A 284,836-nucleotide genomic window follows, 5' to 3' on the forward strand; every position below is an offset into this window, starting at 1 on the left:
TGACAAGATAATTTCTTTCTCCTAGTTGTGTCTTTTACTAGAAATTTTAACCCTAACTCTGTTACTGCTGAATTGCCGCTATTATTTTTACCTAAATCAGTTATTCCAAAAGCCTTTTTCTTCATTCTGAAGAATGGAGAACTTCCAGGGAAGAGCAGCAGGAAGATTACTTATGGAAAAGTGAGATTCAGACCAATGAACTAGGTCCTTGCTCCACCTAAAATTATGTCCTTTGAAATACCAAGGTATTTCATGAGGTAGTTTAGGACGGCAGCTTGTATTCTGATTTTCCTCTTCTAGCAGCGTTAGGAGTAGAGGAGTGAATTTCTTGTGCTCTACTGTTGCAGTCTGGAGTTACGCCTGGTTCGCTTGAGGGCTGTATTGCAATTACTGTGGTGAGCGGTAGCGACATGATTGGCAGCGATGCTCATCCAGGAGGAGAACAGATTTGACGGATTATGCAACGGCGGTTAACGACGCAGACAAGCCGGCCGCCGCCGTGATGCGTTACTTCCCCGGCCGCCCGCTTTGCCGCCTCTGTTTCTGACACCGCCAGGGCCGCCAGTCCCGGCCGCGGGAGCGGCGCAGCCCCGCGCGCCACGGACGGACCCGCGGCCGCCGCCGGACCGCGCGCGGAGCCGGCGCGCGCTAGCCGCGCAGCCCGCCCATTGGTCAGTGCCCGGCCGCGCGGCCCGCCCATTGGCCAGCCGGGCCGTCAGTCCCGCCCCGCGGGAGGGAGCGGTGCGGCGCGCGCCCCGCAACGGGAGCGCCCCGGGAGGCGGCGGCGGCCCCGGGGAGGAGGAGGCGGGGGCGGCCGGAATAGCGCGGGGCAGCCCCGCGGCCGCCCGGCATCCCGCGTCCTTCCCGGCACCCCGAACAGCTGCAAGAGCCCCGCCGCCCGGCCCCCTGCCTCTCGCAAGGTAATGTTCTTTCGTTCGCTTGCCCCCCGGTCTGCCCATCTGCTCGGTTCCCCGCAGTGGCTCTGCCGCAATCGAGTGGATTACCAAATAAAACCACTAACTCAGGACTGCAGGGAAAGGATCTCTTTGGTTGTCATTAGCATCTCGTCCGCTCTCTGGCTATTTATTTATAAATAGCTCCGGGGGGATCACGAGAGCTGTGATCTCTTAGTTTCTGTTGCGGTCCGAAGAAAGTCCGTAGATTTCCTCCCTCCCCCTTTCTTGACAGCGCTATTAAAATAAATTTACTGGATTACTTCCCCCCGCCCAAAATGACTCTTAAACTATCCTCGATTTCTTCTAGTCTGGTGTGCGGGATAGGCGCAGTGAAGCGGGGAACGCAGGTTGTTATAATTCTGTAGCGTTTGATGTGTGCAAATACCGTCGGGCGCTCGGGAGGGCAGATGAGTGGGAAACACGTGACAAATATTTACAGCGCTCAGACAATCTGTTACTCTGGGCTGTGAGCCTTATAGGGGTCACCACTGCAGATGAGGCTGATGAACTGAGCTAGAATGCATCTGTATGCTGACATCTGCTAATGTCTTTTACGCGTAGGAAAAAGACAGATACTGACATTCTGGAGAAACTCTTCTCTTGCAGCTTTGCACGGTCTCCTTTCCTCGGCTGCAATATTAAATCACATCATGATACTACAGACAGAGTTGGTCTGGGAACTGTGTATATTTAGTCCTTCCGGCTGTCCCACAGTCTTCTTGTCTTGTGATACTTGTTTTCTCAAGTGTGTAGCAGGAATCATAATGAGTTCTTTTCTTGTAGCCTCCCAGAAAATCAGCCAATTTTAAAAATTGCTGAGAAATTACAGAGGAAGGAATTTTGAATAAGTTCCTGATTTTAGTTAATTTTTACACCCATCCTTTGAATCATTCAGGATGGCTTTAATGATCATTTTACTTGTAGAAATATCTTGCAGGTGTAATCATTAAACTAATATGTGCACATTTAAGGATAGTTCTACAAGTATATCAGTAGTATTCCTGTGAAGTTTAGGTAAACCAATTCCATGTAATGCTGTGAAACTTTCACCTTTTGGGTACCTTGGACTGTGCTTGCAGGTGGAATAGGCTTGTTTTGGTAAGTTTGAGCAGAAGCAGTTTAGCAACATTGGGTTAAATGGAGAGTGAAAGAAAGAACTGCTTTTTTATGTTACTATAAAAAAACTGTCAACGCATAACATCAACTTAATTTGAAAGACTGTTCTGAAGACAGAAAGTTGGAGTTTGGTGTGAAATCAAACATGTTGTGAGCAATAGAAATAGGTTTTCAATTGGGCTGAACCTATCTCTCTGAAAGTCAAGTGGCATGGACATGCATTTTCCTCTGTGGTATTTTAATGGATGTATGTGTAGGGGGTACAGCTATATGGGCATGGGTGACTTAATCATGTCGTAAACAAAAGGACAATGTTTCTCTAATATTTTGCATCTTGTGAAGGTAAGATTGAAATAGAGGCATCAGTAAAAGATTATTATCTCTGTAGAGATTTTTTTACACAGACAGGTTTTTCCAGGAAATTGAAATTTTTCCTTTCAATTTCTGTTTTCAGATTTTTGTGTCTGTAAAGTGAAAGATGTAGGCAAATATGAAGTGGAAAAATGGGAAATGGCTGGGTTTCAAAATAAATGCCAAGGTAATGTACTCAGCTTTATACTGACATTTGTCAGGATATAAAAAGGTGGTGAAGAAACAGTTCTGCCTGGTATATGAAGAACTACTTGGCAGGGGATGGACAATGGGGGTTTTGTGTTTTTGATCTTTCATTGGGGGGTTTTGGGTTTGGGGTATTTTTTTTTGTTGTGTTTGTTTTATGTTTACCTAGGAAAGGGCCTTCACGCTATCACTTAACAACGTCATCCTTTCTGAGGCTTTGATCCTGCTTTAACTTGCACATATAAAACGTTTGGAAATTGAGCCAAAAGTCAAAGCAGCCTTTGCAATTAAATCCAAATAATACTTTCCAGACAGTAGTCAAGAGTAGAGAAAAAAAGAGCAAGAACAATCACAAAGGTCTTCATTAAGACTCAAGGGTTGAATGGCTTTTTGCTCCTATAGTACTGAATGAGTTCTATTCTTAAAAACACCCAACTTTTCAATGTGCCTTTATGATGCTGTTTCCAAAAATTAGTTTGCGTCCCTGTCTCCACCCAATCTTCCTGCAATCTAAATATCTTGCCTTTTAATTTTTCTTTAGCAATTTTGGCATAAAATTACTTCCTCTTTTAGCTTGGATCTCATATGACTTAAAAAGATATACAGTCTGAATGGATACTCCATTAGGGTTTAGGTATCAGGAGGAATACCAAAATGCAGGAAACTGGCCATCATGGAGTAAACTCAATGGAATCTGAACCTTAACCAAGTGTCAATTGTTTCTACTGTTTCAGCATGTTTTATACATTACTATGTATAAATAATGTATAAATAATTAAATATAATGTAATATACATTATATTTATACGTTTTTCCTTGATGACAACCCCTGATTTTTTAGTTAATAGTCATGTCACTGCTATAGTTCCTGCTTATGACCATTAATGTTTATTTCCCCATATTTAGAGACAGTAGTGCAAAGACTGCAATAATATTTTAATGACAAATCCCAAGCTGGTTCTTGATTTTTGAAAAAATCTGGTTTAATGTCTAGTGCCCAGAGTAGTTCAAACCTCCTCTGAGACAGTGGAGCCTACAGAGCTTTGCTCTGCCTGTAACAAGAAACCCAAGGGAAGGGCTCTTTTTGCCATGATCATTTAGTCTTATGCAATTTCATTGCATCTTTCCAGATTACTATTTGTCATTTTTCTTTCCTGTAGAGATACAGTATCTATATGTATCTATGAATATGTATCTAAATATACAATATGTATATCTCAGCACTTCTCGCTGAGAAGCAGGAAAGAAAGCACACAAAATGTGATGCATGAGCTCTTATCCAAGCCACTGTCTCCTAGCCAGGCAGGTACTACCATTTCTTTCCATGGAAGATTGAACCTCCAGTCATTACTTTGGACCTTCAGCTTGGCTTTAAATCCAGTTCTATGGGGCTATAGTTGAGAGCTGATTATCTCTGCAAGGCCATATACATTTTGTTGAGTTGGGCCCTTAGAAAACTACAACGGATGTTTAAATTCTTTATATCCAATTGCTAATATCCCCCATTTAAAGAGTCATCAAGTCTTATGGATTAATATAAATGTCACTAATGAAATCTTGAAGTAAAATAGGCATTTCTTATGTCAAGATTTAAGTTGAGATTTTTCTTACTCATTCTCTTGATGTGGTATTTTAAGCTTATTATATTGAAGTACTGTCTTCTTCATGTTTTAATCTTATTGCTTCTTTTCCCAATGAGGGTTGTATTGTTGAGAAGTTCGAACTTCTATGAGGGATTTATGTAAGCTGTTTAATCTTAAACTAATTTGGGTTTTATCATTATTTTAAAATATTTTTATGGGTAAAAATGCATTTGCTGTTGACAGACTTGCTGAATTTAATAAAAATTCTGTGTTCAATCTTCCATGACAGGGAGCAGACCAAGAAATTGACATTGACATATAAGCAGCTAACCATTATCAAGACTTTTAAAAATGTTAATGATATGCACTTGGGACTGATAAAACAAACTAAATGTATATCTAAAACCCAGTGCCTACTTCTTTACCAAGCCTCTTGAAAATCTATTATCTCTCCTAGCAATTTGGTTTATAATTTTTGATAGTTGTGGTCATATTTTGAAACCATTTAGCTATGTATGACATGCTACTAGCAAAAAGTTGGAATGAGGAAAACAAAGGCAACCATCGTTCTCTGATCTAATACTTTCTGCTTTGAAGTGTTAATATTATCATCCCAAGTCATTACATCCCATTTTATCTCATACAGCCAAGGTATTAAAAACTTGACTTATTATTAGAATTTTTGAAACAGCCAAACATTCCTTAAGGCTAAAGTAATTTCAAGACCACTAAAATTTTTCAAGGGAGAAAAGTTAAAAATATTATTGAGTTTATTCTCAACCACTGCATAATTTTTTGAAAAATAAGCATAATTAAAAATAGGTTTGTAACTTGTCAAATACATTCTTTTAGAAAATTGGTTTTGATTCTTAGAAACTTAATGCGGGACAGAGTCTTTGACCTTTAACTATAGAAAGATATATGCAAAACCTGCTGTATTTTGTGAAGGAGTCCTTCTATAGGTATAAAATGTTGTTATGGGAGAGGTTTTAATTGCTGTTATTATTCTTTAAATTCAATTTCTCTCTTGTTTTCACTACTGAAGCATCCTTATGATTTACACCTCATTTTGTGATTAGTCCAAACTTTTTGCAGCTGTATTTTCTTCTCTTGCTGATGAAATAGCTCAACCATTTGCTGCTGTGTAGCCTTTTTTTTTACTTTGCTTTCCCTGAATACTGTCCTGGGTTTAAAGTTCAGGAAATATGGCCAGATAAGTCTCTGAAAGTGATGTTTGGTGAAAGACCTCTGATCTAAGAGGCTAAATGCCTCATTTAAATATCACCATGAAACTAACAAGCATGGGCATTCAATAATTAAATAAATAAATATGTTCTTTCTTGGTTTGAGGAAATTAAAGATGCTATTAATACAATACAGAACAAGATGCAGCTCTTGCTGAAGAGTTGGCTACTTGAACAAGCAAGATTAAAGCTTTTGGACAAAGATTAACAAGAAGATGATCCTTTTATTTTGAAAATACTTATTTAATTCATGTTATTTTCCTGTAGCAATATCCTATAGTTGCTGCCAGAAGTGGAAACAAGTTACTGTGTATCCTGTAAGACTTACCCATTGACCAAGTACTGAGAAAAAGTGTTTTATTGTAAGGGGTATTAGCTGTCTGGGTTAAAACTGGAAAAAGTCATGTGTGCAGTTTATGACTCAAGTCTGACAGGTTCAAATATGTTATTGCAAGTTTGTGTCTTTTTGTTCACTGTAAATGTAATTTTTTTATCTTACTTTTTTGATAATATATTTTATCAGTATATTTATTTATCAATAATATTTTTGTGCTGGAATATGTAAAAGTTATGTTTCAGGTAATGTGAATAGTTTGTCTCTAGCAGCTTTTCTGGTCTAGTATGGCTTTTTGTTTCTTTCTTTTTTTCTTTCTTTGTTGCTTGAAAATCAGCTGACAATTAATAAGTGCAGCTTTTCATTAAGACATCTGTGACCTGAGGCAAAAGATATTTTCCTCTTGCCTCTAATTACTTTTTACATAACTATATGAGTTCATCTGAATGTTAACCACTATCCTCTGTACACATATCGAGTAGTTTTCTATTTTAAGTTATAAGACTTCATAAGTGCTCATCTTAGGTACAAAGGATATGGGGAAGGTGTTAGGGATGTAGGGATGTTGTAGGGGAGAGTTATTTGTCTGAATGAGATATATATATTGATGTAAAATTAGTAAAGCACAGTATACCATGTGATTGCTGTTGAGGAATAAACCTTGTCATTATTTTAAAATAGACAAAATAATTGTAATATTTATTTTAATCTCCAGATTTGGCAAAATGCTCTTTTCACAGACTTTTCTGAACTATAAGAGACCCACAATGATCACTGAAATTTTATCCCTGAGTTCTATCCCTGTATGTGCCATTCACTTATGAGTCTAACTCATAAGTAAATGGCACATACAGGGATAGAACTCACAACTTTGTCATTATTAGCACCATGCTCTAACCAGCTGAGCTAATTACATGTTTTCTTACCATCAAAGAGTTTGGGGTAATGTTTGTTTGCTTGTTCATAAGGATCTTTTGCATCACTTTGAATCATAAGTTTGGGCTTCTACATATGGTGACAGTGTAAGGAATGTTTTAGTGGTACTTACCTTTCAGTTTGCCTCTTCAGCAGTCAGAAAACTCTGTTCTAGTCAAAAAAAAACCAACCTAGAAGCAAGAAGATTGACTCATCTGCTATTTTGGTTCTTTCCATGCCAAATGTCTAAGAGCAAGGTGGAGAGTGTAAAAGCCTGACTGAAGTGCAGAAGAAATTTGTTTGTTTGTTTAAATGCTGTACTTCTTGAAATAGTCTGTTTCAAACAGGCTGTTACTGTGTTATTTCTTTAAGATAGGTGTGCAGATTGCCTTTGCTCATTCTCTGCTTTAATGTCTGCTGGTTTGCTACTTACTGGACTTCCTACATTAAAGGCTTTTCATATTTGTAATATCTATTGCAGACTTTTTTATTAGCAATCTCTTAAACAGTCAGATGGGTGAGTTTGTGATGGAAATCCTATTTGGAAACTAATTCTTGCAAATTAGTCATCTTTGACAAACAGATTTTGGACAATATTGTGGTATGGTTGACTCCAAAAACAGTTTCATGAGGACATGTTGTGTGACAACTTCCTTTTTTTTTTAACTTGCTGATGCAGTTGTGCCAGAAAAAGATAGATATTGCTTTGCTAAACAGAAGTAGGCTACAGAGGTATGAGAACTTTCATGTCAGACTCCTTTTGGGAACACGTTTTTGAGACCTGTTGGTGCAAATAATACATCTATTATTTTCTATTTGACTAGCCTAACATTATATACATTTTTCTGTGAAAAAGGTGAATATTAGTTCTAAACCCCAAAGTACCATCACTGTTTTTATCCATCTTCTGTACACTAAGAAGATAATATGCATGTTTGCAGCTATGTCAAATGAGACAGTGATCTATGAAGTACCAGAAGAAGTATGGGGCACTCTGGCTACTGAGAATGTATTTGCTCCTAGTGAGGCATCATCATATTATGCACTCCAGCCAGAAACTTTTAAACTTGATTTTAATTAACTTCATATGCCTCATATAAATTATGTTTTGGTTAAATTGTGGTTTTTTGTTTCAAGAAGTTTTGAAGAAATTTGAAGATTTCCTCATCTTTGGATCACAAGGATGATGCATTCAGAGATCTGGGTTTCAGATTTTTGTTTCATGGACTCTGTCCTCAATTTCCTGGTTCATGGTGTTGGATTAGATTGAACAGAATGACACAGCCAAAGGTTGTATTTATGGTTAGAAATTAGTTTTGGTATACAAAGGTCTGCTCTGTGGATTGACTTAATGACTTTCCACCCTATGTTTTGGGTTATTTCTGTTTCATCTGAATTTGTTGACAGGACTCTAATATGCTTTAATACTACCCTTGTGCCATTGGATGAGATCTAAAATTTAATAAAGCAGCTTCCTGTCTGGCATAGACTCTGTTTTATATTCCTTAATGCTCTCTTTGCTGGTGTAATTCAGTACTTGTGAAGTTGTGAGGAGCAGTATTTTAAACTACTATTGCTAACAATAAGCAGTATCGTTCAAACTATTATACAAATAATTAAATACTCCAAATTTGGTTGGTATTTTTATGTGTGGTGTTTGGTTTGGGGTTTTTTTGTTGGTTTTGCCACAATCCAATAAACACAATGTAGACTTAGAGTTAGACAGTTCTTTATGGAATTCTTTTATTTATATTAAAGCTGCTGGAAGGAGCTGTAATATTTTGTCTTCATTAAGATATTATAAGCTTTCTCTTTCTAATGACAATATCTTTAAGTCTAATGAAAATTTGAAAGAACCTCAGAGAAACTTGAGACTTTAGGCAAGAGAAGAAAATGATGGTGTTTATCTCTATTTGTCTCTATCAGAGTTGTGCTCAGTAAACAAATATTATGGTAATTTCATTTCATTGTCTTCAAGCTTGTGATGTCAAGCCTTGGTCTGTTCACATTTTTACTACCTTTACGATGCTTTTGCTGATATGATGTGTTAATTAGCTACATAGCTCAGAACGTGTGTCATAGTGTGCTCAGAAACAGGCTGTCACCTAGTAACAATCAGGAATTAGGGAGAGCTGGGAAAGTAAGGCATTTCAATTCTGGCTTACTTAAGTATCAGAGAAAGGAGGAAGGCCATCTGTCATGCTGAGAAGGGAATGATGTGTCCTGCTAGAGAAAAGGAGCTGTTGGAATGGGGTTCTGGGTTTTTAGGAGCACATTTTGAACAGCATAATGAATGGATGTGTTGGCATTAGACTTGGAAGACCACTGTGATATTTTTTGTCATTGTTAAACTGAAAGAAAATCCATCAGCAGAGCAGGTTTGCTTTTCAGCAGCCTATTTAACAACTTCAGCTGTTCTTTCCAGTTGTTAGCTTTTTCTACGTAGATGTTTTTCCCTTGAAACAGTATTCCTCACAGCCTGAATCCCACAGCTCTGCTACTATGCATTGGAAAGCTGCATAGAGAAAGTTAGCAATGATGCTGAAGGTTGCTTTCATCGCTCCATGTTGTATGTTCTGTAGTTAGAATTTTAAGTTTTCTTGGAATAATGGGATTTCTACTTAACTTGTATGCTTTGCCTGAATGTGACTTTATTTTACAATATTTCATTCCCTGTAGTAAGGTTTGCAATAGATACAATTTTATAAACAGATTGCAAAGTGAACAAAAAAGTTGAGGATGAGTGTTGTAATAACATTTCAAAGTCCTTTACCAGTTTCTTTCCTTGACATAATTCTCCTGATAGTTTCTTGAAATGCCTCTGTTTATAAAGCAGGGAGTTCATTTCTTTCTTTGTTTTCTCATGGAAGATTATAAAAAAGGTAGAATAAGATTCTGAAGGCAAGGAAGTTAAAATGTTTTCTTGGTCATAAATATATCTACTAGTAGAAATCAGCTTCAAAATACCAGTAAACAGTGCTGTGCATTGTATCAAATAATCTTTTAAATCCATGGAAGTTTTGGTACAGAATATGACATTGGCCTAATAATAACAAAGTGCCCTTTCTGTTATTGCTCTTCTTACTATTACTGGTTTTTTCCCAATAACTGACTTTTAATACTTAATTTCAAAGCCTGTGTTAATTTTTTCCTTACAAGGAGTTATGCTCTACTCACAGTGATTCTACATTTTAATGTGTCAATGTGTGTATGCCCATTGTTTTATTTGGTGTAACTAAGAAGATAACTAATAGCATGTAGCCTTTATACTAGGTTCAAACTGGCATAAGTTTGTTATTCAAAGATAATAACCATTTACAAAAAAAAAAAAAAAGCTTGGTAGATTTGTATATTTCTAACTGAAAAAGAGCTTTTAAATTTAATCAGTTTTGCCATATGATTCAAAGAGAGCTGTAGGTCTTGTTTCAGTAATGTAATGATTCAGAACTCCGATTAGATTGGAGGAGCTGCTTGGTTTTTGGGAGGGGAATAGCAAATCTGTGCAGTCAAGACAAGGGCTAGCTAATTCTCTTATTTACACATATCATCTTTTGTCACAGAAAGAACCCCAACCCAAACCTGTGCATGTTACCAAAAATAATGTACTCTACAGAATAGGGATGACTTGAACCTGGTGATATCATAGATGTCATTTGAGGATAGTAAATTTGATCATAATGTCTGGGTCTCTAGCTACTGAATCAGTCTTCAAGAAAAGTAGTGACTAAATATTTTGCAGATTTCCTACCACTTTCTATACTTGAACAGTTTTCTGAATTATGCCACTCAACTGTTAACTCCTAGTGAGCAGAATTAAGGGGCTCATACAGCTCTAATGGAGCTGTATGAGCTCTCATTGTTCTTACTTGTTACTAAAGACAGATATCCCCTCAGTCTTTAAGGATTTTGTGTACATTTAAAGAATTTCCCTGGCACGAAGAATGATACTACTCAAAGTAAATGGAGAGTCTGAAGCTGTTTAGAGAACATTATAAACAGATGCAATTAAATTACTACAATAAATGACTGCTTATTGAGAAGATATTTTGGGTAGATGGTGCTTGATTCTTACAGTTGGTCTTCACTAATTACTTATAATAATTTATGGACATCATTATAAAATTATATCTAAGCCTGCATAATAAAAACTGATACAAAACTTGTAAAATTTTGGACCTCAGCAAAGCTTTCAATACTGTGTCTCAAAATACAATATCCTTCTGGAAAAAATGTCCAGCACACAGCAGAACCTATATTTTTTTTTTTGCTATTCCAATTTTTTTTGATGTCTTGGCAGTTCCACAAAATAGTACAAGAAGAAAATATTCAAACTTTTTTATTGTCTAAATGTTTTCTTTATAAATAAAGCAGCGAGACTTAATTACATTGTGATGGTCTTATGCTGGTTCTTGTGCTGAGTAAAAACGCAACAAGCTTGCTTGAATGGTTCTTTTTAGTAAACGTTCAACAGCAAGTTAACTTTTAACAGAGAGAAGGCAAGAGATTCCACCATTGAAAAGTAAGGTCTCTTTGAAATGGATGTTTTAGTGACCATCTTGTTACCTGATGGAAGAGCATTGACTGAGAACCCTGGAGACAGAGGAGTGATGTATGAGAGATATAAAAAGATTATGACTCCAGCTGTGAGTGTTAGCAGTGTCATTGTTTTTGTGTCATATTTTCAAGGTAAAAGACTTGTATCAGAAAATACTGAGAGAAGATTGTGCTTCTACTGGCTTGTTATTTGTCATATTAAATTTGCTATAATCAAGTTTGACAGGCTTCTCTTTATTTTTTCCAGCAGACAATATTATTGTTGAAGATTAGTCATATGCCTTCCGTCCATTCCCTGCCTCACATGCTATGTCATCCAAGCTTTGGAACACTTAGAACATAATTTAAATGAATGACTAATTTGGCAAGCATAATGGAAGGCACACATACCATCCTCCTGTTGCACAAACCCATTACAGAGCTTTGTTACATCAGCTTCTATCATCCAAAGGGAGAGGTCACAGGATTTACTTACATGGGCTCTGGAACTCTGGATAGAACGGGTGAGAGTTTCTGTGGCTGCTATCAAGTGAGGGAGAGGTTAGACATGGCCCTGAGAGAACGGCCATATAAAGACTGTGGAGTTATTATTTTCAAGCAAACTACCACAAAAGACCTTCTCAATGAAATGTACAAACTGACTGCTGAAAAGGAAAACCTGTTATCCAGTGCTTTGAGTTCTGATCATATTCCGGACCTTAAGGCAGGACATCAGGAGGAAAAACGACAGGATGTTTCCGGAGTCCCGAAACTTAAAGGTGGTAATTACTCCATTCTTACACATCAGCAGGAGTTACTACTGGATTCTACAAAGAGAGACAATTTGAATCACAAAAAAATGAGGAAATACAGAAGGAAAGAGAGCTCTGAGGAGATCAGACATCGCAAAGAGGGAAAAAAGTTACATGAACATCTCTTTTTACTGAGTACACAAGACATGCAACGGAAAAATAAGATGGTCTCCACAAGACTTTCTACCAGGAATTATCCCAGCTCCTTTTCTCCCTCCAGCTGGCTAACAGTAAAAAGTAAGGATAATTTACCAGTAGACAATAGAATACAACCAGAGAGGTGGATAGAAGAGGGATATTTTCTTAAGAGTAACAAAGCTGTGAAATTGGATGCTGACTTACCAAGTTCTAGCTCAAAAGACATCAATGATGTTGTTGCAGTGGATAATGGAGAATGCATTCCTGAAGTTACCAAGGTACAACAGAGGACCACTTTGGTGAATTCATCTCACTACAGTCTGTCTAACAAACTTGAGCCATTAAGTAAATCTGCAGCTGCTGAAGTCTTGAAAAGTAGCAAGTATGCTGGGCCAGTATGCAAGGAGAAACCAGGAATCACAGTTCTTGCTGAAGTCCAGGATTTTGACACTTGTATTAAAAAAGTTACCAATCCCCCTGCAGAGTCTTTGCCTGGCTCTCACAGAGATAACAAAACCATTTCGCCTGTTCTCACAAGAGCACATAACGAGGTTATATCAAGAAGTGATGTGTACTCTGTAGATGAAGCTACTGGAAACTCTAATAACAGTGTGCTGCAGGAAAAGGAGGAAGACGGCTCTGGTTTGCAGTACAAAGCAGAGAGAGTGCACATTACTGATGAGTCATGCAACCTTGTGGGAGCAGTTAATAAAGCTCTTCTGAAAGTTATCCGGAGCGACAGTTTAGATGAAGCTGCAGAATGGAAGAGACTGCAACAAATTACAAGAGTAGACAAAAACCTGCCAGGCTCACCATATGAGAAAAGGACCACGGTATCCCAGGGAAACAGCAAGCATTTATTTTTGAACTTGCCTGTAAATGAAAGTCCTGATATTCCTCAGACAAGTAATAATCTTAAACTGGAAGAGAAAAGGCTGCATTCACCCCCATTAGCAGCAGTGAGTAATGTTTTTAGTAATTCATATCCGCTATCTAATACACACAAACAAATGTCACCTATTCCTTCTCCGTTATCTCCGAGACTGCCCAGCCCGCAGCTGCACCACCGGATCCTCCCGCTGCCAACGCAGAGCACCGAGGACGAACCCATGCTCAGTGACTGTGGCCATGGAAGGCACGGGGCTATAAACTTCTCTTTCAGTGATTTGGAGCCACCGTTTTATCGGAAGTTTTCTGATCCTGGGGAATTGGGATTTGCCAGCAGACAACGGGGCCTACATCAGAATGCAACTGCAGGACATTTTGAAAAGTGTGCTGTGCAAGAAAAATTGACTACTCGGACACAGCAGAGTTTCTGTCCAGGTCAGTCCTATTTCACACATTTTTAAACTAATAGAATCAACCAAGCATGAAAGTCTTGGAGGGTTTTCTGGGTTTGTTTGCTTTGGTTTTTTTTAATACTAGCTAGTAATAATAAATACTGTGTTAACTTAAAAAAATATTTTTTACTACTTACAGACTGGGTTACAGCTGTAAAAGGTTTCAAGATAGATTTTTTTGACAGCTTATTTTCAGTCTTGTTACTGAATGACCTCTTAGCCAAAGTTAAGGGAAAATCTTTCTGTATGAAATGAAAAAAGCTCACATGCTTATTTTACTGCTTTTGCTGTGCTGTGTTCTAGTCTTTCAAAGTGTTATGGTAACATTTATTCTCCAATATGTTCTTTTTGCTTGTTTGGCTGAACTGATAGAATATTTTCTGAATATTTTCTACAGTGCCTTAAAGTATAGGACTGGTGCTTTGACCATTTAGCTACAAGGTTGATGTAAATTCTGTAAGAAAAGGCTTGTTTTTAAAATGATTGCATGCAGGAGTCCTGTTACAATGTATTTGAGTACAGTGCATGGGTTTATTTATAAAGATATACAGTGTAAAAATGCATAATTATTTTTGTTAGCTAGATCATCAGCATCTATACTCTTCATTTTTAACTTAAGGAGAGGGAAGGCTGTAGGACCTAATTCTGCAGTGATCTAGGTGTGGCTCAGACTGGTCCCTCTGTCTCACAGGGGGGCTGGCAGAGCAAAGTGACACAAAAGGGGAATTCCAAAATGGGAGGTGTGTAGGGATGTGAAACCATTACCTTAGCCAGAGGGTGTTTAGTACTGCCTGTGAGGTTTGCATTTATGCCTGCTACTTCTAGAAGTTGTGCTAGTTCCACTCAAGACTAAATCAAATTTAAGGTGTTGTTTGGTGAGTTGACAAGGCTGAAAAGATGGGTGCTACGCTCTTCTTTCATTCCTTTCTTGGTTCTTGTTGTGCTGTGCTGTCCTACCCCTCTCATTATGTCTTGTACTCATTGTACCTTTTGGTGAGCTGCTTTAGCTGACAAAACCAGCAATTTCACCCCTTTAAAGAATAAAGTAGCACAGAAAATATTTTTCTCTCTGTTTTACATTAGGTTTTTTTAACTTATTGTATCATTTAGAATTGTTGGATGTGGAACTGTACCTATTATGCTGTACTCTTGTACTGTCTTTGGCTGGGATAGGGTTAATTTTCTTTACAACAGGTTGTATGGAGCAGTGTTTTAGATTTGTGATGAAAACGGCCTCAATAACACAGGGATGTTCTAGCTTGTGCTGAGCAGTGTTTGCACAGCGTCAATCCCTTCTCTGTTTCTCACTCTGCATCCCCCCAGTGAATAGACCAGGGGCTGCACAATGGGCTGGGAGGGGACACAAGCAGACAGATGACCCAGACTAACTAAAGAGAAATTCCCTGCCACATAACGTCATGCTCAGGAATAAAAGTGCAAAGAGGGGGCTTCAGAGGGGTTAGCCATCTTTTGCCTGGGACCTGGCAGGGCTTCAGTCTACCCATGAGAGGTGGTGAGTGATTGCTGTAGCATCGCTTGTTTCATTTTTTTCTTCCCTCTTTTTCTACTTATCTTTCACTTATTTAACAAAATTTTTGTTTGTTATCTTGACCCCCAGTTGTTGGGGTTTTTCCATGCCTCTTCCCCCATGCCACATGGGGAAAGGGAGGAGGAAGGGAATGAGTGTATGTGGTGCTTATTTTCCTACTGGGCTTAACCTACAATGGTTTTACATGAAACAAAACAACACACATACATACTAATGGCATCTGTTGGCTGAAAATCCTGGCTATTAAGCAGAAACATCTTTGTGAAGAGAAGAAAAGCAAACAAGCCCAATTTTAGTTCTTGTTTACATTTACCTGGCAACATTAATACAGACAGAAAATATCACAAGGTTCTTTTTTGTTGTTTTGTTTTGTGGGATTTTTTTTTCAAGTATGATTGCATGCTAGTGTTATTACTGATGTGTCAGAAAAATCTGTGACTTTAAGGAAAAATTCCCTATTTTGCTGGTATATATAATACCGTAGATATGTCTCTGGATCTGGGATAATGACTTCCATTTCCATCTGAGCCACGGGTGGAATCATTCATCTTGACAGAGCATTTGGGTGGAATACCATTCTTCTGTAAACATACATGAATTATAACTAACTGACTATAGTTCAGTGAGACAAATTATGTGCCTCCAATTTTACTTAATGTAAATGATATTAAGATTTACAGTTATAAGCCTGCACTCCTTTAATTCTTATCAGATTGATTCTTATCAAATTCCTCCCATGTGTGAAGAGGAGAGTTCAAGACTATTTTTCAGATTTGTCTCCATTGGGGTATTACTGTGAAATGTTTTCTTTCAATTCCAGTCAGTTATTAAATTGTGTAAGTATCTACAATGACTCTAAGAATTATGGATAATTTTGGTCAACTTTTTATCAGTCAGCTTGATTGAAAGATTTGCTTCATGGCAAAAATAATGGCCTTTTGTATATCTTTTCAAAGTTCCATTGCTGTCATAGCATGTACTACTTCTTCCTGAAAAGCTTTTGGAAGCTGTTGTTACCCGTGTAACTTTGTATTTGGAAAATTTCATTAATTAGTTAGGTATTCTAATTTATTAGTTTAAATTAGAAGCTGGACTCATCATACAGCTCTACACATAATTTTAATTCTCCTTTCTTGTCATCTGTGAAGAATCATGATTCTTCAGACTTTCTCAATAATTGGCAAATATTCCTTTAGTCAAAACTGAAGCACCTAATGCACATTGCCTGACTTCTGTACTTCCATTTTTTCTCAAATTCAGTTTCTTTATAGATATATAGATACATATATGGCACATGTATAATAGTTTCAATGCACAAAGTTCTATTAGTAGTTAATTTGAAAGTACAGTTTACTGGATCTTCTTGTTGAAGTGCAACTATTGGCCATGGGAATAGGCCACAGCTTTCATCTTGGTAAGTTAATAGTTAACAGGGAATAATTTATAGTTCAACAATAATTACTTGGCAATTTTCTCTGTAGGTGGGACTGGGAATCAAAATTCTTGTATTTGCATGCAATAGTTCTATTTGAATTATCAAAATTCTAAGAAAAAGCTTTAGAATAACTTAGTGCTTTCAAATGATAAATTGCTCAGTTACAAGCAGCAAAACCAGAAGTACAAGCACTAAAATTTATCATAGAATGACATTTATTAAATCCTCAGAAACATAATTCCTGCATTTCTGTATGAATTTTTTTCTACTCTAATATGACGTATTGTTTTTGTATTCTTGGAGAGGCCTTTGAAAATATCTTCAATACATCTGAATAACAGATGCATTTTCTCGGGGAAAGATTTTCTGAGACCTTTTAGTTACTGTCACTGCTTCTCTCTCAAGTTTCTACAGCACTAGAAAAAACTAGGGAGAAGATTTTCAGAGCTATTCTATCAATTTAGTACTGAATGACATCAATATACTATTATACTAAGTATTGCCTGTTAGAGAAAGAATATGAGGGCAATTTTTAGCAGTTATTGAAGTGAATTTGATTCAGAGCAGAAAACTTAAAAATAAAAATCACTGGTTATGACACAGCTTCCAGGACAGTGACTGGCAAGTGTTATTCACCATACTTTCTGATATATATTTTACTCCTAATGTGGAAAAAAAGAATAAAAATCTGCCAAGGGGGAATGGTGAAAGCAAGAAAGGGAGCAAATGAGAAGGATGTTACCCTATCCCCAGCCAATGAATAATGCTCATTTTTGGTATCTAGTAGATGTGAAGGAAAAAGATACCCAGAAAACACAGAAATCCAAAGTTAGTAGGACTGTAAAGAAATGAAACCAAACTTGGAACAGAACTGAATGATTAAGGTTTGTGTCAGGTAAAATGGCTGAGACTTACAGGACTGAAAAGACAGGCCCATTCTCTTCTTACTCTCTTCCTTCTTCCATTGAAGGCCTCCTCTCTTCACTTTTCCCCCCAATCTCTGCAACAACTTGGGTGTTTTTCCTGCTTTTTGGTAATTTGAGTTAAATCACTAAGCAAGCTGAAAACTGAGCCAGCACGGAGGGAGGTGAGTAGCTTTAGCTGGTTGAGTGAGCTGAACAGCTCACAGTGGGCTGACAATAACCACTGCTAGGGTGAGGGAGGACATGCAAGTGTGGCAGAAAGGACAAGTGGCAAGACCACCCCTCCTGCAGGGAATCATTTGATCCCCAAAAATCTCAGTTGCAGCTGAAAAATGGAAGCCAGAAGGCTGGGTGGGACTGGCTAAAACTGAAGCTATCAGGAGTGGGAAATGAGAAGAATCAAGTTGGATGAAGATACGGAGGGACTGTGATATTTTGAGTGGGTTCTATTAATACTGAAGCGGGAAGAACAAGAGATGGAGGACAAGTGAGAAAGTGGAACTCCAAGACTGAGTAGAGAGTGTTACCTTGGCTGTGATAGAGAACATTTATGGAGTATCACAAAACAAGTAGAACATGGCGGATAAGAGACAAGATAATTTCTATTTTTGTTTTGTTGGGAAAGTCTACAAAAGAAACTTTAACCATTACAATGTACATTGTGGCTATAAATCTGTCTGGCTTGCTGAGGTTTCATGAAGTCAGTGTGCAGTATCATGAAATTTTGGAAATGCAGAGAAGACAAGGGAGGAAGAAGAAGAAAAGTGAGGTAGAGTTCTGGATTTAAGGTCTTCAAAATTATAATGCTTATTGTGTTGTAGGGAAGGAATCCTAAATGCTTGAAAAGGTTGGTGAATATAAGTTTTTTTGGTTATTTCTCAAATAATTTTCTTTAATTGACTCGTTAAAAATGTTTACTGAGGAGTTATTTGCAATATATTCTGGATATAATTGTAGATGCATCTATCCCTATCCCTATCCCTGCTGATTATTAGATGGAGAATGTTGTGTTTGCTTGTTTCTGCCAATGAGAATTTTATGGCAGCAGTTCACTTTCCATTAGAAAGAATTGAAAACAAACATTCTGGTAGCTTTGTATGGTTGTCAAAAATTACACACTGCCATTTGGAAACGTGCCAATTGCTAATGGATATCCCTGGCAGAACAACTTTGCAGTCTCAAAGTATAAAAGTAGTTTAACCTATAAAGAACTGTTTACTGTATGATAAATACTTGAATAAGTATTATTATTAAATTGGTGTAAGATTGTATTTTAATCCTCAAAGATCTTGAAGGGAGTGAAAAGCCCAAAATGATACTTTTCAGTTTGATAGTTCACTCCTTGGTGGCTGGAGAAATGCTGTTTCATATCTGTCCTCTAAGAGCTGCCCTACGCCTTAGGTCTTTCAACTGCATACTAAAACTGGGTTATCCCAGTTTTCCTGCATTAATTTCTGTTTGCAGTGTAAACATGGCTTACTTCCATGTGAAGAAGAACAGTCTGATTCTACAAATATGGCAGTTCTACAGTCTGTAGTTCTACACATCCATTTAAGTTTCCAGCATTAAAGCAGGAGGACGTGAGAAGCTTTAGTTTTGGCTTTGGTTGGCGATATATTATCATTAGGTACATGGTAATGAATCTATTGCAGTGCCAGTGCCAGAAGACTGGTAATTGAAAAATACAGGCAACCTTTCACTCCAGATATGTAATGAAGGTAGCAAAAATAATAAATATCAAGGTATTGTAATATTGGAATATTATTTTGTCTTTTCCTAACTTAACTTACTCTTTAAGCTGAAAATGGACAAATAGTCAACCAAGAGAAATTCAATAACAAGGCTTTATGATGTGTTCCTGAACCATGGTTTTGCAAAATGAAGTTTCATATAAACAAAACACTGTTTGAAGGCTCTTATAACAGGAGACAGATTATATTATAGTGTTTTTGATGTTCCTTTTATAGGGAAGGGAAAGGTTTATAAATATCTTTTCTAATTGAAGTGGTTGAGGGAATTGCTAATTAGCATTTTAAAAGCACTATAGTGTTCTGTCCACAGTAGGTATGCACTTCATGAAGCAAGTTTGCATATGGATCACATGGAAAGATGATGCATAGTTTCTCACAGGTAATTCACATGAAAGTAATATACATGAGTTTGTTGCTTCACAAAACCGATCTTATTCAGAATAAATGTTCTTTGAAGATGCTATAAAGGAGTTAAGAATTAAGAGACTGGTGTAAGAAAAGAATTAAAATAAAAAAGAAGAGAGAATTAATCATAGAATCTCAGAATCATTTAGGCTGAAAGGACCACTTGAGATCATCTAGTCCAGCCCTCTGCTCAGGCAGGATCACCAAGAGCAAATTGCATGGGCCTGTGTGCAGATTTTTCAATTTCCCCAAGCGTGATGGCAGAACAACCTGTCTGTGCAACCTGTGTTAGTGTTTAGTCACTCTCACAGTAGAAGTGAATTTTCTTTGGTAAAGGTGGATCTATGTAAATTTTGAACTTACCATCTCACTGTTATAAATACCATTAACTTCTACTTTAAACTTGCTTCTTTTAGCCCAGTGTGTCTCTAATATTCTATGGGAATTGTGTTACCTACAGACTCAGTGTGGCTAAAACAGAGTTAATTATTTCTGAAGATCTTTCCAGCTATTGGCTTTCTGAGTGGTAACACCACTATCCTGACTGTCACTTAGGACTTTAAGATAGATAGACTCTTTGATAAGGATTTCTCTTGCTTCTTCTGGATACAGTTGCAAGATATATCTGAAATTTTTCCTGTTAAGTTTACATATTCTTTCTAAATATGTAATCTTGGAAAGTTTGCTAATTGTATGTCTAAATAAAATTACAGTCACTAGATAGCTGTTTAATGGATCTTTGTTTTCCTGTTAGATGCAGTGCAGTTACTCATTGTACACTATATTGTGATTGCCTTCTAGGACATCATCCTGTATTCTCTATTGAGGTTTATTACACATGGTAATGATAAAAGATCCTTCATACTTCACCCCAGTAAAGCCAAAATCTTTTTGTGCCAGAATACACAAAGTAAGGCAATGCTGCATTGAAAGGCAGACTTATGGCAGTTTGAAATGAATGTAGGCTGGACTGGAAGTCCAAGACATGGTCTCTGAGTTAAAAAGACCCTCTGAAGACTGGCCTCGATAGATTCTGTGAACAAATAGCTCCTGTTTTACTTGAATGACTTCTCAGCATGACACACTTAAGCAACAGTTATATTTTCTTCTCTCTTTGAAACATGTGACTCTTCAGTCAAAGGCAATCAGTGAGGGGAAACCAAGTGAATTAAATTGGAATGGAAAACCAGAGACAGCTTAATGTTTTATGCAGGTCATAGATTAACAATTTTCTGTTTCATGGGGGGAGAAAAGGCCAAAACATTCCTTCTGGCACACAGTTTGTGCACTCAGTTTAAGAAACTTACTGTAATGAAATGGACTTCTTTTCTCATCAGTATAAAAAGAACTTCTTGAAGTAAAGTACTGGAATAATGTAATAGTTGTTGTTTCTTAAATCTTTATTATTCTGTTGGCCACTATAAACAAGTTGATAGAAATGGCTCAGCTGAAATTTTCTTGATGGATCAGGATGATATATAAACTGAGATCAGATTCAGGTATTTATCTCTGTAAGTATGATTTAATAATGTATTTAGAAATTTTAAAAATCTCTAATAGCTACCCTTTGATATTTTGTCTGAAAAAGTGACATAGCACCAAATCCCGCTTGTAAAAGTGGTTTAAAATTGTGCATACTCCCTGCTAAAAATATACTTTAAAATATATTTTTATATTTTATAAACACAATTTATGTGTTTGTGGTATCCCATACCAGTAAATAATTTTTAATAATATTTCATTATTTAGATGTGACATAAATCTATAATATTACATTTGAATAATACCTGTAAGTAGTGAATATTATTTATGAGTCATAGCATTAAAATAGTGCACCTAGTGGTTTAATGATTTATTTAATTGTGTGTCAGAGTAATTTTCTTCTGGCTTAAATTAGGAGTACCCTTGCATTTGATTTTTTGATTATGGTGTCTTCTCTTGCACTGTTTATGATTTGCTAGACCATATTCAAAGATCTCTTCACGCTTGTCTGTTCTGTTGCTGGGATCTGCGAGATAAAAATAGGACAGAGAAAATAGAGGTGAGATGTTGAGAACTGTTGGATGTGTTTTATATGAGGAATTTTAAAGGCTATGGGAAATTAATCTTTACCAGAACAAAAAAGTGAGGAAAGAAGGAAATAGAAATAATTCACAGTCCCTCACCTGAGCAACAGTCTCTATTTACTGCTACTTGTAATGTCCTGTGTGATAAAGATTTCAGTGTTTTGTCATTTTCTGCATTTTTTTACATTTATATTTTGAAACTGTTAAAATGGAAAGCACTATGGTTTTTTCTTATAAGGTTTGCTTTTACAGTGAAGAGGCATGTGGGACATTTTTGCATTCTGAATACAATGAGTCTCTCTGAAATTGTCCTAAGCAGTCACTTAGCATTTCTTTGCTATCAATACACATTTTAATGATTTTTGACTTGGATAGTTCAAAACTACCAAGATTAATGGTGATGAATATTTTGCCAACCTGTTACCATGTTTGCTCTCGCTTTGCTTGAATATGTTGGAAAATTAAGAGGGAAAATGTGTTCTAGAAAAATCTAACCTTATGGGAGAAGGTGTTCTGAGTTTCTAGTGTTTAACATTTTCAGTCATTTCAGTATTTGTTTGCCTATCTCATGAGTAGAACTGTTTATTTATTGTTACTCCTGCAAATCTGAACCTCTTAAGTCACCAAAACCACCAAATATTTATGAATAGAAAATAATTCTTATTATGTCTACAAAATGAAGTAAAGTGATTCTTGTTCTCTAAGCTTCAGTGTTTCTATTACAGAAACATAAGTAAAACTAACAAAACTGAATTACAGAGGAGTTTGGCAAACAAAAAGACATTCCTTCTATGAGTGCATGAACTTGCTATTGAGTCATAAATTGTAGAAAAGCTTAAACTGTTTATTCCCATCCTTTTGCCCCCTAACACTTCACATTTTTCAGCAGCCAGGCTAGTAACCCTGGGAGCTGCCAGGGCTGGAGGGCACAGCCTCAGCTCCCAACCTGTTCCCAGCTGGTTTAATTGTTACTATTTGCAAAATGCCAGGTGCTCTCTGTGACCTAAGATGTTAATCACTCTTAGCTCATATACATAATTTGTGTATGGCCTCTGATTCATATTGTCTGTGCACTTAGAACAAATAGCTTGATTTCCATGCCCAGAGAAACTGAACACTACAGCTGCTAAGGCAGGCATATTTAAAAGCTGCAGAATTTTCTTAGGCATATTGTGGTAAATTTGGAGCATTAGTCAGCAGTGGTCATTCCAAGATCTTTGTAGCAATTACTCAAAAAATGGCTTCTTTTAATTTATGCAGCACTGAAGTCAGTGGTTTTTGTAGTCCCTCAACTAACATTTTGTTAACATGTACTTGAGTCCGATAGTTACTGTTGCATAAGTGAAGTCTTTGTTCAGTGTGTTGGAGAAAGTAAAATTTTGGGGGTGTTTTTCTCTGTGTTAATTTTATTTAAAACATATATGTATATGGCCTGAAAAGCAGCTGGCATTGAGCCATTTCATCTTACAATAACAACTAAAATTTAGAAGTTATCTTCTCTTTCCTCTAGAGTATATATTTTTGTCAGTAATGTAGTTATCAATATATTGTAAACTTGAGCATATGCTCACTAATTTCTGATTTTTCAGTCAAATTTGTTTTGTCTTAAGAAATTATATAATTCAAGTATGAAAAATATATTGAAAAAGTTATTAAAATAAAAGTTCCTCAATTTTTGAGAGTATATGTATTTAAATAAATTTATATTAAAATATAATTAAAGCTATACATAATATAATGTAATATAATTTATATACATTTGCTTGTACATTTTCCAATAGGCATTACAGTTTAAACTTGAGCATGTATTTGACAGTTATACGAAGTCATGCCACTCAAATTTTCTTGTTCTTTTTGGAAAATGCCACCTTTCATAGAAATAAAATATTAATCAAAGAAAATCCCAAAGAAACATTTTTTTTCCAGAAGTAGCAGCCTTCTGAAAATTATTTTCCAGATGAATAATAAGCTCTAACTAATATACCAAGAACAGAAGATGGCAATGCATCTTTTTGCATAGGCCAAAAGAGCAGTCTTGTACAAAATCTAAGTACTTACTTATCATGCTTTTCAAACCTAATTTCCTTTCATATGCTTCTTTCATGGGATATGGCCCTAATAATTTTTGTACTAGTTTACTACAACATTATTCTTTAAATCTGATACATAGTGAAACCATAGCTTTAAGTATTATAAGTAAGATAAATAGCATTATATAAATTCCCAGGAATTGTTTACATGGTTTTTTTTTTTTCTTGTGATTAATTTGTATTCCATTTTTATATTTAGTTAGGCAAGTTATACTTAGTTAGGCAAAAATGAAAGATGTTTTTCATCCAAAGATGAGAAGAAAAATGTTAGGGCATACTTTTTCAGGTTTTCACTTTTTTCAAAAATCTCTTACCTTTTAGCCTTCAGGTTTCTATCTTGTCATCTTATGTTTAGTATGAATGGCAGTGTTCCATTTGAATGTTTTGTTGTATCATGGGGAAAAAAAATTCTAATTTTGTTGCTTGGTTTGTCAGTCTTAATCTGCATTGAGATTTTTCTCCAATCTGTGGATTAGTAAAAGAGGCCAGACCTAATTAGTCCAAAGAGCCCTATTTGTTGTCTCATCAGGCACTGAATATTTGTCAAGTCCTTTTCATCAAAGTGATTGGATAACATTTAAACCATTTCACCTTGAAACCAAAACAAAAGGTTTGTTTCCATTCTATCAGATTTTGGTTTCCTGTTAGAACTTTGAATTTAAAGGCATTATTCAAAGGCTAGCAGAAAATGAGCTGTAGTTAGAAGCTATTTCAGATTTCCAGAGGGACACTTTGCTAGAGATATCTCTTCTGTAGAGGAGATACCTTTGAGACAGCTAAGTACAGTGAAAAGACTTTCTTTTGTAACTCCTTCAAAGTGAATTTTTTTTATCGAAAACAGGCAGAAGTCTGGGGTTTTTTTAATAAATTAAATAAGTGAGAATTTTTCCCCCATCATCCATGGTATTTCTAACCATACAAATTGACTTTCTAGTCCTATTTTTCCCCCTCTGCATAATTGTATTTCACTTATAGTAATGTAGGTGCTTTGTATGAGAGGAGTCACATAGGGTGTGTTTGCATGGCATGTCTAGCCCACGCTGGCCACCCACTGCTTTTCCAGTTTACGAGCCTCACTGCAGGGATACTCAGGCAGTTCAAAGAGAAGCCTGAGCCTGAAGAATTCTTGCAGAATTGCAGTTGCTAAGATATGTCTGCACAGACTTCATACATCTGTCAGAGTCCTTGTGGCATGGCTGCTGCTACACAGTTTCTCTCACGCCGTGGGCTGCAGTCATTCCGCTCTTGTGGCGCAGAGCTTGGAAGGACCTGAAGCTTTCCTGGTGTGGGTTAGGTGTGACTACAGCCACAAAGGGGATTCCAGGCTACCAGCAAGGCTGTGACATAGCCTGGGCTTGAGGCATTAATAATGTGGATGGCCAGTGAGACTGAGCATAAAAGGAGGTTCAATTAACTTTGTTAAGTAAGTTGCAGCTCTGTCATCAGAGGGTTGAATTCTCTTATGTGTAATTCATTGAAATTGATGTTAAATGTGCAAATGGAGATGACAGCTGGGTGTTCCAGTGGAACAAATGAAAGGTTTCTTGGAATTCAGGTCTGCTTTAGCAGCTTTGGCTGCTAAAAACAACATCTAATGATACTAATATTTAAATAGTCATGACTTTGAATAGTCATGGAAATATTTCCACCCATCCTCTTGTGTAGTAGCATGCTGCTTTGCTTTCTTACTCAGCAGTCATCCTTAAAACACTACCACAACCCCTTCATCATGTCTCCTTCATTTCCATTACTTTTCTCCTTCATCTGACTTACACCCTATCTGCACCTTTTGAAACAAGCTCATACTTTGCTTGTTCACACAAAATGATCTCTGCCACCCTTTTCAATATGCTGGGCAATTACCTGTACGATGATTGCACAAATGAAAGGAAGGAATGCTGAATGTTACCTCCTTATTGCACAAGATCTTTGGAATGGATGCAAAATTGTGTAGAATGGAAAAGGCACACTTTTAGGTGCCTTAGGGGTGTCTGAGGCACAGACACAGAGCTGGCAAATCTGACCTGGAATGATCCACACCTTTGTGGACTGGGGTAAATTAATTTTGGCATCTAACATTCATTTAGGAACCAAGTCCAAATAATTGTATTGTAAATGATGTTTGAGCATTTTGTTGCAGCAATGTTGTTAACTTCATCTAGCGAAACTATTAAAAAATGGATTTATTCCTTCTGAAAAAAAAATTAAAAGTGCATTGGTATTTAGGTCTAGACTATCATCATACATTTTGGTGCTTTGTAGTCGTTGTTCATTGTTCTAAAAATTGAACTCTATTTAACTTTGTATTCTTTCTCCTGGGAACTGCCTCTATTTCTGCATTACATTTCTACTTAAGTATGATTCAGTCATTGTCTCTGTGTCACAGCAGTAAGGTATTTCATTTGACTTTTAACCATAAAACTTAACAGACTATGTTGGAATTTTCTGGAAAATGATTTTATGGTCCTCAGTCCACAGATACAGCATCCCCTTTTTTTTTTTTTTAAATCCTAGCAGAAAATTGATCAAGTGAAACTAATTGTACTTCTTGGTGACACTGCTATAGAGATCAGGAGGACAAACTTGAGAGGTCTTTAGCCAGAGTGCAGAATTTGCATAACAGGTTTACTGTTACAATAGAACTGTGAGCACAGAAATAAAAGGAAGTTATGCTTTTCATTTGGTTCCTTTGGCATCTACATGTTGAAGATGAATGAATTTTAAAATAGGAAGTGTGTCTTTCATATGAATCAGAAATATGACCAATAGTATTTTGCTGTCACATTCCTATAGCGTGTTCTCCAGAGTGGCGTGTGTTATCAGTGTGTCTTGAAAGGGAGAACCACCCTTTTCAAGAACTGCACTGAATGCAGGCTTAACTCAAAGCATGACAGAGAGCATATGCTTATGATTGATTTAAATAGGAATGCTTTCCAAAACAGAATTACATGCTAGGTGGCCCACACTTGCAAAGTTATAATTTTATATTTAAAGTAAATGTAATAATACTGGCAGCCTTGAGGTTGCTGGATTGCAGTAGTGACTGGTATTTATATTTGGTTCATTAGCAACCCAGTGAAAAATTTCATGTGACAAAAATCCATTTGGCTAATGAGCCACCTTTTAATTAGGCTCTGAACTTTCAAAAGAATACAGCTTATTTTTTTCCTCAGTAGTGTAATATAACTGCATAAAACACTTGCAAAAGTGGATTGAATGACAGAAATATGTTCTAGTGGATTAAGCAGACCACTTGTTAGATACTTAGACATCTAAGGCTTTGTTTTGCCTGACCAAACTGAGGCCAATCAAAAGATCTAGGTTACATAATGAAGAGTGTTTTCTTTTGTTTTGTAATAGAACACTTTGAGTTCAAGAAAGCCTTTATAAAGCTGAGATGCTTATGGCCTCTTCTGGTTGTTTATACAGTTATTTTGACACACACATGTGTTATTGAACATGCACGTACTATCTTGCAGATATTATGCAAACAGCCATACACTAAAAAAAAGTCTTTCCCAAAAAGTACTTTAAAGATAATAAAAAGCTGTCTCCAAATTTGACTAGTTTTAACTTGTAGATGTGTCAGAGTTGAGACTGTGAAATGCTTGCTTGTCACTTTGGCAGATACTTGTTAAAATATGAATAAATACAGACTGTATTAAAAAGAAATGTAGGTGGTAACTAGTAACATTCTAGCTCTTTATATTTTTTTGAATCATTTCTGCTCTGCAATTTTAAGTTTGCTATAATTAGCCAGTCCTGTACTGAATCACACTGAAAAATAAAGGAAATGGGTGATGTTGAGACGTAGTTGTTCTAAAGTAGCCCATACCCTCCTGAGTTCTGAAACCTCCTCCACTGTGCTGTTTGCCTTTCATTCCCCTCTTTATCCCAAGAGTTAACCAAGTCCTAGTCAGTCTTCATCCCTAGCTGCAAAATCAGTGTTTCTATCCCTGGGGATGCATACCCTAATATCCAGCCTGACCTCTCTGAGGATCAGGAATACTGCTCTAGACAATGAATATCATATCATGATATTTGGGGAGAAGTGCTGTGAAGAACTGTAGAAAGCATTTACTAAGTAAAAAAGGCAGGTGAACTTAAAGGAAATAAATAGGAACCCATGCACAAAACCCCCTTACAATTTCACTTTATATGTAAAATGAAGCTGGCCATTTTTTCCACCAATGAGCGCTTTGAATCTTGACAGACAGTCCCATGTAAATGTTTGTTGAAAACTCAATAACTTTCAAAAGAAGCAAATTGGGAATTTTTAGAGAAGAAGTAACCCCCAAAAACATTATTCAGTTTCATGAGATCTAGTGCTCTCACATTTCCAATATCTTGCAGCTCTCATTCTCTGTCTCAAAAAGTATGTGGTAATACTGGGTCACATATCAGAAAAACAGGATATTTTAAAGCACAAAAATATTGTCTTTAGCCTAGGAGAAAAACCCTAAAGATAACTGACAAGATGTATGATAGAGATTGTAAAATTAAGTGTTTGAAAAGATTGAATTGGGTTGGATTTTTCTCTCTTTCCTGTATACCAACCTGAAGTGCACCAAAGTGTTGACAGTGGAATGAAAATGCTAAAAGTACACCATCTTCTTTGAATGCAGAATTTTCAGTTGGCAAAAGTTTTGAACAGTCGAAGGGAAGTCATTCATGGATGCCACTGTAATTTAATCTTGAGCTCACATGCTATTCATGTAGGGTACATCTCAATACGTGTTTACAAAAAAACCCAAGATGCCAGGAAAACCATAAATGTAAAAGAGAAATAGTTTGGACCTTTAATTTATTCAAAGAAAGTTTAAAATACTTTAAGCTATCTATTACCACTTCCATACCCTCATGTTTTCACAAGTAGCAGTGTCTATATAGGTGGCATAATTTATTTTCAGAACTACTGTTCACCTCTCAATTCTTGTGAAATCTGTGAAAGTAAGGAATATTCAACAGCATTGTAAATGGGAAAAACTGTCCAGTGGTTGTGAACTAAATCTGACTTAAAATTTCCTAAGTACCAAGGAAAAGGAATAAAGAATTTAAAAAAATTAATTAATTAAAACAAAGCTGATGGATTGGGTTTTTAAACTGATTTCTTGTCCAATGTCTAATGCAGTGAGCTTGTAATTAGCTGAAGGAAGTGAAGCTTGGAATGCCATAAATAAAATAAAAGAGTGGATAATATTAAAAAAAAAAGTAAAGTAGGCCGTTCAGTATTGTCATTTAAGTTTAGAGGTAAGAAGAATACAAGGCAATGTCAATGACACAGCTCAAATTTTTATGCAAGTGCTGACTGGAAATGTGAAAAACACATCTCAGTGCCCCATGAATATGGTTATATTGCTTTCCTCAGGTTTTGGATGAATTGATGCCCATTTGTGAGTCACAGTATGCTACAGTAAAGATAAAACCTATTTAATTGAGAGTTCGCTGTGAGTATATACAAAAATTGTATCCTATCCAGAGTCTTTTTCCTTGGCAGTAGGACTTGGACATTTGTGAAAACTCAGAAAATTTGCTGGATGGATGATCAATTCCCTTTGCTCAGTCATCCAATTTTCCTAAGACTGTAAAGTTCAGTATATGTCTGTCTATGCCTAGAAGATTAATTGATTGTGCTTCAAACATCACAAGGACAGTATTTTATTAACAGAAGCATAGCAGGGTTTTGGAGTTTCTGTAAGCTCATGATGCACTAAAAGGCATTTAGAGATACTTGAATTAGAAAAAAGTCAGCTGAATCTTTTGAAAATTTATGTGATGCTGACTGATTTAGGTTCAACATGACCCTGTCAATAGTGACATGGGGTGTACTGATGCCAGACTTAGCAAGAGTGTGAACTAAGGTAATCTTTTTCTGTTTGCTACTGTCCTCATGCTGAGATATTGCCACTCAGAATCTGACCACTCCTTGTTTTCTTTTCCTGTCATAGTAAAGCAGAAAAAGTTGCTACAGCACATGTGAAACAACATGGCTGTAGATCTTTGGAACATGAATTGTCAAATAATTTTAGGTGTCAGGCCTACTTCTTTACTTCTTTTATGATTGGATGTAAATATTTACGTGGATGCTTTTGCAGAAGAGGATGGAAATTCCTTAATGACTCAGAACTGTGTGATTCTACAGATACAAATATGCATTTTACTTGTCCTGGATGCAATTTTTCACTTACTAATTTAGAATCACAGAATCAGTTATGTTGAAAAAAAAACCCACTATGAGTCCAACCATTAACCCAGCACTGCCAAGTCCACCACTAAATCATGTCTGTAAGCACCACATCTACACATTTTTGAACCCTCCAGGGATGATGACTCAACCACTTTCTTGGGTAGCCTGTTCTGATGCTTAACAACCTTTTCAGTGAAAAACGTTTTCCTAATAACCAATCTAAATCTTCCCTGGTACAGCTTCTAGTAATTTTCTCTTGTCCTATTGCTGGTTACTTGTGAGAACAAGCCCCACCCTGCCAGTACCACCTTTCAGGGAGTTGTAGGGAGCAGAAAGGTCTCCCCTTTTGTGCCCAATACTGAACACAGGACTTGCGGTGCGGTGTCAGTAATGTGGAGTACAGGGGGACAATCCCTGCCCTGCTCCTGCTGGCCACACTGTTGCTGATACAGGCCAGGATGCCATTGGCCTTCTTGGCCACCTGGGCCCAGGCTGCATCATGTTCAGGCTGCATCATCATCACCTCATCATGGCTGTCAACCAGTAGGCCAAAATCATTTTCTGCTGGGCAGCTTTCCAGTCACTCTTCTCCAGCCTATAGAGCTGCCTGGGGTTCCTGTGATCCAAGTGCAGGACCCGGCACTTGGCCTTGTTGAACCCCATACCATTGGTCTCAGCCCATGGATCCAGCCTGTCCAGATCCCTCTGCAGAGCCCTGTTACCCCTCAGATGATCAACACTCCTGCCCAACTTGGTGTTGCTGTAATCTGTCTGAGAGTGCACTTGATCCCCTCTTCCAGGTTGTTATAAATGTATTTAACAGGACTGGTCCCACTGCTGAGCCCGGGAGAGTACCACTGTCACAAGCCACCAGCTGGATGTAATTCCTCCATAATCTCTCTGAGCCTGGTCATACAGCCTGTTATTTACCCAGTGATGAGTGCACCTGTCCAAGCCATGGGCTGCCAGTTTTTCCAGGAGAATGCTGTGGGATTCAGTGCCAAAGGCTTTAGTATAGTCTAGGTTGATTCTACTCATTCACAGAATGTTACCATTCTCGCTTGAGGTAATGCATATGTTAAAGCAGTCTGGACAGCATTAGGAATGAGCTTAAAGAGAAAAGGAGACACTAGCTGTTAAATCCTGACTACATCTCTTAGGTTCTGCTAGACTGGTCATAAAACAGGTGATCCTTTTCCTGTAAAGACTTATGTATTTTATTTTTAATTAATGTTAAGCAAGGTTGCTGCCTATTTTCCTGGTTTCCTGATTTTCACTGTATTTTGGGCTGTTGTGTGCCTTCCTGTTGGATAAAAGGCAGAAGACTGTCCCATGAAATGTAATGTTATTCCAAGAGGAGAAGGAAGAGCACAGGCCATGCAGGCCGTGTGCATTCTGCTGTTATCACAGTGCAGTCTTTCACTGATGAATCATAGTCTAGTTATAAATAACATGCTCAGTGTTAATTAATTTTGTTGCTGTCGATAATGTCCCTGGTTATACAGGCCTTTCTTTGATTATTGCTTCTGGCGCTTTTGTATATTTCTATCCATACTTCATTATATCAAATCTTAATATTTACACTGAAATGTTTATATAATGACATGAATGTAATGTAGAGGTGGCTGGCCTAAGTGACCTCTATAAGTAGATGCATTGATGTTAAAGCTTATTTTAGGCAACTTACAAAATTTTGAAGTGTAAGGTAAAAGATGTAAATGATTTAAAATCAATCCTATTGTCGTTAATTTTTTAATTACCTAATGCCCAAAGGAAATCTTTTTGGTGGTGACTTTGACTTTCTTATGACTAAGAGTGAGAACCAGTGTATAAGGAGAAATATTATAAAAAGCACATGAGAAAATAGAAAAGTTTTTCAATATGGTTCTTCATTCTCCTTATTACACTAGGTACAGATTTCTAATATTTTCAAAAATGTTTCTTGCAAGGTCAAATCTTGCTAGACAAAATAAGGAATAAAAAGTTTAAACATCAGTCTCCTCCTCCACATTCTTTTAGCTAACTGGCAAATACCACAGATGAGAGAGTATTTAATATTTGTGTGTCCATAAAAGGCTCACTTGGAAATGTTGTATAATTAATACATGCTGATTGGCTATTTAACTATATTTAACTAGATACTTTGGGTATTACCCCCATCTGGAAGTTACTGTGAGCACTGAAGATCTTTGAAATTAAAAATAAGCCTTTCACTAAAAGTTCCTGGCATTGCATCTCAGAACCTTGGCCTGAACATTGATTGTGGCGTTTGACTGTGGACATGTGAAGTTTCTTTGGGAATAGTAAAAGATGAAGAGTTTGCACTGACGTGCCAATTGCTTCCTGTGTTATATCCTCTTGGGGTCTGCCGTATCTGTGGCTCTTTGTTTATTGAGCCAATTGGGGACACTTGCTTGCATCTGAAAGCAAGAGTGGGCTGGCAAGTGACAAGGCAGGTCTTGCTCGTGGCTTGCACAGTAACTAAACTCGTTAAATTTGAGTATGTGCTAAAGCAGTAGGCTTGTGTGGGGCCAAACTGGCTCAGCACCTTTCAGGTCTGTATCCTAATTCAGAAAATACATTCTGTACTTGCTACTAGAGTTCCCGTTCGTTGGGTTTCTCAAGCACATGTTGGATGATACAGCACTGAATCTTGAACATGGTTCTCTCATCTTTCTGCGGATGATCTTGCCTTTTTCTTTGTTTTGTTTTTGTTTTGCTTGTTGGGTTGTTTTTTCCCTAATTTAAATTGTACTAGTTCTTTTACACTAAGTTAGTGATAAGTATTCTTATTTTTTCTGTTAGAGATTTCTCTCTTACAGATTGGAGATTTTTGTCTAGAATAAATAGATTGAGGTGAATGAAAAAAAGCAGTATAAAGTCTATAAATTACTGTAACTATAAACCCTTAATAAATAAAAAATACATAAATCACATTGTGTCAATAAATGAAAAGAATAAATGAAAATATATTTTAATACAAACTATTAAAATTTATATAAGGAACTCATAGAATTTGATAGAAATTGCTAACCTTATTAGATTTCTGCTGATTCTGAAGTATTTTTGAAAAGCTTTGAGTGGTATCACAAGCTTTTGTAGTTGAAATACTCTGCATTGAGAAGTTGCACAAATGTTTTTACAAGAAAAAAAGTATTTTAGATTTCCTTCATTAGTCTGTGTTTGGTAGTTACTCAGCCAAGCTTTCTAGACCAGAGAGCTTTATTTTCACCTTTTTTGCTGTTCTTTTCTTTCATTGATAGACATTCATGTCAAGTGACATACAGTTTTTCACCTCCTGCAGGAAGATATTCTTCTTCAAGTTCACACTTCAGAATAACATACTGATTTTTATTTGCTAGCAGGGGAGGGAGGTCTTAATTTTACTTGGCAATAAATTTTTGTTTTAGCAATTGTATGGATTTGAAGCCATTTACACATTTTTTCTCCATTATTAGCTGTACTAAGTTGTACTTGCAAGAAAAAGAGGACACAAGCAAAAGACATTAAATGGTTGATTGTTTTGGATATTGGCACTTGAGGAGCTTCTAGCTTTCTGAGCACTACAAGGACCTTAATGCCACTGCAGGGTGTTGCTGCTCCAGGGCTTTGTTCCCACACTCACCACTTTAAGAGATTTGATTTAAGGACTAGGCCATTCAGGCTTCTTTGTTAGAGCAATATAGCAAGTAGCAGGCTTAACATTTGCTTTTTAAAATCCACAATTTTTCATCATGCAAAAAGAATTTCTATATGTTCTGTGGAAACTGGCAATCTTCATCAAGGATTTTGTTAAACTGCTTATACTATGAATTGCCCCTACTACAATACAGATTAAATAAAAACTATATAAATTAGGGGGAAAGATGACACTTGTCTTCATTCCCAGAGACAGCATTAAGTGTCATTTTCCAGTTTCTCTAGCCTTGCACTATGAGTTTTCCTCATGTAAAAAGGATTTATTCATCTACCTAATGCACAATGTTCACTTTTCTGCACAGACAGCTACATCTTACATTCTATCCAATAGAACAGAAAGAACTGTATTGATGCTGAGATTTCAGTCTTCTCTTGGGTCTCAGAGAAAACAGAGCAAACAGGTTTCTTCTATTTGCTTCTTTCCCATTAAGAAAACATGTAAAATTAAAAGGGAGGGAGGAGGACTTCTGTAGCATACCATGAACTCTCTCCTTTTGGTTGATCCCCAAGCCTCCTCTAGGTTTTTAAATCCCCTTTCTACTTCTCTTATTTTTTCCTTACTTATTCATATTTCTTCAACTTCATAGAAGACTTTAACTCCAGAAAATCAAATCTTATTTTCCTCTATGTCAGCTACATGCATAGGAACACTGAGTGCATAACTTATCTGTTTATACAGAATTAATGTCTTTATATACTAACAGATATGAGGTACCACAGATGGCATGTGGATGGAGCTGTGCAATATCATCCAACCACAGAATCTGAAACTGCTGAGACTACTTCCAATGCTGTTTTAACTTGAGATTTATTACATTTGTGTATCTAATAACATAAATAAAAGAGGCATTTTTAAGAGGAAAAATCAGAAAGCTTTTACTGCTTAGAAAGGAAAAGGCCAGATCAGAGGGATGGATCATGAAATTTGAGGTTCCCACTGCAAAACAAAAAAATTTGGTAGGATCCACATATTTTGTATTTTCATAATTTTAAAAAATATGTTGACTCAGTTTATCTTCATGTTCCACCAATGCTCTTTATAACTGTGGTCAATCCTCATCTATTTGAATAAGGAAGTGTACCAAAGACTCTGTAACATGCTGTGATTTGCTGACTTAAGATCTTGCAAGAGCTAAATCCCTGCAGTAATAGCATTGTCTTAAGTCAGTAATACTGTAAACCCTCTAAATGCAGTTCTGATGCTTAGAGTGTTCCTTTCTACTGTCAAAATGGTGCCTTTAAATAGGCAACTTCTGAGTTAGACTGTTTCAGTTTGGTGGTTCACTTGCTGAAAAACCTATTTGGTCATTTATTTTTTGTTAGGGTTTTCTTTGCCTAAAAGTAAGATGCCCAAAACTCCAAAGGTCCACAAAACCTGGCAATTTGAGACTCATTCCCAAATGGTGTACAAATATTTAAATTTTATTCACCTTCTTTGCACTCCTTCCAAGAGGCAAGCAGTGAATACAAGTATGTAATTAACACAATTTCATTATTCATGCATATAAGAGTACTTATAACATTCAATCAACTAGGCAACAGAATTACATTACAGAGAAATCAACATACAAAGAGACCAAGCATTTTATTTTTATCCTATGTGGTAAAGCAATCTAGAAAGAATGGAGTATGATTGAAGTATTAATCTATAGTGGTCAGGAAACATAACTAAAAGCAATCATTGTAAACATTGGCCTGAGTGTTAAGTGAGTTGTGGTAAAGCAAACCATGTACTGAAGGAAATGAATATCATGACATCCTAATTCCTTGAACTAGCAAAAAAAAAAAAAGTTTAAGAAGTTGATTTTTTTTTCCCCAAGTTCTTTTTCCCAGACAGCTGAGAAAGCACAAACAGACAAACAGGTTTTATAACATAAATGTACATGGCATCTAATGTGCCTGTTTGCTAATTTAACAATTTGTGTTTAAAAGACTTTGTATGACAAGAATGGCAATTTGTACAAAAAAAGTCAGATGCAATTACCTTATAATTATATATGTTCAGTATAGGACTAGAGGGCTTAGGAAATCCTGTATGTACCATTTATTGTCACAGTCATGTCTCATGATGAGACCCTGCCTGTACCCCTCAAGTTTGAGTGCCTCATCTGTCTTACCTGTGACAACATAAAAAAGTTGTTTCCTTACATTCACAAAGTCTGCATAGTAAAAATTGCCAAAGAAGCATTAAATATTCAGTCTTCCCTTATTTACATTGCTCTGTCTTCCATTCTCTTGGGACAATAGATGGCAGCAAATCTGTATTTGGGCAGTCCTTGTACATACAGTGCGCACAGGAGGCACTCCTAAGTGGTATAAACTTTAAAACAGTTTGAATAGCAATCGAACTTTCTTGAAAGCCTTATTTTTTTCAGCCGGGAAAAAATGATGTCAAGTCATTTACACTGGCTAAAGGGTAAACATGCATTTTATAATGGCCTAAATTAAGCCTATGATTCAATGATATATACATGTGTTTGCAAATGCATTAATAAAGTATATATGATATTTTTTTAAAGGCACAATCAGATTACAGTAGTTGATAGTTTTAAAAAGAAAAAGTGTCCTGGATAAATGTAAGTTGCAGTAAAATCCATCTCTCAGAGCTGACAGAATGGTGAACTTCAGTGCAAAATATGGCCAAACATTTAAGAATTTGCTTAAAATAGAATACTTAGAGGGATGGTTAAAGTTCTCCTTTCATATTCCTCTGTCTGCTGGGTTGCATGGGTCCCTTACCATGGAAGTGGTTGTATGCTAATGGTGTGTGCAGGTGAGGACTAGATCAGCTACCGGCATAAATGCATAGAGAACAGAACATTAAGCAATAATTACATAGAAGGTGGAGAACAGAGGCGTGGTAACAGACTTGGGAGGAGTCTGCCAACAGCAAAAAATACCATAAATTAATATAAAGGTGCCTAAAATTACATTTGGACAAAAAGTGAATCTCTGCAGCTGAGGGAGGTATTCGTTGTGTTTGTTAGGTTTGTTAACATAATACAAATAATATCCAATTACCTTAAAAATGGTGATTTTTACTTTCTCCTCTCCACTCACCAGGAACTTCCTCTGTATTTTCCATGTCATAATCATGTAAAGGGGGTTGGCTAGAGGTAACTGGTCTAATTGTTTGGTGCAACAAAAACGAGGTCAAAATTCAACCAATACATTTTATTCAGCTTATTATAGGTGCAATATTTGTATTCAATATTAAAAGAATAATATTTGTATTTCTGATCTTGAAGCTTTCTAAATATCAAAATGACTTAATGAGTAGGTTTTACTTGGGGTAAACTTAATTTTCTTCACAGTGGCTGGTACAGGGCTATGTTTTGGATACATGGCTGCTGCATGGTATTTGGTTGCTGACTGAGGTTAAACCACAACAGTTGCATAATGGCATGAGGGCCAACAAATGAAATATTTTATCAAGTGTTTTAAAATAGACAGAAAACCAATGACTCAGAAAGTCAGAAAGCAATTTTCTCATTAGAACCCTGATCTAAAAGATACCGCATCTGGACCTGAGAATGTCTTAAAATGTGCTGTCTTCTGTTTGAATATCTTGATACAGTTTAATATATGCAGTGCATAATTTCAAAATGTATAAAGGTATGTGTGATACTCTCTGCAGAAACGCTGTATTTTGATAGGATCTCACTCTGAGATTTCATCTGAATAAGATGAATGATGTGTATATTCACTTATACTTTGGATTATTGGCCATTTTATCAAGTACTATACTTTACTATGCTTATTGATACATGGTGGCACCTAAATTATTTGGAACTGTAGGCTATCAGAAAGTTTGAAAATCATCCTATATTTCAGCAAGCATACAGATTCTGATCCTAGTGCCTCTTTTTAAATGTCTTTTAAAGTTAGGGAAAAAGAAAATAAAACTTTTAAAAATTGCAAAATTGTAAGTGCCATTATTAGAATCAGTGAAGGGCCTGGATTGAACAGGACCATAAAGACCATCAAGTTCCAACCCCCGTGTCTGGACAGGGATATCTTTCACTAGGTTCTCAGAGCTCCATCAAATCTGGCCTTAAAGTCTTCCAGGGCTGCTTTTATAATGCTAAGCCATGATATGAAGCAGCCAGGAATTCTGCTAATATCTGAAGTTTCCAGTAAAATGTTCCAAGATGGATGTGTCTATGTACATGAAAGAGTATATATATAAGAGGATGTATGTATATATCCTATAGAATGTAAAAAGAGGTTTTATGTATCTCATGTCAGATATTACACTTCAGAGAACACATTAATTTCATGGAATTCATTGGTTTTCTAATTGCTAAAGTTGAGGCTACCATGCAGAAACAGACATTTTTGAGGGGGTCTAATAAACTGGCAATGCTGTGAACAGGAGGGACAGTGCTGAGTGGTTGCACAGCATGAAATACAGGAGCACACCCATGGCTGACAGGTTTTGTTCTTACCTCTCCCATTAAATCTGGCTGTTTGTACCTAAACCATTCCAAAACCAGTCTGACACCATGTTTTAAGCTTACTGGAGAAAGATAAAATCTTAAGTATCATTTCTGATTGAAAGACCCTGCTTTTTGTGTACTTGGTGTAAGGGACTAAGGGAATTGGCACCGTCCCCACTAAAGCTGTGTTCAGCCAATATCTACAAGCTCATCAAATCAGTTTATGGAGCTTCCTTAGTGTGGTTTTATGCTTCACACCCATCTCTGAAATATGTGTGTCTAATGAGCACATTTAGGATGACCAGTAAGAGTGCCTTGGCAGAGGTTGAAACTCAAGCATCTTAAACACAGTCTGTGTCTGTATAAGGGGGAAAGACAAACAGCCCATTTTTTTTTTTTATCCTAGGTCTGACCTAAAAAATTTAAGGACAAAAAGATTTTTTCTGAGTCAAAACAAAGGTGGTACCCCCATTATACCATTCTGTTGTGCTTTAAACAAACAGGAGGATTTGTACGTGTTGGTAGTGTGTACCAGAGTTTCAAAAAGATACAGAACTTTCTGTATGCAGGGATTATGTGCAGATGCATAGAATTATTTAATTTAATGTAATTTCATTTGGGCCTCCCAGCAGAGTCTGCTTTAAAGGATGACTTCACTGAGCGGCTGACTAGTTTGGATGTGGCAAGCAGAGATGAAGATACATGGGTTCTGGATTGCAGACTGGGGCAACCAAACTCATTTCCTCATTCAAGTGAGAAGATCAACAGAAGTGTGTTGCATCTGAGCCTGGAACTGAATGTGAGTAGGACTGTATTCATGCTATACTGGATTTCAACAAGCATTTGTTATATACAGTTACATTTTTGGTATGCATTTATTTCAGGTCAGTCTAAAAACATGTTCCAAAATATCTGACAAACTGCAAAGTTTTGGATGGGATACAGTGTTCCAGATGGTCTGTGAGCCCATATGTCTGTGCAGCTGAGAGCAATTCACATGGAAAATGTTTGAAATTATATAAATTGATTAAGATACATGATGTACCATTTCTAAAATCTTGATGGGTGTTTAGTTTAAATTAGTTGGTTCCTGGAGATGCATTGCAGGAGCAAACTCTGTGTGTGCACCTGTGCACAGGTGCATGTGTGTGTGCTCACGTGCATGTGTGCAGCACTGGGAGCCAGGCTGCTGCTTCCCAGAGCTTTGGAGAAGCTGAACTGGCACTGGAGCCAGACTGGCCATGATCTTGACAGGAAAAGTTTCTCAGCTTCCTGGGGTATGAAACAATGAAGCTTCAGAGGGCAACTTGAGTTCATCATAAGGTCAGGCCAGCTTAATGTAGCTGGAAATCCTTACCGGCTGCCAGAGTGAGCAGTAAGCAGCCTACAGAGACATGTTTTGTGAGAAGGAAAGGGAACAGAATATAGAAGAAGAAGAAAGAAACATAGGAAGGATTGAATGGTTGGAAGAAGTTGCTTTAAAGACTAGATTACATAATACATTTTGTGCAAAGAAACACTAAGAAAAATTTGTGTAAGAGTGACATCTATTGGTGGAAATACAAGAATTGACTTAGAAGTACATTTAGAAAGCTTTTTAATGCTTACAATCACCATTGGTATTCTCTTGAGCTTGTTATAAAATTGATTTTTTGTCCTAACTTTCTTTTCTTAAAATAATTATTTAGAATAGTCTTGTATCAGTGGGAAGGTACAGGTTTGTCCTTGTAATAAATTGCTGAGATGAAAACAACAGAACTGAGAGGAACAGTGACATAGCTGTTATCACTGCTAGAAATATATGCTACAACAAGAAGTATATAGTCGTTGAGGATTCTCTGACTGCATTAAAAAGTCCTTGTATAGAGCAGGAGGAGTTACAAATGAAGGCCATTTTAGAACAACATTTTGAGTAAAATAAGAAATATCTGAGATTAATAAAGTTTCCATCTTACTTACTATTTTTAAAGAAATATTTTATGTCTATAAATATAAATAATTGCACTATAAAAATTTAATAATTTCAGTTTCTTGTAGTTAAAAAGAAAGAATATTTTCCCATTATTTTTTAAATACTCAGAACAAAAGTCTTAATTTCTATTTTATAAAGGGTCCTCAACATGGGCTGATGGACTGTTAGAGACCCACTAAGACACTTTATCCTGCAGCTCACTACCTGTGACTCTCTTTCAGGACAGAATTCTGAGTTGAATTACATAACCCTTGTATCTCCAAGATTATTTTTCTTCTTCAAGATGAGTCCATGGGATTGAAGGAGGAGTTGCCAAAAGAACAATAGTGAGAAGGCTGCTGCAGCAGTTGCTGCCAACAGAATCTCTTTGGACTGCAGCCCTGCTAGAAGTAGCCTGTAAGAAAGATAGTGGCCAAAACCAGGCCACATGGGTTGCTCTGGTGACAACAACCCTTGGGTGTTCCCTTCCTCTTCAGGGTGGGACGTTGCACCCAGATATTGTTTTCCCTGTGCACTCATCAGACTGGACAGCAAGACAATTGTGGTAAAAAAACAGCCAGTGTCTGGAGAGCAATTCTGAAGCTAAGATCATGTTCCCAGGAAATAGCATCTAAAATGGACCAATTTATTTATTCTCAGTTGCACTACACCCTGTCATGTTTTCTATGGCCCTTTTCTGCTTTTAGAAGAAAACCTTTAGCCTGACTGATCAAAAGTTTGGCACTATTGTTTTAAAATGCAACATATTAATAATAAAAACAATATGAAAAAGCTATTTATTGAAAAACTCTGCTTGCTCTGGATTAGGAGCACCCTAACATCAAGGTATGATATAATTGTGTATGTGCATCTGTAGATACAATAGTGTTTGCTTATGGAGTTATAGAGTCATAGAAGGGTTCAGGTTGGAACAGACATCATAAATCATCTAATTACAACTCGCCTGCCATGGGCAGGGACACCTGTCACTAGAGCAGGTTGCACAGGGCCCCATCCAACTTCACCTTGAACACTTCCAGGGATGGAGCATCCAGATCTTCTCTAGGAAGCCTGTTCCAGTGCCTCACCACCATCACAAGCAAAGAATTTCTTCCTAATATCTAATCTAAACCTACTCTCTTTCAGTTTGAAGTCATTATCCCTTGTCCTAGCAATACAGGCCCTTGTAAAAGTCTCTCTCCAGCTTTCTCGTAGCTCCCTTCAGGTACTGAAAGGTACTGTAATGTCTCCTCAAACCATTATCTTCTCCAGGCTGAACAACCCCAACTCTCTCAGCCTGTTGTCACTGGAGAGGTGCTCCAGCCCTCTAATCATCTTCCTGGCCCTCATCTGGAGTTTCTCCAACAGCTCCATGTCCTTCCTTCTACATTCTGTTCCCTTTCCTTCTGCCAAAACAGCTGGATGCAGCCCTGCAGTGGCTCTCAGCAGAGCAGAGCAGAGGGGCAGAATCCCCTCCCTGGCCCTGCTGCCCACGCTGCTCTGGATGCAGCCCAGGGCACGTTTGGCTCTCTGGGCTGGCAGTGCCCATGGTGCCTCGTGTGCAGCCTCTCGGCCAGCAGCACCCCCAAGTCCTTCTCAGCAGGGCTGTCCATCCCCAGCCTGTGTTGATAACAGGGATTGCCCTGAGCCAGGTGCAGCACCTTGCACTTGGTCGTGTTTATCCCCATAATATCCCCATTGGCCCACTTCTCCAGCTTGTCCATTACATTATTGAAAAGATGTAATGTAATATGTTTATATTAGATGAAAGGCAGTAGATAATCTAGATGAGAGGGAGAGTGAATGAATTCTACTCTCTACAATCTACACCAGAAGCATGAAAAAAGATCTTGCATTAGATTTTAAAGGTTAGGCAGGGAGAAGATAAAGAGATGTAGAAGGTAATGAAACAAAATAGAAATGAAACTCCACCCTATTTTTTATACAGCATTTCATCTCAGATAAAAAGCACATTAGTGAGACATGAAAATGCAGCTAAAATTGCAATTTACAGTTAGTAATTACTTAAGAAATTATGGTAAATTAATGCAACTATGTGGATTTTATTTTCTAAAGCTTTTTGTTTAAGCTTTAAACTACTATATCACATTGTAGATGGGGAGAAAAAGGCCTGTTGAAATGAAAAGAAGATGAAAAGAGAGTAACCTATAAAAGGAAAAGGATTAAGAATTCATCTCCATTCTTTGTAACACTAAGTGCTAGCCTTTGTGCCTTAATGTACAAAATCTTCATTAGCTTACTTACACAGTTTATAGTGATCTTCTGTTCCCTGTCTTTTTTACTTGTATGTCTGCTCATATTAACCAGACCCATTAATACATCTTCCTAGAATTTCTGTCTCAGATCTACCACTGCTTTTTCATATGATAGGTTTTACAGGTTAATATTCCATTTATTGATGCAGTATACAGTATGCACTCCTGCAAAATAGTAAACTGAGTTTCTTAATGTGCTTTCTGATTTTATAACTCTGTAGCTATTACAGTGCTTTTTCAAATTCTCTGAAGTAGTCCATATCTCAATGTCAATCAGAATTTAGATGAAAATGTTAAAAAACACTTTGCATTTATACAGGTGGATTTATACAGACACTTTCACCAAATGTGTCTGGTGTCCACACATTCTGTTAACATCATGTATTGCTGAATTCTGATAAGAATTATCGTGTCTATGTTTCTGCTGCTACATCTAAATTAATTATTAAATTTAAAGCAGTTATGTTGTGATACCCAATTCCATCAAAACTCAGGAAAGCTGCTCACATAATGGTCTAAGTGAGGTAACAAGGCCGAGAATAATGATGAAAATCAAGGCCTTATAGTTATTCTTCTATCTTCCCTGCCTCTCTTCTTTTAGAGCATTTAACAGGTTAAAATACTAAGTTTAAAATGAGGTAATCAGCAGGAGAGCAGGGGAATGTTCAGACCATTATCAATCTGCACAGTGAAGGTTAGGCTGAGGACAGGGCAGAGGGCAGACTGTGTCAGCTGAACTTCAGATCAGTTCAAGCCACCTGAGCTACAAACAGAGCCTGCTGCTTCTCGTGGCTCTTCTGAAGCCTGATGCAATTGGTCCATATTTGATTCCATTATTATTTTCAAGAAGTTATGCAAACTTTTATAGATTTGGGGTTCTTAATTTTGAAAAAAACAGTAGAATAAATGTTTTCAGTTTAGCAATCTTGCTGTTTTGTAGAATGTCCTTCTGTCCTGTTCATGTTTATCTAGTTTGTTACTACAGTGATCTGAAAAGGCAATCTGAATAGATAAGGGGTCAGGAAGTGTTGAGCCCTGCCATATGATAGTGGTAGAAATTAGATTACCTTATTCTAGCTTAATGTGTGTTTTCTTCAAAGCCAGTTTTAAAACCTACTCCAGGTGAGCTTTCAGACACCTCAAGAACAGAACTAGAGTGTGTTGTGGGTGTGACTTCTGTCTGTGATGAAATGTAGGTCAAAAAGGGTGTGGACTGTTAAATGTGCTTTAAACTGTAAGGAATGGTTGTCCTTTAGTATAATTAGTGCATTGACTGCCTTGAAAGTTGCTATGACAGGTTTTAAGGGCTTTTCTGAGGCACCACAGAGTTGTCAGTTTTATTAAGTAAAGAGGCTTGTAACATAATTATAACTGATTTTTTCTGAAGATTTTGAAGTTGTTCCTTTAGATGCAGTGTTACAGCCTGTTCAGACTTTCCTTATGAGATAGATCCACCCAGCATTAAAACACTTCTACCAACAAACTGACTCCATCTCATTTTATATCGCAATGATTACCTCTTTTTAATATCAAAATTTGTAAGGCCACATACTGATGTAGGTATTTTACCCAGAAACACTCTTGAGTAGGTAACCAATATGTATTTCATTGTCAGCTATTCAATCCCTCAAAAGGCTCTCCACTGGGCTGATCATCAAAATGCAGGAAGAAGGTCTCTACAAAAGCCATATTTTAGGCTGGGAGTTTATGGACTGTGTGGTGAATTTCAGAGACTGGCTGACTCATTCATCACAATGACTTTCAGGTTTTGAGTATTTCTCCAGGCATATATGTGGAGATGAGTTTCCTTGTTAATCCTGGAGCTCAAAAAGCTTGAAAGTTTCTCCACACTTCCTAGAGTTTACTACAAAAAGAGGTACACATAAAGCAGTATTTTCTGCAGGTTTGTGAGATTACCTTTGGTTATATAGAGTATATTTCAGCTTCTGGAATTTTAATTATTCACTGTTCAACTCTGAGATTTCTAGCACCTCAATATATTGTGCTACTTAAGCTTTACACTAAAAGCACCATTCTTTTCACTTCTAATTTGATCCTGCTCTGTTATATTTTGTTGGGATGCTGTTTAGACATAAAGTTTGAGATTCCTGTTTTAAGTCCACTTTTAAACAAAACTTTTTATAAGTCCATTAAAACCTTAAATAGTGGCTGTAATCATCAACCTTCTACTCATAGGATTGTTACAGCTTGGTGACCCTTTTTTATTACAGGGAAGTTTTATTCTAAGTATGGGCTATTGTTAATATAAACAGATGAATAAATATTTTGGCATAATCTGAATCATTAAAAGGTATTATGACCCCAAATAAGTAGGCACATAAATAAATAAGCAAGACATAACCATACAATTTATGAGAACAATGAACAATTAAACATGTAATTGAACATAGAAACAGATGTGCATTTAAATGTAGAAAATTTTGGCCCAGTACTGTCACTTTGCCCCATTTATTTTTCCATAAAAAGGAATATAGAATTGCTTTAGATTTGCCTTGAAGAAATTTTGTCTTGGGGAAAGTCACCAGTGTTGTGGTAGCTTCCTTCCACCTGTTTATAAGTCCTGGAATTTTAAGAATAGGTTGGCATAGGGGGTGGTAAGGACTCTGTCTCTTTCTTTACGTAGAGCTTCATTTTGTGATATTAAGCCTAGAAACCAAGGGAGCCTGTCAGTTGTTTCTACCTTGGCACTTGATGATTGAGCATAGTGGAGAAGCAAGTCCAGAGCTTGCTAAGGAAATGCCAGGCAACAGGGCAGAAGACATTGCTCCTTGTGAAATCACAGATAAAGATGGGAATGATTTCAATGCCCTTTGTCTATAGGTATGCATGCAACCCTCTAATTGAAAAGGTGTCTGTAAGCTTCATCCAAGCCCTTAGTATTACAATCTGATTTTCAAGAAACCTTGTTCCTGCAGGAGATACCAATGGCTTTTGCTTTTGCTGTTGACAAATGTTTTTTGTACAGTCTACATTTTTAAACATTAAACCAAAAGCTAAATGTGTTGGGATACTTTGTTGTTGCTTGTTGGCTGCAATATTCAGCATTTTAGTAAATGTCTTTTGGTAATCACATACAGCAATGTGATCTGTAGCTGATTTCCCTGCGAAGGACAGCTTTCCCCATGTTGCTTGCTTAAGATTACTCATCACAGCTAAATGTATAACTGTAGAACTACCCTTAAACTTGAGTAAATAATAAAAAAAAAGTAGCGAAAGTGTAGACTTGTGATGGAAACCTGCTCCAAATGTTACTGACTTTCTGAATATCAACAGTGCTTCAGAGTATTTTCTATATACTTTCTCCATCTCTATTGATTAAAAAATACATAGTATCCTTGGTAGTTTCAGTCAACGTTGAGTTAGACAGTTTTGTACATTTCAAGTTTTCTTGTTCGTTTCAACTAAACAAATCTCGCACATACAGCGGTAAAGTCTGTGAAAATCATCACAGAATATGTCAGCAGAGATTGTTCTGGTTCGGACCCACCCAAGGCTGGTGCCGTGGATGGACAGGGCTGTCCGATTCCTAAACAGTTAATTTGGCCCTGCCGGGCGCTGGCCGCTCTCCCGCCGCCCGGCGCTCCCGGTCCCTGGGCGCGGCCGCAGCGTCTGATAAGTACCTGCGTGCACCTCTCAGCAGGAGCTGTGCAGGGCAAGGACAGTGGTAACATGAAACCAGTCTCGTTGGTTTTTGTTCATGGCCCTGGAGGCTGAAATCTGCATTCCAGATGAAACCTCCAGCAAATCGGAAGAGAGTCTCTTTTTTTCCTACTTTCCTCTGCTTCAAGGGCGCTCACCCGAGTTGGCTCTGCCCGGCCGGGCACTGGGGGCTCTCCAAGGGCTTCAGGAGGGGGCACAGAAAGCTTCAGAGTCCTTAGCTCGGGTTTCCATTTGACATTTTTTGGTGATTATGGATTTACAAAAGAAGTTCTTTATCCTAGTGGAAAGACTATGCAAAGGAATCCGTCAGGAATTTTCTGCTGAAAACCACCCAGCGCTGGCGCACCGGGACAAGGAAGTAGGGAGCAGCGGCGGCGCGCTCGGCCCGGCGGGACGGCTGCTGTAGCTGCCGGGGGCGCGCAGCCCGTCGGGGTGCGGAGCACCGGGGGACCGCCGGCCGGGCTCCAGCCGAGGTTAGTGCTGGGACAGACTCCTCTCGCGCGAGGGAACAAGCTCCAGACGCCGCCGAGAACTGATTTTTACGGAGGGTCGTTGTGCTGCTCCCTTGGCGGAGCGGGAGCCCCGACGGCGGAAGGAGCGGCGGGGCGGCCCGGCCGGGAGCGCGGGAGGCCGGCGGCCTGCTCGGGCCGGGCCGGGCCGGGCCGCCTGTTGCAGCGCCGGCAGCCGACCCGCCGGCAGCCTGAATGCGCGCAGTAAGTGTTGGCTCAGCAGTCAGCAGCGCTGCTGCGAGCGAACCTATTCTCTACTTCACGCAACATGGAAGAACATAATGGGATGCCTGACTGTAGTCAGCTTTTAGACCTGAAGAACACAGCAGAAAGCGACTCTAACCCACTCACTACATTTTCTGTGAAAACACTGTTTGGACTTACAACTAAGCTTGAATCTACAGCTCCTACAGAAGAAACAGTGCTTAAAGCATTTCAACCTTTGCACAGCAATATAAATACTCACGCTAACACCTGGCATGAGAGGAATGATAATGGATGTAATGAGGACTCAGAAAATCAGCACAGCGTGGATAGTACCAGTGACCAGGCTGACCCAATGTCTGGCAGGCAGGCAGGCCTGGAGCTGGACTTAGCTGACCAAAATGAATTACTTCTTCAGCATTTGAGGTTTGTTCAGCCTTCTTTGTCTGAATCTGACAATGATGACAAGGATGTTATTCTCGTACAAGGTACTTTGGTTCATACAACAAGTGACACAGAATCGGACACGGAGAATAAGGACCTAGACACCGATGAGAACAATGCAAGCAAATATGGGCTAAAAAATGCTGCTTTGTCTGCTGAGGCCTTGGACAACAGCCATCAAAATAAGGAAGAGTCAGAATCAGAAGGGCACAGCAACAGTGATGACACTGTGGATACAGACGACATTGAATTACATCCACCATTCTCTAACCAGCTCCCAAAAGAGCTGGATGGTATTCTACAGTATGACTCCAATGGAAAAGACAAAATGTTAATGGATGAGCAATTCACTCATTTGCTTGCTACAGGAGAATGTCCTCAAGAACTTTCAGATGAAGAACAAAGACCTTCCGTTGATAATATATCACTCCAAAAAACAGCACTGGCTGAAAAGACTTTCCAGCTGCCTGCTTTCTTCAGTGGACTACGTGTCAGAAAAAAGGGACTAACCACAGAAGATGGGGAAATTGTTACAGAAATTAAACCAAGGGAGAATGATTTAGCTCTGCTTAAATTACGACAGCCTGTTAAGAAATCCAATATTGCATCAGGTTTGACCATTAAAAAAAAATCATCTGAACCTAAAGCAAATCCCACTTTTCTAGAACAACTCTCACACTTGTTAAACATAGACGTCTCCAAGAATGAAGATAGAACTGAGGACTCTGCTGAGGGATCTGGGGAGACCGAGGACAGTGATGAAGCTCAAGAGAACAAAGCCTCCAGCAAAAGAGAACCACGATTTCCCTCTGAGGAGATAAAATCAAGCCCTGCTGAATCTGCACTGGATGCCTTTAAAGCCTTATTCACGCGACCTCCCAAGAAAGAAACAACTGCAGATCCTTCAGAGCTGGAAGCCCTGAAACGCAAAATGAGAAATGAAAAAGAGTCCTTGAAAGCTGTATTTGAAAGGTCAAAATCAAAACCTGGGGATGGACCATCAGACAAATCTGTAGGTTGAATTACTTTTTTTTCCTAAGATCTGGAAGTAGAAGGATTAAATGTTCTTGTTTAAATATTATTGGTGGGGACTTAAGGTCAAAATGTCAGAATTGCTTCTCTTTTGGAAATCTCAAAATTTGGATTCCCAGCCAAGGAAGTCTTGGGGCTAATTTGTCAGAATTTTTGATCATCTGCAGTTGAAGCAGAATTCAGCCACAACTGATGACAACAGTAAAAGTCTCTCCATTAGAAGTGAGAACTTAACAATCAGTTTCTGATATTAAAAGATCTCTACATGGCAGTTCTCCATATGTTAATTATGGCTTTAAATCATTTTGATGCTGCAGATATTTACTGTAATATTATTTAACAGTTTCTGAATCTCGCTCTGTTTTCATTCATTGAGTATTTTATTTTTATAAGTAGTATTTCATTTTACCTGTGGGAATAATTGTATGATAAGAGTTGTTACAAGAAGTTATGGGTGATTTTCAGCTCAAGACATGGAACAGGAAGGTTTTTTTTCTTGTTTACATGCACATATTTGGCTTTTCAAATATTGGTAAGCATTTACCTTATCCGGGTGTAACTTAGTGATTTCAATTAGACAACTCAAGTTTTTGATTAATATAAGTGTTTGCAAGGTTAATGCTCTTAGGCATATGGAGATGTAGTTATTACATAAAAAAAAATCAATGCAAAGTTTTCATACAATTATAAATGGCTTTGAATATGATTTGAACTCTTTAATTAAATGAGTAACCTTTGGGTTGGCATTCCCCCAACCCAAAGTTCTTACAGCCACATCTTTGGGAGATGTAATCAGCCCAGGAGATTCTTGTTGGCTGAAGGGGGAATTGCTTGAAGGATTATATTTTCAGGATTGTACCTTAAATCTGAAGCTACATGTTAGTTTTCTGTGTTGGTTATACTCTCTTTCAAATTTTTATTCTTACATAATATTAAAAAAAAAACATGTAAAAATCCTGGTCAACACTTGGGTATACTGATAATACCAGTTTGTAGTAAATTACCTGTGGGGAGGAGAAAACAGGTATTCATTGGCTGTGGAATGTACAGCAAGTGCAGTCTGAGTGTGCCCTTCCCATCCCTGGCTTGCTCCTTCCTGCTTACACCAGTGGCTGTGCTGGCGTCAGCGTTCCTGTGGCTCTCAGCAAACCTATTTGGGAAGCTGTCATCACACACAGTGAGGGAGGAGGCACAGCAGTCAGCAGGAGTGGCTTTTATAAATGTCTGCTTAATGTCCGCTCTAGTGCAAATGTGTATTTTCCCAGGGCAAAGCCAGAGCCTAGGGGTTTAGCCTTTCCTTGCCCTTGCTCCTGTGGGCCATTTATGGGGCCATTTTCCTACAGGGTTGCACTGTTGTTGCAGTTGTGTCTATGCAATTACTTGTAGTAACACGTTGAAAATCGGATTACAGAAATATTGGAGATATAAAAAAACACCCAGAAAATCCCTCTAAAAGAGTGCTTGTTTAGTGGGTCATTCCCCCTCCACCCCTTCCCCATTTAAAGAGTTATTTTAGCATTCCAGTTGACAGTGCAGTCCCATTAACAGCTGCAGCATTACTTTGATGTGGCAGTATTACCTGGTACGTGGACTGAGCAATCTGCAGGGGGTGGGGCAGGAATTGCATAAACTAGCTCTGCTTCCAGAAAATTATATTGTCAAATGATGTCTTAGGTGAATTGCTCTAATGTTTACTTGTAAGAGGAGCACACTATGGAATATTTAACTCTGGAAGGAAGATATAGGAAAAAACCCTAGCATTCGTGACCACCTCTGTGGTTCGCAAAAGGATAGACAGCTCTCCACAGTGATGTGAACAGTTTCAACAAATCGCTGCATGTCACATGCATTATGCTACTTTCCTCCTCAAAAATATTTTTCTACACTGATTTATTTGTGTCCCTTCCAACCAACTGAGCACTGTTTCAATCAGTAGAATGAGACAAATAATCTTTCTTGAGCACGTGTAGAGCTGAGCATGGCAGTTGCTGTTTGGAATCAATTGATACTGCAGAGTTTAATTTTTTCTCGTGTAATTTTAACAGCCTGACCTGAGTCCGTCAGAGCAAGATGACAAGACTCCAGGGAGACTCCAGACTGTCTGGCCGCCACCAAAAGCAAATCATGAAGAAATAAAAGTAGGATTGAAGTACACAGAAGCAGGTAAAACAAAGTGGTGAAGCATTTGCAGAAATTAGTTTCTGACATTTTTAATCTTGTTTTATACAGAGATGGTGATAAGTCACAGTATTTTCTTATCTGGAGAAACAGACCTTATGTTTCGTATGTGTGGTTTACTGCTATTTGTTAATTCTGCATCCGATTTTTAAATGGGAATGGCTGAATATTGTACAAAATTGCCTGTATAAATTCGTGAGGAAGGAAGTGGGTTTTCTTGGTAAATTTCTAGTGGTATTTTCTTCAAATGAGTGACAGATTGGTGATAGTAGTTGAGTGACTGCCTTTTCCGATGCCTGGGTGCAGGGGGCAGCCCCCTGCTGAACTCTGGTCTGGCTGCGGATTTTCTTCAGGTACTGTCCAGAATGAAAACACCATTACTGCAGCATGTGTATGAACAAAGGAGTGCTCATATCCAGCTGGGCCACTTCTGTGGTAGCCACATATATTGTCCTATGCAAATGTATGAAAGGTTATGTCCAAAGTGCAGTGCTAATTATCAGATAAGCTTTCCTTAAAAAGTATTTCTTGGTTTTTTTTGTTATTTAGATATTTACATAACATACTTATAAGGGAGAAAGTGATTATTTTACCCACCAGAACTCTGGTTCAAATTTATATTGTTGAATGTAAAACAGGAAGTCCTTGATATTCAGAAATTAACCATAAACTGAGGAATACTCTGAAATATTAAAGTGAAAGCCAATAGGCCATCTCTTTTTCAGGTACCTGGAGATTTTAGAAAATACTACCTAGAAACTATTAAGCGGAACTAAAAAAAAAAAACCTTTATACCATTTTGCTGTGAGAAATTGTTCAGGGTAATGCTGTGTGGTTCTTTCTAATTCCAGTGCATATCCATCTGATGTATTTGAGAAACAGTACTCCTATTTGTTCTGTCTACTGCTTTTTATTGTTTAGTTGTTCTCCCTCTTTTTTCAGTTTTCTCTGCATTAATCTTTCTTTATTGTAATGTGGGAATGATAATGGAAGTGTAAAAGTTCTTGGAAGATTGAGAAAACTTGGCTTGACAGAAGCAACATGGTTCTAATATATAGAATTAAATTAAATAGATAGAATTAAATTTATGGTTCATCTGATTGGTCTGAATTTGGGAGTCTATTACTTAGATGACCAGGACAGGTATTCAGCTGTTAGCAAGTTGATGTTACTCTTAGTTTTTTATTATAGGCTATATGCTTGCCATATTTTATCTTACCCAAATAAAATTTTTCCTTCTAATGACTGTAATAATCTGTGGTGAAACATATGCTTAAGTAAAGAAAACTGAATTAACAAAAGCTCCAGATTCTACTACTTGTACAGGAATTAGGTCATGCTTTCTTGAAATTTGAATAGGAAAGACAGACTGGCTTAGAGCCCATGTAAATTGTTACTCTTGTTACTGTGATATTTTGGGTGGTAGTGTCATCAACATGTTGATGGTTTGTTTGCTAAGTCAAATTTTTAAAGACCAGATTCTGCAGTTCATTAGTTGCTCCAGCGTCTGGCAGAGGGATTTGAATGAAAACAAACCGCTGGTGATTCAGCTGGGATGAGATGTAAGCGGTGCTTTTAAAGGAAATAGGCAAAGACTGTGTTTGCATGTTAAGGCTATGTTGAGTCTGCAGTGAAGTTCTAGGTGTGCTGCAGAGATTGGCAGGTTGGTTTCTTTCAGCTACTCAGGGATGCCCAGAAAGCAGTTGTAAGTTGCACATGATGGATCTCTTAGGTTGGTTGATCTGAGGACTTGTGCCACTGTTCTAAAGCATTGTGCACAAAAATGAAATTATAGAGTCTCCTACAAGTGGAGCAAGGTGCTGTTCATGAGTCGTGGTGATACAGTTATAGGAATAGGGTTAGTATTCAATGCTGGTCTTATTTCTGGGATTTGTGGGATTTTTTATGAATATTCATGTGGCAATACAGCAAAACTTCTAAATTCACAATCTTCTCTCTGATAGTAGTAGGTACCTTTAAAGTGCATGTGTATGCTGGCATTTCCCCTCATGCCCCTTTGCATCCAAAATTCCCTTCCAGCCACCAATACATTAGAAGTTTCTTGACTCCCTTTTAAGAAGTGATCTTCTTAAAAATAGGCTATAATGCAAGTTAATCATCTGAATTATTTAAATTGGCTTATCTAAACCAAAAACCTTATTTCTTACCTCAGTGTCTTGTCCTGACTACTAAGATGAAATGAAAATTCTTGATCTCAGAGTTCAAAAATTGTGTTATTAACTTTCAATCAATAATTTCTGTTAGTGTTTTAATTTCTGTGCTTAAGGGTTTCATTTACCAAAACAATAGGAATGTATATGAAAACAATGATAAGAGAATGAATTATGAGGTAAGTATTCATTTAGCACAGCTTTATTTTAGGCTTAGACAAAATATATATGTTCGTATCCAAAGATAAATTTCTCAGCGTTCATCTTTGTACTTCTAACATGGTACACAAATATATACATATATTATGAGGTAGCATGTTTGGGTTTTTTTCATTTGTCATGATAAAATAGGATTTAAGACTGAAAACTTGAAAGTTGGAATGCAGTAATCTTTTTTTTTGCAATTCTACACTGTGTCTTTGTTTTACTTTCTTCATCACCATGCACTATGACAACTATGATAGGAAGGTAGGGATATTGAGGGAGAGTATTCCTGTCTTTTTGATCTTTTCTCACCTCCTTGTCATGTTTTTCCTCATTGTTCTTGTTACCTAGTGGAAGCAAGAAATTCAGGCTTAATTTGGCCTATGCAGCAGACATCACAATGACTCACAGCAGCTTGGAGGAGTGGCTAACTCCCTCCTGAGGCTCACAGTCTGGCTTGATGTGTGGGAAAGGAACTGAAAAGCAAAGGGACGTAACAAGGAACACGTGTGTGAGGCTGACTAGGTCTGTTGGGAGTATTAGAAGTGAAAGAAGTTAGGGAAAAAACTGAGCATGAGTTTTTTTCATGCATTTGGTAACTGCTTGTGCAGTTATGATATTGTCTCCTGCAGTATCCGAATCTTGAGTTGTTAATTTTGAATTGAATGGATGATGTTGCAATATTTTGGTTTAATTTATGTTTTCCTAATTCTTTAATGCATGTGTTTCCATAGAGCAAGTGGCTGTGTTGTCAACTGGCTCTCTGTAATTAGCACAAGCTGCTTGCATGGTTCTCTAGAGAAACTGGAACTTCTTTGAAGTGTGTCTAAAATAGCTGAAGTCCAGAAAGTCTGTACTACATTTATGTCCTGGAAGACTAGAAAAAAGGTACTTAAGGTTATGGTTATTCCATGGAAATAATTTCCATCAAAGACATTCCTGTGAATATATTTATGTTCTTAAATTTTTGTTCCTCTGCCTTCATTTTAAGGGGTTTTTTTTGCTTTTCCTCCACAATTCTTGGAGAGACTTCCCCCATTTTTAAGCATTAACTCTGACAGAAGGGTAGATAAGTCAGCCATTATGTGTGGTGAAAATATCTAGCCAGATAGAGGAGACAAATTCATGTCTATACTGAAGAAATTGATCTGTGATACTGCATCACATTGAATCCACATATAATGAATGTCTCAGCTACTGTGTACGACTTGGTCAGCACTTGCAAACACGTGTTCCAGAAAAGGAGTTCAGGCATGGGTTCTGCAGCTCCTGAAACTACTTATGTTTGAAGAACAGTCTCCACATTAAGGTGGTATAGATGTACAGATTCTGTTATTCCTATTGACAATACCATTTTAGTCTTCAGGATCAAACTAGTTCTCTTATATACAACAGAGGGAGTTTAGTCTTTTGCTCAGCAAAACAGAAATGTAAAAAGTAATGAGAGAGAGAAATATTTGACATTCCTGTGGGAGAAAATGCTTAAAAAGCCATTTGGAAAATCAATTAATTTAGTGAGGTTTTTTCATTTTTTTCATTCAGTTTTTTATTTTAAATTCAAATTTAAAACATTTAAAAACCAAATTTTCTCACAGTCTGTCTGTTCATCATCTTTAAAACTGCAGTGAGGTAATTCTGTCTCCATGGTGCCACAATTTCTAGAACAGTCTGTGAGGATGTAAGCAGAATTTCAAGGTAAATTAGAAAATCAGGAGGTGCCTGATAAAGGTCTTATTAGACAAAAAATACCTGGGTAAATGGTGAATGAAATACAAAATAGTGGCAGAGGATTAATGCTAAGTCTCGAATAAATCAAATCCTTGATCCCCTGTACTCTTAGTTCCCAGCAAGAAAATCACTGTATGGCCATGATGTAGGGCCATATGCCCTAAATGCAGGGAATGCATCTCCAGCTTATGTGAGAGAAAGAGAGGTATAAGGGTTGGAACAAAAGGATGAGAGATAAGAGCATGATTTCTTATCTTCCTTCAACATAAGCTTCCTTTGTGGCCTTGAACAATTTGTCTTTGAGAGAAAGACAATGCTCGATGTCAAGTGTCCTGAAGAAAGTTGTAACAGTGGCTACCAACAGTTGGTTTCATCCTAAGTAAAAGAAAATAAAATAGTAATTTACGTTTATTTCATTTCAGTGTGGTGTTAGTTCTGTGGGATTCTGTTATAAATTTTATTATAGGGAATTAGATCAAGCAGTAGTATAGCAAACAGGATATTTTGCATTGCTTCAAGGTAGTGCTTTTGTGGTTGATTCACTGATCAATTTGATATGACCTCAGAGTGCATACAGGTTTTGTAAATTATTTTACTACACTTTACTGCATTATTATTGTGTAGCATGACAGGTGCATGTAATTCAGTGTTTCATGATCAGACAAATACACATGTGTGTTTTTGAGAAGCTGAGGGTTTTACTACAAGCCAGATTTTGGCAACCATATGGTATTCTAGAGTAACAATGACTTTTTTTCCCCTTACTTATGATAGCTAAAGCTATGATTTGATGGATTCAGAAGGTATTGGCTAAGATTTATTTCAAAAATTCTAACAAAAACCGTGCTCCAAAACAACCAAGCCACAAAAATACCCTTTACTTTTCCCTCCCCACCTCAGCTGACTGTCATTCACACTGTGTCTCTTGAGACAGGAACAAAAATATAGGCACCTGTGGAAGATGAATTTTTGTTGTTAAGGCATTTGTGTACCAATTTCAGTCTTTTTTACTACTTTCTGAAATGGCTTCAGGAAAGTTTTGGGAACCTTTCCAAGTTACAGTTTATCCATCCGTAAAATTAGGATAAGAATTCTGACCTATTTTTCAAGTCAAATTAAATTCCTTTTCTGTTTATAGGCTCTTAGCATTAGATAGAGATGCAGAATAGGAAAGAATATTGACTTTTCAAACTTAAATCTAAAAACAAAGCCCAGACCAGCCACACAGTTCCAGAATGGTAACTGTACCTAAGGCCATGGGATAAAATGCCCATGCCTTCCCATACACTGAGGATTATATTTTTTCAAGGTGAGAGGGAAGAAGAATTATGCTCCAGTTTTTCAGTAAAAATCGTTGCTTTATTTTTTTTATGCATACTCTCTGTAGAAATGTAGTCATTTTAGGAGACCTATTGTTTTTGAGCCTGGGTGCATGTTTTGCAGCAGGTGCCTAACAAGGACAGGTTTTACAGAATCCAGAGCCATGTCTGGATAGACATACATGTGTAGCTACGGATACAAGCACGCTTGAGATTCACATACAGAACAGCTTTAGTCCACTTGGATTAGAAAGCTGATTTCTAAGTTTAATATTTTCCTAGTGAGAAGATTAATCTGTTACCTGAATATAATGAAGGCAAATTGTGTGAATTATTTCTTTTACTGTTGTTTTAATTTTGAGATATAGACTGTACTATGCACCTGAGCAATCCAATTTTGCCAAGACCCAAAAGTCACAGCGTTTTACGAGATGATTCTTGTTATATAATTGAAACACAGTGAAAGAGCCATTGTGTACACAAGAAGAATGACTTTGTATTTTATTTCCATGGTTCTATTTTGAAATATATGAAGCCCTTTGTGTAAAAGAAATGCCTCTGAGTTTTACTGAATTCCCTTTCCTGTTCTTCAGTCTCACTGTTTGCTTGTTGTGATGCTTTCTGAAAATTTGCACCTGCATTTAAAACTGCTGTTTGGATTTTTTTTCAGATAAATTCAATATCAGCCCTGCCAGATTTGCTCCCTCTGCTATGGCACAGACATATACTCTGTAATAAATCTGTTCCTCATGTGTGCTGTTAAAAGAGCTACTTGTTTACCATAGAGAATGTGATCCTGTAATAGATTGGTTTTGTAAAAATGAAGTAGGATGTTTATTGAGAAAGAATTCGTGTTGAATGTCCCCAGCAGCAGTACCTGTAGTGTTGCCTTTCTGGGAGGGTGAAATGACAAGCGAAACTATTCATCTCTGCTATCAGGTAAATGAGCTGTAACTGTAACCCCTCACAGCTGAGCAGTGGTCAGGCAGATAAGTTACTCAGGTGACTGCTTTTGAATAGTGCTTTATACTGCTTTGCAATCAGAAAGAGGAGTAACTAATTTCCTCCTTCCCATCATAGACCATCAAGGGGGTGCAGGTTTTTCCATAGGAAACTGGTTTTTTGTGTATTCAGTTCTATTATTCTTGGGGAATTCAGTGGCTATTGTTAAGATACTTCATGTCCTGTGGTAGGCTTACTCTGGTGTTTGTATTATTTAAATATTTGGACCGTATTTGGATACTGGACTGTTGGCTTGTTTTGGACTGTTTATTTTCCACAAGTCCCTCTTCATTTGTTTCCTTTCCTCACATCTGCCATATTTTCACTGTACTGGAATCCTTACAGTGCTGAGAATTTTTGAAATTTTATGTTTGGAGGGTTCTTCCTTATCTTAAAAATGAAACAAAAAAAAACCAAAACAAAAATTAAGCTCAAGTGAAGGATATATGCTCATTTTCCGCTCTGTGGATTCGGCATCCTTACATGTAAGGAATTATGGGTCTGTAAAACAGTTCAATTTTACTGTAACTAAAGAAGAGAAGATGGGTAGGAGTAGATAGAATGGGGTTGGGGGAAGGAGGATTAAAATCATGTTTTCAAACAACATGCAGTATTATTTTATCCGATCTTCTAACCCTGAAAAATAGGTAATCTTGTGAATTTCTTTGAGCATAAATAAATTTTAATTTCCTAGTTATAAAAGGATGCTTAAATGCAGCTATGCTTTATAAAAACCAGTCCAAGATGGAACAACTTAGATTTTGAAAGTTTCTTGTGTGTATTTTTATTGAAACAAAAACCTGAAAATCTGCTGCTGTTTTATGACTGTAGCCTGGGAGAGCCTGGAAAGTCGTATCAATACATCTGTAAAAATAAATGAAAAGTAATTTAACAAGTGTAGCTGTGGTGAGTAGGTTCCCTTCTGACACCCGGTGGTTAAAGGTGAGAACTACATGGGGAAATAGAGGAGAAAACAAATGCTGCAGTAAAGGGGAGTATTGAAAGTGGGACCAAGGGTTACCACGCAGGGAGAAAACATTGAGAAACCCTCACTATTCTGAAAATTAATGAATCTGTACAATTATAAGTTAATGATTTTCTTTATACTGCAGGGTGTGGTACATCTCAAGAAAGGTAGATTGCACTCAAGTTTTCTAGCTTTTGTTCTCTAATTACCTTTAAATTAATTGTGTTAACATTATTTTGCATGTTTCCACACACCAAGTTTAATATGTATGGCTTTTTACAAAAATGAGTGTACTGACCAGAAGTGGCTATATAGTTCATTTAACTTCAAAGCTTATGCTTTCTACATGAAGTTTTGAGATTATGGTAGAGAAGTTTCCTAAATTGCTGTGTAAATTTTGAGGAGTAACCCATCTACTTGAAATGTGAGTTATGGAGATTTCTGTGGGAAAGGTTTTCATGTAAGATTTTATTTAAAATTATTCAAGTAGGTTAGTTCTTTTATTGCCAAAGAAGAAAAGGTAATTCTTGCATTGCACAGTTGTGAACACAATAGTATAATACTGAATAATATTTGAATGTGTGTATTTGCTTTTTGCAACAATTTTGAAGAGTGAAAATTTCCCTTTGAAACTTGTGACCCACCCTATCCAGTATTTCTGGGGTTGTAGATTGAATTTTCAGGTCACCAGATTGACCAGTGAATGCTTGTATCTTTTCTTCTAGAAATGTTGGTGAAGAGTGCAGCACACTCAGTATTATAAGATTTTCATGAACATGTATTGAGTACATTTGTAAACATTGTTGTTGCTTTGTGTTCAGAAAAGTTCTGTGTGATGATAAAACTGAACATACATTAGGCATTTTGATTATGTAGGTTGTCCAAAACATCCAAATTTTTTTTCATGTTCAGTTTTCTCTGCATTAGGAAAAGCACACATGCTTTAGTGTGTATTTTCTTTGCAAAACAGTGAAGCATGTCTCATACTTTACTAATAATGAAGAATATTTTTTTTGTTTTATGTTTTATTTCTGCCACCTGGTGGCATATTTTGTCTGTCACATATGTCAGCAATATCAGTCACTGCTATTGCACAGTCTAAAACTTTCTTTTTTAAATGCATGTTTTGGAAATGAAAAACAGAATGAGGAATTCTTCAAAGTGTTCCCACCCCAAACTTCTGTCTTCTAATCAGATTGTAAGGAATTAATCTCTTAGTAAAGTCTAAGCTTTCTGATCTGCTTTGGTCTCCTTCCCTTAACACACAACATGAAAATACGATAATGAGTGAGCATGATTGTTATTTCCAATTGTAAGTTTTGAGGAATGAATAAAATCAGCATATGATAATCTGTGTATATATATCAAGCTGAGAGCTTTACAGAAATATTTCTAAGTGTATTCGGTTTGTGTGGCCTGTTTTTGGTACTGGGTAGTACTACAGAGGAGGCTTTGTTTTCATAGTGTTGCATGTGACCCATAGTTAACCAAGGAACATTCATGGGATATTTTTACATGGTAGAAATTTATTTAAGTACTTGCTATTTGATTTTGGTTTTATTTGATAGGCTGAGCTAGTGTTTAACAACACTTCAGAAATTTGGCAGTTCACAAGCAGTTCATAATTTTTTGCAAGACAAAATAACATAAGGGGGAGCTTCAAATACCAGTTCAGTTATATACTTTTAGTAATGAAATGAAAAGCAGGGGGTGTGCAAGACTACCTGCTAGAACATGAAGCTAATGAGTGTAAAGTACAAGTTCTCTGAATGAAGCTTAAACACCATCTTACTTATGCTTTGTCTCTAGCTCACCTAAAGCTTTACAAGGAGGGACCACCAGGTGGGTGGAACAGTATAATGTTGTCTGTCTCTGTCTACACTTTGGTGTCTTTTGTTACTATAAAGGTCCTATTTATCTTTCCTTGATGGAATAGAAGTGATAAAGTCTTAGTCTGCTATATCTACCACTGTGAAGAACTAAGAACTTGGTAAGAATACAGAAGTTCTATAAGACATCAGGAACTGTTTTCAGATTTCTAGCTTGTGGAACTTCAGTTTCAATGGCTGCCCTCCCACTAAAGTGAGTGGAATTTAGGTTACTTTCTTCTTGTTCTCACATTAGACATGCCGTAATTTGGCAGTGGTTTGTTTGTTTTCCTAAAGTCTTTGGAGCAAAGACAGTAGTGAAAATTACATGGTCATAGATCTTAACATTAGAGTTACGGAAAACTATTTGTACATATACTGATCCTTATTCAGAACAACAGCACATGTAAGGCTGACAAGGAAATACAGTAAAATCCCATTGACAACCATGTGAGAGTTAATTAAATACTAACTGATAATGTCATTAGTAATCATAGAATCATAGTATATTAAGGGATTGGAATAGATCTTAAAGATCATCTAGTACCAACACCCCTGCCATGGGCAGTGCTGCCTTCCAGTAATGAATCAGTAGTGTTGTCTTTTGAAGGAAAAGGAGGTTTAATTGTCCTTTAAGAAAAAGAATTAACTATATTAACCTGATATTTGGAAGTTTATTTCACTTATAACCCCTGCTGTGTCTTTGTTTTCTTACTCGGTTTTATACCCACCAAGAGCAGGACATGCAGAGCATTGGCCTTTTCTGGATTTTAAGTGAAGCTTAAGAAAGACATTTTGAACAAATGCTCATGACTCAGAAGCTCCTTTTAAGCAGCTCTTTTGAATTATCAAATTATAGAATCACAGAACAGTTTGGGTTGGAAGGGACCTTAAAGATCCTCTAGCTCCAACTCCCCTGTTAGGGCCAGGGATACTTCCCACTAGCCCAGGTATCTCAATATCTCATTCAACTGGCCCTATTGCTTTTGCAGTTGTTTGCTGAAGTAACTGGAAATACTGAATAAGGCATGTTTCAAAGCATTTGTATTTTTCTGTGTATGTTTATTCATTGGGTAATTTCCTGCTGTCATGCTTTTCATAGAATTACAAAATAGCAATCTACTGACTTAAAACTTTGTTGGGATTAAGATTTGTTTTTGTTTTTTGGTTTTTTTTCTTGATCCTTTTTTGTAATTGAATACTAGATGTTAGTGAGGATTCAGTATGATTATCTTATAAGATTTCAAAACAAACCTTATGACCAGGATAAACTCTTCTTACATTAGGTCAGTGAAGAACTACTTCTTAATTCTACCGTGAAACACCATTTAGATGATGATGTGAGTAGACATCATATTAGAAGAAATAACTCCGAAGTACTTTGAAGCCCTCCTGTTCCCTTTGAAGTTTCATAATGACAGTCCAATCATGTTTGTCACAGCTGCATGGATACTTCGTAGGAAATAGGATGGTGTTAAGGCAATTTTGCATCAATTAAAGCAACTTGTATTGGAACTTGTTAGAATTTCCCTGCACATGCCATTAGTGATCTTAGGTTAGGGAAGTTCTATTGTCTGTATAGACTGACATTAAATGGACTTTTGAGCAGTCTGGTCTGAGACACCTTCCTCCCTCACAGTTCAATTGCAAGCATTTCCTATTTTCCTCATGTCCTAGTTTCACCCAGGACCCTAATGTTATTTGATAACACCTTATATCATTGTTAGGGGTGGGGAGAAAGGGACTCCAGCTTCCAGTCAAAAAAAGCATGGCAGGAGGGGGGAAGCCATGCTCCATTGTTCATTGTCTCAGGATCCAGGGTGAGCATTTTTGCACGTGAATCACCCTCAGTCTTTTATACTTTTGTTATTAATATTGTTGCCATTACTGTTCATTTTCTTATCTCATTGCTGTTTCCAGTAAACTGTTCATATCTCAACCTGTGATCTTCATTTATAACATCTCCAAATCTCAGTGGGAAGTGAGAGGGAAAGGAGGAACAAGAGAGCAGTGTGTCATTTGGGGGAGTCTTGGTGGGGGCACTGAACTGGGGAGTGCCATTCCTAAATCTCACTCAGCGTGGGCTCTTCCTCACAGGACTCTGGTGGTGGTGCAAAGTTTTGTAGAAACTCTTAGGTACCTAAAGTTGGAGGCCACTTGTGTTATTTCCTGCCTGCTGGGAAACCAGGCAAGTGGGCAAATTGTATTTGCCTGTCCCATAAAAATCTCATGTTTTTTCATTCATCCTAATGAAACAAATAAGTAAACAACATCTTAGACTTGTTTGTGAAACAGAAGAAGAAAATCCTAGCACTCATCTCTTCCTATGTAACTTCTTGAACACAGTTGACAATACTGATCATACAGATAGATGGTTCACATTTTGAAGATCATCTGAATTTGTAACTAAGAGGATTAGAGGTGTACTTATTTGCGAATTCAGTGTGTTTTAAAGAAATCAGCAGAAACTAAACCGCCCATTCAATATCCTTAGCACTTCAGTATTGTAACTTAGCTTTCCCTGTAGAAACCATGGTCCCAGATAGGCTCACAGAAATTACAGGTATGTTGCCTGGAGAGCATGTTTATCCTAAAAGATCAGGAAAAATAATAAAGCTGAGCAGTTGGGGCAATAAATATTGCTCTTATTTAGATATCAAAAGCCTATGAATACTAGAACATTCCACTTGTTTAGATACTTGGCTTTTATGATTGTTAAGGGTAGATTCAAGCAGTCCTGTGTTACACATTTTATTTGCAAGATTAGCTTTCAGGGTCAAAATTTTAGAAAATGCACTGCTTCAAAAATTAGCCCAATATATTGAATGTATGTTCCTTTGTTTCAAGTTTTTTGTGTTTAAATTTAAAACTCATGAAGTACAATAACTATTGAAAAGATTGTGCTTTTTGTATAACTTAATCAGGATAAGCTGTTCATTAATGGCAGCTTTCCTGTATTAGACTACTTTTTTCCCTATATGTAAGTTTCGGTATCTGTCAGCTTTCTGGGTTCCAGGTACTTTTTAATTTAAAAATTGCTATTCAAGAGAACATGAGTAAAACTTCTGGTGCCATACCTATATACCATACCCCTAATGTTCTCTGTGTATTTGTACAGTTTTCACTCTAGCAGATGTTGATGTCCATAAGGGTATAGGCATTTGTCCACTGTTTCACAGTGTGTGATACTGTGTTGTTTCACACAGTAGATGTTTGTGATTCTATAACAAACTCCTTGTCTGATACTGGACAGCACTTTAAGCTGTTTGTTGACATTGTGTCAATCTTCCTTATTCAACCATTTTGAACTGTTTGGGGTTGCAGCTTCAGTTTTTCCATTGTGCTTCAACAAAAATTATTTATCTGTTCACATACTATGTTTGATGAAATTACAGGACACAGAGTTACTTCCTCCTTGCACTTGGTAGCTAGTTAAAACACAATTTTATTTCCTTCTTGCAGCCCATTACTTGTGTAGATGTTAATTCCAGGCTTTAACTGGAGTATTTCAAATGAAGAAAATAATGTATTTTCCAGATGGACTGGTATTGTTTTAGTCAGTGTTATCTTTATATGATCCACATTGACAATGTACTTTAAAATCATGAAGCAGACTGATAGCAAACAAGACAGGGAAGGAAGGTTATCCTGTTTGCACTGGTTCTGTCTTTGCAATGTTCAATGCTAAGGTAATTTTTTTAAAATCAGATAAAATACTAATTAGATTTACTTCTTCCTGCAGTTGCATGTAAGCAGAACCAAATATAGCATGACTGGAAGTTATGATACTTTCTAATATTGACTGTATCAACGGGTGGCAGAACAGGATCATGATAATTATGTAGTTCATCACTTCAAAAATCGTGGTTTATTTTTTCCCAAGCACCTTATAAGAACGTGCAGTTGAGCAAGGAAATATGAAATATATATGTTACTATGAAAAACCATTTAGCAAGCTACTCATTAGGAAAAAAGTAGGACAAAAAACTGTAATAAAAGAATAGAATTGAACTGGAAAAGTAAGACTTGAGAATTTGCAGCTGATGCAAAGTTAGTAGAAGTAGGGAAGACCCGAACACAAATTTAGCATTCTCTCATCAGAATGTTATCTGCTGGCTATGGCAAAACATGCAAGTAAATGGAAATAGATTATATTTTTTTACAATGAATAATTGATTTATTTTTCCAACAACAACATAGAAAAAGGAAATTTTGCATTTTCATGTCACTATATATCTTCAGTCATCACTGAGTTCTCTATACATTTTCCTATGTACTTTGCCAACTTTCAGATTACTTTCGAAAATGTTTTAGTGAAACATTTTACAATTAAATGATATGTTGCTAGCTATCGGCAAATGTAACAAATATTTGTTTAAGGCTTGTTAATGTATTTCTGCTTCATCCCACTATCTTAGAAAAAATGATCAGTTTTATGAAAGTTTGCCTTAGCTTCAGTGCAGTACAATTATTGATTGCAGGTAGCATCAGGTTCCAAAAATAAAGAATATGCCCAAGTAGGCAACAGCTTACATGATCTATTACATTTTTCTTGGGATGGCATACTCTGAAAACAAAGGAAAAAGTAGTAAATTAGAAGTAGTAAATAAAAACTGAGACTCCAAGCTGTTTGGAGTGGAATCTGTGCAATGTGATTGTTTACTTTTTAGCTTGAATGCCCCTTATAAATGAGTGACTTTTAAAATTATTCTCTCAGTAACAAAATCCTAATTTGCATGTGGTAATTTTTTGGGATTGGTGCACTTAGCACTTGCAGTCTGATTTTTATCTGATTTGTCTCAAAAGTTCTTAGGAGTAATATCTGCTTAAGGGGAAGATAAATTTATGCTCTACAGCCACTGTCTTCTTGCAGGCACATTGGAGACCAGGCAAGTACAACAGGATATTTGTACAATCAGCCTTCTGTTATGTGTCATAATAAAAAAATTTAAAGCTTCAGCAAATTGACATTGAGGTGTTTGAGCATGTCCAGGGCAGCAAAACTGATGAAGGATCCGGAATGTAATTCCTATGAGAAGCAGCCAGTGTAGCTGGGGTTGTTTATTCTGGGCTCAGGGGAGACCTATTGCTCATTACCTGCAAGAAGGTAGCAGCCAGGGGTTGGTCTCTTCTCCCAGTCAGCTAGTGATAGGATAAGGTGAAATGGCCTCAAGTTGCACCAGGGGAGGTTCAGTTTGGGTATTAGGAAAATGTGGTTAAGCACTGAAACAGGTCACCACCCCTGGAAGTATTCAAAAAAATAAGTAGATGTGTCACTTCTTGATATGGTTTAATGGTCATGGAGATACTTGCTGAAAGGTTGGACTTGATCTTGGAGGTCTTTTCCAACCTTAATGATTCTTTGATTTTATGAAAATGCAACGCCCCTGACATTGCACAAACTAGGTAAAGAATCACCTTGTGACACAAGGATCAGCTTGGACCTATAATGTAGGGTGCAAAAATGAGAGAGCTGGGTGGTGCATGGTATCAGGATCAGTGTGAACACACATTGAAACACAGAAAGGTCTGACTAAACATCAGGAAATGGTTTCTCACTGTGAAGGTGACTGAGAAACTAGCACAGGGTGCCCAGAGAGGATGAGGAGGGTGAAGATTCCTGGAAGAATTTGAAAGCTATTGGAAGGCTATTGGTCCTGGGCAGCCAGCTCTGGGAGAGGTGGGGATGCAGACCAGAGGTCCCTTCCAGCCTCAGCCATTCTGTGGTTTGTGATTAGTAGCTTTTCTCCCTGTCGGTCTGGAAGGCCCCTAAGGTAGGGCAGCACCAGGAAGTGGGAGGTGCAGTTCAGCTGCAGCCTTGTGTCTGTGCTAGTGCTGAGACCTGCCCTCGGGTGTTCTTGTGTCTTGGCTCACAAGGCCGAATGAGTTCCAGTGGTTATGTGAGAATCAGGCTGGCTACAGAGCCATATCACATTTCTTCAACTCTGGCACTGTTAATTTTTAACCTAGACAAATCATCCAGTGATACCTTGGTATTTCTGGATTTTATGTGTAGTCTAAATGAATTTTTTTTTAGTTAAACGGAATTTAAGAATTAAGTAGCGTATAAAGCCTGACATATTTTGTTTCTCCTATAGTTCCTTCTGTTAAGATGTCATTATTGTTTACTTTGCTGTTTTGATTTTTACCACCCTAAGCAGCATTCCAACACCACTGCATAGTTAAACTTCATTATTCTGTTGCCAGTATGTTAAGGAACTGATTTTTGGAATTGCATGAATGAAATTATTTTTTTCTAGACAAATTCTTCAACATTTTAATGATTCTGATTGCCATCTCTGTATACAGGTTGTTTTCTTAAAATGTTAACTATCTGTGTACGATTGTACTAAATTAAGGTGATCTCACAAAACATAGAAAAGGAATGGTCATGAGTTACTTTATATTATGCAAGGCAATATAATTGTGATGTGATTTGCATTATAATATTTTGTACAGAAAAATAAACATTTGCTTGAGAATTGAAGTACTTTGCTGAGTATCACCTTCTATCCAATAGATAGTTTCTTCTAGTTAAAAATAATAAAATTAGAAACTTATGCTGTTGAATGTCAGTTTATATCATCGTAAACAATCTATAAAATCTGTTACAGTATATCAGTTTATGATGCACTTGTTTTTATGCAATAGCTGTGTTTTAAGAAAATAGTTTTTATTATTTATTCTCCTAGCTTAGTACTTTTTAAGCATATTTTTAAGGAATAGCAAAATGGTAAAAGAATTGCTACTCTCTGTCTTCTGCTTTAGAACAAAGTTTAAACAAAACAATCTCTAGAATTTGCTTCAGAGCTTTCAGCTAGAAGCAATGAAAAACAAGTGCCAGCAATGACATATACTTAATTGTTGTTAAAAAAAATTAAATTCTTGTGCTGTCTTAGATTTCATTCATAGGGGTTCTTCCATCATTCTCTAATTGTGCAAACATTTGTGCCAAGATAAAAAAATAAACAACAGAGGGTTGGGAATGGGTAGACATGGTGAAAAATCTGCTTCTGGTGCTAGTGCAGGTCTGTGTCATCATAGGTGAATGACTCTCTTACCCAAATCTCAAAGAATTTTAATCATTGGGCAATTCCACATAGAAAGTAGATCTTTTGTTAAGATAGATCTGTATCCTTCTGTTAGCTAAACTAAGAACTGATTGTTAGGAGCATTTTCAAAGCCTGTTATTCGCTTCAGTTATCATGTGACCCTAAAGAGCTAACCTTCAAGTTAGGACATTCATAAGGTTCATGCCCTGCACACTGAGTGCTTAAGGCAGCTGAGGTGCCAGAAGGGTCACAACTTTTTCTGGGGACCTGAGGCAATTGTTTTATATTCTGTTTAGGTGAATGGATATGCAGAGCCTGTATCCATAGGGAATATCAACCAGTCAAAGGAAATAACAGCAAAAAATCTAAAAGTTTGTCGACCTAACCAGTTGTGATTCCAGCAGAGCAGACAGGCAATTCTCTTATGCCTGAAAGCTCTTAAGTAGAGACCTGTTAGAGGGCAAGGAGAAGTTTAGATAGATGCTGTAGATAGCTGGAATCACCAAGGTTTTTATTTTACGCTGTATAAAATATTGATCCTGTTTCCTTTTGATTTTATGTATCAGTTCAGCTGCTTGATTATAACTTCACCTGTGTTTGGAAAAAATCCATGCATACATGACATGGAAGCTTTACATTAAAAGCTTCCATGTCATGTAGAATTCATGGTGATGATCAAGTTACCTTTTCTTTCCTCTTTCTTTCATGTGCTCTGAAGAGAAAAAGAAAAAAAAATAAAGAGCAGATAAGCACTGAAATGTTTTATTTATCTGGTACTTTGGTTCATACTTTGATACTTTAATGCTATTTTGTTAGTTCTTCTGTTGAATGGGTCATGCAGACTCCTTAGTCTTAGACACATTGACAATAAAATTTAAATTCTTTGGCCTGTTTTCAAACCTTGTTTAAGTTAGGATTTAGTTGAGGAGGCAGAAGCCAAGCCAGAAAACTGGAAACACGCTTTTGGATAGGTTTTGATTTGAAACCAGATGGAAGTGGGACTTTGGTCATCTAACAAGAAACTCCAGTCACTTGTTTAGGAGGGCTGTACCTTCTGGGCCAGTGTCTTACCAAAGACTCTCTTAAGATCTCTTAAAGCCTTAGACTGGTGTTTTGAAGGAGTTTCTGTTTCTTCATCTGGCCAAATGCAGGCATGGTATGGATTAAGGGGAACCATAGTATTAGTGGTCCTAGACGTTTCGTAAATCTATGCCATCACTAAACCTGCATGATCAATGCCTGACCTCCTCATTTCTTCACTGCTGATTTAAATTTCTCTGGCTTTCAGTTTCATACTCTCAGCCTTTGGATTTTGTTGTATTCTTGCTAAATGGCAGAACTATCCTGTATGTCATTCACAGGATTCTGTACTTAAACTCTGTGATTGTTCTTATGATAGAATTGAGAGAGAGAATTCTTTGTATGTCACTATTTGGTACCTTCTGAGGTCTTAATTTATATTTGTGATTGCTATTTTATCCAGTTTGACTGTGTATAGTGATTGTGTGTTTGTCCATTTAAATCACTGTACTTGATGCGTGTTGTTTTAGAATTCAGGTGAGGGTGTGTGTATGCATGCATGTGCATGTCATAATATCCTATCAGTTCCACATTTATTTGCAAAATAATGCAAAACTATAGTTTCCTTTTGTTATTTCAGTCTGTCATATTTTTCCCCCATTTTCCCTTCTTAGCATGGAAGACCTCTGCTTTATCCTCTTCTCTCAGAAGCACCATGGAAAATCTGGTCATGTGGTCTTAGAAAAAAATGCTAATTACTGTGTTCAGATTTTCTTTTCCATCACCACCACAAAAGGTCATTTATTTGAGAGCCTACACCTGCACTCTGAACCCAGTGGTGTTGTATGAAATATTCTATGCTGAAGACGGCATATTGTTTCTGACTCTAAGGGAATGTACTTTTTTTATTTCTACAGAGTACCAAGCTGCCATTCTGCATTTGAAGAGGGAACACAAAGAAGAAATTGAAACATTAAAGGTATAGTTTTGTAATTATATATTTCTCTGTCTAGTGCATTTTACATATTTAAGTGGTGCAAATATACACTTTCTATCAAATGTTAAGAATTTAATTCTTTCTTTCTAGAAGTTGTTTTCAGTTGACTGCCAGCTCAGCTAAAATTAATTTTGTTAAAATCTATACCTGCACTCATAAATGATGTCTGAAAGCAGTTTTATTTGTTTCCTTTTTGTAGTTCTCCTTATTGTTGTTCTGTTAAATTCTTCCGCCTAACACAGCAGTGCAGTATTGACACTGGTGTTTAACTACTTAGTCTTTCTCAGTTGAACATTCTTCTGTAGAAGCAATTTTCTGTAATTTTAACAGGAAAATAAGCATGTGTGAGACTTTCTGAAGTTTAGTATTGAGCACTCTTTATTGATGTCTGCTCTTTTAAAGTGTAAACTTGATCAGCTAGTTATCAAAATGAGAAATAACAGTTTAGTATTAGAAGTCACTTTCCCTTGGCTGTGGTAAGTAAAGTGAAATATTACAATAGAGTGGTTTTATCATAAAAACAGGATTTTAAATGGCAGTATAACTGAATTTGGTGATCACCCCTAGTTAAAATTACCAGCATCTTTCTTTTCTCACCAGTTACGATATATTCTTAAGTATAGCTGCACTGTGTTCTAATACAGGTTCGTATGCCAAATCATTAGTGGTCATCAATTACAAAACATTCAGTATTTCCTTCATCATCATTAAAGCAAATAGAATGGAAAATAAACAGATTTAATAGGATGGCAATTCTGATAATCCAGTACAGTGATACATTAACTGTGTCATTAGGCAGATCACATTGTATAATGCGACGTATTGAAATTTACAGTATAAAATTTCAGTGGGAACATAGAATGGGGGAATGAAATGGTGTAATGATTTAATGTTACACTTTGTTGCATTTTATTCTTTAGTGGTATAACAGAAAAATATGATGGTAAGTATCCCAACTATGGGAAGTTCTTGGGTTAAATCTGATTTTATGCTATGCACTGAAGGAACCTACAGACAGGAATGTCTTTTAAGCAGCTCTTTTGCAAACGGATCCAAATTCCTTATGTGGTGTTTATGAAGAAGGTTTGATTATCATACTTTCTCTTCAAAAGGTTAGGAGTAGACCCTTGGTCTTTGTTATTCCTAAAAGGCCTAGAGAAATGTTAAGAATTATGGAAGTTATATGTATGGGAAAGTTCTCAAAATATTACTGAATTGTCCTCTGAAAGTGAAAGTAAGTAACATTATCTAGGTTCTGTTCCTTGAAACCTCTATATAGTGGCTTACAAGTGAGTGATACTTTTATTCTTTAGCATTAGAAAGTGCCCTGTACTTTTGTTCTGTTTCTTATTGTAGTTTTTTTTTTTTCTTGAGTATGTAAACAGGAATTCCAGATTGTTTTTAATTCTTCAATATTTGTTATCACTGTGTTAATTTCCTATAAACTTTATACAGAATACCCAGAGTGCAGCTAGGGCTTTACCCATACCACTAGTTTCTGAGGGTTGGTGCTGAATCTATGAGACTGAAGTTTCAGTGAATGCAGCAGTCTTGAAAGATGCACAACAATCACTGGGTAGGGAGGGCACGTGACAGTTTTTGTCATGTAGTGTGTATACTTAATAAGATTATAACATGTATTACACCAAGTCAATTACTTATGAATCTGCACCATCTCTTCTTGCATGACAATCTGCCCAACACTTAACTCTTGAAGGGTTAATTAATGTATATAATTCAACTGAATCATCCACATGAAAGTAATGTCTAAAAGGGTAATGCTATTGCTGCATTCAAAGGATTTCTTGAATTTTTCACTTAATGTTAACAAAATACTGAATAATATAGTTTAAAGACATGGAACGGTTTCTTTTCTGTGCTGTTAAGTGCTTTGCTTTCCCTGCTCTTGCCACTAGATGTCAGCTGAGTCTTTCAGAAGAAGTTCCCACAAAACGTGTTCATATTTCATACTTCCTTCTAAACTGAGTGTGGTGACATCCTGCCCACTGTTTGTGTATCTGTTTTAGTTTTAGGTCAGAAATTATCTTGCACATTATGAAACTAAATTGAAGTTGCTCAATTGATAAGTCAAGCTGTCAACACCTTTGTAGTGTTTGTCCAACAGAACCAAATCTTTAATATCTCACAACCAACTAAGTAGATGACAACAACATAAATCAAAATAATGTAAATGGACTCCTGACTTCTGAAAGAAAGGAATTTACTTGAAGACAAAATTCTGTCTGCAGTGCTTAATATTTAACCCAACACCAAGCTGCACAAGGGTGCGCCGTGCTTTTTTTTCCTGTAAGTTAAATTGATAAAATGAGTAAAAATTCAAGCATACATTCAAGCATACTTTTTCCCTGATGTCTCCATGTTGCCTTTAGAACAAACTTACCAAATATCCCTTCATCTTTAGCTATGTGGGAGTTTGAGGCTGTTTTTGAAGATGGAAGAAAAGTCCTTAGCTGTCCTGTAACCCTGTACCCTATGCATGGATGTTTTTCTCCAACACAGATTGTTAGGCTTCCACCAGCTCACTAGATCTTTTATATATTTCCAAACTGAGAATATTAGTATCTTCAGGTATTTCTGTTACATAATAGTATTACATAATGCATGTCATATAATATAGTGTAAGAAATATTAATAGGTATTTGATAAAAAATTAGCTATAGCTAGCCTATAAATTATTCATAAATAAATATTAAAAAATTCAGTAAATGTCATATAATAAAACCCTGGTTTTGCACCTCTTAAAGATCTCATGGCAAATTTTAGAAAAAAATACCTGTATAGTTGCATCTATGACAATTATGAATATCTTACTGAAAATTAAGAAATAGTGAATGGCAATGCAGTTGGTATAAAGCTGTCTGTGGCATTACAAAAGAGCAAGCTGGCCTCATTTAGGGAAGAATGTATCATGAGGTGTTCATAGTGACCTTTGTGGCCTCCATGGTAATGTTTGCATTTTTGCTTTTTTTGTGAAGGTTCCAAGAGCTGAAATGTAGAAGTGGGTAGAAAGTAATTTCCTTTTCACAGAACTTCCTTAACTTGGAAAACTATTTCATATCATAAATAGAGGTTAAAGACCAGTTCCTCAAAGTGCTTCAGAAAACACTGAAAAATGTGGAAGAAAAAGGAATGTGAAAGGAAAAGTCATAGCACCAGTAAAAATTATCTGATAATTTAAAGATAATTTATTTTTATTTTTTTGTGAGACCATAAAGGCATAAAAACATTTAGAGTTTTATTAAGTAACAAAACTCTAGCTCTATTATGACCATTTCATTCTTTTGCAAATCTGTTTTTTCATGTCTAATACTTCCTAAGTTCTTTCTTGTCTCTTTGTCTTTTCACCTTCTCATTTGTTTTTCCTTGTGGTCAGCATGCTTCCATTTATGAATGCTTCCATTACTCTTTAATTATGACATGAGTACAACAAAAGGTGCTGCTTCTCTCTGCAACATTTTGGAATTTTTAATTCAGCTGTAGGAGGCAATGGTGAATAGTGTTGAAAGCTCTTGTATGTCAGAATGCTTATCAAAATACCTTTTTATAGAATTGGGTGATCTCAGTTTTATTTTGGCAAATAAAATTGCCTTTTACTTAGATGTCAAAGTCGAATTTAATTTTGACTTCATAATATACATCACAAATTGGATATTTTAACACCAAATCAAAACATCTTACACTATTTTAGTTTTTCTAAATCTTCTTTTTCTATAGGTAGACTATTATAACAAACTGGAATACTTTTGAGCAGATTAAATTGAAAGAAATCTGACCTGGATGCTCTTAAGGATTTTTATTATTCCTTTCTGGAGAAAAATAATTTTTTCCCCCACAGTTTTGTTCACGCATATGTGAATTCTTGCATGGGATAGGGATATCATGATTTGTCAAAAGTCACTATGTTTTGAAACCTGCTATTAGGATATGGGGTCCAATGATTAATAGTGTTGAAAGCTTTAATATGCCACAGTACTTACAAACCCCAAAACTTTTTAATATATGTGGATATATGCTGACTTTGGTAATAAGGTTTTGCTTCAGGGTGAGATTGTTGTTTTAACTTTTACAAGATGAAATGCATCCATAAGGTGGCTGGTTGCTTTGAGTGTTCTCTGCTGTATTCCAGCATGCACATAGAGAAGAAAATCTGTATCATGTATGCTTCTGTCTCTGGTGGTGCTGCAGCTCAAAGGAGCAGCCAAGGTCAGCAAGGGTTTATTAGTCAGTCTTTCCTAATGAGCTGTTCAGGCTTTTCAGCATTTCCATGTGGTGAACTGATGAAGGTCTCCCAGCTTGTGGTTAATTATTGATACTAATCTTGCCTAACTTGAAATGTTTCAGTCTTTCAACTGCTAAATGTATGGTTGCACCACTGTGTGCGTACTGTGTGCCTTTATGAATCGTCTTCTTGGTTACTTCGTCCTCTTGGAGGAATTCTCCCTGTTCACTGCAGAGCCTCTGCGATGCAAAAAAGGAAAAAATGTCAAGATTAAAAAAAGCATAAAAGTTACGAGAAAAAAGAGACTGAACTTCTGTGAAATTGTATTAAAATACCGATTTCAGAACTCCTAAGACTGCCAGATAATGGCAGCAACATTATCTTTGAAGTTTGCATTTCCTAAAATAGCAAAATTCCAGCAGGAAAAAAAATTTTCTGAACTGAAAAATTTGCATAGCCATTGCTATAGAAGGTAAAGTAGCAGACTAGGGAACAAAGGACAGGAGCAATAAAACAGTAACTCTCTACAGCAAACAGCACTAAATCTCTTTGGAACCACTTGACAATTTCATCTTCATTCAGAAATGAAGCTTGGAATGATTCTTCATGTTGTGTGAAGATATTCCCCAGTTAGTTAATATTTTAAAAATCTGCATATTTCAATTTCAAATCATACTCTATAATAAAATTATTGATGAAATTTTAAGCATTCCTGCTGTGCTCTGACACTTACAGCAAACAAAATTTTCCTATTCTTCTCCTCTATTTGTCATATTTTTGATGCAGTGTATGCTTTTCATTATTATTTTCCTTTAGCAATATGTTTACATTGTTAATATTTTCTTATCAGATAGTTTGAATATCCCAGAAGAGTCTTCTTTCATTATGTTGTGGGTTTTTTTTTTCAGTATGGCCACTTGCCATATTGCCATTCTGTTATTTTCAATGCAATTTCACTGTGAGACTTGGATTGTTAAAACTTCATGTCAGCTGCAGAATGCTGTTAATTCCACATGTTGATCCAAGGGTTCTCCTGCTTGTTTAAGAAATTACCACAGACCATATTCCCTAGATTGAAAACAGTGAAAATCTCTTTAGCTCTATTTCAGCACATGGACATGGTAGTACATAGTAAAAATGTGCATAGAGCAGGACAATTTATAGCATGCGAACATCAGCAAGAAGGAGTTCCTGCTCAAATTTAGACACATTACAAAAAATTCTGCTTAGTTAGGGCTGAAACAAAACTCTTAACGTTCCTTATAACCTGCTGCATTTTTCATAGTTTATGGAAGTTAATTTGTCCCATCACATTGCCTTGAATAAACATGTTATGTACTCAGGAGAATAAAGTAGAGCACGCACTTTGAACAAGAGGACATTTTATTTTCACAGATATTGAAGATCTCTGTAACATAGGAAACAATTGTATACAAGAGAGACTAACTGAAGTGTCATAATGGAATTATAAAAGCCATTAAAAATTAAGTAGTATCAAAGTTACCATTTTAGTTTTGAAAACATGTACCCCATGCTTTCTTGCCAAAATTATCTGCACTTTGAAATTTACTACACCAGATATTTGTTTGAATCTAGTAGTTGTATAGCATTTTTTTTTATTAAATGTGTAATATTCTGTTCTTAAAAAATTTTGGCTCTAATATTCCTGATTTTAACAGGAACAGGGACAGATTTGTCGAGTATGAGCATTTTGCCAATAAGGGAAAATCTGTCTGAAATTGGAGGTTAAATTTTTTAATATAAAACTGTTTTTTCTCATGTTCAGTAAAGACCTGATTTTAGCAGCTTTTGACTTTGCAAATCTGGTGATCACTGATTGCATCTTCTGGTGTTGAAAAAACTTTCAATTGCCATTTCCACAAAGCCACCAAAGTTGTTATTTTATAACACTGGGTCAAAACTAAGTTCCACTGATTAATGGTTAACACAAGTTACTCTTGATTAGGTGGGGATCACCCTTCAGAGAATGCTTTCAAAATGAAAGTCTGTCTCCTGACCCTCTTATTGATGGTTAGGCAATGAAAGAAAACCCACTGGAAAGCAAAGCAGACAACCAGAGCTGGACACATGTACGGAGATGTGAAAGGTGTAATTTCAGGAAAAAAACAGTGAGTAGAGATACTAGGACTGGCAGTCCTTATAGCATACACTGTACTAGAAGCACTACACTGGCAAGATGAAGGGCAAAAGAGGTAGCCTGGAAATTAGGACAGAAAACAGTAGGAGATAGATTGCAAAGACTTTGGTCTGGGCATCACAATACAAGTTTTACTTATATGTGGGCAGTATTCTCCAGAATGTGTGTCCTGGAATGAATACAGTCCATTCAGTGTTTGATTTTAATTTGGTTGGTAAGCAATACCCTCCCTTGCTTTATTAGTCAAGATTTGATCTGAATATAAGTCATTTCATTACAGTTTTTTCTACTGTCATAAGTTTTAACTTTAGGATGTTTAAGTATAAACTGGACTTTACAATATGTCTTAGGATTGGCATGTAATCTTATTATTCATTGACCTAAGGTTTAGCAGATTTATCGGGATGCTTACATTTGCAAAAATGTTCAATCGCAGTTCATTTTTAACTTACTTTGCAACTATATGTTGAGTCCCAGAATCCTAAAATAGTTTTTTGTAAAAAAAGGTATATCATTGGTGACTGCTCGAGGAAAACTGACTAAAATGACCTGTGACTCATCTTGCAGCAGGAATTTTGCAGTTTGAACAAGTGTAGAATCTGTTTTTCCAGGTCAGCATTATCAGGCCTTTACTATACTGGTATTGTTTCTCTTTCTGAGGGTCCACACTTTGTTCTTACATACCTTTCAACTTCAGCACGCACAATGCAATAGTCTTTAAAGCTTGCTGCTTTTCATTATTGAATTTTTAATTTTTATCTGGAACATCTCCCATCGTGTTCACTGAATGAGGCACTAGTTCTGTCGAAGAGAAAGTTTCTGCATAGCTGCACAACATGGAAGCATTGGTGGAAAGGGATAAAATTAAGATTGTTCTGATTGCTCCCTTTTGAGTAATCGACAAAGGCTGTTTTTTCTTAGACTTTTTCTTCTGCAATATTTTCTTCAAATTTTATAATTGGAATGTCTAGAGTAGTGTGGTGATGCATAATTAGCGTGCAGTATATGTTAGTTTAAAATAGGTGTGTCTTTTACACAAATACAGAGTCATTTCCATAATTGATGTTATACTTCTCTTTATCCATGTGGAATCTCTTTTTTTTTTTTTTTGTTTCAATTGCACATGAGAACACTATTTTGGTAGAGAGACTAATCATCTCTAAAAATTTTCAAAACTTTTAGACAAAAGTTATGTTCATTATGAAGAATGACAATTGTTAGTTTGTAAAAGTGTAGCTACTTTTTTTTTCTTCTCATGGCACTATTTGACTGAATAATTCCTGTTGAGAAGTATTCATTGCTGCTCATTTTCTTTCTATAGTTGTGTAATTTTATCTTTGGTTGCTGTTTTCCATGCACTTTACTAATAATGCTTTTTGCTTCAGCTTTTACTTAATTCAAATAATTGGTTGCAACTTAGCAACATATATCTTTGCTTTCCTATGTAGTTACAAAGCTTTGTTATAATGGCTGATCTTGTAGCCTGGTTGTCAAAGAAATTAGCTCTTTATATGGTGAAGCAATGTTGACAGTAAACTCTCCTTTCCATCTCCTCCCCAAAAGAAAAGGAAGAAAAGGGAGGAAAAACAAGGTTGCCTTACAATTTTGGCAACATCAGCCACACTAATAAAATCAAATTCAATGTTGGTTTACGACTTTGAATTTATGTGACTGCACAGGATCAAAGGATTTGTATCCCACTGGACTGCAAGGTCTATAGTTCATGGCAAAAAACCTCATCAAAAAGAACATTTTAGTAGTAGGGCTTTTCATTTTAATCAGCCACAGTAATAAAAAAGCTGTTAGGTGTCCAAAAACATTCTCCCAAGATCAGAGACAACTTGCTCTCTACTACAATCAGTTTTCTTATTGGATCCATACTGCCTCTGTAGTTTTTGTCACTGAAACTTCATCTTCAACTTGTTTTCAGCCATTTTTTGCATTGCTTTCACATTTTACATGCCAGATGTAAAATATGCCACATAATCATGTAATTCCCTGGCAATTGAGAAATACTGTGGCTTATCTCAAGTAAATTATCATCAAAAAAAATTCATACAGAATTTTAATTATCAGTCTATATTTCTACATATTGTATTTTAAAGTATTTTATTTGCAATGTTCAGGGTTTTTTTCCTCATTGCATATAATCTTCTGAACACCACCCCAGAGAATAGGTGTCAGTATTTTTGTGTGCGTAGTAACTGAGGCTGTCCTAAGACTATGGTAACAGCTGCAAGTAGAAGTAGAGTAAGACAGTAACTACAAAGTTTCTGATAGGAGGGGAATCCAAAACCAAGTGGATTGCATGTTAACTAGTCATGGTCCTAGTTCAACAAAAGTTTGAAATTAATTTTTAGCTTATGGTGTGGTTTCATATTTTAATTACCTTCGCCTCAGAGAAATTGCATGCAATATATAATTTACATTTATTGGCATATTGCATGCTGAGTCACCTAATTCCATTCTGAAGAATTTGAATGTTTAGCAGAGTTTAACAATATTTAGATATTTTGCCAATTAAATTGTCCACAAAATTAAGTTTTCCTAGAAATTTATAGGTTGGTGTCAATTTAGCTGGGTACCCATTTTTTACATATTATTTAGGATTTATTTTTCCTAGCATAAGCTATCTTGCATTTAGGAGAATCAACACATAGTCACTTTCTATAAGGATTGTCAGCTTTTGAATGGCATGACAGGTAGCTGCTACTTCTTGGCAAATTCTGGTGGGTGTGGTATTCCATTGTCTGGGAATTCACTGCTGCCTGAGATACATGCAGGCTTAAAGTAGGTTTTGTCAGTGAATATTTTCATGGGTTGATTGTTTTTAAAAGCATTCATTCAAATGAGAAACTTTAGTTTTGGTGGGAATTTTATAGGTTAGCTACTGAACATTTAAAATCTACATAAAATGTTAAATTAACTATTGTTAATATTTATTTATTAATAACCTGAAATTTACCCCTTTAAGCATGTGTTGCTAACAGTTGGCTGTATTGTGTATTATTTCATAATTTTCATCAGTTTTTTAGAGTTTTTTATCATTTGTCTCAAGCAATAACATTGTTAAGCAAACATGCCTGTGGTAAGAAGTTAGCGAATCCAAGGCATTAACAATTTTCTGTTTGATATAAATCAAGAAGAATGTAGATTCCAGTGAGATGTCTCTGTAGGCACAAAGATTCCCCAGTAGAGTATATTACTTACTGGGTGGTGAAATGGATGTAATAGGATTCTTAAATGTGGAGTGTGCTATGGAATACAATGAACATCAGTAGAGATATTTTTCTATGTATTTGGATTCATAATGCTTGCAGGATCTTGAAAGTTTACAAAGAAATTTCAGGGGCACATCAAGGGCTCTATCTGATTATTTCATTAGAAGTTATGGAGAAGTTATTTACCCTTTTTAATTGGGTTGATCTGAGTAAAGTGGTATGTATGTAGGACAGCTGTAGAAAAAGAACTGGAGATGAGCTGGTGTGAGCTATGTGTTGTATAACAAAGTTCTCCAAGTGATTTAATTTGTGTAATCTTAAATTGTTAGATGATGGTTCTTAACCATGAAAGGACTGAAGGAAGGATGTGTATATGTGTGGGAAAGAAACAATACCTAAATTAATGTTGCTTGACAGAAACATTTAGAGAGCAGACACAAGATAATAAGGATGAGGAGCGCAAACTTTATGGCATCCTGGAGATCACTCTGTGAAGAGCATAGAAAAGAGCACAGAACATTAAGAGATAATGGAAGGTCCACAGAGAGCAGCAAGAGAAGATGCTGGGGCTTAAAAGAATACAGGACTTTCTGCAGCCCATAATGAAAGGGGCAGTTTGTATCTTGTACAGATTAGTCTCTTAAAATACATAGTCCTGGTCAGCAAATATCTAGAGTGTCCTTGTCTCATAGATGTGCTTTGCATGGCTGTTCATACTCTTTGGGGAGTGATAAAAGTGGAAATGTGTTTGTTACCTTATACTTAGGAGGTCACTGGAAACTTATCACTAGTGAGAAAGAATCAGAATCCCAGAGTCATAGAATATACTGAGTTGTAGGGACCCATGAGGATCATTGGATTCAGCTCCTGGCCCTGCCTAGAACACCCAAGGGTCATTCCATGTGCCTGATTCAATTCCTGTACCCACTGTATTCTACTGTCAGCCTTTGGCCAGTTTATTTGTACATATTGAGTCTAGTGGATCTGTAAGGACAATGAGTAGGAAATGGCCGGGGGTTTCGTTTGTTTGTTGTCCCAACTACTTTTGCTACATTTCCTCTATAAAGCTATGTATTTATTTTTTTTTAATTGGAAAGAGAGTTGGACTCTGTGTGCATTGACTACATTAATATTTAGAGATCTGGGATTGTTTGAAGTAGTTCAATCATTACTTTTTTATTGTGAGGTGTAGGAACAATTCTTACTGTGTGCCCTTGACAGTGATGATATACCATATGTAACTGTTAGGTTTGTTGAGGAATTTGTTAGAGAGGAATTTTGATTTTTTTGCAAACTGGCGTGGGTTTAACTTTTTTTTCCCTGTGGAGAAATCCTTTGCTAAATCTCTGATTGTTGTTAAAATTTAAAACAAATGTATGTTTTTTCAAGGACACAGATTCAACAAAAAAGAGCTTCTTTTCTTTTGTAAACACAATAGAAGAATAAAAAAGTGTGAACTCTTCCAAAAACTGAAGATTAAATTACTTAGAATGAACAAAACCAAGTCAGAGGCTCTCTCTGAAAAATTTGCTTTTCCTCTCTTTTCTGTGCACACTACTTGAATGGCCAAAATACTATTAAGAAAAAAAGCTGTAAAGTATATTAAAAAAAGCTTTTAATTGGCAACTCAGTAATTCTTGTCTTTTTTTTCCTTTTTTTTCTTTTTCCTTTTTTAATATCCTCCTCTCTAGAAAATAGCCACATCTCCTAACTATATCCCTTGATACTTTGTGTCTTCTTTGTTCCCACTTTTTTTTATTTTCATGGCTTGGCATAAGTAACTAATTAGACGTAACAAACACTGTATAAAAGTCAGAGAAGGGAATAAAATCAAGCTCACTTTCTCCCTAATATGTTATTTTTCCACCCTAATTAGAATAAAAACTTGTAAAAGTGTGTGTTTCTCAGTTAAAGAAGAGGTCTGTCTCTGATATACCTAGCACAGCTTTGTTCATTAAATATGTGTCATTTTTACACAGTCACTTTTCAGAGTAGAATTACACTGTAAACACTCGGGAAAAAGTATTAGGCATTGACAGTGAGCATGAACTTGCTAGTTTCAAAGCAAAAGTTATGCATATTGCTTGTTCTGAACAGTATTTTAGGGAACTTTTCTTATGATTTACTGTTAAAATTCTCAGGATTTTTAAACATTTTTGATGCAAATAAGTCTGGACTAATAAGTTAGCAACTATTTTCTGAATGTAGGTGGCTGTAAATTTATACTTTCCTTGTGTTCATACATACAAATTGTTCTACAGCTTTTCATATTAGAGCAGTCCTGTGTCATGGTTAAAAGTTTTTGTTCACATAAAATCACATTATATAAAGCAGTGAAACAACAAAAAATGTACTTCAGTTGACTGCATTTAATTGACTGTAATTTACTATATTGACCACATGAAATGAGACTGTAATCTTTCTCTCACATATCAGAGTACAGTGAAAAGCTGTCACATTGGTATTGAGATTTGTCCATGTCAATCCACATTTTAATTCCAAAGACATTTAGACAACCTGTTGGTTACATGAATGAGAGGATTTAGTCTTTTTCTTTTGTGATTAATTTATGATTTGTCATCTGATACTTTAATGGTTAATGACAGTATTGTACATGGATTCAATATTTGGAATTTTTCTTCCTTGAGCATATGCTTCATCATTTCCTAGGTCCCATGGGACCAAGGCTGAGTTGTTGGCATTGTCAGAAAATATAATTTGCCTCTTTTCTCTGTGTTTTGTCAAGTCATTTAGCAGGTGCCAAAAGGAGGTCACTGGAGACATACACCAGAGGGATGGGTGTAAAGGGAGAAAACAGGAAGACACTAGACAGCCAATCCAAGCACTCCTGTTGTTTTCCAGGTTACAGTGTATTAGTATTTTTGGATATTTACATAATCCTCTTACATGTATTTTAGTAAAGAGAGGTCTTTATTTTTTTAGGGATGGCTTTTATTTTACCCATTAACAGAAGTAATTTTTTTAGGCAGAGGGTAACACAGGCCTTCTAAACTTAAATATAAATGTCTGTGTTTGAGGGATCTGAGAGTCAGCTGGCATCACTTGCTTGGTGAATTGATTTTACCCAAGGAAAATGGATCCTGTCCATTTCAATGGAAGATACCAGACAAATCTCAACAAATTAAAGAAACTGATTTGTAAGTACAACTGCGCTAGTGAGTCTTGAAAAGCAAAATAGACAAGAACCTTCTTTAGTTAGAATCAGAGGTGCAAAAAAGCCTGCATTTCAAGCAAGAGCAGATTTGGAGGCAAAAGACATTTTATCAAGGAGGATAGACAGAACTGCCTGTTTATTCAGCCTCTTCAAAATGGGTATTGGATGGAAGCAGAGAGCCGTGGAAGAAAGGAAAATGAGGTACATTAGTCAGGAAGGCCTGTTTTAGAATTCAGAATAGAAAAGGGCATTTGACAATACTCAAGCTGAATCACGTCTTGCAAAGGAAATTTAAGGGTTCACTGAAAGCATTTTTCAGCAGTGGAAGCAGAAAGGAACTAAGGAAACAAGGGGAGCATTATCCAGTAAGGGTGAGGTGGAGACAAAAGGAATTGTTGATTTAACATAGAAAATTAAGACCAAATGAGCTGCCCCAAATTTCAATAGCAGTGGTCATGAACACAGGGACAGAATTTCTCTTAAACGGAAAAAACACACAGCTTTTAGTACTGAATAAAGCACAAAGATTACTTTTTTTGCATATGACAATTCTTTTTATCCTAATACAGAGTTGACTCAATGAGTCTGTGATGTGCTGTCCTTTGCAGATCTTTTTCCCATACAATTGCCATACCACTGATCAATCCCTTCTGTAGCTATGTACACTGCAGCCCTCTTTCTTGAATTGCAGCATGTATATTTTCATACTGTTTCCTTGTCTGATAAAATTATTGTGAATTCTGAATTTTGACTGTGTACTTTAGCTTAATAGCATAATATTATTTGCCTATTATTGACAATTAATGCAAGAAAGATTGTGCCAAAGTAAGGAAACTTTTTTCAGTAGCACATTGGTGTGTGAATTAGACTTATGATACTCACAAGGTACTTTCAAATTGATGATTGAAATCTGATTTCAGCACATTAGAGCTTTTTCTTTTAAGCTAGCAGTATGAAAAAAAAATAGTAATAAGGCTTTATTGAAACATTCATGCTTCAAATATGGGATTTGTAGAAGTAACATGGAAAAAATATATATCTACTTCCATGGAAATTTAGGCAGCTGTATCAATTCTCTGTGTGTGTACAGGAGAGAGAGTAATATGTCAGTGGCTGACTGGCAAGAGTCACTGATACAATGGAAAGCCAGAGAACCTCAGTAGACCAGGGCTTGAGGGCTTAATTTGATACTCTCTGAAAAAGCAGATTATTGCTGCAAGAAAATGAAATGGTCAGGGGAATAGAAATATGTTCCTTGGAATAGTTTATTTGGTATTGAATGTAGCTATACAATCCAGATTTCTCAAATGAGTGCTGCTGGGAAGCAAGCAACCAGGCTTTTATACCAGTCAGCAAAGTGGCAAATGCAGTTCTCAAATGAAAAGAAATATATCTAAAGCTCACTGATGAACATCTCCCACATTGTTCTTTGTAGTCTTGCTTTCATTTTATAAAGCAATTTTACAGAAATTTTCTTTGATAGGATTCAAAACCCTCTACCCTTCTTCAAAAATAATGTTCATTCGTGAATATAAGCTTTAGTTTCAGCTGCTTTCTATTATCTTCTGCTCCTCCAGCCTTCCTCCCATAACTTCCCTCCATCAAATACCTTGCTTCCTGCTGAAATAGTTTTACATTTCATCTTGCCTATGATAGTTGTGACCAACTATTACATTTTGATGATGTTTGCTCTCCATTCAATTTATCATATGACTTCAGAGCATTTTATTTCATTTTAAGAAATATTTTCCAGGAAGCAGACTTTTATTAAGAATATGTATGTATTATTTATGCATGTATATATAAAATAGCACATATGAATATTCATGTTCTTGACACTTGTTGAAAGTATTATCATAGGTATATAAGGTAATCTTACTTTGGTGAAGAAGACTTACTTTGAGATGAAAAGTAATTAAAATAAAATTGGTTTCTTACTTATTACTAAATAGAGATATTACTTATCTTTTGTTATTACTAATGCTTAGTGTTTTTAGCTTTAATTCTTGTTTATAGGGTTTTTTCTAGTTACAGAAAATGATTCTGAAAACATGCAAGTTTTATGCTTTTTCTTGCTTTTCATTCTTTCACCTCAAATATAATTTTGACTTTAAACTACCAATTTTATATTGTAAATTAAAACTGGAGATCTGTATTTGGAGATGCTTATAATACTAACACAGTTGCATTTATGCCCATTTAAATGTAATAAATAGTTTTGTTAGATACTGTGCTTCTTTTACAGTGTGTTTTTAAGGTGGCTTCAGATTTACTGCTGGGAAAATCTTTAACGTTCAAAGTAAATTGTTCTGTGAGGGAGTTTTTGATGTCCAATAGGAGCAAAGTACTATGATAAAAAAAACTCTAGTTAAATTCCTTAAGGCAAACTTACTTCATTACCTCATTTATGGATCAGTAAGCCAAGTTTAAAAAGAAAGGCAATCTCTTTGGAGCAATTCAAATGGCAGAAAATCTTGTGATAGTTGGATTGAACTAATAATGATGATGAGTGCCAATAGAGTAATAGTAGGAAAAGCAAGAATGCTAAGTAAATGTATTGTTATACATATTTGTTCTGAGTCATCTATAAAACTAACCAAAATTGGGTTGTTTCCAATGCAAATCTGTTTGATTCTCTCTGTAAGACTTCAAACTTGATTTCCCACCTTTACACTTGCCTGTGTAAAGGAGCATTTTATACCCAGTGTGTTCAGATTGTTTACTTTGGATTTTATCCTACAAAATTGATTAGAATCCAAGCTGATCATACTCCTGTAAGTATGAGTATCTTGTTTGCATATCTAGTCAAGCTTCATTTCACAATATGAACCCGCAACTATTACATTATATTTTCCACGTTGAGCTGCAGATATGTGACTTGGATGCACATTACTTAATGCTGTAAACTAGTAGCTCTGCCCTAATACTCAAGTTGGAATGGTAAACAGGGAGTCCTGTGTTGCCGCTTCTGACAAGCACTTCATGTGAATTTTAAGTGTAAATTCCTGTGCCTGTAGGAATTTGGGAAAATCACAGTTTATTAGCTGTTTCTGTTATGAGGTTGGCTTCCCTTTTGTAGAGGAATCCTGGAAGAACCATGAAAAACTCTCTTTCAGGAGTCATTGCCTTGCAAAGAATTATGGTAATATCAGCCAGCCGTCTGATTGTATCATGGCATAACAGAAAATAACTTGTAGGGACCTGATAACCTGAAATAGCAGTATTGGATTGTATTGGATATTTTAAAGGAGATATTTCTGTGCCAAATGTTTTGTATCTTTCTGATATATAGTAAGAAAAGTGGGAAGGTTTTTTCCTTACTTACTTACTTATCCAGTGAAATTGTCTTTATGCTCTTGGTTCTAATGTTTATTTTCCTGAATTGTAGATTAAAGTATATCTAGAAGAAATGAAATTTTAATCTAATTGCAGAGATAAACTTGAAGAATTTATGTGTACCTCTGTCAATTTTATTGATGATAACACTTAATAGATTAAGATATTGTTTTATTTAATGTTTTATCTTGAATTAATTTCTATCTCCATTGTGTTTAATCTATTTTTTACTTCCTAACATGTTGTCTCTCTATATATGTTTATATGACATATATATGAAATGAAATAAGCAATAAACTCCTGTCATTAAATAGAATAACATTTGAAAAAGCTACCTTTTTTTCATAATATACCATTAATTATTGCATTCAGTTAAAAACTGGTAAGTCTGCTTAAAGATAAGGTGCAACTTAAAATTTGCCCAAATTGATGTTCTGGATTTTTCCTTACAAAATATGTTTTGTTGAAAGACACCCTGCTTACATTTCTTTAAAGATTAGTAATTGTCCAGTTATATGATAGCTTGCAATAAAACCATTTAGAACTGGGAAAGAGAAGTATTTCCCACTTTGATTAAGAACATAGCTCAAATATGAAGATTTTTAACAGACTACGAAATAAACACATCAAAAAATATTTGCACTAAGGATGTTTTTTTATTGTTGCTCTGCAGTCTCAGTTTGAACTCAGGGTATTCCATATTCGTGGAGAACATGCTGTCTCAACTGCTCAGCTTGAGGAAACCATTGCACATCTGAAGAATGAACTTGATAATAAATTAAACAGAAGAAATGAAAAAGCAAAGGATATTGGTGTTTCTACTGAAGATGATAACCCACCAAAGGCATACCGAAATGTATGTATACAGACTGACAGAGAAACTTTTATAAAGCCTAGTGAAGAAGAAAACAGAGCTGTGAAAAATAACCAAATAGTACCCAAAAAGCTTAATATTTCTTCTTTGACACATAGTATATCTGCCCAAAGTGAAAATAAGGACAATTACAATGTACAGTCATCAGAAAGTGTCTTGTCTTGTCAACCAAAACAAATGCTGCCTCCACCACCACCACCACCACCTCCTCCCCTTCCTGATTCTTCACTGTCTGCTGTAGTTCCTCCACCACCACCTTTGCCAATGGGTCCAGCTTCACTGACATCTCAGTTTGGATCTGGTCCACCGCTGCCACCTCCACTTTCTGAAGGCTGTAGGAATTTTCAAGCACCACCGCCACCCCCACCGCTTCCAGGGCTGGGACCTCCTGTTCCTCCTCCACTGCCTGGATCTGGGTTACCTCCACCCCCTCCACCTCCTGGGCCTGGGTTGTTTTTTAATAGCACTTTATCTTCAAACCAAGGTCCTCGAAAACCTGCCATTGAACCTGGCCGTCCCATGAAGCCTTTGTACTGGACACGAATACAATTGCAAGATAACAGGTAAAATATACTTACTTGGACTTGAGCTGCTGCTTACAGGTCAGTGTAGAGACATGGAATTTACATAATTCTAGAAAAAAACCTGAATCGGTTCTAGAAGTCTGAAATAATAAGTTGTTTTAAAATATCATATTTAAATTAATATTATATGTATTATAAATGAAAACTTTTTGCATCATAACAAAAACATGTTTTATTTGGGCTTTTTCTCCTAATAATTCAAGCACTGCATGGATAACTATAGTGACAGAGTGCTTCCCAGATTTAGCACTAAAGTGTAAAAGGGTAGCCAAGAGATTAGAAAGATTTTTTTTTTCTTAAAATTAAGTCTGTGTTTGCATTAGAATTGAAATGTTAAAGTTTGGTCAGGTGAGAATTTAGTTTCATTTTTGTTTTCCAGTCACTTTGTGATCCATTCTCCAGAGAACTATATTGTGTCCTCCTCTGTGATTCCAGTTCTAGAAACTGGAAACAGTTAAACTGGAACCTAACCTCTGTGCATAATTCTGTCAGAGCAGGAAGAATAAAGCATATGTGTAAATATATGCAGCTCAGCAATCTGCAGCATGAAGTGTCCATTATGGACAAGTCTCAGTACTGATAGAGACCTCTACAGCTTTTAAAAAAATAGATATAAAATTTTAAAAAGAGTATCCCCCTTCCTGTGATTTAGTTCAGGGATAGAATCCCAGATGTGTGTGAGTGAGGGATGTCATCCAGAGGGACCCTGAAATGCTTGAGTAGTGGGACTGCTAACAAGTCCAAGTGCAAGATGTTGTACTGAGTTGGGGCAACTCCCAGTATCGGTAAAATCTGTGATTAGAGGAGGTAGATTTAGGTAGAATATAAGGAAGAAATTCTTTACTGTGGGAGTGGTGAGGCACTGAAAGGTTTCCAAGAGGAGCTGCAGATTCCTCTTTCCTGAAAGTGTTCAAGCCCAGATTGGATGGGGCCCTGCAGAGGCTGGTCTGGTGGAGGTTGTCCCTGCCCATGGGAAGGGGTTGGAATGAGATCCTCTTCAAGGTTCTTTCAACCCAGGTAATTCTGTGGTTCTATAACAGTATTCCAGTAGAATACATGAAATCCAAAGTTACTACAAAATACTCTGTTTTGTCAATTAGTTTGGAAGGGGTCATTTGGTGAACAGGCATAAATAAACAATTTTTGGCCAGGTTTGTTTGAAATTATCCTACTGTCTTTTTTTATACTACCTGTTTATTTAGGTGACAGGAGAAAAGCAGTTCTCCCAGTCACACTTTCTGAGCCAGCATTAGTACCTTACTGCCACAGTTACCCAGCTGCTCCTTTTGGATTTGACTGATACTGACTTCCTGTGTTTATTACTGTAATATAGAGCTCATTAGGAGGCATGGATCAAAAAGGATTTTTGGGGGATGCTTAAGTGACACAGACTATTTTATTTTAATGAAGAGTTGTTCCTTAATTCAGGTCCCATATTAATGCAAGTAATGAAATTACGTTATTATTGGGATCTTAAAGTTCAAACCATTATTATCTGTGTTCAAAATTGTTAGCCTAGCAGCAGTTACCAAGATGCTAAATTTAAAGATTTTAATAAGCTAAATTATATTACTATAGCCATAATGCATCATAATATGTGCTATACCGTATATACACACAGTATGTTACTTATTATTATATTATTATTGTTATATTGTATTATTAATATAATATACTGTTAATTTTTAGAAATTATTATAGTTTATTCTGTAACAATTATTTTTATAAATTATGTATTTATTTAAATTATTTAGTATTATAATATTTTATTTTCAGGTTTCTCTATTATATTTAAACACGTTTGAAGTAAATATCTTCATAGCAATTAAGTGAATTTAAATATGAGTTTTATTTTACTTTACAGCTCTGAATTTATTTTGATGAGAAAGTACCATTCTGGTGTGATAAAACATTGTAAGATGTCAATATTTTATATAAAATATCTGACAAGAACAAAGAAATTACTGAAATGTCAGTTGTATAGTCTTAGTTTTTCAGAATTAAAAATAATTGAAACTTTTCAGAATTGAAATATTTTGGAGCAGGAATCTTGAACATTTTGTTTTTACTTTCCCAGTATTTCTTTGGCATAATTGTTTCATAGTGAATAAATAGTTAGTCCATAAATAAACTTTATTGAAATTCTTCCCATTCAATCAATTAAATAAAAGTTTTCTTTCTGAGACAGTGCTGGTTCACCAAGTTTTTGCAAGGTAAGGGATAATTCATAGCATTCTCATGAACTGCTGGTTACCAGATGTAATGGTCCAGCATTTTCATGGTCTGTATTAGAACTGGACATTTCTTCAAGGATTTGCTGCTCAGATCAGAAGCTGTCCACGACTTCTGTTTGCAGAGCCAGAAAGAATCCTTCATTCTTCAGTATTGCTAACACAACTGTCCTGGTTCAGGGACAAAAACTAATATCAGGAAGCATGATGCTGTGGAGCTCTAAGCATGTCCTGTGACATAGAATATGCTGCGTCAGCAGATGTTAATAAAAAAAAAATGAAAAGTTCCTTATACATTCATGATAGTAGACAGTTGAGCATTAAGTAGGAAAAAAATCCTGAATTTGAGAAAAAAAAATTGGCTCCTTTTGAATTGGTAGGTATTCAGCTTTGTTGCATATTACATCTATGTTTAGTGACATCAGCCATTTGTATTTTGTAGTGGTTTTCTTCACTTTTTTTTTAATTGCAAATAATTTCACTGCCTTTTAGTGACATCTGCTGGAAGATACGGTCCCACCTTCTACTGATAAACAGACAAGAACGCTCAGAAGTTTTGTCCCACATATTTTCCTGAAATTGAAAATTTTGAAACAAGGCCCTTTCAGAATTGATGTGCAATATTTGTAGCACTGCATATTATTTTCCCCTATTCCAGATAAAACTGGAGGATTGTGTAAACAAGCTCCCAGCTGATCCAAAACTAAATCTGGTCTTGGAAGGCAAAAAAAGAAAGAAAGATAATCCACTTTGAAAATTTGCTGTTGGTTGAATGGAGAAGAATACTGGCTAGTCTCTCAAAATATAAGCCACATAATTACTCTAGTTTCTCTGAACTACAACAAGGATAAATATGAGCATACAATATCTGTGGATTAACATGAAGTAAATCAGGTCCTATACAAATTTCCCAAACACACTTAAAATATGCTTGAATAAAGTTTGTTCACTATTTGTTGATATTGTTTATTTTTATAGGTCTAGATAGATTACTGGGAATTTCTCAAAAAAGCTGACATTGGAGTACTTCTGATCCTAGTTGCAGTGGCAGAAATCTCTTGACGTGTATTTGCACAAGCTGCCGTTGTTGCACCAAGAACGGTGCAATGCGAATGATGCATAGTCTAGCAGGCATGGACTAAGTAGCTCAAACTAATAACTAAAACTCATAGGAAAACTTTTAACTCCTTACAAGAGCAAGGTATAGGAAAGGAATGCTCTGTGTGTTGCTTTGAGTTTAAATCTGTCATGGATTTTCATCTATTATGGTTAGATCTATTATAGTTTCTCATAAGGTTTTGAAATTTTATTACTACCTTTCCCTTTATAGGAAAACTGCTATGCCAACATTATGGGAATCACTGGAAGAGCCTGATATACTTGACACTACTGAGTTTGAATATTTATTCTCCAAAGACACCACTCAGGAAAAAAGAAAACCATTATCAGAGACTTACGAAAAAAAAACCAAGGCCAAAAAGGTATTTATTGTTTCTTTGTCTTTTTTTTTTTTTTTTTTGTGTGTGTGGTACTGTTTAGTCTTTCATTTTGAGAAAACTCCTTTTTAATTTTTGGATTTTTTGTGAATGAGCAAGAAAGAAAACTATGGATTGCTGATTCAATCTCAAATCTTTTGCTTGAGAATGCAGGGCTATTATTTACCTTGGAAAATCTTTTACCTTTGCTAATGAAAGTTCCCCATCCTAATGAGGTAGAAAAAATACTGTACAGGAGAATGGAATTAAAGTTCTAATTAGTATCTGAAACTGACAGTATTCTGGCCATTATTTGCCCTTGAGCTGATGTGTAATTAGTGCCTGTCTTTAGTTACTCCAGCAAACCTCTCTTCCACTGAGATTAATTTTGTTAGCAAAATGAAATTTAAAGCAAAATTTTAAATAAGGAATGCCAAATTTTTTCCAATATAGCTAAGGAGTTGTGTCAGGAAGGGGCAGGACAATCATGTCTTTGATGGCCAAAGCTACGTGCAGTAGCTGTTTCATTGCCATAGCATTTAGACATGATCCATTACAGAGGCAGCTGGCACTTGCCAATTGGGACGTGCAGATGGGAAAAACAAATACCATTAGTAGTATTTATTGCCAGAAAAATTCTTTACTGAATAGTAATCAATACTGTTTTCCTAAAACAGTGTGATTACATGTCACAAACTACTGAAACATTTATTGTGTTTTAAATCTCTTTGAGTTGACCTGCTTGGAACCACAAGAGGGCACTTTGCATGTGAGCTGTGCTTCCTACCTTCAATTTTATAATACATAGAGCATGAAACATGTATACATGTTGGGGCTTTCAGATCTTTCAGAACATCTTTCATCATAAATTCCCTGTATTGTGTCTTAATGCAACAGCTAATGAGAAGTATCAGTAAGGCTGTAGAATTTATAGAACTCAAATTCATGCGATGCAAAAGGTAAATAATTTAAAATGGGGCCTGGATGGGGACATGCTGGCATTTGTAAATGCCCATCAAAGAAATAATAGTTACAGTCCTTCAAATATTAGACTGATGTTGGGCATGAACATCTCCATGAAAAATATTTTTATGTATTTTACTTGGCAAATGCTTGAAATGAATGTGATATGTAGCAGCAGTTGTATCCATAAATTCAATTAGTTCACATATCTTATGCCTTCTTTCTAATATTTATTTTTACATTTCATTAATTTACCTTTTTTCAGAAAGAATTATGTAATAGGAAATACAGGTTTCTAAAGAACTTTGAAGTATTTAATCACTGTAATTTAATGGGAAATTAATATGCATAAGTAGTTGCCTTTGAATTTCAAAATCTCAGTAATTAAGGGAGTATATCTACTTCTCCAAGGGGGTGACAGCAACCCAGGTACAGAATTAGGCCTGTATACGGAAAGATGAAATTATGCTTTTCTTTTTCCTTGCTGCTTTGCAAACTAACTTACTTGTTTGAGCAGCGTGATTTTTTAGTGATCTCTCTTGGCTTATCCAAAATTGAATTGGGTAGTACTTACAGAACATATTGTTATAATAATATGCATTATTTCTCGTGAGCAACCAGTGTATTCTCATACCAAGACATCCTTTTTATTTCTATCAATGTTTTAATTATTCTGCTTTGTTATTAGAGGCAATAAGATATTAGAGACAATGGATATTTTACTGAAATTAAAGAAATGGAAAAAGGTTCCTTTAAAGTACTGTGGAAAATGCAAAAGTAAATCCCCTTAAAAATAAATTCAAAATTATATATATTACTATGTCTTTAATTTTGAAAACCGATGGGAATGTGATGGTGTTACGAACCATGGGAACTGTAGGATTTTCTGTGAAAATTTACCAAAGTCATGGTCAGTAGTGTGAAATTCCATCATTGGGTCAAATCAAAAATTAAAAATAAATCCACTTTTAGAATTCAAAGAAAATGTTCATTGAGTACAGAAGCATTTTCTTATGTTGTATCCTGTCTTTTCGCCTTTCTCAGTTAAATGACTCATAGTAGCAGCTGAATGTTTTTACAGACAGTTGGCCCTCTTAGATGGTCCTGTGTTTTTTTTTGTCTCTCTGAAATCCCAGATATGTCCAGTGGGTCAGTCTTGGTGGGCTGCAAATGTTACAGTAGTAGAGAGGCATTTTGTTTACTTACAGGAGGATTTATTAGTAGATAATAACAGAGAACTCCTGTAGATCAATATAAAATTGTCAGTTTGACTGGTTTCATTTCTGATTTCTTATGCTCCTTTTGTCTCTCAAAGTTTCTTGCCTTTTTCCTAACGATTATATCTACTAGGGTTTTAGCAGGAATTTTTTCTTTGCTTCAGTAAATTTCTGCTTGTCTGATCTTAAAAATGGTACTCGTGTCACATTATAGGAAATTGTATAGTCTGGTTAAAGATGCTTTCTACAGACATCAAGAAACACAAATCTTATATGAGGCTCACCATATAGATTTAGTTGACGCCGTGTCGTTATGTACTTACTTATAAATTCCTTTTTCATGTTCACTAAAAAAGCCTCCAGAGCAAGTTATAGGTACAGCGATGAAGCTGGAGTTTGTGTTTGAAATAGTTAAGCTGTTTTATTTACTGATACACGGTAAGACTGACCCACTCCCTGCACTAACCCTCTTCTCTGCACAAGCTATGCCTTATTTCATAGCATCTTACACAAACTAAGTTCAGCTTCTTTGGTTTTGAGGGAAATGACAGACCAATAGATGGTGCAGGTCTGCTTATTAAAACATGATTGTTCAATACTTTGCTCCTTGAATGAGAGTTACATCAGTGCCTCACAGTCAAGTTCCTTTTTCAATTGGAATTAAGATTTTATCTTTTGAATTAGAGGGTAATTGTTTCTCATTTAACTCTTTTGCAATTCCAAAAAAACCAATATTACTCAGTTTATTCTCAGAATTATTAGTTTTGTGAAACCAGTTGGAATAATCTGTGTGCTTAGGCTGTGAAATGAATGCTTCTGTGGAAAGCCTATAGAAATTTCAGTTCTGTTCTTACCCATTTTCCAAGTAGTAGACACTGTATGGCAACACAGATTAAAAAATTCACTGTATGCTCTGCTTTCTTTTACTTACAGCTGATAGACACCTGCCATTTTCAGCCAGAAATGTCTAAATGTCCTACATAAGCTGCACCAGGGAGATTTAGGTTGGACATGGAGGAATTTCTTCACAGAAAGGGTGATTAGCCTTAGGAATGGACTCTTCAGGGAGGTGGCAGTCACCATCCCTGGAGATGTTTAAGGAAACACTGACTGTGGCACTCAGTGCTGTGGTCTGGTTGACGTGGTGGTGTTCAGTCATAGGTTGGAAATGTCAGAAATGTCAGAAATCTTTTTCAACCTGATTGATTCTGTGATTAAGATAAATTGAATGGCTGGTCTATTTTCCAGTACCATTTGGCAAGTTATGCTCAGAAAGGAAACTTCTGAGTATATATTCATATTATAAATATATATTTATAGTCATATATATTATATAATTACAATATAATAAAATGTTTCACAAAATGAATATTTATAATATATCAATAATATTTCAAAAATATATCATCAATAATATTTCCATTCATGCATATATATACTCACTGTCAAAACAGAAGAATACACTGGGGACTCTGTGGACTTCTCTGCTGGTTGTAGTTACTTTGTATTTTCCCTTATTTCTTGGATAGCAGAATGCTAGCTCTGCAGCCGCCACCTGTTTGTGAGAGGCTTCAAATGTACTGAAATAGATCCTTCACAAGGCTTTCATATGTCTGAGATCTCATCTGACAGACAAAGATAAGCACAAAGCTAATGCAATTAACCACAAGGTTAATACGATTAAGAATATTCAGCTACCTAAAAAATAAGATGGGGTACAGCTGACTAACTGACTGGTAATAGTTCAGCAGAAAGAGTCTTGGCATTATAGTGGCTCACAAGAGGAATATGAATTGTCAAATCATGGTAATACTAGAAATGAAAAGCAGAACTCTGATAGATCAAGAAGTATTGCTTGCAAGATGCTACTCAGCCATGTCTCAGTTAAGATCTGTATCTACATTTAGGCACTACAGCCCTTCATTAAGAATTTGCTAACTGTAAAGAGTCAAGAAGAGGGAGAATAATGAAAAGTGAAGTAGTCTCTGAGGAAAGAATCAAATTATTATGATTGTTTAGTCTAGAAAGGAGAAGGTTGATTGGGACACACAGTATAAGTGTAATCAAGTGCATGCAGCTGCTGCAAAGAAAAATTATGAAAAGCTTTCTAAGAGCAAGGATACCGAAGGAATGCAGAAAAATTTTGGCTAGGAAAATTGTGTTTCTGTATTTGCAGATCTTTAGGAAACTTTGTTTAGAGTGGTACACATATAATTGATAACTATCTTGAAGTGCAGAAATGTTGTCTTGTTGTGCAGAATGACGTTTCGAGTGCCTTTTCAACATCTTGATTCTGTTAATCAATTAAAAGACATAAAGTTCACCTTCTGCCCATTGTCATATGGGTTGAAACAGCTGGCTATACTTTTTTCAAAAATACTTTCATGATTCCCAAATTTGTTGCATTCATGCTAGATAGAAATGGCTTTTTGGGTTACACTGATTTCTAGAGGCTTCTGATAAGTGTGTGGGGGAAGAAAGGAATGGAAATTAGGAATCTTTGCAGCAATGGTAATACAACTTAAGGGACTGCATAAAAGGTGATTTTACTTATTTTTAGAAATATAATAATTTATTTTGGAAAAATATAGTTCATTCACTTGATGGTGATACAATGTAAATCCCATATAGGCTAAGCAAAGGTCAGGTGTACCTTTCTAGTACACAAATATATATACATAAGACTGGAATTTTTTTATTGTAATGTTTATCTGGGCTTAGAAGCTCTGCAAACTGTGTGGCTGCTCATGCTTCTTTGCTCTTGAAGCCCTTTGGAAAATGTAGCACCTTTGGAAGAACTTTAAGGTTTTTTTCCAATTGTACACCCTCTGAAATAATGCAGGAAACTCTTATTCTTGCATTTCTTTTCTCTGCATGTATGCAATCTTTCATTTAATGTTCTATGTATTATGTAGATAATGATAAAAATTAGTATTCTGAGGCTTTGATATTATGTCTTGACAATAGAATTTGGTTTTTTCTGGCTGGGAGAATTTACTGGCTAGATGAATATATTAGTTATGTCCCAGTATTAGAACAAAATACTGTGCAAGATATATAAACATTAAAAATTTAATTATTCTCCCATAAAAATGTTTTTTAATTAAGACTAGATGCATTATAATCTTATATGAACTAATGTAATGCAGTAAATGTTTGGAGTTGATGTCCATGAAATGGAGAAGAGATGATTGCTGACGTTCCCAGAGACTCTAGGTGGATAAATAATATACAGAAGGAGTGGGATTTATTTCATAGTTATTTTGTATTTCTGAAGTGGTTGAATCTGCAGCAGGAAAAGTTCAAATTATTGGAGGAAAACAAAAGTCCCTTAGCTCCTGAATATGAACCAAATAAATCAAAGACATATTCATTATATATTAACCTAATATTCTGAAATCTTGAAAAAGAGATAATTAAAAAAGATGTATTTGCTGCGATTTTTCTCCATGTGTATTTTGTAGCTCTATTGCTAGATTTAGCACATATTTTGACATTGTGTTAGTTTTTCCAATATATTTGAGCACTTGTTAGTAATTTATCCTCAAAAACTCAAGTATTTTCTATACTTTTTCAAGAAACAGAATAGTTGGATATTTGTGATGCCACTCTGTCTTCATCTTACAAAAAAAAAGAAGAGCAAATGTCAAGTAATTTGTGTCAGGTGTATGCTCCAAATGAAAGTCCATCAATCATTTTTGGCCCTTTAGTGCAATGATTATAATTTCAAAGACGCAGGAGGACATTAAAGATAATGGCTTTTCTGTTGTCTATTATCTCTAACAGACTTCACATAATTATTAACATGTGTTCTCATTTACAAAGAGTGTCAATATTTTGAGTGAATTGCATTTTTTTAACTGAAAGGGATATGCCTGTCAGCAAGTTTTTTGTCCATCTAACTAAATGAGGAATTACAATTAATAAATTTTGTGTTTCCGCAAGAAGGGCAGATATTGCAGAAAATGTTGGAAGCTTTGCAGGGGTGAAACACAATGACTGTCTTCAGCTGTCTGCATAAGATAATAAACAGTGTTCAAACTTAAGCAGAAGTACTAAAATGCTCGTCCGAGCCACTCTCACTTTCTTTTGATATTTATGCTGTTCTGAGAAAAATAATGGCATTCCTTGTTTATCACAAAGCCCTGAAGTCATGTCGAATATAGAAATTATCCACAGGGTGAACATCTATTTTGTGGTTTGTCTAATTTTTGCAGTTCTGATAGGAGTAAAGGCATTGAGAAATGCTTCTTACTAGCTCATTCACACCTCCTGTTTGAACCTGATATATTGCCATTTGTGTGTACTTTAGAAAAAGGCTAAAAGTAGTGGTGTTTTCAAGCTAATAAAATTGTAAATAGACTTCAAAAAATATAGAGCTATGGTTCACCCACATTAAGGAAAGCATAGTTAAATTTGGCTCTCCCTTGAGTAGGAATATGAGAGATAATGTCTAGTCTTAGACTTCTGAAATTTCATTGGTAACTCTTGGATTGTTTATGCAGAATGGTTTGAGGGACATACTTTGGCTTCTTGTGCAGAATATTCTTCCTATGTTTGCACAGGGTTTCAGCAATCCAAGCATGGGTCTAGGCTGCTGATTTGCTGTAAAAGTTGGTGAGTGGGAATGGAGGGAAATGCTGTAATATGCAGGACAGCTTTTTAGCTTATGGCTTTTCTCAATAAATTTAAATATCATGGAAGGAATCCATGCACCACCAGGAGGAAGGATTTAACTTTTAATCACTAAAGTAAACTGAATCTCTTCAGATTTCAGCACCAGTAAGTGTCCTAATCAGAATGTAGGCATTGCAGTTTGACAGAACAGTAAAGTCTGCTGTACAGTATTTAATGAAATAAATTTCTGGCTACATTACAGGAGCACCTTCTAATGGGAATGACAGAATAATTTATTAGTGTATTCAAGCTTTGGTATATTTTCACTTTTTAATTAGATTATAAGGATTTGAAAGATGTAGATGCGACACTTGTGTACAGCAAATCAGCTAACTTAACATTAAAAAATAGGGGAAAACCAGCAAAAATCAAGTAATGCTATGGATCAGTGAAATAAAGGAATTATCACCAGCAGTCAGAATTTTGTCACTAAGCCAGAAGATGCTACATCCATTACAACAATGCATTCGTAGTCTGGAGAAGCAACAGGCAGCTGGCAAACCCCACCAGCTGGCACAGCAGCATCAGCTGGCTTGTAGCTGCTTACCTGTCACTGCCAGCTACAAGCACGTCCCAATATGCTGAGAGGTGATCAGTGATTTGTCTTTTAAAAGCATAGACTAAATAGTTCAACACAGTCTTTACAAACTTTCCTTTTATTTGCCTTATGTTTTTACTGAACTGAAAAAGTGCTGAATTTTTTGTGTCTCCTTTCTATTTGGAATTCACACACATATGTAATTCCCCCTTAGTGACAGAATAACCATCATTTGGGACAAAGTTAGTGTCTTTGAAAATTAATTCTCTGTTTTACTACTGATTATATATTTTAACTGCAAAATCTTTCAAGTTCCACATTGATACTAAAAATCTATGACAAAATTTCGGTACAATACTTAGCATTATAACTATGGGTTTGAAGTAGGTTTATGCTTAATGTAAGCTATTCTGTCGTCATGGTCCTCCATTTTTGCTCTCTAATGAATTAATTATTAGCTTTCAGTTCTTGGTTGAAGCTTATCACCTACCTATTTTAGGTAGTCTGCATCTAGCTTGATGCCTGGTAATTGTGACCATGTGTACATTTGTCTAAAATGCAAGTGAATATACAGTCAGTTGCTGTTTCAAATCATAAATCTCTGTTTTAACTTTTAAAATTATATAGGGCTTTCTTTAAGGATTTTCTCACAAATTGTTTAGGGGGGAGGTCTTGCTTAGTGATGTGAGCTAGTTTGATCGTATCTTGAGGATATAGTAGCACTTACAAATACTTCAGTGGAATGATTTCAAATGTCATATTGTCTACAACAGCTGTAGTCTGGAAAGGTTTTGCCTCAAACTAGGCATGTCTAATGGGGTTTATGACAACCTATGAATTTGCCCTGAACAAGGTCAGCTTGGAGGTCACTGAATGCTGTACAAATTGCATACTGCTCAAACCTGTAATTATCCCTGTAAGAAGTTAATGTGCTGTGGAGTTCAGCAAATTCATGTAAAGCTTCAGAGATGACCATGGTAAACCAGGCAGTTACTTACATTTGCTCCGAAGAATCAGTCAGCAGGATGTGATGCTTCCACAGCGTTCAATTAAGGTAACTTGGAGCAAAATCATCTTGTCTGCTTGTGTACTCATGAGATAAAGAGCCTGAATATTTTGTCTTTTGAACAAAACACTTTCCACAGTATTAATTTCTTAATATCCATCATATGTGCTGTACATATAAGCAGAAAAAAATCCCAGGATAGATTTTTTCAAATTTTGGCAGAAAATATGCAGTATCTACTTTAACATAAGTTTATTATTGATTACGTACAAGAGGGACCTAAAATGTCTGTCAGATCTTTGTTGAAGAGAGCATTTGTTCCAACTTGTGCATGTATTACCCAGTTTCAGTACTCCAAATAATTGTAGGAATTCATAAAAATCAGAAGGTTTACTATCTAAATAAGTATTTTCATAGGTAAATATTTGTAAATCACATAAAACACAGGAAACATTTTTATGAGTTAATATAAATTTTGTCAGTTAACTGTCTTTGAGTATCAATAAAAGCATTCTAGCAATCAAGAATAATAATTGTTTTAAGTTCTTACTATGATTAAATATCCAAATATAAGCGCCACCTTTAATTTAAATAATAAAATCAAATTTGGAGAAATATAGATTAAATATTCAAATATACGAAAAATATAAATTTTGGGAAAAACATAGCTATTAGTTTTAGTTTTGCATAGGAGTTAGTATTTTTGATAGTTCTTGTACATCAACACTATGAAGTAAGCCATCTGCTTGGATCAGAACATTTTGTATTTTTGAAGAATTTGTGTCTGTATTGAATTTTGTGATGTGCATCTGTCATATCTTTCTTATGAAATAAATCAAAATCACGAATACCAATACCCCAGACATTGTGAGAAATAAGTTTTTACATTTGTAACATCTGAGCAACACTGATCCCTTTCTTTATAAGTAAATTCAACCAGCCAAAATAACATAAAGGTTTCTCTTCCTCCTTTCTTCCTCTCCCCCATAACTCTCATCAGAAAGTATTACAGTCTGAATGTCAGTATATTATACTGACAAATATCTGTACCCAAATGTGAAAAAAATCCTGAAATCTCTGTGGAGTGTCAACAGTGTGGAATAAGCACATTCAGACATGAGCAAAAGAAATACTTTGAGCAGTGCCCAGTGTTCCAGAAGTAGTGCTGAGAGGACATAAAAAGACAATTCTTCAATTCTTCTTGGTCAGGAATTGATTCTTTGCTGAAAAAATAGCCTGTTCACACTGAAATGTAAACTACCAGACAAACTCAGGAACTTGTGGTGTACTCAGTGTCTTTAATAGTTCATATTTGTCATTTAAAGAAAAAGGAGGGGGGGAAAGCATATTCCAGAATAAGTATTTGATGTGCCTTTTTCTTTTCCTATGTAACAGCATCCTACAAGTAAGAGGTGATGTTCTTTGGTAGAACTGGAGAGAATTCAGTCTTAAAATTAATTTCTTAAAATTCATTGTCAATTCGCAAATTAGCTTCTGTTATAAAAGTGGCTGAATCCTTTGTAGAGTGTTCCCTTGATCTCAGATCATTTTGCATCACCTTTCTAGATTATCAAATTGCTGGATGGAAAGCGATCTCAAACTGTAGGAATTTTAATATCGAGTTTGCACTTGGAGATGAAGGATATTCAACAAGGTAAGTCTTTTTCTCACACTTAATGTATTATGCATGGATACTTTATCATAGCCCTCAGATATTTTATCATAGCCCTCAGTATGTGTATTGAATAGTCTCCTAAACTAGCAGAAGAATCATTCTTCCAATATATTCCAGTTTATGTAAACGTTTCACCTAAAAACTAGAATCAAATTTAGGTACAACTCTTTCTGTACCTTTAGAGTTAGCATACCACTTTCAGTACAGTGTTTCCATATTCCTCCCCTGCAGTTCCCTGCTTTTTCTAAAGCAAGTCGTCCACCAACAGGAATGAAATGGAGGGCTTATGCATAAATCTTTCAGGCTTCAAGCATGCAGTCAGCATTTTTTAATATTTACATTTTGCTTCATTAACAGTATAAGAAGTACATCCCAAACTGATGTTACCATGTAAGAATCAGAAAGAGAATTACTGGATGACATTTTTCAAAGCATAGGGCTAGTCAGTTGTAAATTCCATTACTGGTAGAAATTACTTGAGTTTGCCAATGCAACTGTAGAGAAATACAGATTTTTCAGAACACTGGGGTAATTGAGAGTCTGCTTATGTTCTGGATTTAAAAAGATATTGTTTAAGGATATTGTTTATTTCTTTTTCACATTAAGAAAAGGAAAATATTCACCATTTAAAACAACTGCTGGAACAACTCAAGTTGATGTCTCCTTTTTTGCTATTGTTTTCCCTCCATCACATGCAAATACTGGGTAGGGTGTTGAGATGCTGCTGGCATTGATTATTATTAATTTCAAAAGAGCCTTTGAGCATCTAGCACTTTAAAAGCGCAAGGGCTTACAGATGTCTCTTGGGATGCAGAGGAATAAGGAAAAGAAGGCATAACTTTGTGTCTGCCAGTATTGTGTGAAAGGTATCAGAATGAGATGGAAAAAACCCACTATTACTAAAGGTCTAAATAATTTGCTGGCAGAAGTGTCAGCGGCACAGGGATAGGATAGAAGCTTTATTACAAAAACTGGGTAATATTCTTAAGAATCTTCAGAGATTGGTTTTCTTTTTATTTTCCATGCCATGATATTCTACTAAAATAGAGCATCTCTATCTCTCTCAGTTGTTCGCTGTACTTGTGTAGCTTTTGAAATATTCTGGCCAATTTATACCAATTCTGAGAAACCATAATGACCCAAATATCCAGGTATATATCCAATAGCATTTTTAACTTGAGGCAGCCGTGCACTTTTGAATCACATGTATCAGTTGTCCCCCTGGCTGTGTTTGCATTGCAGAGCAGTCTCAGAGTGCACAAACATGCTTCAGAATCAAATTAAATGAGAAGATTTGCTTTAGGGGCATGCCATCAGTCTCCATGTATAGCAGTCTCTAAATTCCCCAGGATAAGATCAGAGATAGTTAGAGCTCCCTGAAACATGTATAGTGTGAACTGTTGCTGTCTACACATCCATTTTAAGACTACACTACTTGCAGTTGTAGATGCAGCTAATGTAGTTCTAGAAGTTTAATGAAAACTAGAGTGTTGGTAGAAGAAAGACACCAAAACAAATGCTGTCACTGAAGAAAAGTTTAGAACTCATCGCCCTTTCTTGTCTGAGGTAGCAAATGACTGGCCTGTCACCAGATGTGTTGCTCAAGACAGCAATAGGATATGCTGCCTCTTGCTTATGGAAACAGCTAGGAGCTACCATCAGGATTTGGGAATACCATTAGTGGAACTTTTTAAAAAATATACTAACAAGGCAGTCTGACTGATTCTAAGCAAAATCTATGTTCAGAGACTATCTAGGATGAAAAACCGGTTCACAAAACTCAGGAAAAACATTGTTCTGCAGAGAGGACCTGTAGAAATGTACATTACTCTGAAAACAACTTTAGAATTATGCTTGTTTCTCTTTTAATGTCTGTTTATTTCATAGTATTTTGTGTAATTTAAATCTGTGGGCAGTCCTGCCTCCCAGCAGACAAACTATTTAAAGACTGCTGTAGTCAATGCACTGGATGGAAAAAAATTCATAGTAGGCTAAATGGTGCATGACAACACCTAACCAAAAAAAGCATGTGATCATTGGGTCATGAATGTCAACTTTTTTTTTTTTAAAGAGGAGTTGCAAAGAGCTACCTCTAAAAGCTTGCAGATTAAGCACTCATCCCTTTTTTCATGCCAGTTTCCATGGCATAATTCAGTACGTGAAAAACAGGGAAAAGTTTATAGCCTTCAACCACTTACAACAGAGAATGTAGAAGTCTGAAGCAAAAGAAAGTCAGAAATGAAAAAAAATCTAATTTTTACTTCAAACTTTTATGGCCGTGTTTGTTGTAAAGTCATGTACAAATGAATGTATGGTCTACGTGTGATGTACTGCTTAGTCTACCTTAGGTAGCAGTTATAGAATTCAGGTAGAGAAATTCTCAGATGGACTGCCCTGTGCATACAGATGCATGCAAAATTGTAGAGAAGACAAAAGAGTAACCACAAGAAAAATTGCATCTTCCTTTAAAATAGTGTGAGATTTCTGCATCCACAGGATTACCCTCTCAAGTCAAAGTACATAGCTTCACAGCATATTCTGTAGATAACTCAGCAGAGCAAAACAAGCAAGTGATCATATCTGGCATCCAGATGTTTGAGTTTGCATTTGATAATGCGCCAGCCACCACACTTCAGGAGGGGGATCTCCCACACATATTTGTTTAAGAGAATGAAGTCCATCCCCTGCAGATAAATTTATATCCATACTGCTTCTGAGTACGGTCTAAGGACAAGACAGCGTAAAACTAATTAATTATTTTGGGTACTGTTGGTGTTAAATGATGCACAGGGAAAGTTAACATTGTCATGCTGCACCTGTCCTAAGACTCAACTTTTTTGTACAGTGGGAGAGAACAAATCCAGATATTTCAATGTTCTGAGCACTGGTGAATCTGGTGCTGGTGAGGGCAATAAAGTTTTTTGTTAGACCACTATTAATATTACTCATTTCCTGAGCAGAAGAAGCAAGCAGAAAATCTGTCTGACTATATTGTCTTTTCAATATACAGATCCTATATAGCATTCAGTATGCTATATAGGATCTGTATATTGAAAAGACAAATAGAAGTAATCAAGTTGTGCATAGGTTTGAGATTATTTTTAAGGCTGCTTCTCTACATTTTTTAAAAACCTTTATAAAAGAAGATGAGGAATAGCAGACATCACTTCTTAGGTATGCTGTAAGCATCCCCACTTAAAGAAGTAATCTCCATTTCATATCAGTCCATTTCTGTCTTCTCCTATTGTTGTTCAGCTGAAATACTACAACTTGAGACAAACTTGTGGATCAACACTATTTATGTGGTTTTACTGTTGAAATACTACAACTTGCTCTACAACGAGGTTTCAGTTTTGTTTGTAATGGGGATTTTAGCTGTATGTGAAAATACTGTGTGGGTCTTTGTCCCAGCTTTTAACAGGGAAATATTCCTCTCACTGAGACAATTCCAAAATAGTAGCTGGCAATAGCAGTGCACTGGAAAACACATAATAATACTCCTTTCGGCAGTGTATGTCATCTGTACTGGCTTTCCTGGGCTTTACTGGGCTGCTGAGATCCTTGTTCAAGAGTTACCTGGCAAAATTGTGTGGCAACCCAGATGAAAAACTTTTAGTTACAGAAAATAGGATGTAGAAAAAATGTAGATATCTTAGGTTCAAAAGAGTGATTATCCCAAATCCCTCCCTACATTCATAGTACCTGCATTTTGCCACTAAAATTGTAGAGCACCAGAAGTTCTTCTTCTTTACATTGGGGAAATATTTCACTGTCAAATATTGCTGGTTGCTGTCAGAGCGCATTACCTAGATGATCTGCTGGTATATATGCTGGTGTATTTTCCATGATATTAAGTCTTTGAGATGTGGTGGATCACATCAGACACACAGTTAATAGTTTTTTGTACCCTTTGTGGTAGTAATGTGCAGTATGTTCCCCCCAGAAGAGCTGCAGACTTCGCTGCTGCATTTACCAAAACCACGGTAGCTGTGCTGTAGCACTACAATGCTGACTGAATATAGCCTGTATGAAAAGGGGAGAACTTAACATTTATCCTTAGCATAGAGATTATTTCTAATGCTAAAAGTGAAGCATCTGACTCTTTGCCTTCAACTTTGTGATTTCCCCTTCATTTCAGCATATGGGAGTAAAAATTGCAAGAATGTGAACTGTAGATTAACCCAACCAGACTAATGATCAGTCTAATAACCATTCTGATTCAGTATTATATTTCTAGTCATCCTGGGATTGCTCTAATAGGAGCACACAGAAGGTTTACAAATAGGTTTGCATTGTCTTGGTTCAAGTTATGCGTTATGGCACATCTAAACTGTTATTCCAAAGTTTTGTGACTTTCCCACCTACCCAAAATATTGTATGTATGTATTCTATATATTCTGTATACTATGCATGAAGTATAAAGATAGCTGCATACCCATCTCAGAAGTTGGAAAACTATTTTATTTAAAATTAAATGTTTTTCTCTTTTTTTGGGAAAATTCACAACATATATTTTTGTTAATCTGTTTTGGATACCCATTGCATGTGGGTAGGTTAACATTAGTGCCAGAATCTTTTGTTCAAGACTTCTTGCAGGATTCAAGCTTTCTTAGTCTTCTAAGCCTCCGTTGTGCCCATGGTGCTTCTTTATTACGTATATTTTTTTGGGGTTGCATGGCAATTAAAACTGGAGAAAACCTTTAAATAAGTTGATAACATACCAATTTGTCAGAAGTAAACCAGAGGGATTTGGATATTACAGGGAGATTTGCCAAGTATTTAACAGTCATTGTCTAATTGACTAGGTCAGTCACAATTTTATTTAAGTTTCCCAATGATGGGCTGCATATTCCCATGAAATCAAGCCTTACTCAACAGAATGCAGTACCTAAAGCAACTAAGTACTTCCAAGTCAATTAAATGGAGCTTTGGCAAGCACCTTCTATTTAAATAATGTACTTCTGTTTTATTATTTGGGAGCAGTTAAGGTGATTTCTTCATATTTCATAGTCTAATTGTCACATTAAAATGTTTGATATTGGGGAGTACATGTAAGCTCTTCAGCAGGACTTGCTTCCTGGTTTAGCCAAAATGTGTTTAGTAGGAGTGAGGCTGTAGATCAGATTCTGCCTTAAGACTGTTGGTATTTAAGCTTATTTAGAGGAGGTAAGTATATTTTTCACAATAAACTCTAAGTTCTAAAGTTGTATGTGCACTGCACACAGTATGCTTTAAATTCTCAGCTTTTTTTTGCTTTACATTTTTAAATTGATCAGAATATGTGAAAAATCTGTGCAGCAGGGAATCTGTTAGATTCATTTTTTAGAAGTTAGCATGTTAAAAACCTTTGGTATAAGTTTATATTTGAAACAATGCTCTTAGTATGTGAAATGTAGCTGGCAAGTATTTTTATGTGTGCCTGTTAGTTTGAATGCATGATGCTGATCTGTTTTTTGTCCTAGCTGACGGTTATTATATCCTAATGGGTGCAACCCTGCACTAATGATCCTTGTGTGTATAAATTCTTCTTCTTGTGAGCAGACACCATAGACAACATAAAAATGTTTGCCTCAATTTCCCTGCAAAAAAGGATCTCAGAAACCAGACTTGGCCAAGTAACAGATTTTTTAAAGGTAGAGGAACCCAATAAAATTACCAGCTTTTCACAGCATGAGTCTACTTCCTTTTGACATATTGTGAGGTGTAGGTGAAATATTCTAACTGAACTGACAGTGTAAGGAAGACAGCTAACTAGAAAGCAAGATGAAAGTAAAAACCACCAATGATGATTGATATTGTAATAGCTATTTATTATTTTGGAGCCTCTTTTGTGGATTTATGTGATTTCACCTATATTACTTACACTTACGTAAGCAGATATAATGAGAATTAATGCAGTAAATTATCATGGTTAAATTCACTGTATCAGGAAGAGCTTTTTGAAAAACATACCAAGGTTTGTATTAATTTTGGTGAAGTTAATATACATATGATTAAAAGTGGGTTTTGTTTTTCATAGAAAAATTTAAAAGCTTTTGTTATTTTAAGTGAAAATCAAAATAATTACTTTCTTTGATCTAGTGCAATGTGTTTTTTTTAAGCTGCCACAATTCAAGCTAATTTACACAAAATACTGTGAATGTATTTGCGTGTGGCATATTTTAAGAATAAGAATACAAAGACACCTGTGAATTTGGGGATTTCTTCTAGCTTTTCAAAATAAATGATTTTTTTAAAAAAATGGGCCCATCATAAATTTGCATGTTTTAATTTTTGTCTTCTGCTCCAAATGTGTATGGCATAAAATGTATAAAGATAAAATAAAGGAGGTTATGTGGATTTTGGCACATATACATTGCCATCCTAAGATGTCCAGCTGTATGGCTTGATTTTTAACAGCAGTTGTCTGTCTGTGCATCCATTGCTAATAATAGCAGTACAGGTTGTAAAGCAAGTAAATCAGAAAATATTTTCTGAGTACTTTTATACAATTACATGCTCTCTCCAAGAGAGATAACTCATGTCAATATCTCTTAGAATTGATTATTATTAATTCTATTAAATATGTGGTTTAGCAGATTGTATTTCATTAGTTTTATCACAAACACTTTTTGTTTTATCATGTCACTTCAAAACAATGCTGATTTGTTAGATCTGATGTTGACTACAGAAACATGGATAACATAATAGAGCATTAAAAACCACTTGGTGATTCTGGGGCCATTTTGGTGACAAATATCTGGCTGTAATATTCAGCCAGTGGTGTAACACTTGTTATTCTTATTACAGTGAGTTTTTACCAAACTACTTCCTGTCATCGTAATAGATTTGTACATAAAAATTTTACTATCAATTACGTGTTTTCCATTTCAAGTACAAAATTGCCTCCAATAAGTTGCTTTTTCTAGATAGCTTTGGACATTTCTCCTTGTAAGCAGATTTCAGAATATGTTAAAATAGGATAAAAGTTAAACCACAAGGGAAAGTTTCTGAACTCAATATGCATATTGTTAATCTTAACAATTCAATATATTGGACTGTGAAACCAGTCTTCCAAGAGATTTTCCATCTTTAGGTTCTTTTGAAATTTTATTGGATGATACAGAAGATAGTGCAACTCTTTGAACTGTTTTGCAGGAGATAAGAGAGAATCTTATAAATTCAAACCTTAAGGAATTTTCTTTAAACAAAGATTTTTGCCAGTCTCAGTGGTTCAGGCTTTACATTTGGTTGCAGTCTTGAGGGTTTTGAATCTTCCAGTAAGACAAAAATGGTTGGAAATACTGGGTATTTTTCATTGATACTGTCTTCTGTGTAATTCTTTACTTCTAACCTAGGTGTAATGTCAACAGATGGAATAATAATCGACAGGCAGAATTTTAAAGCATTCTAAATGTCACGGGACCTTTTAATAAAATTAATTAGCCTGCCACAGAGAAAATTTACTAGCCTGCTGGTTAATTTCACAATGTAAAATCATGGGGTAGGTGGTAGAGCAGGAGAAAGCTTATTACTTTTTAATAATTATTTAAAGATGTGTGCCTTGCCCCTTTCAAGCATGGTTTACAAATGCAGCAAGAGCTTTTAAAATCCTCTAAGTTCCTAAGCAGCCAAGGATCATTTGAGGAAATATAATACAGTTGAATTAAAAGTTATCAGGTAGTAACTAATAACATCTCACTGGTTATGCCCTTGATTCTTTTGGGATTAATGTTTTCAGTAATATATAAGCATAAGCCATGAGTTCAAGAGTTGTGCCTAGTCCCCTTATGAATCTTGAGGAAAAGCTGGTTTCAGAAAATTTAAACATCCACAGTTACTTCCATTCCACTGTGCATCTCTCAGCTTACTGGAATTTAACATTAGAGTGTGTTAGAAAGCACCATGAAGCAATCCCATTTAATTTTCAGAAGAGTTCCAATACCAGTATTCCAATAGCAAGAGTTTCCAATACCAATAACAATTGGCTAAATTTTAATGGCATTTGCAAATGTTGGAAGCACCAATTTCATATATTCCAAACACAGTAATATTTGGAACTAATATAGGAAACATTTTGAGAGTTCCCATTTTTAGTAATGAAGCATGATTAATCACTTAAGAGTATACTGCATGTGTGTCTGTGTGGTGTTGAGAAGGATTTATCTGTAAATTGTCATGTGGATAGTTTTCTATTGGATAAAGCTAACTTAAAAGTGAACTTGTTGAAGATAACTTAAAAATTGTAGCACAGTCTTTTCTGCTTGCAAATTTATATAGCTTGTAAACTTTGAAAGTTGGTCTACTTCTCTGCTTACCAAGATTGCTAGCTCCTAGACAAGCATATCTCATTGATTTCCTGTGCACACAGGGAGACTTAAATATCCTCACTCTCAATTCCTTCCAGCCTTCTAAGCTAACATAAAATCTGTGCTGTTCGTTTTTTGGTATCAGTTGTCTCATGTTCTTCTGCCTGGGCAGCTACACAATCAGTTGGCTACTTGACTGGTCACATCTTTGACTGCTGATTATATTGGAGAGAAACAGTAGAACTCTACTCTCCTGAGACTGAGTTTATAGAACATTCTTGCAGGATTGCTGTGATTTGACATTAGAACAAAAAAAATTAACTGGAAACATAAATGTCCTGCATCTAGGTTAGAACCCTTTGGTACATTTCACAGGAAAAGAACTGAAGTGATAATCCAGTGTCTAATTTGTGTTTGTATTCTATGCAGCTATATTGTGTGTCGATGACTCTGTAGTAGATCTGGAGACACTGGAAGCCCTGTATGAAAATGTAAGTAAAGGTGGGGTAAAAATGTGTTTAATCACCAAAGTATTTTGGATACAGACTTTAGGCTGCTCAGGGAACTAGTGAGTAAGGTCCCCTGAGAAAATACTTGTGAAGGTTCTGGGGTCCATCAGTGCAGATTATTTTTTCAAATACCATTTTATGAAGGCCACAGGAGCAGGAAATTCCTAAATGTAAGTATTCAAGCAGATGAAGCAGAAGGTTGGCTTATCTGAGCTGGGATCTTTTGGAGCCAAGGCAAGAAAAGAATGTGTATGCCCAGTGAAGGCAAGGTCAGCTGATGTGGGAGGAGTACAGAGATGCTGCTTGCAACTCTGGGGAGAAAATTTGTGCAGCCAAAGCTCAGTTGGAGTTGAAGCTGGACAGAACTGTGGGTGCCACCTGCGTCCTGGGGAGCATCAGGCACAGCATCACAGCCAGGCAAGGGAGGGGACTGTCCCCTCTGCTCTGAGCTGGGGTGGCCTCACCTCCAGTGCTGGGGGCAGTTCTGAGAGCCACAGTATAAAAAATATACAAGATGTTATAGAGCATCCGAAGGAGGGCTATGAAGTTGGTGAAAGACCTTGAAGGCAAGACATACAAGGAGCAGCTGAGGTCACTTGGCCTGTCAGCTTGAAGGAAACAGAGAAGACCTCGTGGCTGCCTGCAGCTTCTTCACAAGGGGAAGAGGGGAAGATATTCTCTTTGTGGTGACAGTGATAGGATCTAAGGGAATGGCCTGAAGTCACGTCAGGGGACATTTAGGTTAGGTATTAGGAAAAGGTTCTTCACCCTGAGGGTGTTTGGGCACTGGAACAGACTCCCCAGAGAAGTGGTCATGGAATCAGCCTGATAGAATTCAAGAAGTATTTGGAAAATACTCTTGGGCATGGTAATGTGCAGTAAATGGCATATAAGGCACTGAAGGAATTTATTATAGATCTTTAAGTATCCCTCTTTTGCATAGTCTAAATGTTTCTCAGTTAAAAAAACATAATTGCTGGCTTGCAGGCAAACAGGTAAAGTAGTAATTTATTCATTTCTTACTAATTAGTAACTAATTAGTTTATATTAATTAACTCAGAGAGCACAAAAGGATGAGCTGGAGAAAATCAAGCAATATTACCAGACTTCAAAAGAGGAGGAACTGAAGCTTCTGGATAAACCAGAACAGTAAGTTGTTGGGGTTTTTTAATACTTTTTCATTACATAATGTAGTCCTTTGATTATATGTTGAAAGCAGTTTTGATGTATAATTCTTGGTAATTATAAGCTTTTCTAAAACTATAAACTTTTTGTATTTCAAGACATGATGAAAAATTTGCCCTTATCACAAAACTTTTTCAGACATGGCAGAGTTTACTACATCAACTTTGACCACCAGAACTGATAAAATATGTTGCCTTGAATCAATAAGAATTTTGTTCCCATTCTCACATTTTTAAAAGGCTTTTCCTTCCCTTAGAGCATTTGTGGCTTAATTAGCATTACATAAAGCGAGGCCTAACTGATTTTGGTTGTTAATTGTTTGAAGAAGCTGCATGAACAGAGGGTTTGGGTTGATCCTATGGTCAAAGACACCTTGGATACTCTGGTCTGATGCTTTAGGTTCAGTGTAAACCTAAAAGACTGATGCCACAGTTCTCCTGGAACTGTTGTGGCCAGTGACAACTGTTAGGATGAAAAAGTTAAATGTTGCTCCTTGTGTTGTAATACACCTTAGACTGATGTGAAAGAATCCTCAAGAATTTTTGAGCAGAACGGTAAACCTGAATTTTATATTTGTGTAGACATTTGATTTCAGACATTGGCCTATCAGTGTTTTTTGTCTTCTGCTACTTCACTGCCTTTTTTCTTCTGTACTCTTATCCTTTTCAATTCTTCCTTCCCAGAGGCCTCTCTGTTGTCTTGTTTCCTTTTCCATTTTGTCTATTCTGCTGTCTCTGGTGTAAGAAAGGGTAGGGGGAGGAGGAACTCAAACAGAGATGGTATATGATGGTTAATGTCAGAATTAATGTATTTTCATACCTTTTTTCCCCATTAAAATGTAAGTGCTGAAGAACAGGTTATTTTTTTTCTTTTGCTCCTTATATGAGGCAGCTAAATATTCACTTGTAACTGCACACTAATATTAGGAGATAAGGCTGTTACCTTACTCTTGATGAAGAGAGGCTATTGTTCTTTAGTAAGTCTTAAGAAGACAAATATCTGTAAAGTTTATATACTAGCTTACTTTTGCATGCCATGTCCATGGTTTTCATTGCCTTGGCTTGGGGCATAAGAATACATTGTGTGACTAGCTGATGTTTTCCAGAGCTTGACTCTTTGGCAGTCTGTTTGCTGTATGTCCAAGTTAAATAAATATGAATGCATTTTGTCTTCTGGAGAATACGAATCTTGTAGAGCTCTAGGGTTATAGGAGGTTGTCTTTTTTGTAACTTATAGTGGAGAGAGGTTAATCTTAATTAAATGCAAAGTCAGATTTATACTATCATTGTTCCATAATTAAGAACTGTAAATGAAGCAGTTATGCCTGGTGGTTCAGAGTGAAATAGTAGTATCAAAAACAAAAGCTATTTTTTTATCAATTATTACTCAATGCTCTTTCTGCAAGTCTTAAGTATCCCATTTTTTCCCTATAATTAAACTGCACAGGTTAAGAACACTAGCTTTTAAGAAGGTAGCTTAAAGGGCAAACAATTTGCTTTATGCACTTCTGTAAATTTTGTTGGACCTTCAAAATAATGTGCTTTCTGAAAACTCAGTAGATGATGTGCCCCTGGCTTTGTTGTCTCAGTCAGCCTCTAAGTCTGCCTAACTGCAGAACAGGAGATTTGTTGGAGCTGTGCTTTACTTATTAGCCCCATAAAAGGTTAAAGACAGAAAAGTGCTAAATTTGTATGTGTGATTATGCTGTGGGGCATAAGCCTCAGTATTGTCTTTAATGAGAATGAGAACAAAAGTGTACATGAAATAATTTATCAAACGATTGCACATGCTAACAGTTGTCATTCATATAGTGGAACCTTTGAATTGAGTTCACTGAAGTCTAAAGGAAACCCTTACATGTTTGGATTACCAGACAGATAAAAAGCTTTAGTGGTATCACTGACGTTCTTCTCCACACGTGATGTTAAATTTGGCACACACTGTAAGGATGACAGCAACGTAACAATACCCCCCTAAATTATTCTTCATGATAATAGCTGTTAAAATGCTAATATTAATTGGCATGTTAAAGATTTATATGCAAAATTGGCCACAGTTCGAGACTTTCCTAGCAGGATACAGACGCTATAGCTACTTTCCAAGAGACTCCATTTAGTTGTAGTATAATGTCTGTGTAGGCTTCTCCACTATGAAATAAGTACTAATGAAGGAAATAGTAACAATATGGTACTGGTTTGAATGTAGTTTGATTCAGGAAGTAGGGAGTGATTTATAATCCTTGTCCCAGTAATGCCACTGGCTTCTCTTTGAAGACAGCTCTGCTTGGACTTCAGTTTAAATCCTGCTGTCATACTTAGAGGCTTGCAGGATTAGATACACCTTTTTCCTAAGAAATTGCTTCTAAATTTTATATTCTTCAAATGCAGATAAATGTCATCTGGAAATTAGTTTACCTCCTTAGAATCAGCCTTCCTTGTCCATCTTCTGCAAGAATGTGCTCTTACACTAACACCATAACAATATGCCTGGCTTGAAAGTTCTCTCAAGTCCTTAACTAGAAGATTCTGGTAGGCTAAAGGAGTTTTCAAGTAAAAGCATTTTTTCTTGACAGTTTCTGAAAGAGAGGAGTACGATGTACCTCATTTTCTATGTTTATTTTCAGCCATCAGAATTGTAGTAATGAGAAACCCATCCAAAAGCCATGTCACAGCCACATCATCATTATTTTAAGTAAAAAACCTACTTTTCTCAGAGTAAAATTGAAATAAGAATGTTTCTTTCTCTTCTGAAGTTTTGTCCATCTGAATTGGTGGTTTATTTGTGACAGCCATAGTTTTCATGCTATGACTTTTGAATTAGTTGCTACATTTGTAGTCACTAAGATTCCTTTTTGTGACAGATTTCAGTTGTAAGTGTTCTGTCTGGTTATTTACTTTGAATACTCTGAATTCCAGAAGCTGAAGACATCTTCTTTTTACACTGATGCTCTTTTAACTCTTAGCACAATGACATTATATTCAATGGTCAGCCATGTGGGAAATAGTTCTCTTTTCACAGGAAGGCAAGAATATGTGTCATTTGACTTTTTAAATTTAAACTTTTTAATTGTATGTATGCTAGAACTTTAATGAAGGAGTTTGGTTTTTCTTTCCTTTGTTTCTCTCACACAAAGTGCAAAATACCCTCTTTTTTTTTTCCTGGCAATACCATTCATTCCCAATAGGAAGCATTTTTATTAATACCAGCTTGGCATTTCTTTTTTCCCACTTCTTAAGTCTAAGAGCCAAGCTGGGCCTCCCTGATCCTTCTCTCACAATAGGTTTTTTCATCAGGCAAGAAAGAAAAAGAAACAAAAAGAAACAAAAAAATTGTCCAATTAAAACATAGTATTTCACACCCGCCACAGGTGAATTCTGCTGGTTTTTTAAACAGTCACTATGTACTCAGCAAAGCCTAGCATCCATGAGAAACATGTAAAGCAGATTTAAACATACTGCTTTTATTTATTGTGAAAAATAAGTAATTTGGAAAAATAAGGTCTATTGGCCTAAATAATTAAAATTAAGTTAAAAATAATTCAAGCTAATAAATTGAATACTGGATTTCCTGTAATTCAGTGAGGTAGAAAAAAATCCTTACAGCATTGCATTAGGGGGAATCTGAGGATATCTGTAGACAGGAGATTAGAAGAATGATGCTTCAGTGATACTGGAGCAAAAGACAAGCTTGCTTCTGGATTTCAAGAAAGCTTTTGTATCTCTGAAGTCTTGAATTAAAAACCCAAGAGCAAATTATTGTTATTATATAAATGCTAGAGCTTCTTGTATTATTAGCCAAGCTCTTTTATTTTAAATTGATGAAAAGGGAGGAATTACTCATGCTTTGAGATGCTTTTATTTTGTGAGGTCTACACTACAGTTGTTGAATGTGCCTTCATTTATTGTTATTTACCAAGAGTTAACAGATGAAAAGCTACAATAGAGTCATGAGGAATATATATATATCTGTGAGAACAGATATAGAGCAGATGAAGGCTTAGTACCTTTGCTGAGCAGTGACTGAAGGCAGATATACTCTGCAAGTATTTTAGAGCTAAATACACAGCTAGGTGTGTTCCCATGGAACATGCTGCTATATGATCGAAAGTGTGGTGCGAATTAGAAAAGGAAAATTGATGCTAAGAATCAGAAGAAAGCTGTTGGCAGAAATTTTATAGTATGAAATAAATTTGTAGGAAAGTATTGAGTTCTGTATTTCTGAGCACATTTTTAAGGGAAGCAAGACTGTATAAGTTGGTATGTAGGTAGCGCTATGTAGATTTTCTTTTTCTCCAAATGGATGATTTAAGTTTGAGATTCCTCTGTTTATTACTGTGCAGCTATGATAGTTAATGGTTGATATGATACTGGTTAATGTCTTGCCTTTTTCTTGACATTAATAAGATTTTTAATGCATTCTTACCATAAAGAATATAACAATTATAAATTCTGACAGATTTGATTCAAAAAGGAAAGAATGCATGTATATTTCATGATACTGTAGGCTTTGATCCATTATGTAATCCACTGAGAAGAATTATAAAGATTCATTAATAGTCCTTTTTTCCCCACAGATTTCTGTATGAGTTGTCTCAAATCCCCAACTTTGCAGAGCGAGCTCAGTGTATTATCTTCCAGTCGGTTTTCCTTGAAGGGATAACATCAGTGCACCGGAAGGTCGATATTGTGACTCGTGTTTCCAAGGTGAGTCCTCATGAAAGCTAAATTAAAACTTAAGTTAATTTTAATTTTGTCTTAGAGTATTTAGGCTTCTTTTTTACCATAAGTGAGGAACTTTGATCTTGCTTACTGACTTTTTAGGAAATAAATATAGTAGTAAATTTTTAGTTGCTTAAAAGAAGGAAGAGGGAAGCGGGAAAGTTCATTGCATGTGATGCCCCATGGAGTATGTAGAAATTTATTTGTATTTAAATGGTAGATTTTTATTACTTTGCATAATAGATAATCTCCATAAACTAGGAATTAAATATAAGGCAAGCTTAGTACAGGACCTTGCAAACTGCCTTTTATTTGCATAGCCCTGTTAATGCCAGTAGATGCGTGTCATGTTCATTATCTTCTTACTCTCCCTTGGCATCTATTAATTTCTGGTAACCCTGATACAGCATAATTTTTACTATGGGCAAAGTCTACCTAATATCTACACAATATGAAAGACTAAGGACAAGATTTTTAAATTATAACAAATAAATTATGAAAAGTAGAACAAGGTGAAAATTAGGGGAGAAATTAAATAGTGGCCTAAAGGTCTAACATCCTAACCAGAAAAGTAGTTAATTTTTTTTTTTTTCTAATTTGAAGATTAGTTCTTGACTAGCTTTGCTTTCACAGAGTACCCATGCTCTATCCATTTGGATTTCTTTGTAATAGAAATGGTTACTTGTTTCCTTCCTTTCCAAAGGGGGTATGAAAAATCAGTGTTGTGTGAGATAGGGAAAGCTGTATTGCCTTCAGTTCACTTCTGAGGAGTTCACACTGAAACTGATTTATCTAGTGTATAAGACTACATAGTTAAAAATTATGCCTGTGGCCTCAGATTGTCAACTGAGACATGTCTTTATATGAAACTGAAAATAATTTCCTAGTTCTACACTGTGTTTCTAGAACTGTTTTCTGATCTGAGGTATGTAATTAGTTAGTCCTAGCTCTCTCATGTCTGGATTAAGTATGGATCCAGGAATGTGAATTTTCAGATCCATGAGAAGCAGACTGGTGACAGCAAAAATAGCACATCCCCATTTAACTGTGCATGATGCAAACTCATGATAAACCACCTCCTTGTATGTAAGATTTTTAAGTCTTCTGAGAATGTTTAGAAATCTTCCATTAATCTTTTTGTCATTGACATAGTATTTGATGCCATATAATTTGCTTCATATGGATTACATTTAACATATTTATCTTACGGAGATGTAGTGTAAAAAATGCTTCTCTTAAAGTTTTGATTATTGCACCAGCTTCAGCTCCCCTTACATACCAAGGTATAAACAGACAAGAAAAAAACTATAGCAAAAATAAAATGAAAAAAACATTTTATATTAGCAATTAGAATTTTTATGTCAACCAGATTTACAGACCAGTATCCATTTTCCAGGCTTTGCTGAGCATGAAAAGTGTAAAGGAAATTTTGGGCTTGATTCTGGCTTTTGGAAATTATATGAACGGAGGGAATAGGACCCGAGGTCAAGCTGATGGGTTTGGTTTGGAAATACTCCCCAAACTAAAAGATGTCAAAAGCAGAGTAAGTACTTATGTTTGGTTAAAGATAATTTTTCTGAAGTGATTTTTTTTATTGTTTCTTCATCTGACAGGAGTTAATAATTTATTTCTTACCATTCTTCCTTGAAAAAACTAGGTGCTTTGTACAGTTTTCATTCTTTTTTTCTCCTAGCTTTTCACCTTCTTCTCTGGAATATGTGTGTGTTTCCTTAATATCTAATTTCTCCTGTTTGGTACTACTAGGATAATTACCTTATCTGAGAACTTCTGTGTGTCTCTTTTATTAGCAGGGACTTAATAGTAGTAGGGTAGAGAAAAGTGAGAGAGCACAGATTGCTCAAGTCTTACCCAGTAAATGTCCTCATTCTTTTTTCATGCTCTTAAATGAAGATTGTTCTGTGTAAATGAAAACTCTTTAAAAATCAGGTTTAAAATCAAAATATCCGTAATTGTTCATTGTAGTGTATACACTAACAAATTATGTATAAGGGATCAAAGAGATGTCACACCCAACAAGATACTTTCAGGGTTTTTTTTTAAATTATCAGTTAAATGGATGTGGAATGTGAAATTTGAGTGGCATGCGTAAGAAAATGCTCATAGATGGCAGTAAATTATTTTGTAAAAAATTGAGAAGCACTAGCTGGTTTTTGATTAGTCATGCTAGGATCAAAGTCAGGCTGAAAGGCTAGAAACCTTCTGAGATGAGATTACTTTGTTTCTTATTTCTGTAGGGCAGAGCAGGAGGTGTTAGGGAATGTAGGCATTGGGAACACTGCTTGAAGTAATTCTTTGCCAGAACATACCTAGACACCACATGGATATAGGAAGCAGCAAAGAATAGGAGATAATTTTCTGCTGATGTTGGTATAGACTTGGAGGGTGAGGAAAAAACTTTCACGCTCTTCTACTTTTCTTGTGAGGCATGCTTTCTTGACTACAAGAGATGTAGACTTTAAGCTTTTGTTCCCTATTGTGCTTCATGTACACCGGACTGCATTTGTGAGACAGGAAGTGTCAGCAAAACAGTTTATCTATGGAGCATTTTGTTTTACTTGTTTTCCTTTTATCATCATTAACAAAGTGTAGAAACACATTTGATGAATTGTTCAGTGTTTTAATGAAAGCTTTTTCCAAAGGATTTGAGACCTTTGTCTCCTAAGGATGTCGAGGTGCTGGAGCATGTCCAAAGATGAACAAAACTGATGAAGAGTCTGGAGCACAAGTCTTATAAGGAGCAGCTGAGGAAGCTGGGGTAGTTTAGCAGAGGAAAGGAGGCTCAGGTGAAACCTTATCACTCTCTGTAGCTCCCGGAAAGGAGACTGTAACCAGCTGGGGGTTGATGTCCTCTCCTAAGTAACAAACAATAGGATGAGAGGAAGCAGCCTCAAGTTCTTGCATGGGAAGTTTAGCTTGGATATTAGGAAAAATTTCTTCATTGAAAGGGTTATAAGGCATTGGAACAGGCTGCCCAGAGAGATTATGGAATCAACAACCCTGGAGGTGGCACTTAAGAATATAGTTTACTGATGGATTTGGCAGTGCTGAATTTTCAGTTGGACTCAATGATCATAAAGGTATTTTCTGACTGAAATTATTTCGTGATTCTAATTCTTACTTTTGTCTTCACTGTGATGGTTCAGCTGTTCCATATAACCGCCTTTTCCCAGTCCTACTGCATGGAGAAGACACAGTACAAACAGCAGCTTAACTAGAACCAGGCCAAGTTTCCATTACTCAGGCGTTTGTTGGCTGGCTAGCTGCCTTGAAGAAAAATGTAAAACTCAGCTTTGCCTGACTTTTCTCAGCAGAACTGCTAGGCTTAGTGTCACTCTTTTATTTACCTATAAACTTCATAGAATTTAATAATCTCTGAGACTTTCCAATGTGGCTGAATTTAGCAAGCTTGTTCCAAAATTATGCATTATGAAAAGGAGTGACTGATATAAAAAATAACTATGAAAGACTTGTTCCTTAGCAAAACAAGCTAAAAACCCACATTATTTACAGTTTACTGGTAGCCAGAATAAATATGTTATTAGCCTTCAAAATGCATGAAAACTCATAGGGTTCAGGGAGATGTGAAACCTCAGATGTAATTGTTAGTCTGTATTTGAAAAGGAGAAGAATGCAGGGTCTTGTACACTTGAGCATTAAGTTATTCTTCCTTTGTCCTATTATTCCCTTCTCGTGAGTTGCCAGCAAATACATCTTAACTGAGCTGAATTCCATGAGCTAAGGTAAAGAGCCACTGCTAAATACCTCTTATTTCACATAAAAGTCATTTATTGTCATATGAGCTTAGAAAGTTACTTTTTATTGAGATTTTTTGACCTGTCAGTAATGGCTTCTAAAACTCTTAAACATGCAGGGTGACTTTTCCTGCATGACAGCAGTGACTTACTTAGTTAAGAATTTTGCTGGTGTATGATACTAATAAAATATAATGTGCTGCAGACTCTCATATAGACAAGGCAACTCTGTACAGGAAGTCAGACATTGTTCACATACAAATGTTTGTTCTGATACCTGTCAATATAAAATATGAAAACACATCCAAAATACTTCAAAGGCATTCCAGATATAATTCCCTATATCATGGTTCTTTTATATTGCTGAATGTAATGTATAACTTTTCCTTAGTTCATCTGGCCCATGCTGACCCAATGACATGTAACAAAATAAAATACTGTTTACAGTTGTGCGTAGGAACATGGAAATAGTGATTCCATAAAGTGAGAATTAAAATTCATATTTATACGGTAACAGGGCATGAGGTATACTTCTTAGTTGAATGCTATCTAATTTCATACTTAGAATAAAATATGTAAAGTATCTGTGCCTTTTTTGGATCTTTCTTATAGATGATTGAGAATATAGGAATCAAGAAATTCTTTTCACATTATTGTACCTGAGGTGCCTGTAATATTTAGTTGATACTATGTTTAAGAGTAGTATTATTGAATAATATTTTTATTTGAGTTAATATTATCATTCTGTAATGTTTTCTCTTATTACATAAAAAGCTTCTCCCATGTATTCTTCTCTGCATGTATTTTTTCTGGTATTTAAAAAAAAATAAACTCTGAATCTAGTAATGGTACGATGAAGTCGCTGTTGTAAAAGATCAAATTTTTTTGATCAGTAATGCTAAGGCTAAAAAAGTATTGTGAATCCTATTTCTCACAGCAATATAAAATAATAATTCATTTAATTTTAAATAGAGTACATTTTCACACTGAATCAGTGTTAATCACACATTTTAAATTTTTTCTAGGACAATGGTATTAATCTTGTGGATTATGTTGTCATATACTACCTACGCCATTGTGATAAGGTAAAGGATTTGCTCTATCAGCCTCTCCAAAACTTGGTTTCTTTAAGAGATGGTGAAAGGGTTTGTTACAGCTTTATAGAAATCTGAATGTAATACCTCAGATGGGGAAATAAAATCCATTTCTTTTGCTTTCTTATAATAGTTGTGTACCTCAATAGGCATGAAACTTGCTCTAAGTTTCAAGGTAAGACTTGGAAAAATTTGACCTTGGTTGCTGAGAGAACCACTGCAGGCAGTTAGCGGTGACTGATGCAGACTGGACAGGTGGTCTCTCCAGCCCTGCCTTATTACATCTGGGTTGCTGAAACATTGTAAAATTTCTTCTGATGCCATGGTATTGGAAGGGAGAAGCCCGATTTCTCTCTTAGGACAAAAAATGCAAGGACAGGTTGGTATTTTAAGATAGGTGGGTCAGCTGATGGGGGTGAAGTTTGGGGTTGAAATGCTGCTGTAAGTTCCATTGTATTCTATATTATACTCCTCTGTACATGCAGTTATATGTATTATATGCATTCATTTATTATATATATTTTTTTTTATTTTTTGTTATTGGCAATAGCCAAATTTACTGAGTGGAAAATTTGAACTATTTTATTTTATATGAAAATGTTGCTATTAAATTATTTTAACAATGATTTTCAACAATTTAGGTTTTTTTTTATTTTCTCTTCTCTTTTTTTAAATTCTTACATAAGGTTGTTGCATTGATGAGTTAGTAGTCCTCAGATATATAGATCTGTATCAGTATTCTTTCTTTAAGGTTTTTGGCTTTGTTTCTCTTTTTTTTCTTGTGTTTTCTCTCATTGGTATTTTTGTTGGTTTGGATTTTTTGGGGGGAACTGGGATTTTTATACTTTCTAAAGAATTTATTAAAATATTTATTTCATTAATTTAGTTAATATTTCTGCAAACTTCCTCCTATGCTGTAATTTTACTTCAGGGAATTTTGTGAAACAAAACTGTGTATCTTCCTTGGGAGTAAATAAACACAGTGTAATTATCATCCATTGCACTTTCTCCACCAAAATGTTTATAATAAAAAATTATTCTTTCCCCATTCACTAAACAATTAGCTCTCCAACCTATGCGTTTTCCTTTATTACAGATTGAAATCCATGCAGGCATATGCATATTTCAAACTTAATACCATTTATACATACTTTACTTCCTAAAATTCCACTGGAGATATTGCTTTGAACCTTGTAAAAGTTTTTTGTTGGTTTGTTGCAGGGTCTTTTTTAATTTTGTTTTATTTTGTATGGGGGGGGGGGGGGTTCTCTTGGCTTTGTTTGTTTATTTGTTTTACTTCTGATTATTTTTTCTTACTGTGCTAAAAATAAGGTATATACTTAGGGGTTCCATGCAGGCTTTAACCCCTGTTATTTATTTACCCACATAAGCATTCAGCTGTGTATTTTTATCAGTGTGAAGTGCTTCAGGAAATATATGAATAGGATTTCCAATTTATGCTTATAAAGTGTGTGTGTTTTTAATGAATTGTGAGAGAGTGAAACCACAAACGTTTGTCATTAGATCCCTTCTTGCATTAAAATGGGCATTCCTGTTATCTTTTTCTAAGAAACTTCTAATCCCTTATCTAAACCTTGATTAACATAAAATTAACTGAAATGTTCTGTGTTTAATGTTGTTTCAAAGTTTAAATTGAGCACAGTTTGCTTTACAACATCTAAAAGGAAGTTTCAATGCTCAGAATGGTCAATATTTAATCTTGAATGAGATGTTGTTTTAGCAAGAATGATTTAAAAGATGTGATTTTTGTAATTTTATAACGCTGTTGCATAGATGAATTTTTTTAAAAAGCTACTTATTTCACTTTAAATGCATTCAGTTTTTATAGTGGCTTGTTTGTTTGTTTGTTTGTTTGTTTAGGAAGCAGGAACAGACAAGAGTATTTTTCCTTTACCAGAACCACAGGATTTTTTCCAGGCCTCCCAAGTTAAATTTGAAGACCTAATAAAAGACTTAAGGAAACTGAGGAGAGATCTAGAAGGTAACTGGGAACTTTCACATTTGTTCTGCTAACAACAAAGTGCCATTTAAAATGTGATCTTTATGGGGTTTTCTTATTGCTAATTAGGTTTATAGTGTTGATTCATTTAGAGTTTTTACACTGTGGCACAAATTACTCACATAAATTAGAAAGAAAAAAAATTTAACTCATGACTTAATAAAAATGAAAGTAGAGATCCTGAAAAGTAATTTTCCCTTTTACAATCGAAAGGCCCCTTAAGAAATCTTTCTGAATATTCCTTCAGTTATATGTGAATTTTTCTCTGGCTTCTCCAGAACTATGTGTTTAACTGAAGATATCTGTTAGCTCCATAACATAAATACTTTCTTCAGTACTTGTATAACAACAATTTAAAAGCTACAAGAAAGAGTTGAATACTATTAATGTAGAAATAAAACACAGCTTGCCAAGGCAGAGCAAAGGGAAATGGAAAGCTCCAGTTCAAAATATTTTCACCCTGGGACATAAAATAAACATTTTAAAATGTTTATTATAAAGAGGGGCTCAGAAACCCAACTCATCTATCAATCAAGGTACTGAGTGGAAATAAAGTAGGAAGGGTTGTGCTCTTAAGTATTTCAAGCAGTTTCTTTTTATTTTGTGCTGCATGTAATTTTCTAAAATAAATTCAACAAATGATGACTGAATATTTTAAGCCTTTTTCTTGTTATAGGAAAGTTTCTACTTTACTAAGGGAGTTCTGTGTAGAAGATGGAGTTTAAGAAGAGAATCTGCCTAAAAACATGTAAAAAGTTTTACATTTAGATTTGCATGTTTGCACCAGTCTAGAAGAGTCCTTTTATAATCAGAATTGAACAAGATAATTGTTTTCAAATTTTTTCAATGAAAGGCGCTGAAAACCGTTTCGAAATAGTTTATCCTTACAGCTAGGAATTGCTGGATTAGGTCACTGCCATCCTTAGGATAATTTCAAAGGTTAATAGTGGTAGGAAAGTATCAGTTGTTGTTTGTTCGACCCAGGCATAAGTGAGTGCTCTATCTCCTCTCATCGCTTGGCCCTGTGAGCCCCTTGGCCTGCCCTCTTTTGGGCTAGTTTTTGCAGAAACATGATCTGTGTTTGATCTTGTACTTTTTCAGCATGTAGTCCTGCTGTCATACATCTTAGTCGAGCAGGAGCTGCATTGAGGCTGGAGCATTCACATCATATTTGTTCTACATTGCAAAGACGCAAACAGCGAGTAGGAAAAGCTAAACTCTTACTCTTAAAGTAAAAACTTCAGCTTTCTTGTAATCACTCATTTCTGTCTTCTAAACCAAATTTTTGTAGGTATTTGTAGCAAATCTAGAAAAATTGTTATCTTGAGGTTGTTTCCATAATTCTTTGTAAAGGTGTGTTTTAAAGCCAGTCACAGCAATTAGCACACAAAGTTAATGACAGCAAAGATGTGAAACAAAAAAGGTTGTGGAAATGTTTTCAGAATGTTGGTATTTTATCACTTAGAATATGCAACAGACTCTAGCAAGCATTCCTTGTGATTGTTTCTCCTACATTTAAACAAACAATCACTTATATAAGAACTTATCTTTTTTCAAAGATTCCCTTTCAAATTTTTTCTTCAGTTAATGCTGTAGTTAATTTTTAAATCAGAATTTTAATTGAAGAGATTATAATTTTAACACGTACAACAAAGATTTGATGAGTCTCTGTAGTTTATTGTAGCCATTAAAAAGTTGTGGCTGCTGGCAGAATACCAGTGAAAGTCTAAAGCTGAAACAGATGTGAGTAGCAGAAAGCAAGTCCAGAGAAGCGTCGGGCCCAGCTATCCAGACAGGCGCGGCCCTTCAGATGTAAATAATTTGAACAATATTAACTGGGGCTGCCTGTGTTATAGGGTGCATTGGATTTGTTTCACAGTTTGTTGGCTAAGGTAGTCTTGAGCAGATTACCTTGCAAGTGGGATGAGACAAAGGCAATAAATGGGAGAGAGGTTTTCATCGTGTCATTAGGTAATGAACTAATGTTCCTGCTTTTGACTTCCCTTTTTTATGAGATTTGTAAGAAATTATTTAAAAAAAGAAGCATATCACTTCTTGCAACTGAAATGGAAATTTTGATAGTTACTTTTCATATTATTTGTCATTTAGTATTTAAAAATATATTTGACTAGTTTATCAAGGCATTCATTTATGTTTCTAACATGGTTATTAACATAGGAAAGATGGAATTATCATGAGTGTCGAGTCTTATAAACCTCGTGGTATAAACCTCTAGTTTGAAATACCTAGACACTGTGGAACCAAAAGTTCAAATCTAGATGGAGTACAAACCCTTTCATCCTTTTCAGATAAACAGATTGAGTTCCATACAATTTGCTATTTTTAAATCTTTTAGATTAGACTTTAAAGGTACAAGCTAACTTTACTCTGAAGGGATTAGACTGGAGTTAGACTCAGGAATTCAAAAAGGTTTTTGGAGAACCTTAATCCAACAGGTTTTTAAAACATATTCCAGAACAATCTTTTTAATCATAGGTGTTTTCGGTTAAAAAGAATGAGAAACGAAAATATGCATTTAATATAGGCTTTAAGGGGAAAGAAGTGAATATTGGATGGTAAGATGAAAATTTTGGAGTTAAATCTGGTTCCACTCTAATACCCAACTAGAAAGAAATTTCTGTAAACTCAGGTTTTCACTCCAGGTCTGTTGGTGTATTTCCAAGGTTTTCAAATATTACATAGTATCATAAGCAGATACATTTATTCATTTAACTCATACTAGCCTTGCTAGCTTTCCAGTTAATGTAGAGTTATGGAAAGAAACGGTTTTACTTTGCTTCAGTTTGTAAGACTTCTTATTTGTTGTCTAGGGCAGTGAATGATTCCCACATTTTTCTTTCCCTGTGTCCAAACATGATTTACCTTCTAATTTGAACAATACCACTTGGTATTCTTGAAATTGGTATTCTTCTGGAATAAACACAAAATGTTTTAAATACATCATCGTAAGAAGATACTCAGAAAGAAAGCCACTTTACCAAAGTTTGATAGACTAGTATAAGTTTTACCATGAATCTTTTTATTAATCTGTGTCTGAAGTTGAACAATTTTAATTAGTTGCCCTGTAGATTGTTTCCATCTGTCATACTCATTCCTCTTCTTTGTAATACAGTACATAAAATTTTAAAATTTTGTGCTGCTCTGTTCCTCAAAGCAATATGAGATGCCTCCTGTAATATTCTGTGATGTTTGTTATAACTTTGTTTCTATTCTTGACAAATAAAACAGCAAAGATATTTATTGAATTGTTAAAAATGGAAACCAAGGTAGGCCCATACTAAGGATTTTGAAGAGTCACTTCTTTTTCTCATAATTAATTAAATTTACTATGAGAGAGATTGTAACATTCTGATTCCCACCAGTAGAAATAGTGGTTGCAATTTTCTTACTCTTATTTTTTCAGTACTGTGTATAAGTTTTAAATTTTATTAACTTCACTGTGTGTGAGTATATATGTAGGTGTTTGTAAACACGTATGTGACAAAAAAAATCTAAAATAAAAAGAAGACTTTAGGGATCTGCTATACAATTGTCAGTTTGAGACAGAAGACATGGTTTCATATTGGGCACCTCTTAACCTAGTTGTTGACAGATCTGTACCTTTCATAAGTATGTAACCTTAATTTTTCCCCATTTAAATGGGAGAGCTTCACCAAAACTTAAGTTTATGACAACTCCATTTTATAAAATTGCATAATCCTTATGAAAAGATTAAAAGGGGAGTAAATCTGTGCAAGAAAAGTTGAGAAATTACAATGTTGTGTTGGCCATTTTCACACTGGTTTTTATGCAGAAGCATTACAGATATCTTAAAATGATAGAGAAGTGCAGTTTGGTAGGTTGGAATGTACATCTGGAGGTCCTGTGGTCCAGAGCCTTTGAGCAAAAGTAACTTTGTATTTAGATCAGGCTGTACAGGGGCAAAGTCATCTCAGTTTTGAATCTAAGGATGGAAATGGCAGCACCTCTCTGGGCACCTGCTCCAGTGCTTTATTGCCATCTTGAGTACTTTTCTTTATCCCATGTGAGGATTTTCTGTGCTGCAACTTGTGACTATTGCTCAGTTTTCTTTAGATGTGCATTCCTGAAAGAGTCTGGCTCTACCTTCTCTCTAGTTTTTCATTAGATAGTTGACATGAAACTCTAGATCTGCAGCCCGTTTCTCTAAAGGGGGCTGAACATACCCGGCTTCTTCTGCCTCTTCTTCAGGTGCTTCATTTAATTTTCATTCCTAAATGTCATGACAATATAAATAGTTTTTTTCAGGTATTAATATATATTTATATAGTATAAAATATATGCTTGTTCATAGAAACATGTCCAGTGGACTGGATGTGACTAACAAACACCACGCCAGTCATGTCACTCTCTTAACACTGTGTCTCAGCATGGCTGATTAGACCAGACTAAACTGCTGCATCTACACTGCTCTCATTCAGTGCTTCTTCAGGTAGCTGTGTATCACATTCTATTGCAAAGCATGGAAGAGAATTTAAAAATAAGAAATGAATGGAAGTTGAAAAGGGTCACTCATTTGCCATGCTTTCAGCAACTGTTACTTTAAATAGAGTCAAGGAGGAAACTCCAAAAAGAAAAATAATCAGTTCATGCAGACTAAAACTCTGATTTTCCAAATTTAAAGTACTGAAAAACATCTAGATTTATCAAGGATTAGAAGGGAATATATTTATCAATAGGAAAACATACAAAGGCAGAAAAGTTTTGTTGGTATTATTCCAAGAAGTTAATTTAAAATTCCTAAATGTCTTTTCCCATGAGAGTCCTCAAACTGAGTGAAAAAGTTTTGCAACAAAATGTCCCCTAATTAACTATAGCCTGGTTTTGTTCTAGATATTAATTGATTTGATGGCTTATCATTTATTTAGGTGGAATTATAGATTTAGTTCATACATAATACAGCCTATGGTAAAGTCTGTTCTGTGGACCAGAGTTTTAGTGAAATTATGATGCAGTAATGATCCACAGTGCAAGGATTACAGTGTTGAGGGGTTTTTTCTATTGTTTGACTTGCTTGATAGACAGTAAGTTTACTGGATCACGTCAAGAAAATTCTAAGCATTATACCAATTTTGAGTATTAATTTTGTAAATAATTTGTAGAATCAAAAGTTATGTGTTGATAAAAGATGATTGCTTATTTATTAGGAGGATAGTATTCCAAAAAGTATCAAACATACTCTTCTAAAATATTTTCAACCAATTGAAGCCTTAGTCTAATTTAAATTAAATGTTTTAAGTCAATTTAAAAGAGGGGCTTTTGTCAGAGAAATGTCTGTCTAACACACATGTCAAAAAGTCTTCGCAGCAGGAGCAGAGTTGTATGATAATTTACAGGACATACATAATTTAATTCTCATTGTTGCTTATATGTTCTTTAAAATTGTGGAAGTGCAAGCAAACACAAATTTGAACTGGGTGGTGGAACATGAGGAGGCAAATAAGTGCATGTGTTGTTTCTCTGGGCAATAGCATAAAAGAAGCATGTTGTTTTGTATGTGGTTTTACTGTTTTTGCACAGTCCAATATTTACGTTATCTGTTTTGAGGCAATGCAAAATTGTGTAAGGAAAAGAGCAAAGCAGATGGCTTTGTACAGGAAAAGGGGTTTGGTTTTTTTGCAAGAGTTGGCACTTCTTCAATCTCAGATTTTTCTGATCACTTTTTGAATAGTCTTTTGCCTCAGCAGCCTGAAATGTATTTCACTGTGTTTTGATTTAGAAAGATCCAACACAGGCATTTAAAATGCATTTTCTCTACCTGCATTGGATTTGATTTTACAATAAAACTAACTTTTTGACAGTGTTCCACTGGTAATGTTCATATGTGAATACATTTAGTATAAATTTTTCTAGGTAGATAATTTCTTAAAATTTCATTAGATTTTTTAGATTTTGATAAAAAGAATAATATGGAATGGTTTAAATGGTTTAAGCATTCAAATATATAATAGAGAAGAAAAGCAATTATGTTTTTGAAGACTTTATTCCCTGAAAGCAGATGTCTGCATGTGTGCTCAAAGGCACAGGGAGAAGGCTTTCAGTTGGTTAAACAATGGCATGCTGTTAATTTTTTTAGTATATTTTTTCCTTTGGCTGAAGAATTCTCAGAAATTTCTTGTTAAAATCATTCTGCAAATGCTTAGATTCCAAAATGAATCTGGGAAATACCACACTTATGATTTTCTGTGCACTTTTTTGTGTGCCCTTTTAAATAAATAAATAAATACATGTGTGTATGTTAAGCATTAGTTACATAACTATGAAGGATGCATCTGGGAGCAGGTAGTGTACATCTGGGAATGGGAGGAATACTGTCCCTATCAATGTGTGTGATGGATAATGAGTTATGTAGTTTGGAGAGTGGTAAATACTGGTGTTGGGAGGAACTGTGACTTCGTGTTTATGGACCTCATCAACTGTTCCTCTTTGTGGAGGTATGCAGTAAGAGACAGGACAGATTTCTGCTAGAATTGAGACAGTCACACATCAAAGATCGAAACTGCATTACTTCAGACTGTGGGGTGCAAATTAGTAGTAGTGGGGCTAATAGGCGCTTTGTGAAATGTTCCTGCTAATACTGCTGATAGTTTATGAATTTACATGATTTTAAATCTAAGCTGAATGCTCAGCTGAACCAAACTTCACCAGCTTGGTGGAAAAATTAATTAGATCCAACTTTTTGATCTGTCTTGCACATAAAATCAGAGATCCAGCAATAGAGTGCAAAACAGATCACTTCTCTGGCTTTTACAGTTTCAGCTCATAAACTGTTTCAGCCATTGCACAATTCTCTTATGTCTGATCCCTAATTCAGTACAATAAGTGATAAAATGTTTGAAAGGTCTTTTTCTTTCTTAGCACAGTAAAAATCTTAGCTCATCTGATGAAAATATTATTCTTGCTTCTTAAAAATATTGTCTCCCTCTCAATTACCCACACAAGACTCTTCAGTTTCAAAATAGTCTCTTTTTTGTACTGTTCAGAGCGAAGGGAAATGTTTCAGTTTCTCAGCAGATTCTGCTAGCGCACAGTTCTACACTCCTGACAGGTCTTAATGATGTGTGGAGTTCTGTATGTTTGGATCTTGACACTTAAAAAGTTTCTACTAATCATGTGTACTGGAATCACTTAAAGGAATCTTTCAAAGGCTTGACTGGAAAATTACGAGGCTTTAGTCATTATAATCATTTATATGTACTGTTCTGTCCCTTGCAGTGTGCTTCTCTGCTGAAGGGTGCCCTGAATGTAAACTACTATTTCAGAAGGAGTACATTAAGCAGAGGCTCAGATATGTTGCTATGGTGTGAAAAATATTTAGTTTTACTAGCAGTCTTTTTCATTTTGCTAAATGTATTCCTGGGAAACAATTTTAACAGAAAGGTTTTTAAATTATTTGTATAATATGTTGGTGCCCTTTCACCAAATAAGGAGCTAAAAAAATTTTAGAATAGCTAAAACTAATATAGGCCTGAAAGTTCCTCTGTATGCCATCACTAACTCTAAACATTCAAAAATGTTGTTGAACTTACAACAAGAAAAGCCCCCTCAAAAGACAAAGGTGGAACATCTGATCAAACTTGTGAGAATTGTCAAGATGTCTGACTCATTCAGAGCAGGTGAACTTTTTAAACTCTTTTGTATGCCACTAATTCAATTATTTCATTTTCCACATCTTAGTATGTGTCACTGAAATGTTTTTTCCGTCCATTTATATGTGACAGCTAGAGCACCTAAACAGATACATGTTTCTGTGTGTCATGAGGAAATGTCTTTCAAAGACTGACTTTTGACTTATTATCTTCTATCCTGTGGATTATTTTTTTAAGAAAAAGGAATTATTAATTTGGGAAGAAAGAAACTTTATATAGAAGCATTTCTTCTTCTTTATATAGAATATTTCTTCTTTTAAATTAGCTGAAAATATCTTCACAGAACAGTAGCTATACAAGCAATTAGTAGGTTGGGATGGTGTATTTAGTTTTACGTGTGCTAACACTTTTTTGCATTAAATTGTTGACTTTCATTTAAGGCAGCAGAGACTGAGCTTGAGAACAGAGTGCTACCACAGTCTGATGCCCATTTATGCTTTTCTCAGGTATTTTTGTCTCAGAGAATTTCCCGCTCCACAGCATTTCCATCTCTGCTTTATTCACAGACGTCCATGTTAGTCAGCCCTGCTCTGGCTTTGGTGGTAGTGCTTGAACATTTGTGTGTGCCTATTATTTGTTTGTACTGATGATCAATATGGGTCCAAAAGTGCAAGTAAAATACTGTCTCTGAAACTTTTCTGAGTCAGTAGCAGCATAGCCTCTTGCAGTTGGAAGTTAAAGTTCTTACCACACTCCCACAGAACCAAGATGAATCTGTTGCCTTTTGTACATTATTTAAAATTCTGTCTGAAAAGAAACTTACATGCAAGTTTGTACAGAAATGCAAAAGCTGTAGATAGTGCAAAAGGCATTCAGTTAATTCCATGTGAACAGCTCCAGTGAGTAGGTATCTAAGTGCATGTAATAACAGGAGACCATAACCAGATCCTGCAGTGGTGTACAATGGGTAAACATGCCTCTGCACCAGTAACTATTTGTTTAGCTTGCAAAGTTGTTTCCAAACAAAAAAGTAATAAAGTAATACCAAAGGAACTAAATCATGAGAAAATGATATAGCACTTGCTGAATAATATTAATTTATTAAATTTGTCAGAGGTTTATTAGGATTTAATTTTGGCGTGTAGATCCCAGTAGCGTAACAGGTTTGTGCTCTGTAAAAGATCATGGATTCTCTTACACAGAAATTTGGGATTATTTAGCGCTACACTGAATTCATTTGCAGTATTATTTCAAATACTCTTGGAAACAGAAAAGGCAAGGGCTCTAAAAAAGAATTGTCAAATAGTAATCCTTCTGTCAAAGATATGCTTGCGTTGTAGCTGAGTGGAAGAGTGAGCCTGGCAATGTAACCTGCCATGCTCTGACCAGACAGGAGCAGGGCAGCTTCAGCAGCTTTCACAGAGGCATAACTCATGGGGGATAGTGTCACTGACAGGTTTATAGGAATTCATGGTGTTGATACTTGGTTTTGCTGTCAGACTGATTCCTGTAAATGCTACTGAGGGGTTCTGGTGAGTAAATAGTTAGTAATTTACTGTTATCAACTTTAAACTATTTCTGGTTTTGCGTTTACTTATAAAATGGTGCTTAAAAAATTCCAAATTGTGTCTGATTGACACAGAAATGCTCTTTACATGAAAGTTTGTTTATGAGCCATGATTCGTTTGACAGATTTACAAGTGTCTGTGGAGTTTTAAGACTATTGCCCAATAGGCATTAAGTGAGAGACATTCTATTTTGTAAATATTTTCACTTATATTGGGGATTTTTAAAGAACTTTTTGAGCCAAGTACTGCATTAAATCTGAAGACAGTGGCAAACTGATAATCAGCAGTTTCCAGCTTCGTTTTAATGTTTTGCTAATGCTTTCCATTTTTGTGGCCAAGATTTGTAGTGGGTGAAGCATGATGTACATCCAACAATTTGTAAGGGCTTTCAAATACTTTTGCACACTTGTATTTTCCTTTTTTTTTTCCTGCAATAGCTCATTTAGAAATAAACAATTTTCAAAATAGCATATTACATTCAATTCCACTAACATACAGCTCATACCCAGGAAAAGAACCAAAAGTTTATTACATTAGTGGAGAATTTGCATCTGTTTGAACTCAGTAATGCTGAAACAGGTTTTTCATTTTCTCAAATGATTATTTTGGAATGGTAAGAGGAGAATTGTATGTATGGTGTGATAGCTGTCAGCTTCCTCAGAATTCCTTCAGATTCCTCAGAATTTCAGAAAGACATTTTTTCAGAAAGAAGCTTTTCATTGTGTATTTAAAAGATGGAATATGATGTGTTTAAATCACCACTCCATTCTGCCTACTTTCTGGCATACAAACAAATATCCATTAACTCTGCTCTGAATCATTTGAAAGGTTTGTCATGTGCTACCGGATAAAAGACCACAGATTAAAGATAAACTTAGACTGTAGCCCAGGCCATTTTACACAACCTGCAGTTTGAGTTGTGGAGGGTTGCTAAATTAAAATATAGTCTTGGGTGGGAATCGGTATTTTGCTATAAGAATTGACCAAATGTATTTCTGCTCTCAATTAATTGAAAATCTGTGATGGTTTTCAGTATGTCCTGGTGGTCCAAGGGTTTATAAGCACAATACTACTTGCACAGTAAAATGCATCTATTTTCAACCTTCCCTTGACTTTTTACACTACATTGCAAATTTAAATAATGGGACATTGTAATCACACAGGCTCAACTTCCATTCCGACAGTTTTACATTAAATTTTGTTTAATGGTGGTAGCAATATGGTGTGAATACAGTTCATGCAGTCAAACTGTAAGTCTTTGGTTTAACTTCAAAATAAGTTTCCTTCTAAGTATTGCTTCTTGGAAATGAAAAATTGTAGAAGAAAAATCTTGTAGCGGTTTATAAATTCAGTTGCTAAATGGAAAGTAATTTCATTTTGATTTCTGCCTCCTGTCATCTTTAATGTGGAACACTGCAATGCACTAAGTTTATTAGAAATTCTAGGCCTGTTAAAATTCATTGGCAAATGAAATTAAGTTTTTCAGAAATTGGCATGGCATTGGTTCTTAAAATAGCAGATAGATTAAATAGTAAACAAATGGCACTTATATTTGAGTTCACTTTCTTACATACTTCAACTAATTGGTATCATGGTCTGGGGATGGAATACTCAAGTAATGCTGAATTTCTGCATCTGTTTCATGAAAAATGGTTGAGTATGGGATGCCTGACATTGATTGATTAAAATCAATTCAGATACAAAGGATCCTCCACTCACCACAGAAACAGACTTTAAAGCTTTAAATATACCATCTAGAATTAGTGTGTGAGGCAAGCTGTGTTATTAGCAAGCCCTAGCACACTGCAGGAGTTTTAGAACAAATTCCTTACTAAAGACAAATTCTACTCTTTAAACATATGTAAAATTTTTTATTTAGCATGCTTGACTAGTATTTGTATTTCTTAGCGCTTATTTATAACCTCTAAAGTAAATTCAGGTGAGTATTTAGAGGTAGGCTCCTATGGTGCTGAAATTTACTTTTGGTACATTTCTTCTGTCATAAATATGTCTCATCTTTTTGTAGCCTCTGAAAAGCAGATGAAGTTAGTTTGCAGAGAGTCTTCTGAAGAACATCTCCAGCCCTTCAAGGAGAAATTAGAGGAATTCTTTCAGAAAGGTAACCACATCTGAAAAAAAATCTTACTGCCGAATAGTGTAGTGGTTTATAAAGTTATGTGTAATGTAAGCTGCATTAAATATCTGTTTCCTCTGAAAATTCCTGTGGATTATGTTCCTAATGGGCCTGATATATGTTCATATATGTTGATATATGTTATACAGATCTTGGACATCACTTGTCAAAGCTAATCACTCCCTTGATCTCACCCATTTCCCACTGGTTATTTTGTGCTTTGTTCTTTATTATTATTTGTAGGCAAAATGAAAAATATATTAATCACAGACGAAATTTATCAGAGGGAATATAAAGCTTCAAAGACTTAAAAAAGACAAGAGTGAAAGACACTCTTTTAGAGAAAGTCCACATATATACATGTCATCTTTTCTCCCTAGTGTGGGCTTATGAACTGACTTATTCATATTTAAAGATTTTTGTCTTGCGTGAGACAGAAATAAATATTAAAAAAGTGATTTACCAGGTTAGAGTCTGGAGGCAGTGGGTGAAAACCAAGGTGCAATTTGGTGCTCAACTGAAGACAATGTAAATGCAGGTTGCTGTTGAAAACAACAGTCCTGCTCCTTCCTGTTTCTCATACTGTGTTCCCTATCACCTGCTTCTGCCAGCACCATTGCTTCTGCAGTTGTGGAAAAAATATGCAGGAAGAGATTTTCCCCCCTCTCCTCGTAGGAGTACAATCTTCTTGGGTAAACAAAAAAAACTTGTATTTTTGACAGAGATATTAGAATTGTTGAGAAATTAATTGTATTTCTCATAGAAATGGTGCACAATTTAACAATTTTCTATCTGAGAAGTCAGTTAAACTACCTGAATCTGCTCATCCAGACAGAATATTGGTGATCATTCAGATTATTGTAGTAATTTATTAATTTGCTTAATCGTTTTTACGTAGGTTGTTCTAAAGTCTTTTTAATAACTTTGTTTCATTAGGCTGTCTTGTGTAAATACTTTGACAATTGAAAACAGGCTGTTTCAAAAGTAGCAGTTAAATTGTACTGGTAAATAAGCTGATATTCTCCTTTGCCATTCTCCCAGGCCATGGTGCAAGTGTATTTGGACAGTATTTAAGCAGCAAATTCCTCGCCACAGAATTTTTAAAACAAAAAATGTAATGGAAATCTTGATGTCACTGCAGGACAGTTTCATCGTCTTTCTAATGCATTTAATTGGAAGTTTTCGCTTACAGTTTAACAATGATATCAAGATTGAATTAGTACTAAATATATGTGTATATATATATTTTATATATATATATGTGTGTGTGTGTGTGCGTGTGTGTTTGTATTTCTACAAACCATTATGATCTCCAGCGTGCTTCTTGATCTAGCTTGCCAAAATACTGTAATAATCAATTTTGCCCAGTCTTGCCAGGACCCTGACCAAATGGTGTCTTCCACAATGGTATCACAGATTCTGTAATTCTTGCTGCACCCTGGATCTCACAAGGACTCTGATGGTCTGTGCAGTTGGCAGCTTAGCACCACTCAGCTGTTTGCTTGCTGCCCCTCCATGGGGCGACAAGGAGAGGGTGAAAGGTTGAATGAAAGAAAACTGGTGAATTGAAATACAGACAATTTAATAGGGAAAGCAAAAGCTGTGTGAACAAGCAATGCAAAATATGGAATTCAATCAACTCCTTTCCATCAGTGAACAAGTGTTCAGCCATTTCTTAGGATCATTAAGGCTGGAAAAGACTTCTTAAAAATTATCAAGTCCAGCCATTAACCTACCATTGCCAGTTCTGCCAGTAAACCATGTCCCTATGCACAACATCTACACTCTTTTTGAACTCTTCCAGGGATGGTTATTCCACTACTCTCCTGGGTAGCCTGGATCAGTACTTGATAACCCTTTCAGTGAAGAAATTTTTCCCAACATCCAGTGTGAACCTCCCCTGATACATCTGTCCTGTCACTTGTTACGCTAGAGAAGAGACTGACCCCCTGTGCTCTCTGGGAGTTGCCGAGGGTGATAAGCTTCCCTTTCCCCAGGCTAAACACCCCCAGCTCCCTCAGCTGCTGTTTGTTGGAGTTGTGCTCCAGACCTTTCCCCAGCTCCGCTGCCCTTCTCTGGACACTCTATCACCTCAAGATCTCTCCTATGTGAGGGGCCTAAAGCTGAACATGGATTTCAAGGTGTGGCCTCACCAGTGCCAGGTACAGTGTGTTTTATCACTTCCCTAATCCTGTTGGCCACAGTATTTCTAAGTTCCATTTAGAACACAAATTTCTAAATTTCACATTACCAGGAAGGCAGTGTTTCATCACACATAACCTCTACTTAGGAAGACAAGCATCAAAACTCTGAATTTCTCCCTTGCTTCCTCCTTCTTTTCCCAAATTTATTTCTGAGCATGATGTTCTGTGCTATGAGTTATCCCTTTGATTGATTTGGCTTGGCCCCTCCCAACTTCTTGTTCATCCCCAGCCTACTTTCTGTATATCAGCATTAGAAATAGAGAAGGCCTGAAAGCTGTGCAGGACTGTACGGCAACAGCTAAAACATGGATGTGTTATCAACACTCTTTTGGTCACAAACCCAATTTACAGCACCATAGGAGTTCCTGTGAAGTTAGCTCCACACCAGCCAAAGCCAGCAGAAGGAATAGCAAATCATATCAACACAGTCTTAAAAAATGAAGACAACCCAGTACCTGGTTTCTCCTGCAATACTGAGCTACCCTTTCTATCATACTCCACTTTCTTATGCGTGGAATATTATAAAAGTACCCAGTTGATATTGGAAGAAGACTAGTTCTGCTTTAGATAAATTTGCAGTTGAATTGTGCATTATCATTTCAAATAGAAAAACATACTCTTCTAAATATTTTCCCTGTTTATGCCTATTGATGTGAAAAGTGAGGTATATTTATCTTTGTCAGTGTGACAGAAATTTTTATCCTTATGTGTGTGAATAATGTATATTTTTTTAAAAAGAGAGAGAGAGAGAATACATTCCTGCAGCTGTCCTAGGACAGTAAGTTCTATATGTTACGTTTATTGGGACACTTTTTTAGTGAGCTCTTTTGTATACTAGAAGGAGAAAAACCACCTGGATTACTCACTTGTCCACTTTTTCTCATTTTCTCTTGTTCTTCTTTTGCTTTATGTTAGGCTTTATGGTATCTAATCAGACACACCTAATTTTATATCATTTACTTCTCATCTTTTGACATCTTAATTCTACCTTATTCTGAGATGAATTTTCAGTAGGTTGTCAGATTCTACAATGATTGACTCTATTTTTCTGTCAGTTACCTGATTGATTTGAATCTTTATAATGGTGGATGGTACTTTCTGGGGCATTAGAATGGAAATCCTATAGAATTCCACATTAAAGATAGGGAAAAATAACACAGAAATCCATCTTGATTAATGGCACTAGAATAGGCGTTGGACAAATGTCAAGGTCAGAGGTGTCTGCAATCAGCTGCTTCTCTGAAATTAGCTGATAATACTGAGCATCCAATAAGCATCTGTTTTCAGTTTTGTTTGTTTAAAAAAGAGTTGTGGCCGGTTTAGCAAACGTAAGAAAAAATTGTCTGTTATCTTTCTGCCAGCTCACAGCAAGTATTCAAAACTCAGATGCTTTTCTGAAACTTGTGGCTTGAAAATAGGGCTGGAACTCATAGATATCGAGGTTTTTCCCACATGCGCAATTCCCATCATTTCTAGCCAATGTGAAATTGGAAATACTGCAGGGGAAAAAAATCCTGGTTTGCTTATACTGAAGTGTTTACATTTCCTAATTATAATTAATACCAATTAAATCTAATACTTGCTGTGTTGTAACAAAAAACACTGAGAGTGTTATGGAGACTGACATTCTAAAATGCTAGAGGGGATAAACTGTACTTCTGCTGATGTCAGTGCTGGTTTGTATAACTGCATGTAATGTAGCCCAGTGCCTTCAGCAGGGAATTAGGTGCCAGAAGCTTTGGGTTCTATTCCCAGTTTAGCTACTTTATATGTGATGGTAGCAGTTGGTTAATATCCTTTTCAGAGAGTGCCCCTCTTTCCTGATACACAGAATGTTAAATAAAGATTCTTGCTAGTTTTTGTAGTGAAAGATAATCTTTGTCAAGTACTTAGTGAATCCCACATTAAAGACATCTTGTGTAAACTGTCTTAATGCTTCACTAGCTGTATTTGATATGCCTATGCTTTTTGGAAAAGGCTTAGATTATTCACAAAGTTGAAATAATCTTTAGTAAATCTAATTATGTGCAACAATTATATTAGTTTTCCTACAGTATGGAGAACTACTGATTATTATAAATTAGTATTCACTTACTGTATTTCCATTGAAATTACCATGTGGGGCGGTTAAAAATATGTTCATATTTATTTTCCTTTTAAATTGCCATGATACGCAAGAAGGCCTTTGAAAGTATGAAATTATTGTGTGGTCTGGAATGCTCTTTAGTTCATCAAATTCTTGCTCAGAATTTCTTAGAAGAAAACTCCTCTTTTGATATGAAACTATCTCTCACCAAAAAGAAATCAGAATACTTAGATGACTATGAGAAAGACGCAAACGACTCTATTTTGAAAAGGAGAAAAAACGATTTTTGTTACTCTAACTGTTCAGCTCACTGGAAGGGCTATTATTGGGGTTTTCCATGGTGTTTCTTATTCTCCTTGTGCATTCCCTCAAGAATAATACAAATGAGAAAGTAGATGACATACAGGAGTAGGTGACTAATGTTAATTAAATTTATTTCTTATTTTGCCACCTGACTATTTCATCTTGTTTGTCCATTCTAGTAAATGTAGAAATAAATAGCACACATTCATGCAGGATCTTGCAAAATATGTTTCCAAATTCTTCTTCATTGGGTCTGGGTCAGAAAGCATGCAAAATCTTTAATCTGGGCTTGGAGTCCTCCCTCATGAACTGGAATGTGAAAATGAAGTCTTTATGCTTTGTAGCAGTTAGGGTGGGAAAAGTGTATCTTCTTCTCTTCATTTCTCTAAGAATAAAGCATCTTGATGATGAAGACTCTGCCACTACAGGAATTAATTTAATTTAGACCAGAGTCAGGGAAGTGAGTAGTCTGATGTCGAAACAGAACAATTTTTGAATTTCATTACTAGTGGAAAGTAAAGCTGTTTGGGAAAGGTGCATGATACACTGATGTGACCAAGGTAACAAGCAAGATGGAAAGGGAGTGATTTGTAAAATAGAGTCATCTATTGAGATTAATCCCAAACAAAAAGAAATTGTCCTATGTTTAGAATTCTAGCCTAACATTTGGGAAACATTGGTTAGATTAATTGCTTTGCTACAACTGCTGTGTGTTGTATACTACATAAAAGGTCAACACTGTGCTATCTATGGGACTGCAATAGAAAAACAGTCGTAGACCAAACTAGTCACCACAGCATTATGTCAGGAGCTAGTGAGTTTTTCAGACAAGCTTAGCAACCATATGGAAACAGTCCACAAATCCACTTTTAACTGCTGAGTGATTTCATCTTAATAATTTTAGCCAGGCTTCAGTAGCTACCTGGGCATGCATCCAGTCCAATGCACTTTCAAATGGATTTCTGGTACAGAACAGGAATTTTGAGCCACATTTCCTTGTCTGCCTGTTGATGTGCACCACAGAGGATTATTGAGGTAGTCCATTGGGAAAGAAGATAAGAAATAAATTCTATTAAGAAGGCCATGAAGGCTGGAGCTGAGTTGGGGCTGTTCAGCCAGGAGAACAGAAAGCTCTGGGGACACCTTAGAGCATCTAAATCTGCCTTCCAGTATCTAAATCTAGAGCTGGAGAGGGACTTTTCACAAAGATATGTAGAGATAGGACAAGGGAAACTGAAGCTTGAAACTGAAAAAATGTAGGTTTAGATTAGAAAATAAGAGAAATTCTTCACAGTAAGGTTAGTGAGGCACAGGAACAATTTGCCCAGAGAAACTGTGATTTGCCCCATTCCTGGAAGTGTTCAAGGCCAGGTTGGATGGGGCTCTGAGCAATTGGTTTTCTTGTTCCAACCAGCCCATGGCAGCGGAGTTGGAACTAGATGTCCTTTAGGGTCCCATCCAACCCAAACCATTCTATGAGTCTATGGTAAAAGATGGCAGCTGGCCAACTTTGAGTTTCTTGTTCATCATTTCCTACTAGTTCCTCAATATGTAAATATTCTCTCCAAGATGTTGTTCTTGTGCTATACATGGTGAATTTAGGTGCTCATACATGGTGAATTATCTTCTCATCTAGTAGCATCTACTGTATTAACCCTGGAAAAGCAACCTTTTATTAGTTTATAGCCCTGTACATATTTTGGGTGTAGGAGGATAATATAATAGTTTTATATTAATTTTTTATTTATATAAAAAGTCTTTCCACTCAAAATTGCTGCTTTTCTCTCAAAGCAGTCTATGAAGTATAAAGCAAGATGTTAATGTCATTTAGCAGTAGTGAATCAGAAGTCAAGAACACTCCAAGGCACCATTTTTCCAAGATAAAATAATACTTGTTTTTTCTCTCTTACTATCATCAGGACGTAGCTTTATACATCTTACTACAGTCAAAGATTAGGAAGAAAATTGCATTGTCACTTATTTTCTTTCATAGTGTGACAATATTCTATTGTTTTTAAGACAGATACAGAGATTATCTTTTAAGTTGTTACTCAAAGCAGTTACCTGGTAAAGCTTGTCTGTAATGACATCCCAAAATATCAGAAACCTCTGGGAATTATTTTAAATTCTTGATTCTTTGCAATAAAATTACAGCTTTTCTCTCCAAGAACATTAACAGAAAGAAATAGAAATATTCTAAAATTGTATATGAAGTTATCACATACTTGTATTCCCACTTGTGTCGTATTCCTCTGCTCTAAAATACATGTCAGATTACAGATTATGGTGCTTGTGTTGCATTTTGTTTGTTAAGCTCTTGAATGTTTTAATGCTGAACAAGTGAAGTAAGAAAATCAAGAATCATTTTTAAGAACACTGTTACATTTCAGTAACAGCTGTCTGTTAAAATACCATGTGTAAACAACAGCAGAAGAGCAATAGCACTTGCAAGGATCTTACAATTGACCAGATTTTTCTTACCTGCAAGTATGAAGCTGCTTCTTTCAGCTAAAAAATTTATCTCTGAACAGATAACCATTCCTACAAAGTACGAGACTCTTCCAGATTGTGTGACTATCCACTCTGCATATCAAATACTGCTTCTTCCTCTTGTGAATAAAATGTACAGATATGAAGACTTTTAACTTCAAAGCTTTATTTCTGTTCTACTTATCGTAACTTCTTTTTCATTTCATTTGTTTTCACTGAGATGTTTTATTATCTCTGCCACACATATGCATTTCTCACATTAAACAGTGTGGGAGGATATTTATGTCCAGTGTCAAACATGAAAAATATGTCATACTTCCTTGCAGTGATAATGTTTGCTTAAAACTTTTTATGCTTCCCAGCAATGACATTACAGACCAGGCAAAGTTTTTGTTCAGATCTGGAACACTGTTTTATATGCCAGGAGCAGAATTACTTTAATCTTTCAAACTTTGTGATAGACATAACTGTTTTCATCACTCAAAAGATTGTCATACTTAAACAGATGAAAGAGTGATTTGCATAAATTGGCATGAGTCTGCAAAGCACAGAACCTTACTGCTGGGTACTCTGAGATTATATAGTTAGACAATAGCCCCAGTCCATAAGACACCAAATAAGTTGTCCTGGAATGTGATTGCATCCATATGCCTCCTAAGTAATGCAGTATTGACAATGAACTGATTCAAAGAACAAGAATTTGCTCTGAAGTGAGTATTTTCTCCCACACTACCAGAAGAATTATCAACATCAAAGTCCTGAAAATTGCTGTTAATTACAGCTATGACTTTTCAGGAAACTTTCAATTTATTATTTTTGAAGCAGATGTACATCAAATTACTATAGCCAGTTTCACTATAACACTTCTTACAACACAGATTGGAAGATTATTTTGTATTATGAATGTAATTTAGAAAAACTGGTTATTGAAGATGCAATGGTCATCTCCTCTTAGAAAACAAGGAGAAAATCTCCTATAGAAAACAGTTCCTTCCAACTTCCTTTCAATTTGATTATGGTATACTGAATTACCATGGCTGTTACAAAGTCACTGGCATGTCATGATAGAGAAGGATTAATAGCAGCTAAGTGACGTAATGAATGTTAGTGTTAATACCCTTGATTTAATACAAAATTATTATGTATATGATAGTTATAAAATCTATTCCTAGAATTACTGATGCCTTTACTATAACCACTATCAGCTAACTGGTGTTCAACATCCTCTTTAAATTCTCATTGCAACCTCTATTTGCTGTTAAAATCCACTGTATTTCTTCCATTCTCTTTATCATAGGCTTAGAGGTAAACAGGATTGTAGGTTATATATGCTGGCTTTGCATAGAGAGCCTATTAGGCTCTTCTTTTTGTCCAGCTGGGTTTTTTTCACTATACTCTTAGGAATCTCCTGCATGATCTCCTATTTATCTTTTTTTCCTTTTGTGTCTTCATGTTCTGATATTCAAAGTCAGATCTGAACAGATAGAGTTTAAATCTTGTCAAAGCTTTGTCGAAGGAAATGAAGATGTTCACTGATTCATTACTTTAGATTATATAACTTATGAGCAGCTGTTTACGTACATGGAAGATACTGCTGCAAGGAAAGCAGTATCTTCCATGTATGTAAACAGCTGTAACAGAGCCAAGAATTGGAAAGGATTGGATAGAAGAGATTCATGCACTTAAATAATGAAAGGCCCAAACACACTTGGTCTCAAGAGACCCCAGTCACTTAACCTCACACTGGTCACTCTTACCTTGTGTTTGTCCCCTGTGCTCTGTAATTTCACACCATTAAGCCTGGAAAAGCCCTTCAGTGCACCATATCATACAAACTGATTATGACAGTAGCATGCTTAATCTGGTATGCAGTTATGTGGAATTTCTCTGTAGACTTCTGTAATTTTGGTATGTTAATACTTTTTCTCAGTCATTTTTTGGACCTGTGCAAGCACATGAATATCCTGTTTTAATGCTTTCCAGCATGATTGATAAAAAATACTAGATACTGAACATTTCATCAAGAAATTGAAGCTCTCTGTGTTAGATTCTTTTATGGCATGAGCTCTGATTTCCTTTTTAAGCAATAAGAACAGGTAAAGCCTGCAGTCTTGTTGAACAGGATGGACCATTGTTTTGAGAGCAAAAATATTAATCACAATGTTCATAGGGCAGTTATCAGAAATTTCAAACTAGTTAAAGGACATAGCACCAGGTTGCTACTAAGCTCTCAAAATAGAGGAATGACAGAGTAAAACCATATGGATAATACAGTATTGTGAGATTACAGCTGTGATTAAAGACAGACTTCTCCAAAATGTAAAAAAAGGGTCTGATTTCAGGTCATCATTCAACCCTTCCTGTAACTTCTCTGATGCTTCTGTGTCTAAATACTTCAGATGCCAGGGCAAGATATTTAAAAATTTACCTTTGCCCTGTGAAGAGCCTTTACCATGCTTTTGAACACCTTGAGGTGGAGAAATCAGAAGTTTAATTTCTCTTAAGAGATGTATGTATGAAATTGATTAGAACAGTACTTCTTTCATGGCATATAAATCAATTCAGACTTTTTAGCATCAGAATTTTTCAGCTATCTACATGTTGTTCCAAGTCAACCATTTTGAAAATGTCAAAAAATAGCTTTTAAGTACTTCAGCTTCTGAACTGACTTCAGGATATAACTGTTTGTACAAAGCATGTGTATGAAGTCCTGGGAATGTCTTACAGTCTGAAATGTCTCTCCACAAAGTGTTGCCATCTCTGGAACAGAATGTGGTATTACAGAGATTGCTGGTGCCCCAGGACAGGCAGGCATACCTGACTAGACACAAGAGGGTATCTTCTCTGGCCAAGCAGAAATCTTCAAACATTAAAAAGTATCATGCTAAAAGGAAAAAACTGCTCTATAAAATGTGTTTAATTTGATTATCTATGGAGTTATCAGTACAGTAAATCTTACAGAGTGTTTCCTTAACTTCAGTTTTACACAAAGGGCTTGACCCTCCATTGACTTGAAGTGGAATTGGATAGGGCATATGTTAAAGATTATTAAGCTTTATGGTTTAGGAATTCTTTCCTTACATGTAATTGGGCAGCTCCTAGACCAGAGAATCTCCAGGTTTAATGAGGAGAGCTAATTCTATGATGTCTATTTGAAATAATGGTAGGGGAACTTTGACTATTCTCCCTTGACTGTTCTTTCTTTTAAATTCCAGTCATTTTTCATTGTAATGGAATTTGATACAGGTTTGGTTTCGTCATGAATGAAGTAAATTTTCTCAGGATTTAAAATTTCTTTCCAAATTTCTGAATTTTTTTTAAAGTAAGTTGCCCTTTTAAATACTTGATGTAAAGAAGATTCTGTGGTTATAGATACAGTGAACCAAATTTCAATGTATATTATTACTTGCACCTGCATATGATTTATTAACTTTTAAATTTTTTTAAATTAATTTAAATTTTAAAACTTTCTTGTTCTAACAGAGACAAAAACTAAGAGGAATTAAGCTTATTATGACTGTTTTATTACAACATAAGAATTTAGATGCAAATTATTCATGTTAATTATCTTTCTCAGAAATAGTGCTTGTGGGGCTCAATAGACAATATCAAATCAAAATGGAAGTCAAATAAAGCTTTAACTATGACTACAATTATTGAGTAAAAGCCATTTCTAAGAGATAGGAGGTATCTTATAAACACAGAGGTAATAATAAAGGCCTGGATGTACAGCAAGCACAAAGTCTGCAGTGATGTGCTGAGCTGGTGCACTCACATTCCCTGGTCTTGTTATCCAATACTTATGTCCTCTTCTTTCCTTTTATATGAGAATCAACATATACATATTAAAATATTTCCATACACTGCAGGGAAAAATTCTGTGTTCCCAGCATAGAGTCAATAGAAAATAAGCAAGCTGTAAAACACCAAAATAGATCAGGTAGATGCAGCAATAACTCTTGTTATTTTCCCAGTCTTAAATTAGGCTGAGATTTATTTTTTTATATACACTCTCATTTTTCTCATCATGGTTGTATCTGAGTACTTTCAAGGAATGAATCAAATGACCTGACTAATATGTCACATATGCTTTACTTTTCCCAAGATCTCCCCATAAGGAGAATAGTAGGTTTGTAGGTTTTTATTTAGAAATAGAGAGATCCTATTTTTAAATACAGTCTTCTAAGTGTTTATCACAGAGAAGACAAGCTCAGAAAAATATCAGTGCCATGTATTTGAATGCAGTTTGATGTTTCTTGTTTCTTCATCATTAAAAAGAATCCTAACAAAATACATTTAAATGTTCATATCCTGTATTTTATTTGTGGTAAGGAGAAATATTCCAGGTCCAAGTTTCCCTCTTTTTTACATTTTATTTCAAATTAAAGGCTTTTCAAACTAGTATCTAGATAAATTTTCCTACATAAATTGAAGTTCTAGAAAATCTTTGAGTTAAAAAAAAAGAATTAATGCATTGTAAGTAGGAAATAATTTGACGAATATTTGTTGTTTCATAGAGGAAATTACAATATTTTTGTTTAAGAAAGTATTTTTAACTAACTGCCATAACTATTTGTTTAGAATTTATGTATTTCACCAGAAGGAATTTTTCTATTGTTGTTCTCTTTAATTAGAAGTAATAAGACACCCATGCCTTTTCATAAAAGCATATGTGATTTGAGAGGAATATATTTTCTTCATTTTTGTTCTTGTTTAATTCTACCTATTTAAACATCATGTTCCTCAAGCTGAGTGTTAGGGTTTTGCACTAAATATGAATCTTTCTAAACAGTACTGCTGTTGGTTAAAAATTTAGAATTTTATTGAAAGATTTTTACTTTCTTGTTTAATGCATACAAATTTTTTTCTTAAACAAGATCCTACTAGGTGTTCTTCAAATTCAGTTTTGATTCAGGTGTTAAGAAGACTAAATTAAACTTCAGAGGCCAAACTATGTCAGATTTAGTGATATTAATAGATAAATGTGGGTAAGTTTGCTGTATATCTCCTTATAATTAATCTATAGTTTAAGAAGACATTTTCAGAGAAAGGGGTGTTTATTTGACACATTTCGCATCATTAAAATGCAGTTAGAGATTCTAAAAAAATAGGAAAAATCTACCTTAATAATTTCACCTTGCTTTTAAATGTGAATATCCAATATCAATACTTAGGTTTAATTTGATTGTCATTCTTATTTTATTTACTCTCAAATATGGGTAGCTGTTTATTTGAAAATCTATAGTCTATAGGGCTGAGCAAAAAGGGAAAAGTGATTGTCATACTTACAAGCAACACATTTTTAGAAGGTCAAACTGATTCAATTCATTCTCAATAATGTAGTTTTTCTGTTCATGCTTTTTATTGACAGCCTTTGTTTCTTAAAGAAATTTCATTGCTATTTTTCTGTTTAAAGAGAAACATAGCAAAGAAACAGATGTGTCCCATATAAAATATGCAATAAATCTTGTCTCACAAATTCTTTGCTCTGAACTTTCTGACAGAAACTGTCAAATATCCACTTTAATTCTAGTATAAAATGTTCACTTTGTGTCATGGCGCCAACCACCATATGCTGGAATAAAGTCAGTAAGTAGCAATAAAAAAAGGCAACGTATGCACCTTTGAAACAGTACAAGCAATCAACAGTGAGAAAGGTCTATATAAATCTATGGAGAATTAATCTCAGCTTTGCCACTATCCTGCTGTGCATTTACAATGAGGCTTTGCTCCCGACCACCAGAAGTGGCCAGCTTTGCAGAGGAGTGTACCCTAATGAGGGGAAAATGCAGGGAAACAAAGCAGCGCTTTTAACCCCCCGCCCCCAAGGTTTGGATCACCTAGAAGAGCGTGTCCTGGTGTGTTCAAACGTGTGGGGCCACGACACATCACGGATTCCTGTACTTTAGCTGATCATGTGAAACCAATCTTGACTGAGCTCAATCAGCAGAAATAACTCGAGCTTCATAAATCACTGTTATCATTCCACAGAAGGAGGCTTTGCTATGGATTTTCTCTCCTCAGACTTTTCAGGCCACAGATTTCACACAGCTTTTCTGAAATTAGTTTAATTATATTTGTATAATTATTCATGCTTTACCCAACAGATTAGCAGTTGGTTCACTGTCAATTAATTTTTTTCCTCAATAGTACTCTTTTTTTTTTGAGATGACCTACTTCTTATTGGCTTTCAATAATCATTCAACTATTTAAAAATATGGTCCTTGGTATAAGAATGGGCCAATCTTCAAAATTTTTACTTTTGCTTACAAAAAGAGATTGTAGTTACAGATAATCTGGATAGTTAGTTTTCCCAGACACAGAAAAGATTGGATTTAACCTTGTTCTGTTTGAAAGGATTAGAACTAATTGTTCAGTTCCGTAAACTCTTTAGATACATATAGTCAGAGATTAATCTTGGAATTAAAACACAATGTTATAGGTGTTTATTAGAAAGAAAGTAGAATTAGAAAATGTATCTTTCTAGTGCTGAGTATTACCATGCTTTAAAAAATAGTTATTATCTGGATCACCAAAGTGTGGGAGAATGTGAGATTAAGGTCTTGGTTACATTTTAAGAGAATGGAGTTTCAAATAATTTAATTGAATGAATAAAATTGAAAAATGCAATGCTAACTCTTCTTTTGGAATTAATGCCTCCAGAAAAAAGGAAAATAAGATTAGGGTTAGTCCTAGTTTTAATTAAAAAATTACTCTTTTGTATGGTAGCTAATTTTTGTTTAGTTTAAAAATCTTCTTTCACAAAATACAATAGAAGCATCATACCAAGCAACATACATTTTAAGAAATAAAAACATTTATGAAAATAAATATAACTTTTTTTTTCTTCATGGTTAGCTTTAATGTTCTGGTAAAATGACCTTCAACACTTTGTTCTGGCACATTTATAGACAGCATTATCACTTTAAAAAGAAAACATAATTTCCTAGGTTTTTTATTACCTATGATAATAAACACTTTCTTGAATGTGTTGCTTGAGCATGTTCTGCTGGTATTGTGTGTCTCTCTGTGTGTGCAAGTGTCTGTAATTCATTATGTTTTCATAACATTAAAAATACTGAATCTAATATTTAACAATTTCTATATGGTAAACATTAATTTTTTTCTTGATGCATACCTAATATACAGATTGACAATTTATATTCCTGGTAACTTGTGGGATATTTATTTGTTAAAAAGCTTTCCAAGACTACTCAGTGACTCTTTGTGCTGTAAGAACATTTATACATTCACATCATTGGATGTGGGTTTCTTAGTTAAAAAAAAACTTTTGCACCACTGCAGAAGAAAATAAACTTGTGAGAACTGTTTCAGGGAAGGATGATTAAGACCTCATGGCAGCAAGTGTTCTGAAGATTGTTTTGAAAGGATTTAAGATGTCTATACCAGTATTTAAACTGTCTAAAAAAACCGGCATAGCCAAATTCCATGTTAAAAATATGATATATTTTCATTTAAAGAAGAGATAAAAGAAACAAGGCTCATGTGATCACACTGCTTTTTGATTATTCCCCTGCCAATAATTTTTAATGCATTGTCCAATTTTTACTAAATGTGACAAGGTCAAAATTGGTTAGAGATCCTGAGATATTAAGCTCTTAAAATCTCAATAAAAATACGTGGCTAAATAGACAAGAGTGACCCTATTAGCCTTCCAGGCAGAGCAAGGCTGTACCATGAACTCACCCCTTAATTAAACATTAATGAATCCATCTGGGAACTAGCTGAAGTACAGACCCACAGTAGACCCAAGTTTCATTGATTCCATTCTCCCAGAGCTTCTTGTTTAACTGAGAGCTTAGAGGAAAAATCTCTCCATGGGCATGGGACTGTTTTATGTGGGGAGTTTTTGCATTGTGATAGAAAACTGTATTAGTCATACAGTCAAATATTTCCATAGAATTCCCAGGCTGTCTGTTCAATTCCATGAGTTTATAAAGCTTACCAATTAGAAATTAGTAACTGGCTAAAGACGGTTTATCAAGTAATACATATTAGAAAATTATTTGCTAGGAAGTTGTGTATAGGATATAATTTTTTTTCACTATTTCTGAAATGCAGAATTTTTATAAGGCAAAAAAGCGCCAGCATGAGAATGGTGGACTGTAGTCATTGGAAATAATTTGCATTCATATTCAAATTTGAAATTTAATACAGTTAAACAAAAAAAAAACCAGAAAATGTTTTACACTGGAGTATTCTCTCATGTTTGCTATGGAATGGAATTAACTAAGTAATAAGAATTCTTTTGTTTAGAACTAAATTAAAAGTAATACTGTTTTCCAAAATACAGAGTTGTATTAGAAGTAGCTCAATATAAAAATAAAGAAGTAGGAGAAAATTCAGGTTTTATGTATAGCTCTAGACAGATAGATGTTTCTCGAGAATATCTCTTCCTAGATCAGGATGCACAACTCCTTTAGAATTTTTGAAGCATCATAATTTGTGAAAAATTTAAGATTATTCAGAAAACTTGCTCAATAATTAGAATTAAAAGTATAAATATCTGAAATTGCAGAATTATTTTTTACTGTGATTACCTAATTTCTGAGGACTTCTATACCCTCTGCTGCTAAATTCTTTATTATATAATATGTTTTCAAAAAGTAAAACTGTTCTAAAATTAGTTCAATCTGTATGAAATGAAAAACTTCATCTTAGTAGCATATGACACTAGAGTAGAAAATTATTTTCCATGTCTTTAACAATTCCAAGGCCTGAGCACCCAGACTCACACTTGTTAGTCATACCATGTTTTTAAAAAACAATATATTTCCAGGGTTTCAAAATTTTAAAAAATTAAGACAATCCATTTTCTGAATCTACATTCTTTTGCATTCATATGTGGATTTTTGTTAATACTTGCTTATTTGCACTTGACATTTTTAAATTTGTTTGAAAGATACTAATGATTTTATTTCCATTCCTTTAAAATTGGCATTTGAAGAAAGCAGATTCTGGCAGTGTCAGGTATTAAAATACAATTTCACATGTTATATAATATAAATTATTTTATAACATTTCTATTGTGTTCTATTCTTGGCCTTTTATGTAGAGCCCAGTCTTTTTCTAGACAGTGAGATTACACTAAGAATAAAAAGATTAAATGGGTGTTGATGATACTTATGAACACTTTAATGAATTGTTAGCTACATGCTGTTGGCTTTGCTATCATCAGCAAGAACAATAAAGCTTCATACTGCATTGAAAACTACAGATTGTTTAACACGCTGGACATTGAAAGTTGGACACCTTTACAAGTTGTTGGACACCTTTGCTATAATTTTTTTAAAAAGCACTATACTCTTGATTATTATGTATTTAAACAGCCAAATTATCCAATTTGTCTGAATCTCAGGATTCATCTCCATGGCTGTGTGATTACTCTCCATGGCTGTGTGCTGTTGTACTGGGTTCAGCTGGAATGGAGTTAATATTCTTCGTATCAGCTGGTGTGGGATGTGATTTGGGTTTGTGGCTAAAACAGTGTTGATAGTACAGAAGTGTTTTGGCTATTGTTGAGCAGCACTTGCACATTGTCAGGGTGTTCTCTTTGTCCCACTCTGTCCCCTCAGTGATAGGCACGGGTGGGCAAGAATTGGAAGGGGTCACAACCTGGATGGCTGACTCAAACTCTGCATTCCATGCACGTAATGTAATGGTCAGCAATGAAGAAGGAGAGGAAAGGATTTTGGGAGAGGTAGTATTGCTCCAAAAATGGTGAGGCATCACTCTGCCCTTGCATTGCTTCAGTTTTTTCTTCCCCTTTTCTTCATGTATGGAACTGTGTTTATCTTGACCCATAAGTTTCTTCTCAGTTTTGCTCTTCCTGTTGTCTCCTCTGTCTGACTGAGGAGGAAGGGGGAAAAGTGAGTGAGTGGCTGCGGGGTGCATAGCTACTGGCCACAGTTAACCCATAGTGATTCTAACATAGCAGCCCTTGGGAAGGGATTGAGATTGTTTGTGGTAGTTCTTTGCAGCTCAAAGAAATGCCATGTACTAGCAAGGGCATCCTTCCGAAAATTTTGTTTTCCATCATGCTACTTTTAGGTCAATATGGCTTGAGTCAAGCATTTCCTAAAAATTAAATCTGTTCAAAACTTTTCCGTGTTAACAGATCTATTGAAATCAAAACCAAAGAAGGCTTATTTCATCCTGCTCTAATCCTGCTGGTCGTAGTACAGCCATAGTGCAGTGTGCTAGTAGTTTGAACACATCAAGAATTTTGTTCAGAAACAGAAAAACTGTGTAACTGCAGAGCTTTTGATGATCCTCTGTAGTCATTTTGCCCACCTAGGACACCTTTGAGGTTTTTCTTCCACTCTCCAAAATCCCTGATTACACAGGTTAATTAAACAATTTCTCTTGCATGACAGTTGTACTTGAGGGTAGAAATAGATCTACTACACTTCTAGCCTGGGAGCCTTCTGGGTTCAACTTCTGATACCCAAGTATATCACCAGTGATAATATCTAAGAGATTTGGATCTGTTTTCAAATGGTGATAATGTTTTCAAAGCATGGTTCATGCTTTACAAAGACTAAGAAAACAAGGTCAATTGTCACTTGTTCTCCTAACTTGATAATGTCATAGAATGTGACTTTCCTCACCTTGGGAAAAGATAACCTCTTGGGGGGTATACTATGTTTCAAGGATGGGGTTCATGTTTTGGCTACATTTCAACATGCCTACCTAAGAGGTTTTAGTTTTGACTAATGAGGAAGGTGGGTTCCCATGAGACTAGAAATGTCATAATAACCTTTTGTCACTGTTTTAACAGTCTCTGTCCAGGATTTATAAAGCTCCAAGAGGAATGTCAGTAGGGGTTTTGTTTTGGTTCATTGGTTGGTTTTGTTGTTTACTTTTTAGGTTGAGTTTTGGTTGGGTTTTTTTTTTTGTCTATGTCTTACTATAGATTCTGTCTTAACTGTGATTGATTGGAAGACATGAGTCAGAAAAGGCATATCTCCCTCCTCAAGGGAAAAAAAAAATCAAATACCTTGTTTTTGGGTGGTGTTTTTCCTATGCAGAAAACACTGTAATTTACAAAGCAGTCTCCTAAAGTTCTTAAAGCATGTATTTTTGAATCACAGGAACTTGGCCTTGGAATACGAAACTAAGAGTTCTGATATCTCCACCCTAACGGGTAGTTGTTACAGTTTTCTTGTAATTGTGGAAATTTTCACTGCTCCAAAATGCTTTAAAAAATCGTAAAAACTTTATGCATCAGATCTTTCAATTAGGAAAGTAGTAAAATACTGAAAAACAAAAGAAAAGCTGTAATGTGTCCAACTAAATCAATACACTTGAGTGAGTTATCATTCTTAAATGCATTCATATATTTAAGGTCTGAGAGAAATACCAGAAAATTTGTTTAGTCAGACTCAATGACTAGACTTTTTCACTAGAGGGGCAGAATTAATTGAGAGATTTTTGTGTAGTTGTGGCTACCCATTTTTCTTTGTCTTTCTTCGTCTTTCCCTGCACTTTTCTTAGTGCATCGTCATTTTCTTGTTGCCTCTGTTAGTTACTGACCTTCTCAATTTTCAGTCTGTACTGGTATCCAGTATTTTCTTTCCTTTGCTCTTTAGAGATCTGTTTCATAGTAGCCTGATGCATGAAGAGTATTGGCTCTGTTGTAACTGGAAGCTGCTGTGCATACATTAGACCTGTTAAAAAAAATATTTTCTGGTAATTTCTCATTTTTTATATAGAGTATTTTATGTACTCTTCCATCCTCAAAAAGTAGGATATTTAGAAAGAATAAATTGGAGAGTTTTTTTACCATTTCAGTCTAATACTACTTCATTTTTTAAACTGTTAGAGGATCATGAATCTTCATTATGACATCTGCATTTCAGTAAAAGGAAGTCATCACAAATATGTGATTCATAAGGCAAATTCATTAGATCATCCATCTCATGTATTCAAAGATGTCTGAAGGCCCAAATGTTATTTTAGTCCTTTTTTCCCTATTAAATATTGGAGTCCATTTGCTGTGGAGCTTCCTGTTTAGTTTTCTCCTAATGGAAATTAGTTTACAAGCACCAAAACCTACCTGCAAACCAAAACAATGCTCATTAAATGGGGAATACTGAGGAAATTTGCTTCAAAAGCATCCTAATCAAAAAGCTCATGCCAGTAGACACCATATTGCAGTGTTCACTGCAGTCAGGTTTTCTCTGATACAAGAGTGATATCAGGTGTCCATTTCAAAACAAACAAAATGTGCTGCATATAGTGGGCTATAGGACACTTGCCACAGCAGGTCTGGAAGTTAAAAAGCTTCTAAAAGCTTGAGCACAAAATGAGCAGGTTCTTGAAGAAGAATCCATTGAGGCTTACATTACAATGCCACTGATGCAGGAAACATTTTGTATGAGCTACAGAATCTCAGAGGCAGAGAGTTCACTTAGGAAAGTGTGTTTGTCCTGGTCCATAATTCTAACTGAGCACCTGTCTCAGTGCCTGCTGGGGGCAGGATAATTAGGCTGGATGAATCCCCATGCCAGTCTGATATGGCTGCTAATATAGTCTTAACTTGATGAAACTGAAATCAAACACGTGGCCTAAGGGTGGAAGGATTACATCATTCCACTTCTGCAGAAAGCAAATCCTATGCAAGTAAATATGGTGTTGCTAGAGAAATATATTAAAAAAAAAAAAAAAATAGGTTCTTTCACTTATGTAATTCATATGAATTGTCTTCAGTAACTCCACAAATTAGACAAGGATTGATATCTTGACTATGGGGCTTTGAAGGCTCTCCTGAAGAAATTACATTGTTTCATGGAAACCTATACTGACAGCATTGATTGTGGTAGTCACTGCAGGTTCTGGAGGGGGAGAAAAAGAGCAGGATATTTCAGATTTTGAGTGGAAAATTAGTTAGAAATTTTATGGACAATAAGAGAATTGCTCTAGTTTCTTGTCTTACACATTGTAGAATTTGTTACATGGAGTGGTTCATTTATTTTTTTAACAAGTCTCAACATATAAATTTCAAATAAATGCTTTTAAACAATTCCTGGGTGGACATATTTACAGTTAAAAATACAGAAAATACTGTTTGCCATATAATACAGCTATTTTCTTCCTTCCTGTTTTGCCTTTTATTGGTACACAAACACTGTTATATTAATGTAGACTCTGTGTGTTTCTTCCTAAAAGTCACACATTTTTTTTTACTTTGTATAAAAACTTTAAACTATCTTTCCTTATCCTGTTCTTGCAAGATTAAAAACAGTAAATCCGGTCTTGCCACCTAACTATAAATGTATAAACATATTGTCCTTGTTAGTTATTGTGTTTCATGTGTAGTGACCTGAAGATACTGTTTCTGTTGTAGCTGGGAATGTAGCTATATTGGGAAATTTGCCGTACTTAATATTCCATCTCTTCGAAAACCAAGAAGAAATTACTAATGTAATAATGAATTGTACAATTTTATACATAGTTCAGCTTGTGTAATTAATTTTATATCATTATGAATCAGTAGAATGCCAACCTGTGTTTTCTACTTTTAATGGTATAAAATTAAAATAATGAATCGAGTATATTGGGTTAACTTTAGGCAAATTTTGGGACCCTGAGGTGAATGGGATAAATCAGAGCTGCCCTATATATTTCACTTGCAGCTGTCTTGAACCTAATCATATAGAATTAATTGCTTTCCCTGCACAACATTGTTTCTGGCCATTGGCTACATTGAAATAATAGGAACAAGTATCTCCAACACACTTACCCAAGGCAGGGAAATGTATGAGTTGAGGTTAACTTGTTTTGTTAACGGCAGACGTGCTGAAGCAATCAAGTTTTATTTTCCTTTTAAACTATCATAGTAAAAACCTCTTTGTCAGTCGCTTTATAATGAAATGGAGTTGTTCAGGACCAGTTTCTCAATGGCCTTGTCTGTGAACTCAAGTTTGTAACTGTATTTCAACCAGGCACTCCTGTGGACTGAGATGCAAAAAGATAAAGTTCTTTATCTTTGTATAAAAAATTGTCTGAATTCTGTTTATATTAATGTTACCATTTACAGGATTATTTTAATATGGAGTAGGAATGACTTTTCAACAGTAGCATTATTTTATATAGGTGGTATTCTGCTGCAGCTGAAGTTGCTCTTCTGTATTAAGAAGACTTGATCAACAAAAACTAATGGTTTTGCTTTGAGTATCCAGGTCAGGAAACCTTTCCAGTAGTAGAGAATGTGTATCTTTTGAAAATCAAATCCTTTTAAGTAGTTCATGTGAGCATTCTGTAATAGAGGGGCTCAGATTCACTACCCATATTTCAAATTCTTGGCTGATTTTTCAAAAAAAATCATGTACATGCCATACATTTAAAACCTACTACATGTGTTTTCACTTTCCAGCTTCCAGAACAAAATGTGATAGCTCTAAGGAGCAGTTTGTGCTAACTATGTTTGATACCTGTTCAATTGCAGTTGATCTTCCAGTCATTTATTGTGCAGAAACACATTTAAATTTATAAGTTCTGACCTGCAACAATAAAGAAACAAGCACAAAATATTTTCTTTTCAAAAAAATCTGAAAGTGAAGTATAATTATTTACATTTAATTCAAATTATGCCTAACACTATATATTATTATATGGATTTTAAATTACTTTCCAATTCCAATACATTTTATTGGTACAGAAGAAACATTCATTGTATACAAGAAATATGTAAAAATTGAAAATTAGCAAGTGTTTCCTACTTTTGTTATGCTTACTATACAAACTGTGCAGTTTTGAAAAGAAGAAATATTTGATCTGTGGGGTTTCTAAAACAGTAAGACAGTTATTTATACCTTTAAAATGTTTCTCATTGGCAGCTAAAGAAGAACGGAAAAAAGAAGAGAACAGTTTGGAACATGCTCAAAAATGGTAAGATTTTTGCTAGTGTTCTTTAACAGTTTATTTTGATCAAAGATATTATTGAACTTAGGAATTACATTATATAGAAAAAATATCGATCTGTATTTCATAGAAGTAATATGTTTCCTGAAAAACTCTTACATAATCTTCCAGGAAAAACTTAATTTGTGTTTTTATCCAAACAGTGTACTGTGTTTGAGGTTTTTATAATTATCAGCATTGAACTGAATAAGGCTTTTATGGAAAAGATAAATAACTGATTAACTACTTTAGAACATAAAAATGTATTTCATCATCACTGGACATTATGAGCACTTAGAATACAGCACTCACTCGCCTAAGAAGCCATTGAAATCCCAGTGTTTTTATTGCTTGAATATTTGTGCCTCACTTAGGCCAAAAGAGTCAAAGTATGGAAAAAGTGAGATTGATTTATAGATTGATAGTAAAATATTCAATAAGTTAATGTTACTAATACGTTTTGTTTACCAAATTGTAGTTTTGTGAGAGTGAAACATCCATCTTAGCTATCGACCTTCCATAAATAAACTGGAGTAAATTAATTTTTCGCTTCCCATCAATATTTTTCCTTCCTGGTCACTGAAAGTAGACCTGTGGTAATTTGGATTTTAATTGTACTTTTCACAGACTGTACTCACTCCACCCGAGACACCTCAGTTAGTTTTCCTAGGCAGTCAGGAAGAGGGAGATAAGGGGCACTTCCCAAAGGAAGAGGGAGAAGGGGCAGTTCAAGTCTTAGGAGAGCTGCTCCCATCTGCTTGCAGAAGATGCCTAAATATTGGCTGAACAACTGGCTAATGGCAGCTGGGGCTTTACCTCCGCATTTCAAGTCTCTGACTGACTCTACTTAGCTGCAAACCTAACTTCCTTGGCACAAGGCTCTTTCCTATCCTACCTGCTTTGTAGCCTTTCTGGAGTAGAATAGACTCTCTGCACCCAGTTTGTAGCTGTTTTAGGGAATTAGTTGTCGGACACAGAGTTTGAAGTTTTTAATTGCTAACTGAATATTCAGTATTTTAAATTGATACTTTAGAAAGGCAGAAAGTAGCCCAGGAAGCCAGATTAAGGTGGATGAAAGCCAAGGAGTGCTAATGGGGGCTGATGAAGAAAGGAAGAGAGGATGCAAAGTGTCAGGATGAAGGCAGAGAAAGACGGTGCAGGATTTCAGGATCCCTCCTCTGTATGCTCGAGCAGGGATGGTGAAAGGCTCTGTTAGGTAGAAGAATGCACAGTGTACCTGGGGCTGCTGTTACATGAAGCAAACCTGAGAAGAGTCTCTGTTCTTGCTGCTCTTGGTGAAGCTATCCCAGTGAAAGAGCTGTGAACAGCTGAGCAGTATTTGGCCCAAGTGAATGTAATGCACATGACATTGCCCAGTACCATAAATGGTTTTCACCACGTAATTATGTCTAAGGTATTTTAGTACTTTTAGAGTTTGAAAACAAAAACGTTTTGCACAGATATTTAAGGTGGTATTTGGTTTATTTGTTTGTTTATTTATTTTTCTGTTTCTCCTCCTAGTGTCACTGCAAGATCCATTACCTCCGAGTGTTATGGCCTTACATACACATATTTCTTTCTGATTGTTTAAATATGGAACATCAATTAACTTGAAATATAGTTAAATTTTTACTGAAAAACCTAGCAAGAAATGTAAAAGGTTCAGGTTATCACATATGAGGATTAAAAAAACCTATTATTTTAATAGCTTACCTTGAACAGTATGGGATATTGCACAGCATGGTTTCTATCTTTAAAGTGTCAAAAAAAAAAAAAACCCAGAGCATATTGGCTCATGTGGATAAAATCCAAGGTTCTTTATGAAGTACCTGGAGCGTATATTGCTTTATTTTGGATAATATCTGTAGTTTTTGATGAATATTTTATATCCTTCAAAACAAACTAAAGAGCTTTAATTTCAAACTAAGTCAAAAAATCTTGGGCCTAACCTTGTATTTCTGTATGAAAACATGAAATGCAAATATAAATGAAGAAAGATGCCAAAGCTACATTCATGGTTCATGTAACAAGTTGAATGGCTGGAGACTCCTTACAGGTCTTCAAAATTATTTATTTTATTTTCAAGATTCACACCTCCCGTGTTTAGATTAAGAACCTATTTGCAAGTCTGAAGAAGAATATAGCTTTCTTCTGATTAAATAAAATAATTATTCCAGGAAATACTACTTATTTTTAAATATGTTGTTACTGTTTCTTTCAAATTTTAGCATTATTTTTAATAAATATCACCAAATGTTTCAGGATTGTTGCATCTACTTTGCAGAGAAAAGGGATTCAACTTTAACAAAAGTGAACATACTTTTATTTATATAAGTACCTAGTTATGTGAGTTCTTCCATTTTATGTATACAAAGCAATGTCATAAAGGTTAAAAATGCACAATCAGTTAAAATGCTCTTGGAACTACTGTCTGTAATAAAAGAATACTTTGAAAATGTCCAGCTGTATAGCAATTGAGTAACAGCCACATTATAAAATCTTTTTAAAAGTATTCAAATGCTGGCAGTGTATTTTTGTAAAATTAATTGTTTATTGACACATGAGGAAGGAGATTATTTTCAGTAAAACTTTTGCAGAATTACTATTGGCACTGTCTGTGGCTTGGTTGTTGCTACTCCCATTCCTCCCTAAATACTAGAAGACTATCTTCAGTCAAACCTAGAGATTTTTTCCTGACTTGGTGTGTGGCTCTTCCAGAGTCCTTCAGTAAAGATAAATGGGAGAATAGGATCTTCATGAAGTGCAGCAGAATAAAATAAATATATTACAGCATTTCCTGTAAGGCAAGAAGTTAAGCTTTTCTCATTATAATTGAACACCCATGATTTGCCAGTGTGACAGATCTCTGTGGTGACTCGTGCATCTGTAAGTTACCCTCCTAGGAAAGAGGTGGGTGTTGGAAGGTTAGTTATACTTAGTGAGAATTGCTGCTGTGATTTCCAAGGCTAAGGAGAAGTTATGGTAATTGCCAGCCTTGACTACTGAATCAGAGAAACTGTTTCCCCAGTGGGCTTATGTGTTGACTGGTTTCTTTTCTTTCCCCCTGCCTTGCAGCTTTGAAGAAACAGTGGGATACTTTGGGATAAAGCCAAAGCCTGGTGAGAAGGAGATCACACCAAACTACGTTTTCACGGTGTGGTACGAATTCTGCAGTGACTTCAAGACCATTTGGAAACGAGAGAGCAAAAGCATTTCCAAGGAACGGTAAGGTTCTAATAAAGTCATTAATACCATTTTAGATGTCTGGGAAACTGCTGCTTCTCAAACCCAACAAATTATACTCCTATATTTCACAGGCGTCATTGTTTTCTTTCAGATCTAATGGACATCAAGGAAAGATTATTCCCTCAGGGTGCGTAGGAAAATTCACCAAAGGCATGCTGTCCCCACAAAAAGATAAACACATATAATCTGATAAATTACACTTTTGTAACCCCTTCCAATTACTAGCTAGTAAAATGAAAGGAGAGCTGTGCTAATTTATAACAGATTGCTTCTCTGTGCATTTTCATGTTGAACTAGCCTAAATGAGGCGATATTGCTGTCGCAGACAGTACAGACAAATAAAAGTGAATGCTTTTCCAGTTAATATACTGCACTTGCATCAAAGAGAAGCCCCAGAGATTCAGGCCACACTTAGCACAGTGTCGAAGCCCCACACTGAATTTACAGCACTACTTCTGAGTTTTGGTGTCCTGCTGAGGACATCAAACTGCTTGCCGCTAGATCTCACAACAGTCTCCTGATTTTATTAGTTAGAGTAAAACAACCCAAAAACCTAAAACCTTCAATTATTTTCTTGGTTTTCTTAAAGAAACTTCAGGTCTTTTACACAAAAAAAGAGCAATTCTACTACAATCTCATCACGCTCAGCATGTTGCAATTCATTTGAAAAGACCTAGAGTGGTAATGTAGTCATTCTTTGGAAAAGAATGGAGCAATTACTTTCAGCATGAAATTTAAATCCAGGTGTTTATACCAAATTGACAAAGAGGTAGATTAAAATGTCTTTAAAAGAACAAGCAAAAGTAGAACACTCATTTACACTTATATTTTCCATTTTGCTTCAAATCAGTGGAGCTTTCAGTTCCTATAAAGTAGATTTTTTGAAGGACTAGATGTAGAAGTTATGAATTCTTGATTTATCAACCTTATCACCATTGTTTTATAGATCTTACAGTTTTAAAACATGTGAAAGTTGTAGCTTTTTGTATCGTTTATTGATTGATTGATTTTTTGGAAACTGACAAATGCGAACATTTACAAAGAATCCTTTATTTCTTTGTATCTAAATCAATATGCAAATTTGATTTACATGTTAAAAACTGCATAAAATAAAAAAAACCAAGCATATTGCTATGGTCATGATAGAGTTCATCTCAGGGATATATTTTCTGCTGAATCATGATTTATTTTTGTTCCAAAAGCAGTTAGGAGGAATAGAAGTTAACTGCCCGAGAATAAAAACTCCAGACCATGCAGACCTTTCTTTTTTATGTAATTAGCACCTTGCTAATGGTACACAATGATCCTTTCAAGTAAATCGATTTGAAGTGTTAACAATACATAGCTTCTTAACTATCTTAATACAATAATCAAAAAATCTTTGTAAGTCGACTGCTATATTGTGTGCTTTCATACTTAAGTGAGGTGACAGTTTCTTGTGGTTTAATAGCTGTATCAATCAAATCTACAAATAAAACCAGAGAACAAATATATCACAAGTTCCTCTGACAGATGCCTTTATTCCTGTTCCAGGTAAAGCAATAACAGTAGAATGCAGAGCAGCAGTTACTGTAATACTTCTAGGTGCTGACACTTTCTGGGTCATATAGACTGTTCTTCAAAGCTCACTTCGAATTATTTTTACAAAGTTTGATTAGTCTCAAAAGTACAGTTCATTGCCCTTTACATTCAAATTTGTGGGATTCATCAAGATGATGAGCTGTTAAAATGAGGAGCCTTGTGTAAATAGTCAATTAGAATGACAGAAGAGCTATTTTCACCATTCTAAATTGTTCTGTTGTGCGCTACTGAAAAGAAGGACATAGTGAAATCAATAAATTAGAACGGTGGAAAAGCTTTTTTCATCACCTGAAAATGTCTTGTAAAGTCTTAATCATTTCAGGGTCATGTTTAAGGAAGTATGAAACTAACAATTGATGAACTGCTGTCCAAAAAAGTTTGTACACACTGGTAACTAAAAACCTTAGAATGACAGGAATGGACAGCTGTCTTCCTTAACTAGCTAATTAATTGGATGCACTATTTGTTGTGCATTTTTAAAGATTGCAATTCAATTTAAAAAAAGGAAAGAGAACATTTTTATTATGAAACCTTATTTTGCTTTGAAGGAAGTTTTAAAGAGGAAGAAACATCAATGTAAGTCAGTAATTGCAAATGTAAGTTCTGAAACTGAGGCATTGATATCATTATGTGAACATATTTCCTATTCCACCTTTCAAATTTCAGGAGCTGAAGAAACCCAATGTAAAATGCATAGGAATTAGCTAATGTAATTTACATTTACACAGGAACGTTAATAGTGGATTGTAATTTGTGTTTCAATAAATATGACACATAAAAAATTGATTATAATGTACAGAATGATCATTAATAAAAGGAATGATTAAAAATTTATTAGGTTAACCTTAATACTAGTAAAAATAGTTCAAAAGATCTATGATTCCAAAATTAAAATTTTATATTCCAAACTTATTCCATTGCATTGTACAAAAAACATCTTTAAAATCTTTGAGTTTCAGGAAAAAAGAGTGCTGTCTTTAACTAAATGACAGTCTCAGCTGCAAAGAGCCTGTTTTGTCTAAAGCTGCTTGGCTGCCAAATGTAAGACAACTGTAGGAATCTAATGAGATTTCAATGACACTTTTTCTTAAAGTAGAGGAAACACTTCAGCTGAGCTGCCCTGCATTTAACCTCACCATGAAAATAAATTAGCTGCCTGCAAAATGTAATTGAGTCATTGTCTCTTTCCTGGACAAAATTTGCACATAATTTGGGAATGCAAGATGGAGTTACAGATAAATAAAAAACTATGATATGATATATGATATCTAAATGACATAGGGATAAAATGAAAACTATTTTCCAAACCATATATCTGATAGGAATAGGATGACAGTTTACTTTCCCTTCAATACCAGAATTCAAGCACAATGAAATAAAATTTACTTTGACAATCACATCATCTGTGACAAACAACTGAATGTAAGTGCACCTAATGTTGGAAACTTTTTTTTGGTGCTGTTTTGAATCAAAATCCTGTTGTTGACAGTTTTATAATTTACATCGTGTATGCATTCAGGTACATCAACTGCTTTTATGCTTTTTCTGTGTATGAAATTTTGAGATGATAACTGAATTGAAGACTAAAAAATTGGAGTTTTTGGCAATAAAGTACTTAGAGCAAGGTGGATTGCAGTTATTTCCACTGTCACCTCCTTTTCTTAAAGTACTAATTTTACTTGCAGTGGGCATGTCTATGAATTCAGAACCAAAACAAATACATATTTATAACAACTTAAATCCATTATACATATTAAATTATATTTTAAGAGGATGTCCTAGACAAGTCTGAAATAAGGAAAAGGTATAAATACAGAAGAAATACTAGTAGTTTGCAGTGAGTTTCATCACAAACTGTGATTATGTTTTGCAGAATAAATGTGACAAAGATTACAATAATATGTTTATGCCTGTTACCCTTCAAATATGAAATAATTAAAACAGAAAAGAATTGTTGCTCTTAATTTAACTCAACTCACTGCTGACTCTTGCAAGGATAAGATTGCTACAATGGTTACTGTACTGGATGAAGTAATCTCTTTCAGATTGAATCTGCATATAAATAGGCCAGAATTCAAAAATCAAAAACAGAACCAAAATTTGTCTCAATAGCTGGAGAAGACATGATCACTATTTAATGAACAGAATTATATATGTCATCTTGAAAACAGAAATACTTTGTCACAAGATGTCACAGATGGTAAAAGCTTGCATTGCTTCTAAATGGTTGCAACACAAAATTATATTAGCAAAATCTACGAAGGACTTACACATTAAGAGAGTTGCCAGCTGCAAAAGCATTCTGCTGATTATCACTAGGCTTTAGCTGTCTTTATATAGTCCTAAATATTTTCCAGTGGCCATCTCAGATGAACTGAAGTATATTTTTGTTCTTTAGCCCTTGTCTTCCTATTGGTTTTTCTTATGCATCAACTTTCCTAAAAGAAAAAAAATTTTTTAAATCTTATCCCTTGTTGCTACAGAGATGAAATTTTTCACTTACTTTGTAGATAACTTTGGATATAAACTACTGTCAGTACATCCAGATAAAAAGAAACATATCAAACATTGGCAATTTGAGGTTTAATGACAAAATCCACTGACAACATACATTTTACTGTATTTTACCAATTTAGTTAGTTAACAATTAGTTTAAATGCAATCTAAGCATTTGATCAGTAATGGCCAAGTTCTTACCAGAAGATTTAGGCCTGAAGGCTTGATGGGAAGTTGTATTGTACAACACAGTAATAGAAGTGGCTACGTTTAAACTTCATAATCTGGCATAAGACTTCTAATTTTAAAGCTAGTCAGGTACTCTGTAAAACCATCTGCCAGCCCAGGTACTACACAAACACCTGTCTTCTAAAATTTTGATACTGAAATCTAACCTGTTTTATTTCACGGGCTAACATTTTTCAGGAAATGGAGCTATGACTTGAGTTTAGTTTATGAGCTGCATACAGAAATAGGACTGAGAGTAGAAAGGCATTTAACACATGAAAAGAATGTGAGCCGTGGGGATTTCTCACTGTCCTAAGGGAAGTCACTGTTCAGCTGTGTTAAGGGTCTGGACTGGGTATGCAGCTTGGCTCCAGATTGAACAGTTGATATTGACTGTAGCTACCTCTGCTTGTTCATTTCCGCCCATATCTGAAATTTTGTTTGCACAACTTTTCCCTATGCCAAAGCAGTTTTATGGGAGATTTTTTAAGTTCTAGTCATGGGAAGCTCAGGTGACACAGAACTGTCATTCCAAGTTATTTCCTAACCCTCAGCTATCCACATAACCCACCAGCTGCATGAAAGGAGCTGTAGAAGCGAAAATAATGGATTTTCCAGATTATTGAGAAGCTGAGAGAAAACCAGATAATTTGGTCTCTGTTGTTGCACAATAACAGAGCCAGACCATGAATATGTGAACAGCAATTGGTTTATTTACAAGGGATTCTGGTTTTCCTAACTGGGAAGCTTCAGAGGATGGAGTGTGCTGTCTGTCTGACTTGAGTGGAAAGCAGAGGTGAAAATGATAATCAGTTTATCTACTTAGTCCCTGGCTTGGTAATATCTTTTCCTGTAAGGAAAAAACGTATTTTCCTGAGCTTACAAAGGAAACTTCTTTATAATAAACACAGCCTTATGTTTAGATCAGGTTTCTGCATCCCTAGGTACAGAATGAAAATAGTTTTGAACAAAAATAATGTCTTTATTTTTCACTAATCACTTCTAATTTGAGGCTTCGCTTTCATCCGGTTTACAGGGGAAGACACCACCTGCCACATAGAGTCAGGAAAAAGCCAATTACATTCCCATAGATTATAGTAAGAATACATGTGCAGTATTGGAGTCATGGTTCTCATATTTAAAAATACATAGTTTTGTTAAATGTTTAATTCAATATTTTGCCATATTGTGTGCTAATGTGCAGTACCACTCAGTTTGACACCGTATCTTCTTTATTAATTAAGGTGCATTGACTTCTTTTGATCACAGTTGAAGGAGAATAACTTTTCTTTTGAACACATCCATGTTGCAGCTCATCAGATTTGAAGGCTTAAGTGCACTGCATTCCATAATGTTTTGGCCTTATAACTGCTTGCTCAGTTAGCCATGGGCCAGCTTGGAAGGGACCACAGTGGCTCACCTGGTCCAGCCTCCCTGCTCAAGCAGGGCCATCCTGGGGCACATGGCACAGCATTGTGTCGAGACAGCTCTTGAATATCTCCAGTGAGGAAGACTCCACAGCCTCTCTGGGCAACCTGTTCCACTGCTCAGTCACCCTTGTGTTGTGGTTCAGCTATTCTGTCATCCCTTCTGGTCTCTCTGTCTCTCCAGTGCTCTCTATCTGAAACTGTCCTTGTGACTGTGACCTGTAGATTGTGGCTCTCCATCTCAGGGCTTGATTCTGTTTCAGCACCCTCATTGTAAAAACCTTCTTCCTTGTACCTAATCTAAATTGGCTTTTTCATGTAAAACTATTACCCCTTTTCCTTTTGCAACAGGCCCTGCTGAAAGTTTTGCTCCGTCTTTCATTCTATTTTTAAACATCACTATTTCCTAGAAATAGTGAAAATATGCCATATAATACAGAGCTAGGTCTGTATCTAGTGGCAGGCATAATCTTCTCTTTTTAAATCTAAAAGTTTGTAATCCCTATAATTCTACCTTTGGGTAAAAGTGTGGACTCAAGACATTTGAAAACTATTTGAAAACACTTCTAGAACCAAGGAGAATATGAGCAGATAGAAAATGTGCTCAAAATAGGGAAGAGTTTAGAAACTGATCACTTGGTATGATTCTCATGAGAAGAAAACCATCTTGACATTCATCATCATCTTTGCATAAATGTTGTAGCTGTGAGGAATAACATGCTGTCCGCGGGGTGCAGTCATCCTGCATTAAGAAGTGAACTGTGCAGATTAACATAAATAAAGGGATGGAATGGTCTGTTGTCACGTAGTTGTTTACATGTAGAAACAGGGAGCACTAATTAAGTTCTAAAAATACACCAGCTGTGTTTAAAAAATGTACAGAATACTAATCTATAAAATATAATAAATAGTAAATTTCGTTGAAAGTAGTGTAACTGTTTTCTCCTCTTCTTAAGCACTCGAAAGTGAGACAACACCAGGAATTATCCTGTACATGCTTCTAAAATAACGTTGAGAAGAAATTTTTTGTTTCCAACACTGATAACATTTCCAGCATTGATAAAGACAGTAATGGACTTATGAATGTGTTGTGTGTTTTAAAAAGAATCCAGCTTGCTGCTAGTGTTACAACAAGGAAGTACACATCAGTAATTGCAGCTATAATCCACTTTTCTTTTTGCTTTTCTTCCAAAATTCCTCAAAAATTGAGTGTGTCAAAAGTGATTTGAACTGGACAGGGTATTTTAAATGCTTTTTGACTGGCCATAGCAATTATTTCTGCCAGTGGAAAAAGTTAAATAGGAGAAGAAAGTAGAATTTTTCAGTTTGAGAGTGCCAAGAATTGTGTTGCTTCTAGTAAAAGACTGACTTGGTGTACATTACTGAAAATTGATTTACTGAGTTCTCCTTGCTTGTAAAAATTCACTCCAACCTCCCTCTTTTTGTATTTTGCATATAGAATTTAAAGTAGTTGAATGTACCATCAGTATTATAAAGGCACTTAGCACTGGGCAGATCCTCTATTAGGAGTGCCAAGAATTTTATTTCCTTTTTATCACTGTTTAGCACATAATTTCCTATGCACTTTCCAGTCTGTACAAGGAGAATGAAGTCCCTTTTTCTTTAATTCTCTGTTTCTCCTCTTCCTTCTGATTAAACTTCTCATTGGTTCTTTTTGTTAAATCCCTACAGAAGGAAAGGTTCTGTATGCAAGACCCTGAGTAAAAGGCAAGAAGCAGAGGAATCAGATGTGTTCTTCTTTTCCCTTATCTCTACAGTACTTTGGGCAGACTAGTCTGCTGCTGTACACAAGACAGCTTTAACTGCCCTGAGACAAGAACCTCTTGTACCTCCTATTGCCACATCAGTGAGGCTGGTCAGTCAGTTCCATCCAAAGCAACACAAAAAACATTAACAAAAAAACTGGCAGATGCTTTCATTTCAAGGTTTTCAGAGGAAATGTAATGTATAGCCTGGCAAATGGCTTGCTGAAATAGCATATTCTGTGTGTACAACAGATTAAGCCAGCTAGCTCTTTTTTTTTTTTTTTTAGAGGAGGATCTTTTTGCCTTGATAGCACAGCTTTTTTGGTGGGAAAGATAACTCCATAAAATCCAGATCCTGCAAGAACAGAGAAATCATTTTTCCAATGTCATTTTCAAGGAGCAATACAGACAGGCTGTCCTTTTGCTTTTGATTTTCTCCATTTGAAAATGTACTTTGATCTACTTTTGGTAGTTTATTAAGTGCCTTTAAATAGAAGTAGTGGTTTGTTGGGCTAATGTGCCCAAAGAAAAGTTACTGGTGAGGCTTCTTACAAAGTGTATATCAAGCAGAGCCAGAATACCTTTCATTTCTTCAAGTCTAATGACTCCTTTTCTCTGTTTCAGAATTAAAGTGGCTCAGCAATCAGTGAGCAAGTTAACTGCAGAGAAGAAAGTTGAAACGAAGAAAATCAATCCTACAGCTAGCCTGGTATGCTGTGGTTTTCAGTATGACATTCCAGAGGGGTTTTGTGACACCGTTCTTGTCATTCAAAATGATGGCTGGTTTCTGCTGTTGTTGGAGAGCCTAGTAGTTTTAGTTTGAATGCAGCAGAGTGATTTTCTTCACAAGGAGAAATGTTAAAGCTTATGCCCTTTGGTAGTCAACAGCTATGTTTAACATTTAGTTCAATTGTGCCTAAGCATGGCTCTGCTATTTTAGATAACAAAAAGAACTGCTTTTGTGCTTTCTTCTTCCCTTCCACTGTAGTTTCTTGTATTTTCTTCCATTCTTCCAAGTGCAGAAGCTCACTAGATATATTTGTCCAATGGCTGGAGTGTCTGGTTTTTTGAAAACCTTAAAAATCTTGTTTTCACCGTGGAATTGTGGTAGAAGGGAATAAATTCCCATTTATTCTTTATTGTACACCAGTGGTTTTGATACAACACAGTAAGAGAGCTGATAATTTGCATTGTATATAATTCCTTTTTTTATCTGTGTGCAAGGCACATAGGTTAGACAAGCATTTCTCAAACTCTAGAAGGCAAGAGAAGGGAAGAAAATGTACATGAAGGAATCAGGGTATTATTTCCATTCCCAGCAGAGCATATCAGTTGCAGATCAGGCAGCAGAGATATGAATGACTGCACTTGCCTGGAAAGAGGTCATTAAGCAATATCATCTAGCTAATGCTAAATTAGAGCCCTTAAGTCAGCAGAAACCATTCCAGACATGAGAAGGTATTAGAGTCCCATGAATTTGTAATGTATCTCGTTTTCTCTAGCTGCAGTGGTCATCACAGATGTGTATTTTTAAAGGTACACAGTATTTGACAAGTATGTAGTGAAAGCAAACTCAGTACTTAATGTGTTTCAAAGTTTTAAACCTTCTTTGAGTGCTCCAAGCATTTTTTAATTAAAGAAAACTGAAACTGTGACTTACTTCTTCATCTTCTAGACCAGATGCTCATGGGAACTTGAGAGGAGATGGAAAATTATAGACAAGAATTAAAATAAAACTCTTTTTTTTCTTTAACAGAAAGAAAGACTACGTCAGAAGGAAGCCAGTGTGACTGCCAACTGAAGGAAGATGAATGAAAACAGTGCAGGGATTTCATACATTGCCTGATGCTTTACTACACCAATGGCCCAGGAAGCACCTTATGTTAGATACTGAATTCTGCTTTGCTGATCTGTCCCAAGACAATCCATTAAAGACTTTTGAGTTCCTTCAGAGGGGTTTGTATGTTCAGTGGAGGGATTTCTAAGAAGGTCTTTACGTGGGAAGTCAAATTTTTTTTCTGTAACTGTTCCTTACATTGCTTAAAATGCATCTTGTTGTCAATGGTTTATTAAAATATTCTGTGTATAATGTATTAATATGGAAGAGCTAAAATGAGCATTTTGGATGCTGAGTTAAGTAATGACTAACAACCTGTAGGTTATTTACAGGGCTTTATGTAGAGGAGAGCAAATATGCCATTCAGTTCACAAAGGTCTATTGCAGCATACTTTTGTTACTTCAGCAGTAACTGAGGTAAGGTTGACTGATTCTAAATAATTTTACAGTGTCTAACTATTGGATGCATCTTTCTAAAACTGATTAAATGTAAGTATAGATTCATGCTGTATTTTACTATGAATATTTTTATAGAAGCTTCAGCTTATGCCATTCATTGAAATGGGAGTAATATTTTGCACATAAAAAGGAATATTCAAATTCTTTAGTTTTGTGATTGATGGCATAACAGATTTATTATTTTTATGGTTTTAATCTAACATTTCCTAAATTTTGAGCTTCGAAAGAAAAAATTATAAAATGTATATTTTTATTTCAGTATATATTGCAAATAACAATTCCATAAAGTGATGAGTTTATAGGTCATTATTCATTAAGATACAATAATATCTCTCCATGAAGTTAGGCATTTGCCATTAAACATTTGACTTTTAATCCCATTGAAAGCTTTCTTTTTAACAGCAATTATCTCACTCTAAAATACATTATGCAGCCTGCTCTTGTTCCTCTGTATTTGTATGAAGAATGTGTCAAGCGTACCTACAGATTTATATATATTTATAAATATATATATATGGTTTTTATATGTGTGTGTATATGTGTATATATATATATCTATATATATATATATATACACACACATAATATAATAAGTAAAACTTCAGAAAGAATTAACAGGGTCTTGCTGTCCTCCTGCAACATTACAACCATTGCCATAAAGTGGCAGAGCCTAAAAATAACCCTACTGAATATCCACCATTAAATGAAGATTTTTATTGCATTTTAAGGATTTGGATTCTTAGGAGGAGAAATATCGAAGCAGAAGTTAATTTAAGGTAAAAGAGAAAAGTGATTCTGCTTGCTGTCCACAAGAGAGAAAATGAGTTTATGATAATGGTGTATGAAGTTGGTTACAAAGAGAAATTAGGTGAAGCAAAGAGGTACAAAAAGCTAGTAGGGGAAAAGCATTAGTCCTTTGCTTTGAAACTGGAAAGAATATGCATGAGACAGACATCAGTTATCATACAGCAAATTCCATAGAGACTGAGATTAAACCTAGGCAAAGTCCCTCCTAGCAGTGTACATTTATATTAAGAAAAACAGCAGTTTTGGAGACACATTCATAAATTAACTTAGGATTTCAGTGCAGATTTCTTAAATTAGTGTCCCTCTCATTCCTGCATAAATGAAAACAAAAGACTCAAGAGTCTCTTGTATGTTTGGGAGTTTAGACCTGCTAAGATATGTAAGCATAATTCTTATGAAAGCAGTCAACAACATGCCAGCAAAAATAATCTGATTTGTATTCTGGCTAGTCCCATTGCAGAGAAAAAGAAAATTCCAAAGATTTAAGTTTCCTGTCTTCCACTAACTAGGTGACATACATTTCTTTTCAACACTATTAGTGATAAATAAGAGGAGCAATAATGCCTATAAAAGCCAAAGAACAATAGCAAGCAAGGCAATTCTGATGGGTGTTTAAGCAAACAGTGTTTATTTTTTATATAGTTTTCTGTCTATCATGAAGATAGTGTATATTGCCATTTGACCTGACTGAGAGTTTTTTCAATGAAATTAATTACTTGAAGTATTATTCATCAAGAGCAGCACTGTTTGTGAAAATGGATGGTCTTAATAATTCCCATTAAAAGTATATTGTGGAAAAAAAGGTTTTAACTTATTGAAATATCCTGTTTCAAAATTTCTAAATGTGAATTTTCATTTTTCAGTTCAAATTGACTTCATTTTGAAATGTTGAAAAATGTATATAAAAAGGGATTAAAATTAAAATTATTCATTTAAAGCATTCCTTGATCAGGCTTATAATTCTTTTATCAAATTAGCAATTTGCCAGGGGTTTGAGAGTTAATGCTATTTTTTAGAAGATTCAAAAACTTATATAGCACAGGGACCTTGTCTCTTTCTAATTTTCAGTTGTATTGATTTTCCTCTCAAGTCTGAATTTCTGATTCCAGTTTAACCCATGACTTAAATCCTCTACTACTAATTGAACTGTTTTGAAATGAAAAGAAGAATTCACCTAGATTATTTGATTCATTGTCTTAATGAAGACTGTAAGACTTCTGGATGGCATTCATCAGGTAAATACCACACTTTCTCCCCCAGTGATACCCACAAGTGTCTTCAGGCAGTGATTGAAGCCACAGTAGCTGGCTTTAACTAAAATTGTGTATTAGAGAGGAGATATTTACAGATATGTCTACATAAGCTGTTTACTTCTGAAATATTTAGACACTTCAGGCACAACAAATGTGCATCAACCACCACTCATCTTTGGGTTCACCAAAGGTCACCAAACATTATGTTTTAAGCTTTACGCTTTAGTTTGATGCCTCACTTTCCTTGAGCTTCCTAGTTTGGGGAGAATAAAAGGACAGAAGGAGAAAAGAAGGAAACTACAAAGATGGAATGGAGCAGAAGTCTGTGGTACATGTCTACATCGCTGTCAAGGAAGTAAAAGAGTGGACTCAGTTAAGCCAAGCAGCAATAGCTAGACAGTTACAATTTTCTGGTCTATTTGACTTAAAATACCGCACTTCACAGAAGTCACTTCTGTGACTGCAAAGTAGATGTGGCTTAAGAGGGGGAATTTTCTGTTGTGTTTTGGTTTCATTTCTTCTGTTACTGCCAAGCTTCTCAAAGACTGTAAAGCATAGGAGTATTAAAACCCATGTTACTCATTAGGTGCTTATTACCCACAATGACAATATACAGTACTGATTTATAAATCAAATTATTAGGAAGAATTCAGTGTAGAATGAGTAGATAATAAACTGCAAAGTGCTCTTTACATTATTTACAACATAACCGCTTGTTGATTTTAAATTGGAAGACCTTTTAGTGTCTTTGAGGTCTGAAAAATCCTTTTTTCATTAGGTTTTTACCAAACTATGAGAACTACCCAGGTGTTTTGCCATCATTAACCCCTGCAATTGTTTTGCCTTGTGTTTTATCATAGGGTTGTAAATGCATATATTGAATATTAAACTTTTATATTTAACTTAGAATTTTTTGCATCAAAACAGAAACTATGAACTTCAGTTTCTGTATATAAATATTTCTATTTCAAATTATTAATAATTAACATTTGTTTGATGCATCTTACAGCATTAAGGTAGAAAATTTATATGCTCTGAAATTAAACACTGTTTTGGAGATTCCCAGGCTAGGTCTGAGAAAACTGGCATTTTGGATTGCACAGTGAGAAATCCCAGAATCCTAGAAAACCTAGTTCCTTAGTAGTCAAAGGTTTGAGCATCTGCAAGAGACTTTACCTTCGGTACAGTTAACATGGTGCCAGATTTAAATAACTGTCTCTACTTTTAGATATGGCCTGCTAATATCATTACTAAATATTTCCACTGCTAAATAGGGTTTAAACCATAAGAATTTTATGCAACTGTTTTGGAGACCTAAAGTTCAGAAGTTGTGCAAGCAAAATTGGTAGACCTCATCAAAAATACTTGGCTTTGCAAGTTTTTTTTTTTTCAAAATGCCTGCAAGACCTTTTCTTGCTTGTTTTTATAAACAATTCTCTCAATTTAAAAGTATTCCTAACAACGTTACAAATTTTTTTTTCCACTTGGTGAAAATGAGGTATACTTAAACAGTACCATCTTAGGAAATTCTGTAAACTTCAACTGTATTTAAATTTTTATTTGATACATCATAGAATTCAAGCTTTTAAATTAGGACCTGTTAGTAAAATTTAAGCACTGGATATAAAAGATTGTATAATGTAAGAACCAATGAAGTAAAAATGCTGAACTGATAAATAGCTTTGAGACAGAGTGCTCCACCTTCCTGGGAGGACATTATCAAGTGACATAAGCTTTTCCCTAATGTGGAACAGCATTGCATTTCCTGTGATCTCCTTCTGCCAGGTGTCATCTCAGACTAAACTAAAGGTTGCACCTTTTTTTTTCATTAGCTGTTTCTGGTTAATTTCATTTCATACTTTTTCACCTCAATTTCACCTTCAATAAGCTAATATTGAGTAAATAAGTAGCCATTTTATACAGGCTGATAGTGCTTATATATGCATGCAGGTTTACTTATGTATGTATTCCTCTGGCCCACATGGTAAAAAATATCCATAGGGAACACCGTGGGGTCATGGAACTGGATAAAATCTTTTAGAATCCTGTTAGGAAAACTGTACTGAACTGTCCCAGTGTGGGACATGATTTCTTTTCTGTGGTATGATCTGCCTGCAAAGGTTTTGGAGTCCTGGGAGCTTTTGGAGGATGGAGAAAGCTGTTTCAGGGCATCTTTGCTTTATCCATCAGTTTCCAGCAGCTTGTTTCTCAGGAGCTACACTGCAGAATTCCCTGAGCATAGACTGCCTGGGGGACTCCTGGAAGGGAGACTGGAAAATAATCTCAATGGTTGATTTTCAAAAGGGAAAGAGATCATACCTATATTTCCAGATTAAGGTAAAAGCTAGAAGACTCTTCCAAAATAGCAAAAGTTTTGTAGAGTTGTATGTATCCGCTCATTAGGTTCTACAGATTTCAGAAATGCTGCATTCCTGTATATGAACATCATCTTGTGCCTATATACTGATCATATGATTATTTGATATGAACAAAATCACTTATATTGTCTTATCTTGTGCTTTGACCAGTAGAATATTGACTAAAAAGCTGTTAAAAGAGCAATCCATCATCAGAGCCCTGACAGACAGCTGTGTTTCAGTTTTCCCAGTGTTGTCCTGGCAAGAACATTGATATTTTCCTAGAGGTAAGATGAGTTTAGCTGCCATGACATCTGCCTTCTCAGCCTCTCTCAATCATAAGCTGGTTCTTGTATCATAGGGCCAAGTGATGGGGCCAGATTCTGTCATCACTGATGACTGCAGTCTTCATTGCAATTAGAAGTTTACTGTGGCACAAAATAATACTAAGAATGTTAGGATGATTTTATGATTGACATTGAACCATAATGTATTGGGTGAGCTCAAAGACCTGAAGAGTACTGACAGGCTGAGATTTGTGTACTATATTGGTACTGATGAATGGCATCATTATAGAAGTTCAAGTGACTGTAGAAAGAGGACCTGTTACATCTGTTGACTGGTTGATAATTTTCTTTAATTTTTTTAATCTTCCACAAGATGATTTTTCAATCTCTGAAATATACATTTGAGTACTTTATATAGTACATTTTCTCTCTGACTTCTCCCAGAGGGGCCAAGCTTGTAGTTTAGTACTTTTACTGTCTCTTTTGGCATGTTGTAAATACAATCCATTGTTGTTGAATAAATCCTGAGCAGCTATCCACAGACAGTATGTTATAGAAACTGCAGAAACTGGGTACCAATCTAAGATTATGGCACTGCTTCCCACAGCTTGGAGCATCAGTTGTCAGCATATTAACACAGATGCTGTATAGCCCCTGATACTTCTTAGGTGTAAAGTAGTTTTAGGGGTGTATTGCCAATAGCAGCTAATCACTATAAACTGGAAAAAAGCCATTTTTTTTCTATCAATTAGGATGATTTTTTGTGATGTGGGTATCTTCTAGATTTTATATGGGAGCATACCATTTTGTCATTAATCAAAGCAGAACAAGCTCACAGTTCTATTCTAGACTTTTTTCATATCTGACAGGAAGGTGAATAAATAAAACTGATTTCATATCTGACAGGAAGGTGAATAAATAAAACTGATTTCATTCCAGATAAAAATAATAATTTTTTCTCATTCTATTAATTTTTAGAGTTTGTGTTACAGTCCAGTGTGTTTTAGAAGGGCTGTAAAGAGTGAAAGCATTGCAGTGCCATTGAAACAACAATATTAACCTCACTATATCTTCCTTGTGGATTTTCTTTTGAACTCAAGTGTTTGCTTGGGTTTGTTTGGCTTTGTTTAATTAAAAGATTATGTTATATCAGACAATCAAGTCAGCTTTTCTTGGATAAGTTTCTAAGGGGGCCTGAGTGCTACTGTGGTCAAGTGAAATAATCTCTGTGTGTGCTCATCAGGCATGTAGCCTGAACAACACACTTTCATCTCCATATAGCTCAGAAAAGGAAGAGACTTGAGAGGGAAATTGAACAGATTTCGGGGGCCAAGTTCAGAAAAGCTATGTGAAATGAAATGTGCTTGTCATATTGCAGTGGTTTTGAAACCATGATACCTGTTGCAAAGGAAGACTCATGCTCCTTGTCAGATGGGACTGGATAAGGACTTTGCACAGAGAGTTGATAAAAGCAGTTTCTTGTAGGTGCTTTCAGCAAAGCTGTGAATGCCCAGATGATGACTGACTGTATGTTCCCCAGGAATAACAGAGCTATATACTTTAAGAAATACAGATATATAATGACACTATTTTTGCTGGAGGGTATATCAGCCTCAAGAACAAAAGCTGCCCCTGCCAGTGTACTTAGCTACTGCTCACTGTACTAAAAGCTTTTCCACATTTGGAAGCTACAGGAAGCAAAAATCGAAAAATAATATGACATGAAAAATCAAGACCTGACCACTGGAAAGTGTTTTTAGTAGGATTATAGTATGATTTTCAACCTCCATTTAGCTATTTGGGTTCTTTTTCCTTTCCAATCATTCTGAGTTAAATATTTGCACTGTTGAACATTATTATTGTTGGTATGCTTCCCTCTCTTCTCTCCATATGATACAAAATCATCAAAAGAGAGGCCTCTTTGGCTGCTTAACTTCTCTTTGAAGATGTAGCAAAATGGTAAAATCTCTTGCAATGCAAGAGATAGTGTTCTATGTGTACCTAGCAAGTTTCACAGACATAACAGCATTTAGGCCTCTGATGTCCATGTGGGATTTGCTTTAATAAAATCAGAGCTTTGATTGAATGTTTGCAAATACAGTCAGCAATTATATATTTGCTGTCCTTTGAATTGAAATCAACTTTGCATTTATCATCCTACAATATGTAAAGCAAAACTAATGGAGCATTAATGTGGTTTAGCTTTTTTTGGTTTTCAGAATTAAACTCCTTGGAATAGTTCCTGATTAAATATGTTACAAATGTCTTAAAAGAATAAGTTAAATAGATTCAGGTGCTTTTTCCCTGCTCCATGTTGTAATTATATGTGTGTGTGTGTGTGTGTGTGTGTGTGTGTGTGTGTTTCTACTGTGTATCTGAAAGTATAATTTTCTCAAAAACCAACATGTGCTGTGAATGACTTTGTAAAAGTTATTGTAGTGGTATGGAGTATTTATTTTTAAACTAAATTCTTAAGGAGACATTGACTGTAAATAAAAGACTATATTTTCCTCCTCAGTATTTTGGATAATTTTTTCAATTTTCTTTTTTGTATTCAAAATGTGTTATTGGGATACTGTAGGTTTCTCTGTTTGAAAAATTCTGTCTACATAACTTCTTTTATTTACAACACTTTACTGATACAGTTAATATCCCAGGTTCAGTGTGCTTGTTAAAAAAGGCATTATTTCTCATATCTGCAAAGAATTTGAATATCTACCTTTCTGAAGTCAATGTCTTGACGGTGTTTTTGGGGGGGTGAATCTGAAACAATTTGCACACATCTGAAGATGAAGATTTTCTTTAGTTCTCATCCTACTTTTGGCAACTCTTCACATTTCCAGATGCATAATGTTGAAAAACTTTTCAGTAACTCAGACCATACTAACCAAAAAATCATAATAAAATAGAATCTCAGTGTTTTCTATCATCCATGTCTCCAAACATTAATATTTGTATCCTGTTTTGTAGGGGAAGAAAAAAACTATGAATTTAATTATAATTTTGTCTAGATTTTACTGTTACTTGTATAACTATATTGATAGTGTAGGAAACCTTACTGTCATTAATGGGGGGTTTTTTCCAGTTTTTCTGCAGCCAGAACAGAAAACAATTACAGTTTCAGTAGAAAATTTTGCTGTGATTTGATTCAGCAACTAACCATTTTGGGGGCTACAGGAACTGGAAGCATCTTCAGCAGGATGTTCAGCAACTCTCAAAAGACAGATTTATTTTGGGCAGTTTTGAGTGGGATTTTAGCTTCACACATCACATAAATTTAAAACCAGAAGACTGTGATTTGGGTTTAGATGTTTCTGGAAACATTATTAATGTATATGTTTGAAAATCCTTATCCTTAGTCAAGCAGAGGTTGGAGTGATCATGTCAAGAGAAATTAAGAGCAAATATATTCTATGACTGACCCTGAAAATCACAACAGGTTAAAAGAGGGAGTGGAGAAACTCAGCAAATCTACAGCAGCATGATCAATGGATTTTGGGTTGAAAAATCTGCATTTTTCATCATGGTTTGACTGGAAAAGACAAGTATCTAAGGATTTCGGCTATGTAGATGAATTGAATATACATTGCCAAAAAATAATCACCAAGGTGCAGACATTAACCAAATATGAAGAACTGTTTGCAGTCAATTTTCTGTAGAAGGGGACATGTAGGAATTGCACCAGACCAACCTGATCTAGTGGGCACATGGCAGGGGGCTGGAATCTGATCATCTTTAAGGTCCTTTCCAACCAAACCATTCTGTGAGTCCATAAAGACATACCAGATGCCACAATGATGAGCATGTTAGAAATATCAAGATAAACACTGAATAGTTAAGTAGTATGTAATCAGTTACATCATCTTAATTAAAAGTAACTGAGCAAAGCAATCCAGCTTATAGACAGTTCTCTGTTCCTTCTCATATTATTTGCAGTCCAGTTTCATGATCCTCTAAAACAAAAAATTGATGTGCTACTGAAAAGATAGACTTCATAAGCATTTTTGTTTGGAATCCTGATATGCCAGGATGTCAGAACACGTGAACAGCTAACTTCATTCATTAAGAACCTGAATTCAGTCCTTGGGTCCAAAAGAAGTGCTGGAGCCTGAAGTTCTTGAACTTTCTTTATGCTTCTTTGATTGCAGGATGTTTTTAGCAACACAACACCTAGCTGAAAAGCAGTATTTGCCATACAGTTGTGCCTGTGTTATTCTGAGATAAAAATACCACATGCAGGGAAGAAAATATATCAGATAAAGTAAATTCCTTTTCAAAAATAATAACATACATGTTGAACAGAAGTCCAAATTTGTAAGGCCAATCCTGAAGGTCTAAAATAAATGCTACTCTTCTGAACACACAAAGTTCTCATCAGACATAAATCTTATTTTCTATGATGCAGTATTATTTATTATTTGCTAATGTATTTCAGCTCTGCAGCTGTTGACAATGCTACTTCACAAATACAGAAATAATTTGTGATACAGTGATTTAAAATCCTGTAAAGCAAACTGCTGCCTCTAATTAAATGGCAGATTAGAGCTATGCAATTAAATAATTTCAGAGATTTATTGTTTCATGTCTGTAAATATCACACCCATTTATCCGGGGGTTAAATCTGGAAATAAAACCAGGCAATTTTTAAATTACTTTATATAAATATGCAGGTACATATATAGGCATATGTATATTTTTTAAAAATATGAATGCATATATATCTCTAAGATAAGCTATTCTGTTGATATGGCAAAAGAAGTTGATCCAGTCATAGATCTAATATCTGTATTTCAGCAATCTACAATGAAATTTTCATACATGAGTTGTTTAGGAAAGGACACCTAGTGCAAAATCAACGCTAAAAGCTGGATAACTGTAGTTATTGAAATAATTTAAAAGCAAATGAGCATTTGAGATGTGTTGGTCAAAAAACTTTAATCAAAGCAGACTGGGGATTTCTGTGTGTAACCTCTTTCATGAGACAAATCCCAAGGTCCTTTACAAAATAATGAAATTAGCAATGCAAATATTGATGAATACAGTAGGTCAAACAAAGCAGTCCTTGCTCTGGAGAGTGCCGCTACTGTTAAGTCAACAAACCAAGGGCTTCCAGATGCAAAAAAAGTGCAAGCCTCAAAGCCAGACATGCTAGGTTTTTGGTAAGGATCAAAAAAAGTGTTGAAAACAGTTTTCAAGTCTTGGTTTTGGTTTCTATATAATTGTTACATTTCATTGTGTCCATTTGCTCTAGGGCTTTTTGCTTCTTTGGGACAATCTTTGACACGTTCATGAACATGCCAAATCTTTCCTGTAGGTTAGTAAATGAACAGGTGTATGGGCTTCAGAAGTTCCTGGGTTGCATATAGGTCATTTACTGTACAGACTGGTGCTTGAAGAAATGCTGTTCTTATAAAGCCAATTCCCAGACACTTGGGAAAAGTTAAGGGTTTTCAAGTTTGGTCTTACAGTACTGTTTTATCTATGCCTGAAAGGAGAAACTAAAGCTCCACAGATCACAACTGAAGACAGGCTCAAAAGAAATGAGTGGTGATTTAACTTTTACAACTTATTCTTTCTGAGTGAAACTTGTTTAGGCATGCTGAGCCTTCATGAAAACCCTCTGCAGCTTCTTAAAAAGAATGTGAGGGGTGAGTGAGGAATAATATTTTCAGTCACAGTGTGTTATAAGACTTCTAAGACTTCTTTTTTTTTTTTTCCTTTTGCTTTGTTTCCTCTTTGTAAATTTTTCTTCCTCTTTCTCCCTCCCTGTTTAAGAAACCATTGCTAGTTTCATGTGCATTTATCCAGCTCCAATATTTGTTCATTACTAATAATAAGATTTATTCAAGCTGCAAATTCCAAGACTGAAATGATTAAGCCATTTGAAATTGCTCCAATAATTGATCTCCAAATTTCTCTGCCATATTTTTGGTCATACTTGTAAGTATGTTAGTACTTACAAGTTTTCATTTCAGATTCAATTAGTCACAGAGTCAGGCACAAAACTCCACTCTATGATTCATAACTGATCAAGACAGTGTAAATCAACCATTGAGAACTTTATAAATATATAAGTAGCTGAGCAGTAAAACTTGAAATCAACTTGTTACAAAAAGCTTAACCCACAAATGGCCATACACAGTTGAGCTCCAAAAAACCATGTATGTGAGTCAAGGGAAACATTTTTAAATAGTGAGGTCGGTATTTTTTCTTTTGCTTCTCTTATTAACCTCAAAAATGGAAACATTGTGATGTTTTAGTTTTCTTTGCCAGTCACTCTTGCAGCATCTATAGCAGTATTTTTGGCTATTGATTGACTGTGAATCAGACAAGTGTGCTAATGCCCCTTTGTTTTTTACTTTGAGAATCTTTGATTTCCACTGAAGTATTTATGAAGGCTGACAGTGCTCATTTTATATGTGATTCACAGCAACCATAGCAATCCTGTCTTTGAGAAGTGCAGTGGTGCAATGCAAATGTCCTGAAAAGGCTATGCATTCATGATAAGGTTTTAATTATGGATCACATTGCTCTCCTTAGGGTCTGAAGTTCAGTGCTATTAAAGATTTGAAAGATTTTTTAATTGCTCAGAATTTTAAATCAAAGCTCAGTGTGAAATATATTCTCTGATTCTAAAACAATATTTCCTAAGAATGAGTAACAAACAAGGCCAAGGCCAGAATTTTGTCCTCTCTTCCAGATTCAAAGTCATTATCAGAAACTTTCATACAATGATCTTCCCCACCACACCCCTTGGATGATACATTCCAACACTCCAAAAGGGCGATGCAGATCTAAGATGGGTTTCTGAGACTGCTTCATGCACACACTTCCGAAGTTGTATTTATTGCTTATATACAGTAGTATTTTTTGGAGGTTTTCACAATATCACAAGAGTACTTTGCTCTCTGTTTGCTGAAACTGCCACAGAAAGCAAACTATGGGACTATATGCTATGTCCCTGCAACAAAAACATCTTGAGATTTTAAAAGAGGTTCCCCATCTCTTCTGATCTTAAGTATCTTCTAAAATATCAAACCAAGTCCACTTGCAAGCCTGATGACAAGTCATGACATTAATAAAAAACATGAAGGGAAAATAGTTTCCAAGTTCACATACTTAAAAAGAGAACAAGTTGCATGGGAATCTAAAGATCCTATTCAAAGTTGGGAAGTTGATTGGGATATTTTCCAAAAGTAAGAATTAGTGTAAACTTGGATCACATTGTGATGCGTGTTCTTTCCTTGGAACAGCATTAAACAGCTGAGAATCAGTCACCTTACTTCAGCAGAGTTTTTGAGAGAATGGGGGTGAAGACTATTAATTTTTAAGTAATGTGAGCACAAGAAATCCGATGCCCAACTGCCCTTTTTGCTCCTGGGATTATTTTGACCTAATTCCCAAGGCATGTTTCTGAAAGTGTATCCTTTGGACTAAAAAAACAAAAGGCAAAACCCACTCTCTTGGACCCTACTGTTTTAGTTCCCTGTATGAATCTTCTGGTTTGATTTAGGAATGTGCTGCTTGGTTCCCATGTGCATTGTTGTTGTAGTATTTACTTTGGAAGGAAAAGTGAGTATACGGTTCACGCCTTAACCTTGTCAAGCTTTCCCCTTACCAGCTTGAACTGACACCATACAAATTCTGAAAGGAAAGGCCACAGCCAAAATTAATCATAAACATTAACCATAAAATATTACTCTTGACCCCACCAAGGGGCAGACCTCTAGGAATAACATCCTGCTCCTTAAGAAAATAACATCCCTCTCCAACCGAGAGGTGCAGCCGATCTCGTCTGTGCATGACGGACATGCTGACCTGTGCCTCGGGGCGTAACATCCGATCCCAGCTCACAGGGTCATGTGCACTCCAGGTCTTACCTTATGGAAGTCAAACACTGCCCTACACACAGGCTTTGGCACTTGTGTCCTCTGCATGAAACCAGTCCTGTCTGAGGCTGTGCTGTAAGGTTAGCGTTTTATGCAAAGACAAACAGATGAGGCTGAAGCTGGAAAATTTAAAGCTGCCACCCCAACTTCCAGGCTATTTTGACCTGAATGAATGCTGCAGGTATACACTTCTCATCATCACCAACAATGAGCCCTGAGGGAGGGCTACAGACTGTAACTCCTTTGTAGCATTTCATTTGAATAGACCCTATGACTAGTTTATTCCTAGAGACACAATCCATAGGTTATTGGAGAACCAATTTCTCTAGCTATTGGGCAGTATGCTGTTCATCAGCAAATTGAATTATGGAAGCCTCTGAAATCCAAAAAACTCCAGAACGAAGACTAGTTAATATTGCCAAAGAAATAGTAAATCAAAGAAAAACATACTTATTACAAGTCACTGGAGATTAAACATTGCCTAAATCAAGCAGGACTTGCAATATTGAATGGAACATTCCCTAAATATCATTAAAATATCTGGCATGTAATAATCAATCAGGTTACTTCCCAGCAGATGCTGGTTGTTCTGACATTGATAGGGAGAGATTTCAGCAGCAAGCTGTTGAACTTGTCAAGGGTGCCCCACAGATGTTCTTCTGGTCCTGCAGGCCTCCCTTAATTCAATCCCTTGCGGGCAAAATAAGATGTAGGTACCCCACTTTCCAGGGGTTTCCCTTAGCATAAACCCTTCAGTGTCACCTCAACAAGTGATTTTGGTCTTCCTTTTCCCAGCATGTCAGCCCCAGATAGAAATCGAGCTGCTGTTGGGATTAACAGGTTAAAGAGAGCTGGTGAGGCAAAGTGACATCATCCTAAATTGGTGCACTTAGACTCGTTACAGAAGATTAAAAGATTTCCCTGGTAACACTCATTTGTCCCTGTGGGAGAAAGTGGGGTTTGTTTCACCCATACTAATCAAAGAATAAATTTCAAGCATTTGCAATGAAATTATTACTTGTAACAAGTTCATGAGATTAAAACTTCTTTGGGATTTTTGTGCCAACCTGAAGTGTAGTTATGTCCTTGTGAATGAATTTGACAGATTTGATAGAGATGGTAGAGATTGTTGCTGTGTTATCTGCTGGATAAATGCCTTGAAGTGAATATTTTCACAGGAATTGATCTGTGCTTGATTTGTACTTGCATAGTCTATTTATAGCTAACAAATATAAGATGGCTCGCTTCTGACAACACAGTACAAACTGAGTACACTCCTCCTTTCACACTAATGCCAATACATCTCTCCTGTTATTAATAAGCTCTTTAGACACATTCTGACAGCAGACTAGACCGCATCTTTGAGATCAGTACCTGACACTCATATTTCTTTGCTCTTGCCCTCTGTTTCTTTTCACCATCCATCACACTGACTCTTACTTCCTATCCTCTCCTGTGAAATAGACACTACCTTCGTTTTTCATCAACAGTAAAACAGATCAAGGTGGTTTCATGTGTTGGTAAAGATAAATGTCGAGGCTAAAATCTTTCCTTGTGTGCCTTCCATTAAATTTCACTGTGTAGCATTTGTACACTTTTCAGCTATGATGCACAAAAGCCAGTGCTGCAAAAGATTTTCAGTCTCATCACATCATGCCTCTATAGAAAACTCATGTCCTTTTAGGTAGTCAGTGCCTATGCATTGAAATTAATTACCATTAAAACCTCCCTGTGTTTTGTGACTTTCTTGTCCAGTTGTTTTAAATGGCTCCTTCTCAAACGGCGCAGGTTGTATATCATGTCAAGGAGAGGACTGGCAAAATGTGCTTTGGAAATATGCAGACAGTATTTCAATGTAATAGTGATAAATAAAGATGTTTTTTCCTCTGTAGTCATAGCAATTGTAAGGAAGAAAAGATGTGAAGATGCATTTGAACAATTCTCATTGGAAGAGTCTTTTGTTTTACCCAGCTTCTCTCCTGAGGTGAGTTAATTGCAAGTCTTCTCACTTAGCTTATGTGATAGAAAGAGATGAACGTTTTTTTGTGCATCTGTGTGTAATGTTTTGTCCCTGGTAATGAACTAAAATATTTGATTCTGAAGGAAGGAGTTTTTCTTTTGGGTTACAAGGGAGTTTGTTGCAAGAACTGAATTTAGTTGTGCAGGAGTAGGGAGCCTGCTGACTTCTGATCAAGACTGACAGCTTAAGAAAACCTGCCAGGGTAGCTGTTCTCTCTGTTGGCTGAGCAATGGCATTGTCATCACCAGACAAAGTTCAGAATTTCTTTCAGAGAAAAACTGACACTGACTTTTTGAACTTTCAGACTACTGAGCTGAGCAGAGTGAAACCAATTGTTGAGACATCATGCATGGATCTAAGGGACCAGTGGGTATGAACTATGCTAGAGAATCATGATAAGACATTCTGCATGCTTTTTTTTGCTGTTTCCTTTTAACCATTGTTCTTGCTCTGCTGTTTGTCCTGAGTCTTACTTGCTTTTCACCATTTCTCAGGAGCAGTGATCGTGGGAGAAACCTGAGACCACTTAAAAAGCAGCTCTAAGATGAGTTCAACTCACATTCTCAGAGCAATGTTCTCCTTGAATGGGAAGATCCAGATCAAAGGCAAGTTGGACACCTCTGGGATGTTATGGTACTTCAGAATCTTTCACTGGTGTTCATTCAGCAGCAGCCCTCCTTTCAGAAAGCGTATTCTGTACAAAAAGAACACTAAAAGCAACTCAATGGTGAAATTAGAGATCTACATAGATTACACTCCTAATGCAAAGGAATGGATTAGCTTAACTTTCAACTCCTGCTGCTTAATGTTGATTTAATATATTGTCTTGACTTTTAATAAGGTTATTGAAAGATAAAAGCATATAAGGAGCTGTGCCACAGATGCGACTGTCAGAACTTCATACGCAAAATAAAAAGAGACATTATAATAAAATGAAAATTGAATGTTGCTTGTATAAAATCTGGCTTTGTTTTGATGCATAAAAAAGCAAACACTGTTCCATACTGAGGTTTTCAAGAATGTCTTAAGTACACAATGCTTCTGATGCCACCCCAGTTGCCTATATATAGATCTGTCTTGTGTAAAGAATTTAAAAAGCATTAGAATAGAGAAATCAAAGAGACAATAAATTTTAAACCAATCTTATTGTCTGCAGCCTAAAGTGTTATTAAGATCAAAGTGGAGCAAACATCTGGCATTTGCCTTTCTGCAAAAATTAGATCAAATTACCTACCATAGGATTTAGATCCATTCAGTAAGTTCTTGCCATTGTACACATAGTTTTCTCTCTCCTTTTTATTTGCTAAATCTAACTTAACACCCAAATTCTAGTCTCCTCATTCATTTGAAGTTGAAACAAATTAACAACAAAAATGGAAATCATGTCCCTCATGAACATCTGTTTTCGAAGGAACATTCAAGGTCCTTCAGATCCTAAAGAGAGAAGTTCAGCAAGACTTCATCCATTCAGGGTAATTGTCTAGAAATAAACTTAACTGAATACACAAAACCCTGTCCCCATCCTTAAAAAAAGAAATTCTTCATGACTACTCTTCTAACTAGTGTCATTGTAGTCACTCCTAAAGTGTGTTATTAAGAATCTTGGCACAGTACTCAATAGTTTTATGTATGATCTTATCCAATATACATTTTTCAGACTTCTAAATATATCTAATACACGGCTTGGCTTTTACACTTTTGTTTAGAGAAGTATGTTTATGTTACCTCTATATAGCATGATTTTTAATTCTCTGTATAGAACAATAGACTAATACAAAGCTAAGATTGAGAGTACATCTCTTCTCTTAAATACAGAATTTAATGTGTCCTTACACCTCAAAAACTGAATTACAAAAATTTAAATAAAAGAAAGACAATATTGCCTGCAAATTCATCATTATATGAATCAAAAATCTCAATAGTGCTCAGTTGTGATGCCATATGATAAAATCATGATTAATGAATTTGAGTATTCTAACCCGTATGAGCTGTAAATTACACATTGGTTCTTTCCAATTGCTTTAAGCAGGAAACTTATTGATATTACTAGACAGAAAGGTAAGACATAGCTCTCAAATATTCTGGAGAGAGAGATTTTTTAACCTCTGTTCCTTTTTGCTCTTGTAATATGAACTGGAATATTGCTTTTTTTCCACAACACATTCTTTAAAAAAAGAAATGCAAATGTGGCAAGTTCCAATTTTCTTTGCAGAACTTTTATTGTGAGTCAGTGTAATTTTTCCATTTGATCCATCCCCAAGCTATGTGATCTACATCTGTACCACAGCAAGGAGGAGTTATTGCTTATCACAGCCTAGAATTTTGGGGGGTTTTAATGCAATCTGAAATAATCTTTTTTTACATCAGTATAGACTTTCTCATATCTTGCTCCTTGATTTTTCAAAAAAAAGTGGATTATGAATTTGATTTTCAAAACCTTTAGAAAATAATAGAAAAGTGAACAAATGACAGTTAAAATTTCTGTACTCCTCCACCCAGACCCATGAAAGCTTGAGGAAGAATTCAGGCAGCCAGAAGCCACACATTGAGACAAGGCACTTTAAGTCATCAGCTACATTCCCAGGCAGGCAGTGCACATAGGCTTCAGATGTTTTTATATAGATGCATTACGAGGTAGCATCAAAAATCCGCACTGGGACTCTCTGTGATACTTGTGCATTGCTGGAAATTTCTGGTTTCAGTCTCAGCTGATAAAAAAAAATAAATCTGATGGTTATTAAAAATATGAACCACTGTTTTGGCTAAATACAAATACATGTTAAATTTTCACTCCCTTAAAATTTAAATGATGCAGCTCTCCCCTTTGGTTAGTGCATTGCAACCATCCAGGTAAGCAGGACAGCTCAGAAAAAATTTTGGATGTTCTTCTGCCAAAATTAACTGTTGTATTTCAGTAACTGACAAAGGGGTTTTTGGGGCAGGTTTGAGTTATTTGGAGTGAATAAGATTTAGGCATTTTTCACTTGGTTGTTCTCCTTCAGTAAACCTTTTGGAACTAAAACCTGTAGGTTTACATCTACGGTGGAAAAGGAACATCAGCCCCAAGGGTGCGGTTCTAATTCTCCTTTCTGCTTTTTTTGCTTGGGTTGGGTTTTTGCTGTTTTGGCAGTGGGTTTTTGTCTGTTTGGGGGTTTTTTGTCACTCAGGAGAAGGTAAATGACCAGGTGGAGTTACCCCACCATTTTTGCAAAGGCCAGGTGCCCGTTGCCAGGCTGGCGGAGCAGAGGCCCGGTGCCTGCGGTGCACGTGTGGCTCAGATGGGAGCGCGCCCGGCAGAGCCAGCGCTCCGCTCCCGGTGCTCGGAGTCTCACACTGCGAGCTCCCAGCACCACATGGCTGACAGAGACACCAGAAACCCCTCACACACCCAGCCCAGCCCACTGGGCACAGAGAAAAGCAGGTCTCTATTCTGCCTGCATCCCTGACAGCAGACCAAGGTGTGTGAATTCTCTCTCTCTTGCCTTCTTTTGGTCTGTGTAACTAAAGCACATAGATAATGTTCAATTATCTTCAATTCAAAGCTGGTATGTAGGACAAATAGAAACTATAATTAAATTATATGTTACTATATAATTAGTAAGACCGTGGTACCATGGAGTACTAGAAAGCTAAGTCCAGGAGGTTTTCCTCTGGTTTAAATATTTAAAGATACATATGCATAACTTCTCACGGAAACATTCTGCTCAACTGTGCCCATACCTCAGACCAGAAAAAGTCAATTACCTTAAAAAAAAAATTATTCTTAGCTGATTTTATTATCTTTCCAGCAAGTTTTAGAAGCACGACAAAGCTAGATGTCAAGGAAGACTAAACCAAAAGAGTGGAAAGTTTGAAGAAATATGTTCTCCCTGGCCTCAGTCCTTCCTCAACCCTGGCCTTGCACATGTGCTGCCAGCAGTGACAAATCTTCCTGTTCTTTTTCTATAATTCTTTTGCATCTCCTCTGTCCTTATTTGCAGCTTGTAATAAGCTGTATTGTAAAGGTGTCCCTTACTCTTTTTTTCTAGAAGTGGGACTAAACTGCCAGCTAAACACCAAACTGAGATAAGGCACAAGGCAGGCAGGCCAACTCCAGCTTTAACTCTACCACAATTCAAGGCTGATTTGTATTTTCAACTGTCACTCTATGGTTTACAAGGGGAAAAGTGTGAGCAAAGATTGAGATTTTCCTTCTATAAATTGTGGAAGGGTGAGGGGCAAGTGACAGATCTCATTTAAAAGCCTTATTGAAGTAGCCGTGTTGAATGATGGTGCCATTGCTTGTCTCTATGTCTTATTGTCATAATGTAAAGCCTTTCATAATTAGAAGAAACCACAGAAGTCAGGATAAAGTACAACAGATCCAGAAAGAGCTGGAAACTTGAGGAAGGGAGGGGAAAAAACCAAACCAAAAAAACCACAAAAAACCAAAAAACAAACAACAATAGACACAGGCTGGAGAAGATATTTTATTTATTTGTTACTAGTAGTTAAAATGACGTATAAAATGCTGGGAAGAAAAAAACTTCCAATTCTATTCAGTTACAAAATAATTAAAACTTCATTTTAAACCAAGTTTTGCTTTGTGAGACCGAGCACGAAAATACTGCAGCCTTAGGTTATATAGTCCATTGTTTTTAGAATAAAGCAGACATTTAAATACATATTGTGGTTGATATTAAATATCTCATATAATTGTAAGTTAGCAGAACTTTCTTACTCTCAGGCAATAACTAGCAATTCATATGGGTGAGGGGGATCTGCCTCAAAGGGAGTTCCATCATGATCTATGCACAGGCAGTTTTAGAACATAAAGATTTGGAATACTTTTATCAATTTTCCTTGAGAATTCTAGACAAAACTTAAAGGAGTTTCTGAAGCTATGCTTAACAGCTAAGGGGTTAGGGACATAGCAGTCTCTGTCAAAGAAAATGTGAATTTTGCTGTCAATTCTACATGAAGAAAAAAAATCATTCATAAGGTGTTCCCATTTCTTGAACAAAAACCCAAGCTAGTACAAAATTTCCAGCAATGACTGAGGTTGGCCCTTTCCCCTGGGGAAAAAAAATTTAAAAAAAGAATTTAAATGAAAATATTCCCTGCCTATTATCAGTGAAAGAGAATTTGTATTAATAATAACATTAAATATCCTTATCTTTCTGTTTAACTATTCACATTCCACACAGTGGAAACCTACCTCCTATAATTCCAGATTTTAAAACTGGATTTTAAACCATGAAAACGTGTCAAACTGCTGAGTGAGAGTATACCAAATGAAATGCATTTTAATAATACCAATAAATGGGCTGTAATAATTTAATTTTACAAACACAGACCTCACAGCAGTGGATTTTAGAACAAAAATGGACGAGCTGTAGAGATGCAGGATATCACCAATAAATGTATGATGCATTACATAACAGGTGGGAAAATTGATAAAATGAGGCCACATAGAATGCACCTGTGACATGCCACTCATATCTTTCCCTCTGGGCATGTAACCGGGGGCAGAATTGCCCTCCTTAATACACTATGGCAAGAAATCATGTCAAAATAATCACCTTGTGGCTGAGAGAGGCATCTGGTGGGAGAGAGCAGAGTTATACTGATAGTGAATCCTACAGAATATTGCTGCTGAGTGGGGAAACTGAGTCCTGGATCCTCCAAGACCCATCACACAGTAAGTGTGGACCTTCGAGTGCTCAGGATAGCGAGGACAACACATGCATGGATGGGCTGCCTCTGTGGTCCAATCCCAGGACATACCTCATTAAAATAACTTTTTTGTAGGAACTTCTGTGCTCTTGCCAAACTTTACAGCCCTGATCAATTTTAAATTCCTAAGCCTGAAGGAAAGAAAAGACAAGATAACCTCACAGGCGAGAGTCATCAAGCTGTTGGAAATAGGGTGTCCCTTTTTATGTTTTTTCCCCCCATATGAGAGGGGCAGTCAGCCCTAAGTGTTCAGGAAATTCTCTTTACTTACTCCAAATCCAGTTTAAATGCAAGTCTGTGGTAAAAGATATAAAAAGAGGATCATTGCTGGCAAAGTTCTGCATCTCTGTTTCAACAAACTGCATGCCTGTGGCAAAGCTAAAATAACAATAACAATGCAATGTTTACTAGTCATGAATGTCGTGTCTTTTGTCTCTTGTGTGGTTATTGCATTTTCAGTCACATGATGCTTGTTTTAATTTCTGCTCTGCTCTTTATGTACTAAATTACTGCCATTCTGTACTTGATCTTGGTTAGCAAGATTTTTGTGCTGTGGTTATGTATGTGTGTGAAAAAGAAGAGTTTGGTTACACACAATGAAGTAGGCACACTCACTGCATGTATGTATAGATACCACTGCCTAAAAGATACTGCATATACATATATATGTAGATATGAAGAATAACTGATATCAGAAATAAAAGACATCAAATGGATCTAGTGGCATAAGAATGGGTTCTGTTTGGTTTGGAGAGCCATCAGAATTCATAAGTATATTTATAGCCTGGTATATAGTTTCTTTTTAATTTATGTAATATATGACTAGGTATATAAATTAAAGCAAAACGTAAACAGAAGACAATATCTCTTCCTCTGTGTTTTCCTATTTATGTACCTTTCCTTTTTCTACTCCCTTTTGTATTCTCCCTGTCTACTTGCTTTGACCTTTTGCTTTCTAAGTTGCTGTAGATCTGTTTCCCATCCACCTATACTGACTTTTCAGCACTCCCACATCCCCCCATTGTTCTCCAGACATGGATTTTGGATTGCAGCTATTTTTTTGAAGAAGCGTGTTACAAACTCTCAACACAGCTTCTATTTTCAGTGATGGCTGTGCTACACTTTAAATTGCTCTTTGTCTATTTCTTATGTAAGAATAGATTCGTGCTTTGAAATATATTGTCCTCTTGCTTTGATGTTTCACGTAATACAGTAAAAGCAAATAGCACAAAGGTGAACATTCGCAAAAGCCACAGCTCCACTTTCCCAGCAAGCGGCAAAATTGTGAATATACACATGAATTCGGAAACCTAATTCATGACTATGGGTAATTAGGAGTTTTTTAATGTCTCAAACGCTGTTTTTGTTTGTTGGTTTGTTTTGTTTTTGTTTTTGTTTTTTTTTTGTAGTGAACATTCATGCATTTGCTCATCCATATCTCCATTTTCTCCCTTACACACACACACATGCATGCCCTTTCCTTACATGAATTTTTTCTTTCTTTTTGGGGGGTTTTGCTTGTTTTAGGTAATTCACTAGGTCCCTTTCAGTTTTGCCCAGCCTTGAAGGTAGGCTAGTTCATGCCACTCACTCTCACAACGGCGGTGATTGCATACAGTCAGAGTGCAATTGCTACTTTTTCTCCATTTAGTCCAAGTCAATAGATATACACCGGCACTCCTTAACTCGGGTGATTCTTTTTTTCTTCCTTGGGGGCTGAAGCTCGGGGCAATTGAGTGTAACAGTCATAGTGGTGAATTTCTTGGGCTTGCAGAAGGAACAAGACTGGAAGGAGCCTTCTTCTTTACGGACGTGCCTGGGGATGTAGAAGGAATTGCACTGGCCATAGCAGAACCTGTTGATGATGGTGCGGCTGTTGCAGCCCTCCTCGTGGATAGTTTGTTTGAGGGGCTGGGTTTTGCACCAGTCCCGCTTCAGGTACTTGCGCTCGGTGATGTGCAGCGCCTCCTGGCTGGACTCCAGCACCTCCTCGGCAGGCATCGAGGTGCCCTTCCCTCGCTCTCGGTGCCTGGAGCCTGACTGCTGCTGTGTCTGCATCTGCTCCGAATCATTGGGCTGATCCTTGACAGGAGGAGGGATAGCGCCCTGAGATCCACGATTCCGCTTTCTCCCTTCGGCCGCTGGCAGCAGAAACCCCATCAGGAGAAACAGGGCACCGATGGCACACAGTGTGCGGACCATCCTGCAGGAAGGAAGGTGAGGAAATAAAGCACAGTTGTGGATTTCAGATATCAACAGAAGCCAGGTATGCACTAAATTTTCAGCTCCATAAAAAAAATGTGCGCACACACACTTATAAAACATAAGAATTCAAGCCTGTACCAGCTGGAAAGCTGTTCCCAAATTACCAAGTGATAAAAGCTTTCAAATAGAGGATTGAAAGTAAGTCCAAACAGAATTTTGTTTGTGTGTCCTCCATCTTTTTCCAGCTTTTTTCTCCAAGTGCATTACCCTCATTCTCATTCCCTTCTTACAGCTCACTAACAAACAGGAAGATTGCTCCTTACTTACAATGGTGGAAGAACAAATTTTATACTACACAAGGATTCATTGCATGATACAGCTATCTACAATACCAGAGGGCTCAAGTCTTTGTCTCAGCAGATGTAGTCTAGATTTCTGTTTCCTAATCAGACTCAGAAACTTCATACAGCTCCTTGAATAATGTACATCCAGTATATAATGTATATGTTTTATATGTTATACGCAGCCTGTTTTACAGCTTCCCAACCTCTGCCACACTGCACCTCCAAAGCAGTCCAATGTATCTGAGTGCAATGATGCTTAAGCTGAGAGATGTGCAACAAGTCAGGCAACAAACATAAAAGAATATTTAGGTACACGTTAAAAATAGATGTGGCTTATAATTTCAAACTACATCCTCTCACACATTGTGCTGAATTCTTGATTGAAGTAATACAGACGCAATCACAGTACTGAGAATTTTTCAGATCCCTAAATTTTATTCATTTTACACAGAATGGTGTTGTTGGAGGACAGAATTTTGTAAATGACATTAAATATCACAGAGTTTGTGCATATAAAAAAAGACCATTTCAGGAAGTGCAGTTAAGTGGAGATGATCAGGTCCTTCAAAACCGTATGGCTGCCCCAGACCTAATTATTGGGTAGGAATAACTTTCCTACTTATACTTTCCTCCCTTATTCCACCATTTCTGTTGCTTCCCAAATCTGAGTTCTTGAAGCTGTTCCGTCAGCTTACAACACCAACCAGCACAGAAGAAGCTCATCAGTGTCACACTTCCCCCTTCCAGATGCACCATGGTCCCCAAGTTTTTCTGAAAGGAGCTATGGGTAGCAAGACAGTCAGGTGAAGTAGTAAGTCTCTGAGGGACACTCTCCATGTGGAAGCGTGAAGGAAGGCACCAGAAATGAGCAACTAATTGTGAAAAAACCACTGTAAAACACTAAAATTGTGAAGAGGCAAAGGACTGTGAAAAAAAAATGCTGAGGAAGTCATTGTTTTCTACCTGCTTGGAGTGCTGCAGTTACATCCCTTGTTTGACTTGCTTTATTAGTATGGAAATAAAATAGCATTTAAATTGAAGGATCCTTCTTGTGTTACTGCCCGAGAAACATGTGAAACCATGGGCACTGTCCTGGACGGCTTCATCCGCTCTGCTGAGACCACACAACTAGGCAGGAAAGCAGCCAAATGTCAGCGCTGTGAGGGCCACCTAGAGACTCAGCAGAGGCTCAGGGTAAGTCCTGTTTGCTGTAAAAAATAACTGCTAATTTCTCAGTTATCAGGTCTTCCCAGTCACACGGAGGAAATAAACGTTGTGCTGTTCAAACAGCCTTTCTCATAAATGGATTGAGAGAGGAATTCCTGAAGTAGCAAAGTGTCATAGGGGGTTCTACTACATTCAGGGAGTTGCTTGTGGATCTAAAATTTTTAGTGTTTGTCAGCAGATTTCTAGAGCACCTAGAGTTCCTGATGTGTCACAGATGTACACATTCATTTCAGCAATCTAGGTACCAGCATGTCCTGTGTTTGGCAGTCAAGGAAGGGGTGTAAGAGTGATACAGCTGGTGACTCCAACAGACAATCTGGAAGGGCTGCTGTTAGTATCTAAATGGAATATGGTATGGAACGCACAAATTTAATAACCTTAACACTTTGACATAGACAAAAATAAGTTGGGAATTCCAATTAAGGAATAACGCAGCATAATTTCAAGTGTCAGCCTGGACTTCACATTTGCTGTTTTTTCCTCATCTCTATTACAACCTGAATATTGTTTAGACACGCTTAGTTTTAATTTTTTCTTAAAAATAAGTTTTCAGAGAATTATTAACTATTGCTTATTCCGTTAAGAGATCAGAATGATTTCTTCCAAAACTATTCTTATTTCTCTGGTGACTGTCTAGTCACCGCTATTTTAATATGCACTTTATTTACTCAATATGGTGCCAGTCTTAAAAGAAAAAAAAAGTTATTGCATGAAGTTGAAAATAAATTGCTAGGTTGTAAGCAGTGCCAGAAAACTTCAGGTGTTTATTTTATTTAGTGTCCCACAACTTGGATGAGGTTCCACCAACATGCATATTCCTGGATTACTTTTATTTTTAAAACTGATTAGCTACACATTGTTTTCTTTCTTTTTTTTTCCACCACAGATGGCACAGCAATGTCTAGTCCTACAAAAATGAGGTGTATTCTGGGATGGGAATCTGGGGAGAGTTTCATAGTAATATATACTATTGTAAGGTCTGTGGCCCAGATTCATGCAACTTTATGAAGCACAGGCTTATCCCTAAGGAAATGCAAGCATGTGTTTCAGTGTAATCCTAAACTGGGAAGAGGTAATTTTTCACTGGGTTGGTTTCCAGCCTTAAAGGTGGAAGCTGCATTACATGCCCATAAAAGAAATTGTATCTCAAATGAAAATTAGCCACTCAGCAGAAACATTTGTTATGGTCACTTCCGAAACACACATCTAAAAGTAATCCAGAAATGTAGGGATAAATACAGGTTAAATTCAGAAGAGGCTGTGTGAACAGCAGCTAAGCAGGATCGTTTTTTAATAACTGATTAAAATTTATTTTAAAATTAAGATTTTAATTTTTAAAATGAAAAACACAAAGGAAAATGAGGTGGTAAGGCTCAGGAAGGAAAGCAGCCGAAATGCAGTATGGGCACCCTGCAGCACCTCTGGTGCCAGGGCAATCAATGCTTCTGCTTATGAGAGAAGATGACACCTTGGCTTACATTAGGAAGTGAAGTGGTTCATCTCTCTATGAGTTAGCAGTTGTGAATGTGTCTTTAACAGGTTTTTTTACTGAAGGAAGTAAAACAGAGAAGAGGACAGTAGGAGTAGCTAAAATCAGCATTACCATACCAAAAGTTTTACTGAAGAGAAATGTCTCCTGAAGTAAATGCTTTTTCTCCTCATTACAGTCATAATTCCACAGGAGTGTAGCTCTGCAGCTGTGAGAATCAGGCTGTAAAAGCTTATATTCTATGTTTCTGCAAAATTTTCATTACTTGATACCAACTGGCTGTTACACTGGCATAACAAGAAATCCTCTGGAGAATTCATTTGAGAATCCTTTGAACAAACAGATGACCACAACCAAAATGATCAATTCCCTCATTTCATTCAGATCCAGAGAGATATGACAGAATTAATATTTTTTTTTTAAGTAACACAATACTACAAAACTCTATTCTTTCCATATTCCACTGCTGAGTTCCACTTTTCATCATCTGTAAGCTCTTAGTCCTAAAGCCAAAAGAAGTTTTATTGCTGACTTCAAACAGGAGCAGAATTGGGCCCTAACATTCATATCACTTCATATGTGGTTTATCTAGAGCCTGAGATCTCATCATCTAAAACAGATTAAGAAACGTGTGGATTAATACTAGCAACTATTGAAAGAGAAATGTAAATGCTTTCAGGTTTACTATTTCATACAATTAGTTTGTAATTTTTTTTCATTTATACATTTTCTGCTATGAATTAAGGATCTCCACATGTCAGTTCATAGACAGAATTTCCCTATGAGTTCCTAGGCAGAGTCAGAAAGTTACTAATGACATTTTTAGCTCAACACAATTTGTTTAAAAGGTCTGGATGGAAAGCTGGTTGAAATACCCAGCAAAATTGTCACAGATCTTAATAGGCCTGTAACCTCATCTGTAAACCCCTTTTATTAGCAAAATATTATGAAGAGCCATGGACTCCCGTGCTTCACAAGAAACATGAAAAATAATCTGATGAAGAACTAAAAAAAAAAACAACCAACAATTATTTGGTGGACTTCAAATACAAGCCAAAGAAAGACACAAAACACAATCCCTTTGACTACTGCGAAAATAGAAGTGGTTTATGTCCCGAAGGATCAGAATAATTTTATGCCTTGCATATTACGTCTGAATTACAGAAACACTCTTATGTAATGTTTTCATAGTTCATAGATCTGTATTTTTAAATATTAAAAAAAGCATAGTAATGGCAGTTCCCAGAAAACTGCATTTTTTTTCTGAAATCAAGACAGCAAAACTAACATCTGTGTTTCATAGAATTTGGGTATATTTACATTTCAGAAAATTTCTTCTTGAGAGTAATAGAGATGGGGGGTTTTGAGACTTATAAGGAGTGTAGACAGCAATTTTAAAACAAACAAACAAACCAACCAACCAACCCTTGAAACCTTGAGAATTCCCCGTTTAAGAAACTATTTTTCTGCAGGACATCCTATGGGACTCCCGGGATGCTGAACATCATGGTGGCCACGGCTGGTACCAAACCCGGGTTTGCCTCGCCTTTAGAGGCTCACGCAGCCTGACAGCTCCCAGCTTCCCAGCGCCGAGCTCCCTGCGGACACATTTCCTCAGGGAGCCCTACAACAACCGGGAGAGCTTTGCTTCTCTCTCTGCGCTGCCGTGCGTGCTGAAAAGGAGAGTCTTCAGCAGAAGCTACGCATTTCTGGGTAGCACTGCCGACAGAAAAAAGCCAAATGCTTTAGCACAGCTTGGCAGTGAAGGCTGAAGAGGAGCGGAGCGCTACGGCCATCGGTGCCTTTGTCACTCACACACGGCCCCAGCGCACGCTGGCTGGTTATCCCCGGTGTGCCGGGCTCACAGAGGAGCGGGGCAGGAGCGGAGCGCTCCTGCAGCCCTCGGGTCGCGGGCCGGGCTCAGAGGCAGCTGAGGCTGGGGAGCCACTGGCACTGCACCCAGAGGTGGCCGCTCACAAAGCGCCTGAAAAACCCGGCGTCTGTCAGCAGCAGGGAGAGCCAAAGGAGCGCTGGTGCCCCCGAGCCCCAGCTGTGCAAAAGGAGGTTGTGTCTCAGCCCTGGTGACCGAAACGGGATTCGCTTCCCATTCTTTCGCCGAGAGGAGCCACAAACAGGACACCAGGAGCGCGGCCGCAGCTGATGGCCGGGGAGGGACTCTGCGGTACAGCGGGCCGGGGGCCCCGCACCCTGCCGGCCCCCGCGCCTTGCCAGCCCGCACCCTGCCGGCCCCCGCACCCTGCCGGCCCCCGCACCCTGCCGGACCCCGCACCCTGCCGCACCGCCCAAGCCGAGGAGGTAACACGGAGAGCCTGGCTGCGCCGCGGGGATCGCCGGCTGTCGGCAGGGCGGGGAGACCGCAGGCTTGGTTTGGCTTGGCATGGCCGGGAGCGACTCGGCCCTGCTCCCCGAGGGCGGGGACGCTGCTGGCGGCGGCAGGCGACACCGACGGCTCTTCCCACGGGGCACGGCCGCCGTCTGGATTAACCCAAGGGAGGACGAACTCGCTGAAGGGACTGCCAAGCCCACGGGGGATCGTATTGAAAGAGACGGGGCAAGCAAGTAGGCTTGCCCTTCAGAAGGGAAAGCCCTGCGCCGCTGGCCCCGGGCCGGGAGGAGCGCGGCCGGGCCCAGGGGCTGCCAGCGCCGTGAGGGCAGCGCTACCGACGGGCGCACGGAGCCGTCGGCTCGACAAAACTCCCGCGGCTCCGAGTCAGGTGGGAGGAGAGGGCTGGGCGGAGAGGCGGCCGAGGGGGCCCCGTTCCGCCCGCTGCGCTCCCGCCCGCCCGGGGCTGCGCGGGGCAGGACGCGGGGCGCTGCCCACGGGCGGGCGCTGCCGGTGCGGAGGCTGCGCCCCGCGGCACCCGGCCCGGCCGGCACACACCGAGTCTCCCGCACGGCACGCACCCCGCCCCGGGAGCTCCTGAGGTACCCGGAGCACGCTCCTCCGAGGAGCGGAGGTTTGCAAAGGCGGGCCAGGAGAGAGCCGGGGGCTAAGCGGCCTCGTACAGGGCAGCTCAGTGGGACGAGATGGGATGGGGCTGGCACCTGGGGATCTGCCCCCGCCCCGCTCCGTGCAGAGGCCGGGCCGGGATTTTTCCGTGTCTCGGGTGGGCGCCGAATCCAATTTGTCGGGAGCGATGCTGTAGGCGGAGATGAGAGGCAGAGCTAACGGGGCTTTTGCAGTCCCCACGCTTGTGAGGCGAAAGAGATGTGACGGTGCCCTAATCCCCAGCGCTGCGGCGGAAAGCTCGGTGCGCCTCGGTCCCGCGGACGGGAGGGACGGGCGTCACCCCCTGCAAAACCGAGACGCCCTGGAGTTTTGCTAGACACCGGTGAACAGCTCCTTCCCTTGCCCCTTTCTGAAGGTAGGATAGACAGCTTAACATTGTGCCTCCCACAGACACTGGCCGAACTCGCCAGTGCCGGACCCGTTCGCTCCCCAGCTCACCTGCGCGGCGGCGGGGTTCGGCTCGCCTCGGCTCGCCTCGGCTCGGCTCGGCTTGGCTCGGCGGCTCCTCGGCGCGGGCTGGGGCTCTGCGGGGCTCTGAGCGATGGGTCACTCGGTGGAGCGGGTGGCGTGGGAGCCCGAAGCGGCCCGGGAGTCCATAGAGAGAGAGAATGTCGGGTCCTGCCTACAAATTGCAGCAGCGCCGAGCTGTCTCCCATTTAAATGTCTGCCAGCTGAGATCTGCTCTCCAAGCCCCTCCAGATCATTGGACAAGCGCCTCCAAAGCCCGTGTTATCCGCCCCTTTTAACACTTCCATAAACTTCCACCAGGGAAAGCTTTCAGTCATCCAGATAAACACTCGACTACTTTCCTGTCTTCAGACAATCGGTGCTAAAGGTCACCACCCCAAGGAATTGTTCCTGGAATGCACAGAAAATTCACATTTTCCATCCCCATTAAAGTATGACAGTTAAGAAGAATTAAGCCCTACCCCCCTCCCACCGCCTCCGCCGCCCATCCGCGCACGCTGGGCGCTCCCTGCCCGTGGGCCGGCCGGGCGAGCGGTCCGGCTGCGGGGAGCCCCTGACCGGCCTGCCTTGGCCGGGGGAGGCAGCCGCCTCTGCAGCCCTCCCTCTTGCAAACTGGCTTTCTGAGGCTCTGCACTATGCCGGGAATTTCGCAGCTTTGGAGGAAAAAGCCTCTGTGGCAATGTCTGTGTGCAGGGGTGTTAAACCGTGGCTCCCGATCCGCAGCCCCGCGCTCATGGCTCTGTTCACTGAGAGCTTGGGTTTTTTTGGGGGGGAGAAGGGGGAGATTTGTTGTTTTTTTGGGTTTTTTTTGTTTTTTAACTTTGTCCCGTCGCTGTCTCTCGGGGGCCGGGGGGCTGCTCAAGCCTCCCGCGAGGGGCAAGGCCGGCGGAGCAGCGGCGCGTCCCGCCGAGGCGGAGCGCGGAGCCGGCGGGAGCGGCGCGGCCGTCGGGGCAGCGCAGCCGCGCAGAGCCAGCCCCGCGGGTCCGGGGGCCGCCCGAAAGGAGGCAGAAACCGCGGGGGCTGAGCGCTTTAGGGACCCAGCCCGTCCCAGCAGTCGCCGGGAACATCTCCGTGCGCTGCGGCTGCCCGAAGGCGCGCCCCGAATCTGCTGACAGCGTCGGGCTGGGGGCACCGAGGGGCAGAGCCCCAGAGCCCGCAGCCAAGCCTGCGCTTCCTCCAGTGCTAGCCGGCCTCCGTCCTCCAAGCGCTCCGCTGCCGGTGTCTGACCGGGCTACCCACAGGCAGTACGGGCAGGAGCAGCCTCTGAGCCACGGGCTGACTTTTGGGCTTGCTCATTAAACGGAGACGTGTGTCAGCTGCCGCCTCCAGCTGCGGGCATCACGCCACAGAAAAAGCGCTGGGCAAAGCTCTGCCGTGGACACGAGAGCTGCAGGTGGTGCCGGTAGGTCTGGGCTCTCCTGGCTGCTGGGCACCGCAGCCCAGGAATCAATCCTGCCCTTCTCTGTCACCAGCAGTCAGCAGCCGCCTTGGACCTCAGACAGGCCCCGATCTCACCTAAGAGGTAGTTTTACTTGCAGAAGGGGAAGACGAATTAAAATGAAAGGATTCGCTACATTAGGGGTGCCAGAGCTAGGCAAGACGCCAAGTTTCTGACTTTGACAGTACTTAGCGGTAGCTTGCTTTTTGCTGAGACCGAGACTTGGCTTCCCTTAGAGCCTGAGTGCTTAGCAAGGTAGTAAATTAGGCCCGTTACAATAATTCACACACATTTAGTGACAACTTGTTAAAAAAACCATCACTTCACAGGGCAAGTCACCACAGCGCAGTGGTAGGTGGCAGCACGAGAGAGAAAATGAGTTGGTGTGCAGGAGCCGCTGAAATTGAAAGACAGTTAAGGGGGGAAGGATTACTGGCAAGGAATTACAGCCAAGGACATCTATATGGGTAGAAGGAGAGGCCTAGAGAATTTGTATTATTTTGTTTGGGGTTTTTTTTACTCATAAAAGTGCTATTGTTTGTATTTAATTTTATTTGTTTTTAACTAATTGGTGTCCCTCCTTCGTGATTCCAAAGAAAAGGTCACCAGTCCCACCTGTCAGTATGTTGAGACTTTGTGCTCTTTTCCATTCCCTTCTGTGGAGCAGCAGAATTGAATGGAAGGGGTCTGTTGGGTCTCTCCTGCTCTGTGTCTCACGCTGCCCCGCGCTGCCCCTGCCCAGGCACAGCCGCGCTGCTGCAGGAGGAGCTCTCTGCTCTGATCTGAGCTCCTCTTGGTGCCCACGATGGCACTGCTGCAGGCAGGCTGCCTCTCTGCTGTGTATTTCTGGTTTGTCGTTTACATGCCGCTCTGGCATTGCCTTTCCTAGGTGACATTTCTGGGCAGCAATTGCAGAGCAGGTATTATGTCCACTTAATGCCTTACTGCATTCAGGGATCTGGCCAGAGTTGGTGATCTGGAGTAGCTCTCGCTCTGACTTAAAGCACGCTAGGAAACACTTTAGGAAGCAGGTCCTGAGAAAGAAGTTGTGTTCCCTCCTCAAGATCCATCTTCCTTTTCTTGCAGCTGAAAATCCTATACCATATCTTCTCATCTGGTTTCTTCCTCTTAGCATGATCTGTAGTGTTCCAAGTATGCACTAGCACCTTGGGTCAAGCAAGACAAGTGTTCAGATTTCTTTGACAGTTGGAAAGTAGAATTATTTCTGCAAGTATTTGCTTGCTCATTCACAAAAATACAAAAAATAAATATGGGTACCAACAAGATAAATAATTGCAGCTGCATCTGGACTGAATGAAAGTAGAAATTTTTTAAAAATATTTTTTAAAAGGATGTTTAAAAAATGTTATGTCTCTTTATTTGTTTGAGATTGAGGGAGGCAGGGGGAAATACGTCTTTTCCCCTCATCATTCTTTCAGGTATCCAGAATAGTTTCCAGCTTGGAAGAGTTCTTTATTTCTGCTGGAATCCTTAACAAAACATTCCGTGGGTTTGCTCCAAAGCTTCAGCTGTGCTGGTTACATCCCAACCAAAGACTGGTTAAAAAAGCACCCAGTGCTGAAAGGGAAATACTACTTCTTCCTACTACCATACTCAGACTTGAATTCTGTCAATTCTCATCAGGGCTTCTAATTGGAGCTGGAATAATCATGGGGAAATGTTGTTTAATTATTTAGTATTAAAGAGGCCTATGGAAATGTGCAGGTTTTTGTGGTATAGTTATAGGTTTGAGATGAAGAGCTTTAATGTCATTGGATGGTAGTGGTGTGTACTGTGAACCTGACAACTACAACTACCTGCTTGCTCTTGTTTTGCTTGGCTTTTTTTTTTTATTTCCTCTCTCATTTCTTGCTGGTATTCTCTGTGTGAGTTGTTCTTTGTTTCAGTGGAACAGTAAGAATTGTGTAAGCTTAAAGGAAGTGCTGTACTTAATTCTTGCAGAGAAAAATGTTATTGGGCTGAGCTCCTGTGTGCTACTGCTAACTTTGGGTGCCACTCAAAGTATCCTCACTGCCAGGACAGCTGGCACCTTATTGAAAGCCTTTGCAGAGAAGCCAAAACTCACAGGGGCCAGAGCCTCTTCTTGAATAAATTGGAATAGCTTTTAATGACTCAGGGAGATGCAAGTGACCCATGACAGCTGAGATCCTGGCTCTAATACACCTGGCAAGCCAGTATCTCTCACTTCTAGGTGTGTTCCTCCAGGTCAGAAGTAAGGCAGGCTGTCCAACAGAGACAGGGCACATCTGAGCTGCTTTGCTTGGTATTTTGAACTCCTCTGTTACGGAGAGAAAGCTTGGTTTGTCTCACCAACACAGCAGTAACTTTTCTAGCTCAGCTGTGACGAGTCTAGAACAAGCCCTGACTGGGCTCTTGCTGAGTTACTGGTGGTGTACACTGCTGCCTTCCTGACTTGGTGAATGAGATCAGCAGTGTCTCAGAAGTGGTTCATGACTTGGGGCCAAAGCAAGGTATTGGTAGTGTGTGTTGTGTGGGCCCCTCGTGGAAATGTCCATCCTTACATTCCTGCTGAGGTATGTGAGATTCTCTGCTGTATATGGGAAGAACGCTCCTTGTTTAGTCACAGAAAAGAACTGACACTCAAAGAATCCAGTTTCCTGTGGATTTTAGACATATCCAAAAGTGATGGATAAAAACCTTCATCGTAAACCAGCAAATAAAATGGGGTTTTTGCTTGTTATTTCAAACCTAAGCAGGCAAACAATAATAGCTGGCATGAGGTGAGGGAAAGAGATGTGCATGTTGGTTTCAAGATGGTATACTAACATAGCAGGCCTGGTATTCTTGTGCAGGTACTCTCCTGTTTATTCCATTGCAGATGATTATATGAAAAAACGCTCTAATTAATTTAAGTAGCATTGTGCTTTGTATCAAGCCTCATAAAGTAGTACCAGAAAAAAGCTGAGGTTATTCTGAGTTGAGTTAAATTTTTCTTAAAATGTACTGAAAATCAAGTTTAAGACTATGCTTCACGTTGGCAAGATTCTGTTTAATTAAGGAATTTTAATCTCTCTCTCATTTGAGTTATAGAATTAATGTCTGTATGATGGAGGTTGGAAAATGTTGTACTTACTGAAAAAGCAGTATTTTATATTTATGTTGGCAGAACATCAACTTTTTAACATACAGATTTCCATCAGCTGAATGCAAGAAAATTATTCAGGGAAAAGTGCTTATTTTGGGGCCAGATTTTTTTTTTTTTTTTTTGAAAATGAAGTATTTTAGGGTATTTTGCTTTCAACATATTGCTTGATCTAGGACTAATTTGAAAATCCTCATAAATAGGACATTAGAAATCAAACAAATAAATGAGTCTTGGGTTTTGCTCTGAAAAGTATGATGTCCTGGTATGTTTGAAAATGTTTCTTGTTTGGCCTATACTGCATGTAGAGTCAAGTTGTGGGCTTGTAATGATGTCCACACCTAGGAGCCACGGTCACCCACCAGCATTCCACTCAGCTATGTGATGCAGACAGAGAACAAAAAATATGTTTTCTGGCCTCAAAACACCTACATACATAATACAATCCATATGTGACTATTTTTCAAAAGCTGTTTAGAAAAGCTTATTTTATTAGGATGAAGTTTGATTGCTGAACAAATATAAACTTTAATGCCAAATGAAGCAATATCATATGTCAAGCTAAACTTTTTAAACTCTTTTTCACAATTTTTTGATGCATCTTATGTACTTGATGAGTATAAAAGAATTTGCCAAGAAAATGAAAGTCATAAAATCCCTCTGCCCTCGTGCATTTGCTTTTCTTTTTCTTTTGTCTCCTGAAGCTGTAGGAGGTGTTTGCTGACAAGCTTTGCTTTCAGGGCACTTCTGGAGCAAGATGATGCGAGAAATGACTCGGCTAAGCAAACTGAGTTTGTATGAACATCAGAAGCCCTTACAGTGTGAAGCTGTAACTGGGAATTATGAAAAGAGGCATCTGAGGAGCTCAATGTGTTATTTGCATACACATTTCACTATAGGACAGCTATGAAATATAGTTATGCTGCAAAACTGAAAAGCTCCTTTCCCGAACCTTACTGCATCCCAACATCTCAGACAGATTTCATACACTTTTAACACATGAACAGATATCTATCTTGTACACAGTTCTAGCAAAATAGTCCCTTTTACTTTTTTCTTGCTGTGATGCAGGGCAGCTTGCTGTGTGCCCACCTGTGTTCCAGGGTTTTACCTGTGGGGGACTCTGTGCAACACCGTGGAGCACACACACAGTGTCACTCTGGAGGGTGAGGTGGGCACCAGGGAGGCAAGAGATCTGTATACGCTTTTTTCCTGGCTCTGCCATTTGTGTCTGTAGTGAAACAAAAAAAGAATAAGAGAGACAGGAAAGCTATTTCATTATGTAAGGAGATTTGCAAGGCGTTTATTTTGGTTTGTTTTGTTGTGGGTTGGTTTGGTTTTGGTTTTTTATTCCATTGCCCTCCTTTCAGAATTGAAATCTTATCTGTTCTTTTTGCTTTTCCTGGCAATAGCCATGTAAAAACAGAATACCAGAAAAAAAAAAATGTAGCTGTGCAGGAATGAAAGAGCTGAAGCTTTTTTTTTTTTGTCTGATTTTTGTTTGAAACAACAACTTAGAATTTCTGCATTTTCTAGCTGAAATCCAGTGTTACAGATAAAAAAAGGCTGCCATATTACAGGAAGGAAAGAACTCTGTTTAACAGTTGTACTGCTGCAGCATCAGTTGCTGCACTTCTCAGAGAGAACACTAATGGAGGTGGGAAGAAACAAAACTCTTCCTCACTGCCATTTTTGTTTAGATAGTCTCTCTGTCAAGAACAGGTATGAGGGACAAGTTCACCCCCCCACCTTCATCCTTTACTTTATTTCAATCACACCAATTTTCTCTTGACTCCATTTCCCCACCTATAAAACTGCAGTAGGGAACAGAGTTTTCAAAGGAATAATTTTGGCCTAAGTCCTTAAAGCTGATTGAGTACCAAACTTGTGAAATAAGCAATTTATAAGAGGAGTTGAAAGCTCAACATAATCTGGAAAGATGAAACATACCTTTTTTAACTTTCACAACTTTGTGTCAATGTGCTTGAACACATCCATTTTGAAATTTCTAAATGCTTTTAATAGGGAAGAAGGCCTTTTAACTTCTCTAATTCTCCCCAATAAAAAAAAGAAGGATATTTCCAGTGAATATGCCAAGTTTTCACTGTCGTAGAGAAAAAAAAAGTTTAAAGGCAGACAAAGAATTATTTAACCAGTTGCCTTTTCCTAAAATAATTGCTGGTTGACTTATATCATATTTTTCCTATATACATAAATGCAAACTGATAGTTAAGTGCTTTGGTAAGAAAGGTGGATTTGTGCACATACTTCACTTTTTTGCTGAAATTAGATTCGGACCTGAATCCTGCAGGGGCTTGCCAGATGCTTGACTTTGTTTTCAGTGGAACTATTCAGAGTGTATTATGTGAAGCACACACAACAATCCAAGAGACTTCAGTCAGGTGAGCCTTGCTAAAAGAAATTATTTATATATAGCGCTTTCCCCTGTTAAAGAACTGTCTAGTTAGGGTGCATATTAAAATGCTAAACTTTATGGACTTCAGGATTAGAAATACAATAATAACAACACATAAAAATAGTCTATTTTTTAAATCTGTATGGTTACCAAAAATTTACTCTTTCAAAAATTTCCAAAAAAAAAAAAATCACTTCTGGGAAACTACACACATGAGCCTAAGGCCAAATCTTTTTTTTTTATATTTCCAACAACTGCTCTGTTTTGCTTCTTCTGTTTCCTTGTCAGAAGGATCCTGTTTAGCTTGTTTGGCTGAGGGCAGTTGGGTACTTATTCATTGATCTCTCATTTCTTGCATTATCTTGAATTCTAATTAGAGTTCTTTTGAGTCCTGTTACTCTACTCTCCAAACATAGCTCCAGCAGACATCACTCTTCCTTTCTGTAGAGCTGTTCAGAAGGAGCTGTCATCTTGCATCCTGGGGCTGACCACACTGCCCAGCAGTCCTCCTCTGGCTGCTTTCATTGGCAGTTTGATTGAATGATTGTTTCTCCCGCTCACAACATGTGATTCAAAGTGCCTGAAAAAGTGTTAAGTCACTTGATGTTAGGACAGATTCTGTAAATAGGACTGGGAACAGTCCTCTAGGTGTTTGTAATTAATCAGGCTCCAAACACTTGGAGCTTTTGGATGCACTTATAAAAAGTCTAAAAAATGTAAACAGTTTTCTTTCCCCTCCCCAGGAAGTCTTAATGCACTAAAGACGTAAGCGAAGAAGTGAAATTGCCAGTGATCAAATCAATTACACTTCAGATCAGACTGTGGCAGGGCTTTTTGGTTCTCAACCAGATGGAACTAGACTTCTTGTGAAGGAGGTATTATTATTTCTTGTCAGGGTTTCAGAATGAATGTAGGAATTCACAGTAAAAGAAATTACTTTTTTTTTTTTAACATACTAGAACACTTAGTGGAAAGACTCCTTGGGAGCTGATGTCTCTAAAAGTTTTCAGACACACTAAAAAAAAAATTGTCTTAGCCATTTCTTATTCTTCTGATCTGAAAAAAGAGACAACATAAATGAACAGGATAGTCTCCTGTGCTGCAAGGCAAAGAAGAAACCCTAATTATTAATATAGTAAGTTCTTGGATTCAGGGTTTATGGGTTCTTTTGGCTGTGCCTTTCTTTTAGGCTGAAGTTTTTACATTAAGAAAGCTATGATGTAAAAACTTACAAGAGACAAAGTACAGTGGTTTTTATCTTGATGCATTTAGCAATTGAGATAAATCCAGATGAGGGCACAGGCTATCTGGAGGCAGAAAGCATTTTTTTATCCTGTGGAGATCAGACAGCTTGTTTAGAAAGCCTCTGTGGATTAGGAGGGGAGGTGACTACTGTAATCAGATGTAACAAAACCACCTTTCCAGGAGAAAAAAACCCCCAAGATAACCAAATGTGATTTGTTTGTTCCTAATTTAGAGAAGTACTTTGTAAAGCCAAGTATTTCTATGGCTTAGTGTTTGCAATCACATTATTTGTTTGATTTGGAGTTCAGATCCCTCTTGCTTTGAGTACACTGCCACCAGGTTATGTAAAAGCTTTGAAAAACCCTTCAGTACTTGGACATGCACATTTCAATAGGGCAAATTCCACCTGAAACCATCTTGAAGAGAATTAGTCATGCTGGTGTGGATAAAAAGATTGTGCCTTAACTTCAGTGCTGAAAATACTTATAATATGGCATGTCTTGCTGGAAGGAGATGTCATGTTAGGAACACTAACAGGGTCCTGTGGGCTCACTGGAGCTCTTGGTCAGCAAATCCTACACATTACAATGATTGCAAGATTAAATTTGTCACTGGAATGCTAGTAGTGAGTAAGGAAGTGGAGTTTTTAAATGCTTCCTTTTCAACAGATGCAAAATGGTCTAAAGATACTTTTGAAGTTACTAGAATAAAGAATGCACAGTCCAGCAAATGAACTCTTGTTAGTTTCCAAGTCTCGCTAAATGTAACATTCTTCCAAGAATTTGGGTAGCAGCTAAATACATCTTTCCTGAAGAAAGAAAACAATACATAAAAAGTGAGTGAAAGGAGGCTGGTGGTGTTTCAGGAATCAGAAAAGAGAAGGTGTCTGTCTGCTCACTGGAGGTGTTCCAACCAGCCCCTCCAGAGGTTCAGCCTCTTAGCCATGAGAGCTTGTTTGTGTGAGACCTGGACCTCCCCTGCTCAAACTGTTAAACAATCCAGAAAACAATTAAATCAAGACAAGGAGCCAGAATTAGCCATCTACTGAGGAGGGTGGGGGTGGGTGGTTGGCTTGGTTTTGCCATCTCTCAGACTACTCTTGTATTTTTTTCAGGTGTCTGCCCAGCTACCCAAACACTCCTTGAGGACTGGCTAGAGCCCAGTTACCCTGTCCTTCCTGGTGCTCAGCCTGTCATATGAACCACTGGGGTGACAAATCTGTGTTCATTCTTGATTGCCTTCTCTGGTGTCATTAGAGCCTTGATTCTTTTGCCATAACTCTTACAGACACTTTTCAGTTTTTTTAATTAAACCGTCTATGTCTGCTGTGGTATTTCATGCAATGCCTGGTCCTGTAGGCATGTGTGAGATGAGCAGTTGCCAGGCTTGCTCCCTCAGGGAATATAGGGGAAGAATTGCCAAGTCTGTGGATTCAGACTGGGTTTAGGACTGAGATAGGTGTAGAGCTGTGCAGGTTCACTGAGTCTCAAACAGTCCTAGGCATGTATAGAAGTAGGAGCTCAGGCACCTGAGGTCCATGATTTCAGGAAAGCATAGCTGTGCATAGGCTTTAGCTGCCCGAGGAATCAGGAAAGAGAGGCAGGGATTGAGGAGCATGTGCTTGGGCTTTGCTGTTTGCATTGGACACAAGTCCAACTGTGGGTGCTTAGGCCTTAACTGCAGCCAGCACTTCTTTGCAACTGTTCACCCTTCTTTTAATTGGAAATTATTCTCAGTTTTGTAAACCTCCCGATCAAGAACCTCCAGATGCACAACAGGATAGACACAAAGTGTTTTTTACAAGCAGCTGATATTTTAGGATAGGTTTATGAGGGCCTTATCTTCAACTTTGTGGATAGTTCTTGTTCTTTTAAAGGCTTAAAGGTTGCTGCTGAGAATGTAAAAACACAGCAGAAAATAGTCAGTGTGGTTAGAAATTAGAAAATAGTCTCAGCTACTAATTAATGTATTTTTAATTGAAAGAAATGTGTATCGTTATGGCACATATTGCTTGCCTGCTGGATAACTTCGTACTCAAGTCACTACCTGAAAAGGAGCCTTCCAAGACACCACTTCAGAGCAGTAGCCACCAGAAAGGCTGCAGCAAAGCTGGAGACACTGTGGGATTAGCAGGATGAAGCTATAAAGAGTCAGAAGCAGGACGTACTTTTCTTTTTTACTTTTACACATACATTACCCAGGCATGCAGAGTCCTGTGTCAGCTCAGTCGTGGGGTTGGGGAATTCAGCCAATAGCCAGGGTCTGTGCATGAACTACAACAGCCATGCTTGTCTATTAGAACATTGACTTTTAAAGAATTTACTTAAATTCTTTAAAAAAAAAAAAAATTGATCAATGGTTTATGCAGCATTAAAAATAGGTTTCTTCAAGTGCCTTAACACAGCTTTCAAGTCCATAAATCTTACAGCCATTGCACTACTCATTGGAATCAAAGTTTTGCAATTCTCTTAGTCACTGTTTGCACCGTTAAGAAAGAGAAAATATAGCCAATGATGAATTATGAGTGCTTCTCTGGATGGACTAACCTGCTCTTTTATGAGACTGTTTTGTCCATTTAGAAATATAAAATGCCACATTGTGGTATTTTATATTTCCAATGTAGAAAGGTGTTCTCTGTTGAGTTGAGGAATCAGAATCACATAATTTCAGGCACTTTTAGAGAACTTTGGGGCATTAGAATATAGATATTGCACTGAAATAACTGCTAGGGCTTGGGGTTTTTTTTTGTGTTTCTCAGAATAACGAATTAGTTGAAAGATGTCTGAATTCAGCATCAAAGCCATATGCACCTTTTATGATCTACCAAAATGCCCAGACCCAAAAATCACTGTCATCTGTAATGGAGATCTTCAGTGCTTCCCAGGAAAGTAACACTGTCATATGGTGGTTAGGCTCAGAACAAAGATCTGGAGTAAAAGAAGTCAGTGTTTATGCATTTAATGGTCTCTAGCTGAATGACACTGGTTAGGGAATGAGGGAGAGTTTGAGACTAGTAACAAGAAGCACATTACTTTTTTTCTGGGCTTCCTCCTTTGCCTCACTCAGTTTACCAAGAAATTCAGCCACTGACTCACACCACTGTTTTTCTTGGAGAACAGAGTAGGATGAAAAAACAGTAATTAAATGTAAAAGACAACCATGCATTGCATTAGGAGCTGCATTCTGTGTGTTTTGGTAACAGGCACTACAGAGGAAAATGAAAAAGAGGTGATTCAGGTCTACCTAATCTTTAAAGTCTGAAACTTTTCTCAATTCCTACCATGTCTACCTCTGCCCCACATACAAATACAGACCTCATTAATAAAATGGGATTTTTTTAAAGCTCTTTAAGTTCCATTTGATAATGCTACTGCCATGACACTCGTATTTAATGTTTGTTATGCTCCCATGTGTTGAACACATGGTTAGCAGCTCTCCCAACCATCAGGACTCATGTAATCTCAGCAAAGCAGCCATCATCATAAATAAAGCAAGCATGACAACTGAAACTACATGTTTCCTTCTCATGGTAAACTAGGATGGTAAACTGGAGCTCAATGCCATTCTTCACCTAACAGCAAAATGCTTGAGCATGGTGGACCTAGACCATGAGAGTACTTGGAAAAAGACTTTTCATTTTCTTGTATTTGAAAATCTTGGCTTAGTTCCCAGTCTTATAGTAGTCAGCTGCATTGGTGAGTGATGGGGATCTTCATGATGGCAATTCCATATCCTTTGCCTACAATTGTTTTCAGCCTTTATTTAGTTTGCATGTAAGCAGATCACCATCAGTGGCTGAGCCCTTCAAGGGAACTTGTTCTTTGCTCATGGTTGGAATCTGCCATTGACCCTAGGCATGACAAACTGACAGACATTTTAAGGGACACAATAACTTCTTTATTTTAAAAGTACACTTCTTCTTTGAGATAATTCCTGAATATGATTATTTTTAAAGAGTATTGAAGGTAATTGCATGCCTTTAAACAAAAATGAATTTTTAAGTGTATGCATATGTATTCATATGGCAGTGGAGTCAACATTTTCTGTTGGGTTCTTGTTGTTGCTGTTTTCTCTTTAGGGCATATCACATTGACATCCTATTTATATCAAGCATAGCAGAAATATAATTCAATCTAATTGTCAGTTCCGTTAACCTGAAATGTTGGATTCAGGTGTCTCAAAATTGGAGATAATATCCTCTCCCTGATAGCCTTGATAGCTTCTGGCTTAGATGGAGAGGTGCCTTAAATCCTACAGATAGTGACGCTTGGCTAATAAAACAGTGAACATACTCATCTCCTTTGTGGATCATGTGGAACTGTCCTTTCCTTGGGCATCTTAAATTTTCATGGGATTGTGGTAGCATCCTCTGAATCTTTCTACCTTGCCCTTCTCTTTCCATAAATCTGGGTGTGTAACTTCAGAAAATTGAAGAGTTGTCTTTAAGGTCTCTGTCCTACAGATCCAGGCATTTACATTAAAATACAGATCTATTTACATTAAAAAAAAAAAAAGTAATTGCATAAAAATTGTGTCACATTACAAGCTGAGGTGAGAACTGGTTTAGTGAGTTTACCAGCAAACAGGCCAGAAGATTCCAAGTTTGTTTTGGGTTAATGTTGTTATGGGCTTTTTCCAGAAAATTTAAATGTTCAAAAATTAATTTTTTGTACACCATGAAAATGAAAACAAAGCCTTTTCAACACTTCCACAGAGCTACTGTTTAGAGCCTGATTTGAAGGCAAGTCTCCTCTTCATCGTTAAAAAGCTGCTGTCTGCTTCCCCAACTACAGACATTTGGAAACAAAGGGGCTTGAGTGTTACTCTGTTGACAACAAAGCCAAAAACCTAAAGGACTTGGCAGTCACCTTTCTGCCTGTGCCCTTCCTCAGTTTAAGAGATAAGATGGGCTTCATCACATTTTGATAAAATAAGCTTCAGGCCAGCTTTAAATGCAGTCCTGGAAGTGACTCTCAGAACTCTGACATCAGAGAAGCAGCACCCAGCTTCTTTGGATTGCCCTGAGCTGCTGCAGAGATAGCAGCATGGTTTTAGTGCATTTGGTGAATGAAAATGTGCCAGTAATTAGAGATATATCATTATTTCCCCTCCTTAACAATTCACTAAGCCTATTTATATTACTTTCTTCTGTGGGTTAACATCATTATATTCTTTACTAATGAGTTTATTATCAGACTGTATTGTTTTGAAAAGTGTATTGTGTGTGTGTATGCACATGCACCCCCAGAGTAAGTGTTGTGTCACAAATCAAATATTCGTATCAGTTACACAGTGCTTTTTTTAAACTAGAGTAATGAATATTTCTTTACCAGACAAAATCAATGTTTCAGGGCAATACATTTTATTTTGTATAGCTTCCTTCTAGCACTTCGTGTCTTTAATGCATTAGAGGTAATTAACACACTTGCAAATTTTAAAATATTCTAAAAGGCTTTAATTTGATGAAAATTCTAAACAACAGTATCAATATACATGCTCCTTAATTCACATGCATCATAAAGGTAAAAGGGCAATTACACCTGTGCAGCTATTTACATTCTTGTAAATATTCGTTTGGTAAACTCTGAGTGAGGCGGGATAGTTGGTATCTTTGTTCATTGATTCTGAAAGACCAGCACTGTAATTATTCTGTTTAAAAAACTACATATAGATGTTTGGACTCTAATTGGAACAGTAGGAGGGACAAGGATTTTTGCTTGTCTTTTTTTTTTTTTTTTTTTTTAATCAGTGTGGGACTAGCCAGTCCCAGTACCAAAAGACAGCTCTGCCATAAAGCTGAAATTAGAGTAATGAAATTCATTATCGTGGTGCAATAGCTATATTTTATTAAAATTTCACAATAGTACTTCTGACTCTTCCTGGTGATGCACTCAAGCTGCCTGATGAACTCAGCAGACAGCTGCTCACCACCACACACTTGACTTGCTCCAGCAGACACTTCCTGTAAGACACGTCGTTTTGTGTAAAGATTTTTACTTTGTTCTTTGCTTGTGTTTAAGGACAAAACCAGGTCTGAATTGTGATTTTTTGCTTTGCCTGCACTGTGCAGGTCTGTCATACACAGGAGGGCAGCTTCTCTTGGTGGCATGCAGGCAGTCTGCCAGGTATCCCTGTTCTGGCCAGTCTGCACTGCTGGATTTCACATTCCCACACAGGGTTGGAGTGACCTCGAGTGCTTCACAAAATTACGTGTGGGATTATTGATACTATTAAGCAAGCAATGCTTCTTTGCCCTTCCCTTTTCAAGCTCCCTATTTACTGTACAAATTTCCTTTTTTTATGCACTTGTCCTTAAAAAGAGCTTAGAAATGAAATAAATTGCCATCATGGTTGTTTCATTTTTGTGATTCAAATGGATTTCACCGGAGCTATAAGGACAGAATGTAACTCAGATTGCTTCAGAAGTATCGATGGAACAGTCAAGGATGTGAAGAAACACCAATTTCTTAGGAATGGCAGTGTGGCCTCCAAATGCCTGGAAGCCTTGCAGCTCCACCAGTGGCTGGCAGCAGGGTTGGGTGGAAGGAATGACCATTTCACACACTCTGGGCCACTGGGCATCAGTAAGTTTTAATGTCAGATTTAGGCCATTATACATATAGACTCTTTGTTGGTTTTGGATCAATCTTTGTAGATTTGCAGCTTTCAATACCTGTTGAAGACTGAGCAGGAGTGCAGATAAAAAGAGTAAGGCCCAGAGGCAGAGAATCCAAGTTCTGTCACAGGGACAGCTAGATTGCTCCCATCCTGTTCCAGCCACTGGAAGCCAAAGGAGCTCTGTGACTCATCGAAATTCCTCATGCTTGTGTCTTGTGTGAGTATAAACCCCACTTTATGACATACTATTCATTTTTCTCTTCAAGACTTTTTTTAAAAGGAAATATGATGAAAGGCATGATAGTCCATTCCAAAATTTTGCAATCTACCCATATTTGGCTCGAAAGGCCCAGTTCTCTACATATATAATTTATTACAAATAACTAAGACGTGGGACAAGAAAAGCAAATGCCAACAACAGTAATACTTGAGCCATCCTGTTAACTTTAGTTTTATACAGCTAGGAACCTTAATTTCTTGTTTATTTATTTTTCTTTTTTCTAAGAGGTCATCATTATTTCCTTGTTATCTTTCTATAGGATGGGAAAGGAAACTACTTTTTTTTTTCCTCACCATTTCCCTCATATTATTTGTAATATCAGCTGTAAACTAATGCTATTTTCCCTAATTCCAGTGCTCCATTCACATGGCTTGAAATAGTCAGGTGTGTTCTCATCTTTCAGAAAGGGAGAACTCTGGAATATAAAGTTCTTCAATCTCCTAGGGGCAAGAAGGCAATTTAAGCTTCCCAGAACAAATTCAAGCGCAATGATAGCTACAAGTGGCATTAGAGTAGCATATTTTTTCCGAAGATCAACTTTAATGACCTTCACATCCTGGATTTAGATTCAGAGGTTGTTGACACAACCTTATTAACACAGACAAATGTCTCCATCTTTACTTATAATTTAACAACACTGTAATGCACAAATGCTGCAGTTACTGAGACAAAGGACAGCAGGGGAGATTAATTTTCACATAACAGTTCCATTGATAAGGAGGGAAGATGTTCAAGTGTTCAGCAAAGCTGTGGGCATGGAATGATTAAAACTAACAGAAAAATATTTCAGTGAATACAGTCAAAAAGCAGTTCTTTAATTCTTAAATTTGCACAGCAATAACAGACAAATGAGCCTCTGAAGTATTTTGGAAAATGTCACTTTGCAAACCTTGTAGATTGCTTAAATGTTTATTAAAATGGACCAAAAGCCAAAATTCCCTGCGTAAAATAAATACTTTGTCTTTGCTAAGTAACAATATTTGTGAACAAAACATAAAACTATAATTTTCATGTGTCAAACATAGTAACATTTAAGATTAAATGTTGGAGTCAGACTTGGCATTTTTTTTCATATTCCTATTTACAAGTTTCTCATTAAGACCATTTACCTCACATTAGCTATCAAAAATGACTAACATTTTTTAAGTCTGCTCCATGACTAAAATAAAAACAACAGAAATATCCTTTTACCATAACTTAACAAAAAGCAGAACCATACTTTTATCATCTAGGAGAACATGCTGTTATAAATACAGCTGTTTTTAATCTACAATTATATAAATAATAAGCATGCTGCCATTCACAAGGATTTTAATAGATGATTATATATAAGCAATATAATGATCTAGAGGAGGATGGCATGAGTTTTTATCTTTCATTTTTATTGTACTTATTTAGGACTTTCGTCTTCATCTGAAAATTGTGGAACAGACTTCTTTGCTACAACATTATCCAGTCGCTGTCCTTGCAGATAGGGGTTCACACTCTGAAAAAGTTTAAAATTATTTAAATTTATTAGAAACAGGGAAACAGATAAAAGGTAACTAGGATTAGTGAACATATTTATGTATTTCTTATCTGTTATATATTTACAGACATGGGAAAAATTGCTTCGCCAGGGATTAGATCTAAAAGTCAACCAATGTTTTGTTTCTATTTTTTTTTTCACAATAATTTAATTCAATCCACTGAAAGGAATACAAGTGAAGGAGGCCTTTCAGGAATATAGAACAATCTCAATTAAACACTGCCTTTTTGCTCCACTCCTCCTTTCCTCAGCTCAGCAGAGAAGCACCAGCAGCTCTAACTCCCTAATTCTTGAGGCAGGACAGAACTTGTTGGAGAAGTACAGGTAAGTTTTAGCTCAAATCACCAGCCCCTGATGGCCATTGTGCTGGGATACAAATTAGAGACCACAATTCCAGTTTGACCAAAGCCTCTTGTTCAGCCTGTCTCCTCTCCAGGAAACCCCTCCTCGCTTCCTCTCTTGATGCTGAGATAAAAAGCTGCTGGCAAAGAAGCAGAGCCAAACAAGGTTCTGGCATGGAAAATGGCTCTCATAGCACTGCCAGAACAAGGGAATGCTGGAAAGAAGATTCCTGGAGAGGGCTGAACTTCACTTTGCACCATGCAAGCAGCACAATGTGAGGCTGAAGATGAACAGATCCTGTCTTAAAACTGCTTGGAGATCGTAGATGGAGTAACATAGAAATGCTTGAATTTTATCTATAAGAATGGAGTAAAATGTATTTACTGTATTTGCAAAGTGAGGAGCAGTTCAGTGGAGCTTCAGTATTAAGTATCATTTACACCTGCTTTCTGGCTTGTTACAGTGTCAGTCTAAGCAAAATTCAAGTGTATATTGTCTTCTTCACACAGATACAGGCAAAAATTCTAGCATGAAGGCTTTTTGATGCTAATAAAAACTTCAGAGGAATGAAAATTTTCCAGTATCTCCTGCTTCTTGTCAGGCTGACTGTGTATCACAGAAATTACTTTTTTTGAGACATTTCTGTGCTTCTTTCACCAAAACTTAAGAATTAAAAAAAAAAAAAAGCATTCATAATGGGCATGAAATACTTATTTTCAGCTATCTGAAGTACTTGTCAAATCTCTGGAAGACATATGGGGTTTGTCTATCTTCAATTTAGGCCCTTAGGTTTCTCCAGATTTAAGGATGCTATCATTAATACTTAGTCATAGCACAGAGCAGCACTTTTGCTTTACTTCTGTTAGGTTTGAGTGTTTTGCCTGCTGCAAGTGAAAACAGAAAAATATTAGGAACCAGAAATGAATGTGGAAAAATCTTTGAAAATAAACTAACTCCAATGCTTTAAATTGTTAGAAATAAGACATATGTAAATGATTTGTTTGTGTTTGTTTAAAGAAGTTCTGTTTAATGTTAATTTAGTGAAATTCAACCATTGCATAAACTTCTAAGAATTATTTGAAGATTCCTAGGAAGATTAATTGGTCTTTTTTTTTTTTTTTTGGCATGGTACTTGCTTGCTACTTTTTGAAATATGAAATAAAGTTGAAGAGAACGAGACTACATAAAATTTTGAATCCTTCTTAACCAACAAAAGAAAACACAAAATATAATGCAAAATACTTTGGCTGATTTGACTAAAATATGTTGAATCCCATGCAGCTGTGCAGAATTGAAAGTAAGGCAAGCTCCCGAGCACCTTTGTAGACAGCTCTGAGCCCACGGCTACTCAGTGATCACAGAAATGGTCCTGACGCTTCTGGACAGGGCTGACTGCAAGCACAGGCATTTAAAAAAGGGGAGAGCTGCTGGTTAACATTAGATGTCAGTGCAAACCTCCTTGTCTTGCAGTGGGAGTGCTGCAGGGAGACGAGCACAGCAGCACGTGGTGGACACTGATATGTGTATGCACGCTTGCACGTGTGCCTGCAGAGGCACACAGAAATACAGGAAAATACACACGTGCTCAGAAGATGTGGTTTTCTACACTCCAGTGGTGCCTCTGTGACTGTTTCACTACAGCCCTGGACAGACACAGCAGGGTTACTACACACACTGTTACACAGGACTTGTTTTAACCTCAGATGGGGACATTCAAAACACATTTGTTGCCAGATCCCAAAACTGTGTCTGTGCAGAAAGGCAGGGAGCAGTGGCAGGGAGCACAAAAGGCTGGAGGGGAATCCAGGGGACTTCTTGATTTCTAAAAAAACACACTCTCCTGCTGATAGTTCTAGGTTACTCTTCTGCTGATAAAGTGGAGATTCTGAATTGTTCATGAAATCATTAGTAATTATTACAGTATTACCCTAAAATAATTTAAATTATATTGATTCTATTAAATTCTAATGAACTTAGCATTAAGTGACATGTAGGTGCTAGGAAAATCAGTCTTGATTATTTCATAGCATTTCAATTGTAAAGCAATTCACCTTCAAAACTCTGGGCTACCCCTGGCCATGTAGCTGCCCAGTGTCTCCAGCTAGTGCTTCTTTTGTATCAAATTGTGTCAGTCAGCTCACAGAAAGAAAATGTTCTTGTTTTCTTTTTTTCCCCCTCATGTATATGTTGCATGAATTCTACTTTAACATGCTGTTCTAGCTATTAATAAATATTCTGCTGTATTATTTCCAGAGTAAATTCTACTTAAAAATTAAAGTCAGGTGACTACCTTGTTTTTACTTTTCAACTAACAAACTCAAAAATCCAATGTAAGCATGAAGCAAGTACTAAGCTCAGGTCAGCTTTAATAGATGGTTATATATAAGCAATATAATGATCTAGAGGAGGATGGCATGAGTTTTTATCTTTCATTTTTATTGTACTTATTTAGGACTTTTGTCTTCATCTGAAAATTGTGGAACAGACTTCTTTGCAGATCATTAACTTATGGCTGAAGTACCAGCTGCCAGTGATGCCTGAATCAGGAAAAAAATCAACTCATCTTCTCCCTTTCTAGCAGAGACTTAAAATTTGAGAGTTATTAAATAAATAAATCATCTTTGCTTATGCTTGTTATTTTAAACTATATTTACTTCATTTACAATATAAACTGTGCTGTCATATTTTGAAAAGCTACTTTCTGGCAGAGAGCTACACTTTTTCTTTTTGTAAAAATAATACACAGCAGCAAAGCTGAAGATGTCGACTCTTACTGAAAGTGGTTTTTTTTCAATTAAAGAAAGGCTGCACTACCAAAAAAGAGAGAGTATGAGGCAGACTGTGCAGAATCTCTCTGTGTGGGTTGCCTTCCTTGTAACAGGAGCAGAACAGTGAGAACCTTTTCATCTTTGTCTTTCAAGCAAGTGGGACACAGAGATGGGAGTTTCATCTGGGGTAGATCAGATAAAGAACCACCTCTAGTGTTATTTACACCCAAAAATATATTCACCAGAAAATATATATTCTGTATTACCACACAGATAGTGGTAATTAAATTTACTAATATTTTTAGTGGGAATTTTCAAATTCTGAGATTATTTTAGAGATCTTGAAATAATTTTAAATGGTTTTAAGCAAATAGGATCTGTTTTAAAAGACAGACAATATAAGGTTTTATTATGTTCTACAATTGAGTGTATCTTCTGAAAGCAAGAGTCTGTTTTGAGAAATAAGGCTTGTGCCCAGTGCACAGTCCTTTAGCTGGCTATAGCAGTTTATCACAGAGAGTTCCTGACACATAATACAAAGTATAATACAAATGCATTAGACTATCTCTTCATTTCAGCAATATGGTTTTAATTTTTATTAGGTCTCTAGATTTTATAGGGGCTATGAAATATTCAGATAGTTACCCTCTTTCTTCTTTTTGGACCACCATTGATTTTCTCAAAGAGTAAATTCTTGTTCTGAAAAGGAAAAAAAAAAAATCAACACAGCCATCAAATCCATTACACTCTTCTTTTAAAATACTACTTCTGCTATGAAATACTATCAAGTCTAGAGGAGTGTGTAGTTTTATGGGAGAAATAAACCACAAATAAATATCTGTGTATTCCTACTAAGATTCACAGTTCATCAGGAGCAGTCACAGCCTTACCAACAATTTAAAAGCCAGTAATTTTCCACTATGTTATGTCCTGTGTTCAGGCAATAAGGGCTTCAAGTATGTGCTGAACAGTCTGGATGTTCCCTACCATGTGATACATGGTATAATTTTTTTTTTTTTTTTAAGAAAAGGCAGAAGGAAAAAGAAAAATAAGAATGTGAGGGAGAAGAAGCAGGAGTCCTGCCTCTGGTATATCTTTATATACATTTGAGGTGACACAAGAACAGGAGCAAAAAAATTTGCTTTACAAGGGATTTTCTAATTCCTTTTAAAAACAGAAATAGGCGTCATTCCTACTGTTTTGTTGTCTTTGCTTATTCCCTTCCAGATATCAACACTTGCCAGTGCAAAGTTCTGCTGAAAGGAGTTCAGCGCCAACTCTTCCTTTGTTTAAGTAGTGCCCTCAATAAAGCTTCTAAAAACCATTTGGTCTATAACATTTTTAATGGCAAACCTTTTAAAAGCTGCCAGAAACATCTTGGCAGAAGAGAAAGTTATGATGATGAGAAAAGAAAATGAAAAAAAAAACCAACACAAAAAACCCCCTCTGACCATAGTTTACATAAGTGCATCCACATATTGTTGTATTTCTTATAAGTAGTGAATTCTAATAAAGTCTGGAATAACACACACATGTTCAACACATTTTGTTTCAATTCTATGTTATGAAGAAAACCAAAACCAAACCCTAACCTGAAAATGGAAGGAGAGAAGAATTACATGTATAAAAGCAGAAGACTATATAAACAAGGCCATTAATTCTGCTATAAACAACTGACCTAACATTGATTATATAAATAGAAAGTGTAACTCTAGCACGAGACAAATTCACCAAACACGTCTAACTCTCTCTGCAGCCTTGATATGAGAAAAAACAAACATCTTCAAGTGTTACAATGAAATCTGCCAAAATTGTCTGTTTTGTACTTCTTGTGTTCATTAAACCTCAAATTCACAAGGCCTATCTCTTGTCCAACCTCAGTTATTTTGTCTGAGCTGTTCCAAAAGGGAACAGAGACAAAGTTGGCCAAGGGGGACATTCTTGGCTAGTCATTTATGCGAGCTCACTTCAGGAAAACTTAAATTTAACATTTTAAGGAAACTCAAGGATGCATGAATTAATTCTGCTTAGGAAACAAAGCACCATCAAAGCTTCTCTTTCTAAAGTATTTGACCTTGTACTTTCATGAGAGGAAAAAGGGTGTTTCTGAAATAAAAATAATTTCATGGACTACTGGAGCTAGCATTTCTGTCATTCTGGATAATTTCTTACAATTGAACTATCCCTGCTCTAGGAAACCATATTTTGTTTAGTCTGTTTGAGAAAATGTTTTAAGACCCTAAGTACTGCTGTAGCATTATGTGGAGTACAAAGCAAATATGGTTGTGGAGCATGAGCTAAGAACATACTTGTAGATAACAGCAATCCTGAAAATATGTTCCACTGCGTAATGGCCTGACCTCATCAGCCACCTAAATCTGCCCATGAAGTGTTCATCCTTCACTGAGAGGTTGTGAAGGATGAAGGCACAGACTTTTCTTCAGTTAAAGATACACCTCATGTAGAGACATGCTGCATGTGATTTTCTACTTCTCCCTCACTCCTGGAGCTTCCTTTGTATCCTCTTGGCTACTTGGATTAGAGTACCACACGCTGGGATTTGGGTGGAAAAAAATCAGAAGTTAAAATGCTTCAAATCAACCAAATATGTAAGAAGTTTTTACACTTGACTGTAAATTGTATAGTGTAAATTATCTTTGTGCAAGTGTTTCTGGATGCCAACAACACTTCTTCAAACCATCCAAAGAGCCAACCTGCAAGACGCAAGAAAGGCACACAGAAAGTGTGTATGTCCTATAAGGAAGAGCCTGAACTGGGGGAAAAAACTATGAAATCTTAGAAACTATAGATGTACACAAGGATAGAAAACTCCAAAAGTCACTCATCCTACAATTTCCAATGTCCCCTTTGCGTTTTCCCCATATGAGGAGAGGGGAGGAGAGTACAAGCCATGGATCTCACTCTATAAACAGAGTCTGTTCCTGAGACTTCTCACTGGCCAGCATATTGATATATGGGGAGCTGTCCCAAAGACAGAAAAATTCTTCCCACTCCTAACCCAGTATATATTTATTATGATTTATATATTTGTATCTGCAGATGTATTAGCAGTGTTTACACGTAATATTTAGCATCTGCATAACCATGTACTTTGCTGCATGAGACAGCTTCTAGACTGGCTTGACCCTTACAAAATGTGTGCTATTCACAGCATACTGCAGAGGTCCCACAGCTCTGCAAGCATGACAGTGTGTCACCAAAACAACCCAACAAACCTGTTTCTGTCCCAGGAGGACAAACAGGTCCTTTTTTTATGACCTGCTAATGGAATCTGGGTTTTTCTGTGGTTACACTGAGGAACGCATGTTGGCTCACGGGGAGCTGTAGCACTTCCTCAAGCACACAGTGGTAGCAAAAGGCTGGGGAGAGGCTTCCCAGGAGCTGGGAGCACATGCCAGCCTCCATGGGCCCAGCAGACACGGGCTGCAGGAGCTGCAGCTGGTGATGACAGCCTGGTGCCCACTCAGCTGGCAAGAGCTGCTGGAAACACAGTCTGTGAGCACACAACCACCACTGTCCCCGGCCCCGGGCTCTTCAACAGGAGAAGCAGGAAAAAACTGTTGTGGGCAGAGGGAATTTTAGGCGCTGGGGGCAGCGGGAGGGTGAGGATACACAGCTACCCACTAGGCAGCCCACTGCCAGCTGTGTGGGTCATTTACAACTCACTGCAGACAACAGTGAGTGCCCTAAAAGATCTGATCTACTTCAGCTCTGCTTTATAAGCAAACGGCTAATTTTTAGAGTGTTTACCCGATTTTTCCAGAGAATTAAAAATAAAAACTCCAGCCACAAAAAGATACCACTGTATTTATATTTTTACCATTTGCCAATATCTAATTAGGAGATGACCAGGGTTGTTCTCCTGGATCTCAGCAGAATATTTGCTCATGCACATGACCAGCTGTTTCATCACTAATTAAAAAGATCTGGACTTGGCTAAGCTGCAGCTAAATATGATTACTGTTTAGTACCCAGAAGTGTTTTAATCCATACATGAGCAGCTTTTTCTCCTGAATTAGTAGTGATGGATGGAGACACAAAAAAGCCCAGGATTCACTAATGATTTACTATCATTTATTAAGTATATATGTTGCTGATGACAACACAGTATGTATGCTTGATTCTGAAATATTTCTATAGGACAAAGATTTACAGAAGTGCCTTTGTAGTCTTCAGAATGGTATTACGGAAGTAAAGTACTCATGAATAATAGGAAAACTAACAGCCTTATCTGGCATAAATAAGAATGTCCACCATCTGGTGTTTTTTAAATGAAAACCTTTGATGGTAATTACTTAGAATGCAACAAGTTTCCAAAATTTGGATTTTTGGCATGATTCTCTCCAGAAATTTAGCACTCACATAAGTAATTAAGACTATAAATCTTATACTAGTTTGATTATGAAGATGAATCATTGTCTCAAAATTACAGCAGGAGAAGAGACTGCCAAACATGTCCATTTATCGATGTGTGCTTACAGAGCACTGGTTTAGTGCAATCTTCAGTGAAGTGTTATAACAATGTAAAATGAGATTTCATTATTTGCTCTACAAGCATAAATTATGATCATTGTTATTGTTTTCCTGGCGCCTGAAAATGGATTTGGGATTGGACATTTTAACTGATGTAATCCAAGATTAAGTGGCAGAGCTTTCCTTGGAGCCTCTGGCCTGCAGAAGTAGTCTAGCTGCAGTTATTAAAGTCCTTGTATGCTCGGAGCAAGATTCTTGCCCTTAGTGTAGCTCACTGTGTTTATTACATGTGATGTGTCAAATAGGTGTTCAATATAATACAGTGCATAACCTGACTAGAGGAAGAAGCAGCATCAAGTCCTCTAAAATCCTTAAGGTGAGGAGGATTTATTAAGGCAAATTGTCATCCTAGATTTTTTAAGCTGTTTTAAGCTGCTGAACTCCATCTATCTGTATTTTCTTTCTATTTCTTATATATGTAGCTGAACAGTGAATAGTCACTGAACCTGGATATTCCTTCAGATTAAGGCCATTTTATGTTTTGAAATCTTAAAATCTGCACTAATTTTGGCTGCATGTTCACTGTAATTTGAAATGTGGTTTTTTGCACTTATCAAGCTGTCATGCTTTGGGACAGATAATAGAACAAGGATTTCTGCTTTCTGTTTTTCTGGGGTGTTTATCAATCACAAGCACAATTTCTGTTTTTCAGGCCAAGTTCACCTTTTTCGAGACGTTTTCCTCAGGGTGATAACTTTTCCAGCATTAAGGACAATATTGTCCTCATGGTTTCATAGTGTCCCACACAGCAGACAATACCCAGTTTCACATGCAACAAAAATAAGCAAGAAGCATGTACTCACCCACTTGCCCCTGTTGGGATAGTCATGCTCTGGATCAAAAAGGTGTTGGTGCAGCTGGTATTCCCTGCTGAACTCTGCTGTGTCTGGGGTGTTTTCCAGACACCCATCATCAACTGCAAAAGAAAGCACTGAGTGCTCAGTAGCTTTGAAACACACAATATGTGCCACATTAGTCAGCAAACTTCTTAAATGCAATCATGCAATTAAAAAAACATAAAGAACTGGATGACTGGAAAATACCAGGGTTTTTTTTTTCTTTTGAAACAAATTTTTCAGAATGTATTTATTTAAAAAAAAATCCTCACAACTTAATGAAAACTGAAGTTTATTTTCCAAGCTCTTTCCCTCCTTTATGTTTTTCTTTTAGTTATTGCACTTGATTTTAACTAGAATTGCGTCCTGTTCTGATTCAGAAGAGATATTCTTTTCCCTTTTAAATGCCCACAAATCATTTTAGAAATCAGCAAGTCAATACTTTTGAAAGTCATGGTAAAGCAGTGCTGTGAGCAAAGACAGAAATTCTTTCACTGGGTAGCTAGCTCTTCCTGGAGCTCCATTTCTGGTTTGCTACTTTGTTCAAACTGGCTGAAAATCATTTCTGCATCATAAGACCTCATAAAAATGCTATGTAGGAGAAGTTTTATGATGAAAACATTTCTGTAGATTGGTAACTAATCTAATTGGTCCAGAAACCCCCTATAACCATAATGGATGGTTTTGTGGGCAGTGTCACATCAAGATTATATCCTTTTAAAAATCAACTTGGGGTCTTTTTACCAAAGTAAGTCATCTTTAGCTGACACAAAGGTTCAGTAACTTGAGGCCAGAGTAGCTTTTTGGACAGAGTCTGCTCCTGGAGCTCCCACTGCTTAGCCAGCATGGGGAGCTTGCAGTCCAAGTTCCTCTCAGACATACCCAAGGAGATCCTACCAGCCAGGGCATGATGCTGGGCATTCAAACAGCTGCAGCTGCCAGAGCAAGGCACTCCAGAGCACACACCTGTGGACTTTCCCTTCTGTCCTTGTGTGTCATCATGTAAAAAGATCTGCAGAGAGATTGTCTTTTTCCCTCAGATGTGGGTAAAGCCTTGACTTAAGACTCACTTGATTGAATGACCTGAGGAGGTTATTCTGAGTTCAACAGATCCAGCTTTCTCTCTTTTCTCATTGGGACTGGTAAAAAATAAAATTGCCAATAGAAAACAGGGGAAAACTCTTCATACTGGCTCAGTAACTCAGAAACTATTAAAACATTTAGAAATCATTTCAGTCTCATCAGGGGCAAGGTTATATCAAGAGAGAAACAGGTGACAACAGAAGTGTGGTAGACCTCAGAGCATTTGTGTCTTTTGGTAGAAAACACAAAGGGCAGCTGGACACATGGGTGTCCTCTATGACTGCTAATCCAAAGTCTTCCACTCAGCTGCTCCAGGCTTATGCATTCCTGCTGTGGAATGTGCATATGTAGACAGTAACTGGAAAAATTGTTTTCCATTAAGCAAATCCACAGACCTGATTGAGGAAGGCCTCTGGTAATTTGTATGCATAATACAGTCACCACTTGAATTTCCATTTAAGGCTCTGAAAAACATTTTACTCTAATCCTAGCAGATACTATCTTCACTCACAGCATACCTATGACAGAGCCATTTATCTGAGCAGGCAGCACTTCCCTGCAAATTCCCCCCATTCAGATCTGACTGTATTAGCTTAGCTAACAACTTTTATTTCACCCAAGACAAAAAAATGGAAGGGATTTTCAAAGGCATTTCCCTGGATGCCATGTTTTTAGTTTATGTATCTAATCATGAACAAAAGTCTAATGGGCAAGCACGGAAGATAGAAAGTTCATGTGTGTGCTTGTGTGTGTGAGAAAATCTAAACCCATCATTTGCAACTTGTCAGACAACAAATTGGAAGATGAGGTATTATTCCAGAAGAGATGAAAGCATCATCACCAAATGATGTAACAGGAAACAGTAAGGGAGGACTATTTGAAATGCTGTCAAATTTTTGAATGAAATGCAAAAACACTTCACAGTGAAAAAACTTTTATAACAAATATTATCTTCTTATTAATTCTAAGATAGCTAGAACATTTTAAATAAGAATACTGACAACTGTTCTGCATAATCCAAATAATATAAAAGAAGACTAAACAGAAAACATTTTGAAAGGATCTCTTAGCTGACAAATAAAAAATCAGAGCTCTCATTCCCAGTTCCAGGTCCCAAGGCAGCCAATGGGTGTTTTACTACTGCTTTCAGTCCTGGAAGCCATTCCTTGGCTCAAGCAAGAGGAAGGGGACCCATTCTCTCAGGGTATGCGTGCATCGTGCACACGCAGGGCTGCTTCAGTGACCCTTGGGTAGCAGCCCCCAGGCTCGGTGCCGGCGCAGTGTCGGCCTGGGGACAGACGGACAGACAGACGGACACCCCGCGAGTGCCGGCCCCGCTCTGCTCTGGAGGCTGCCCTGCCCAGCCAGCCCTGCAGCTCCCCTCTTCTGGCACAGATGAGCTGTAAAGCTGCATGGATTGGAGCCGAGGGATCTTAAATATTGACTCATGGTCTGGGTTGGAGATCAGGGCAGACAGTTTCATTCCTCTTGGCACAATGAGAGTCTCTAAAATAAGGGTAAATCTCATCTGTACAGAATAACTTTTTTCAGGGGCCAGCTTAAAAATGAACTCCTTTGGGAACATGATGCTCTCATAAATCTCACTATCTTCTACTCTGAGATCAAGATGATTTCTTCCACCTTCTCCAGTGTCATACAGCAATACAGGATATGCACATATTCTTAAGAAAAGATTAAAAAAAAAAAAGCTCATCTTAAACAGTAAAACACCCAATTTCTTAACAGTTCTTGTCCTGGGGCATAGAATGAAAAAAACCCTCATTTCTGATGACAGGCTGTACAGTGCTGAAAGACAGGATGATGTACAGTGAAGCCAGAGGTACAAAGGGCAGAGCTGAATTACCTGTTTTTCCAATAGGGCAGGGATTTGGAGGGTCAGGATATCCTTGATCTTCACTGAAATCCTTTGGCACATTGTCTCCTGTCAGCTCAGCCACGATGTTTGGGATATTGCCATAAGGACCCAAGTGCTGGAGACCCTCATGAGCACCACCTAGCAAAGACAATTTATGCATAGTCGTTTCACGAGATTAAAGTGTAATTACTTTAGCTGGTGCAAGTAATCTACACTTCAATTTAAAATATAATATCTCTCTTTACATATATATAATTGTTTTAGAGACAAATCCAAGTTTAGATTTCAAGTATCTCTTTTAGAAACATAACCATATGACCTAAATCCAGTAACTTAGATAATTAAACATGAAACTAGGAAACACATATTATTGGTCTTATGGTTGTTTTTTTCTGTAACTATGAAAATTTTAGGCAAGAAAATGCAAAGAAATAGACATCATGAAACCTGATATATCTAAAGCACAATTATCCTCTGTCACTGATACTATTACTGTTCATCATGGCAACTAACAATAGGAGATATTGGCATCATGGTAGGAAGACAATGTCAATGATGCTGTAGAAAGAAACACTACCTGCACAGCCTAGAAATACATTAATAAATTAAGTCCCAAGAGGGCTTAAGATTTTAAGGTCCTTAGGGGCCCAGAGCATTCCAGCAAATTTGGTTGTGTACATCTAGAAAAAAATATTATTAAATGAAACCAATTCTTAAATGTAAATTTGCATTTCCTGTTGTAATGATGAAAAGTGGTGAAGAGTCCCTGTTGTTGATGGGAATTCTTGCTCACATATACCTCCACAGTAGTCAGTGTGTTACAAAGCATCCCAGGCAGTGACTTCACACTTTAGCATACAAGATTTTCCCCGTGGGACCCAGAGCAGCATCACTGCAGGGTTACAGCAGCAGAGTGCAGCAGGTTTGTAAGCCAGTGGCAGAGGACACAGCGCTGGGCCTGCTGTGCTTGGGCACCTGCACCCAACACTGCTGTGCTGTGCCCACCTCCCACACACCTCAGTGGTGCCCTGCCTTTGACAAGCAGGGCCTGCCACTGAAGGTTTGAGAACCAAGCTCAGGCTCTCTCTCCATGCCTCTCTACAAATAATTATCTGTCCCAGATCTTTTCTGCATGCCTTACTGGCCAAATGCATCCACAGGCTAAACCCCAGCTGCTTGTGGAGCTTTTTTAAATACTATTGTACACTATTCTTTTGAATTTCAGACATAATATGTTAGTTTCAAGCATGTTCTTTCTCCCTGACAAAGACATCCACCACACACACTGCAGCAATGGAGTTGGTTGTGTGACAGCAAAGTATTTTTTTTTTTAAGCCCTATATAATGAGGGATAACAACATACAGTCAACATATAAATTCTACTAACAATGAATTGAGAGAAGAAGGAATTTGAACAATTGGAAAATATGAGTTAAAGAATGAATGCAGACACAACTGCTTGGGTCAATAGCAAAATCACCATAGTATCACCAAATAGTCTTATTTCAAATTTATTTATTTTTCATAGATCCAGAAGATGTGCATAAAGCCTCTGAACATGCAAGTTGCTCCAAAAGAATCATTCAAGTACTCCTGTCCCAAATTACGAATAAATATTACCAGCCTAAATCATCTTTTATATAGCCAAACATTGTGAGCTAACTTAATCACTTGCAAAAATTGCTAACAGAAGGCACTCTTAATACAAAATTCAAATTTTGTATTCATTTCTACATTTAGAAATGGCAGTTGAAGCAAATTTTGCAAATTGATTTTGCAAATGACCAGCTGGATGTTGGCATTATAGCAAAGAAAATTAGTCTATAAGCACATATATTTCCATTTTATTTGCACAATGGACTAAAATCTAATCAATGTGCTAATTTTCCCCCTCAAGGAGAAGTCTCTTATTCTGTAATGCAGTGTTGCAGAAAAGATATGTAACAAAACATAAAACCACCTCTATAAAAAAACTGCATCTCTGTTACATGGGAATTTGGCATGTAGCTGCCACGAGACCTGGTACTAAAACCAGAACAGCACTATCCCCACTGTGAGCTTTATAACACCTTTAGTCCATAGCCCACACAAAAATCACACTCATAACACAATAATGCTATGGTGATGAGGTTAAAAAAAACTATAACATACATTTAACCTAATGTAATTTAATATCATGTCTAATATATAGCATAAAATACTTCTTTTGTCCTGAGTTCCTCCACATGAAGACTGATTACATGTATGTACTTAAAAGCACCAGGTTATGATTCTGCTGTAAACTACGGGAGCACGTAATCAATACGTGTTTGAACATCCTGTACATAATGGGGCTCACTATGGGACAATCCATCAGATAATCCATCAAATAATCCTTCAGATAGAAGCCTATCTGTGCTTGCATGTGGTGCAGACCTCTTGGCACCAAAGCTCCATCCATAAAGAAAACAGAGGTACTTAGCAGGCTCCAGTGTGCTATATATACATGTAAGTTTAAACCGACTGCCAAGAATTCCCTTGACTGAGTACAAACCAATCTTTTTATATTAATATAAAGGATTGTTTCCTTTAGGTATAAATGTCCAGGATCATTTGAGGGTTTTTCCTTTCTTTCCAAAAGAGCTGCAGCCAATAGCACCTCCTCTGGTGCCATAATTTAGCACACTTGAGTGATTTAATAGCATCAGTAGAGCTCATGTCTTATAAACTCTGATAAATAGTACACTCAGCAAAGACTACAATAATAAAAATGAAATTATGAATATATGAGGTTGGGGTACTATTACAGTAACTCTCATTAGTTGCATTAGTTTTGGTATCATAAAATTACTGATTTTAAGAAACATTAGGATTAAATACACTGCAGCTACCAAATCAAAATATTGGAAAACAAACATATACAGTCAGCTACAAAAATAGCAGAAGATCAGTTTCTTGAACTTTGAGGCAGAGCCTGAAAGAAAAAGACAAGGCAACTCAATACCAAGAAACTTTTCATTATTTCCTATCCAGAGGAATCATGAGAGATATTATTGTTAAATTATTCAAACTTGGACTACCAAAAATCCAGAGTAGTACAGACAATACCCTTGTACTGAGGAAGGATGAGCTAGATAAATCTGTGCTTTTTTCCATGTCTCCTTACTTAGATGAACAGGCTTTTCTGTGTTGCATACTAACAAAGAAAACACTCCAAAACAATCAGCTCCCTTTCATGTGCAGGATTTTTGTGAGCATTTGTTATTAGGTATTTCACATTCCTACAGGATAAACTAGAGGTTTAGATCTCTTGGGCTAAGATCAGCATTGTCCTAAGTAAGCTTTGAATTTCATTTAAAATACATGCATATATGCAGTCATCTAGCACTAGTCTTGAACTGCTGCAGGGTGGTAAACAAAAAAATAGAACAATGCCTCTACCATTATTATAGTTCTGAAAAAGTATTTGATCAGCTGATTTCAGTTAGAGATCCCTGGAATGATTACAAGTTTAATGTGCATACATTTCAGCTCATTTCTTTGTAAGAGCAGTAGTGTCCAACCCATGCAGACAACACAACCACTCCATTCCTGGAGGACAAAAAAAAAAAAAAAAAAGGAAAAAGAAACATGAAAAACAACTAATTTCTTCCAGGTATCGAATATTTCCCTGATCAAACACATCCAATGGAAATGCTGTTAGTCCACTGAAGTTTTAGCTGCTGCTACCCATCTATTGGTCATGCAAAGCACTGAGAACAAACCTGTGGAGAGCAATCCTCCATGTCAAACACAAACAGGCAGTGCTGTCCCCCAGAAGAGTCAGTTTAACAAAGTCAATGAGAATGGATTTTCAAGAGTGAAAAAATTTTGCAGAATATTTAAAGAGAAACAAGAAGACAAATTTGCCTTTTAGTCTCATTGAAACCATTTCCCATGTCACAGTGAAGGAAGAGTTTCCCCAACCACAAATTCAGAAAAGAGGTAGTCTGGCCAATCTTAGCACAGAGATATGAAATAGGAAGGATAATAAGCATGTGTTGTGAGTAAACAAATCCCAAATCCCAAGTTAAAGCCTTTTACTTAGCAAGTCACACTAGGTGCCTGAGAGTGTCCAAGCCCCTCATAGATTCACAGGGGGTCTTCTCCCTGAGCAAAAATCACATCTCTTATCTCAACCTGTACAAACTCCAAGCACACTTGAGCTGCAAGAGAAGCCTGATACAGCTTTTCTCATTTGCCCAAGGTTCCCAAGGGAGAAAACACATATTAATCAGAGATGTAATACCATACTTCCTACTTTGCAAAATCTTTTGTTAATCTGGACTATTTGTTCCTATCACAAAAAAAAATCTTCAAGATTGTTCACAATGTCTCCCCAACACATCAGAAATACATCTTTTTCCTTCTTCCTATGTGAAGTGACAGCTTCCCATACTGTCTCGCACTTTCATCCCCAGTCACCTTGCTGTATCTACATTTGTTGTGTCATTGTCACGTTCAAAAGGAACATCTCCCTGGTGGAAGGCAGGTTTGACAGAATGCTCCCCAGTGCTCTTACATGTTAAACTGCGACACCACCCACAAACTTGCTTTTTCTTTTATTATCTGCAGGACCATCATCATGTAAACTCTCAAAAGATCCTGAATGCAGAAAATGCATTTACATTTTCCCTACCCTTTCTAACACTTCAAAGGGCTTTAAAGGCCCAATGCTGTAATTATAATTCTGCTAGCTTCATCCTAGAGTCCTATCCTGCTTGCTGAAATTGATTAAGCACAGGAAGTGAGAAGAACTGAAAAAATTATAAATGATCACATTTTGTCTATTCCACAGAAGCTGCTAAATAAGAGAATAGGGAAGGAGAAAAAGCATAGGAGAACAAAGAATGGAAAAATGCAAACCTAGCCAACTTCCTTAACCATTCAAGAGCATGCCTCGAGAAACACAAAAACACTACAGCTATACATGCTCAGGCATTCCAGACTTGGCTTGTCTTCTCCTTAATGACACAAAGTTTCTTAAAACTATAAAGACTAATTTTCTATTTCTCTGCAGAGGGGCATTTTTTTCTAAAGCCTTAAGCACACAAATCGTACAATTACTGACCTTGCTTTCAGCAAAGAATTCAGTTTTATCCAATATTTTAATTACAAACAGTACAAATATTTAAGATATTAGAGGCTCTTATTGTGAAATAGGACCAAAATAATGCCCATGCCTCTCACAATAAATTTGTAACAGTAGCTTATATATCATTATTATTCAAATTGTATACACAACAAAAAAAAATCCAGCAGCCACTTGCTGACAAAGCAAAAAAAGAGAAAACTGTTATGTCTGCCTTGGTTGAACAGTCCTCTGATGGGCTATATTAACTTGTCCTTCAGCTGAGCAGCGGCTCTTGCACTTCAGCACATGAATAAGCTGACACACAGTGTCACACACACAGTGCATCGTGCAGCACAGAGACAGGGGCCCCTCTGCCACCCTGCCTTGCAGCCCCCACACACCAGCAGAGTGAGAAAAAATGAAACAAAGCCAGCAAACTGCACCCTCCTGTCACTGCCACAGCACAACCTCACTACTGACCACGCGTGCAGCATGTGGTTCTGGGAAACACAGCAGCGAAAGGAAAACAGTGACCTCCTTTATCCCATGAGGGATGGGACATTATTTCAATCCTATAAATGCAAATGTGCCAGTGAAAGACTGTGAGACTTTATTCACTAGCACTTTATTCACTTGAGACCAGCTGCACGAGAAGTCCAAATGCTCCATCAGTGTCAACGCATTCAGAGAAAAAGACTCTTCTCACTCCTGTAATGTGAAGCCTTGATGCACCAGAAGTATCCAGAACATCCATGGTTTTGTCTCTACTGCACCACTGAACGTCACAACATTTTCATGTTCATTTCCCCACTCATATCCATTCCATTCCATTCCATTCCCCATGCAGATGGCTCAAAGCCCCAACTGGTTCAACAGCAGGTTTAAAACCTTCCCATGCCTGTCTGCCAGCTGCTACAAGGCAGATTTCCCAATGCCTCAAATGTCCTCCTTGTGAGCATTCCCAGGGCAGAGCTGGAGGGCTCCAGCCTCTGCCCTGGAGAGTCAGTGCTAGCCCAGAACTCCAAAAGCAGAGGCCTTGCCATGCAAAGCCACCCCAGTCAAGATGGGGCCCCTCTTGCACTTGGATGGAAGCACTGGCACCCAATGAAGATGCGATGGAGTGGGGAGATGAAGATCCCTGGTGGATAAGACCAGGCCCAGTGCTGTTCTTTGCTGCTGCAGAGGGGGCTCAGACCAGCTGACCTGATGGGCTAAAGCACCCCAAGGGGAAGGACCAGCTTCTGCAGCTGACAACATTCTTCTGCTCATTCATCCCTGCAGCTGAGCACTGCTGGGACTCTTCTCACTCATCCCTGCTGCTGAGTGCACACACCACGGCAAGCACAGGGAGAAGAGCTCTGGAAACCTTTGCAGAGTGCCGGAGATCCTACCTCCTGGCACAACACCAAAATCAAGAGGAGGAGACTCCTCTTTTCTAGATTTCTAAAATATCTCTTCATAGAACCAAATAATCTCTTCATAGGACCAAGTAAACTTAAAAGTATTTTCTTAATGCAAGTTAATTTAAAATTCAGGTGGGAGCATGGGAAATGCAGCTTATTTTGAGAAAAAATGCAGGAAGGTATAAATCCTGGCATGCTCACAGGATCACAGAATATGTAGAGTTGGAAGGGACCCACAGGGGTCATCAAGTCCAACTCCTCACTCTGCACAGCACCATCCCCAGGAGTCATACCCTGTGCCTGAGTGCATTGTTCAGAAGCTTCTGGAACTCTGTCAGGTTTGGGGCTGTGACCACTTCCGGGGGAGCCTGTTCCAGTGCCCAAACACCCTCTGGGTGAAGAACCTTTCCCTAATATCCAGCCTATTGACAATTACCATTACCTTGGGCCCTGTCACTGCTCACCATAGAGGAAAAATCAGTGCCTGTCCCTCCTCTTCCCCTCATGAGGAAGCTGTAACTGCAGTGAGGTCCCCCCTCCATCTCCTCATGAGAGACAAGCAGAGAAAAAAATCTTTAAACACAAGGGATCATCATAATTTGCCCAACCTTCACTGACAGACTTTTAAAAATACTTTGGGACCATATTCCAATAGTAGGTGGAATTTTATAGATTCACATTACATTTCTCTATACCTTCTGCCAATAGTAGAAAATACAGTTACTATAAAGAATCAGACAATACAGAAACTATCATGTTCCCTCTCCTCTTCAGGTTTCTTACCTCTCCTACTGGATTTTTCCCTCTACTAACATGCACAAAAAAATAATTGTGGCTACAAATACCATTCTAATTGATTAATTATCTGTAGGTAGATGACAAGCTACTTAACTCTAAATCCCTACAGACCTGCCATCTATCCTTCCCAGAACCTGCTTGAGATGGGACTCATTTTCCTTTGGTGGCATCTTTTAAAGATGACTTTCTGACTAGCAGCAGGAGTCTGTACCACATAACAGGGGTTAGTAGGAGGTTTTAAGAGTTGGAGTCACTTCATCTTCTTGGTTCCTCAGCAGAGGAATCTGATGCCTGCACACTCTCCTGCAATCACAAGAGGAGGATGTTTCAAGAGAAGGTTTCAAAGCCTCAAATCTAAATGGGTTCTTCAGTCGTATCCACCTGCAAATAACAGATCTAGAGAGAAATGGGGATTAATTCTCTTTTCTTCTTTTGTTCTCCTTTGGCTGACTTCTCTGACAAGCACACTAGAATTGAGAACTTCCCCTGCACGTGCCCAGCCACACTGAGAACACAGGAGCAGCCCTGCTGCAGCTCTGGGCCATCGAGGAAGGGCAGCTCCCAAAGTTCACTCATGGCAGAGCTCACAGGGCTAACACCACAGCCCTTGCTGGATCCTGCCCTTGCTCCTCAGGAGGCAAAGCTGGGAAACACACTGAGGTGACCTGGTGTGACCTCCTGGCAGCAGCACAAGCACCAGCTTGGCTTTCCTGTTCACTGCTGCTCATGGCTTATAAATTCATATGGAATCAAGGATATTACAGGCCAAATTTCAAAGATTTTTCCTCAATAAAAATAAAGTCACACCACCTCATCATTTTCCTGTTTGTGGAGTTAGAGGTAGAAACATTTTGTGTGCAGTTTCTTCACAGACCTGTGCCATATCACTCAGATAAAGAGATTTCACTGCAAGTCACTGCTGTCATTAGCACCATCATTAGCTTTTAAATTCAGAAATCAGCAGTCTAAGGCACCTCTCTTATGACATGCATCACTGCCTGATACTCAAATTCTGGTTACACTTAACACTACAATTTTTTGAACAAAATGCAAAGAAAATAGGTATTTTTTAGTCAAATCTATACAAATCCAGATATTTACATATGTTGTGTAAAAACCTGTAAATTTGCCACTTCAATTTAATCTTAATAGTTTGAGATGTCCTTATGAAATTTTGAAATAATATTTTCTGGGCTAATTAGATTTAAAAAAAAACAAAAACAACACACACAGAGACCAAAACCCACAACAACAAACAAATCAGCCTTTCTGGCTGTGGGAGGTGTGCCCCAGCTCAGCCCTGAGCAGCTCCCCCTCATTCCAGCACTGCTCCCTCCAGATGCTGGCACAGGCTCTGGCACAGAGCACATGAACTGCAAGAAAGAGCTGCAGCCACCACACTGCTGGGTTTGCTGAGCCCCAGATATGGCACAACTACTACCTGCAGTCACCCAAGGAAGTCCAAATATATTGGGGCATAAGCACAGCACACGTTAACGTGAAAGTGAATGAGTGCAAAGGTCATTTCTGCACTGGTTTCATGAGGGAATTCATCAGCAAGTTTTAGTAGCTTTCTAATACAAAGATTTTACTGCTCTTGTAGGAAACAAGTACCTGTCTTGCAGGACAGGACAGACAGCAAAGTAATACTCTTATTTACTAATAAAAAAACCTTTACTTGTCTTATTAGTAAAATACAAACAGAATAGACACTATTAACATGCATGAGTAATCTGCATAATTTTATGGACAGCAGGCTTGCTGTAGAGTGATATTTGTACAGGGGCTGTGCTGACAAGCCATTGATTACCAGTTGTTAGTAGACATGTTTGCATAATGTTCCAGAGTCTCTTGAATTTTATCATCTCAATCTGACAAACAGTAATTAAATTTTCTTAAAACAATAAACATACTCATTTCCTTTCAAAACAATCAAATAAACCCCAGCCTGTTTCCAGTAGCTATGAGGAGTCTCTGCAGGAGAATCAAAAGCCTCCCTGAGAGGCATTGTATTCTTAAAACTTCTTTATACCTGCAAACAATCACAATTTAAGAGACATCATTTAATGCAGCTACTGAAGTTGACAGCATTATGCCTTTTCTGCAGACTGAAGACTTCAGGCTCTGGGCTGTCATGCCAGCACCTTTACCAACAATCATTCTGTTTGGGTGGTTTTAAGAACTAAAAACAACTAAATCAAACACAAACAAACAAACCACACAAGAGGCTTTCTGTTGTACTGAATTTATGGCAGGCAATGATATTTGCAAAAGCAAAATGGGACTTCCCATTTCCAATTATGAAGTTGAGCGCTTTAAACGGCTCAAGATGAGCTGCTGGTGCCCCCATGTGTTTAAGTGAGATTTTTACTGTTGTCCTATGCAGGGTGTAATAGGCCTGAAATTTACATTACATGCTTATTCCCTTCCAGTCCTCAGAAAAAAGGAAAACAACTGAAAATAAAACAATAACAAAAAAACCCCGCAAACAAACAAAAAAACCCCAAAACCTTAAATATTGGCACAAAATTGTAAGCATGCAAGGAAAGAAAAAAAAAAGTGTGGTCTCTTACTTCATAAATGCCCTACCAGACAGAATAATTAACTTCTGTGTTTTTTTAAAAGTTGTATGCATTTTTTTATTTTATTCTTTTGTTCTCTTTTAACATAGATGCAGCCCCTTTCTTATCTGTAGAAACCTTGAGTATAGCCCAGTAAGGCTGGCATACTATTTTAGTGATAAGCTGAGCAATAAGTACAGAAACACAGCTACTCATTAAAAATCCCTATTTTGATTTTCTATATTTTCCAGTCTTTTTTATAGATACTGCTAAGTGACAAAAAGCCAGGTGTTTATAGATTCCAACTTAAGAAAAGGCAGAAATTTCTTTCAATTAACAAGCTGTAGTATTTTTTTTTAATCCATCAACAAGAAGGATGTAATTTTTTTTTAATCTGTCAACTGGAAAATTATCTGATCAGTTCAAAAAGAGAGCATATGCTACTACGTGTATTTTCTGAAGAGTGTCCTTTTTTTAGTTTCGCTTTTACAGAAATTTTATGGTTAAATATGGTTAAATACCTATGGTAGGCTTGAGAAAAAAAAAAAAGTCATCCTCATCTGAGCAAGAGGGGAAAGTTAAATATGATAAAGCTACTGGATTTATCATATTTTAGTTTTACTCTATGACATACACAGATGGATTTTTTTATTAAAAAAAAAAGGAGAAATAGAAAACGTTTGTCCAACCTGATGTTTGTGGAAGACTGTACAGACAACTGGAAAACCAGCATTACTTCAATCTAACAAACACTAGAAAACTTTTGATACTTATACAAAGATGCATCATCTGATTTTGCTACCACTGTAATTAGAAAGTAACATCAAACAGATGAGATTAAATATTTGCCAAAGATTCAGATTTGCTTATATTTTCTAAGGTTTCTCTTTTTAAAAAAATGTCTAGAGAAAAAAGGCAAATAGAAATTCAAATTACTCACTTCTACCATCCATCCCAATTTCTCTATGTGTGAACATTCATAAAGGAGAGAAGGTACAGACCAAATTATGATCTTTAAACTTAGTCTCTGTTATTTAAGTTTGCAGAAAAATGTGTGTCCATCAAAGTTTCTTAGAAAAAAAATATATATACACTTAGGTCTGCAGTTATCTGGTAGAAATTATCTGCCTATTCAGCTTTAATCCTCTCCTCAGCCTCATTAAAGCAGTTGTATTTGTTTTGTTAGGACAGCCTGTAGATCAGAATGAGGATAAATAAAGAACAGAGACTTAGGATGTGTGGAGTCTTACTGCACAGTCAGACTGATTTAATTCTGAGAGAAAGGTTGAGGGGGTCTACCCTGTTTTGATATTCACACATAAACAATAATATTTGGAGTTTCATACCTTCAACCTCTTGCTGTCATGCCAAAATAAAATCTGGTTTGTTCTGTTAAAATAGCAACACACTGAAACATTATCCCAACATCCTAACATTTGAGCCACATATTTCCAATTATTTACATAGCCATAAAAGAATGATTCCAAGGAAAACTTACACAGTGTGAGATCAGAGTACTGGCCAAAAAAAAAATAAAGCTGAGCCCAGAGCATTCACCCCTGCAACATGGTTTTGAGGTGCTACGAGTGGACACAGGGAGAGGAGCACCCCCACTGTAAGGTTTATCCCTTTATCTCACATGGCACCACAAACACTTGATCTCTTCTGGTTTGCAAATGTTTCTAAAAATCCATGGAATTTGGACTCTACAGATAATACTTGTTTCATGACAAAAATATTTGTAATGTATGTATACATAATATTCAGGAATCATTTAGCAAACCAATTGTTTTGAGGACAATGCCAAGACAACATAACTTTTTCTGCAAAGCCTGTACATCAAAAAACCCCTCTACTTCTACCAAAAACATAACATTAAGGAAAGTGTAAGATGGATGGTGATTTCAAAACAATGATCAAGCAACAACATGATGAAGACATCTATGACTTCAAGCTCAGGATATTCTTTCTGTATCTATAAAAAATATTAATTATTACCAAAGCATACTAAAAAAAAAATCAGAACTCTAAACAGAAATTAAGTACCTTCAATGCTCTGTGGACCAACAAGATTGGTAGCCTGGTGTGCTGGATATTCTACCCGGGGTCTGGCAATGCCCAACTGCTCCATAACCCCATGGAGCAGCCTCTGAATATCTGCTTCAGTAACCCTGTCAGGTGTCCTGGGGCTGTGGCTAAAAGCTGAAGCCAATCCAAATGCCAGCAGAAACACCATGTTGCAAAGCAAGGTAGATACCATAGTGGCAGCCACTTTCATCCTGTCAAAAAGAAAGGAGTTTGATTATAAATTATAGTGGGGGGAAAAGGTCCAATACATGTGGTGGAGATAACACCTGATCCTACTACTGGACTTTACTACCGCAGGCTCTAGGGCACTCCAGCCAGCTGGAAACTGGGTGGGGGGAGCCAGGGAGGGAATAGGGTAGATATGTTCTTCTCTGGTAAAAGAAATATGAAGCAGCAAACTGCAATATCAATTAGCTGATTTGCATTTTCCCATAACATTAATTAACAGTCATTGCTAACAAAACGAATCCACTTTTTCATTTGACAAGAATACATCATCCACTCCACCATCCACCCCTCCACCCCCTCCATGTTTACTTTGCTATTTATAAAGCTCTGGTCTAAAAGCCAAGAACTCTTCATTCCAGGAATTGTGTTTTCCAGGCTCTGTTCTTTCATTGCCTGGAAAATCAATAATAAAAGACTGCCGAACAACCTGGATGTATTTGGTTTGCACCTTAAGACAAAAGGCTTTCGATGTCGTAGACACCGTCTTTCCCAGCTGAAGCAAATATGTTTGTTTCCTTGAATCTCTTTCACTAAATGGCAGCACAGTGTATTTTAATTAGGAAAAAAACCCAACAAAACCAACAACAAAAAAAGCCCACAACAAGCAAGTACCGCTTACGGTCCTCTGATAGGCTGAATTTTAATCAGAATGTTTGTTTTCTTAAAGCTCCTTTCCCCGTCACATCAGAGTCTAACTGAAATGCATCACTTCCAGTCCCCTGGATAAACAAACCCCCCGAGTTCCCCTTTTATTCCTTAACACACGCACAGCTGCCTGATTTCTTCACGCCAGACGTTTAAAGACGCTCCAGTGCTCCAGCCTCTGGCGCAAGGCACCTGGAAACGTTTTTGAGGCAAAAATGGCTGAAAACCCCCAAGCTGGGAACATTCCCCGCTCCGCCTGTGCGCGGCTCCCCCGCCGCACCACGCTCCTCCCGCAGCCCTCCCGCTCCATGGCCGCGGGAGCCGCCGCTGCGGGGGAAAATCTGCATTTCACAGAGCATCCCCGCTGACCCCCGCACGGCCGGGCCGGGATCCCCTCCCCTCTGCCGGCCCGGTAGCGGCTCGGAGCCGCCGGACCGGAGCGCCCCGCTCACCTCCCGCTCGCAGCGCGGCTCTGCGGGGGCGGCGGCTCCGCGGCCGCGCATCCTCCGTGCGCAGCCACGGCCGGGAGGGAGCTGCCCGCCGTGCCGCCGCGACCGAGCGCTGCTTTGTCCCACAGACACACAAAGCTCGAGGGTATTAAAAAGCTCCCTTCTTAACCTAACGGACTAAAAATGAAACTGAACGGTTTTGATGCATTAATGGTGACAGAAATAAGATATTGCACATCCCGGGAGAGTATCCATCTTCCTGCTGTGATTTCTCTCTCTAGAATAACATGATCAGTGGTTTATTACAGGGTGATAGTGTTACCTAACTGCAGGTTTGCAGGGCAGCAACACAGCAACCATCTCCAAGGACTTGGAGGTAAACAGCTCCAGATTCAGCAAATGTAGACACATCATCCAGAGCGGAGGTTACCAAGAAGATGACTACGAAAGTATCTTGCTAAATGGAATCTCTCATCTAACACAGCTGGGCAAAACGGTAGCTTCTAAAGGTTGTTTTATGTATCACACCTTCGCTGTTACTGAGGGGAATGCATCACATCCCAGTTTAGTACAGCTATCCACAGAAAGACTCTGAATTATACCCCATAAACCACAACATTCCATAGACTACACTTGCACGTGTACATTTTTTTGGTTTTATTTTGTTGGGGGTTTTTTTGGCTGGTCTCTGATACATTATGCAAGATGTAACTTGCAGGATTTAGCAGTAGGGACTTCCAGTTGGCATCTAGTTTCTTTCTGCAAAACATAATCAACTTTATATTAAGGGCTGTATGTCCAAACTGTTCTGCAAAATTTCTAAAAACAATTTAAACTTTAAGAATTTTTTTTCTGCTACAGCTTTCTTTGTCAGGGCCCTGCCAAATTCCCCCTAAGCCAAGTTTAGATACTTCAAGACTAGCTTGCATGGATGATCAAAAGTAGCTTACTGCACCACATAGGATAATATTAATATGTACCAAATATTTTGAATGCTAACGCAGCTTTGACAATCACAAGTCCTAGTCTTGTAAACAAAAATCAGTGTGACCCCTCACTATTACAGGAGTCAGACCTCATTTTCTTCCTGACACTGCCTTTATCTCCTTCTGTCCTATTTCCAACTCCTACCTCCTTGCCATGACAGCTGGAAGTTGTTTTGCTGATCCTTACTTACCTTAGTGAGATGATTTAAACCCTGGTGCTCTGGTGCCTGCTCAGCCTATTGAGGGATCTGCCAGCGGGTAGGGGCACATTGCCAGGAGAAGCAGCCTCCTCTCTGGATGGTGGTGAGCTGCCTTATTCACTCCTTTACTTCATGAAACTGAAGCTTCCCATTCTTTAGCACACCACCAAGCAATCTGGTTAAGATCTTTGCATGGCTGGCTGCTCGGTATTGGATTGTACAGCAATGTAGCAAGAGCGAGGCAGGAGTTTTCCACAAATCGAGCTGACCCAATTCAACTTGCAAGTTGGTGGATACATGGGGAAGGAGACAGGGAAAAGAACTTTTCTTTTGACTATTTTGACTAACATATCCTTTCAAGAAGTTCAGAAAGCCACTGCTGATAAGCTATGCTGCATCATGCCTTTTGCTAGTTGTGAGAAGTACCAATACGTAGCTAAGATGAACAAAAAGGACAGCCAGAACAGATTTACTTCTGGCTTCAGTATTTACAGACTTACTAATTTTGGTGTCTACAGTCTGCATATAACAGTATAATCAGACTTTCCAAGTCATTATAGAAGAACAAGCTCAGAAAAGGGAAAAAAACAATGGTTTTATTAAAACCAAAAGTATCCAGTGCTTCAGCTGTAACATTTTGCCAATAAGCAATTCACACATATAAAAAGCTAATGAACGGTTTCAAGTGTTTACTCAAATAATTTTACAACTGATGACAGCTAAACAGTTTTCATTCCAAAAGATGTAAACATTTGCTTGTGCAAATCAACCTTTAACACGCTATGGCTTCTTACATTCGTCTCTTGCAACACTTTCAGCATCTAAACTCGGCTTCTGCACCACTTAGTTAACATAATTCTACAGCTCTAAAAATAAGTTAAAACTCCCCTCTCATATTAAGATAAAACAATTTTATTATTCATAACTGAAAATACTTGGTACCTACAGCAGAACACAACACTGGATTAAGTTTTAAGACTTTTCAATTCTTGAATAAATTGCACATTTATTTTCCATGTTCTAGTAATTCTCCAGTGTGTGTGCACACATAGATTGCATTTTGACATTTACCTACTAAACAAGTAAAATACGCTCCCAATTTACTCCAACCAAAAAAACCCCACATTGTGTCAAAACAAATAGAGCTCACATGAGGTCCAACTTAGTAGTATCAAGGGGTGCTCCAGTACACTTTAAAAAAGTACATAAATTTAACTACTAATACTCAGCATCAAAACACTTCCTTTTATATGTCTGTTTAATTTGCTTTAAATACTTGAGAAATTGTTTTCAAACTTGATACTTAATCTAAATACTGCAAGAAGTTTTGGAAGATGCAGCATATTTTTATTTTTAGATGCTGAGATAATCAAAACCCGAGATCTAACACAAACATCTGTGTTAGATTATTTACAGATTAACAGATTATTTTTGTTTTATAAATCAAATTCATTTAGTTGAACTGACTAGCATTTACAGAAGTTTCAGTAAATGAAGAAAACCTCAATACGAAACAAATTGCTATTCATACATCTTCAAAACTCATTAATTTAAAACAAATGAAATATTACAAATAAAAAGAACTAGGAAAATAACATACAGATTTAGATTTTTCCAAAGGCTAACCAAGTTACAAAGAATCCATTTAGCCATCACATTTGATCTTATAAGTCTACTGGCTTTGCAGTTGGTAGCAGTCTTACTTCAGATATTGGATTCTTTGGAGAGCCTCTGTAACGAGCTCTTTCTTTTCCTGAAGCACTTCTTGCAATCACAGATTTTCCAAGGACAGCACCTGGAACACTTATATTTGCATTAACTTGCAAGCTGGATTTACCCATTTCATGATTGGTTAGATCTTCTAGAACAAACTTTGATGGATGAACAGTTGCTCTTTGTTCATGGATTCCAACAGTTCTGAGAGAAACATCAGCCTTGTCTGGTGGATTTAATGGCCTGTAACATGATTTAGATCCCAAGTCTAGCTGCTTACAAGCTACAGAAACTTGGTCACGTGTGCTTTCACTCCTGCGAGGCAAAAGCATGGAATTCTTTGAGGGCTTTTCTGTGCAGGGGAATAAGGCAGAATCATAGCTCAAAGATTTAACAAGTGGTGAACCAACACCACTCGATTTAACCGTGTGAGAGCTTACAGATTGTCTGTTAGCCTCCAAAAGGGAATTAATTCTTCTTACAGACTGTCTAACTGGAGTACGTTGAAACTTGAGGGGTGGGTTTGTTTTGCTTGCAGAATTTGTATCATGTAATGAAAGCTGGTTGAACCACTGTATGTGGTCAGAAACCTTCCCATGGTCAGAAACAGTTGATGTTTTAGTTAAAACTTTACCCGAATTTTCAGCTTTCAAGTATTGGTTGCTCATTTCATTTTGTGATTTAGGCAACTGTGAAGTAGGCAGCTGTCCTGCCAAAGAAGGTTTAGCAGTACCCTCTTCCAAATTACCGCACTTCACCATACAGTTTTCAGCTGTTTCTGAGTGTATTAATTCTATTTCCTCTTTTCTTCCAGAGAAATCTGATTGGTGTAAGTCATCTTTTGTTGAACTGTTCTCAACAGTAAACTTATCTTCCTTGGCTAGTACTTGAGGCATAGGAAGTTCTTTTACTTTATCTGGTTTTGGGACCTGAAGTTCAACCTCAATAGAAGTTTTGAAGTTTCTTTTCTCCAAAATGTCAATTTCCTCTTTTTTAAATTGCTGTTTATCAGCAGCAGAAGATGGATTAAATGGGTGCAACAGCTCTCTGGATTTTACATTTGCTAGATTTTCAGAAATTTCTTCCACTAACAATTCTTTTGCAGAACTGAGCCCTGAGGGACATGGAGTTTCATTTAATATTTCACTTGCTACAATTGAGAGGGATGATTTCTTATCACCTATCAAATTGTGAAGAATACTCCCAGATGCAGAGAAGGCTTGCTTAACTTTCAGTAATGTTTCTGTAGTTGAATTACTTTCATCTTCACACAGCGCAAGTTCCAAGTTGTTGTCTTCTTTGCTTACAGTTGCAGATTTGACTTCATCTGGAATAACTGGTGGCTTTCCAAATATCAAAACAGATTCTGAAGAGCTGGCTCCCATTTCAGAGTGTCCAGGCAGAATTTGCTCATTCTTGCTGATCACCTGAGAATCCATAAGAGCAGGACTGTTCCATGACATTCGGTGAACTACTTTATTGTGACATTTTGGAGTTAGCAAGTTTTCTTCTGACTTGCTTACATTCCTTGAACCTTAAAATAAATACCACAGCATTTATGAATAATTTATTGTGATTTTAATAACTATAAACAAAATTCTTACTGAAAAATAATTATCAAAGCAGCACTGAATTTAAAGATGTTATGCCCTTAAACTTCAGAAATGTAAAAAAAGGTTATAATAATAAGTGAAATAGTGCATCTCCTCTTGTTTAACTAAGAGAGGTACTAAGATACATTAGAAACACAGCTTGTTCTAAATCAATTATTTTTCCCAAGAAGCCATTAACATATAAGTCACTTCTGACTTAGCTAGAAGCATACTTTTAATCCAATTGCTTTTATACTTTTATCCATAAAGTTGCTTTTGCAAAGTAAAAATAGTTTTCCCCATCTAATATATTTGGTTAGGCAATCACCTTTCTTAGGGAATTTTTCATTGACATATGGGCTGAAGAGTACGTCTCTTCTTGCACATTCCGTTCTGCCTTCCAAACCTTGCTGACTTGCAAGACGCCTTCCAATATTTTCTGATCTATTGCCAGCTGCACATCCTGATACAATATTCTTGAACAAACAAAAAGTGTTAATTGCTTTATATAAACTTGTAATTTGGAATCTCATTTACAGATGAAACTTCAGGAAACCGCTACCCAAATCAGCCACAGCAGCCTTTTCTTGGCCATACTTCCTCTCTGCAGACCCAGGAGGGGAACAGCCTCCCTGCAGTCAGGCAGGCTCAATCACACTGTGAACAGTGACTGAGCATGGGCTCTGCCAGGTCAGACACTCAGAACTCTGAGACACACTGATCACAAGCATGGGGGGTTGATCCCAACAAGCAGGCAAGCTCCCATCCATCCACTTGCTCATTTTCCCCATTCCCCAACAGGATGAGGGAGAGAATTGGAAAGATGAAAAGGGACACACAAACACCACAGACAAAAAAACCCAAACCCACAAAGGATGCAAAGGTTACAACAGTCAGGCCAGTTCTCAGTAAGCCTCTGAGCAGTGGCTATTTTCCACAAATTATCCCCATTCCATTTTTACTGGTGAGGTTAACATTACATGGCAAGGAATTGCTCCTAGGTCAATTCAGGGCAGCTGCTCCCTCCCTCAGTGTCTTGCCCCATGCCAGTCAAACACAGTACAAGCTGATCTGTTACTGCTACGTGAATAAACCTCAAGCTTCTTGTACTTGACAGCAAGCAGGTTCAATTAACACTGGGATCCCTCCATTACTAAATACATCCTTCCTGCTCCTGAAAAGCAATGCCCCAAACTGTGCATTAAAACCTACAGTCTAATGAGAGGACTGGGGACTTACCACTTCTCTGTTGCTTTTCCCCAAACCAAATTTCAAGCGTAAAGACCTACGAACCATTTCTTTTCGGCTTATTTTTGGAGAAAAACAACCCGTCTTTCCTGATTCAGCCCTGGAGGGACACAAGGGAAGAACGGGCATAAACTCTTTAGGAGGACAAAGAAAACACCCTAACATTTAGTCACAGTTATTTCCTTCTGTTTTACTTATTTTATTGCCTTCTTGCCCACCTTTCTTTAATAAGCACAGAAAGCTACAATACCAGATCTTATTTTATTTTGAGCTCAATTTCAACATCAGAAGACCTGGTGGATATAAGACTACTATAAAAATTTACCAAACCCAATATTTTTAGAGACAGATTGAGGTCATTATTCAAGGGGTATAGACACACCTTTCCAATTTATCTTTAGGTTTTGAGAGTTAATTACCTGTATAGTTTTTTGCTCGCAAGTCTTTTACTTCTTCTATTCCCTGTACTGGACACATGATTTTCGCCCATGGTTGAAGGAGATAGTGAGGTTTGTGATGAATCAAGACACACACAAGGACTTGCTTCAAACTGAACTACAGGGACAAAATTGTATTTATATGAACTTAAAATGGTCACATTTTTTTCAGATAAAGACTTACAAGTTAACACAATAAAGAACAGGTTTTTAAACAGGACAATATTTTTGCTTATTTTGTAGAGTGCTGGCTTGAAATTACTTTGATTTTCACCTTAAAATTAAACAAAGCTGTTGCTTGTAGCATCCATAAAAGTGGATGGATTGCAATTAATTGCAGGCTACAGATATCACTACCTCAAATAAGTTTCCACAGTATTATCATCAGATCAGTTCCTCAAATTTAAGAGCTCACAAAGAAAAATTAGACTTAGCCTCATTATTATTTGAAGTGTGCTTTTTTTTACACACCTAGCCAGAACAGCTAAAGCAACAATGAAGAAGAGTTGTTTTTTTCTACTACTGGACATTTTATGAAACACCTGCATCGCTGCTATCTTATAAAATGCCATTGCTTTTGTTTGCTTGTCCATAGAAACATGGAGAACATGAAATGATTTAATAGCTTTTGTTTGCTTGTCCATAGAAACATGGAGAACATGAAATGATTTAATAAGAAAAGCACTAAGCTTTATAACACTCATTGGAGGTGGGGGGAATCAAGGAAAACAGCCAATCTAGAAGTATCCTTTCACTCTAACTTCAGCTGGCAGAACATTAAAGAATGAAATAAAATAAAACAGGATTCTCAGAAAAGCTTGATTGTTGGAAGCACTCTAGTAGAATAAAGTGGTACTAAAGCATTGGTAAACAAAAGTAAAATTTTCTCTAGAGGTTTGAGATGTAGCATCTAGAGGAAAAACAAGAGGTGATGGGACGTAAGAAAGAAGCTTTATAAAAGCAACAATTACATTTCTCATAGAGCTAGGATCAGCTATTTAAGCATTTAGGAGACAAAAGGCTACAACTTCCAAAAGGTTGGAAGCATAGGCAGTCTTCATGGATTTGTGCACCAAGAAAGAAAAGTATAACCTGAGTGATGATAGAGAGTAAAAAAGGTAAAAGGACATCAGGATTGCAATTATGAGAGATTAACAGAACAAAAAAACAAGCAAGAGAATTTGGCTTTTGCTCAGTCCATGTAATGTGAGTTACCAATGAACATAAACATACACTACTTACCAAGATGGGGAAGTAGTGCAAGGAACAGTTCAGCAATGAGCATCAGTGACTGTCTAACAAGAACAAATGGCTCCACTCTTAAATTAAGAGCCACCAACATTCACTTCAAGCAGCAAAGAAAAAGTAACAGCACTGTACCTGATGCTGGTGTTGAGCTGCTGTTGAATATGCTACTTGGTAAAAACTCAAATGCAAAATTGTGCTTAAAAGAGCGTCTCTTCTTGCTGGACAAGCCCTGAGAGCAATCAGTTGGAAGTTTCCTCTTGGTACTTGGAGTAAGAACCACCGGAGTCGCTGATGAAAGGACTGAAATTAAGAAAATCAAATCTGCAGTAATAGCTTAAAAGTTGGAGAGTTTAGTAAATAGTTGTTTTGGGTTTTTTAACTCTGAAAAAAGCTTAGCCAAAGTGCATGCATTTTGAACATGCAAAGCAATCAGTATAGCTTAGGGTTGGATTTTTTATTTTGTTGGGTTTTTTGCAAGTTTAGAGTACCAGATAGGAAAATCCAAACCCACAGATCAGTAAAACAATATAGGCATTAGGAGGAAGTAAATTGTGTAGTCATCTGCCAAAAGCTTTAGAGACAGTAAGTGTGAAAGAATTTTAGTGCTGGCAGATTCATTCCAGGGATGATTAAATGCTGCACTACTGCACTGAGGCCATAGTGGTTTATTAGCTAAAAAGCACAATTTTGGTTGGGTAATCCCCACAGAGCTAAACCACACAGCCCACTACTGCAGTGATTGTAGCTGCTCCAAGAATTACAGTAAATGCAGTATCCTCAATAAATATGTAACTATATTCCATTTTAAACAATTTAAATTTAGTCACTTGCCTTCAACTGAGTTCTAATTCTTTAGTTAAAATATTATTGAATATAGTTAACAAATCCAGAAGATACTGCATGGGCTTTACTCAGTACAAATACACCAGTACCTACCGCTGCTGTCTTGTTGAGGTGTAGTGGAGGGGGTTCTGTTAGATTTAAATTTATTCAATGCTCCACTAACAATATCTGAAATGCAAGACACACCGAGCAATCAAATTTAAATGTGAAGCCTGTCTTGCTCTATTTTCAACTCACACTTAACTCATATTTTTTTTTTCAGGGAGAAAGTGAATCAGTTTAAATGTTGTTTTATGTACAGAATATCATAACCCAGATCTTCCCACCAACACAGTTTTTATTGCTTTCACAATAGCTGAAAAATCTATTTTCCTTAAAATAAAAATTATTTTAAAAAACCAAACAAAAAACCCAACAAACAAACAAACAAACAGAGCAGAGAAGTACAACACACAAAAAAACCGTGCCATGGCATAGCATACAGTCATACAGTCTTAATTTCAACTACTGTCAGGTTACATGAGCTAAATAAATACTTATGTTTTTACAGCAATACATAAAAGATCCCTTTGCAGTGGATTTGAATGAAGTCAAGCATACATGCTCTTAGAGTATTTCCTCTAAGAGAGTGCAGAACTAAGAATGGACCATTTGATTGCCTGTATCTAGCAAAAAACCCAACTCAACCCTGTTGAAAGCTGAAAAAACCTCACCCAAAATCCCAGATCCATGATACCAGAGCACACAGTATCCAACAATGCCCAATTCAGATTTACACTTCAAAACACAAATTAGCTTTGATTCAAAAACACATTTGCCATTTGCATCTCTGCTTTCTCATGACCTGACTTCTCTAAGTATACATTAAAGTACCATTTCAAAATTAGCAACAACAACAAACCAACCCTATAGCCTTCTGCAACAGGATCTGAAGTTGACTCAACAAAAAGCCAAAATATTAATTTGGCTATACAAATCCAAAATAGCTTCTTTAGTAGACAACAGAAGAAAACTCTGAGTAAATATACAATAATGTGATTACTGAAGTCTTATATACATTTTTCAAATCAAACCATACCAGTTTTGAAGACATCTGTTCTGCTTGTGCAAGAAGCAAGTGCTTAGGGTCAGACTACCTGACATCTAAATTCTGTTTTTGGCTTTAAAAGTTCCACAAAACATACCTACCCCCAACACTTCGGTGCCTCCTCCTCTTACATTCACTGGGAGATTCATTTTCACTGTCCTCATGGCCCCACAGTGAGGGAGTAGATTGAAAGACATCAACACCCAGCATGGAAGGAATCTTTTCCAAGATAAATTCTGGTACTTGTCCTGGAATAGTTAAGAGATACTTTTTTTTAATGATTCTTAAAAGTTGAAAAGAAAAGCTGCACACACAGGTTGGTGCACTGCCACAGGTTGAGAAGCATTTATCACTTACCGATTTCCGCCGCGTGGTCAATAAGTGTTTCCACAACAGCAGCTTGCAAGCGAATTTTTTTCTCTGTACTACTGGACATCTTTTCATTTTCATTCGAGTGCAAGAGGTTGGGAGCAAAAATCACTGCCAGATTACTGCTATCCATTCTGTTTTCATTGGATCTTAACAAGAAAAGGTTTTTTAAATTCAAATTATTACATAATATAAACAGTGGAGAAAGAAAATATCAAATAAGACAAACGCAGTTAAAAAAATTAAAATGTACCCATTCCCTGGAGTGCTTATACAACAAGATTAATGTATAGATTTATGCCTTCCAAGCCAGATAATTGAACAACTATGTTACTGAAATCAAGAAGTTCTAGATCCCTCTCAATTTTTGGGAATGCAAGGTATCAAATTATGGTAATTCTGCTGACCAAAGTTTGAATAAAGTCAAGTATCCAGTTAATTAAGTTTTCAGAAAGAAAACCTTGGATTTATGAAATAAAAAACTATGACTGAATTAAGTAAATATCTGCACATATGAAAGTTTAAAATGGCAAAGCACTCACAGAAAGTTACAAGCACAGCCTTTACACTGACCTTAAGGACACAGCTCTCAGAAAGTTGAAAAAGTATCTCAAAGCTGCAATTGTTCTGTCAGCCATCAAACAGGACAGCAACACGGTTGCAGTTTTCTTCTCATTTCCCAGCTGCTGAGCTTTGCAGAGGCCTTCCTGCAGGTGAGGTGGAAGGATGGGTTCTGGCAGCTCTCTAAAGAACTGTTTGAGAAGCCCTGCAACATCACATGGCAGTGCGGCTGAGAGGCAGTTTTCACCTTGATCCAGTTTGCTCTGAAATTTTTCATAAGAAACACAATTTAAAGTCTTCAGCATATTGTCAGATTTCTAAATTTGGGCAGTAATGCTCTAGCCCTTGTCACAACAGACAGCCATATCTTCCCCACTGTTAGTTTCAGCCTTCTCATGTTTTACTCAACTACATTAGCGTCGATGAGACACAGGCAAGGTTGTCAGATCATATATATTAATTTAGAGGCTTCCCATCCTCCCTCCACCAGGAGAACATTGCTAAACAAGTATCCTCATAGCATCCAGTGTGCACAAATTCTAATGGGTTTGTTTGGTCCCAAACTATTCTCATCACCTGGAAGGCAAAATATTTAAAAGGCAAAAAAAGGTGAAGCCTGCCAGCTTCTGGACTAGATCTCCTATCATTTCTAAAGCAGGCACTGTTACCAATCTACTTCCAGTATCAGAACTTGAATATGACTGAAAAGAGTCCAAAAATTAGAAAATGCCCAAGTGAAAATGCAGCTTAAGAAAAAAAGAGCAGCTTTAGAGAATACCTTTAAAGCTTTTAAGCGAACAAGAGATCCAGACTTTCTGAAGAGTCCCTCAGTATGAACATGTTCTTCCAAATATTCACATGTATCAACGAGAAAGCTGAGAAAAGAACAGCAACAGTTCTGTGCTCAGAATAAAGCCTGAGGTTTTTCCACAAAAACTATTTTATCATTTTTTGTTAAACATAGTATATAGAATAATTTCCCCAAATGACAAGAGTATAAAGAAATACAAATGAATAAGAGCTCTGAATTCCCTGTCTAACTTCTGCATCCCTCCTTTTCCATGTGGAATTATTCTTACAACCCCCAGAAGCTCTAGCAGGCATGGAACAAATATTACATTCTTTCTTCTGACAAAGGTTCAGTACCACAAAGAAAGCAAAATAAGCACAAAATCTAAAAATAAATTGTTATTTTACCTTGGAATATAACCATACTCTGGCACAAGTGATTGTGGCAACGCATTAAAAGATATTCCAAAGATTTTACCCTGAAATACAAAATTCAAATAATGTCTCTCAAAAGTTGAAATAATTATCAACCATATGTTGCAAAGAAGCACACATTCCAACAAGTAGACATAAGGGTAGTTAAGACAAAAAACAAAGTCTTTCAGATAAGACAGATAAGAGGTATTGTCTGGAAAAGCACTGTCATCTCCAGAGATCCAAAACTGATTCTAGTGGCAGGTAACACCCTAGATGATTGTGAAAGAGTAGAAAGCATTTCTGCAGTATGTTCTACACTTCTTATTTTACAATAAGTTAGTTTTCTTATAAGATCCACAAATCAGTAAGGATATTAACCAGATTGCTTGAGAATCTCACCTTAGTTTTTCAAATTGACTATATCCTATTTTTCTTAAAAATCAACACAAGACAATTAAAATAACTTTTTTAAAATAAATTTTTCCTCACCTCAGACACTCAAGATTGCTCTTTTAGGAAGGATTCAACTCAACAATCTAGACAACTGTTCAGTACCTCGTATTTAGTACTTGTTCTTAAAAATCTGGTCTCTACTGCCTTATAGCAAGACATTAGAGTATGTTACATATTAGAAAATGAGTAAATCTCATCAGTCATTACTACTGATGTTCACCCACAGCATCAACAACTTCTACATCCTAGAACTTCTACTTTATTTGCTTATATCCATGCTTACAGAACATGCAAGGCAGTCCCTCTCCCAGCCAGAAGAGGACTGGGATTATGCCCAGCTTGTTCTTAGAGCTGAATGCAAACTGTTAGTCATTCATAGCTGAAACCCAACTGCTGTCCATGTCAGGAAAACAGTTAATCAGTAACTAACCCATTGGACCCAATCTAATCTGTCCTACAGAAAACAAACATAACAGAGTCAGGAAAGAGAAGCAACACATCTGTCATTGTGTTCCAGGTTGCTACCAAAGCTACAAAAAGAAAATTAATTCCAAGAGAACATTTTTTCTGTATGTACAAGATTACATACTAGAAAATTCCAGTGATTTGGAATTCAGCATTTAGAATTCCTAACTGACATGCTCACTTCACTAGGTTTTGTTTGAAGTATCAGAAGTTGTGATTTAATTGCTTCTTAATAAATAATAAAGCTAATAAAATTATGTCTGTTCCCTTGTAACAAAAATAAGGCATCCCTTGGCAAAACAAATGTTATTCTGTAGCTTTTCCTACCTTGCTCAGTAGTTAAGTACACATTTTCTTCCTTGCATACAATTTAAGCACTACAGACAGCAACAAAGACATCTTTTATCAAGACATACATATATTGTTCACAGTTCTTATTATCTTCCCTTCAAATGGAAAAGGAAAGAAGAGTCTATAACCATGTTTGATACTGACAAGGGGAAGAAAACTAATTCTAACTTTACCCTTGCTTTCTCCCTTTCCAAACAACCCACCTCAAGCAAGTCTTCCCAACTTCTTTAGTTTATATTGACCAAGGATTACTGCAGCACTGTGTAATGTCTTCTCAGCCTTACAGAAAGCTCAGTCTGAGGATGTTCAGCTCTGTGCCATATCAGTTGCACAGTGATCTTGCTTAGGACTTGACCATGGTCCACATTTTAAAAATTAATGAGTTTACCAGAACATCAATATCCTCTAATGGAACTCAGTTCCATTGGCATCCATTATAACAGTTTTAAATAACAGTCGTGAGACAGTAAACCCTTCATTTATCAAATTCAAACCTGATATTTAAGGTCACGGGAGAGATTTCATTCCTGGACCACTGGCAAAGCAAGGCAAGAGCTGTCTGTGCCAAATTACTTAGTCATGCTTTATACTAAGAAACTATGAAAATAAAGCCTTTCAAAAAATCCAAAAATCTAAGAAATCAAGTAGAAGACACACAGCTTTTAGAAACAACACCGCAGCTATATTCCGAGAAATAACACAATTACTAAGATTTTAATTCCGTGGTGAGTGACATCAGTCACAGTGAAGCACAAAAAGCTCTCGCACGGGTCAGAGGCGACCGTGGGTGTTCCAGCGGCCAGCAAGCCGTGGACAAAAGAGGAACCCATCGCCTTCGCCATCTGGCTGCCGAACTGCCGGGGGCGGGGGCAGCCCCGCACGGAGCCGCTGCCCTCCCGAAGCCTAACACGGCTCTACAATAGCCCCCGGAGCGCGCTGCAGGAAAGGGGAAAGCTCTTTTCCCATTGCAGGAGGCGATGCCCTTTGGGGGCTGGCAGGAGCCGCTGCATTACGGGAACGGCACTGCTGCCGGAAGCAGCGCTCCCGGGCCAGGAGCAGCCCCTGGATCCGCGGGAGCCCCGGCTCTGCCCGGCCCGGGGAGCGGAGCCCCGGAGCTCCCCCGCCCCGCTCACCTCCGCCGCTGCAGCTCCCGGCGTCTTGGCCGCCGCCAGGCAGCTCCCGCTCTTCACCTTGATCCCGTACGAAGCCCTGAGCTCCTCCAGCACCGCCAGCCGCACCAGCCTCCGCCTCTGCTCCGCCATCCCTGCGCCCCCCGCCCTATCTCTCCCCAGCCCGGCCCCTCAGACCCCGGCGGGCGCCATGGCGGCCGCGCTCACCGCCCGGCTCAAACCCAGCGCGCGGCCCCGCCCGCGCCTCTCATTGGGCCGCTCGCCGTTCGAAATCAGGCCCCGCCGCCCAACGGCCACGCAGGGCTGCCCGCCGCGCCTGCCTCCGTGCGCCGCCTCGGAGCCGGCACAGCCAAGGTTCCGCGCGCCGCTCGCCGGCGATCGCGATGGATGCCTAAGGGCCAGGAGGTGGGAACGCTCTCAGCCCTCCGTCCTCGCCTCTTCCTCATCTATCCGTCCCCACAGCGGCTTCATCCCTCCGACCCCACATCTGCCTCATCCCACACACGTGCTCGCCCCTTGCCCCCACAAGTGTCCGGCGGTGCCGAGTTTGGGGATGGTTCAGTTGGTTGGTCACTTGGAAACAAGTGTCTCTTTCTCCAAAAATAAGCTTCAAAAACAGCTGCCCACCGCAGTTTGGGGGATAAACTGTAAAGGAAAGGCTGGAAAGCTTATTCTTGGGACGGTGTTTTTTTTCTGACTACGCAGAAAGACTGCATTTGGACTTCCACTGCACCTGATGGCCAGGGAGTGTCAAGTATCAGCACCGAGAAAATGTCGAGGTTCTTCCCACCTGCTCCCATCATTGTCTTTGCTTTCCCCTGCATTCCGTGGGCTCTGCGCAGGTCTGCCCGAGGTGATCCATTACTTCCATCATTTTCTGCTGACAAAGCCACGCTCCACACTTTAAGTGACACGTGAACCACTAGCACCACGTTTGGCTTGTACTTTCTACGTTTGGGTTCCCTTGCCCGTTCCGTACAGTGAACTCAGACACCTCCTGCAACAGAGTCATTCTGGGCTTTGCACCCTGCTAATATAGGAAGAAGTGTTTCCTTTTTTCTTTGGTGTTTTTTGGGTTTTGTTTGTTGTTTTTTTTTCCTATTCCAAAGTAACTCTTCAAGTGCCAACAGCACTACAGTTAACCAAATGCAGTCTTTCTGTGTAGTCAGAAAAAAGCACTGTACAAAAAATAAGCTTTTCAGCTTTTCCTTTACAAGTGTTCTGTTACTAGCTCTAAAGTGAGTCTTACTTCACTGAGAAAAGGACTAAGATTACCACAAGGCTTAGACACAGAATGATAACAAGCTCATTACGGGGCTCTGAGCACTTAGGGACACAAAAGCTAGAGAATAACAAGAGAATAGCTAGAATTTTTCCAAATGTCAGTGAAATGTAAACCCTCTTACAAATTATATAGAAGAAAGACTTAGCAGCAGTAATAAAAAACAGATTGGATACAAATTTTCTTAAGTAAACCCCCATGATTTTGATTATGGATGTCAAAATCATGTCATTGTACAAAAGTAATATTCCTCTAAATGTGGTTTTAGTGTAAACTTACTGTAAGTATTATTATCTGTCCTGGCATTGAAACATCCTGGCATTAAAATGGCATGAAAATACAAAGTTTCAACGCTAAAACATCACTAAATTTCTCTAAATATGAGAAAAATAAAAGTAAAGTAATCAAGTAAATAGCTATCATAAAATTTAATTTAAACAATCTCTATTCCAACTTAGTATTTTGTAGTAATGGTGAATTACACAAGGGGGAGCTGTGACTGGATAAATATATCAGAACTTTTCATATTGAGTGTTTTCTGTTCAGTAGTCACTTAAGAAGAAAGGGGTTGTGATAGTATGTACTGCATTATTTTTACTAAAAAAAGTGGTGTGGATAATTTTTTTACCTTTTGCAGGAGATATTTAAAGTGACAGCATTATCCAAATTTTGTTAACACCATTTGTCAAATATTTTAATATTCTTTCGGTGACTATTTTGGCATGTTTCTGTTTTATTTGCAGGTAGAGGCTGGAGCAGGAAAAAGTGCTTTGCAAATAAGAACTGTAGTTTTGCAACCAGTTGTAGCATCCCCACTCAAATCTATAAGACCCATTTGAAATGGAGTTAGGGAAAATAACCAGCTATTTGGCATTGTCCTGACGTGACTGTGTGGTGCTTGTATCCCCAACTGTCCAGTCTGCTTATGCTAGATGTGAGTTCTGTGCTTCAAAAGTAGATCTGAGAGCGAAGGGGGGAGAAGGAGAAGTGGTGGGACGACTGTGTTTAAAAACATAAAAGCAGGAGCTTCAGCTCTCTCTCTCCATGTGTGTTGTCTGCAGCATGGACAGTGAGAGAGAAACAGGGAGTTGTTCTTTGTTTTTCACTGCTTTTCCCCATTAGCTGCAGCAAGGAAAGTTTTCCCAAGACTGTGTCTTTTTTCCTGGAGCTGTTCAAACCTGCCCTGGACTGAAACCCCAGAAAAACACTGGGAGCTCATGCCTGTGGCCCACAGGGGCCCAGGACACAGCGATTCCCAGCACAGGAGGGACTGATAACACACTGGGTGAGCAGAGCTGCAGCCCACAACAAGGACTTCCTGAATTTGCCATCTCTTCAGAACAAGGAGATGTTCCATTGTTTAATGTTATTCATTTTCCCATGTTTGTGAGTACTTAGCTTGTTAAATAAACAGTTTTTTCCACTTTTCTCCAAGGAAATCTTTCCCAAACCACTAGGGGGAGGGGCCACTTGAATTTGCCTTCTAGAGGAGACCACTTCAGAAATTTCCTCCCAAAAATTTGGCCTAAACCAGGACAGGCATCTTCCCCTCATCCTCGCCCTGCCCCAAATTGTCTCAGAATTGACATGCCAAGCTTCTGGCATTTTAAATAGTTGTAATTTTATGCAGCTATTAGTGAAGTCCTGTCCTGGGTGAAGTAAATTACATCATTCTCTTTCATCATGAGGTGGGCCAGGCTTACACTCCTTTTTGCTTGTTATACATTAATGTTTGCATCCACACACAGACAATTTTTTCATTATTCATATATAGGTATATGTTTACATTTTGGAAAAAAACCCCAAAACCCGAGCATCTACATTTAGTGTGGTATTTTGTGAATTTTGGAAGTTACTGCAGAAATGATAGCTTTGAAAGAGAAGTTAAATGCATACTAATAATCTCATTTCTCTGAGTAACCACTCAGAAGAGTTAGTGGTCAAATCAACCAGAACATCAGCCAGAGGAAGCAAAACCAAAGAGCAGGGTAACATGAGGAGTATGAAAAACAGACCTTACTCCAAAGTGCCCCCTCCCTGAACAAACTCAGAACTCAGTGAGAGGAAGTGTAAGTATCCCACATTCTAGCAGTACAAGCACTTCTTTTGTCTTACTTCTTCAACAGACAAGTGGAGGGAAGAAACACCATAAGGGCAGATTATGGAAAGTAAAGAGCACGTGAGGAGAAAGCCGGGCTGTAGAATTCAGGAGAAACTCTGAGAAGCAGCTGCACAAAGGAGGTTCAATCACTGATGTCCTCAGAGTCTGACTGTTAGTACACTTCATTCTGAACATCCTTACTTGTTCTTGTCTCTCCTGGCTTTCTCTCTTAATGAGGAATTATTTACTCCATGACCCAGTTGTCTTTTCATGTTGTTCAGCCTGCACTTATGTTAGCATTCCTTGGAAAAGTCTGTAACTGTTATGAAATGTATAAAAGATGGATTTAAACCTCTCCTCCAGCTGATAATAAAGCCAGAATCTGAAACTCCATTTTATAGTTTACCCAGTCCTATAGACTTACTTTCAGAAGGAAGTAACATATCAGATCATTGGAGCAAGGTTTGGAATAAGGAACGAATTTCTAGTCTTTCTTTTCTAGTTTCAGACAACCTTCAATATGAGGTAAAATAGAAAGAAAAGTGCCTCTTCTGGCATATCATTTGGCTAGGCTCATATTTTAGATGTCTCAAGAACACAGAAATCAAAGAACGGGAAGTTTAGATATTCCAGTCCTGGGTGGAAGGTGAGGGGGGTTTAAAGTTGCTCTGTTGGGCTTGTGTCTGCAGTGGGATCTCAGGAGGAATGCAGCTGCCCAAGTCTCCTATGAAGCACCCAGTGCTTTAGTCAGATATGCCATACCATGTCTGAAGTAGGAGGTGTGCTGAAGCCTTTAGAAGTTTAACTCCAGGCCCAAACTTGGTGGTTTTTCTCTTCTGACTTTTGATCTCTCCCTTTTAATCCGTGTGGGAAGGAGAGATGGTAAAGCAAGCAGTGTATGGGAAATTAAAATGAGAACAAAAGTCTGTCCAAATTATGCAACAAGGATCATTATGCTATAAAATTGCTCTTCAAATGTGGCTGTCATTGAGAGGTATTAAGATTTCAACAGTTATTTTCTTGATGAAGACTTAATTTCTTGCATAAAAAGGTTTTTAAGCTTAAAGCAATGCCTACACAATTAATGTCCTTTAGTTTTTTGAGTGTTTGAAGAGTGCTAAAGAATTTAAATGTTACAAGAGTATTGTTCATCACTACACATCAGTACTATCAAAGTACTGTCACAATAGCCTTAGAATTTTAACAAATTACAAATGTAATGCATTGCTAGGTAGAATGATCACTAGATCATTTTGCAATGGAATGTGTGTAGTTTTAGGAATCAGTGCAGGCTTGAGGGTTGTGCTGCTTTATCTAGGGCTAGAGCTCGCTTAGGCAAAACAAGCAGTAACTAAATTTCTTTTGCCAATTCAGAAGAGAACTTTACTGGAAAACAGCAGAGAAGAGAAGCTGCAGATTCCCTTTCTTTAATTCTGTTCTCTGTTTCTCTTATGCAATGGGATTTTCATGTGTGCAATGAGGCAGAAATAAGCTGTTTAAATATTCCAACAGGGAGAGTATTTGAAGAAATAAAATCCGTACATAAAATTGTTGAGTTTCACAGACTATACAGTGAGGCACATGTCACTGGAGGGCTCTTCTGTTCATGTCTAAGTACATTCCTTGGCCCAGGAACAGCAACCTGGTGTGTGGTTTTCGAGCTAATTTACCTTGAAGAGCATACACACAGTTTCCTTTCTTAGTTTGCCCCCTATTCATACTGTACGCATCTGTTACACACTTTTTCATTGTGGGGTTGTAATGATATCCCAGTGCCCATCTTTGGAGTTGCTTTCATCTAATTTCTTTATATAAATTCACTTGTCTTTCTTTCCTACTGGAAGAAAGATAATTGCATAGGAGAAGGAATTTTCACTGTTATTTTTGTTACATCTTTTTTTCCCCTTCCCTTTCTTTTAATACATTTAAATTACAAATGTGCCTGCTGAACTTAGCATTTTAGCCTCCCTATGTTAGGTGCGTAGTGTATCCAATAAGAAAATAGGATCTATTAGGAAAAGCTTGGAATCCAAGCAAGAAAGACAGTGGGGGTATTATTAGGTAGAAGAGGCATAGGCCAATGATCTGGCTTGTCTAGGAAGATCAATTGCTAAACTAAATATCTAATCCAGGTCTCCTGGAATTTAGTCCCATTAACCACATACTGACCCCTTTTTTCCTGAAGCATCAGTAATTGTAACTGAGTAGAAGTGGTACTGTGTGACTTAGACATAAATTACTCCTATAAGGCCTGATCCTGATCCTTTATATTAAGTACAAAGACCTCTAATGGCTATGGAGTCCAAATCAGCAGAGAACATATCTTAAAATACGCTCACACAAAATATTCAGCCCACACACCACGTACATTTTCAGGAGCAGGGGTTGGTTAGTAAATATGAAGTAAAATCAGATGTTAATTTAGACAGTGGCAACTGTTTAAGAGACCACAATATAACTTCTTTACCACCCATTTTTGGATCTGAATTCATCTACTGACAAACTTTTAGAGAAAACCAGACACAAACATGCAGTATTAGTATAGCTGGCAGTAGCATGGTCACATTTATTACTCATATTTCCATTAGAGTTACTTTTACAAAAAGCACTGACATCTCACTGTCACAAGGGATGTATGTAAATGTAGTTTTGAAACAACCATGTTACTTACAGAGCCACAATTCTGAAAACTCTTACACATATAGATACCTTTCTGTTATTTGTGGGTGGATCTTTATCTGTTGTACAGGCTTGGCAGAGAAGCTCAGGCCAGCTCTCTGTGTGGGACTGTGTGAGCTGGATCTCTGCAGGGCAGGTATGTCTGGTGGGGGCACTTGTGTCCCAGGCTCGGGGCACCGGTTCTGTTACTCGGGGGCCCCCGGCTCTACAGCCCTCGTGCTGACACACCTGTGTACAGCTTCATTGTGTGAGCCTGCAGGCTTTGGAAACTGCCTGCGCTTCCCAGCTAAGTGCTGTTCAGCAGCTAATCTTTTCTTTATTACGTCTCATCATATGTTCTTCTAGTTTTATTACCTAAATATTGAATTGTGTTTATTTTAACTGTGTTATCTCCCTCTTCACCTTAGATAAATGGTAACTGAAAGTTTTAGTGCAACATAGTCAGCAAAATAAACTTGAAATTTCATGTATGAATAGTGTTTCTTTTAAAATATTAGACTTGTTTGCTCATCTATTACTTTCAATTATTTCAGAAAACTGAAAAAGGCTAAATACATTAAGAATGAGAAGGCAACAACTCAGAAGAAAAAAGAACACAAAAGCTTAATGAGACAGCTAATGAAATATGCACATAGAACCTACTGGTGTATACTTAAATTTCTTCCATTCTTTGTGATCTCTGGAATATTGCACCATTTTTATCATGATATTTCCAAATAGTTCAAATTTTCAAATTGCAATGCTGGACTTTTCCAGCTCTTTACTCCACTAGGAAAAGCAATTCTAATTTTATATATATAGCTATTTTTATACATGTTATTTTAATATTTTTTTATTTTTAGCTACTTACTTTCTCTCTAAAAATATACATAAGATCAGCACTCATCTAGGAAATACAGAAATTCTTTTTTTTTGTCTCATGACTACTGATCAGTTTAGATTCTTACTGCATTGAAAACAATTACCTGCCTTTCACTGGAAGGCATTCATGCTGATGTCAAGATGTGTCAAGATCTTTTGCTGTGCCACCTCCACTGAAAGGCTGTCAAGGTGAAAACACTACGTGTCATCCTAGCTTCCCACGCTACATCCAATTTTAATTTACTCTTAAGTTACCACAGTATCTTCTGAGCCTGTATTCTATCAAGTAAATGGTTATAATCCATATTTCCTTCAAAAAAAATAATAAAAAAGGAATACAACAAAATAACTAAATACTGCACTTTTTGTATTGTGGTATTTGTTTTTGGCAGAAGGAGGTAGAGAAAAGGGGAGCAAGACATTTCCAACAGAAACAGGCTATGAATTACAAATGCTCTTGGAAAAAAATTTTGTCAGGAATGGAAGACTGGCATCCACCATCTCCAGTGTCACAGCTGTAGGACTGCTGTAGGAATTTTTCTTTTACCAGTCAGATACTTATTTAAATAACCTACATTGTGTAATTCTCAGTGAAGCAAAACTTCCCCTGTTCATGTTCATGGTTTAGCCCCATTTGGCAACAAAGCACCACACAGCCACTCGCTCACTTCCCCTTTCCCCCACTGATGGGATGGGGAGAAGAATCAGGAAAGAAAAGAGAACAGAACTGATAGAAGAACAGTTTCTAATTGAAACAAAGGAATAATAATAATAATAGGAAATGAAAGGGAGAGAAGGAGATAAAACAAGAAAGACAAGTGCTGACAATACAATCTCTCACCACGTGTTGACCAATGCTCAGCCCATTCCTGAATCACAACTGACCCCCTTCCAGGTAACTCCATCCAGTTTATATATTGGGTGTAACTTTTTACATTATAGAATCTCTTTGGGCAGCTGTCCCAGCCATGCTCCCTCCCAGTTTTTGTGTGCCTCCTCACTGGCAGGGGATGGGACACTGAAAAGTCCAGAATCACAGAATATGCTGAGTTGGAAGGGGCCCACAGGGATCATGAAGTCCAACTGCTGTCCCTGCACAGCACCATCCTCAGGAATCACTCCATGTGCCTGAGAGCATTGTACAAAAGTTTCTTGAGCTCTGCCAGGCTCAGTGCTGTGAGCACTTCCCTGGGAAGCCCGTTCCAGTGACCAGCCACCCTGTGGGGAAAGGTTTCCCTAATATCCAACATAAACTTCCCCTGACACAACTTCAGGCTATTCCCTCGGGTCCTGTCACTGTCACCACAGAGAAGAGATGAGTGCCTGCCCTTCCTCTTCCTCTCATGAGGAAGTTGTAGACTGCAGTGAGGTCTCCTCTCAGGGATCCTCGCCAGGCTGAAGTGACCTGAGCCATATGGTGTCCTTTAAGGCCCTGCACCACCTTTGTTGACCTCCCTTGGATTCTCTCTAATAGCTTAATGTCTTTCTTATATTGCAGTGACCAAATCTGCAGATAGGACTCAAGGTGAGGCCACACCAGTACAGAGCAGAGTGGGAAGTCCTTGACTTAGGGTAAGTATGACTTATCAACAACCAAAATATCAGTGTTTTATTCACATTATTCTCCTACTGCATAAGCATACTATTTCTTCTGTTTGGTTTCAATCATTCATAAATATACAAATACTCAAGACAGAACTAAAACATGTAGATTGAAAAAAACTCATTGTTGGAATGTGAAGAAATTGTCATTAGTAGTTCCTAAATTCATTTATTTATAGCTTTATGAGTCATTTTCATGTAGTGAAACTACTTAACTCTGTCCATCAACTGCACAAAAATATCTGTTTAAAAACGTACAAAGATCAGACAATTCCTATGTTGATTATCTTAGCTGCAGAAAAACCACCACCCCTGAAGCTGACTTCCTGCTTGAGAAACCATATGCTGATTGCAAAACAAAAGGCACCTCTGGAGAGGTCCTTGGCTTTCAGCAGTTAGTGCAGTACAGCGTATCTGATGCCAAGCAACTTGTAAATGTTCAGCATGCTCTTTGTTGAAGACAGTCTGGTTGATGTATGCTGCTAATATTGCTAGGTGAGGTGATAGAGCATGAAAGAAAACAAGCTGCATCCTTTCCTGTCAAACTGTTCAGTTTCAGCTGCTCCAAAGAGTAGGCAGCTGCTTTTTCTGGTTTTTTTAGTCAGCTGTCATCTTTACCAAGTCACTTTCCACCTGATGCTTTTTGAAAAAAAAATAAAATCCTTCCCACTCTTTTCAAGTCAGTTACTGAGATTCAAACCTATGACACCAGGCTAACATCTGTTGTCATTACATAGCAAGGTTCTACTGTTACTATATTGTACGGGTTCCACATTTCTGGAGTTTTGCACCTCCTTGATGTTTCCTGTAGACAGCTCCTCCGGGCATTGACTCTTCCTCATCTTCCCAGTAGCCAACTGACTCCAGTTTCCACCAATCCACTCTTTTATAACACTCTTCTTATTGGCTACAGGTGTGGCCTGCTAACATCAGGCCTGCTCCTAATCTTTAGTAATTGGTTCAGCTGCAACTCTTTAGGGGATAAGATTACATTCTATACCACTTTCATTTACCCACACTGTATCCCCCTACAAATGTCTGCTACATGACTGACTATGAAAAGAACAATATGAAGAAACCAACAGGTAACTTGTGGTTCTTAACAAATTGGTTTTGTGTGGTTTGGGTTTTTCTTAAACTAAAATAGATTATTTGGGCTTTTTCTTCATTTTCCATTGATGGTGGCTCCTAGTTTTCTACTCATTTCTCCAAGATATATTTTCAGTGTATTTAATGTCCAGTTTAAGCTCAAACCTTCCCATAATTAAAATTAATTAATGAAAATATTTTAGACTTTAAAACCTTAAAAGTATGTGCTCAGAAAATGACTTTGTTATGTGAGTTTCTGAAAGTATGTAGGCAGTACTGTGTTCAGTGCTTCTGGACCTCTGGGACATATGATAGAATGTCCTTAAACCCAGACCTTTTAACTGTCCCCACAAAACGGCTACAAATGCAACCCCCAGGAATTTTGCATTGTGCCAGGGCTGTAAGGCAGTCGTGTTGCCAAGTTGCCTCCCTCTCCTCCTCACGATGTGTTTGAAACCTGTCAGTGTGTGCAGGGTTTGAGCGCGGGAAGCCAAGCAGAGTTATCTCTGTGGCTTGCTTGTCCTGGCTTTCCACCCATTTGCGCTTCCTGCACCTCTGAAACACAGTCCCATGCTGGAGGGACATGGCTTCTGCATGGGACAGGGTAGCTCTGTCGGCTTTACATGGTCAGCTGAGGGATGGGGTAGAAGGACAAGGTGCACATAGGAGAGAAGAACAGAAGTTACAGGGGTTCAGGTGCTGGAAATGATCCCCCCTGGCAGCTGTCACAGAATTATATCATCACAGAATGGCTGAGGCTGGAAGGAACCACTGGAGATCATCTACTCCAACCTCCTGCAGGGTCCCTTATTCGGGATTGTTCCTGTTGCTCAGGATTGTGTCCAGGTAGGTGTTGAATATCTCCAGTGAGGGAGACCACAACTCTCCTGGTAATCTGTTCCAGTGCTCTTGCACAGTAAAGAAGTAATTTCTCATGTTCAGGTGGAACTTCCTGTGCCTCTTGTCCAATTACTTGGCAGCATCCAGAAGAGCCTGGCTCCATCCCCTTGACATTCACCCTTCAGATACTTGTATATATTGACAACATCCCCTCTCATTCTTCTCCAGGATAAACAGGCCCGGCTCCGTCAGCTGTTCCTCATAAGTGACCTGTTCCAGTCCCCTCAGCATCTCTGTTGTCCTTCACTGGACCTGCTCCAGGAGCTCCCTGTCTCTTGTCCTGAGGAGCCCAGAACTGGACACAGCACTCCAGGTGAGGCTCACCAGGGCTGGGCAGAGGGGCAGAATCCCCTCCCTCAACCTGCTGGCCATGCTCTTCCTAATGCAGCCCAGGATCCCATTGGCTTTCTTGCCCACAGAGACACACTGCTTGCAGGCTCATGTGTCAGCACAGTCAGACTGTTACAGTTTAACTTCTGCTACTGAGACCTGTGCCCTTAAGTTAAAACTTGGCTGGAATAGTATTTAATACTTAAAAGAATTCAATATTTAGAAGAATTAAATATTTAATATTTAAAAGAAGGGCCGTAATGTTTGAGGAGCTGTTTGAATTTAAATGCCGTTTTGACTGATAATCTCAAATTATGTGGGACATGATGCATAGCAATAGTCAGAACCAAGAATAACTGTTGTAGCCACTAAGAAGCACCCCAGAGACCTGGATTTTCAGATCAAGTGCAGGTAAAGTTGTAACAGTGACTGCTACTTTTGAAAACAAGGTCTGGTTGTAGATTTTAAGTTTTAAATGCTCTGATTTCACTAACTTACAGGTTTTCAAAACTCCTGTCTGTGGATATGAAAACATTTCTCATCCATTATAATCACGACTCCCTCTATTTTTGTATTTTTATTGATTATGAGCCTAATTAATTTGTAAATCATCAGCAACACCATTAAAATCCTTCTGGCTTTGTAGCATCCTAAGAAATAGTATCCTATTAAAACCACCTTGCAACTTGAATAGCTGCTTGTCTCTGTTTTAGCTAACTACCACTAAAAATGTAAGACCGAGAAGGTTTTCTTTGTTTTTCTGTGTATTATTTGCTAAAAAATCGTATATATCAAGACTTGTCAGATACACTTTAGTCAAGTGGGTCCTTCTGATTATGCTGTACTTTATGCAACAAGAGGAGAAACAAGCATTAAAATTACATGAGGTAAAACCACAGAGATAAAAGTAAAAGACAGGGAAGTGATTTTATTTCTAGCTTGTTTTTCAGATTATCAAGATAATAACTCAATTGATTTCCTTAAAAACCAGTTAATGTCCTCAAATATAGGTGTTTGTACTGAACTTGCCTATGTGCCTCTTCAATAGAATTAAATGCCAAAATTCTTGACAGACACACATGATTATGTAATATTATAAAATATCACATAACTGTCAGGAAAACAAATTTCACTCATCAGGAATGTAGTTCACATCTCTGTCTAAATAAATTTCCATGCAGAGCAGCACCCCCTGCGCACAATTGTGTTATGCGATGCACAGGGAGTGTTGCTCTGCATGGAAATTGATTATTATTCTTTCTTGTTCCCTGATGGAAATGAGCTCCTAGGTTCAGAGCTTGGAAAGGAATGAAATTTCCATCCTGTGACATTTCTCTGAAACCACTCTCTGTTTGTGAGTATCTCTTTCTGTGCTGGTAATGGAATCCCACACAGAGCTAGTCTATACTAATGGTTTTACTTGCTCCCAGCACGCTTATGACTAAGTGCAAAACCCTCTCTTCTACCTCACCACCAACCCCATCCCCCCCCATGAACCACAAGTCTAACAAGAGAACCAAATCTTTCTCTTCTAAGGTATTCTTCATAGTGGAACTAATTATATACAAAGACATGAACACTTCCTTTGAGGGGAACCATAAAGTCATCAGGTCTGTCTGTGTGCTCAAAACTGCTGCACAAGTATGTGTACCTAAGGTAGCTGTGAGTTCCTCGCAGTATTTTTACAACTTGAGGGCTGGAAGGCAGCACACGATAAACTTGTAAAAATCTGTGTACATATTCTATTATTTTATAATGTCCCATTTTGTAAAATGCCACCCAGCGTTGGCAAAGAGCCCACTCTCAGAAATGTCATATTTTCAGGCAATATTTGAGAAGTTTACAATATGAGAGTTCTTGTTCTGCAAACTCTTAACCAAGATGAAAATTTACCTGTTTTTTCAGTTGGAAGTGAATCAATTTGTGTCAACACAGTGCAATCCCTGTTCTAGCCAAGGGATTCTTCTGCTCTGTGTCTGTCACTCCTGGGCAAGAACTTGGGAAATTTTCAATTAGCCATGTTCTGAAAACACAGCACTGGCATATTGTTCCAGGGAGATGAACCGTAAACTTGGCATAAGACAATATAGACAGAAATTTATCTTGAAATATAAATGAAAAATGTTCATAATTCACACAGTTGTCCTCCCCCTGTCCCCTCCCCCCCCAAAAAAAACAACAACAACAACAAAAAAATAAACAAAACAAAAAAAAACCCCAAACCAACCCAAACCTCTTTTCAAAGAGAAAAAAGCATCCAACAAAAAGCACCAATGTCTCAGAATTTTGGGTGGAGTTCAACTCGTTCCTAACTGACAGCCTTCTGATCTGGTGGCCACTGGTACTGATATACCTTTCTCTCTGATTTCTAGTGTTTGCTTCCAAGTCAAACAAGATTTTGCTGGGTTTGCTCAATGTGGCATGGCCAACACAGTTGCAGCATCTGGTTCCTATGTTGTTTGTCCAAATTTGTTCCATGCTTTCTCATCAAGGTGAAGATGAGATGAAGACATAATCGACCAAAAGGACACGATACTCAGTCTATTCAGTGACTTGGACAAGTCTTGTGAAGAACAAAGCAGTCTTTAATCTCACCAGTAACATGTCACCTGGACAAAAAACATGCAAATTTTTAAGAAACAAATGAGATTCTTTCCTTTGTGTGGGCCAGGTACTTGTAAAATATCAATTCTAATCAATCCAATGAGGTACATATGGTCTCCAGTATGACCTGCGTTCTAGTTATTTGTGTAAATAACTTGTTTCCTTCAGTAAAATAGGAGTTGTTGGTCCCCTGGCAAATATTCTGAGCAGCCTTAAAACAGCAATTCAAAACACAAATCAGAACTGAGAAAAATAAACTAGGAAGCTACTCTTTATGTTTGTATTTCTGCATGCTTTGGCATATTTTGTTAGTATTTGTTTACAGATTCAAATATTCTCAAATGTTCACAATGAAAAATGATACAAAATTAAAATGTGGTAATGTCTGGAAATACCTTCAAAATGCCGCCTCAATTTTAAAAACATTTCTTTTCTAGCAGTTAATTGATATTGTATCTATTAACATTTGAGTTAATGTCCGTATTGACAATCATACTAACCCTGGATTACACACTTCCCAAGTTTAGTATTTGAATTTATTCCTCAATGACTAATGCAATTAATTATAGCTATACGTTAGCCTACTTGTAACATGTTAAGCTGATGGTATAGGAGATTAGGAGCTAGACCAAAACTAAACAAACGGTGGTATGCTGTATATAAAGCATATGCCTGATTTGATATTTCTGGTAATTGAATTTTCCAAAGAGCCTACAGGAAGGAAGAGCCTAATGGGCCCTTTAATTTTAAATGTGCCCTGCTGTTTGTGTTTTGCATCACCCTTTCTATGCTGAAATGCTGGATGACTGGATGAAGTTCTGCTCCTGATCACTTACTAGAGAAGGCATTTTGAAAAGAAAGGATGTGCATCACAATCACAAAATGAGTCCAGATTTCAGACAGCAATTTGTAACAATTTGGATTCAGGTTCAGAATGACACTGTGCATTTCAGGCCACTTTAAACTTTCAATATCTAAAAATTAACTAAATGGTATGTTGTCAGGGAAGCCATTTTTAGCATCAAGGAGAAATACAAGGATATCTATTTAAAGATTTAACAAGGTTAAATAGAGAAGAACACTGTTAACAACAGCCTTAAAAAGTCATCAATCTCAGTGGTAAATGGTCAAAGTTATTAAATGTAAAAATAGCTCATTAAAGAGATACAACTAAGCGCCATTCTTTTGGCAACAAATGTTTCCATTTAGTTAAAATGTTCTGTTACTTTCAAAGCCACACAGAGTGTCTAGTGGCTTTATTGAAATGTATTAAAATGGTTGATCCATTTGAGCTAATTTTATCTATATATATTTTTTCAGGCAACAATAACCAGACATTTACTATATTTGCAATATCTGAATAAAAATGTTATTTTCCATTGACAATAGTATTTAGAGAGGCTTTCCTTTGGTAAACCTTTTAAAAATTGCTTTAACTAAGGACAAGACACCTCACAAGCAAGTTTTACCCATTTTTGAGCATTCTATTACTTTCAAAATTATTCTTCTCTATATAGCCATGCCTGATTATTTTCCATATGCAACTGTCTTCTTTTTAAAAGCTTTTTCTCTAATGGCCTTTGATGTTTCTTTACAGAACTTCTTGCTCTTTTTCTCTCTTTTTATTTTAGTTCCAACACATACTCAGGCCGTAAAAGGAACATCCATTTAAGATCTCCTCAGAGCCTAAGGATATGTATTTTTCTTTGGGTTAATGCTGAGTGACATAGACTCTTCTTTAATCAAGAATTACAAATTTCAGAAACACTGCTAATAACATCTAAAACTTTATGTACTTACCTTTAGTAATCTCTGAAAATTGCTTCTTTCTATAGTGGAAATTGTCTCTTGAATACATAATTAAATATTGAATGCAGGGCAACTAAGGCTCTCACTAAAAGGGCTTTTTTTCTGTTACCTACATATGCATTCAATTTTCCTCTTGAGGGTAAAATAGGAGAATACATAACCTAGTCTGTTCTCATCTTAGTTTTGGACGCCCTGTAGGAAAATAATATTTAGGCCTGTGCATTATCTCATGCATTCATCAAAGGATGTGTTTGATTGGTTATGGTCCACAGCCCTGGTCTTTCATCTGAATGCTTGTGTATACAGAGGTGTGGTAATCAGAATGCAGATGGTCAGTCATCAGTAGGCTAGAATTTAAGGCTAATTTTTAAACTGAATTTTAGAATTATAAGTGCTATTTGTATTCTTAGGTGGCTAAGTTTAAAGTAATCCCTGAATCATGGAGATTACAAGGTACAGAGTTAAATTCTTAAAGACAGCAAATAAATTACTACTCTGAGAGGAGAGTGAGAGCATGGAAGAGAAAATAGTGAAACCAAAGCAGTATTTCTAATAGGATAAATTTTGCATTAGGTGAGCAAGTCTTGGCAGCTTATTCAATAACAGGTAGTTTTGTCTTCTCTACACAGAAATTGACTCCTTTCTTTCCCTTAACTAATTTGTTCCATGAGTAAAATATAATTCTCAATTGTCGAATTTATTTTAAAGCTATCTAGTCTGATTTGTTGGGTATTACATGCCATACAAACATGAAAGTAGAATCTATCTATTGAAGAAATGTAAATTTTCACTTGCTTTTCACACCTAAAAGAAGCATGTAAAAAAGAAAGATGCGCTTTTACTCTAATTGGTTCATTCACTAAAATGGCCAATTTTTACCTTCTCTTTGAAAGAAATGCTATCAAAAAATGACCCTTTTGGTTAAAGCATATGGCAGGTGAGTTTTCTAGAGTAATGTAACATGAAATGCATGAAAAACATATGAATTCTGGCTCAAATCCAAGACCTCAATGAACATCTGAAAGAAAACTTCTCAAATGCACATGTGCAACCTGCAGCACCTTAGTGTGAGAAAAGTTCAGGTTTGACAGTTCAGGAATTCTGACTAAACAGAAACTACATGCACATGACTGAGAAAGAAAGTTGAAGAAGAAACTGGTATTTGGTAATGAGCTTAATGCTCTCATTTTGTCAAATTTTACAAAATCACAACCTGTCAGGCACAAAGATTTCTCAGAAGCCCATTCTGAAGGCACCTACCAGCTCACAGTTTTTAGAAGCACTTGTACAAGCAGTGTCAAAATCAAAGCAGAGCATGTAAGGACAGGGTAAAACCACAGCTTAAAAACAATATTCCTGACTTTTTTTTTTATAAGATGGTAAGTGCAATGCTTATAGGGTTAGCATTTTTAAGTGTTTTAATCCTTATGATTTTCCATACTAAGAAATTAATTTTTTTCTTGTTTTTAACTAGCAAACTGCAAATATTTGGGCTGAAATTCTTCAAGCTACTGTTTGCTACTAACTAGGTATTTCTGTACATTTCAGCTACAAGAGAGAACCACCTTTCAGAGTAAAATTGAGCAAAAATGCATCATGTGGTCTATGTTCTAGACCTGTGTAGCCTGAAAAGATTAAATAATGCAATCAACTTCTAATCAATCTAGTCAGACATTTTTAAATTCTCCAAGGTGACGTTGTGGATTTTCTTACCCTGATTAAAACTTGTTTCATCTGGTAATTAACTGGTAACTCTTTTGTCTCCCCAAGCAGTGGTCAGACATCTAGTGTCCAACACCGACGTGCTCTGCGAGTCATTGTTCTATGAGGATTTATTCAAGTTGGTAAGTGCTCAATGGTGGTGCATGACCCCCCTTCTAGGTTAAGCCAGAGCATCAATGTGAGTCATTCTGTGAACTGGAGGGCTTGAATGATTTATGTTAAAAATGAGAAAACATGCACAAACAAGGCGTATCAGTTGTCTGACGTTGTTCCATAGTCAGGTATGAGGCAGGGGACGTGGAGCACAGCACTGCAGTCATGGCTGTCCAGGCATGGCAAGGACAGCAGTGCCTTGGGCTGGCATTACCACTGAACCCCTGTGGAGTGGAAAGAGAGCCTGTGGGGGCTTATCCTCTAACGAGGCTCAGGCAGACAATTACAGTGACTGATCAGAGCAGCAATCAAATTACACTAATTCAGCCTAGTTAAGTCTTTTGCACAGCTTGTATCTCAGCATCATTTCAGTTTCAACCCTTAGCAGTCACCTTGAGACAAAGCATTGCTTCAAAAAAATCTCTCTTTGATAGGGACAAATCTGGTGAAAAGAAATATGGTATTTTGCTACAGCTTGAACTAGTGTTATAGAACATATTGGAGGATTTTGTATTAAATTGCCTCTTCCATACAGTTATGCAATCTAAGTATCATTCAAGACACAGAAAAAATAAGGTACCTATGATCTGACTTTTAGGAGAGCTGAGTTTCCTCAGCAGAAGTTAATGATAAGTATGATTTTAATATAAATTTCTAAATATTTGGAAAACAAGATTATAGATATTTTACATGGGACATGCAACATGATTTGACTGAACTCTCTGCATTTTATTCTTACACTTTGGTTTTCTTTATCACAACATAAACAGGTTTTCTTTCAATTTTTACTAAATTTAGTTATTAATATCAGACATTGTAAAATGGAAGCTAATTTCTGTATTCAGTGCAGACTGCAATAAACTGTAAATAAGTCATTGAGCAGTATACTGCAGGAAATGGGAAATTCCTTATAGGACCATACAGCTATCAGACCTAATTTATGTTATAGGTTGCTAAACCTAAGATGCAATTGCAGACTACCACATAATCTAATTCTTTTCCTAAATGTTCCTAATTAATCTTAATGATTACTGAATTGCTTGCCCACAGTAGGAAAAATTATAACCCATTCATCTCTAGATTCTACTGACCATTTTGCCAGAAATTTCTAATGCTTAATCTGCATCATAGAAAATTTCTGTTTTCCTGCTAATGTTTTTTTTGGTTTTTTTAGAATGCCATGTCATATATTCAGCTAAATGAACAAGGATTTATGACAGGTTGGACTAGAGCAGAGAAATGGCACACTTCCTTCCGTAACATTTGTTTCACTCTGAAATCATCTTTCTGGAGCTTGGATGCCTAGAGCTATTGCAGATGAGATACTCCTGCTCCTTCCCATCAAATAATCCAACTGCTTTCCAGCACTGCTGTGGCCAGTGTCACCTGGTGCACTTCTCTCCTACAGCCATATCACACCAGTGACTCCTGAATCATTCTGAGATCAACCTCTGTGTCCCACCACAGCTGTTTCCCCCCAGTAAGCTCACAAATAACAGAAACTCTCAGTATTAGTCCCAAAGAATGCTTGTGCTTGATAGTAGTTAAGTTTATCCCTTATGTATGGTTCCAGTTCTTACAGCCACCCAGGTCTCCCTGGGCACTGCAGCCGCCTTCTGTGTTAATGAGAGACACGTTTTGCTGCCAGCATTGTCGCACTCCTGTATCTCCCAACTGAACTGTTTAATGAAATGACAAAGCAAGTGTTGTTTGAAGAATGACCCTCTAACAGCTCCAGCAATAACACCACATAACAGCACTTTCCCTTTAAGTGCCACTTTCCCCCCCTCACAATACTGGCCTCTCAATAATTAGTACTCAGCATCATTTATTTATTAATCAGTGCTGAGCACTGATTATCATGTGCACTGAAGGTACATCAGGCAGGAGTCCTGCAGGAAAAATATGTTCTTATTTAGGTACACGCTGTCTATTGATGCATCCTTACCCAATGACCAAAATGCGCATTTATATAAATCTAGGGTTTTTTTATAATCAATAAAGAAATATTGTTCTACTGTACTAACAATAGTTGCACGTGAAAACGCTAAGAGGCAGAAAATTAGAATCTCTTTTTTTGCTATTTTTTGGGCAAAATATTTTGTTTCATAAATGATGAAATTTTTTTTGAAGTTTCATTTTGAAAAATCAAGCCTGAACTAAATTTAAAAAAATTGAAAAGGCCAAATGTTTCCAGTGCTACATAGAATAAATGAATAAAATCACAATGAAGTATTTTTTGTGAATCCATACTAAGAAAAATGTTTGGCTAGAAAAAAAAGTATTTTGGACTGACATAGAAGGAACGTACTTTCTGGGTTTTTTTTGATTTTGCAACAGAACCGAAAAAGGTAATTCATTTAATCAACCTCTGGTTTTACAGAAAGCATGAGCTCTGGTGTTGTCATATACCAACCCCATAACTTTGCAGGTTTGATCTTTTTCCCACAGGTCATTTAGGATACTAATTAAAATTAAATACTAGTGTGGCAGAGATAGCTCTGGTCCCAAAGCTCGGATGTTGTCATGAGCACAAATTCTGCAGAAGGTTGGACTAATGGGGGAGTGGTGGCACCAGGAAATCTCCCCAGTCTCTGCCAGGAAGCAGTTAATGCAGGAACAAACCCAGTGCCAATGTGCATAAACAAGCCTGTACTTCTGTGATGAAGACATAGAAGCATGTGTCAAAATCCATATGCAGTTTTGAGGTGATTTCTTTGATTAGTCCTCAGAAAAAGCTAGGAGGAGCATGAAGCAAAGATAAACAACCGGTTAAAGACAAGGAATAATGGTGACAGGCATGGACAGTGGGGGAAAAAACAAGCCAAAATCACCCAAGAAACTACTCTTTCATATGCATATGGCAGAAATAAAAAGTTGTTTACTGAAATGGAAAAAAAAGTCATATGTGTCTGTTAGACATCACATGCAATACCACTAAATATTTATTTAAAGGCATAAAATGTCATGCTGTTTTGCCTAATTAGTGGCAGAAATACTTATTGAATAAACAAATTCTACAAATTTGATCATTATATACTTTAAAAAATCCATTTCTAAGAGGTACTTTATATGTCAGAGTGATCACATGTAGCCTAGCAACCAGGATGTTATTGAAATTCTACATAGAAGTGCATGACTCATTTTTAGATATGATGTAAGTGTAATGATGAATGTTTAACAAATGGCAGAATCAGTAAGATATGAGCTAGATTTTATTAATGTGCAAAGCTTAGTAATTTTTTTTCATAAATTTGCTGATAAGAAAGGATAAATATCTGTGGGGTTTTTTTCCATCAGAATGTTAAATAATATTTTCTGTGTTTTCAGGTTATTTCCCATATTCATAATTTGAAGATTTTTAAACATCAACTTCACTTATCTCAGGTGTAAGGATTTGTCCTGAAAACATGCATCATATCTCTCTTATCCTGCCCAAGACCCGAAGAAGAGTCTTCTCTGCTTCATGTACAGATTTGTGGGTACAAGTGTCATGCATCCAACTGACAGAAAACATCTCTCTAGGATATTTTATGTGCCTTTCCTGACACCAGTTTCCTTATACTTCAGCTCTTTGGTGAGGCATTATCCGTTTTCTAAGAACAGACTGTTCTGTAGTTAGTGCACAAAACTCCTACAATGTGCTGCTTCAAAGACCACATGACACTTGAAAAAAAAGTGGAAATAGAATTAATACCCAAAGTGATTTTTTTTTTCCATTTAAGGGATCTGAAGAGGTCCTGTTTCATGGTAGTACTGTTGCATTCATCACAAGCCTGGACTTCAGCTCTCTGGGATTCTTTCCTAAGCAGCAGTCTAAGTAAAAAATAAGTCAATGAAGTCTGCAAGTACACACGATGAAAATGCAAGATTCAAGGTTGAAAGGAAGGAGAATTGATTCACTCTAGAACGACAGTTCTCACATTCCTAGCACAGAAAACATATTTGCTTCTCATTATTCCAGGTCTTAAACCTCAGTTTAACGGTGTCATTGCTCCTCTGTTCCGTGCTAATTTGCATGCAGCATCACTTAATACCAGCTTAGAAGAATTGTTTAGTAATTGGCTGTTAATTGACGTTGTGTATGCTAGCCCTATCTCATTTTCAAAGCTTTTTTCTTGAATTCCAATTATGAATCAGGAACAGCTTTTGATTAGTTATCAATCAGATAGGAAAAATTATCAGAAGTTTTTGAACATTGAAAATTCCTAAAAATAGTGCATGAAAGAGAAATTTGCCTTTGCAAACACTGTACAGAAGAAAGAGACCTTAAAGTAATTGGAGGAAGAAGATGACTGTCAATATAAAACTTGTTTCTGTTTTAACATAAACTGAGAATGATGGACATCTAATCCAAACTAAGCTAAAGTTTCACTGACTGTCATAACTTGCACAGGCTCTGTGGGATCATTGCTGTAATAGTCCAAAGCACAGCACACATTTCTCATGCAAAATCAGACTACAACAGTTATGGTCATATCAATAAGAGCTTTTTAACAGTTCAGAACCCTTATTTAGAGATGCTAAACCTAAGGCACAAATCCATAGTTTTAGTCTGTACTGAAAGAAAAGCAGAGGTAAACAGTATCTCAGAGAAGCAGTGTGAATGAAAACCTCTCCTTTTTTCTGCTAGAACTGGGTGCAGGGTGTGATACTATTTTATCACAGAACCCATCCCTTGATCTGTTTGTAGTAAGGTAATGAGTAAGCTAGGCTTGTGTAGTTCTTTTGAACTGAAAAAAAATTATTTTCTCAATGTAGTTTCTAAACTCAATTTAGGAAAAATAAAAAGACTGTAATCCTTCCTTCCTAGGATCCTGGCATATGCTAAACAGTCAAATAAATGATTGCTTAAGAGAAGGGTGCCTAAGAGGAGAAGAAACTAGTAATTTACATTAGTTCTTCATAAGAAGCAGCCTATTTGTATTTTTTTCTTTTAAATTATCCAGAAAAAGTTGTACAAGCTTAAATTTGGCTAGTTGATACACAATTCCCCTCAAATCTGCAGGAAGATTTCAGAAAGTTAGCTGTGAACAGCTCTATTTTTTTGTGTTTTGGTGACTGAATATTGTTTCTGTTTTGGTTAATTATACAATAATCAACAAAAGGAATGTTGCATGGGCATCAGCATACCAAGTACTGTAAAGACATGGACAAAGTGCTTGTTCCTGCTTGACCATACTGTTTCTAAACAGGCAAAAAGGGAAATGAGATGAGGGACATGAGAATTTGACCAAAATTACACAACTGACTAATAGAAAACAAAGAATTTCCTGCATTTAAGCCTGATAAGCAGGGAATGAAGCTGCTTTTTACACATACAGTTTACAGAGGAAACTAAATACTTGGGTTGTTTCACTTGCTAGAATGTGGATATTATGCTGGATTAGGAGAAACAGTTTTGAGTTCTCTGTTTTGTGTCTTTTTTCAGTCTGGTTTGCTAAGGAAATGAAACTTGTGCAATCACCATGGGTGTGTATGGGTGGCTGCACACATGTCCCAGTAGTACCTTTTGAACCTGTTGGCAAACTGTTGCAAATTGGTACAGTAAAAGTAATGTACAGACAAAGTATTGGTCTCACAGATAACATAATTCCAAAGTCTTGGTCTCTTGTAATGTTATACAAATGGTGTGAAAATAGGGGTACAGTTGTAGGTGCCATCCTGATAGCAGGAAAATTCACGTGACAGAAATCATACTACTTTAGTTTTGATATAAACAGAACCATGCACTTTCTTCAGTTATGTTTTAGAGTCTTCCTCTGTATTCAAAACTCCATTAAATAAAAACCCAACAACAAAATGAAACGTCATAAAACAACGCAATATTATGAACTGAAGCTTAAAGGAAGAAATTACCTAGAATAACTGCTCATGGAAGGATGGTATCAGATTTCCAGATTTTCCTTCAGAGAGTAGAACTGGTGGCAGCAGAGAGCTTCACTGCTGTACTTAAAGGAAGAAAGAGGAAACAGACGAAAATAGGGATGAAGCTATGTTCATGATGGAGAATATTTATGTTAGTGATCTCAGATGCCATAATGAGGCAAGAGCTAATAAAAAATATCAACATAGACAAGGCCTCACTGGGGCTCAAGGAAGGCAATGATTGAAGTTCTAACATTAGACAATTCCATTTGAGCACGTGTCTCGTGCTGGAACTTGCTTCTTTACAATCACTGCTCCCTGTCCTGCTGGTGAGATCCCCTGCCAGGAGGGTGTGATGGAAACTGGAGAGCCAGTGCATATGTTTCATTTGAGTACTCCAGAGCAGGTCAGAAATTTTATTTCCCCTTTCAAAACAAGGGTTCCAGTAAAATTCAGTTCTGCTTGCCTCACTGTGAGCAGCCTTCAACCAAACCAAAGCACACAATTTCCATTGTGTCATACATGTTCATTCAGCATGAGAATAAAATGCAATGAGAGACCGTTTACATGGGATGGGCTAGGGAACGTTTTTATTCTTGTTGCTATAGTAATGAATACAGCTAGTTGTGCAATCACTGTGATTGCACATTTTAAGAGGGTGGTACTTTCAAACAGTAGCAATACAATTGCAATGTGAAAAAGTGATGTAATCAAGGAAAGATGGAAGCATAAGGCAACAGAATACCTATGACGTGTTTATTGGATTTTCATGAAATATTTTAAAGAGGAAGTCTGGCTTAGTTAAGATACTTGCATCAGCTTCTTACCTTAAAATCAGCATTTTGCCCTTCCACAGCTTTCTTTTTCTTAGCCATGAAACACAGAGTTGGCTAACAGTTCTGAGCAGTAACAAGACCCTTTAGGTGCTTGGCCATGGAACAGAATCCAGAAACCCAAACAGCAATTACCCCTACAGTGGGCTACTATCTATTTTTTGCCACTTATCCTGCAAAAAAAGCCAAGGGGTCTACAGACCTATTCTGATTAAAAGTTCGAATTCTTTTTCATTGTCACAACCACAGACTGAGACAAAAGAACTTAATTTTCTTATCTGAATACAAATACTTCGCACCATTTAAAATAGTGATTTGAATATTGATAGAATCTGACCCATCCATCTGAGCACAATTTCTTTATTGTCATTGTTCTACTAGGGAACTAGAAATTAAATTTTTTGTCTACAGTCTTAAATAGTATTCTGTAATTGATGCTGAGAATAATAATGTGTGGCATGCTCTTAAAGGCAGCATAAACCAATCTGCATTATGAACACTAGTTCAGTTACTCTGACTCATTAGTCACACAGTTTACTGGCAATGTTTTTCCCTCCTCTTTGTTTTCTGAACTTTTGAAGATAATACTAAGTTTAAATACAAATTTTAAAATGTATTTGAATTTGACAAAAAAGTAGCACACTTTTTTTAACCTGTGAGTCATCCTGAGCAAACATTAACAGATCTTCCTTTCAAAATTCCAAAGAAGTGACAAAATAGGACAGGTAGATAGGTAGAGAACACACACAAACGATCACTTCAGACAGAAGAAGAAACTCTAACTTTCACTGCTGTATTGTTTTCAAGTTGTCATAAGTCCTCACTGTTCATGTTTATACCACAGGATTTAAGAAGCTTTCAGAAGTTTGTCCTGGTTTCAGCCGGGATAGAGAAAGGTACTATCACCTTTTTCACCAATGACTGAAGGAGAAAAATAAAAAGCTGCAAATGAACAATTTTGAAAGACAATTGAGGCTACAAAAAGCTTCAGATACTTTGCATAACCCTCTTGTAGACTGACAAGCAGAAATGTGAGCACAGAAAGTTTTTGGCATGTCTTGACAATTGTGCATTGTTTTCCAAGGTAGATATTCAGAGACATTTGTAATTAGAGACTAAGTTCCTGAACCTAACAATGCTTGGGCTAGGGCTTTACAAGGACCCCTTAAAAATTAATCTTGTTTAAGATACATCCCTATTTATTAAGAGGAGCTCTTAATAAATAGGGATGTATCTTAAACAAGATTAATTTTCAGCATATGAATTTTCAGCTCCCTGTTTGGCATTTTGCAATAAGAATGCATTTAGATGTAAATACACTGAATTTGCAGAATTGCTGTCTAAATACCTTCAAATAATTCAGTTATTTATATGCTACTGAACACTGATGGTGGTGTATATTCACCATTACAGTTTGTTCAGTACTGCTATGTCTACTCTCCCTGATTAAAACTGAAGCCAGCAATGGATAGGGCATCTAATCCAGTAAAGTGGCAGTAATACTTAACAATATTGCTATTCTGAGCAGTCTTTTAAAACAGGAAACAATACACATTGCTTTAAAGTTGAAAAGGTAAGGAGTTACAAGACTGGGAAAAGGAAAGGATCTGAGAACTTCAGAAAAATTTGCATCATTTTAGGTCTAAGTAATTGACATTGCCCTCTATTCATGTCACATCTGGCCACCATGGACCACCAATATCTATTTTTGGAGAGAAAAATTACTTAAAATTTTCTTTATTGCATTAATTTTCCTGATCCTGTTCCCAACAGCATTTATTTCAAATCATCTATTAAATCTACAAAACTGAGGAGCAGGTTTTACATTCCCTTCCTCTAAGTTTGATGGTGTTGACAAAAGAGTTTAAAGTATTTTCCTGTGAAGGGTCTGAGAACAGTTTTGCTCCCCCACCTCTTCAAGGTATTTTCACCATAGCTGTAAGACCTATAGAGACTGACCAGGGTATTGCCCTATCCTGATGATATTCTTCAGGGACCACACAGAAGTTCAATAAAGTACTGTGAAGGGTAACATGTTTGTAAACAGGTTTGAAAAAACCCTTAGGATTTTTTCTAAAAAGCTCCAAATATATTATGAAGTATCAGCTCTCTTCAACTTAAAAAGGCATCAATTAAACTACTCAGTCTATCACCCTTCCTTCTGGGCCGGTGGAAAAAAGAGCCTCCAGGTCTAGCCATAAGTATAGAAAGTTGCTGAGAACAAGAGAACACATGGGGGAAAAACGGAGTCTTGAAGAGCTTAATCTTTCCCTTCATGCACACACAGGGCTGGTAAATTTACCGTTTGCAGCCCACACCAAGATTACTTTTTCCTTTTAAATGACAGTCAACTCACTGTTTGTTCTTGTAGCGATAACAGCAGAAGAGAGCCAGCCCTTGGCAGCCACTGTTACCTGTAACCACATTCTTAGCTCAGTTCTGCTTCCTTCTGATCCTCCAGAACCATGGGCTCGCTGAATTGCTGCAATGGGTTTGAGGGAAGATGCTCTTCCTTCCCCATTATCTCTCTTTCTTCAATGAGCATATTAAAGAAACAGAGAGAGGGGCAAGCAAAACCTGGTGAGAAGAGCAAAGGACTTTTCCTTTAAAGTGATGGAACAGTAGAGTCCCTCAGTAGAGAAGAATGGGGCTTGTCTATGTGGCATATCATGTCCAATTATATTTTCAGCATTCAATTCAGTGTTTAGTTCGAATCAGCACAACCTTGCATTCCAAGGTGAACTCCCCTTGGAAAAGATTCCTGCCCTGCAGATGAAGTCAGAAAGGGCAGAGAAACACCACTTACCACACCCACGTCCTTTGAAACCCCTATGACTACTCCTTACTTCTTCTCACCTCACAGTCAGCAGGAGCTGTCACTCCCACTTGTTCACACAACCCCTGAGTTTGTCACAGCAAGTAATGAGGGCAAAATTATTATCACTGACCTTGAACACTGCAGCAGCAAAATCAAATTTTGTCCACTCACTTTGGATATTGTGAAGCAGCTCCACCAGAAACAAAGCACATGGAAACCATGTCTACATGTCTTTCCAACTTGAAGGACCAATGTAATTTTAGGAAAAATTTAAGTAAACATTTTATTAACAAAATCAAACCCCAACACTTCTGAGAGCCTAACTTTCATCCTGTTATACTTTCAAAGGGACTGTTATATCCGCAACAATTTAACTGTGAAACCAATTGAAAAATGTTTAAACAATACACTTAGTGTATTTCTAGAGCATGATGTCTGGCCTGTCGCTGCTGACCAAGAAATATCCTGTAAAGGAAGTAGCTAATCACTGTCTCCTTGGAAAATGTTTACAAAGGGGGTTTGGGGTGATATTATCTACATCCTGTTTAAGTAGCTATTTTGTTCTCTTAAATCAGATGGTGAACCAAAAAGAAGCATTCTTAGTAGTATTGTTATGCTTTTCCTTTCTGTATCTTGAGTTTCTAAACAGTTATTTCAAGGGTACCAGCTGTTTTTCACCTTATCTATCCATATTTTATACACATCTGTTTTAAGAAATAAGGTGTTTTGTGCTATTCTTATCAAAATCAGTAGGTAAACTGTATGTACATGTAAGCAACCAAATCAAATCTGACCAAATATGTTTATTCTGAAAGATCATAAAGGAAAGAAAGCTACTTTGCTATGGGCTACAGGAGAGAAATAGAAGTTATGATGACAATGCTGTTGGACTCAGTTATAGTAAATAAAAACTCTTGTCTTTTGATGATGCCAGAATGATTTTATTGATACAGAATACAGATTTCAGTTTGCAATATCATGACCTTTCACTGCATATTGCCCCAGTCTGTGCTGCTTCTGAAATTCAAGGTAGGCAGATGATCCTATAGGCAGATGATCAATGTTTACTGTAATTCCACATTCTCCTAAATAGAAAAATATCAAAATCTTGAATCAATAGCAAGGCTGGGGAATTGAGCCTAACAGCCACATAAATCAGTGTGAATCTACTCAAAGAATGCCACCAGTTAGTAGCATTTCCTAACCCACCAGACCTCTTGATGCTTTTGTCTATTATCAAGATACATCTTGCTTTTTCTAAATTTTACTAAAGAATTCATTTTAATCCACTTTTGTTTAAAATTTTCTTGATTAAAAGCAACAACAAAATCTCAGTTTCAATTATACATAGCTGATAGTGCAAGACTGTTGCCAATCAGTGGCTTGCACATTACCTATACATACACCTAATGATAAACTTAGGCATAGTTCTTAAAGCAGATTTTAGACTCCCTGCTGACTTTTAAGTCTGTGAGGGAGCCCAGAGTGCACACAGAAGGAACATCTAAGTTATTAAAAATTAGAAATATCTAAATTTTACTGTGCTAGCTCACTTCATATTGTAAGATTTATCCTAACAGAAGAAAAAGGGAAGAGGAATTTGGCCAATTTGGGGATATTTGCCTCTGCCCAGAAACCCAATCAGAGTACTGATGACACTGGAGTACTATATGCACTACCTGATGCATTTATTCCTTTATCGGTCTCAAAGTTCCTGGACTGAATGAGAAAAGCTCTAATTTGGGTTGCAAAACCATGTGCTCATGTGCATTCCTGGAATATATGAACACTTTCACAAGCACATATGCAATTCTTTTCAGAGTATATTACCAAACAATTGGATAAATATTTACAAACACAGCTGCATATATAAAAAAAAGATTTTATCACTCATTGTTGTGAAGAACAGTGAGAGGGGTTTTTTCTATTTAAAAAAGGGGAGCAGATGCACAAGGAAAGGGCCACAGAAGTTGTAGTACTCAAAATGAGACTATGAGGACTTTTTTTTTACAAAAACTAATCAGCATTACTTAGTCCTTTGCATTTAAATGGAAGCAGAGATGCTGTGAAAGAAATGATACCTTGTTTTATAGTTAAAGGCAATATTGACACCCATACACATGAGATATTAATTTTGAAGTTCACAAGTCTTCAAGGGGCCTCTCTACATGGTTATACTGTCATAACTGCAATGGCTTAAAAACACAGTCAAGACAAAGTTTTTAGGGATACATAATGCCTTTTATTAGAACCAGGTAGTATAATATAGGCAAAACCACACAGATTTCCAGATGTTGTTGGTTTTTAAGTTCAGCAGATTTTAGATTTCAACATGACCTCCTGTAATACTACTGCACGCAGTTTGGGAGGTCTGGATAGACCAGACCAGCTAGATAGACGCCCAGTAAAAAGCATTTTGAGTGGTCAGGCTCAGGGAGCAGGTGTTTTACTGTAGCTGGAGACCAGCAGTGAGCAGTGCTGGGGGAGCTGGTGCAGTGCTCTCTCCTCTAGCTGATGCAGGCAGCATTAAATCGGGATGACAGTTCAGTACACCTGGGGCCAGGCCTGCCATCCTGAGAGACCCAGGCAGGCTGGAGGAATGGACTGACCAAGGACAAATGCACAGTCCTGCACCTAGGAAGGAAGAGACTTTGCACCAATGTAGGCTGGGTCCTGGCAAGTGGGGAAGCAGCACTGCTGGGAAGGAGCTGGAGGCTTTGCCAGGCAGGGGCTGCACATGAGCCAGCAGTGTGCCCTGACAGCAGAGAGGGCCAGCAGTGTGCCCGGGCTGTACTCACAGAGCCAGCAGAGAGGGAGAAGTGATTCACCACCACTAGATGGATCCAGTTCTGGGCATCCCAGCACAAGGAGGACATCGACAAACTGGATTGCCTTCACCAGAGGGCCACAGAGCACTTGTCCTGAGAGGACATGCTAAAGGAACTGGCCTTTTCAGCTTGGAGAAGAGATGGCCACAGGGGAGATGCAAGAGCAGACTGACTACTACTGAGAAGGCTCCCTCAATAAGGTTTTCACAGCGGTGCTTAGCAGGAGTATGAGAGACAACAAATAAATCAAAACAAGCTTAAACAGTAATTAGATGTAGAGATTATTTCATTTTCCAGATTTTTTTAACTATGAGGTCAGTCAAATGTTCTAACAGGCTGATCAGAGAAGCTGTGCAGTCTTCAGACTTGGAGGCTTTCAAGATCTAGCTAAATAAAGCCTTGAGCAACCAACACCTGGCCATGCTTTGAGCAGAAGACTGGACCTGAGGTCCCTTCCTAAGTCAGACATTGTGTGATTCTGAGACTCCCTACAGAAACTCTTGTTAAATTTACTCAAAATTTTGTAACTTTTTAAGTGTGCCAGTTGGTCTGATAAAAGTTATTGCCTTTACCCACAAGCTATGTCTTGCCTATAGTTTCCAAGACTAAGACTCACAGATATTCCATTAAGTGGCAGCTTGTTTACACCCACAGGGGTCATTACCAGGACTGGACTCATTCAATCCACCCCACAGACCTTTGGCATTTGAAGTGAACAAAGTTATTCACAGGAGCTGTAACCACCAGCCTGTGTGTTCACTGAGAATGCTGGGGAATCCATGGCTGGCAAATAACTCAAAAAGTGCTCTGGCAAAATTAGAAACCAGCAAGTCCAAGTATTCCATGCTCTACTCTAGATTCTGGCAGTTTTTCTAAGCTTTTTCTTTTCTGCTTTCATGAATTCTGTTTGTGTCTCTCACCTTGTTCAACTAAAGGCTGACTGCTGGATGTTAATGTTTAACTGAAGCAACCTTTACAGAAGAAATGTCAGTATGGAGTAGTGAGAGAATTACCCAAGGTCTGATAACCTCAATGGGGTTATCAGACCAAAATCTGCACTAACCCTGCAACCTTCCAAAAATGGAAATATTTGATAAATTGGTGAATGTACCCAAAGCCTAGATCATGATGATCAAAAGGGATAACCCAGGCTTGAAACAAACACTAGAACCACTCTACTAGCTACAACAGAAATCAACACTCACACCAACAAACTGTTTTAAGAGTTTTAAAATCTAGAAACTTTAATTATAACAGAGAACTACATTTAGATGATACCTTAAACAGGGCAGACACTACAGGACAGCCACACCTTTGTCATATCACAGCTCAGATGGAAGCTTTTCATGTGCAATTGCTGGTAGGCTCTCACGGAGGACAATTTGTTACATCCAATGACTCTGATTACTACCTAGTTTACATAAGAATTTGCAATGATGACTTTTCATACACTGACTCTTCTAAGGTTTCTATCTTCTGTTCTTCCCAATTATGTTAGCAAGCTTTGCTCCTTTTCTGGAACTGCTTCCTACACTATATTATCTGGCTTGTCTCCCTAATGTTGTCTACTGACCCTGCCACATACCAGATGTTCTGTCAGTGCCAAGGACCCTTCTCATTCATGATCCCACACCACAAGGACACTGAAGAGCTTTCAGAATGAGGCTGTGCTTTTACAATGATCTATGTTAAATAGATCTAAATAAATGCTACTGGGAAAATGTATCGTCTCGCTCTCATGCACTGTTTGGTTGTGGCAACAGTTGAGCTAATATGAGTGGGTGGTGAAATGATTTAAATAATTAGTACTGTATGAAAGAACATCTATAATTTTTATTTAGGTTACCTTAGTTTATTTTTTGCCTGGATTTTGTGTTCTACCCACTGTATGGTAGCACATGCACCACTAATTGGCCCATTCTAAAGAGCAGGTATGGACCCAGGAAAAATAGCAAACTGAATAAGCTTAAAATAGATTTGAAATCACAGCTTTCAGAAAATTACTTTTACTCTGATTCAAGGCCAAGCTATGTTTTTGGTCTTGCAGTAATTTGGAGGGGAAAAGGTGTATCTTGACGAACAACTAAACTCCAAAGATCCAGCTTGAGCTGAGGCAGTAAGATGGTTCTTTCACTTGATTCTGATGGTAAAATCCAATTTATAAGTTATTATTGTGGCAAAATCTTCCAGGAATCTGAGCACATGAGTACCAAAATATCTAGCTGGTCATGTTCCCTTGGGAGCAATATGGTCTGTCCTAGGCATAAGCATCTTGTAACTGCTAGCATGGTGGCTTGTTATGCTTTAACTACTGAGTGGAGCTCTGGGCATAGAAGAAATGTCTTGCTTTTCCATAGAGCATATCTCTGATCCTCTGAGAACAAACCAAGCATGAATCTACTTTACACTAGGAGACCATTTCATCAGAAGGTCACATTCAGGGGTCATATGTCAGAGCCGCTGTCTGGGCACATAAACGGAATATTTGTATGAGATTGTGTACTGTAAGATTTACTTATGAATTACTTTCAGACCACAAAGCTAGAACGTACTCTTTCTGTCTAACCTCCATCTCTCCATCTATTTGTGTGTGTATGTATGCATGCATGTGAACTTCTTAAGAGAAATGTGTTAAAAAAAAAAGCAAAAATGGTTGGGATGTACTTCTCTGAAGTACAATTCAGCCAGGAGATTGGCTTACCAACACAACTGCCACAGAGGATGATATGTGACTTTGGAAATATATTAATGTATTTGGGTTTCTTAAACCATAGTGGACTCCAAGCTCTATGCTAAATGACCTTACAACTTACTTAAAAGAATGGCACCTACTGAATGTGATTGGCAGGAATATGTAGGGTTTTTCCTTTTACCTGAAGTTCTTCAGCAAAGCAAAAGTCAAGTTGCCCTGTTGTGATAATGGTATTTTTCACTGCCTCTGAGAAAAGCCAGTGAGCAAAACTATAATTTTGGAAACCTGAAATGTGCCCAGA

General features: G+C 37.2%; 3 protein-coding genes and 1 long non-coding RNA gene across 13 annotated transcripts; 2 read left to right on the forward strand and 2 right to left on the reverse strand.

Moving 5' to 3' along the window:
* Positions 1-809: 809 nt before the first annotated feature.
* On the forward strand, positions 810-168,560 carry FMN1 (formin 1). Of its 4 annotated transcripts, none has more exons than XM_054275276.1 (20): positions 810-920; positions 11,508-13,512; positions 38,703-38,872; positions 50,216-50,333; positions 59,549-59,581; positions 68,597-68,658; positions 85,480-86,243; positions 89,826-89,976; positions 99,938-100,025; positions 108,764-108,825; positions 109,904-109,992; positions 114,602-114,731; positions 116,143-116,289; positions 119,545-119,604; positions 121,495-121,615; positions 132,856-132,948; positions 154,908-154,959; positions 158,047-158,196; positions 166,340-166,424; positions 167,472-168,560. In XM_054275276.1, the coding sequence occupies exons 2-20, from the start codon at positions 11,613-11,615 to the stop codon at positions 167,514-167,516; spliced, it is 4,320 nt and encodes a 1,439-aa protein (XP_054131251.1). In that variant the 5' UTR covers positions 810-920; positions 11,508-11,612; the 3' UTR covers positions 167,517-168,560. The 4 variants fall into 4 exon arrangements, with proteins under 4 accessions (XP_054131251.1, XP_054131253.1, XP_054131252.1 ...); XM_054275278.1 differs by having other exon boundaries at positions 38,706-38,872; XM_054275277.1 differs by having other exon boundaries at positions 11,511-13,512.
* Positions 168,561-189,778: 21,218 nt separating this feature from the next.
* GREM1 (gremlin 1, DAN family BMP antagonist) lies at positions 189,779-190,541 on the reverse strand. The gene has a single exon (XM_054276186.1). It carries the CDS (start codon positions 190,539-190,541, stop codon positions 189,987-189,989), a length of 555 nt encoding a protein of 184 aa, XP_054132161.1. The 3' UTR covers positions 189,779-189,986.
* Positions 190,542-212,074: 21,533 nt separating this feature from the next.
* Positions 212,075-214,623, forward strand: LOC128936217 (uncharacterized). The gene is made up of 3 exons (XR_008482984.1): positions 212,075-212,161; positions 214,004-214,076; positions 214,173-214,623. It is a non-coding gene; the product is annotated as an uncharacterized LOC128936217 (long non-coding RNA).
* Positions 212,755-252,496, reverse strand: LOC128936215 (neuroendocrine protein 7B2-like). 7 transcript variants are annotated; one of them, XM_054274973.1, is made up of 14 exons: positions 252,368-252,496; positions 249,957-250,027; positions 249,538-249,634; positions 248,772-249,022; positions 248,187-248,347; positions 247,931-248,077; positions 246,836-246,910; positions 246,032-246,199; positions 244,634-244,769; positions 237,112-237,344; positions 225,200-225,349; positions 222,220-222,332; positions 217,508-217,561; positions 212,755-213,710 (listed from the first exon to the last, which is right to left on the reverse strand). In XM_054274973.1, exons 1-14 carry the CDS (start codon positions 252,494-252,496, stop codon positions 213,615-213,617), a joined length of 1,881 nt encoding a protein of 626 aa, XP_054130948.1. In that variant the 3' UTR covers positions 212,755-213,614. The 7 variants fall into 7 exon arrangements, with proteins under 7 accessions (XP_054130948.1, XP_054130944.1, XP_054130947.1 ...); XM_054274967.1 differs by lacking the exons at positions 212,755-213,710; positions 217,508-217,561; positions 222,220-222,332; positions 225,200-225,349; positions 237,112-237,344 and adding exons at positions 240,284-242,908; positions 243,295-243,442; positions 244,206-244,314; XM_054274968.1 differs by lacking the exons at positions 212,755-213,710; positions 217,508-217,561; positions 222,220-222,332; ... (1 more) ...; positions 237,112-237,344; positions 246,836-246,910 and adding exons at positions 240,284-242,908; positions 243,295-243,442; positions 244,206-244,314.
* Positions 252,497-284,836: the final 32,340 nt, after the last annotated feature.

Source organism: Melozone crissalis, unplaced genomic scaffold (assembly GCF_028551555.1).
Source record: "Melozone crissalis strain CALT ecotype California unplaced genomic scaffold, PUWL_Pcris_2 ptg000018l_1, whole genome shotgun sequence".
NCBI classification, from domain to species: Eukaryota; Metazoa; Chordata; class Aves; order Passeriformes; family Passerellidae; genus Melozone; species Melozone crissalis.

Coding starts and splice junctions, on each gene's coding strand:
- FMN1 (XM_054275276.1), top strand. CDS start 11,613: ATGACTAATTTGGCAAGCATAATGGAAGGCACACATACCATCCTCCTG. Junction 68,659..85,479: donor AAGAAATTGAAACATTAAAG/GTATAGTTTTGT, acceptor GTTGCTCTGCAG/TCTCAGTTTGAACTCAGGGT. Junction 154,960..158,046: donor TTGGAACATGCTCAAAAATG/GTAAGATTTTTG, acceptor CCTGCCTTGCAG/CTTTGAAGAAACAGTGGGAT.
- GREM1 (XM_054276186.1), bottom strand. CDS start 190,541: ATGGTCCGCACACTGTGTGCCATCGGTGCCCTGTTTCTCCTGATGGGG.
- LOC128936215 (XM_054274967.1), bottom strand. CDS start 252,496: ATGGCGGAGCAGAGGCGGAGGCTGGTGCGGCTGGCGGTGCTGGAGGAG. Junction 243,443..244,205: donor GGAAAAGCAACAGAGAAGTG/GTAAGTCCCCAG, acceptor TGTTTGTTCAAG/AATATTGTATCAGGATGTGC. Junction 242,909..243,294: donor TGAAAAATTCCCTAAGAAAG/GTGATTGCCTAA, acceptor ATTTATTTTAAG/GTTCAAGGAATGTAAGCAAG.